The sequence below is a fragment of the Pygocentrus nattereri genome, chromosome 24 (assembly GCF_015220715.1).
Source record: "Pygocentrus nattereri isolate fPygNat1 chromosome 24, fPygNat1.pri, whole genome shotgun sequence".
NCBI classification, from domain to species: Eukaryota; Metazoa; Chordata; class Actinopteri; order Characiformes; family Serrasalmidae; genus Pygocentrus; species Pygocentrus nattereri.
In genome coordinates, this window is record NC_051234.1 from 25,669,981 (window position 1) to 25,922,480 (window position 252,500).

At 39.7% G+C, this 252,500-nt stretch overlaps 3 protein-coding genes across 10 annotated transcripts in view; 2 read left to right on the forward strand and 1 right to left on the reverse strand.

The window, feature by feature from the left end:
* Nucleotides 1-590, forward strand: part of zfhx4 (zinc finger homeobox 4) — a 348,201-nt gene extending 347,611 nt beyond the window's left edge. For all 5 annotated transcript variants that reach the window (XM_017716581.2, XM_017716573.2, XM_017716563.2 and 2 more), the window contains one exon: nt 1-590. This exon is cut by the window's left edge and continues 3,731 nt beyond it. The gene's annotated coding sequence lies outside the window, so the exon portion shown is untranslated.
* A 37,962-nt stretch (nt 591-38,552) lies between these two features.
* Nucleotides 38,553-48,781, reverse strand: pex2 (peroxisomal biogenesis factor 2). Its single transcript, XM_017716551.2, has 2 exons — nt 48,610-48,781; nt 38,553-41,221 (listed from the first exon to the last, which is right to left on the reverse strand). Exons 1-2 carry the CDS (start codon nt 48,764-48,766, stop codon nt 40,281-40,283), a joined length of 1,098 nt encoding a protein of 365 aa, XP_017572040.1. The 5' UTR covers nt 48,767-48,781; the 3' UTR covers nt 38,553-40,280.
* A 201-nt stretch (nt 48,782-48,982) lies between these two features.
* LOC108438592 (golgin subfamily A member 6-like protein 22) lies at nt 48,983-230,749 on the forward strand. 4 transcript variants are annotated; one of them, XM_017716529.2, is made up of 29 exons: nt 48,983-49,624; nt 50,703-50,852; nt 55,902-55,997; nt 62,694-62,767; nt 71,887-72,022; nt 73,651-73,791; nt 74,067-74,144; nt 94,771-94,917; nt 98,319-98,522; nt 135,296-135,445; nt 138,389-138,568; nt 146,666-146,749; nt 147,636-147,803; nt 149,158-149,241; nt 149,610-149,777; nt 150,634-150,855; nt 154,379-154,609; nt 155,265-155,495; nt 156,866-156,988; nt 160,134-160,359; nt 170,661-170,769; nt 176,379-176,511; nt 184,456-184,626; nt 205,848-205,997; nt 211,163-211,272; nt 215,704-215,778; nt 219,803-219,863; nt 228,073-228,166; nt 229,876-230,749. In XM_017716529.2, the coding sequence occupies exons 1-29, from the start codon at nt 49,469-49,471 to the stop codon at nt 229,896-229,898; spliced, it is 3,975 nt and encodes a 1,324-aa protein (XP_017572018.2). In that variant the 5' UTR covers nt 48,983-49,468; the 3' UTR covers nt 229,899-230,749. The 4 variants fall into 4 exon arrangements, with proteins under 4 accessions (XP_017572018.2, XP_017572001.2, XP_017571992.2 ...); XM_017716512.2 differs by having other exon boundaries at nt 48,985-49,624; nt 74,070-74,144; nt 170,649-170,769; XM_017716503.2 differs by having other exon boundaries at nt 48,986-49,624; nt 170,649-170,769.
* The last annotated feature ends 21,751 nt before the right edge of the window (nt 230,750-252,500 follow it).

Consider the following 252,500-nt stretch of genomic DNA (forward strand, 5'->3'; position numbering starts at 1 on the left):
AAAGCAAATAAACGGAAGAAAAAGAAAAAGAAAAAAAAAAACTAAGGATGGTCCAACAATATAACTGTACATAAATGTTGCAACTGCACAGCAGCCAAAAAGAAAAAAAAAAGACAAAAAAAAAAACCTTTTTATGGATGGATAGTGTGAAGCATAAGAGGACACCTTCTAAAGGTCGAAATTAGGATTGTTCTTCTGGATATCAAAGGGATCATCACGGCGCAATCATATTCTTCACAATATGTACTCTCAACGCCTGGGTAACACAGGAAATGCACCCCGAGGTTTTAATAAAAAAGAAGCCCCTATGGCTAAAACTTTAAATAAACTAAACCAAAAATGTTATTGATGTTTTATATATAGAGAGTAGTCTCATTAGTTTTTGTTACTGTAATGTTTGAGGTCTCAGCTGTACCGTATTACGGTAATAACATGGTTTTGAAACTTTTTTATTTTGTCACAGACCTGTTGTCATAGTTGAAATGACGTTTATTGTAGATGGTATTTGAACAACTTCTTCTGGAAATAGTTCATCAAGTATGTTTGTTGCTCATTGTTGTGATACATTAAAAACTGTATCTGCAAACCAGCTTTGGGTGTGATATAAAAGTTCTCTCTCACGTTTGTTTGGATTCTGTACGCCATCACATTACACTAATTGGTGGGCTGCCCTCCGTACATGATAAGAAAAAAACTGATGGGGTGGGCAGTAGGATGAAATTTATTGTTATCATAAATATACTTATTGAATGATGTACTTTTGTATGTTTTATTACAGAAACATGCAAAAGTCTGTTTGCTCCAGTCAGATTACATCTTTTGAAAGTATGCAATATTAAATATGCATCGTTCTCTTAATGCACAGTTACTGTGTATTTGCTGATTTGAACATATTGGAAAAAATAGAACATACTGGCCTTTTGTGGTTTTTTTTCAGAAATTGTACACTTTGGAGAGAAATGCCATTTTTAATTTGTAGAAAATCAACAAAACATATCATTTGACCAGTGGTATGTTAACATATGCCGTTAATTAGTCCTGTTTTTTTTTTTTTATTAAGTAGAGTGCAGCTTGTGAAATAAATAAAAATACATGTAAAAATTCAGAGTTTTTATTAATATTTTTAAATTGGACACTATGTCTTTTCCCTTTTTTTGTTCCAGCTAATCAAATCGCAGAAAAACTAAATCTAATGCATATCGAGTATCATAAGAATAAATTATTGTATTTTTGTGATTATTTTTTTTGTCTGCCCCTAGTGCCATGTACCCCAATGAAATTCCTCAAGGGAGACACTGTAATGAAGTTTTTTCCCTTCCCTTGTACTCAGTGGAGTTCACTACACATTAGGAAATGGAGGTCACGCCGTTTAATCTGTGCAGGGAACACTTAATTTCACATCATATCCTGTTTTTGACATGTTATTTAGTTGTAATCTGGCTTTATCCAGATGCTGTGGATTATCTCTCAAAGTGTCAACTAATCTCAAGTGCCTTTGTGCAGGTATTTCTCTGAGCTCCTCCCCTGCCAGAGATAATACATATATAATAGATTATTCAAAGAAATGCCCTAATTTGCCAGATTTAACAGCATCTGTGATAATACAGTACATTCATTGTTGTTTAAATAAGTTATTTCATAATCAGTCATTTATGAATATGTTTAGATCATGGCAACATTAGCAATGTTTGAAAAAAAGCATGTTTAGCTTTGTTAATTAAGCAAACCTTCATGAACAGTATTACATTTAGATGGCTTTAGATTAAAATTAAAATTAGTGATGTTTGAAAAAAGGTTTTATTTCCCCACACCGTTTTCCCACATGGCTCGTTTTCTGAATTCAGGCCCGAGCAAGTTGTTGTTCCTGTTATTCTTCCCTAAAGTATACATTTCCCCTGTTCAGTGCGAGAGTCTCCCATATTCTGTGACTGGATGGGCTTTGACCTTTGTGAGAACAATAGCAAAAGGCCTTTCAGTCCGGTCTCCTCCTGACGCTGTGAAAACTCCCCTCCTGTCTTTCCGCAGTTGTTTGCTGACATTTTAGACCCAGCGTCCCATCCCAGTAGCTCTGCATGTATCCTGTGCAGTGTGTCTTGGCTGATTGTTCTATTGTTTGGCCTCAGAGTGAGAAAAGGCATCTGAAGTTAATTCCCCGAGCAGCACCGAAGAGGGCTCTGCAGCCACGGGCTCTGTTTGTCTGACCAATGAGGGATGTTTGGACACCTGTACTTGTAAACGGCGCTCTAAACAGATAGTCCAGTGTGAGCTGCAGTGAGTTTTAGGCTGGATGGAAGATGCGTGTATTGCATTGACATCAGACTGTGAGCTGTTTCTTTTCATTTGATTTGCTCCTGTGATGTAGTTGGGCTGTTGATAATATATTAATATATGGACAGATTTTGGCACTTTGTTTGTTGTCTTGCGTAGTGACATCACAATACAGCATCCCAAAGAGAAATAATGGAATAAGGCCTTGTGCATTGTGTTTGTTTCTTGGAAAGAAGCAATCAATATGGCATTCCCCCCACACGTTCCCACAGAGAAACAGATAATTAGCTTGTGTATATCGAATGCTCATCATAGTCTAATGATAGTGCTTATACAGTCAACAGAAGTGATGCAAGGCCTGGCCTGTGTGTCATGTATGTTAATGTCTATTGACATATTGCTGATATTTTCTGTCACCGTTTGTTAGGTCTGGGGTGGTAAACTAAATGAAAAGTGATTGCATTGGCTTTTTTTTTCCTCTTGCCATTGAAATCCCATGTGTGGAATACTAATTCTTGCATTTAGCTCCCTGAACTCAGGCCTTTCATTTAAACAGATCCCGCTCTAATTAAATTCTGCACGTGGGAATGTATCATTCCTGCCTAATCCCTAATTCACTGTCCCAAACATTGTATTATCCAGAGAAAATCCATTAGCTGCAGGCTATGTAAAAGCAGATTTCTTCTCTAAGGCCGCCCTAGCGTGACTCTCCAAACCACCAGCTGTAAAACAATGCCACACGTTGTCATTCAGGAAAAGTGCATGTGCAGCAATTATGGTCACTTTCTAAAACTAATTTCAGAAAGTGAGAAGTGGATGAACAGAAATGGGTTTAAAGCATGTGCTAAATATTGATATTGACAAATTTGATTATGCAAGTTGTGCAGAATAACTTGTATTCAAATGAGAGTGAGCTGTAATCAGTGATGGTCAGTCTTGATGTCCTCTACATGCAGTGGAAGGCAGAGGTTTGAACACTCCTGGTCAAATTACCTGTTTTTTTGCTGACACTTTATGTTGAGTTGCCCTTTTGAGATGAAACAAACACTCAATGGACTCTTAGTAACATGTCAGAAACATATTAGGTTTTGGGCTGGGGTTTAAGGTTAGGGTTAGTATTAGGGCCAGACGTTAAGTATAGGGAACAAACCTAAACATGACATCTTTTTGTACACAATTTCTGTTATTTGATGAGTTTGATAGACATGATTAAAACATGAAATATAAACAAATACAAATGTGCCATACCTTTTGCACAGGCCCATTTCATGTTTGTTAGTAATTGTGCATTAAATGTGGTGTGTTCACTTGATTTCACTTAAAAAATCAACAAAACGTCATTTGTCCAGCGTACCCAAACTTTTGCATACAACTGTATATGACATCACCAACTCACTGATGCCAACAAACGTGCTTCTAAAGCTCAATCCTTGAAAAACGACGTGCAGCTTCAGCTTCGCATTGCCTTCAAAAGCTGTTTGTATCATCTGAGAAGCTGCGATTGACGACCTGTTTTACAGAAATGCACCGACCTCGTTTTAATCTGTTCCCTCTTTTCCAAACCACGTTGTATTTGCTCCAGTCTCACCACCTATCATACGAGCTATTTTGGATTCTAGTGTTTGATTCATAAACTCTCTCTGTTCCAAACACCTGTGCTTCATTTACCAGAATGCACCTGAGCACAAATAACTAGTCTTTATTTATGACCGTGTCTGTTTAGAAATGGCTTTATTTATAGGATGATTGTGGATGTGGTTTAGTGGAAGACTATGTGGAACTGAATATGCACCAATATGAATAACTAGTAATTAGTAAGAGTAATTATTAGTCTTTAATAAGTCATTAGTAAGTGCATAATTAAGTGATAACATATTGTTAGAAATATCCAGTACTGTGCAAAATAGACCACAGTTCCTTTTTTCAATTTACAGTCATTAAGTACAAGGAACTCATTTATTAGTGCCCAGAAGAAAAAACAAAAACACATTTAACAGAAAATTACACAGAAACCTCAACAACCTCATATAATATTTATTATATCATTATTATTATTATTATTATCATTATTATTTTTCATTATTTATTGCATCAATCTTTATCTTTTTTCACAGTTATACTGATGGGGACAGTTTTGGTGGTCTGCCATGTCTAGCTTGGTTGTTAGGATTATATGAATATAATTAAATATACCTCTATATATATATAAGGTGGTCTCTGATCTTTGCACAGTGGTGTTAATCTAAGACCATCAAATCATATCAGTGTGGGACTTTTTAATGATAAAATATTAATTGTGGAAAATCTCATTAAATCGCCTGACGATGCAAACGTCACATGGCGAACAGCTGAGACAAACAGGATGAAGAAGGAGGACTGAGAAAAAATATGCACACACACACACACACACAATCACACACGATCACACACACACAATCACACACGATCACATACACACACACACACACACACAATCACACACACACGCACAATCACACACGATCACATACACACACGATCACACACACACACACAATCACACACACATTCACACACGCACACACACACGCACACACACAATCACACACATGCACAATCACACAAACACACACACACAAACACGCACACACACAATCACACACACAATCACACACACACAATCACACACGATCACACACGCACAATCACATACACAAACACACGCACACACACAATCACACATACGCACAATCACACACACACACACAATCACACACACACAATCACACATACACACACATGCACACACACAATCACACACACGCACAATCTCACACACACACAATCACACATGCACACACACAATCACACACAAACACACACGCACACACAATCACACACACACAATCACACACACACAGACACACGATCACACACACACAATCACACACACACGATCACACACACAATCACACATTCACACACGATCACACACGCACAATCACATACACACACACACACAATCGCACACACACACAATCACACACGATCACACACATGCACAATCACATACACACACAATCACACACACACACGATCACACACACACACACAATCACACACGATCACACACATGCACAATCACACACACACACAATCACACACACAATCACATACACACACACAAACACACACGCACAATCACACATGATCACACACATGCACAATCACATACACACACACAATCACACACGATCACACACACAATCACACACACACACAATCACACACGATCACTTACACACAAACACACACAGTCACACACAATCATACACATACACACACACACACAATCACACGCACACACACACTCACACACACAATCACACACGATCACACATACACACACAATCACACACACACGCACAATCACACATGATCACACACTCATGATCACACACACACACGCACACACACATGCACACACACACACACATGTATATATATATATATGTATGCACACACCTGCTAGCTGAGGAATTATTGCATTGTGTGAGCAAGACACACTCATAATGTTGCCAATATCCACTGTAGGCTACACAGTCAACAAACACAAGTATCTGAGGATTGAAAGCTGGGGGAAAATCAAAATAAGCCACAGTGCTACACCATCGAAACAAATGCAGAGGGGAAAAAACGGATGCTGTTTCTCCTCCGCTGGGACTTCCAGTCAGATTGTTCTGTTATGTTTTCCAATATGTTCAGAAAACCACACATCCCAGATGGTTCAGGATGAAGGTTGGAAGATACTATTGCTTAAGACAGATAGAACCGGTTCTATGATGCCATCGCTCACACAGAAACATCTTATTTCCATCCTCCATGCAGACGCTCCAGCGCTGATGTTTAATGCGTTTTAGCTGAGGCCATGCATTAAAGATACGCAGCCGAGTGCTCTGCACCTGCACTCTCCGCTGCGCTTGTAAGGCACTGCTTTGTTTTGCAGATTTTATATTACAGAGTGTTTTATAGGTATATGTTTTCATATATGTGTGCTGTGTATAAAGATCAGAGACGGCACAGTACCACATTTTCTTCCTGTCACAAAAACCTCGAATATCAGGGCTGGTTTTTGATTTTCTGTATAGTGTTCAGCATGATTCATTATAACATTCAAAAGACCAAAGTCATGTTTTGTTATAATCTTCCATTCAAGTGTAATGAAGTTTGTCCATCTATAAATGCTTTCTCATTTTTATTATGTCATCAAACAGGTGGGAAAAGATATATTAACCGATAATGTCGTGTTTCACCTCCCACTCCCAGCACCCCCGTCTATCATCAAGAGAAAGTGCTCAGCTAACACAGAGAGCAACCCCCACTCCCACCGAAGGTACCGTGTTTTACTCAGTAATACAGTACTGAGCAAAAGTCAGAGACCACCCATTAGCTTCATTTATTAATTTCCAGTGAGTGGCCATTATGTAAAAGCTGTCAATTTCTGAGATTCGGAGAAAATAAAGAAACACGTTTCACAGAAAATTACACAGAAGCCTCAACAATTAAATATAATATTAAAATGTGCAGTACTTAGGGCGTCCACCCTTTACTTTCATTACTGCTTCCATTCTTTTCAGGAGACTCTCATTCAGTTTTACAAAGAAATCTGCAGGGATTTTTATACACATCTTTAAAGTTCAGTCTTAGAAATATATATATATATATTTATATATATATATATATATACATATCTGCCTATCAAAGCTTCTCCACATTTCAAATGCCCAGTTATGGTGTTGTTCTCTTTGTTACTAAGGCCTTGTTTGGCAGCTACACATCCTTTCAGACCCATAGCACTGAGCTGTCTTCTCACAGTTTAAGGATGGGCAGAGATACATGTGGATGTTTTCAGATCTGACTCAGCTTGATTTTCTCCTCTCTCTTAATGTTTATGAAGCTTAATGTTTATGAAGGGGGCAGTGGTGGTCTACCGGCTCTTGCACAGTTGGTGTAATTAATGGCATTTTGACTGGAGAAAATGAAATAAATGAAGGTCTCTGATTTCTGTGTCATGTTTTAGAACATGAAGTGATGTCACATCCACTTTAAGCTACATGTGACCACTGTTGTTACTGCATGACCTCCTTGACTTCACTTTATGTTGTACTACAAATATTTCTGTAATAATTCAGGCTAGATTTGTTACAGAATAGGATCATTTTTTTCTTTTTTTCTCTCTGATGTGGCTCCGATACTAATACTGAGTATCAGATCAGCACCGTTTCTAACAGAGATCCTTTACTTACTCAGAAAATCCACTGCCTGTCTAGGAGTGGCTGATTTTCCCTGAACACACAAGGCTTTTTTACATGTGCCAGCAACAATACTTGCAGTGGCTTAAGAGTCTGATGCAGTGCTCCAACAACGGCTGTGTGGTTGTGTGCATGTGGGCTGTGTGTGTTTCTTAATGATGACTGAACACAGAGGTTGTGGGGGGCACATTCTTTTTTTGCAGACTGAAATAGCAGCTGGTTTTGTCACAGCCTCCATCTGAGCCACGTTTGATTTGGATTCATTCGGCGGACGGAGACGCACATGTGAGATGCTCCAGTGAGCCTCCGTTTTTCCACAGCAGATGACTGGGGCGGAACTTTACTGAGAATTTTGTGTAAAAGGCTGAGCCTGTCCTTGTGACATTGGTAAGAGAGACAGGAACAAATCTGAAAAACATGTCAGAGAGTGAATGATGTTTTCAGAAAATTTGCTTGGAATGTTTTTTGCCAAAAATACATAATAATAATAATAATAATAATAATAATATGTGTTTATAGAGCACATTTCATATCAGAAGTGCTTCCCAGACAGGTGATAAAGTTTAACAGTAATAGAAGAAACAGTGAGTATTAATGAAAAAACATGTAAGACAATAACACTGATCAGATTACAATAATAAATATCAAAAGACAGAATTTTAATGAAATGCTAAAGAGGTATATTTTCAAACCTGCTGCCCTGTGATGGACTGATGACCTGTCCAGAGTATTTCCTACCTCCCCCCCAATGAGCCCACGACCCTTCACGACCCAGGAGGATAAGCAGCTTATAAAATGTGTGTGTGTTTTATCTACTATTCTTATTTCAAATGACAGTAGTAGATATTCACTCACATTGTTGGAAGACAAGTCCTTCAGCACGCGTGAAGTGCTCAGGGAAGAGGACCAATGTTACAAAAACGTTCCATACAATTACACATTTCCACCAGAGAACTCCAAATCCCCAAATCCTACAATAGAAAACTTAAGGTTGTGCGTTATCGTGAGGAAGATCGTGGCTGTGATTTGGTCACAGGGCATGAGCCGAAGGTGGCCACTGATTGCTGCAGCCATGGTATTATTTGCGACATCATATGACCTTGAGTGGTTTTATTGCTTTTATACAAAAGATCTGCAAAATAAAGAAAAAAGTAAAGCAACAAAACCTTGAATGTTTCATCAGATTGTATCAAATTCTTGCACTGAGCTCGACTGTGTGGTACAATGGAATTGAGTTCCACAGTTTAGAAGCAGAATAACTAAAAGAGTCTTTCTACATTTTCTGTATTTCACAGATGTTTGCAGAAGGTCAGTATCTAAGATCCTGTGCTGCAGCATAAAAAGACAGAAGTTAAGGTCTGTCTTAAAAGCTCATTTCAGGTCTTTAAAAACTAGTGGCAGAAGAGCAGCCACAGCAGTTCTTTCAAAACAGGAGTGTTTTGTTTTTGTTAGGATGCTGATGCATTTTGTATGAATTGTAAAGGTGTATTGTTTCCTTAGGAAGTCCAATAAGAAGATCATTACAGGGATCAACTCTGCTTGTAACACATGCATGAACATGTTTCTCTCCGTCACTCAAAGAGAGAAAGGGCCGGACTTTAGCTACATTTCTCAAATGATAGAAGGCTACTTTAGTGACTGTGTTTATATGCAGGATGAAACAGAGCTCTAAGATCACACCCAGGTTTTAATCCCTCAATAGAATGTTTTACAATTGAAACTGCACCATGTAAGAATTGTTTTGTTAATTTTGAAAGATGTAGCTTTACCGAGTCCAAAAACAACAACAAAAACAACAATACTAAAACATGGTGAGCATGTGCTGCTGTGAGTTTTTCAGGACTCTCACAATCATGGAAATTGTCTGATGATTGACTGTCATATAAATAAAGTTAATGATGATAAATGTTCATATAAATGAAATGAATGATTAATGCTAGCTAGCATCCTAGCTATATTTATTATGTAGCTAACACTTGTAGTATCATCAAATTGGTACTCTACACTGTTAGGCACACACACTCACGCTAAAGACTCGCTTGCACAGTCATGTGTAGTCAGGCAAAGCTTATATTTTTTTCTTGAGAGTGAAAATATCTCAGCAAAAAAAAAATTATTCTAAAAACATTCAAATGAGCTACATGGCTCACAAATAAGGATGTTGCTTTTGCTGCCCTCTAAACATGTTAAAACACCAAGCTAGATGTTAGATCTTTTTTTCATGTCACACTCAATTCACTGTTATTTGTGATAACAGCATGTTTTTTTGAACATAACTGTATTATTAAGTAACATCTCACAACTAACTGTTACTAGTTTCTACTTTAATGCAGAAAATGCATTTCTGTGTTAGAGTTCTGGTCAGATTCTATAAATGAAAATGTAAAAGTGTGTTTGTTGCAGCTTATAACTCTAAAATACTTCTAAAATCTAAAATCTAAATTGTAAAATGACTACAGCTAAAATAATCACAAACATCCCAAATAATTGTGATTAGGTGATTATGTAATAAGGCCTAGTCATAGGTCAAAGATAAGTCAAGCACAAAGATCAAAGATCTGGCTCAAAGTTTAGGTCTCAAATGCAAAAGCAACATTATACTTTATGACAATAATAAATAATAATCTATCCTCAGAAGCCACATCCTTCACTGAGTTCTCCTTCAGGGAAGGGGTCCGAAACACGATTGACATTACAAGATGTTCCTCCTCACATTCCTTTCAATTACACCAGAGAGGTCTCTGTATGCACGAGTGCCCAAATCATACAGTAGAAAACTCAAGGTTTGTGTTATCGTGACTAATATCACGGCTGTGTGTTACATGTAAGCACGTATTTTGTGTTTTTTTGTGTTTGTGTCTCTCCTGGAGGATATTCTACAAAGCAGGATTTCTCAGTTAGTCAGATAGCCTAAGCCCAAAGATGAGGGCTGTCTAATGGGAATGTCCCTCAGCTCTTTTCCTAATGGACAGGCCTGACTTTGTGGCTGACAAAACTGAGAATTCCTGCTTGTGGAATGCCCCCTTGCTCTCTCCTTTTACACATGTACCTGCCCTCAGTCATATGAGGAGGCTCTCCAACCAATCAGATGCCTGGCTGGAGAAGTTGCGGAGGAGCCTAAGTCTTATAAAGGAGGCCTTCAAGATGGCTGAAGAGAGAGGCCTGATTGCATGTGTGCTGTGCTTTAGTTTGTAATTGTAATCTCTTGTGTTGGGAGTGAACTTTTGTTTGAGGTATTGCACCAGAACTTTTTTTAACTTAGTTTACAAGAGTTTGTATCTGGTGTTGGGGAATTACTTTAGTGTTGGTATTTTACCTGCACAATTTAAACTTTTGTTTTACAAGAGTTTGGAAAAGCGCATGTCTATACATTCTCACCATGTGGAAGTCTACTCTGTCTAGTTCAGGCATGTCAAACTGGAGAACTTCTGGGCCAAGGTTCTGCGGAGATTAGCGTTTACCCTGATTTACAGAGTTAAGTTCATGAAGGCCTTGCTATTTAGCTGATGAGCTGAACCAGGTGTGTTTAATGAGGCAGCTTGCTGAAGTATGCAGTGTTTTGGACCGAAAGCCCTGGAGCTTGACCCTTGGTCTACTACCCTAGGTCAGAGGGCTCCGCCACATGTACTTTTGAATACTGGCCAGGGAAGTGTAGAGTAGTTTGTTTCCTTTTGTAGGTTAGCTAAGTACTTTTTTGTTTTAAAGCAGGCAAGTGTGGCTTTGTTTTGCTCTTTTCTTTGGTGCCATCCAGTTTGACTTTTCCAGTGTGGTACTAGATATCATAGCACAGCATTTATTGTGGTTTTATTTAAATAAAATAGCTTTAAATGCCCTATTTGTTTGTTCCTCAAGCTTTTAATCCATTATCACCAGTTCAGCGTTTAATGCCACATTACCGATCCCACAGCACCAAACGTGAGGTCTGAACACTTATTTGGCAAAGAGCTGAAGGTGGGTACCATGGACTGGCACAGCGGAGATGCTCTTCATGTTAACATACTGTTGTTGTTTTATTGCTTTTAGAAAAAAGTTCCACAAATTGAAGAAATAATTAAAACAGAGAAGCCTCAAATACAAAAAACAGTGGTAGTAGTATTTTGCATTACAGATGCGTCACAATATCAGGTTCAGCTCTGCTTTTTTAATATTTGCCAGACTAACCTGAATGCTGTATTGTTGCAGTCAGTCTCTAAAGCTTTTCAAAGCCCATCTAGTTTGCTGAACTGTATGCTGTTTTTCTGGCTAATTCCTGGGTGTTTAGTTGTTCTGCCATCACAGCACCTGAAAAGCTTGCGTCTGGAGCAACGACGTGTTCGGAATGTGATGTAGTCCTGCTATAACACTCTTTTACGGAATATGACCAATGGGCTGCACGTCAAATGTCATCTTATGTAAGTTATGTGAATTTTCTATTTTTTGATGTGTTAAAGCAGAAACTAGTAACGGTTAGCTGTAAGCTGTTAGCTGTAAGTCACTTAGCAACCGGTGCTATTCTGGTTCTTTTATTGTTACAAGCTTGAAATCATTGTGTGTGTGTGTGTGTGTGTATGTATATATGTGTGTGTGTGTGTATATATATATATATATATATATATATATATATATATATATATATACATACAGTGCGGGGAAAAGTATTTAGACAGTCACCAATTGGGCAAGTTCTCCCACTTAAAAAGATGAGAGAGGCCTGTAATTGACATCATAGGTAGACCTCAACTATGAGACAAAATGAGGAAAAAAATTTCAGAAAATCACATTGTCTGATTTTTAAAGAATTTATTTGCAAATAATGGTGGAAAATAAGTATTTGGTCACCTACAAACAAACAAGATTTCTGGCTGTCACAGACCTGTAACTTGTTCTTTAAGAGGCTCCTCTCTCCTCCACTCATTACCTGTATTAATGGCACCTGTTTGACCTTGTTTTCTGTATAAAAGACACCTGCCCACAACCTCAAACAGTCACACTCCAAACTCCACTATGGTGAAGACCAAAGAGCTGTCGAAGGACACCAGAAACAAGATTGTAGACCTGCACCAGGCTGGGAAGACTGAATCTGCAATAGGCAAGCAGCTTGGTGTGAAGAAATCTACTGTGGGAGCAATAATCAGAAAATGGAAGACCTACAAGACCACTGCTAATCTCCCTCGATCAGGGGCTCCACGCAAGATCTCAGCCAGTGGGGTCAAAATAATCACAAGAACGGTGAGCAGAAATCCCAGAACCACACGGGGGGACCAAGTGAATGACCTGCAGAAAGCTGGGACCAACGTTACAAAGGCTACTGTCAGTAACACACTACGCCGCCAGGGACTCAGATCTTGCAGTGCCAGATGTGTCCCCCTGCTTAAGCCAGTACATATCCGGGCGCATCTGAAGTTTGCTAGAGAGCATTTGGATGTTCCGGAAGAGTATTGGGAGAATGTCATGTGGTCAGATGAAACCAAAGTAGAACTGTTTGGTACAAACACAACTCGCTGTGTTTGGAGGAGAGTGAATGCTGAGTTGCATCCAAAGAACACCATACCAACTATGAAGCATGGGGGTGGCAACATCATGGTTTGGGGCTGTTTCTCTGCAAAGGGACCAGGACGACTGGTCCGTGTGCATGAAAGAATGAATGGGGCCATGAATTGTGAGATTTTGAGTGCAAACCTCCTTCCATCAGCAAGGGCATTGAAGATGAAACGTGGCTGGGTCTTTCAGCATGACATTGATCCCAAACACACTGCCAGGGCAACAAAGGAGTGGTTTCATAAGAAGCATTTCAAGGTCCTGGAGTGGCCTAGCCAGTCTCCAGATCTCGACCCCATAGAAAACCTTTGGAGGGAGTTGAAAGTCTGTGTTGCCCACCGACAGCCCCAAAACATCACTGCTCTAGAGGAGATCTGCATGGAGGAATGGGCCAAAATACCAGCAACGGTGTGTGCCAACCTTGTAAAGACTTACAGAAAACATTTGACCTCTGTCATTGCCAACAAAGGATGTATAACAAAGTATTGACATTACCTTTTGTTATTGACCAAATACTTATTTTCCACCATTATTTGCAAATAAATTCTTTAAAAATCAGACATTGTGATTTTCTACATTTTTTTTCCTCATTTTGTCTCATAGTTGAGGTCTACCTATGATGTCAATTACAGGCCTCTCATCTTTTTAAGTGGGAGAACTTGCCCAATTGGTGACTGACTAAATACATTTTTTATTCCCCACTGTGTGTGTATATATATATATATATATATATATATATATATATATATATATATATATATATATATAAAATAAAAAATGCATGCCTGTGCAAGGTCAGTTAGGACAATATGTTGTGTGCAGTTTAACTGAGCTAACAAGCATGATTGCACATTCTATGCTGTTGATTCACTACAGTCAAATATTCAAGCTCAGCTCAACATAATATAACAATCCTTAACAAACATCGTAGCTGTCCTGTTTAAACATTTATTCGTTTTGACACACACATAGAGTTCTGTTAACCTTATCACAAAGAAGGAACACCTTGATGGGCGGAGCATGGGCAAGTCAATTCCATAGTAATAACTTACTTTGAGAAAGCTCACATTGTGCTGTGAATTTCTGAGTGAACATTGCTGATTCTGTGTATGTGGGCCTTCACATAATGAATGCATGTGTGCTGTACTCTTGACTCTTAACACCATCCAGTAGTCTCTTTGACACCAGTGTTTTGCATTTGCTTTCCTTCGTCGATTCTTTACAACAGTCAAGTTAAGCCAAGTCTTAAATCTTGCATTTTATTTACTCTGAATGCATGCACCACAGGGACTTCCCCGCGTTCGGCCTGGCCTCTCGACAATGCAGTATTTATGTTTAATTGTTTCTTACTCTGGCAAACAATGCCATGGCAACAGCAGTAAACATGTCAGTTTTTATAATGGTGCTTTACATTGCGAGAGCGTTCCAGCAAAGGCTTGAATTTTTACAAGTGCTTGACCGTTTGGGAAATAGAGCGCGTGAAGAGTGAATAAGCCTGAGGTGCACAGGAGTTCTGGTCCTACCTTACTTGTCACTTCAGCATGAAGCAGAGAGCAGTTTTGCTCTCTGCTTCATGCTGAAGTGACAAGTAAGGTAAGAGGGTTTTTTGGTTCCCAAGGTTAAGATTAGAATTAAGTTTAGGGTTAGTCTTAGAAAATTCTCATTATATATGGGTACTTGAATGTATGGTATGTATGGAAGACATTATTTTAACACATAGGTGCTTATATATCATCACTGTTGGGGCATTTTTATTTGTTAAAATTTCATGATGAATGGACCAGTTTAAATGGTGCAAAATTTGAGACATCTTACTTGATGCATATTATTATTACATATATTTAATACATATACACCCTTAAAACAAGATGGTTCTTCAAGGGTTCTTTAGTAAAGGGAATGGTTCTATATATAGCAATTAGTTCTGAATGGGACCACTGGGTTAGGCTCCAGCACCCCGCAGTGACCCTGAGGGAGAAGCAGCTTAGAAAATGTGTGTGTGTGTGTGTGTGTGTGTGTGTGTGTGTGTGTGTGTGTGTGTGTGTGTGTGTGTGAGAGAGAGAGAGAGAGAGAGAGAGAGAAAGAGTTCTGAATGGAACCATTTCAAGCTTAAATGGTGATATGGTTCTTCAAATTGATGGAAAATGTATGTAGATGGTTCTATAGAGCACCAAAAAGGGTTCTTTTATTATGAGGTTAGGCTTTTTAGGTGCTGTATAGAACCATATAGAACAAATCTTCCATCATTCTGGAGAACAATTTTACTATGCAAAGAACTATTTAAGCACGACAATTTACTAATGGTTTTAAATAGAACCATTTCCTTGAATGACTCTTTTTTTAAGAGTGTATTATTATTATTATTATTATTATATAAAAGTATATACATATAAAATACATATAGGACATAATACTGTTACATTATATATGCAATTTCAGGTTCCTTGTACATTAATAGAACCCTTTCATGGTAACTGAGTAATAGAAATGGTCCACAATAAAATTTAATTTTGCCATATTTAAATTTTGAAAAGTTACCATTTCAGAGAGACAATGTTTTCTAATGATGGTGAAAATGTGTAGGTATTTACATATGGATGTATATATGATCCGCTGTCCTGATAAGCTATAAAAACAAATGTGTGTGTGTGTGGGGGGGGGCATAACTATGCTGGGTTATCTTCTAGTTCTTTGCTTCGTCCTTCATTACTTTTCTTCCTTTATAGCCATGTATGGTGAGTGTACATGCGCTGGATTCTTAAGCGTTCTTTATCCGTATCGGTGTATGTGGGAATTAATCAACTTTTATGAGTCCATTCATGGCTGTGTTTATAATTTTTATTGCATTTTTGAGAAGACAGTGTAAAAGCTCACCATCCCCGAACACTGTAAACCATCTGAAGTTTATGCATATTCAGCATTTGAAATAAATATCAGAGCCCCTCTGCATGTAGCTCGCCTCGTGACAGGGAAAAGTTATTCATTTATTCATTGGAAAGGTGTAGAACAACCTGGGCTGCATTGTCTGCTGGAGGAACAAAAGCAGGGCCGGGCTTGGGCTTATCTGAAGGAGCCGAGGCTTTTTCTGATTCCATCCTGAATATTTACAGGGAGCAGAGCGGCATGGAAATGGCGGCCCGGCGCGTTGCATACGTCTGTGCTGCACACAAAGGGCCTTCTGATTTCCAAACATGGGACTTTGATTACGGCCATTTCCCCACACTAACCTGTTTACCATTCAGAGAGCCTCTTTGAGCTGTGAGAACAGCGTCCATGGCTATCGCACACTGATGAGGCTTTCCATGTCCCAGCAGCACAGCAAGCGAGCAGGGTCATTTAGCCATCTTTGGAGGGCCCTTTTTAATGAATACCAATAAAGGGTTCAGGTGGGGTTTTGGGGATAGGGCATAGAAGAATGGTCAAGCATGAGTTCCCCTCAGTTCTGACATAATGCTCTACATATTTGCACATATGCATATGTAACTTTATTTTTATTTCAACTTTATTTAAAAAAATGTATTCTTTTTCCCCTTTTGATTTTCAACATCGTATTTCCTGCTGCTATCAACTGATACCTGGTATAGGATCAGTGCCACCTAGTTGTTAAATGGGCATGATAGAAGTCCAGTACAGTCCTGTTCAATCTGATTTACCAAGCTACCTTAGGGACAAAAAGCTAGTTAGTTAACTGACCACAGCATCTGACGTCATTTGTTATACATATTATAATGATGGCAAAGAGAGCAACCCAGATAAAGTTTAGCTCAGATTAGAGCCAGCATCTGTTAATGTATTTGCCATTAAGCTGAGTTTGGTCTTCTACAGAGTTTACTCCAGGACTTTAGCTTCAGAAAATGAACTACACCCTCCAAATGACCAATCAGGCATTATATATTCCTCTGTAATATCCTTCAACCATTTCTTAGCTATAAAACTTTAACTAATTTACTGCCTCTGCCAATCTCACCGCAGGTTTGTTGGAGTAGTTTTCCTCTGCTTGACAAATGAAGGAATGTTTAGAGATGATTGTGATTGTCTGAAAAGGGTGTCGGTCATTGTTTTGGTCAATTCCTCACCCTCAGAACTACATAACTTGCATATTAATTACATAGTGGTTACCAGATTCTTCTTAGTTACTGAATAATAAGTCTTAATTTTAAAAACGGAATAATAAGCCTGCATTTTAAAATGCTAAAGCTGGAAAAACTTTACTGCTGTCTTTGAAGAGCCTCATGAGTTTAGACAGTAGCTGTGTGCATATTGAGCACAATCTCATGCTTTAATTGTATAGATTATTGTTGCAGTGCACCCTATTCCTTCATTATGAGTCTTGCAATGCGTGAAGCTTGTAACCTTCATACGGAAAGTCAGCATTACGGCTAACAGCACTACGAACAAAGCCTAATCATGCTGACATCAATGCAGCACATTCAAGTAATCGCTATAACAACCTCAAACTGCTCATAAGTCCACTCTACACTGCGTCTTCATTCTTTTTTAGTTCGCTTTTGTATGTGCGTGCTTTGTGGACCTCAGCACCACACATATCCACACACACTTGGGACTAAGTAAGAACTGAACGTCGTACCTCGCAGACAAATGCCATGTATTGTTTATTTAATCACATGTTGCGCATAAGGACGGTGTAATCATGCTGTCATTTCTTTGGGATAACTCCATTAAACTGTGCTGCGAGAGGAGGCTTTGTTCTCTCACAATGCTGCAGTTTGGGGCTCAATGGTGGACGAAAAGAAAGGTTCTCTACAAAATGAAACTGGCCTAAGTGCAAACTACAATTTTGTCATTGTCATTCTGACATCATGGATGAATATGATTTGTGGCCCTATAAATAAAGCACTGGCCAAAAAAGTGTCTGTTCCTGGAGGCAAAGAACATCTGCTGCGTGAGTTCTCTACTACTCTATGGTTAGTTTTAAACAAAAACGTTCCTAAGTGGTTCTTAAAAACGGTTCTTTACAGTAGCAATAGAAGAACCACTGAAAAAGCTTTCAATGGATGGTTCTTTAGAGAATCTTTTCGGATAATAAGATTTTCATTTTATGTAACCTTTATTTAATGTAAAGGTTCTGGGAAGAACACTTGAATTAAATCTTTAATTTGAATTAAAAGGTTCTTTAAACCTTTAAAATGTTCTTCACACTCATGGATCTCATTTTCAAATGGTTTTAGGGAGCCGAATGTGGTTATTCTGTGGCATCACCCAAAGAACCCTTTTCGGAGTCACTGTTCCCTAAAGTATCTTTCTTTAAAGATGATTCATTAGAGAACAGCTTTTGTAAATGAGTTGTGCAAGTGTGAAGAACCTTTTTAAAGCTACATAATGTAGCAAGTAACTTCGTTCTAGATCTGTAAACCTAAGTCAAGCACAATTAAGGGTTTTATATTTAATTTAGATTTAATTTTTAAAGTATGAGCTTATTATACACTCCTTAAAAAGATGGTTCTTTAGGGGTTCTTTAGTAAAGACTTGTTCAACATACAACCATGAACACTCAAAGAACTCTTTGCATGCTTAAATTTTTTTGCCTGGTGAAATCATAGTTCTTCAGATTGATGCAGAATGTGTTGTATATGGTTCTATACATAACTGTTTTGAAAAAGGTTCTATAGAACACCAAAAAGTGCCCCTTCTAGCGTTATCATGTCAAGCTTGTAACAATAGAAGAACTATTTTAATGCAATAGAGCCATACACAACACATCCTTCCTCAATATGAAGAACCTTTTCACCATGCAAAAATGTTTTAAGCATGTTGAGTGTTCATGGTTCTATAAAGAACCATTGTCTTTAATAAAGACCCCTTGAAGAACCTTCTTTTTTGAAAGTAAATCTGTAATTGATATTAACCTTTACATTATATGGAGATTCTTTAAGGAATCAATGGAATGGTTCTTTAGGGATCCAATAGTGGTTCTCTATGGCAGTTTTTCCCAACCTTGACCTCAGGGCCCCCAGACAGTCCACCTTTTTCTGTGTTTTGAGATAGGTTGGAGCAAAAATGTGGACCATCAGGGTGGGCCTGAAGACCAGGTGGGGGAATGCTGCTCTGTGTTTTTTCTCCAAGTAGCTTATTTTTAAGAGTGAACTGATGTTCAGTATCAGACATTGAGCTCAGAAACTGAAAAATCGGAATGTGGGAAGCAGAATTGGCTCTGTGTGGGGTAAATGGATGGTTCGCTCTCGGTCCCCTGACAGAGATGAGGCAGGCTTGTTCAAGCCTTTTACGATGTATTTTTATGAGCTATTTATAGGAAGATACACTTCAAGCTGCTTGAGATGTAATCTACAATTCAGCATCCTGAGCTGTGAATTATTTGCCCCAGATGATGGCATCTCTGTACAACCAAACACTGCTTATGCAGCTGGTCAAAGAGGAGGACGACAGGAGAGTACAAGGGACAATGGAACGCTGCCTTTGTCTCAGGGACTCGTCCAACAGGCCTGGACCAGTCTCTATTTCAAGTTACATAAAATTAAAGTATAACTTCTTGGTAGGAATGGGCAATATGATATGTTTATGATACCAATTACATCACAACACCCTTATGTAAGTATATTTTGGGTACCATCAGTGCTTCTAGAGTTCCATACTTCATAAAAAGAGCAAAGAGCCTGTAGAAGTAGTTTGATCTTCTCTTTGTTCTTAAATAGTTTATCATAAATACAATGACACTACTAATTTACATCTTCCCAATTTTTTGTAAATTTATTTAAAAAAATGAATATCATTATATATAATATACACTGTGAAAATGCCTTCAAGTACTGTGAAGTCATATTTTTGCTATATTGCACACGATTACTTGTTTAAATGAAGATAGAAGACCCTTCCATGTGTAGTATATGAATGCTGGGACTGTGCCATGGAAGCCTCTGATTCGATCAGGCCTCTTATGATCAGATTGCAGAGGCTGCCCAAAACACTGTGCATGTTTAAGACTAAACCCCAAGACAGCTGCAGATGACATTTATGGGCATATGCAGCCCCTCACTCGCTTGGCCATAACCTCATGCATCGTCGGCCAAGGGTTGGCCGGTTGCTCTGAATCTCTTGGAGAAAGCGATGGCTTTCCACATGACCGTCCTGACAAATTTACAACCTGCACTACGCGGAAAAGGAAGCTCAACGCTGGCCGAACACCTGATGAAGAATTATTCCATTGTTTTTCCCCAGTCTTTCTCCATGTTTGAGTGTGATGTGGTGTAGAGTTCATTATCCTCAATCTTGGTCTTGGAGAACACGAGCACTGCATATTGTGGTGTTTACCCCAAAACAAACCTACGGGAGATTTTACAAAGCAGGATTTCTCACTATGGATAACTAAAGCTCAAAGTGAGGTTCATCCAAGCTCTCCTACAGGAAGGGGATGGCATTTGACTTAAGGTGCAATATTAAACTTATTACAAAATAAACATGCCAAAAAGAGTTATTTGAAAAATTCCATTGGTTTCCTTAAGAACCTTTCAATAGATGTTTTTTCAGATGACCAATGAGGTGTTTGAGTAAAATGTTTAAACTTAAATTTCAATGAATATAGAACCTTTGCATATTGTGCACTAGTTAACCTTACACACTATGCAAATGTTGTATATTAATATATTAATAATTGAAGGCTAGTCCTGGAAATATATAATACTGTGTAAAATTGGAGACTACTAATTAATGACTTAGGTTCCAGTCAAAATAGCCCTTAAAACCAAATTATTCAGAAAAAACTTGTTGATGAATGAGGCCCAGTATTTTACTTGAAGAGATTAGATCTAAAATAATCCACTTGCATGAAGAGTTAATATGTAGGACATGAAGATGGAAAGGTGTCTCTGTCCATCCTTTCAATGTGAGAAGACAACTCAACACGATGGGTCTAAAGGGGCTGTCAAGAAGTCTTTGCTGAGAAAAGGAATTGACCAAAAATGAAAAACACAAAAAAAAAAATCAAACAAAGCAGGTGCTGCTGTTCTCAGAACTATGGACTGTCCAGTAGAGTCCAGACCTCAACATCACTGAAAGTGTTCGGAATTCTGTGGCTCATGAAAAGCTATAAATGCAACCAACTTCTAAGGCTGAACTTGGTGGTGTGGAAAAATATCCCTGCAGATTTCTCTGAAAAACAGCAGTCTCCTAAAAAGAATGGAAGCTGTAATAAAGAAGTGGACACACTAAATATGGAACATAATTGTCATATTTAAGTCTTAAGTCTTGTGATGTAGTTCTTAGGTCTGATGCTGAAAAAGAAATAAGTTCTCCCCAATGGCTGTTTTGACCAATGAAGGTTACATTAGTGCTGTACATCCAAGCCAAGACCCAGTGTAACCTTTAAAACTGCATCTCATTAATTTGAGACGTCCTGCTTTGTGAAAAATGCTGCTAGTTAGCTAATTAGTGAGACCTTCCTTGCTAGAAGTGGGTGTGGTAGAGCAGAAAAACACTAAAATCTAAAGGTAAGCCTATTCTAACGGTCCACTGTAGATGCTTTGTAGATGCGCCGTTTGTCTTTAACTAATATTCAACTAAATAGCCGTTATATGCAAGATGGTTCTTCAAGGGTTCTTTAGCAAAGAAAAGGGTTCTCTATAGAACCATGAACACTCAGAGAACTATTTTGCATGCTTGAATTATTCTTTGCACAGTGAATAGTTCTTTAGACTGATGTGGAATGTGTTGGATATGGTTCTATATGTAAAGTCATTTTGAAAATGGTTCTGTATAACACCAAAAAGCGTTCTTATGTCAAGCTTGTAACAATAGAAGAGCCCTTTTTGGTACTTTATAGAACCATATACTCCATGAATCTGATTAATGGTTTAAAAATGAAAAGAACCATGTTATTATGCTAAAGGTTCTTTGAGTGTCAATGGTTCCATATAGAACCAATGGTTTTACTGAAGAACCTTGAAGTACCATGTTAAGTGTGTAGGTTTAGTGTGAGATGCTGTTAAATCAAACCCTAAATCTAATCTTAACTTCAACACAAAACCTACTCCCACTCCTAAACCCTAAACCTCACCCTGACCATAATGTTGCTGAAAATTACCAGAAAAGGTGTTAATAATTTGAGTATCTATAGAGGTGTGAACAGGGTTCCTCAGGGCAAGGATTGTGATTCTGGTGTTTAGTTAGTGTTGCTGCAATCAGAGCCAATGGAAACCTAAGCTTGGCTGTGGCCATGCGGTATAGACCCGGTTCCCGCGGCGAATATTGACACTTTGTCATTGCTCTCAGTGCTCCTGCAGGGTTGGTTCCACCATTTCTGATGCTGATACATTGAGACAGCGGGTTGGAAAACAGCGCAAGCCCTGCAGATGATTGTTTGTCGATGCTTTTCCTAAACCATCCCCAGTGTTCCTGCAACTGCTGTACTCACCAAGCATGGTTGAGCTGAAGGTGTTGAGTGAGAATGTGAGACAATGTGCCTCGGAACTTCAACACAGCCAGAAACGTTCTCCCAGCGTTCTGAAGGTTACCTTGTCGATTTAAATACAGTGTTTCATGAATAGCAAAAGTACTTTCATAAAATATGACTGATTTTTCTCCTCTTACAAATGACTCGAGAAGAAGGCCCGCAATGCTGGACAGCCTTTAAAGGTCCGATTACCATTCATGCAGCAACGTGAGCAGGGCGAGAGCAGATTAATTCTGCCGGATGAATGAATGAATATTGCTATTAAGGCTCGGCCCGTCTCAAGGACAAAAGGCTGGGCCTTCTCTGGAGACTATTCTACCTCCAAGACACCCCCAGATGCCGCCGCATAATGACGACTGTGTGCGTCCTCCTATCCGGCTCAGGTCACTGTCATATTCAAATATTCATTGGCGGGACTAGCAGGTGCCAGCAAGAGGAAATCCTGTAATTGTGGCACTCCGTCTTCTTCAAGCCTCTTTGCTTGGTGGAGAGAGGCGCAGCACTCGGCCGGTGCTGCATTACATCTGAATGGGCGAAAATAACCATTAAAATGCAAAATTACCAGATGTGCGGCCATCTTACAGCAAAGTCGGGCCTTTATGATGAAGCACCCAGCCCTGTGGAGCTGAACTTCACAAATGGCTCCTCGCAGGAAAGATGCTATGGTGGTGTAGGCTTGGCTGGGCGAGCGACTATAAATCACTGATGGGTAAAGGGTTTTTAATGCAGCACTCTGCGCTCGCAACCTCCATTTTCTGTCACGGCACAGTAAAAGATGAGAGCCCCCAGGGGAATACCAGCCCCCAAGCCGCTCCGCTTAAAGCTCCGGGTCATGCAGTGTGCTTCTCAATAGATAAATACATAAATACATGCAGGGATGCAGCACAAACCTCTGCAAGAAACATACACTGCCGAGGTTGTCAGTTAATAATTAAAGAGCTATGCAGCCCTCATATCAGATGTCTTTTTTATGCATACCTCATGTCTTAGTAAGTGTATTATATGTACAGATATACATATACAGCACACGTCTGTGAGTGAAATAGTGTTTTAAATAAAACACATGCAAATACGCCTATTGTTTCCGTGATACTGTCTATTGCAGTCAGATGTAATAAATGCATACATTCTGCATTACATTCAGAATTACATGATCAAATTACAGGTATGGCATGTTTAGAAATCCTAGAAATCCACACTTGTGTTGCTTTACTATCATTGGTGTACTATTGGCATTGTATTTGTATATTATACTATACTGTGTGTGTGTGTGTGTGCGCGTGTGTGTGTATACGTGTGTGTATATATATATATATATATATATATATATATATATATGTATGTGTGTGTGTGTGTGTGTGTGTGTGTGGAGAACACACTTGTGCACACTACTTTTGTGGCCTTTTTTTTTTCTTTTATAATTATATTGAAATTGTATTGTTTTTTTTCCCAATATTACACTTCAATATAAAAATAATTCTAATATTAATAATAAATACATCATGCATTAAGACTTGCAGAAAAATCAACAAATGTGTGTGTATGCATGTGTGTGTGTGTGTGTGTGCATTCACACATTTTACACACATTCTACAGAAATGTCCACTTTTCTATCTATCCATAAGAGTCCTTGGTATTCCACATAAAGTAGGTAACACCAGAGACATTTTTGACCAAAAAAATGCATTTTACAAAATGGCTGCAGAGCATCAAACTACATGATGTCAATCATGGAATATTCCCTAAAATATGTCATTTAATCAATTCGTATATATTTTTTCACAATTACCTACGCATAAAGTAGGTCACACCAGTGACGTCAACTAAAAGCTTTATAACAATTCTTGAGCTAAATGAGAACATTTCTGATCATTAAAAAGACCCAGTGGACGTACCATGTGTTTTTCTGCAGAGATCCTCAGAAGATAGGTAAATGAAGCTGAAGTGATGTCATCAGGGTGATTTTCATTTCAAAATAAGAGATTTTTTGTTATGCAGTAACACCTGTGACATAACTCTAAAATACCACAACTTTATAATAGATTTTATATTCATTTGGCGTTTATTTTCTTTGTCATTTAACTCATACATTTCATAGTCGTACAGATTATTTTAGCTAAAATTGCAGAAAAACGTGTGTTATGGCCCTCAGTCTTTACTCATGACTGTGGCAATGAGCTCTTCTGTGGTGCTTGGAATTCTATATAATTGATTTAAAAAACAATATTGCTGAATCGAGGCTCAATAACGTGTACTTGTTAAAATAACTTGGTTTAATTAAATAAATAAATTGTAACCATAACATGTTTTCCGAGTGTAATATAGCTGTAAACGCTAGGGACACAAAAATGGCTGTTTTTGTAGAATGACATAAATATACATACGCACCATACATACATATGGTACAGATGTCTTAGCCCACTAGTGAAAATACATGCATTTCGCATTATTTTGTAATTTAACAAATCAGCATAATAATTTCTTTGAAAAGCAGAATATTTAAAATTTTATCATGAATTTCAGTATTTGATGTTTCCCTTTTTGCTTTAATGACCGTGCGCACTACAGCTGGAATGGATGCCACAGGTTTGTGCATAAGCCTCTGATGAGTAGACCAAATCCACTTGAGTTGTTTGAACACAAGCTTGAATGAAAAAAAACAAGACTGAAAACCAAAATTGTTTGTGTGGTCAGTGTCACAAGATTTCATTTGGCATAGTGACCTAGTAATAGTGCAGAATCTTGAATATTTCTTTCATTTTACTGAACTGTTGGTTTAAATGTTTACGTTGGTTTCAAATGTTTACGTTTGTTTGCTTTCCAGGTCCAAATAAAAAAAATGAATTCCAGATGATGTATGAAAACATTTGAACACCCCCAGTCAGATGACATGTTTGACTGATTTTCTAAGATAAGGAAAAACCTGCACATAAAAAATTAAATGTGCCATAACTTTTGCACAGGCCGCATTTTATGTTTTATTTTTTCCCGCCAATATGTTAAATTCAACAGATAAACAGTAACTGTGCATTACTTATTACAAGGAAACCTAATATTAAGTGTGTGTGTGTGTGTCTGTGTGTGTGTGTGTGTGTGTTTGTGTGTGTGTGTGTGTATGCTTAATATTTATGATATGTAATATATGTACATATAATATGTATATGTAATATATATATCTAATATATTGTGTGTGTGTATATGTATGTATGTGGCTAGAGAGATGGATGGATGGATGTATCACTATAGGAGCAGTAGGTTAGTGGTGTGGGATGAGCCTGAACTCAGTGCAGAGGCGCAGCTGTGGTGCATGTAAAGCAATCAGCCAGAGAATATGAAGGGCAGACAGTCTTCACACAAGTGCAATGTCACCACTCACTAAAGGACAAGTCTCTGCTTGGAAGATTAAAAGATTCTTAGATTTGACTTTCATGTCTACGCGTTCATAATGCGCTACCATAATGCAGACTGCAGGCACAAGAAGCATGGAAAGGTGTGCTTACCCCATCTTACCCCATCAAAACTATCCTCAACACTACTGCATATATTCCTATAGTCAGATCCTACATGCTTCACTCTGTTTCTGGAACACAGTTTTGGTGCATGAGGGCAGCATTTCAGGAATGTCTGCTTTGCTTTCATGCTCCTGGTTTCTTGCTGAGTTCAGTCAACAGTAAATGATGATGAAACACATGATGTATGAAGCAGCAGATGAGCAGAGGAGTGCTGGTCCATTCCTTCTTTCTTTGCGGTAAGAAAAATCATATCCTCTCCAGAATGTAGGGGACGAAGTGTATGAAATTCAATTTCCCTTCTCCTCAAAGCGAGCAGGACGTCCATGTTTTGGGGGGTACATTGGGTTGGTGGGGGGTGGGTTGCTGTGGAATTTGCAAACAGAACAAATTCAGCTGTTCGGGTTAATCTTTGCAGACACGTCTGGTTCACTGATTTCCAGCAGGAGTTCACAAACGGGCACCTTTTGCAGTATGGTTGCCATGGTAACAGGAAAATTATTATTATTTTTTTTTCCTGGGCGAGCCGAAAGATTCGGCGCTAAAACATCCAGCGGTATGTTGTCATTATGTTTCAGGTGAACTGTATGTTAGGCTTTTCCAGCTCGCACCGGGGCTGTAATATCATCTCCTGCTATTGTCTCTGCTGATCTGCTGCTCTGTATATGCATGCTTTGCACCATTCATGAATTTTTCACCACAATCAATCATTAATCTTCCTTGATATAATTTACAAAGACACAGAAGACAATAAACAACAGGACTCACACATACACAAACATCCTGGATTGCAGTGGTAGGGCTGCATATGAAAAGAAATATAATTGCATTGTCTGGCTATTAAGTTTTTGATTTTACAATGCAGCTGCAGACAGTCAATGTCTTTTATTATATAACTATTGTTATTGTCAAATCAAAACCTTTTCCTGTTTTTTTTTCTTTATGCCTTTAAACTACTGGCTGTCTTTTACATTGTTTAACCATAAAAATGACCTAAAATTACTTCAAAATAACATCTAGTTACATTCAAGTTTAGCACGTTTTTCCTTCTCCTGCAAAATTACAAGTTCATAGATACAAAATGTTGTAACAATAGTGATGATGCACTGATACTATAAAAAAATGTTTTAGAGAGGAATTCCATTTTTTTACAAAATACAAAACTGGCATAGTTCGATCGAGATATAAGACATAAGATATAACAAAAAATATCATGTTGACTTGATGTGAAGTGGCTCATTGTAGAGAAACTTACCGACTCATATATCTTTTTAGTGGTGGTGATAGGAAACAGGGTGCAAATGTAGCCATTTTATTTACCATCCAAAACAACCAGTTAACCTACACATATTAGCTGAGTTTGCATATGAAATGTTTATAATAGTAAAATAGTGTTTAATCAGGAAAAAAAAATCTTTAGAAGCAATTTTGCCTCCTAATGTCTGCATGTACCTCACTGACCTAAACAGATTAACCCCTTAAATATTTAAGGCCACTGGTAGGTCCGAAGTTTTATTACACACTTCTATACCCTAAGAATAGCTCAGCTGGTCAGCAAGTCCCTGTAGTTACTGAATAAACTACTGTGTATCAAACCTGGGATTTAAAAAAATACAGACCAAAACCCAGAAACTACCAAGAAACAATACCTCTGGCATCAGGCAGTGTATTCACGACCATTTCTTGTGAGACAATTGTGTGAGGTAGCTTTTATAAGCATTAAACTCTTCAGGCGTCTGGTTCCTATCACTGTGCACAATTCAGACCCCAGTTTCTCGAGAATGCAGACTTTCTACTCAAACCACTCTGACTTCTGTTTACATCCCACCATTAAATTATAGTGAAAAAAATCTTGAAAGCTCTCAAACTTAATGTTGAGTTTAGTGAGCATGTCTAGTGAAGAGTAAGTTAAAAATCTTACTTCATATTTTGTATCCAATTAAATTGAAATTCAAAGGCAGCTTACTTACTTCTTTAAACGTGTGTTCAGCTGAACTTTGGGTAACTTTTGAGTGTCTGTAAAGCTTCTCCGAGATGGCAGGACACTAGAGCCCGAGTTAAACATCTTTAGAGCCGTACACGCTGCATTCTTCCACGCGCACGGTTTCAATCAAATTTGCCAAAGTTATCAAAACTTTCAAAGTGCTCCGAGTCGTCTTAAGCCGCAGGAAATTCAAGGGGACATCTGGAAGGATGTCTGCAGATTATTTGCAATTTTGTGTGTATTAGACATCAATGAGAGGGCTGCCTGGGCCCTGACTGGAACCCGCCTCACCTCGGGCTCATTACAGCGCAGACTGGCCCCTAATCCCCCATAATTCCTGCTCCTCGTTCTCCTGCACTCTAAGCCACTCTCGCTGCGGCTCAGCCAATGGCTGCGGGAGCCTGTGTTCATGCAGGTGTTGCCTGCTCCTCCCAGGCATGCAGCCCGTCTTTGTAGTTTCAGCAGAAGCGTGTGGGGCTATCGCTCACAGTGGCCAGCGCAGCCCGGAACCCAGCAGATAACAGCCGAACCAGACCGGCTCTGTCTGAGTCAACACGACGACAAACCTGACATTTAGATGACCCGTGTAGTCATTTAAATAAAGTGTGCCTGTTTAATGTTTATATTCAATCTTAACTCATTATTGTCAGAGCACAATATTCTCGATATACACTCTCAGAATAAAGGCACTAAACTGGCACTGAGGTGGTGAAGTCGAGGAACAGAGTTGTACCATATTTCATTGAAATGATATTTTTAAGATGTGTTGACTCCACAGACACTGTCTCACCTCCACATATTTTATTTTATTGTTCTGTTTTGAAACATTATATTATGAAGACGCATACCAAATATATACCATTCTCCTAGGAAAAACACTTTTTTAAGGTACAGTTAGACCTTTAAATGGACAGGGCCCACCTGCAGGCCCAAAGATTTACTACACCCTTCTGTGGTCTATGAATAGCTCAGCCAGTTTGCATTGAAGTCCATGTAGTTACTGAATAATAAGCCTTAGTATGCAAACAGCCTGGGATTTTAAGGGGTTATAACCATTGTTATACCTTTGAGGGTAAATTTACATTGTTTGTACCTTGATGAATGAAAAATGCACCTGCATGATATCTTTTTTCTGACACATCACACTGTCAATCTAGAATCTTTGACATTTTATGACAATTTTTTTTCATGTTCCATGAATTAATGTTCTTGTAAACATCTTTAGGTTATTGAAAAGTGCTTTACAAATATCAGAATCAGAATCAGAGACAGGTTTATCAGCCAAGTATGTTGACACACACAAGGAATTTGGTTTCAGCTGTTGGTGTCTCTCTAGTATTAAATGCAATATACAAGTAATGTACAAATAATTTTCAGCCAATACACAATATACACGGTAGACAAGCAATATGCAGACAAGTAATATACAGACAATGGGCCTCATTCACCAACCATTCTTCTTAAAACCCACTCATGAAGATTCTGACATTCACCAGGGTTTTCTTATTTGGGATTTGCTCTTGGGTAAGAACAGAATGTACACACTCAAGAGTACAAAGGTAAGAACAATTCTGTGGTTTAAGAACACATCATCAATCTGACTTTTTCTTCTGACCATTCTCAATAACACATTCACCAATATCTCCCAATGTTAGGAAGATATTGGTGAATGAGGCCCAATGGACATTATTGACATACAATCCACAATATAGAAGCAACATACAGACTCTGTAGGGGCAAGCAGTATACATAGGTGTGTGGTAGAGCAAACGGTGATCATCATGTAAGAGAAAGAAACTGTGGTGCACAATAGTTTGATCTGATATGGTGTCATGTATTACTATTGTTATTATTTCTATGAAGAAAAAACGAAGAAGACATTCATGATTCTGCACTATTTATAGATCAGTGCTCAAATTAAAAGCAAATGTGACACTGAGAATGGCCTTAAGCCTTTATACAAAAGTACCATAATGTTTGACTGAACTCTTGGACTTGGTCTCCTGATCCAGAGGCTTTTGTACATACTTGTGGAGCTCGAGTGCACACTGTCATTAAAGCGAATGGGACAAATTCTGGTAATATCATATGTAATTAAACAAATTGTGTTACATTAAAATATAAAGCAGGAGCATTTTTTTACCCTCTAAAGTGTCGCATCCGTGCAATGGAACATCCTCCTCTTACATTTATTTCTTGTATTATTTCCTTTCATTCTGCAAATGTGCAATTTGTGTTAACAGAAATCTACATATTCTGTGAATGAAGCATTAATTAACAAAAATAAACAGACAGTGATGGTCTTCCTGGGGTTAAAGGCATCTTGCTGTGCTGTAACATTTATATGTATATGAAAAACAGACTTGAAGAAGTGTAGTATAAAATGTAAGTGGAAGGAACAGCCAGTGTGAAGCAACTGGACATTTTAACCTCACTGATTGACCACACGGCCTGCTCAGATCACAAATGCCCTTCAAGCAGTGAAGAAACAGAGATAATTGGCCACTGTTGACAAGTCCGTCCAGGGGTTGTGGAAAATTTGCTATTTAGCTATGAACTTGCTTTTTAGCCCAAGGCTGACTGAAAGTCACAGAGAAAAGATTTTTTTTTTCCACATTTTAGAGCAGATGATTTATTTGTGTTTTAAATAAGCTCGCATACAGTCATCTGGCAAAGAGTCTCAGCAACTTCTACAATGATCATCTAACTAGACCAGAGGTCAGCAACATGAGGCTCCTCTACTGCCCTGTTGCAGCTCCACAGATGTTTAATTGATTGATTGGAAGGTAAAATAAAATGACCCTCCTTTGTAAAATAAAGCTCTGCTGATCATTCAACACAGTTTTAACAAAAAATGATCTTAAACACTGGAGTTAATGTATATTTGCTAATTCACTTTTTAACCCTGAAGACTGGTGCCCAGACTGCTGGTCATTATAACAACACAGACATCTCACCTAGCTAGTAGCTAACAACAAAGCAAAGAGACGGATTTAAGACGAACATCGATAATTTGGAGACAAATGGACTTATTTGTGTTTATAAGCACTTAGCTGGTTTCCTGATACCTTTAATCTGCAACGAGAAACTGTCAAACACAAAAAAGAAAAATTACAAAGCTGAAGTCTGATTCTCATTTGAGTTGCCACATTCCACCTTAAATGGTGCAGCAGTTACATTCTGGCACTATTTAAGGTGAAACCGAACATTTCACAAGAAATTAATTACTATTTCTATTGTAAGGTTTCCTGCTGGAGATGCGAGAATAGTGACTACAACTGAGCTAAAGCTTAAAGTCAGTCTGTGTTTTTGTTTCTACTATATTTTTTAGCCTATACTGGGAAATTAATACATACTGAGACATAGTTACAGCCAAAATGGTAAAATGGACATCGATTTTTATTGACCTGGCTAAACTGGCCACTTTTCAGTGGCTTGAACTAGCTAGACCAGTCTTTCTTACTCAAGCTGTTCATGCTGCTGCTCGTCCCGCTCTCTCGCTCTGTTCCCTCTCAGTGAAGGAACAGGGAGCGGGGCCCAGGCGGCGGAGCTCGGGACTCACTCCTTTTCATCGTGCCTCTCATTGCCGGGACCATCGTTGATCTCCTCCTCCTCCCACCGTCACTCGGGTCACTCACCAGAGCTCGGGGTTTGCGCTCTGCCCACTCCCCCACTTGTGGCTCTCTCCCTGCCGTCCTGGCTGAGGTTTGTCACTGCTGGGTGGTCAGCCCGCCTTTCTGGCGGGCGCATGCCACAGTTATATAAAACAAAAAATGTTTTAAGAGGTTTAATTAAGGGATTTGTATAACACCGATTCATATTTGCTCTTTAGATCATTAACGTTGCACACACATCTTCTAAGCTGCTTCTCCTTCTGGGTCAAGGGGGTGCTGGAGCCTATCCCAGCTGTCACTGGGCGGAAGGCAGGATACACCCTGGACAGGTCGCCAGTCCATCACAGGGTTAACATTTTTAAAAATATGTATTTTATTTAAATTTTTTTTTTAATTCATTTGTCAGAGATTTTTGTCACAGGTGTTATCAGGACTCTTATTTTACATTTTAACATTTCAGTATTTTCAGCTCTATTAAACTGCTTCTTTGGGTCCTGGCTCATCAGAGAGGAAGCATCTGAAGGCCTAAGAAGGTAAGTCACACTCGCTCACTAGATTTCATTAATTTATGATTAATTTTGTTTATCAGGCAGACACATAACGTCTGTGTGTCACTGGTGTTGTGCTTTAATGGCTGAGCAATTAAAATTGCCAAAATAATCCCATTTATAATTTTTATTACTGATTTTAAATAGTTGTACAAGGTCACCTGACCTTCAATAAGTCAGCTGATTTACAAAATCCTCAGATGTCATGTAAAACCTGTGACTGTAAAATATGTTTGGAATTAATCTCTCTTTGTTGCATATATGATAACAGGAGATGTTAATGGACAGAAATAGATTTTTAAAAAATGTATCCGCCTGAATTCCCTGACTGACCCATATAAAACATGTTTAAGCCATTCTTACAACAGTCCTCTCACAATATGGTGGAAGAGGGTAGAAAGACATTAATAGGAACAAAATATAATGCAACATATTTCATATCATCCTTTTATACTTGACTAGCTCAATTTGAAGAAAATGCACTGCACCTTTTAATGAGAGATTTATTCTTGATGATCAGACCAAAGGTCAATCACCGTTTACCTCCAACTTCAGACAAGAAAACAACTGTTTTAAGTGTATTCTGCAAAAATAAATGCCCCGGGCATGTAATGTAAATATTAAATAATGTTTATCGGTGGTTGACGAACACTTGCACTCAATGTGTATTATGTGCTAAATATATCTTTTTAAGACAAAGCCGAGTTAAAAGAGTTGATTTTGCTTTTCGCTTTCCCTGATGGGGCATTAAATTAAACACCAGCGCGACTGATGTAGAGAACGCGAAGACAGATGATGCTATTTTATTAGTGTCTTTTCTAACTTTCCTTACTGGGTCACAGCCCCTTTCTTCTTTTGATCTATGAGATATTAATATATTAGATCTATATATAGGTGTGCTAATGTATTAATCTCCAAATTAGCATTTGAGTGTCTTTCATTACTTTGGAAAGGTAGCTCACTATGTCTCTGTTAAAGCATTGGTGCTGTGTGTTTTAATGTTCTGTAAATTGCATCAAATATTCTACATATTTATTGAATTTAATTTCTCCCCCAAAACACACTTTAAAAAAAACAGTAACGACCTTTCCTAGCCTTTCTTTGTATTCCTTGGAACCAAACAGGCTGTTTGTCTGTGCCTTAGATATATGCAAATATATGTAAAGACTAATGTATGTAAATGATCTCTGTTCTGATTGGCTGCCCAGTATCGTACCTCTTTATGTCCTTTTATATGCATGAATGAGCATGGCTACACAGCTGTAGGCTCAATAGGTGTTGGTTTTTGTGACATCACAAAAATTTTAAACTCAAAATTGGCTGTTTTTGCAGCTTATTTTGTGTGTGTGTGTGTATATATATATATATATATATATATATATATATATATATGTATATATATATATATATATATATATATATATATATATATATATATATATGCACTGCTCAAAAAAATAAAGGGAACACTTAAACAACACAGTATAACTCCAAGTAAATCAAACTTCTGTGAAATCAAACGATCCATTTAGGAAGCAACACTGATTGACAATCAATTTCACAGCTGTTGTGCAAATGGAATAGACAACAGGTGGAAATTATTGGCAATTAGCAGACACACCCAATAAAGGAGTGGTTCTGCAGGTGGGGACCACAGACCACCTCTCAGTACCTTTCTGCTTTCTGGCTGATGTTTTGGTCACTTTTGAATGTTGGTGGTGCTTTCACACTCGTGGCAGCATGAGACGGATTCTACAACCCACACAAGTGGCTCAGGTAGTGCAGCTTGTCCAGGATGGCACATCAATGCGAGCTGTGGCAAGAAGGTTTGCTGTGTCCATCAGCGTAGTGTCCAGAGGCTGGAGGCACTACCAGGAGACAGGCCAGTACACCAGGAGACGTGGAGGAGGCCGTAGGAGGGCAACAACCCAGCAGCAGGACCGCTCCCTCCGCCTTTGTGCAAGGAGGAACAGGAGGAGCACTGCCAGAGCCCTGCAAAATGACCTCCAGCAGGCCACAAATGTGGTTAGAAACGGTTAGAAACCGACTCCATGAGGATGGTATGAGGGCCCGACGTCCACAGATGGGGGTTGCGCTCACAGCCCAACACCATGCAGGACGCTTGGCATTTGCCAGAGAACACCAGGATTGGCAAATTCGCCACTGGCGCCCTGTGCTCTTCACAGATGAAAGCAGGTTCACACTGAGCACATGTGACAGCCGTGACAGAGTCTGGAGACACCGTGGAGAGTGATCTGCTGCCTGCAACATCCTTCAGCATGACCGGTTTGGCAGTGGGTCAGTAATGGTGTGGGGTGGCATTTCTTTGGAGGGCCGCACAGCCCTCTATGTGCTCGCCAGAGGTAGCCTGACTGCCATTAGGTACCGAGATGAGATCCTCAGACCCCTTGTAAGACCATATGCTGGTGCCCTGGGTTCCTCCTAATGCAGGACAATGCTAGACCTCATGTGGCTGGAGTGTGTCAGCAGTTCCTGCAAGATGAAGGCATTGAAGCTATGGACTGGCCCGCCCATTCCCCAGACCTGAATCTGATTGAGCACATCTGGGACATCATGTCTTGCTCCATCCACCAACGCCACGTTACACCACAGACTGTCCAGGAGTTGGCGGATGCTTTAGTCCAGGTCTGGGAGGAGATCCCTCAGGAGACCATCCGCCACCTCATCAGGAGCATGCCCAGGCATTGTAGGGAGGTCATAGAGGCACGTGGAGGCCACACACAATACTGAGCCTCATTTTGACTTGTTTTAAGGACATCACATCAAAGTTGGATCAGCCTGTCGTGTGTTTTCCACTTTAATTTTGTGTGGGACTCCAAATCCAGGCCTCCATTGGTGAATAAATTTGATTTCCATTGATGATTTTTGTGTGATTTTGTTGTCAGCACATTCAACTTTGTACAGAACAAAGTATTCAATGAGAATATTTCATTCATTCAGATCTAAGATGTGTTATTTGAGTGTTCCCTTTATTTTTTTGAGCAGTGTATATATGAGAGTGAATGGTATGTTTTGAAAATGTTTACATAACTACAGACTATTAATTGAAAACGCTGCGGACAGTTCAGCTTTCAGTGATATTTCCATATAAGTCCATTATAGTACATACTAAGCCAGGGGTCGGCAACATGTGTGGCTATTTTACTGCCCTCTTGCAGCTCCACAGTAGAATTTTTTAAAGTAAAAATAAAATAATCTTCTTCTGTATTAAAATAAAGGTCTGCTGATCATTCTAACAATTTTCAGTATAAATGGTCTTAAATGCTGGAGTTAATGTAGAACTGCTAATTCACTGACCTTTAACCCTGATCACTGGTGCGCAGACTAGATGCTCGCCTAGCTGGCAGTTAACAAAAAGACAACGAGAAAGATTTGAGACGAACATTGATAGAATTGACTTCTTTGCATTTCTAAGCACTCAGCTGGTTTCCTGATGCATTTAATCTGCATTGAGAAACTGATCAAACAATAAAAAGTAGTGAAGCTGAAGTCAGATTCTCATTTAAATTTCCCTGTTCCACCTTAAATGGTGCAGCAGTTACATTCTGGTGCCTCAGGCTCCATTTAGAGGGAACGGGAAAATACTGACAAGAAGCTGGTGAATGAGAATTGACTTCGGCCTCGTAAAGAATCGAACATTGAGATATATTTTACAGGAAACTATTCAACTTTTGGAAAAGTGTCCTGCCAGAGATGTGAGAAAAGCAGCCATAGCTGAGTTAAAGCTTAAAGCAGAGCAAAGTAAGTCTGCATTTTTACAGCCTATATTAGAACATTAGTAATTAGTAATCAAGTAATTTACCAATTGTTTTGATGATTGAGCAACTGAAGAGAGTTTTAAAAAAGCCAAACAATAAAATAAAAATGCACCTGAAAATGTCATCATAGTTCAGTTGTTGAGATGTAAAGAAAGTGATTTAAAGTGAGAATCATATCTTAACACAGTCATTAAACACGATCTCAGGCCATGAGTTTTGAACCATTTCCTTTAATAATGTTCTATATAGCTTTTAGAGCAGGGGTGGAGAACTCTGCTCAAACACACCTGACTTGACTCATCAGTTAATTGCCAGGTTTGGTTGGAGTGTCAAAGCAAGGACAACACCCAATTCTGCTGGACTCCAGCCCTCAGTTCCCCACTGTTAGAGGGATTAAAGGCTTTAGATGTCTGGTTCCCATCATCAGCACTTTGAACAAATCTAACTTGGTAAGTTTCTACTTTCGAACCCATTCTGAATGACTATTTCCATCTTAATGAATTAGAGATGCAGAAACTTTGATGGAACTGCATTCGCCTTTAAGTGGACAATTAGAAATCATGCACCGCCTTCAAAGATTTTGAACTTCTTTCTTGGAAAAAGAGAAACTCCGAAGCCTTTTTGTCTACTATATGGCAAAAATGCAGATTTACAGCGATTGTTTCTCTCTACTTTACTGTTTACGGCTTTCTTTTGTGCTATTTTTTTGCTATTTCGTAAACAGAAAGTGTATGATCTTAAAAAGACACTGCAGTGCTTTGGGTAAAGTGTAGAAAATATAAGGCTTGTGTTGATGCACTTGAGAAGAACTGCAGAAATAAGCAAGACCTTCGAGTTTCAGAGATGTTCAGAACGAGTCCTTTTCAAGTTCGCTAAAAGACACAATTCAATTAAAGCATGAATGGCTACAAAAGCTAAGTGGCAGCATTAAGGGGACTAAAATAGAGCGCTTTACTTTTAGCCTCATTAATAAGAAAAATCAATGCCCGACATCAAAGGATCAGGCATGTAGGCTGTAATGAGCAGAATTGTTCATCAAAGTGGAAATCTTGTCAAGGGAATGTATGCTTTAATACTATTCTCTCTGCGCCTGCATGTACAAGCATGGAGGCAATTTACACAATAAATGGTGTCAGAGTTTACAAATTCTAGAGGCAAAAGAGGAAGCAGAGCAAAGCGGATCAAAAATGAGATAAAGTACAGAATGATGAACTTACTTGTGGTAGCATAAAAAAGGCCTCTTCTTAGCTCACTTTTTCTACAGTCATCTGCAGTATTCTCAGCAGCCCACACACACACACACACACAAACACACACACACACACACACACTTACTCACTTACCTAACTTAAAAGATCTAGCATTGCGTAATCAGGCATTATATAAGTATATAATAGAAAATGAAAGTTAACCTGCCTGTGTACATCCTCCACCGAAAAGAAAATGAAATGTCAAAGATATTTGCGATTCATCTTATGAGCACTGAATTACAGTAATCCGTTCACGTTGCGGCTACATAAATGCACATTAAAGTAATGTGTGTAGCATTACAGCCTAATCTTTGTATGCATTAAAAGAGCATCCTAAAGGCAATGTTCATTACTACGATAAACCTCCTACAAGAACAGATATTGGAGAAAAAGCAAAAAGCATTTGGTACATGCTGCATATGTAAATATTATTGGAATATATTCTCAGAGTAGTGGATGTCTTAATTCCAAAGAATGATCATCATCTTGAGCCATCAGAGCTTGCTATTGCCAGAGCACATATACAGTAGTCTTCACTGTTACTATATTGCTACGTGTCCTGTAGCGTGACTATACCACTAGATGTTTAACAGTGTGGTTACATTGTTAGGTGTCCTACTCTATCTGTATTGCTCAGTACCGTACACTGTGTCTACATTGCTAGGTGTCCTACAGTGTGACCATTTCTATAGACGTCCTACAGTGTGACTACATTGCAAGGTATCCTACATTATGACTTTATTGCTACTTGTCCTACTGTGTGACCATTTTACTGGGTGTCCTGTTGTGTGACTTTCTTGCCAGATGTCCAACAGTGTGACTACATCATTAGGTACCCTACATTTTTGTCTTTTTTTGCTAGATGTCCTACAGTGTGATCATTTTGCTAGGAGTCCTACAGCATGACTACATCACTGGGTCTCCTACATTTTGTCTTTATTGCGAGATGTTCTGCATTGTGACTATATTACTAGGTGTCCTGCACTGCAAAAATATTGCTAGTTGTCCTGCAGTGTGACCAGTTAACTAGGTGTCCTGCAGTGTGACTACCTCACTTGGTATCTTATATTTTGTCTTTATTGTGAGATGTCCTACACTAGGACTATATTGTTAGTTGTCCTACACTGTGACTACACTGCTAGACATCCTACATTACGATTATTGATAGTTGTCCTACACTGTAATTATTTTGCAAGGTGTCATACAGTCTGATTATATTGTTAGGGATCCTACAGTGTGACTACATTGCTAGGTGTACTAGAATGTTCTGCCTAGGGATGTTAAATCTGTTAACCATTTCAGGTGCCGCTCTATTCAGGTATTCATTGTTTTATCACAGAAAATAAAGCAGAAATTATAAGCCAAAAATCCAGTGGACTGGGTATGTTATATTTTGCTGCAATGAAAAGTAACCATGAGCATTGTTAAGGACATGTTTCAAATGGTAGAAACGGTGCAGATGTAACCAGGCTAACTACTCTAGCTAACATTAGCTAGAACCAAAAACATTTAAAGGCCCCATATCCAACATTTATATTTTCCACTGCTTATAACATTTGTGTGGTTATATGAAGCAACAGCCATAAGTCATTTTCACATGACCACTTCCAGCATGTCTTCATTACTTCACAGAATTAAACAGACTGTTTCTGTTACTGTGCCTTTAAGGCTCATATGTAAATAGTCTCTGTTCTAATTGACTGCCTTGCATTGTGCCTTGTTTAGAAAGCTGTCTGGGCTGAAACACTCCTCATAACTTAAGTGTAAAGGGACGCTGCTTAACTGCTGTAGGCTGAATAGGTGGATATGTAAATATGCCAGTGTTCATGACCTCACAAAATCAATGAAATAAAAATGGGCTGTTATTGCAGGTTAGCTTAGTATACGGACTAAGAAGTGAATATTTATATTTTGAAACAGTGCTTACACACTATATGAAACTCTCGTATTGTAAAAAAGCAAGGAAAAGTTGGTTTGCTACCTTCAAACAAACAAAAACAAGATTTTTGTTTTCAGTGCTACCTTGATGCTGAATTCTGTTGCCCATTTTTGAATAATAAGGCATGTTTTTAAATGTACAACTCCATAAATTGCTAAATTTTCACCAGTGCACAAGTTTACCATCTCTGTGTATTTTGATAAATTATAATTTTTGCGAACATCAAAATTACACAGAAAGCACTGTTCTATTTGGCCACTGAAAAACATGAGCTAAAGCCATATGAGGACAGCTCAGGCCTGCATATTCCCAGCTGCACATTCTTTGTCAAAAAACTTCAGCAAAGCGATTACAAAGATGCAGAAAAACACCCAAGCAAACCAAGGGGCCCATCACAGCCTGGAGTCGTGATTGATTGCCTCCACAATCAGCAATTAAGGCCATGCGATCAAAAAAAGGTGGGACTTTCCAGAAGGCCTGAGCCCACTTGGGTGCATTTTGCCTGAGGCTTTGCTCATTGGAGAAGGTTAACGCCAGAATAAATAACCATCTTTGCGTTTATTATTAGGATTAGTGCATAATATGCCTAAAACTTGCACGGTCCTACTAGGGTTTGTTACAGTTTACTGCCGTCTTAAGAAGGGCCAAGGAGATTAGGATAGGATGTCTGTCAATCTGCACCCACTCACTTGCCTCCACCGCCCCACCATTGCTATCATGGCCTCTCCTTGATCTTGTGCAAATTTCGCACTTCATAAGGGATGGGGGGAATTGGAACGTGCAGGCAGTTTGAGCAGTGGGTTGTTTTGATGTTTATTCATTGCACTGCGCTGTATCCAAGAATGCAAAGAAGTGAACATCCGATACCCTGCTCTCCATCAAACTTTCATGAGGAGGAATTAATTAGCGACACGAATAATGTTGATTTAGATTTAAACATCATTAAGTTTGTCTCTAGTCGGTCTTTGTACAAAATCTTGCATATTTCATGGCAACAAATACTCTCATTTCAGCAAAGGCACAAGCCACATTCTTTCATCAGCCAATCTCTGTGATAAACCCCAGTGTTCAAACAGAAATTCGCATTTGTACTGCTGACAGGCTCCAAAAAAGCCCAATCAATCAGGTCTGTTTGTAGCATGAGCATGTTATGGAAGTCAGCTCGGATGCATTTCAGTCAGTTCTATCTGGAGTTTGACTGGCTGTACAGTCACCAGTTCTGCGCTGCATTTGGGACATGTGAAGAAGATGTCGGCCATGGTGTGGCTTTTGATGCAGTAGTAGCAGAAGACGTGGCTGCAGCCAATGGAATGGGGCATGGTGGGCCATTCTCCGCAAACAGCACACTCCATTTGGCCGGACATTTCTGTGGCTGTGCCACCTTTTGTGTTAGCCGAAAGGGAGAAGAGTGCAGAAACGTTAGCCTTCAGCTTCCACGTGTTGACCAGCGGCAGCAAGAAGATCAGGAACTCTGCAAAGCCGTGCCAGAGAAGCTCGCGGTTCATATACTGGAAGTTGATATCCCTGGGTCCCTGGGGTCGGCTGAAGACGGGCTGCACACCCAGCAGCCTCTCTGTCAGGGTGGGGAATGTGCCACTCTGGAGGAACAGCAAGAAGTTGAACAAGCTGGCTGCTTTGGCCAGGCCGCCGATCAAGGCCAAAGTCCCGCGAGCTTTCCGGACGCCGGAGTCAGCAGGCCGGCCCAGGAGTAATAAGATGTGGGAGCGCTCCCTAAGCCACTTCCCACCCACTGTCAGCAAGGCAAACCACAGCTTCTGCTGCCGGCTCATGGGCCTGTACCTCTGGCCAGGGATCAGTGCGTTCCGGTAGCGGATGTTTAGCAGAGCCTGTCCCACGGTGGCGCTGTTGGAGCAGACCGTGAACCTCCACAGGAGGAGCTGGAGGAGGGCTTTGAGCTCCGGCTCCGCAGGGGTCAAGAGGCCCGGCTTAAAATGCTGGAAACACCGGGCGAACTGTGACCAAATGAGATGTTCCAGAGCGCCATCCAGTTCAAAAGCGTCCAGCTGACTGATTCTCAGCACGCGAGATAAAGGGCTCGGGCCGGCCTCGGCGAGGGGCTTGTCACCTCCAGCTCCAGCTATAATCAGAAGAAGGCAAACGGTTATGCGTTTTTGCATTTCACTCGAAATCACTTTTCACATGTAAAACCCATCCTAAATTCCCTTTTAGCTGCGCAGGGCACAGGCACAGGAGGTCTTATACTGTCCCCTCTGGAGATTCAGGCTGAGGACAAATCACATCACAGGAGATTATCCCGACAGCACAGGCTTGGCGAGGCGGTAAACATCCGCCATGTGGAACTACTTTACTTTGACGGCTTTTTATATGGGATCTAAGAACTGTTACGTTTGGTAATTTTTCACGGAAACGCGTTTGTATCGGCCCGAGCTTATCTCTTTAAATGCAATGGTTAAAAAATGAGGGCCATCGCCAGCGGTAGCCACCTCTTAGCCCTTTTGTGTGCAGGTGGACAGGATTTGGGCAATCTCAGAAATAAACTGGCTTATGAAAAATCTTGGAAAGGCCTTGAAATCTTGGGGGGAAAAAGGGGGGTGAAATTTGAATCACTCAAGTTCATTTGGTGCTAATACATTCATGCGTCTGCAATGTATTCATGACGGCCAGGCAGAGCAGATGAAGGAGAGTGTGAAAGTGAAAAGGTTTTATATATATATAAAAAAAAAAAAAAAGGGACAGCATATCAATAAGGCAGGTGAATAGGTGAACAGTCGTGCCAACAGTCCAAGCTTAAGCACTGCAGTGGCTTAGATTTTCTTAAAGCAGCCGACACTCAACCTCAATGCACGGCATAAGCAGCTGGTATGTTTTATACATTTCAGGAGCTTCTCAGTGGTACAGCGCCGCTCAGCCACACGAGGTAAACTGTAGCAGCAGCAGTGTACTCTGGGGATCCGCCGTCTCCATATTCTTTTCAAAGGCTTTTATCGAGCAGTTTACAAGTTATGAATGAATATGTTATATTTGAGAACATATTATTGACAGCAACCTATCAATAGTAATGTGACTATTGTCAAGGGCCTGTCAATATTAATGTAATTATGATTTAGAGGATCACATAGATGTTAGCTGGGGCAAGTAACATCTCCTACAGGCCTGCTATCAATACCAGGATTACTATTGACATGTTCCCTCAGACTCAAAGTAGTTGCCAAATATATAACAACTAGACACTTTTGTCAATGTCTGCTGCCTATAAAAATTAAGCACGTGAATTTACAGGGCTTTAACTGGAGAGCTGAAAATCCATGTGTTCTTATGTAATCGTCAAAATTTGTAATCGATGGATGTGTTTACCTCTATTGTAATCAGCGGACCTGCCCTACATACAGAGCCGTGATTCATACACAATCATTGACCATTAGATTTTGACTCTGCTGTGCTCTCATGGATCAACACGAGAGAAAAAAAAAATAGAAAAGAAAAAGAAAAATGGCCCTCGTGAAGCACTGCCTGACAGCTTAAATATAGACGGAGAGGACATAAGCTAGTTGAAAATAATTCCCCAAAACCACAATCAGCCTTATTTTTAGACACATTTGCAAAGCTGCACTTTTCTGACAGATAAATTGTAAAGCTGTTTATAAGCTATTTTTCATACGGCATATTTATTGTATATTTGAATGGAGTACAGACGCTTTAGCATTTATGATGCAGAATCAACTCCGCCATGACAAATAAATTGCCTACAAAAATGCTGAATTTTGAGCAAATGGAGCCCATCTCCAGGCAACAAAACGTACGAGGAACACATATATTAGGTTATACTAGCCGAGTCAAGGCCCTGACAACTGGTATTAAATGACAAATGACTGACACCAGCACAGCCCATAAAGCATCTCCTCCCCAGGCAGCCGACTGCAGGCTAAGGCCTGCAATTCTGATACTGATAAGGCGGGTAACAGTGTGACCTTGGGCCTCAGCACTACAATGTGACGGCAGAATTCCTGCAGCTAGAGGACTGTTTGGAATCTGCGGAGTTTAGGGAGCCTATGTTTCCTCGACCTTGGCTTTAACCGCACCGCCGGCCTTTGCACCTCTGGGGTAGGTGAGAGGACCTTAGCTGAGAATGTAGCCTGGTTATCTGAAAAGCTGTCTACTCCAGCTGGCTGTTTGCGACAACTCGCATTTGCCTTTTTCTAAGGTCGAGAAGAAAATGTATTCAAATACTTTCACACAACTACAGCGCATGTTGTCAGTGTGAGTGATATTACTGGAATTTGCATAGCGTGACATGAAATATGAGCGGCTGCGTGTCACTTTGCGTTTCAAGTTGAGGATGTACTGCCAATCAGTAAAAGAATTTAAACCTGCGATGCTAGTTTAATTCTCTGTTTAGGGTTTTGCAGTGAAAAAAAGCAACATTCTTAATTCACGATTGAGTTTCTTTTTATTTTAATGTGCATCCCACTTTTATTCTTCTCTTTAAAAACATGTATATTTAATTGTATGCTGTTTCTGAAATATTCTTCTATGCAAAAGTGTCCAATGTTGGTCAAATCACATGTTCTAAGTGAAAATAAGTTACAACCTCCTCCACAGGGAATACGCTTCGGCACATTTTAATGCACAAGTCCTGTTTATTCACAGAATTTATCAACATAACAACAAAGGAAAATAATAAAATGTGGCCTGTAAGTTAAAAGTTAAGGCACATACTTTGTCGTTTTTTCCCATGTGTCAAACACAACAAATAAATGGAAATTGTGCACTTAAATTTGCAGCAAAATGTCATATTTAAGTGTGTTCTTTGTTGAAGACACTTACTTATTTTACTTGAAAAATCTCTTCAAACTTTTGCATATGACTATGTGCATAGACGTGTGTGTGTGTGTATGTATATATATATATATATATATATATATATATATATATATATATATATATATAATATTACATTCTTATGTATGAATGGTGCAATATAAAGTTATTATTATTTCTACATGTGTAGGGAGATGAAGGCACAACCACACATTTTGTTCTTTGCTAAATATTTTTTTCTAGGTATTTGGATTTAGAATTGATCATTTTTAGTTGGGGTTAATTGTAACAGACCGAGAGTCTAGCTCATCAGTCACTAAATCAACGCAAACACAGTTAATTCTATATAATTCTATGTTGTCTGAACCAGAAAAGCTTTCCAACCTAAATATATTTTAAAAATACATGGGTCACAATAAATGATTTGTAAAAAGAGACTGTGTGAAATGTTAAACCAGAATGATGAAATTAATTTAAGAATATTGTATTTATATGACATCTGTAATATGGTTTTGTCCTTGGAACACTCAGTTACACTTTGTTAACCTTTTATTCTCCCATGTATATTTTGGTTTGTCCAAATCATCAGGCAAATGATTCAGTAACTGCATGAAATAAATATTATTTATTTTTTGTAAAAGGTCCCCTCAAATGAACAGAACATGTGTTTTATGATCACACATATCGCTCTATGCTTACAATTTACTGCTGAAAGCCAAAAATCTTTGACGCTCTTTGTATTATTTTATAAAAGTCATTTTTACAGAGCAGATCACTGAAGAGACGCCATCTGTTTATAGTTTATAGCCCAGATTTGGGGAAAAATGGGTCGACTTTCAGTAGACAACAAAAAAGTTCAGCTTCTTTTATTATAAGGTTTTAAAATTACATCACCAGCTATTTGACTGGAAAGAAGACAGTTACAGCCTCATACGATGCCCAACTTTTGAAATATGATAAGGTATGAAGAATATGACAAAGTGCATTTTGGACCCTCCGGTGGTCTCAAGGATTTTAAAAGGTTAAAACTCCAGCATGCTGAGGCTGAACTTTAACCTGGCTAGCTTTCGCTGTGAGTTGTCTACATGCTTCCAAATGGTTCTATATTACAGTCACCAAGAGGGTCACGTCATTTTCACATGAACAGAATACATTAACACGTTTGTCTTTTAGTTTACCTACTTTTGCGAGTAACTGTGTTTAATGTAACATTTCTATTCATGTGGCAATGATGTCCATATTTGAATGAAGCATATCTAATCTCTCTTAGTCAGTGCAGCTTCATGATTAAAAAGCCCTCTTTTTCTGTGTTAAACATGAACTTCCTCATTAAAATATCAATTTCATAATTAACCGATGAGGTCCGTTTGAAACTTTTGAGGTGATGTCATTCTAAAATTAAAAGGGGATTAAAAGGCTGCTAAAATTACTCGCCATGCGACCACACTAATTGTGATAAGACCGTATCATAAAATATGAATGTCTGCAAATGTATCGGGGGGTCCGAGCCCAGGCTGTCGCACTTTAGCTTAATGCTTTATCAAGGCGGCCCTATTTCCCTAATCACTAAAGAATTGTAAGAGCCAGAGCTCGAGCAAAGTTAACGTCGGAGAAACAGCTTTTAGAGTAAGTCTGACACAAAGATATGGGCTTTGCTTAATCTAGTTTGCGCACAGCATAAATTATTTAAAAGAATTAATTGATTTCGTGAGTATAAAGGTGGAAGATGCAAAGCCTGTATAAGTAATAAGTACAGAAGTTCGCAGGAAAACAACTTAAAAACTCATGAAACATTTAAAGGCTGAGGCAGCAAGAATGACTGGAAAGAACAGTTAATAAATGAGAAAACTGTGAGGCGGCGTTTTATGGTGTAAAGTGTGCTCGCTCTGGATGTGAATCTGAGTTTTATAAGGTTGAATGGGTCTAATTCACTACTTACGATGGCTTATCTGAATCACATAATGTAAGAAAAATAAGTTATTTTGAATGCACAGAGCAACATGGACAGAGACATTTGAAGCAAAAGGGCTACAAGGGCTTATTTCCTGAACCACTGGAAATGTTTACTCTTAAAAATAAGATGTAGAGGAACCACTAAAGATGAGTATGAAGATTTAAAGGTTTTGAGAACCTTCACATAACATAAACGTTCCAAAATGCATTAGACTTGTAAGATTTCTGCCTGATTGAAATGGCTAAGATGTAAAGAAAATGCATTCCGACTGGTTTGGTGTGAAATGCTCTGCTCTGGAGAAACTTAATGAGTGAGATGTCTTTATAGTGGTGGTGATACGACCTAGACGTCTGAAAAGTTCCCTGCCTCGTAGAAAGCTAGGACACATAAGGGTTATAAAGATGCTGCCTGATGCCTGATGCACTGTGTTATGATAGTTTAGGTCTAAAATGCATTTTTAAATTCATGGTGTAGAGGTAAATGCAGGGTGTTGTGAGGAAAAATAATCCCCACTATTCACCGCTATTTTTCCATTATTAACATTAACTCAGAAGATGCGGGTAGGTTCGCTGGTTGTTTTGGATATATTAGTGTTGCAGTCATGGCGACCCCTGGCTCCTATCACCACCACTGTAAAGAAATTAGAGTTGGTTAAATTTCTCTTACACTAAACCATCTCAGATCAGAACACTCTGAACAACTTTTTGCATCTCAGAGATTTAATTACATGGGTATTTTGAAAGATTGTGGATTTTCGCCTCAAGTTCTCCCTAGAACCTTTATACTGTGTGAAGTTCTTCAAACATCTTCATTACAAACACGGCTCTCTGAAGAACTATGCCTGAACTATTGTCTCATATGGCATCACACAAGGAAGCTTTTCTGATATCTTTACTTTTAAGATCGTACCTGAATACATTTATGTGTGATTTATAGTTTTAACGATATATTTGGTTGTTTTTAAAACTAAAAATAACCTGCACTGTTGGCATTTCACAGATGTTTAGATATGATGTATCAAAACAATATTTGATAACAGATTTATTTGGGCGATGGGTTACTATGCTAAAAAAATCTAAATTATATTTATATAAAGTATTTATACATTTAATACATGCTTACATATTATATTTACATTAAAAATATTGGATATAGACATCTTCCTACAATTCCCATAATGGTGCATCCCTAATAATGAGCATTATGTCCAAGACATAATGCCTACCAAGTTGCCAAGCAGTTTATTTTTAGCTTTTTGACTATTTTCTGCATTTTACTCAACCACATGGTCCAAATATATCCAACCTCATGGTCAAGTGCCATTTGAAAGAGCATTTCAAAATGAACTTTACTAACCTAAATATCATCCGATACATTTGTAAAATATCATGATAATGAATTTTATATCGCACAGCCCTCAGCTGATCTGTAGCTGCTCTGCTTTCCAAGAGAAACCTGCACAGAACCTTCTGACCTGGAGAGAGATCATACTCCCCTCTGACTTCACATATTCTTCTAAATCCTCTCATTATTTTGAGTGTGCCGTGGCCCACTTATGCACCACTTAGAGCTCAATCAAGCCCAAAGCGTTCAGCTATTCTAATTTCACCCGATAACAGTCCTGCTTCTTTCATTCTGAAAGTCCATACATCGGACAAATCTCCCCCCAATTTTATAATGGAGCAGGAGCATTAAGTGATAATCAGAGAGAGGATTAAGCATGGGCGAAACAAGTTGCTTGCAGGATGAAAAGGGGGGTAAAGAAAGATCGAGAACAGGCCGCAAGAGCAGAGAATCAATTCAATCAACCACACTACAAATTTTTAAACTGGGTGAAAGGGAAACTCCTCCGATATTTCAAGAATCCTGCACAATGAAATGGCTGAGATGTAAACTAAGTCGTTCCCGAGAGGTTTAGGGTAAAATGCTCTGTTCTAGAGAAACTTTCCACAGTTAGAACTGTTCACAGTGATGGAAACAGGAACCAGACGTATAAAGAGCTTAATGCCTGTAAAAGCTCCCTTACAGTAAGATATTATATGAAAAGCTTTCATATATGCTGTCTGATGTCTGACAGTTTGTTTTATGATAGTTTTGTGATAAAGTGTTGGCTTTAAATGCATTATCAATTTATGGTGGAGGGATACATGCAGGGCGTGGTAAGACAAAGTAGACCCCAAAGAAAAGTTTTTTTAAATGTATAAATATATCACTAGCATCATTAACTTCAACTCACAGACTCAATAGTCGTTCTGGGTATATTTGTACCGCAGACATCACCATTATAAAGAAAACTGATTCATTAAGTTCCTCTACATTGAACCACTTCACATCAAACCACTCTGAATGACTGTGTTTACATCTCAAGGACGGAGCTCTTCAGAAAACTTGAAAAAAGGGTGGCGCTGCCCTTTAAGACACTACTTTAACAATAGCTACACACGCGTTTACGTCTGGAAAACGTCATACGCGTCTAATAACGACCTTCTTCGTTTATACCAGGTGTAATCGGGACACCAGTCGTGTCTGATCTCCGCCAAGGCGATTAGAGTTGAAGCACGGCGCACGCGTTACCTCCTTACTATACCTATATCAGACCTCTCGCCTGACAGACAAGACACGACATTTGCCCTGCATAGCCAGACGCGATAATGTATGATTTTCGAAAGATCTGATATGCTAGATCTGCGTTATTGCTGTATAATGACATCAAATAACGGAATCATATTTACCCATTTTAAGACTGCGGCACACGGCAACATGCACGGCCCTTCTTTTTCCGGGTTGCACGGCCACAAGCCACGCCTTCCTGCAAACGCACCAATGTGTGAGCAGAGAAGCCACGCCTTTCAGCAAGCGGTACAATCGAGAAGTGTTCCCGGTCCTCATGATTGTTGACGTTCATCCAATCGCGTTCCGCATAGGTAAGCATCTGATCCAGCGAGGCAAACACGAAACGGGCCGTTCACATGTACGCGTTGTCTGAGTAAAGCGAAAAGGAAAGGCTCTGCAGTATGAATGTTCCTTAATTCACCTCATGTCCTAAAAGTGTTCACTTTTGGCTTATGTTATCTGCTTAGCTACCATTCTGTGAAATAAAATTAGGTCTCCAGTAACGCGTTATGCTGTTTACAAAAGCCCAAATCAGCCCCTCGAGCGCATGCCATCCAATCCGCAGCAGGAATTTTTGATGGAATGCAGCGTCGGCCAATCGCCGTGCAGCGGAGGCGGGCTTTAACAGCCAGCAAGCCTTCCAGGAGAAGCCGTTTACAAGACCAACGAACACAGCAACACGACAAATACAAACAAACTCCCTCAAGTCTGGTTATAAGAGCTGACTTTTTAAAGCAGATATTTCCTTTTTTCCCCACTTATGTTTCATTTCGCTTGCCTGAAACATAAAAGTTAGCACAGATACCAAACGCTACGTTATTAGGTAGTTAGGTTAGCGTTACTTTCAGCTGATAGTTCGTCTGTGAAGTGTCGCGTCGTTAATGGCCAGTAAATAATGATAATGTCAGCTTGAGGTTTTCGTAAAATAAGAGTTTTTGTAGAGTTATACGACTGAGACAGTCTCTCAGAACGCTCAAAATGGACACTTATAACTTCGACCTGAAAACCAGCCTCTCTGCTCCTGTAGGGAAGTCAGTGAAACGCTTGCTGGATGAATTCAAAAGTCTCTACGAGGAGAAGCTGCAGCGTCTCGAGAGTGAGATCAAATGTGGCTCACAAGCCGAGAGTCTGCGGGTAGGTGACCGACACGAGTCAGAATCGGACCGTTCGTTCTCTAGCGTTACATGACGCATACAGTGACCTCCATTGCTTCATCAGTTTCCTCATTAAAAGGTTCTGCGCTTGGAAATTGTGCCACGCACTCTTCTCAAATATTCATTCAGCCTAACAAGAATGAACTAGCCTCAATGGTGAACTCGCAGTCAGGTCCGTAAGTGTTTGGACAGTGGCAGTTTGTGTCATTTTGCCTCTGTACATCACCATAATGGGTTTGAAATGTAGCAGTGATGTGACTTCTGCTTATTGGCTATATTGTCTAGAAATTAGACAATTGCAGTGTCTCTGATTTCTGCACTGTACTATATATTGTTTATATAATGCTTTAATATGTGTATGTATATACAGGTAGTGTAAAAAAATAATAGAAACAGCACATAGAACACCTATTGTTCGTAATATCAGATTCACCAACCATATAGATGCACCATAGGCAAACTGTAGATTTACAGTTATAGACTGTAACGCATCTGTTGTTAAATTTATTAGCCGTGTCCATGTCTGGAAGGAGACCACCATATGACCACTGATTAGGTATTATTTGAATGGTGGACCATTCTCTGCACAGTAGCGACAGCAGTCTGATATTGGGTGTTAAGCAGTGGTGTTCCAGGGCTTTTTAAACACCTCAGTGTCGTTTTACTTGATGAAACATCCAGCCAGCAGTGGTCTGTGAGCCTGACCACTGGTGAAGGACTGGGGGATAATTGGTAAAACTGTACAGGAAAAAGATGAGCTGTAGTCTTTATCTGCGCACCTACAAGGTTCAGTGTTTAAAAACCCGGCTGCGCTGCGAGTGGTCCTCCACCCAAATGATCTATAGCCAGTAGTGGACCTGTGGTGGTCCATTTCATTTCCATTGATGGACGAGGTAGAGATGAGCTGACAACAGCAACAGATAGGCTGCAGCCAGTGTTTCAGTGTTTCTGATAAAATGGCCCATGGTTCTGACTGTCTAATGTGGTGTTTCCTTTATTTTGTACACCTCTAAACTCCTAGACCTGAAGCAAGTGAACATCACTTTCTCTTTTTGTAGATGAAGGTCCGTATCCTGCACTCATATGTGAACGACCTGAGTGACCAGAATCAAGTCTTAGTCCAGACAGTGGAGGACCTTGAGAAGGAAGCAAGTGAGAAGGTCGCCAGCTTGGAAGTGAAATTACAAGCTGGGGATAAAAGCATTCATGTGAGGAATTTGTGTATTGCATGTTGTTATAGCAATGGTTTTGTATGAGGCTATAAGGTCCAAGAGTGGAAGGCAGTGCATTATAGAGCTCTAAAGATTACATTCCCTGAGTTAAGTGACTAGCCCATTCAAAGCAGAGTCAGTGTGTAAAATAAAGGAACTTATGTGAACGACCTTCTGGTTACACTTCAAGTAAAATACCCATCGCATATTAAAGGCTTTCACTAACTGATTACTAAAGGTGTTTAGCAGTTTCTACACAAGACTAGTGCGCATTGTGTTTCTAGCTGAATATGTGTGTTCTCCATGACCTTTTTCTGTTTAGTTTAGAAGGCTGTTGATGTAAAAACCTGTGGTTGGTGGTTTAGCGCTGAATAAATTAATCATCCTCACTCTTTTACTTTCACCTCTTCAAGTGGGTTAGGAACTAAATGCTTGAATTGAACGTAATACAGAAACTCACTATGACAGAATATAATGAAAAATGATCGCTCAAAGATTGAAGAATTTTCCTGTTAAGTAGTGTTTGGTGAATTTTTCAATTTTTTTTTTTAATTAGAATTTTTGCATCAAAAGACTGAAAAATTTAATCTTGATATGTATGCATTTGACCTGTAAGCGTTTAAAAGGGTGCTTTTTCCTCTAATAAAAGAAGAATAGTCTCTACATTGACATGAATAGCTCATAAAAAAAGTGTGTGTGTGTGTACACACATCTAGGTACAAGGTTTTGTTCAAACAGTTTACATATATATGTATGTATGTGTGTGTATCTATGTGTGTGTGTATACACAACCCCAATTCCAATGACGTTGAGACGTCATGTACAACATAAATAAAAACAGAATACGATGATTTGCAAATCCTTTTCAACCTATATTCAATTTAATATACTACAAAGACAAGATATTTCATGTTCAAACGGATAAACTTTATTGTTTTTCGCAAATATTCACTCCTTTTGAATTTGATGCCTGCAACACGTTCCAAAGAAGTTGGGACAGGGGCATGTTTACCACTGTGTTACATCACCTTTCCTTTTAACAACACTCAATAAGCATTTGGGAACTGAGGACACTAATTGTTGAAGCTTTGTAGGTGGAATTCTTTCCCATTCTTGCTTGATGTACAACTTCAGTTGCTCAACAGTCCGGCGTCTCCGTTGTCGTATTTTGCGCTTTATAATGCGCCACACATTTTCAATGGGAGACAGGTCTGGACTGCAGGCAGGCCAGTCTAGTACCCGCACTCTTTTACTATGAAGCCACGCTGTTGTAACACGTGCAGAATGTGGCTTGGCATTGTCTTGCTGAAATAAGCAGGACGTCCCTGAAAAAGACGTTGCTTGGATGGCAGCATATGTTGCTCCAAAACCTGTATGTACCTTTCAGCATTAATTGTGCCTTCACAGATGTGTGAGTTACCCATGCCATGGGCACTAACACACCCCCACACCATCAGAGATGCTGGCTTTTGAACTTTGCACTGATAACAATCCGGACAGTCCTTTTCCTCTTTGGCCTGGAGGACACGACGTCCATGATTTCCAAAAACAATTTGAAATGTGGACTCGTCAGACCACAGGACACTTTTCCACTTTGCGTCAGTCCATCTCAGATGAGCTCAGGCCCAGAGAAGCCGGCGGTGTTTCTGGGTGTTGTTGATATCTGGCTTTCGCTTTGCATGGCCGAATTTTAACTTGCACTTGTAGATGGAGCGACGAACTGTGTTCACTGACAGTGGTTTTCTGAAGTGTTCCTGAGCCCATGTGGTAATATCCGTTACAGAATGATGTCGGTTTTTAATGCAGTGCCGCCTGAGAGATCGAAGGTCACGGCATTCAATGTTGGTTTTCTACCTTGCTTGCAGAGATTTCTCCAGATTCTCTAAATCTTTTGATGATATTATGGACTGTAGATGATGAAATCCCTAAATTCCTTCCAATTGCACGTTGAGAAACGTTGTTCTTAAACTGTTGGACTATTTGCTCACGCAGTTGTTCACAAAGTGGTGAACCTCGCCCCATCCTTGTTTGTGAATGACTGAGCCTTTCAGGGATGCTCCCTTTATACCCAATCATGACACCTGTTTCCAGTTAACCTGGAAACAGGTTTGAATGTTCCAAACAGGTGTTTTTTGAGCATTCCTCAACTTTCCCAGTCTGTTTTTGCCCCTGTCCCAACTTCTTTGGAATGTGTTGCAGGCATCAAATTCAAAATAAGTGAATATTTGCAAAAGACAATAAAGTTTATCTGTTGGAAAATTAAATACCTTGTCTTTGTACTGTATGCAATTGAATATAGGTTGAAAAGGATTTGCAAATCATTGTATTCTGTTTTTATTTATGTTTTACACAACGTCCCAACTTCATTGGAATTGGCTGGATGTGTGTGTGTGTGTGTGTGTGTGTGTGTGTGTGTGTGTGTGTGTGTGAGTGATATACACTCACCGGCCACTTTATTAGGTATTTGCTAGTAAAAGGTTGGACCCACCTTTGCCTTCAGAACTGCTTTAATTCTTGTGGCATACTTTCAACAAGGTGTTGGAAACGTTCCTCAGAGATTTTGGTTGGTTATTTGAGTTCCTGTTGCCTTTCTATCATCTGGAACCAGTCTGCCCATTCTCCTCTGACCTCTCACATCAACAAGGCATTTTCGTCCACACAACTGACCGCTCACTGGATATTTTCTCTTTTTCTGACCGTTCTCTGTAAACCCTGGAGACGGTTGTGTGTGAAAATCCCAGTAGATCAGCAGTTTCTGAAATACTCAGACCAGCCCGTCTGGCACCAACAACCACGCCACGTTCAAAGTCACTTAAATCCCCTTTCTTCCCCGTTCTGATGCTCAGTCTGCACTTCAGCAAGTTGTCTTGACCACCTCTACATGCCTGAATGCATTGAGTTGCGGCCATGTGATTGGCTGATTAGCTATTTGTGTTAACAAGCCATTGAACAGTACCTAATAAAGTGGCTGGTGAGTGTATATATCACTGTTGTTGGAACAAAACCTCATATCTCCAAAATGGTAACTTTACAGGAGAAGGAAAAAAAAACTTTTAATGTAAGTCAAGGGAAACAGACTTTTCACCTTGGGTCATTTCTTTTAGTCCATCATACACACATCATAAAATTTATGTATATGTACAAAATACAAAACTTTAAAAATATGTGTTGGATATGATTCCCAGTAGTTCCATAAGTACTTTTTAAAATATTCTACAATTAAAACACAGATCTTTTTGTACCTGGGCTTAGGGACTTTTCCCTCTTCCTGAATGCATCCTATAGTCTTGTGCAAAAGTCTAAATACCCCTGTTCAGTATGCAGCTTGTTGGTTTTCCAAGTGAAAACACATCATCTACAGGGAACACTTAAATATAGAATTTTTCTGCAAATTTTTGTGCGTAATTTTTAATAATTTGCAAAAAAAATAAAACAAAGTACAAAATGTGCTATAACTTTTGCACAGGCCACGTTTTGACTACTTCCCCCAGATATGTTAAATACAGCAAATAGTAGTAATTGTAAGTGAATTAAATGTGCAGAAGTGAGTTCTCTGTAGAGCGTGCACAACGTATTTTCACTTGGAAAAAAGGAAAAAAAAAAAAACCAAAGCAACAAAAACATGTAATTTGACCAGCATGCTCAAACTTTTGCATACAACTATATATTCAATACATCATCCAGCCTTTCGTTGTAGGTGGCTCAACTATTAGTGCTGCTGACCATCAGCTGGAAGACCGAGGGTTTGCTCCCATGTGGTTTGGGTCCCTGCCCTCTCAGCACTCTGTTGTGTGTTTGAGCAAAGCACTTAACCCCAAAATGCTCTGCTTTCCTTTCCCTCCAGTGCTTAAATGTGAAAGCATGCTGTTAAGTGAAATAAAGGGGACCTTCAGTCTTACCTGAAACAGACAAAATGTCTATCATGGCATATTTCATATGTAGGATGCTTGCCTAGAGCCTCCAACCAGATCAAATCAACCCATTTGAAATTGTCTAATGGTTGAGAATGTATTAGGCAACATGTTCTATAAAATTCCTCACACATTTTCTTCTTTCGGGATATATACTATATGTGCTTTTTAGCGTGTACTTTGCTGATAGATATTTTAATAATTTATTGACGCATTTCATAAATTATTCATCTGTGTGTGGTTATTGATGCTGTTGTACTTAACCTAGTTCAAAGTCACTTTCCATTCGGACAGGGTTGGATTTGCACTTCGCAGTTTTACTGTATTTATGTCATAAGTGTCAGATTGCATTGCATGTACTAATAATTACTGTAATATTAAGGGCAGTGGGGGTAAAGTGCAGACTTTTTCATAGAAGAAGATCACTGTGTTTTGTTTACACAGAAGTGCATTACCCACATCACCCAGTATTAGAGCATGCACTGTGATCTTTGTTCATATTCTTCTATGGTTTCTGTAATCAGTTGAATTAGATTGAAGGAAGGACCGGTTCTCTGTTGTCCCAAAAGCATATTATGCTGTTGTCCCATGACTGCATTAACCATTGTTGTAATGTATATAATGGGAAGTTGAATAGATTCAGAGCATTAAATGCCACTTATATGCCTCTCAAAATGTAAAGAATGCATCAGACTTAGTAATATGAGGAGCAAAATGCACCGATTGAATGGCTGCAGTACATCTCAGATTTATTAATCCATTTTCTGGGGTTATAATTGTTTTAAAGAAGTGGGCTTTTCAGTAATATAGCAGTTACTGCAATCATTTTTACACTTAAAAGGTACTTATTCAAAGTGGCAGTAATTTAAAAAGCAAGTGATTGAGTTTAGATTTGGCTTTTAATCATATGAAACTTGAAATTACATGTAAAGTCAGACATCAGTTTCGATGTAATCATCCACAGCAGCTATAGAGATTGGCTTGTGGCTGCAGAGTGCTCCTGGTTCTAGCTTGGAAGTGGTGGACACCAGCATCAAAAGCTCAGGCTGACCTGCCTGGTTGCCCAGATTGGATTTACAGTGGTGAGGAAGGGATGAAGTGTTGCAGTGCGATTTATTTATTTATTTCATTTCAGGATTTGAACCATGAGAGGAGGTGCCTTGAGGAGGACAACAGGCATCTGAGAGCTGAGCTCCAAGCGCTGAAGGCTGACACTTTCACTCTCGCGCAGGTGATCCATATGTTTATGTTTTTCCTTCTCTCTCTCTCTCTCTCTCTCTCTCTCTCTCTCTCTCTCTCTCTCTCTCTCTCTCTCTCTCTCTCTCTCCCTCTCTCTCTCTCTCACTCTGTCTCTCTCTCTCTCTCTCTCTCCCTCTCTCTCTCTCTCTCACTCTGTCTCTCTCTCTCTCTCTCTCTCTAACCCCTCCACACACACACACATCCCCCCTTCTCCAAAGTCATGGGACAGCCCCTCATTCATTTTTCAAAACTCATTTTCCACCCTTGAGCTCAAGATTTTTAATTCCAGGTTCACCTTGACTGGTGGCCTTTGGGCATGAGGGATCAGCCGTGCTAGGCTTTGATCCAGTGAGCCAGCGTGGGGCTCATTTCCAGCCTTGCCACACTGATGCGACTCAGTGGGCTCCACTTGACCTCCCTGCTTCCGAGGGGCCCTCCAGCCCCAGCTGAAGAGACCCCCCCCCAAAAAAAACTCCTTAGTGAACCCCACCGCTGAACACCTCCAGAACCTCTTTCCAATCAGTGCTTGTTCCTTTGATCTCTATAGCGCTCCTCCTCCCTGCAATCAACGTTGGACATAGATGGAATGTGTTAGCATGTTAGCATAAGCTCTTTCATGCTGCAGAACAAGTGATTACTCCAGGCTCTGAGCTATCCTGATAAGCAGCCGTGCAGCATGAGGTGTTCGGCATTATTCTTTGGCTGCGCCTCTGTGTTGGGCAAGCCCAGTGCACAGTGCCTCCTTTCCTCCACGTCAGCTAGGAGAACCCTCAGGTTGCATTGCTGCCAGAACACTGCTAGGACTCTGTGGGGTGACATTGCTTGTAATGAGTATCTGAGCCTGTGCCCCGACGGAGCCCCACTCGCTGCCACTGCGCTGTTAGCAGCTTAAAAAAGGCTGAATTCTTTTCACTAATCTGCCGAGCTTGACGGTAAACACAGTAGAATTGCTGTAGACCAAAGATATTCAGCCTGCCATGTGCTCTAAACAGAGTTACTCAAGCAGCTCCAGTATAATATACTACCAGCAGGCACTAATGACTGACAGGACTGATGACTGGCATCGTGAGAGGGGTCGTAGGGGGTCACCGTGGGACGCTATGCTAGTACTGTTGTTAATGACTTCCCTTTGAGTGATAATTGATCAACTTCATTACCATATTAACTCTGTAATCCTATGTCACTAGAGGAAGGCCCTGCTGTAATTAATGCTGGGTTTGATTTTGGAAATAATGAACTAATTAGACTAATTAAAATCAATAGAGGTGCCAATATAAGGTTAGGCATCAGCTCCACCGTCTCTATCTGCGCTCAGCCGGAATCACCAGCTCAGTGGTAAAGGAACCTAATGCTGATTTATGGCCGCTTGACGGTCGTTAGTTGGAATAAATTGCTCGTAGGAGCTAAGACAGCATTATTCAAGTGCAAGATACTAAGTGCATTGTAAGGTCAGCAATAAGGGCAAACTTACATATGTAGTTGAATGCCCTTGTAAACCCCAGTTAATATATCAGGTCCGAATAGTGGAGGATGTTGTACAGTATCTCTGAATGCACACTTGCAGCAGTAGGGCCTCTTGCTCTTTAAGAACTTATGTAAAGAAATGGCTGGAGATTAGTTGCGCTGGAAACCCATTTGGCACTCCGCTGCCTACATTTTCAGGTGCTTTAAATAACAGCAAATTACAAAGCTCTTTTGATGTTATTGGAAAAAGCATGTTTCGGATTATTAAAGACTCGACCGAAATAAGGTCACAAACAACGTGTTTAGACCAACTCAGATAAAGAGATGAATAATTGCTCTTTCGTAAGATATTTTTCTCTTTGATTGTCATGGGCTTTTCATTATGCTAGTTACCATTTTTAGAACAGTGCCTCTTTTGTACTTCTCTTTGTGATTATGATCACCTCAGTTCTCAAAAAGAATGCACATTATTCATAAGTTATGAAACATATTAGAGCAGAGTTAAATATTATTTGCTACCTCTGAGCTCAGTTTTTGCATTAATCTAAGGTGTCAGTCAGCGTTGATGGGCCATTTCTAGACAGACGGCTGACGTATTTTTCTGTTGGCTTCTGCTGGCCTGAGCGCTGATGCCTTTTCCCGTTCCTCGTTATATTTCTCCCCTATTTCAGCCATATTAATGTTCGAAATGGTCCCGAAAAGTAATTTGTGTGATGCGACATCCATGTTTTGCCCAGTTATATATCAGTACAACCTTACTTGGCTGTGTTGGGTTTTTCTCTCTGTAGGGCAGTTGACCATTACTTTAATAGTATTTTTTTTTTCTCCCCTGGCTTTAATGATTGAGTACTGTTTGTGCCAGCTTTTGCCGTTCCTCTAACAAATTAGTTTACTGTGGTCATAACCTTCAAAAAGCTCATTACCATAAATTGCATGGCTTTTCATAAAGGCTGAGAGCTGCATTGATGGATCACAAATGGGACCTTACTCTGGACACTCAGACCTGCTAGTAAATTAGGACCTCCATTTCCTACACGTTTCTTAATCAGCTAATGTTTTTTATTCACATTATTAATTTTTCCCATTTTCAGATTTATCTGAATAGTTAAAGCTATGCACATGTTTGTATGGGGTCTTATAGTCATGGAGCTTTGTCATGCTCTTAAAGGTAACAGGAGCATGTGCTTATGAAATTACATCTGCAGAGTATTTAATCACTCTGTAGACAGTAAAAGAGCTGCTTGCTTTTTTCCTTGGTTTTGAAATCTCTGTACAATCTGGGTGTATTACAAGTGGGAGTCTGCAGGCACCTCATGACTCAGTTCAGTTAAATTTCTTCCCCCATATTTGTCCATCTTCACCAATAGGACATTTGAGTGTACCATTGTAAGCAGCCTACGTATGGTGCACTTGTTACAGCTATAAGCCTACATCTTTGTTTCACCATGTAATAGGTTTACACTTAAAAATTCACTAGATTCGTAATTGATCTATGACTTACCCTATTTTGGATCAGGAGGGCAGCGCAGGGCAGACAGTTAAAAGCAAATGTCAATATGAAAGCAAAGCCAAATCCCAGACATTTTTGGCAATTATAAACTCCAGATGTTTTTTTTTTTTTGTTTATTTTCCATTAGAAAAGTTATACTGATAAACATTATGCATAAGCCTATGTAAAAGTTTTTTTTACAATCTTTTGTGCATTCATGCAGAATCTTTAAAGAGGCAATCGCACATAATGCACATAAAACCAGCTATTTTTCTCACTTCTAGAGCATATCTGGAGGAAACGTCCTGTAGTGTTACCTACCACATGCAGTGTATTGGTTGAATATGTGCTATAGGCCAGTTTTCTGAATCTAGATTAAACATAAGCCTACAATAAAAAATTATAATGGTGATTCTATGCAGACACTAAAGTTTAGTCTAAGAATAAGGTTAATCGATGTCTGGGTAACTGACTATGTGTGCAAACAACAAGCTAACTGGCAGTGAGTGCTCATTACGCCCAGCGTTCAAGCCTCAGTCCATAAAAGGTGGCTATTCTGGTCTTCCTTTGAATTACAGTCACAGTATCGGTCAAAAAATGTGCATGTTTTCCCCAAATCATTCAGCCCTAGTTCTGTATCTCTTCTATTGCATGAAGCTCATCACTCCAGAGAACATAGTTACTGCTCCACAGCCCAGTGCTGGTGGGCTTTTAGCTGATGCTTGGCATTGGGTATGGGGACCTTAGGCTCATGTGCTGCTGCTCCAGAGCCTTCCATATTCCATTGGCAATGCTTTTCTGTAAGGATTATACAAGCTGTATATGTACAGTTGAACAACCTTGTCAGCAATGGATCAGCAGGCTAATTCTCTAATTAGAAGGTTTAAATATTCGCATAATGTGTGCTTGCAGAATGCATTTGCTTCTATGCTACAACAGTTGGTTTCAAAAGTATATATTTATTTATTTATTTAAGATCTGCAAACTTGCAAAAACAAAATGTATTGTGTCTTTTCCTTTTTGCAGAACGGGAAGCCTTCAGCTGCCCATTGCTTGCCTGTTTTTAATACAGTCCTACTTTAGTTACTTTTGAGATATTAACAGTAGATTAAAGTTAAATACTGCCAAACAATGTTTCTAATGAAATTATGCTGTTACACGTAATTCAGAAAGAATATTGGAGGACAAATGCTTGATTTGCAGCACATTCTGCAGTTTCTCCAGAGGTTCAAAAACAGGGGTTGTATGGAATTTAATTTCAGTTATTGTCTCTCCACGGTGGCCGGCTAGATTTTCTGTTTCAATCGGAGCACATAATGGGCGGCTCACGAACCTGCTGATCACCCTTCCGTTTAGTCTTTTAAGCAAGTGTTTCACGGCTCAGGCCCCCAGCCTGCTTTTATTGTTTTTCTCTCGCAGTTTAATTCCCCTCAGTGCATGCTGCTCCGGCTACCTCAGCTCACTACTCTCAACACTAATATCAATTGTGCACCTTCAGTGAGCAAGCTTTTCCTGCAGCTTAGCCGCTCTGCTTAATTAGCCTCTCTCTCCCTCTCTTACACGCACACAGTCGTCGACATGAACGCACGTACACCGCGCTGTACCTGCTGCAGCCCTTGTCCGGTTTCTGTTGATCGGCTTGTGTGAAATTGTGATAAGTGTTCACTTTTATCTTTCTCCATTCTGTTTATGAAATGTGAAATACATATAAAAAAGGGGGCTTTGAGAGGTTTCAGCACATGATTGCTTGAATAATGTTTTTCCTTCAGAGTTGTTAACGGGGGAGTAGGCATCCATCAGTATTTTTCCATCTCTACTGACTTGTGTTTGTTGACCTAAAAAGCAGTCGAGCGCTAGAGCAAAATAATAGCAAAGAGACCCCTTATCTCTGGATCATGCATAAAATATTACATGGGCTTTAATGGATGCATCCTGGTTCCTATTCCCTTCCAATTGTGCCCCCAGTCCATGTCCATATTTGCTGCCTAATGCATGTGATGGCTGAGGTAGTTTACGGATCTGGCAGCTATTAAAAGCTAGTTTTGGCTGGGTCTTCTAGAACCAGAGCAGGGAGGAGAGGCCAGTCAAGCACTGCTGAAACAGGTCAGGAGAAAAAAATAGACCTGACGGCACAGGGACTTGACCTGTGAGTAATTAACATCCACATTGATTTCCTTTTTCCCCCAGAGTGACCTCTGTCGCCGCACCCCTCCACACACACACACACGTGCCCATATTTCAGTCCGCACTCACAGCCCCATATTTCACTCCAACACACGCTTTCCCCATATTTCACCAGCACGTCCAGCCTCAAATCCCTAACTCTCCAAAGACAACACCAGGCTAGGCAAGGGAAGACTAATTAGATGTAGCATGGGCTAGCATGTTAGCTGGGGGTATGTTTTATACAGTGAATTTATTTCTATGAAGTCTGTCTTTGCTTTCCTATCTTTCAATCCTTTCAGTGTTTGGTCAGTTACTGTATTGTTCCTACAAAAACTCTAAGCATGTTTTAGATGAATGGAATATAAGCTATATATATAGTTTTATCCTCCTATTTTTCTGTGTACAGTACTGTGCAGGGGGATAAGTGCGTTTGTGCTTATTGAAACACCATATGGCATTAGAAAAAATACAAATACATTCTCAAGGCATTCTCTGGGTTGGTTTCAGAAATTTCACACTCAGTTTGTTCCCACATTAGTATGCTACATTTCCACCTGCATTAAGCCCAGAATTTCCCATGGTTGTCCCAAGACTTTCTCATTACTAGATTATATCTGACCTATTCACTATGCCCAAATGTCAAATGTCTGTGTATAGGTGTATAAAGTTGTATAAAGCCTACCGGCATTAGGCTGTGAAGCAGTGGAACTGTGTTCTTTGAAGTACCTCTGTCTTTGGGATGAGTTGGAGTGGCGTTTGTGATCCAAAACTAATCATCCAAAGTCAGTACCTGTCCTCACTAATGCTTTTGTAACCGAATGCAATCAAATTCTCACCGCAGTGTTCCAACATCTAGTGGAAGGCATTCCAGGAACAGTAGCTATTTTTGCAGCAAAAGAGGAAAAATATAATGAGTGGAAGAATTACAAAAGCTCCTGCAATGCATTATTGTCAAGATGCCACAGGGGTGTTACCCACTATGCTGTTCACCATTTCTAACAGTGCTATAACTACCAGAACCCTTACCAGAACGAAAAGCACTATCTTATGGACTAAGAAAACAATGCCTTTTGATATTCTAGAAAATTGGCTACACTTTAAACACAAAATATTGCAATACAGTGTTGTTTTCACTTTTTTCTCTCCAAACCTTTTGAAGAGGATCTTAAACTAGGGGCACGTTCCAAATCAAATTGAAAAGTGAACTTTGGGTAACCCCCAAATCAAAGGCTGTGGCACACTCCAGATTTAGATAAAGAGAGATGCGTTCAGACGGCTGTCTCAAAAGGCACCATTCATCACCGTGGAGCATGTCCGTGGTTGCGTCAAAGTTTTGATTAAATCCCAGAGATGAAAATGATTCATAAGCAAATGTAATTATCCTAATTATATTTCATGAAATCATCTCTTATTAATCCTGTGAGTGTTTTTATTTGTGTGCTATGCGTTTGCTCGGGAAGAGTAATTTAAGTCTGCTGATCATAGCTGCCCAGTGGCATTTTGATAGGAACGTGTTATTGTAAATGAACAATAAAGCTTTTATGTGCTTGTCTGTGGTGGTTGTACTAGGTCATGGGGGTTACCTTACGGGCAGTGCCACTGGAGAGGACCACTGACCGCTCGGCTCACAGTGCTCAATCACCGTAAGTATAGTCCTGTTTCCTTACTAAGATATGAACTTTGTTAGTTCACTTTGACAGTTTTATAGTTTAGGGGCAATTCTTTAAATAGGAGTTCTTCAAGGGTTCTTTAGTAAAGGTAATGATGTATAGAACCATCACAAAGATGATTCAGAGAACCATTTGAGTGCCCAAACAGTTCTTTGTGGTTCAGAAAATGGTGGTTTTTATTTTTCCCATTCTAATTGTGCTACAATTTATTACATCCTGTATTATGTATTACATATTATTATTATTATTATTATTATTATTATTATTATTGTTGTGTATAATATTCATACTGTGTAACTTCTTTAGAAAATCATAGTAATTTTGCTCTGTCTAGCACAAAAAAGGGTTGGCTGTTATAGAATGCATATGAGTTATAGAACATCCTTTTGGTACTTTTAACTGCTAATACTTGTTCTAAATAGCACTGACATGGGTTCTGCTGTTGTTACATGTCATAGAAAATTTCTATAGAACCATTATATAGAACAATATAATATATATATATATATATATATATATAGAACAATTTTACAGATTGTTGGAACCAAAAGGAGTCCAGTAATGTTACAAATCTCTTTAAAGAACCTCATAAAAGTGCTTCTATGTTGCACCAAAATGGTTTTGCTATAGTTGTTGCATAGAACTTGTTTTGGTACGTAATAGAACCCTACTTGATAAGAATATACTTGATAAGAGTCACATCCTGCAATAAACACAAGTGCAGTCATGCCTTGGTCAGTTTAAATGCTGCGTATGTTTAAAACAGGAATATTGTTGCGGCATAAACATCTTTATTTGCTCAGCCGTTTTTCCCGTATTTCAGCTTCTTACTGCACATCTCCTTCCCCTCACCTACCTGCAGAAAGTTAAATTTCCCCCTCTTCTCATTTGTACTTCATTTGAAGTTCTCCTTGTGTAACATTTCACCTTTAGTTCTCATTAGCATTTTTAGGGAAACTTTTCAGAACTTTTTTCCCTCACAAGCCAAGCGGCTTCTCCAGGAGCAATAGCGGCGCTTAAGCGCGAGGATAAAATGTCTCCCAGTTCACCCGAGGGACAGGCAAGCTCCTGGGGAAGCGAGCGCGTTCAAAGAGGAAGGTGTTGTGCCAGGGGGGTGGCTGTGCCAGAGCGAGCGCCACGCTGCCGAGCCTGTGTGTCCTGTGGTTATATTCTCACAGCCGGCTCTGGGAACAGATACAGCACTTTCTAAAAAAAAGAAAAAGAAAAAAAAGAAATGAAATAAATAAAAATAATAATAATAACACTGGCATCAAATCATGTAAATACGAAATGTAGGCAGCATCCTGCCACCAGCGTCAACATTAAAAGGAACAGATTGAAATGATCCTCAGGGGTAGTATCACCGTGGTAGGTGATGGAATTTCACTCCTTCATCTGTTTTCTCATTTTTTTTCTATTTGCTTTGTTTATCTGCACATTTATTTATATATTTACGCAAGCTGGAATAAGTCAAAATAAGGAGCGGTGATTTATTGATGTCAAGTTCCGTTATTTTACTCTCCGATGACTTCTCGCCGTTTTTACACTTTTCATAATCTCCAGCTGAGCTTATGCCGTTATGTAAACTAGCACTGTTTTTTTTTAATCTTGGAGCTGTAGAATTACACTGACTTTACAAGGAAGCCCTTCCCTGTATGTCATTATTTGACCTTTCACTGTAATAATCTTGCAAGATTATTCCTATGAATTAATTCCCAGCGCAGAGACACAGCTCAGGCTGGACTGATGGAGATGCATCCTGAGATGGAATGATAGGAATAAATCTGTCTTTTATTTGCGAGAAGTTCAAGAGGCTCTGCTTTGTGGGCGGACGCAACTTTTTCCTTTTTTTTTTTCTTTTTATTGACTTTTCTAGGTTCTGGTCGTCTGTTATTAGAGAAGCAAACAAATCAATATACTACACTGTGGCCAAAGTGCAGACAGAAGCGCTCCAGCCCACTGTCGCTAGCACTTCCACCAATCATCTCTCCTCTGGCACATCCTCGCTGGCCGCCTGTATTTGCATTGCAGATCTGTGGAGCGAGTTGCACAACAGTTGTTTTTCACTCATTAGTCACATAAATCAGACTAGAGTGGTACCACAAATGTACCATTCTCATATCACTAGATACAAAACCATGTTGTCTGGTGTCTCAGTCGATTGCGGTCACATATCGCTGTTGTCAGAAGAAAACCTTGTATCACTATTTTTGTTTTGTCGTAATTTGAAAATGCCTGTTACTCTTTACATTGTTTGTAAATTTAATAATTGGGCAAAGGGAAACAGCCCAAAATGACTTGGAAAAACCAAGTTTTGTTTGGCTTACGCTAAAAGTAAAGTTTTTTTTCCTTCTCCTGTAAAGACCACCCTTCGTAAAATTTTGTAAAAGTTAAGTAAGTTACGTTAAATTTAGAGACCCTTATTAGTCCCACAACGGGGAAATTTCACCTCGGCATTTAACCCATCCATGCAGTGAAACACCACATACGCACTAGTGAATGCACACACACACACACTAGGGGACAGTGAGCACAATTGCCCGGACCGGTGGGCGGCCATATCCACAGCACCCAGGGAGCATTCGGGGATTAGGTGCTTTACCCAAGGTCACTTTAGACTTTAGTCACATACTGTTAGCACAGGGGATCTAACCAGCGACCTTCTGGTCACAGGGCTGGTTCCCTAACCTCCACCCCAAGACTGCCTTTTGCAAGTTGTTTATTTTGCATGAGCTTTTTCTTGGAAGATAAATATAATATAAACCCTTTGCATGAGGAAGGAGAAAGAAACAGAAACCGAGAAAATAGGACTCCCAACAACAGTGCAGTACCTGGTAGACCAAACTCTCACCATCAGATAAACAGCACTTCATCTTTGAGAGAGTGAGGAGGAAATCTAGCTGTACTCCTTCCTCAGATCTGAAAACATCTACAAATCTTTTCAGCACTATGAGTTCGAAAGGATGTGTAGCTGTTAAAAAGTGCTTACAGAAAAAAGGAACCAAAAAAGAAGGAAGATTACAAATCATGCAACTTCAAGAAGCCCTTACTGAGAATAAAAGAACGTTTGCAAATTACACAGAAACAATTGGTGCTTTCAGATCAGACTGCCTGCCCCAGAGTCCTGTTTGGGGTTACTTGGATCTGAGGAGCAGAAAATGCAACCAACTTCTAAGACCGAACTTCAGATGTGTAGAAAAACAGACCTGCAAATTCCTTTGAAAAAATACATTTCTGTAAGATTGGATCATGTACGAAAGGCAGAGGGTGGGCACACTGAGTGCTAAACTAATATATATTATTAGATATTGTTTAGTTGTTAAGGCTTCTGTTAAATATATAGAACTGTGCAAAAGTCATATGAAATAAAAGTTTATTTTGACAGTGTTTTGCCTTAAAAACACCATGTCATTCGAATAAATACAAAAAAAATAAATACAGTCAAAAGAAGCCATTTTTAAGTGATTTTTTTTTTGTAGACTTTTTTTGAAGAACAAAGTTAGGTTCCAGATTTCTCCTGGATGCCCCCAGACATCGCATTGATTTGTTCAAATCTGCCACATGCATACCTTATTTAAAATAATGTAAAGTAATGCTTGGCCAAACTAGGTATTGGATGGTGATTACAGTTTTTACTGGGTTTCTTCATGGAGAGGTTGGGAAAACACATCATCACCACTCATTTTTGTGTTAGTTATTTCTAAATATTCTAATCTTAGTGCTTTTTGAGCAAATAAATGCTCACTGCCTATAAATAGCTTTTTAAACTGATTTTCTCTGATGTCTAAAGTTTTGGCACAGTACCAGATGTTTTCTGCTTTTTCCCCTGATGCTGAAAAATGAATAAATTGTACTTAAATGGCTGCTTTGACTGGAAATGAAACAAATGAAGGATGGGCTTTTGCCATATACAGTACTCCTAAAATCATCTTCATCTTTTTTTTTCTCTTTGAAAGATGAATCCATTGCAATAACGAGTTTGTGTTTGTTTAAAAGTGCCCATGCGGTCACATCTGGTTTATGTTTTCTTGCCCTGGGTGTCTCTAGGGTCATTTTCATTGCATGCCAGGCTGAGCTGTCCTTATGTTTTGATCAAAAGCAACAGATCCTATTGCAAGGAAATGCTGCTGCTGATGTAGTGAGTGAACAGTGAGCACCCCCTCCCCAACCAGCACCCCCGTAACCCCCCTACTCTGCCTCTCAAGTCCTCCCCAGCTGGAAAGTTTTGACATCTGCTGGTTTGGGCCGCGGCAGAGCAGCTGTCAGCAGCGGGGAAGCCTCATTCAGCAGCAGTTGGCGGGATGGCTGGGTGCCAGCTTGTACCATCTGTGCGCCTGACATTTCCTTCTAATTAACAGAAGGGTTAATTGTTCTGGCAGGCTCAAATGTAGTGTCTAACATTACCCAGGAGAGAACGCACACAAGTGGCAGAGTGGCAAGGTGCTGGGACGGCACGGTTAATGCCGCCTGCCACCGCCGTCACACCACGGTTAACAGTTGCCGATTGGTTAGCCGGCAATAAGGCTGAGGTGTTTTTTTTTCCACCCCACCCCTCACTGATGAATTATGCCAAGCTGCTGTAATGATGTAGAAAGAATTGGGTTTGGAGAGGCAAAGACCACTGCCTAGGGGCAATTGGGAGGGAACAATTTGCATGTTATTACTGCATATTCATAACTAATTGTGTTAGGCTTTGCTAATAGAGCAGAATGACAGTATGAAAAATTGAGAAGCCGTTTTTATAGCCAACAAAGCACACCACCGCTTTCTCTCCATGTCTCCGACACCAGGCGCCGAATGATCATTAAGACACTTAGTTGCTAAATATAACAGGTTGTATCATCTGTCAGCCTGACGTGATGTAATTTGTTAAGTGGTCTAATTTTATCTTAGTCTATGCAAGCCATTTTTTTAACACCACTTTATAGCACAGCACGTTTGAACCCGAAATCTTGTGAAATTGTGTTTCAACAACATATTAAACTTTAACATGAAAATTGGACACAGTAATTATGACACATTTGTTTAAAAAACAGGGAAAAATGAAAACAAATAATGGCAAACTTAAGGTTTGATGACCGAGATATCAGAAGATAATCTGAGCTGTTACAGGCTCACAGTCGTCTCGGAAAATAGCCGTCTGAAACCTCTGTGAGCTATTGTGTGATTTTTTTTTTGGCCCGTGTGCGCGAGTTGTGATAGATGTAAGCATATGCATGTCATGATGAATGATTAATTGCATATCATGTTGGCATCAGAGGCGGCGTGACCGCCGATGTGCTGACATGTTGAGGCTGTGTGGTGTATTGTACACGCGCGCACATGCATGCACTGTACTGATGGGCTAAATGGATGCCCTCTGGGTGTGGGAGTCAATTTGCACGCCTCCCTTGGCCCCTGCATCGCATTGACTGGCTGTCAGGGCCGTGTGCTGAGAAGGATCCAGACCCCAGAGTAAAGAGACAGGAGCCTTTTACCCAGCATGGGAGAGCTCAGAACAATCCGCCAGTAGAGCAGGCCGCCTTTTTTATTTATTTATTTATTTTTGTTTTGTCCCAGAGAGGAAATGGGGCTCAAATTGACTGCAGTTAGTTACCATTGAGAAACCTCTTCTCTGTTCACTGTGCTTTCAATTCCAGCTCCTCAACTTTAGAAGATTACCCTCCGCGCGTCAGATGACGGATATATGCCAATGGTTGCCATAGCACTCAAATATATCATATAATTGCTCTTAAATTAAACAAATCGGTGCTTTTGTCGAAATAGGCCGAAAGAACTGGCACGGGGAAAAGATTCGACAGTAAAGTGTTTTGGTAATGCATGTAATTTCTGCTCTGCAAACTTTTTCATAAAGCTGGGTGGAAAATTTGCAGACTTTGAATAGGTTTCTCTCCCTGTCCGTGCTTTGTTTAACTTGTGCGCTTTGAGCGAGTCTTGTACTTTTGTGAATCCTCAGGTGTTCTTTCACTCTTTCTCTCACTTGCTCTCTTCCTCTCTCGCTTTTTTGCTTCATGATGTTTGGGGCGTCATTCCCGCATCCCCCAGTGTTTCGTATCTGATCTCTCTGCCTCCCTCACACGTCAGTTTATCTCTTTTCACTTCTGATGGCTCAGGACGACAGCTGGGGAAAAAGAGGTGTTCACACGCGTGCTGGCGTTTTCTATAAAGCTAACATTTACATATCTAAATATAAGGGATGGTAGATTAGTTTTTTTTATTTAATTTATTTTATTTTTTTTTGCAGCTGAACATTAAGCAGGCAGTATTTATGGGTTGTGGCTGGGATATCAGTTTGCAGAGTGGTTGATAGCATGGCGCTTGACAGCTGTCGCTAGCAGCTCGGCAGCGCTCGTCAGGAAGCCGCCAATGCCTGCCTGCACTGTCAGAGAAGTTTAGTGTTTTGCGATGCTGTGCCGGAGTGGCTGGGGGAGCCGAGCCGGGATGCACTGTGTGTGTGTGTGTGTGTGTGTGTGTGTGTGTGTGTGAGAGAGAGAGAGGAGTGCAGGGCTTCCTCACCCTTCAACTAACACTCTGTCACTTCAAGGCCCTGCTCCCGTTGGCCTACCCCTCTGGATCTCCTGTCCAAAACCTGCCAAAAACTCAGCTCTAGCTTCCGCCACTCGCCTGCTTATCACTGCTGATGAGCGCCAAGCACTGTACGTGTTTTCTGTGTGGGTGAGAGAATCTGTCCTGTTTTATTGTTTCTGACCACATGCTCCACACTAGAGGACACACACGCCAAACACACACAGAGAATACATGCAACAAAAAAAAAATCGGCACCCCCTGCTCATTTTTTGGCCTGTTTAAATACTAGGTATGTTCAAATGCGTTGATGCATCAGCTGCATAGATTTTTTTGGGAAGTCAGAATCAATTGTAAGTGATTATCATATTCAATATATGCACTTTTTTTTTTTTTTTGGTCCAAAATAAAGTTGTCGGGCCGAAGTAGTTTCTGTTTATAACATAACCGAAAATCTTTGGAAACTTGATTTGAGGAAGTTTGAAATCGCTTGCCATAATAAGAGTATTAAATATATGGCTGGGCATAATGACAGTATTGTTATCTTGATAAATTATGTCACATTATGTCATAAAGATATGTGATGTAAGCTTTTCTGAGCCAATTGTAGAGATCAGCAGTACAGATATGCGCCAACACTTCCCAACTGCATGTGTCATTACAAAGAGAGACTAATGTGTCCTGTTTAAATGGATTTAGTATAACACAGTTTGTGAAATGCTAAATGCAAATATTTGGGTTTATAGGTTTTGATGGTAATTTAATTTTTAAATATGTCTCTACTGTCTGTTTCAGCGTACAAGATGCCAGAAAAAATAACTATTGTGACTTGTTGTGTATCACAAAAACTTTCTGAAGTATTGTTACATTTTTGCCATATTGGCCAGCCCCAATTATGTTTTTGTTACTTTATATACAATAATAACTTAGTGTCTTTTTAAATATTACAGTCTATTTGCCAAAAGGTAATTTTAGGTGTTCTATTCAGTATTTCAAGAGTTGTGAAATAGAAATTATTAAATAATAATGCACTGTAGCTGTGAGTCTTTTTTTGTCAAATTCTCAGCCTTGAGATTTCCACTTTTGAAATTTGTTGAATCCTGGATATGAATTTTATTGTCAGTATTGACAGTGTTCTCTGTCATTTTAGAAACTTCTACTTCCCTGTTCATCATTCTGGACACATCTAACATTTTTAATTTCTACATTTGTACTTATTTATTTACTTACTTTTGTTTATCTTTTATTTTCTACAAATTCTTTGACAACAGTGAAGCTGTACAGAATGTTGGAGTCATTTTATATACAGATCTGCAACCAAACTGGATTTATATTATTTATTATACCGATTCCAAACCTCTGAATGGTGATTCCAATTGTAGTGTATGGTAATCTTATTTTTTATTAAGTGTTTTTTTTTTTAATTAATTTTTATTATAAATTTTAGATGATTTCTATGAAATATTCACACAATGTAAAGGACATAGGGCCCTTTCAAACAGTGTAAATTACAAAACAGTAACACATAATAAAACAAAAAGAGTATTTACAAGGTTTTTATGTGACAAAAATGAAAAAGAAGTGTTTATTTTTGTTTTTATTCTATTCTATCCTATTCGATTCTGTTCTATTCGATTCTGTTCTGTTCTATTCGATTCTATTCTATTCTTCCAGTCATATTTGTATATTCAGTACAAAAATATTTCCTAGTTATATTGAAATTAAGTTGAATCATGGTGAAATTTGAGATTTTGTGATGCACCGAATTCCTTCTTAAAGAACTGTAATCAAATGAATCCTTGCAAGGTCAGAGATTTACGCCTCTATTAAATATAAATGTAAATGTACCCGGGCTCGCCTTTGAGCGAGTGCACTTTATCATAGCGGTGCATCAGCTGCCATATGTCCTTATTTATCTATGCACCATATGTTTGTGTAGAACCTGTCAGAGCTGCTCCAGGTGTGTGGCTGAACAGTGTCTTCCCCGGAGAGTGACAGAGTGACAATAATGATGCAGCTTGGAGACACAGAGGCCACACAGAATTAGCCTAGTGAAGAATGCTCCACTTGCTGCATAGTAATTGTGGCGCTCACTGGGGGGGGGGGTTCTGGGGAGAAAAGAGAGAGAAAGAAAGAAAGAAAGAAAGAAAGAAACTATACAAAGTGTACAATGCAGATAGGGAGGTTCATTAAGACTTTCTCATTAGAGGCCCATCACTCCTGAAGCTTCAATAAAGCCATGGAGGTGCCATTAGGAATAGAATAGTGTCTGGAGCAATTTCGCTCAGCCTCGCACAAGGACAGCTAATGGTTTCTTACAAGGGGTCTCAGACAAATTATCTGCAGCTTCTCAGAGGTATATATATACATACATACTTTTTTTTTTAGTTAGTCCTGCTTAATATTCATTTCAGGCATGGTTATTTTGAGTCTATGTTCAAGTGCATATCTACTTCGAACATGTTTGGTTTTGGAATCTGGGTGCTGTGTTTTTGCTTTAACGTGCGTTTGAAATCTGCAGGGGCTGCAGGTTGTGCTTAATATTCTCCATGGCCTCCCCCTTGCAGGCAGAAGCCAGGGGACCTTATGAAGGCTCAGGTGGAGGATCTGCGGAATCAGCTGAAGGCCAAGAACGGGATTATTCAAAGTCTGCAAGAGGAAATTAAGACGCTTTTGTTCCACAGTGCCCAGAAGAAGAATGAGGTACAGCATCTCCAGACTACCTTTTTTTAAAATCCCCTATCCTCCCCCCCTCGATTAAATGGAAGCAGGGGTTTAGGTGCAGTAGACACGATATTGCTTGCTGCGTGTGCCCTAAGCTTTGCATGTGTTGTGTATTAAACAATGCTCCCTGCATGTGACGAATTGCTAACATTGTGTGCCCTGAAGGTTTAAAATGGTATTTGAGTTTTTTTTTTCTTTTCTTTCCATCTTTTTTTTTTTCTTTTCTTTTTTTTTTTTTTTTTTTACTGCTTCCCACACCTCCTTATGAAGTGTCACCAAATTAAAACCCACTGTTGTTTTATTGTCTGTGGCTTGCACTTTTACAAATTGATGGTTAGAGTAAAAGCTCGTATAAACGGTGTTTTCAGCATGATATTCTTAACATATCAATATGGAAAATTAATGTCAATTATTGTGCATTATGTTACAAAAAATGCAGAAATAAATGTTTAGTCAATTCTCTGTGATCTGTGCATTGAAAACAGTTATATGATTTGATGATTTACCTTATGAACTTTATTTATTTGTTTGGTAAATATACACTCTTTCCAAATGCAATGTCCATGTTTACCCTTTAACAATACTCAGTATAATTGTTTGGGAACTGAAGGCTTCTGAAAAGGGATTTTCCTTGAGGGCCTTCACAGATAGTAAAATATGGCCATTCAACATACCCTTTTGAAGTTTTTGTTGGTATTAATCTGTCCTTTTTTTCTTTGGCCCAGAGATTGCAGCGTCCATTATCTGAAAGATTGACTGGTCAGAGATGAGTCCAATTTGGATGAGCTTGAGCCCAGAGAAGTTGGCAGCGTTTCTGGAAGTTGTTGACATGTGACTTCCACTGTGGATAGTACAGTTTTAAGTGATGATTATTCAGAAAGATTTGTCAAAGTGTTCCTGAGCTTATGTGTTTTTTAATGCAGTGCCATCTGAGGGATTGAAGGTTACAGGTGTTCATTTGTGGGTTTTTTTTTTTTTTTTTAGCTTTGCCCTTTACGCAGGCATCAAATTTAAGAATTGTCTAGGTTCCCTTTTGATATTGTGAACTGAAATACTTTAAATCCCCATCTCTTGCGGAAGAATGTTGTTCTTAAAACAGTTGAATTATACAGTAATGCAGTTTTTGGCATAGTGGCATGTCCTGACCCATCCTTGCTTATGGGCCTTTGCCTTACTGCTGTTTCAAATATGTTTCACAATGTTTCTAGTCTTAAATTGCTCCGTCCCAACTTTTATGGAATGCGTATCAGGCGTCAACAGTGAAGTTGACAAGATGATACTAAATATCTTGTATTTGTGCTGTTTTTGTCTAAATACAGATCAAATTGAATTTGCAAATTGCTGCTTGTGGGGTGGTTTAGTTTGAATGAAAAGCATCTTTTTCTTTCAGTTTTTCCTTTCAGTTTACTTCTCATGGAATCCATGATGCAACAGAATAAAAACTTTTAGTATCCAAAAGTTTAGTTTAGACCTTCTACCAGTTCATGCCTCTAGAAAATAAGGTAGTATAGATTTTTTTTCCCCCCAATCTGAAAACTGACAGAAAAACACAGTCAGTTTGTGCAATTGCTCGTTGCTCAAATGCGTTGTGCTGTGTTTTCTTGCAGTTGTTGGAGAAGAAGGAAGCCATGCTGCTGCTGCGGAAGCCAGAGCTGGAGACGGCTCAGATCACCAGCGGAGATGTCATCGGCAAACCACACTCCGTGCTTTGGGTAGCGCACCAGGAAGCAGTAGCCTCTGATGGAGAGGTGAGCGCTGAACGAAGGTTTTCCATATCGATATGTTGGTTCCTCAGGAGCAGCAGCTCAGAGTCTGCCGGCTTTCCATCATTATCAGTCAGCTTTAATTTCACCACACGTTCACATGGTCCGTCCACCTCTTTTAAAGAGCTGTTGTAATCAGACAAATGGCCAGACATTATGATCTCACCCTGCCCTGAGCACACCGACGTGCTGATCGATGTCCCCGATGTGACTGATGAGAATATTTCTGTTTAATTTGTCTGTGTGGATGTGTGTTGTAGCAGAGCAGGAGGATCGTGGAGGTGCCAGCTGAGGTTGGAAACCCAAAAGAGGAGCGAGTACGCAAACCCAGTGAGCAGGTGAGTAAGAGCAGACATCAGGTTCTCTGCTCTTTTACGTAGCACAGTATTACACCCACTCCTTAGGAACAGTGGAAAAATCAGTGCATTGAATCTACTTGTGCTGATGTAATACAGTACAATGCAAAAGTCTGAGACCTCCTTCCACTTATTTCTAGTCAAAATGGCCATTATGTTAAAACAGGAGAGATTTCTGAGGAAATTTGATATAAGATAATTCACTTGCATAAGAAAGAAGAAAGGAAAATCAGGAGTTTTGAAATTTTGACTCCTAACAACAGTGCAAGATTTGGACGACTACTAAACCTGTCACAATACTTAAGGCTTTTCTGTTAAGAGATTGGAGAAAATCAAGCTCTACTCTTGCGTCTTATTAGTTTATTGACTTAGATTATAAGTAAAACAGGTTTTTTCCTTCTTCTGTAAAGTTACTAATTTGAAGAAGGTTTTCTTCCAACAGCAGCGATTTGCAAATTAAACAAAGAAACTGCTGGTGTTTTTAGAACAATGGACTGACCACCCCAAAGTCCAGACCTTAACATCACTGAATGTGTTTGGGATTACTTGGATTGTGAGAAGCAGATTCCTGAAAAGAATAGAAGCTGTAATGAAGGTAAAGCATGGATATTATATTTATTTGGTAGCCTCTTCTGCTCCTTGGAACCATCGGTGGTTCCTAAATGCACTTTGTCATATTCTTCATAACTATCATATTTCATAATCTACGTTCAAAATGTGGGTTCATATGAGAGCTGTAACTGTCGTCTTTACAGTCAAATAGATGGTGATGTAATTTTTTACATTTTCTTCTTCTATTGAAAGTCGACCCATTTTTGCACAATCTGGCTATAAACTGTAAATAGATGGCATCTTTTCAGTCATCAGCTCTGAAAAATTATTTTTATAAAGAGCGTCAAAGATTTTTGGCTTTCAGCAGTAAATTGTAAGCATATAGCGATAAACACTTTCTGTTAAATTGAGAGGGTTTTTACAAAAAAAATCAATCAAATTAAAAAATTGCATTTATTTCATGCAGTTACTGAATAATTTACCTTAAGATTTGGTCATGCAAATTCAGATGGACAAACCAAAATAAGAGGTTAAAGCTTCTTTTTGTTTAGATTTTTTTAGATGTCTTTAGATTTCTTTTTTGTTTAGATGTGTTCTGCTTTTTTTTTTGAGGCTGAAAAATTGAGTTTGTACTTATTTTATTGTATTGAAATTAAATGTATACAGTTATTTTTCACCCCTTTTTTAAAAATAAGATTTGATGTAATATGGAAACATTGTTCACTTTGTTGCAACATCGTTGTAATATGTAAACATACTTTTCACTCCCCAGTCCATATAGTTCATATATGAAAATTAAACCATAAAACAAGCGAACAATTAACACTAAAGTTATAAGGAGTGTTTTTGGTCTAGACTGCTTTTAGATTGAGGTGCAATACTTGGCAGCCAGTTAAAACAGAGGTAATTTACATATATCAGTCTTAAAGGCACGGTTGTGAAAACATTCTGTTTAAAGTGAGGTTGGATTGTCATGTGAAAACAATTAATTACTTTTTTTTAATACATAAACCCACACAAATTTAAAAGTGGACATGAGTAAAAAAATAAAATGTCAGGAAAATATAGGATATGGAACCTTTAATGTGCAAATTATGTAAATAAATTCATTACATCACTCTTGTGTCACTGATTCTACACTATGTGAGTAGAAGTAGAAATGGCTGTTCATAGATGCACTCAGAGTGTGTGATAAATTCACAGTAGGGCCACCGAGTAGCCGCTTAAGTGGAGAATAACCCTTTTGTGATGGTCATGCCTATGTAAAAAATATATAGTGTAACATCTTCTTTATCCATGGACACGCCACCAGGTGCTGAGATGGTGAACGTTCATTAAAACAGTATGATGAGACGTTAATGGGGCCGTTAAGGCGGTGTTATTGTCAGTCCAGTGTGAAGCCGTGTTCTAAGTAGCTTTTACAGATGCAGCTCAGCAGTAGGCAGCCTAAGCACGGAGATCAGGTTTATGATACAAGCATCACCTGCAGAGCGTCAACAGGATAATAAGGAGCCTCCTCTCACTCTAATTCTATTTCAGTGCTCTACCTCTGACGCATAGTCCTTAATTGAGGCTGGATTTATCTCTGTATTTTCAAAGGCCAACAGATAAACATTTTAATGTTGCCTCTGGACGATGATGATGGCAGAAGAAATGGAATAATGGAGGTGTATAATAGAACTGCATCCTTTATGCAACTTCCTCTGACCTCATCCGTAGGACCTCTTCTGGCTTGAGGTATAATGCACTTAGTGGACACACATGGACCCAACAGATAGAAGTGCTCATTCGGTCTGATGCTTCATCATGTTCTGATTAGGGTTTTTCTGTTTAGGTTTTTCAGGTTTCTTGTTGACGTGTCACTTTACTGTTTAAATGTAATTATACATTACGTGATTAGTGACTCAGTGCCTCTGTAATTTTAAGGTCACAGTGTCAGTCTTAACTCCAGGTACCGTCTTGCTGCTCTGGACTGCTATCACGCTAGCGTTCCATTGGGTTTTCAAGTGTAAATATGAGCGTGTGTCCAAGTCGGCTGGCCCAGAGCAGCAGGAAAACGTATTCTATCACACAGATTGCATGCTGTGTGAATATGTGGTTAATCATGTTCTTCAGTATAAACCATTAATTTATAAACCTTGGTCACGCTCCATTCACTGACCACCGTTCACCCAAGAAGTCCGTTTAATTTTTTTCAAGCTGATGTTTAGGAAGCCCGTTTCTTCTGCTCCTCTGCACTGCTCACCACTGATGCATTGAGAGACCACCGGCTGCCAGTGTTGCCAGATTGGGAAGGCTCCCCTCAGATTAGAGGGGATTAATTTACAATGAAAGTTATTGTATATCAGTGATGTCTTCGGCGTCCATGGCTACCAAAATGTAATCATATGGTTTATTTCACTGCCATGGTCTATGGTGCAAATTGACAGAGTGTTCCCCTGACCACTGTGGAACGCTGCTGTAGCTGCTGGCGGTGAATTTTTCGTTTTGAGTTTTCTAATTTTCTAATTTTCCGTGGCAGCTCCAAAACAATGGAACTGCAAAACAACTTGTTTGAGCAGCATATATTGTAAGAACCTATAAAAGTTTTACAAGCTTTTCATATTCAAGTAGAAGATTAGAATACTCAAGATAAATTCAGGGGAGTATTCAGAAACGAAATATTGAGTAGTTTGTGTTACAGATTTATGTTCTTTATCAGCAGATTTGATTCCCAATAAAAATTGTAGGAAAATGTAGGAAGACAACTCTGGCATCGACCCTTTAAACAGAAGAAATAGCTCTAATAGTTTCTCTGAGTTACAAGTGAGAAGTAATAAAGAATTAGACCTTGCCTTTTTATCACTGGCAGTGCCTGCATCTTCATTTTCATTGTGTTTAATAGAGAGAAGAGTCAAGAAACTGTTACAACAGTTTGATCTATCAGTGCCTTAATGTCACCATCACGTTGCAACAGTGTCATTCAATCTAGTCGCTTCATTGTATGCAGACAGTCTTCTTTGGTAACTGTGTAGTAATTTCCCTTTTCAAAATGGGTTGATTGGAGGAGAATGAACATAGAAATGAAGACATTAGCCATCCAGTCTCCTCATTCATTGAATTCTGCCTCAACCTCATTTTTTCCTTATATTAAGTCCTTACGGTAAGGCACATTAGGGACTTCTATGAAGTACACCGTTGAATAGTGCAGAGGTGAGCATAACTGCTGAGCTTCATATTCGAATAGCAGTTATGTCATTTGCCAATGGGATCAGAAGTGCTTGAGAAGGCAGTTGACCACGTTCTCATTAGGAGGGAAAGATGACAGAATCTTTCTCTCTTTCTCTCCTATTAGACTGTAACATGGCCAGTAGGTGTGCTGACCAGCTTTACGCATTCATGGGTCTTGGTGTGTGTGTGTATATTATCCATATATTTATATATATATTTCCAAAAGTATTCACTTTTCTGCCTTCACTCGCATATGAACTTCTGTGACATCCCATTCTTAATCCATAGGGTTTAATATGATGTCGGCCCACCCTTTGTAGCTAAACAGGTTCAACTGTTCTGGGAAAACTTTCCACAAAATTTAGGAGTGTGTTTATGGGAATTTTGACTGTTCTTCTAGAATAGTGTTTATGAGGTTGGACACTGATGTTGGACAAGAAGGCCTGGCTTGCAGTCTCCGCTCTAATTCATCCCTAAGGTGTTCTATCAGGTTCTATCACAGAGGTCAGGACTCTGTGCAGGCCAGTCAATTTCTTCCACACCAAACTCACTCTTCCAAGTCTTTCTGGACTTTGGGGCCGTCCCCAAACTGTTCCCACAAAGTTGAGAGCATGAAATTGTCCAAAATCTCTTGGTCTGCTGAAGCATTAAGAGTTCCTTTCACTGGAACTAAGGGGCTGAGCCCAACTCCTGAAAAACAACCCTATACTATAATCCCCCCTCCACCAAACTTTACATTTGGCACATTGCAGTCAGACAAGTATAGTTCTCCTGGCAACCGCCAATCCTGTACCTTTCTTGAGCTCATCTTAAGGCCACATGAAGTTTGGAGGTCTGTAGCAATTGACTCTGCAGAAAGTTGGTGACCACTGCCTACAATACGCCTCAGCATCCACTGACCCCACGCTGTCTTTTACGAGGCCTACCACTTCATGGCTGAGTTGCTGTCGTTCCCAGTCGCTTCCACTTTGTTATAATCCCACTGACAGTTGACTGTGGAATATTTAGTAGTGAGGAAATTTTATGACTGGACTTGTTGCACAGGTGGCGTCCAATCACGGTACCACGCTGTAATTCACTGAGCTCCTGAGAGTGACCCATTCTTTCACTAATGTCTGTAGAAGCAGTCTGCAGGCCTAGGTGCTTGGTTTTATACACCTGTGGCCATGGAAGTGATTGGAACACCTGAATTCAATGGTTTGGGTGGGTGAATAAATACTTTTGGCAATATAGTGTATATATAAATGTAGACTTGGTGTGAAAATATAATAAGAACGAACATTGAAAATCATGCCATAGTGCTGTTTGCAGGCCAGTGCTGTGGCCACTTTAGCCATGCTCAGTGAAGTAGGACAGAGCTGTAGTTTGAGATTATGGAGTGAAGTACTCAAGCATATGAATAGGAAAAACAAACAGTAAGTTCTCCCTGTTGAGTTCATGGCCATTATCGCTCATAAAATGATAAGTGGTAACAGCCCTAGTGATAAGTCCAAAAATAAAGAATCACAAATAGCCATGACCCTGAGACAAATTAACCCAGGGTCCTCCCACTATTGAAGGAGTTAAACATAACTTCAAGCAACTTTAATACTTCTTATAAGCTTAACAAAATACGTGACTTGTCATCTATTGATTTATCTAACAAAAGGCAGTTACATTTGAAATGATGATGATGATGATAATTGTTACAATAATAATAATTTTTGAGTATGTTGATGTTTTTGTATGGAATCTTGAAAAGCTGGCTATAAATTTGCCATCACCTCTTTTATTCAAAGCTATGTATATAACACCCCTATATGCAAAGCCTTGCATTGACCAATGTCCAGATGGACAAAATGGGCCTGATTATTTTAGGGGCTTTTGATAAAAGTTGCATTTCTTTATTTAGTTTAAATGACCGAGCAAAGCCATTCTTTATGGTTAAGGCTGGGGTTGGGTTTAGGTGCTTTATTTAATATATGAATAAATAATAAATATAGGAAATACTGTTACGTATACTTTAGACTTGCTGACTGTAGGTACAGTAGTTAGAGATTTCATTTAATTACCAGTCAAAGCAGTCATTACTTACAGGTTATTCATTTTTCAGCATCAGGAAAGACAGCAGAGAACACTTTGAGCATTTAGTGTGAAAATCTAGCTATGAATTTGAGTTTATCTCTTTATTTAAAGCCCTGCATGTAGATGTAGATCCTTGTAAACGGATATGAATTTGTATATATATGTTAGTGTCAGACGTAGCATTTCTTCCCTGCGTTATTTTGCGAGAGATTGAGCCCTGACTCTTAACTGAATGGTGCACCAGATTTGCCTCATCTGTTAATACTAATAGGGTCAACACTTTGAATGGATGAGTTTTATTCCCCATGTGTCCTTGAATGCCAATAAAACTTTAAAAATGCATTAAAAACAAATTTGAGCGCCACAGGGTTCAAACCAATTGCATGCCTTGCTCGGCAACAGTCCCTGGTGGTACTTCTGCATTTTATGATGGCCCTGCTTTCACTCGGAGTGCGTTTCTCATATGAAGAAGGTGATATTTCCCCACTTATTGTATGCAGGCTATGAAAAATTAAGCAGAGCCAAAACAAACAAACTGTGCAGGCTGCTGCAGCGGTCTTTGTCTGAATCCCGAGCTGAGATCATGTCTGATTATGCCTCTACAGCTTGGCCGAATTGTTCAAATTAATCACAAAAGTATTGATTTGAAAGCGGTAGAAGCGCAATCTGTCTGCATATTAATATGAATGCCTTGTCTTGTCCCCCATGTTTAATTTCTTTATATCTTCATAATTGATTAATGTTCCTTTGTGAAGAGGGATGAATAATTTATAAGTCCAATAGCCTTCGGCTAATGAGAAAATGCTTAATTTTAGCGAACGAGGCTATGTGTTATGAGAATCGCAGTCGCCATTGCTGTTGATACATTAAACGTATCCACTCCAACGGCCCAGTGAAGTAAGACCCGAACAGGCACATGCTGGCGCGGGGATAATTATGCTAAAATGGAATAATGATAATGAAAGATTGAAGAGATCTTGTTGAGAGAAAGCATCTGATTGTTAGCATCTGTTTTATGGAATTGATGAATGAATGTTAATTTCCCCCCCACTCACTGCCAGTCTGGCTCATTGAGCCTTATTGAGCACATGCCAGCTACAAAACGGAGCAAATTGAATAAACAGCACTTACCCTTAACAAGGAACGTAATTAAATATGCAAATAACTGCAATAATATCATTAACCTCGGTGGTGCGTCAGGGACTCTCGAATATGTTCCTATTTGAGCCAAGCCTACAAGTGTGTGGATCAAAGGAGCTGGCGCTGTCTACGCTCGTTGGAGATTTGCCAACAAGATGTCACACGTCTGTCTCTGCTTTTATTTCTGCATTTAAATGACTCTCTATTGTATGCGCTGGTTGAGGGCCTATTAATGAAGTGTGAACACCCACGTTATACTTGAATATCAATGCACATACAGATGCAAGAACTAGATATTATCAGACAACCTAGATTTTTTGTGTATTTCTTATCAGGGCATTATCTGTACACCCATCAAATTATCCAAGCACCTGGTTTGCTTTGTGTGTGTGTGTGTGTGTGTTTGTTTTTGTGGTTTTTAGGGCAAAAAATGTCCCTGATCAGGGCTAAATCACAGACAAATGGTCCTGATTTTATTAGGGGCTGACATTTATTTATTTAGTTTAATTGAAGCAGCAAAACATTTTTTGTATTACTGAAAAACAGCAGAGAACATTGCACAGAAGCCTCAACAGATGATATATAATCTGATGTTTTTCAGGATTTAGTTTATGCACCCTACAGCTTCCATTCTTTTAAGGAGACTTGCTTTCAGTTTTTCAAAAAATCTGCAGGGATATTTTTCCACACCTACAAAGTTCAGTCTTAGAGTTTGGTTATATTTTCTGCTTCTTGCGATCCAAGTAATTCCAAGCACATTTAACAGCGTTGATGTCTGGACTTTGGGTGGACAGTCTTCTGAGAACACTAGCAGTTTCTTTATTTCATTCGGAAATTGCTGTTCTTTTTTCTCTATTTCCTTTTTCCAGTAAGGGCTTCTTGACAGCTATAAATCCTTTTAGACCAGCATTGAGCCTTTTAACAGTTAAAGGATGACACCTGTGGATTTTTTTCAGATCTGAGGAAGAAAAGAGCTTGATATTTTTTTTTCTTCTCTTTAAAGATGAGAGCTTTTAGTGCTGTTTATCTGATGGCAACAGTTTTGGTGATCTGCCAGATATTGCATGCTTGTTAGGAGCCCATTTTCTGTTTCTCAATTTTTTAACTCCAGTTATGTGTCGTTGCTGTTGGAAAAAACCTTGTCTCTCCAAAAGATATAGGATTCGCAGGAGAAGAGGAAATGTTTGTAACTTTTGTTGGAGGTTAACATAGAAAAGATTTACAAAAAATAAGTTTGTACCATTTCTTTTGGTCCATGCTTCTTGAAATTTTGAATTTTGAAACTAATATATATATATATATATATATATATATATATATATATACCACACATATGGTAGCTGGTGATTGGTGAAAACCTTGTATCTCTATTTTTCAGCTTTTGACAATTTGAAAATACCTGTTGCTTTTGTTTTTTCTTGTTTTTTACATTGCATATAAATTTCATGATGAATGGGCTAAAAGAAATGTCATAAAATGACTTGGAAAAAAATTCTGGTTCCATTGACTTTCATTCAAAGTAAAGTACTTTTTTTCCCTTCTTCTGTAAAGTTATCATTTTGGAGATATAAGATTTTCTTCTGACAACAGCGATATGTATAATACATGTAGATATATATGTGTGACCCCAGGTCCTGATATTGTATGAAAACAAACCCGTGCGTGTGTTTTCTCCCCTTCTCTCGGGAAAGCAGCAGCGAGGTACCACTTGGCTTCTAATTACTCCTTAATGTGGCATATTGTGATAATCTTCCTGCTGCTCAGAGGGCTTTACCCACAATTTCTGTCACAATGCCAACCTCAGCTGGCAGTGCCACCCTGCACACTCCACTGTGCTTCGCTCCACTGCGCACCACACTCCTCTCCCCTCGCTCTCCCCTGCCAGGATGCTGAGAGAGGGATACAGATGCCCTCTTAAGAGCCACAAGAAGAGCCTCTCTTGTGTTTGTTAAGAGCTCTAATGCGTGCAACAGGGAGAGCTAATTTGTATTTGCATCTAAATAGAGGCCTTAATTCTCATCAAGCACAGGCTGGGTTGAACAAGCATTGTGTCTCTCTATAGGGGCAAACCTCTGTGGCAAAGATTTCAGTAATATATTTATCTCATTAACCAGTGCCAAAATGTCACTGTGACATTCGGAAGCTGGTACCCCAGCTGCTGTTCGCAATGGCGACAAACTTTGTAGTCCTCATTTTCCATGTCTTTTACTAGCTATGCTATTCCATTGTGATTATGTAATCACAAATTTACAGTTTAATTATGTTTTCCATCCTGTATTGACAGGCTCAAGTCTGCTCTTCTGACTTGTTTGCTTTCAATATCAAAACATGGCAAAAGTTTGAAGGATTCTCTGTGTAGAAAGGAAGGAAATTAGTTTTTCTTTCCATGAAACAAGACAGTAGTAACTCAGGTTCAAGTCATGATAAAATATCTCCTCTATACTTACAAGAAATGAGATCAATTTAATCAAAGTCCTCTCATTTTTTGCATAATTACATGGTTAAGATGTTAACAAAGTACTTCAGAGTGGTTTGAGATGAAATGCACTATTGTGGAGTCAGAATTGTTCGCGGTGGTGGTGACAGAAACCAGACATCTGAAGAGCTTTTCATGCCTGAGACATTGTTTTCCAATTGAGTTTTGAGGTTTTGAATTTACTTTTCAGTTCATTTTTGGTTGGGATGTACAAGGGTGTTCTAAGGCAAACTAGTACCCAAAGACACTATTTGACCACTATCAACATTACATATGAAGACTCAGAAGACTCTGTATTGGTGTTGTAGACATTGAGACCCCTGGTACCTATCTGCACCTCTGTAAAGAAAAGCCAAAAGTTTCTCTACAATGCGCTGTTCCACAACAGATGTCTTTGAATGACTTTGTTTACACCACAGCAGTTTCATTATGTGGAAAATGGTCACAGATTGGTGGAATTCCCCTTGAAAGTTCAGGATCTGCTCATAAAAATCCTTTGCTTGTTTCAAAAGAACTGTGAGTAAGAAATAATGAAATACTAACATTTTTACTTCATCACCAACTTTTAAGTGTTAAACCAAAAAACATAAACTTGGGGTAAACGAGGGTCAGTGAGGACTTTCCAATAAACATTTCTTTGTGTAGAGTTTGGTTTTTCTTCCTAAATCTGGTGCAGAGTTCTTCTGAGGAGTGTGTATAGTAAGTAGGAACCGTCTGGTGTAAAGATGAAGTTATTTAATATGACTGAAGTGTTCTGCGTTTATTTAAACATTCGGGGTAAATGGGCCTTTATTGTGCAATCTGTTTCCTGCAGTTTTGCAGTGTGATCGTTCTTCTGCCTCAGCATGTGAAAGACACAGTGTTCATAGCTGAGCGGTGGTGAAATGCTCTACAAGCAGAATGTGGAGCCTTTTTGAACTTAACCGCAGCATTTGACATTTATTATGAATGGAGGGGCCAGACAAGTTGCCTTTGTTGCTCCGAGAGACAGAAAACCCCGTCCCGTGTTCGGATAGGATGGACGAGCACTCTCCGATGTGGCTGACTCATCTCGGTTTCCATATGCCGTGGCTATGACACATGAAGTGCGGTGTCAGAACCACAGGCATTTGCTTAAAGTGAGTTTGGCTTTGAGGAGAACCTCGCCTCAGATTTATGTTTTACAGTAACTCATTCTGCCCTGGGCTCAGAGCTTCGATCCCGACACCACTGAAGGTCAAAGGGATAAACACGTACTGTTTGTTGCTGCTGCTCTGCGTTGCTTTCTCACTCTGCGGCTTTTAAGTAGTTGTGTTGGGTTTTAATTGGGCACACAGTTTTGCATTCAGAATTGCTGTGACCTTTAGCATACGGTAAATATACTTTTGACACTGTAGATCGTGGTTTTGTGGTATGATTAAAGGAACAGAATGATTTGGTAACGGAATCGTGATTTGTGTAAGTAGGGGTTGCATAGACTCTAGTCCCCTAATATATCGTGGTCAACAGCCAGCCTGTCACAAAATTTTAGCTGGCGATGACACTGGTGAGCCAAAACATTGTAACCACTCACTGTGAAGTGAATCATTTTGGTTAGCTCATAAAAATGGTGCATACCAAGGTCTGGGATATATTCGATGTTAGCAAGTGGTTTGTTTTCATAGTCTATATGTTGGATGCAGGAGAAATGGACAGGCGTGTCAATTGACTTTGCCAAGGGCCAGATTATGTCTAGGGGACTGGGTCGGAGTATCTCCGAAAAGCCAAGTCTTGTAGGACACCCCTGGTCAGCAGTGTTGAGTAGCTGCTGACAGTAGTCTAAGGAGGGACAGACTATGAAATGGGGACAGGACGCTGGGTACCCAAGGCACATAGATGCACAATGGCAATGAAGGCTATCCTGTCTGGTCAGAACTGACAAAGGTTACTGTGGCACAACTCACAAAAATGATAGTGGGAGGAAAGTGTCACAACATATCGCAACCTACTGCATTTAGGGCTACATAGCTGCAGACTGGTCAGGCCTGTCCACTTTGAAGAGGGCATACAGTGGGCACACAAGTATTGGAACTGGACCTTAGGTGGAAGATCACCTGGTCTGATGAGTCCCCATTTTCTTTTATATCAGGTAGATTATCATCGAGGTTTGTTCTGGGATTTTGGGTGATGTTCTGGTCCAGGGATTCATGTAGACATCGGTTTGGCATGTGCCACCCATCTAACCATTGTTGCGGACCATTGTTGCTGTACACCCCTTCATGGCTATATTAGACCTTGACGGCACAGGCCTCTTTCAGTAGGATAATGCACCCTGCCACTCTACATGCATTGTTCTGGAATGGTTTGAGAAATGTGACTTTCAAGGTGTTACCCTGGCCTCCAAATTCCACAGATGTCTATTCAGTCAAGCAGCTATGGGATGTACTGGAAGTCCAGTCTCAGTGAGTCCACCTTGCAACTTACAGGACTTAAATGATCTGTTGCTGTCATCTTGGTCCCAGATACCACAGGGCACTTATATTTTGCTCTGAAAGGTTCATTGTTGTCACAGTGTTTACAGCATGCACCTGCTTGTTGCTGGTGACTGGCAAGCATTTAACTTGATAAGCAAAAGGTTTCTCAAACTTTGGACATATTTAAGACATTGGAGAAATGTCAGCAAATAAACAGTAAGTGTGCATACTAGTGGGCGATATACTGGGTCATCTGGTAGACCCTTTTCAATTCTTGTTTAGATATTAATTTTGTCTGCGGCGTTTTACCAATATGCCACAAATAAACGTAGATCCATCACCTCACCTGTAGAGTTGCAGTCTGAGGTACGTTAGTCTAGTTTGTTATTGAAGGCGCAGACATTACACAAAGTTAAAGGTGGAGAAGTGTGTGGAAGGAGGTGGTGGTCTCTTAGGGTTAGCCATTAGCTTAACATGGAGACCAGTTGGGTTGCTGTGTGCACCATCTAGGACAGCCCTCACTTGGCCACCTGCTTTAGCCAATGCAGTGGTGTCAGCTCACTTCAAGCCGAGAAGCTCTGCAGCTTCTCATTTAAGACCAATACAGTGAGACTTATCAAATGTATGTAGGTGAAAGCTTGAGTATGAGATGCACATATGAGACTATTGATGCTGTCTACTTATGTGTACTCGTCTTTACCTGGTTGGAATGAGAAAGCGTTATTAACAATAACGTTATTGTTTTTGCATATTTGTTTGTACTATTTCACCCAATAAAAATATTTTAAATGTACTTCATTTATTAAATATGGTTTTTATTTGAGGTGAAAGGATATCCCAAAGTAATATAGCATTGTCTACAAATGTAGGTTTATGCAAAAAAAAAAGCCCATGTCTCATTTACAAACATCTTTTTCGAAGAACTGTCCACTGAAGGATTCTTTAAGGAGTCAGAAGTGTTTCTTATGTATTTCTCCAAAGAACCCTTTTAGCACCTTTATTTTGGGGTGTGTAGATTATTAATACTGTATACATTTCATGATAATGGCATACTACATCAGTATCATTGCATGAAAGAGTAAAATAAAATTTCTGTGCATTTGTGACCTATAAAATAAGCTTGCTTTTCAAAATCTGCGTTCACCAACTTTCTGGCATTTTAATACTCATTTTTCAGTATTCAGGACAGTAAAAATGCCACATAGTCAAAAGCAAAGTTGCTGAAAGTCATTAGGCAGTATTAGTTGAGGTAAGCATGCTTCCAGGGCAACTTTAAAACACAATATGATTAAGTGACTGCTTTCAAACACTGGTTGTTCTCTGGGAGAGCAGTGCCACTTGTCCTGCTGTGCCTTCTCACTCAAATCTTGAGGAGGAAGCAATATTTAATCCTATTTCTGCGGCACCATCTTCACTCCTGGCCACTTTGCATAAGAAGTGTCCATTACCCTGGCTAATGGGAGCATGTGCTTTGAATTGAGCTGCAGGTCCTCGCATCAGACTCTAAAAAGCACACCAACGTGGCCTAATGGGACCACATTGGCATGAAACGATAATTCATCTGATTTGCTGATTCACCAGTTCTGTGCCCTTGTCTGATTGTGTAAAATGATGCGACCTCTAATTAGAATCCATCCCATCAGAATTGCAAATGGGGGGTGTCCAGCTAAACAGGGGAGAAAAACAGATTAACTTTTAAATGTTGTCATACGGAGGTAAAAGATGAAATAGCATTTGCAGGACTTACATTAGTCCAAATGATTTAGTGTTCAAGTGCTGCTAATGTCTTTTAGATAACTTACTTTGGTCAGGGTGTGTGGCTTTGACTTTAAAGAAGCAATAAATAGCATTACAACTGTTTTGCATGTCTGCTGTAATACAGGCATCCTAAAATATGTCTGTGTGAAAGTTTGAGCTTCTATGGTCAAAGTGTACATCTTCTACAGAGAACATGCTTTATTGCACAGCTACTTTTTATTTGCTGGATTTAACATGTTGGAAAAAAAACACAATTTGTAATTATCTATTTACATTATTGTTTTGCCATTTTTTGCCGTTTTCAAATCGCAAGATTTGATGATCAAAAATGGATTTTAATTACAACTTTATTCTTGATTTTTATTTAAGGCTTCCTTAATACTAAATAACTGAAAGTTGAAGATGTTTAATACTAGCCTACTGAATTTCGTTTATACCAATATATATATATATATATATTTTTTTACTGTTAAAAATCTGAATTTCTTACTTTTATCTATCTATCCAAAAAAAAGTAAAGACGACAGCGAGATATATATATATATATATATATTGTTGTCGATATATACACATACAGACATTGTGTGTTAAAGATATATAGATGATATGAGGTTTTGTTCGATGATATATAATACATATGGGACATGGGTACTTCCCTATGCTCCCTATACCATTTCCATTTCATTTCCTCCCACTTTGTCATATGTACCGTAGTTAGTAAGCGGACACAGCCCAGTCTGTTGAATAATTTCATAAACTATATTGTGCTTATACATTTTTTAAACTTGCTGTCATAACATTCACTTGCTTACACATGACAGGTTGCATGTGTTACTGCAGCTTCATCCACGGTGTTTTATAGGTACCCCCAAATCTCGAAAATGACTCTGGAGGGAAAGAAAGCTCAATTAAAAGTCAAATATCTGATGACAATGGTCTTATATTAAAATCTTTTAATAAAGTATATTATATAGACAGAAATGCACATCACTTCCTGCTTTTTGACCAGGATCGAGTGTGTAAAACTCTCACACACATGTACAAGGTAACATTGTATGAAAAGGGAATGTGTAAAATGTAAGCAAATACACTTCTCTCAACTTTGCAGTGTTAAAAAAAAACACAGCCCGGTGCTGGAGTCCATATTATTATGTGTAAAGACCTTTCTTCATCACCAGGTCACTTACTCTTGACCTTGTATGCATTGAAAAGGTAGCTCACCATGGTAACCTGGATCTCCAGGTTTTTCCAGCTAGTACATCATCCCCAGCTCTCTTCATGTAATACTTTTATTGGCTGCACAATTGAAATGTCATGGTTGGCCAACAGAGGAGCCGGTTATTTAAACTGCGCCTGTAAATTGGACCGGTGTGGTGGTCGGGGGCATGCAGTGAAGATGAGCTCAGACAAACGGGGCTCTCGTAAGAATCTGTAGCTCGTGCATCGCTTTTGAAGATGTGTGAGAGCGGCTCTTTTGCATACGGGTGCGCCGAGAATGTGGCGTTAAGGCACATGATATGGCACATCAAAGACTCAGCGTGTCGCAGATGTACTGGAAATCAGGTTGAAATGAATATTAATGAGCAGGGAAATGACCCTTGGGAAATGTTGTCTGCAACTGAGTGTAGTAGCTCACCTTTGCCACAGTGCCACTGCATGAGGAATCCCCAGCAGGCAGCCTCAGCATCTAGAGCCATGTCATTTCTGCCCACTTCCAGCCGCAATGCTGTCTCTTTCTCTCGGTGCACACATGTATATACCCATGTCCCTTTCAGCTTTATTAGAATGACCATGACCATCTGTAAATACAGTACTGCCAAAGCATCACTGTATTAAGAACAAACATTTAGAACCTATACAGTGCTGTATAAAAGGTCAAGATAAAACTATTGATTTCAGCAGCAAGTGGGTTTTTGCCTGTAAAATACTATACAACATTAGAATAAATACAAACAAGTGTAAATACAAGTAAAAATCATTGGAAGATTTTTTTTTTTTCAAAATATCTTAGTTTGAAGAATACATTTAGAGGAGTGCAAGTTTGTCCCTGACTCCAGCCACTGTGTAAATCAGATTTATTGATTTTCTCTCTCCCTCTCACTTTCTCTTTCTCCTCTGTATCTCTCTCACTTTCAGATTGTAGATCAGTGCAGCTTTATTGACATCACTGTACAGAGTTCAGTAATGCTGAATTGTAGTAACTGTTTGTAAACAGACATATTCAGTAGGTGTGGTTATAGAGTTCATGTTAATAATTATAACAGATCAGATTATATTCAACTTTGTTGTGATTGTGCAGAGTACACACGCAGAGCCGATGAAATGCAGTTAGCATTGAATCAGAAGTGCAAAATACAGTTTTATTTACATATAAAGTGCAAGAAGTAACCAACAACTGACAATTACAATATGCACAAATAAGGAAGGAAGAGTGGCTTAAAAAAAAGATGCAAATAGAAATATAACATAAATACAGAGTGGAGAGAACGCAAATGTAGGTAGTGTGTACTGTCAGAGCAGCATATCACTGCTGTCGGAACAAAACCTCGCGTTTTTCAGTTTTTGACATTTGGAAAATGCTTGTTGGTCTTTACATTGTATGTACATTTCATGATGAATAGACCAAAATAAATGGCCTAAAATTACTTGGAAATACATCTGGTATTGACAACAGGGATATGTTTATAAAAAAAAAGTATGCAGAATAAAAAAAGATTAATCATAATATTGTTTTCTTTTTGCTTTAAGGTACTGTGTAAAATTTTTTTGGCATTTTAGAAAAAAGGCAGTTTATTAGGCAGTTTTTTAGGCAATAAGTATTTGTTCAGCAAAACAAAATTCAATGCAAAAAAATCTGAATACAGAATACAACAAGTAGTCTTTGTATGCTTGTCAATATATTCGCTCAGTCATTTCCAGTCCTCTCCTTGTGGCAGCCCAGAGTTATTTATAGTTGTCCGATACCTGGTTTGACTAATCAGTACTTTATTCAGTTAAATCAAATGTGGAATTCAGTACATCCATGTTACGACTGGGGGTGTTGAAGTGAGATCTGAAACCTGTTCTTCAAACTAGCTCAAGAAATCGATACTTAAAAAAAAAAAAGTACCTTGTGGTGCATTCATGTTCGTATTATGTTATATATTATTTAAATAGAATAACAAAAAAAGTGCAAACTAAGTGAACACGTCCTCTACAGCGAACATACGTCTGCACATTTTAATGCACAATAACTGTTTATTTGCTGAGTTTCACATGTTTTAAATGTTACAGTGCACCTCATATTTTTTCCCCCACTTTTTCCCAAAGTTGTGCACTAAATTTTGCAGAAAATGTCACATTAAAGTTTGTTCCCTGTAGGCACTAAACTTTTTTTTCAACAACAGAATGTCATTTGAACTGAGGTGTGTGCTTCTGCATGTGATTGTAACTTCTAAAGTACAGAGTTTGGTAAAGTTGTTCTTTCTCTCTCTCTCTCTCTCTCTCTCTCTCTCTCTCTCTCTCTCTCTCTCTCTCTGCCTGTCTCTCTCACTCTCACTCTGCATTGTCCTTCTTTTCTCTTACTGCTTACTTTTCGTCTCACGCTTGCTTTCACTAGGTTTTTATACAGATTTTTTCTACCAAGAGGTTTTTTCTTCCTGCAGTATTCATGAATTCCAGGTAGTTTGTGTGAAGGGCTGTTTTGAAACATGTGTTTAATTGTTAATTTAACAAACACAGTTTTGATTGTTTACAGCAGATGCCGACAGACAGTTCGTTGTTCATGTTTCTGGAAAAGTAAGCACCCTAGCAGTGTTATACTTGCAAAATATTTGATAGATTTGACTTTGACTTCTGAGTGTATTAGTGCAGTCTGCTGACTTTTACTGCTTAGGACTCTCCATTACTCAGCACTGAAGATTAGCTGAGGTTCACTGAGTGAACTTTAGGAGAGCTCTCTGAAGAAGAAACATTCTGAAAAGGTGACTGGAGTTTAATTCTTAGCTGTTCTTTCCGAGCTTGTGCGAGTCTGCCTTATTCCTCTTGACCTCCCTGCTTTAACTGTGCTCTATTTAACACTAATGCCGGAATGAATAGAGTGAAGCTCTGTGTCCAAGTTCACCTTCAACATCTGACTTGTTTTAAAAAGTTTTGACTTGAATAAAAGGCTCCAGAAGTGAGAATCGTCCAGCACGTTGTTTTAGTTTGGATTATACTTGTTATGAAAGCTGGTTGACACCACTGCATTAAACAATGGCTGTACAATAGCAAAGAGGCTAAATTGGTGAATCTGTTTTCTGTCTGGCAATGAAAATATTTTCTCTAGATAATGGATTCCTCCAGCCGGTTAGAGCTGAGTCATGGAGGCAGGTTCATCTTCAATGAGTAGTAAAACACTGATTATAGACATTCTCAACTCATTGGCCTTGAGCTGTTTACAGCTGACTTTAATTGGCTAAAAATGTCATTTGCCACTTTTATATTGTATTGACAAAGCCTATTGATTTATCCAATTCTGGATTTATCTTGTCTTTTGTACATAAAATTCGCATATGCTGTTCGAATGGGAAATGGTGGCATTGATTTCCTTAACTTGAGCCCAAATGCTAAAGATTTTTGGATAAGCTTTCTCATTACTTAAGCCAAAATCAATAAGGAAGAGCATCTTTTAATGAATGAGCAGTTTGAACACCACGCTGCAGATAGGGCCTCCTGTTCGTCCACTGCTTGGCCAATCGATCATCAAGGTTGCTTAAGTGAGGTCCAATTGGTTGACATCGTGGTTATCTTTTGTGTCGAACCTCGCAGCTTCAGAAGAGCAGAGATAAGTCGAAGACGCAGCAGGAGAGGTTCCAGACCTCTGTCAGCAAAACAGCAACTTTCTCACTAAAGTATGAAAACAGACACAACTGATAAAGCTCAGTGGAACATGTACGTGTTTTTCTAGGAGGGCTTTATTTGCTGATGACCCCAACCTGGAAGTGAAGTGGCAAAACACTGACTCTCTGCAGCAGCCATGTCCAATCTTATCTGCAAAGGGCCAGGGTTGCTGCAGGTTTTCATTCCAAAACAGCAGGAGCTCACGTCTTCAGTTGTTTGTAGATTGAGACCAACTGATGAAACAAGTGCAATCAGGTGTGCTGCAGCCGCAACAGCCCTTTGCAGATAAGACTGGACACCTGTGCTGTAGAGCGGGGTGGACTGATATTAAAATTTGTACTGGCCACCAGGTCAGGGAAATGTAATAATTAATGGCCAGAATAATAGAAACATATGGTATGTATTGTGAATACATTGTATTTACAATTAACACGCATGCTTCTGTACCCTAAACCAGCCAGGTTTTATTTTGGAAAAAGGAAAGTTATTAAAATTTTACACTTTTACATCTTGAAAGCTTACATTTTAGCCTATGGACCCGTATCTATGATGGCAAGAATGTATGTCTCAGATCAAATATAATATAAAATATATAAAAAATAATTGATGGGATGTTGTAGAATTGATGAACAGAGCTGGAGATGATTCTAAAAGTTGACAAAAATATTGTAAATAGATAAGCACAATATAGGATATATAGTATATAATAGCTTTACGAAATATTGAATTAAACATCTAAAAAATACCTGTTGCTGTATCATTTCTAAGATTTAAATCTACATTTTAAGTTGTGGCTGTATAGAAAGTATCACAAATGATTCATATAACAAGTGATTCCAACCTTTTGAGCAGTGGTGCGTATTAAGTGAAAGTAATTAATGAGGTGGTGTTGAGGTGGCTAAGTTCACAGTGAGGTTATGGTCGCTCTCAGTTAGGGGTAAGTTGTGGCGTTAGTTTAAGGATGTGTGAGCTACTAATATATATATATATATATATATATACTGCCATTTAAATGGATTTGGAATCAGTGTTTCCTGGCAACCCAGAAAGATAAGCAGCTTAGATAATGTGTGTGTTTTCAACAGTATTAAATACATTTGTTTACAGATGATTATGTAATTGTTGTAAGACATTTTGGATGTGTCTGGAAGCTTCTGATTACAAAATGTTTAGACTGTGTAACATCAGGACTCAGGCAACAATCTCAGGCAACATGGTCAAAGACATTGGGCTTCATTCATCAATATCTTCTTAAGTTTGTTCCTAAATGTGTTCTTGATAAAGGTCATGAGAAAAAGTCTGTCAGACTCTTGACATGTTCTTAAACCACAGAACTCTTCTCACGTTTGTGTTGTTGAGTGTGCGTAGATTCTGTTCTTACCTAAGAAATAATCCTGAATAAGAAAGCACTGGTGAATGTCCGAATCTTCATGAAAATTGCGTAAGTGGGTTTTAAGAAGAAACTTCTTTGCAGGAACGTTTGGTGAACAAGGACCAGTGTTTTCATTTCTCTGTACTGTTTTGAGTCAGAATGTTTGAATATTGTACTAGTCATGAAAATGTAAAAAATCGAATAGTAAATGAATCATTTTCGATGTGGAAGTAAGCTTGTCTCTAATGGTACAGATTCCCATAGAAACCATGAGAAGTCTGACAGCTCTCATAAAGGCAAAGGCTGGACGCACTAAATACTGAAAATGATATTGTATTTAGTTGTTAAGGTTTGAGTGCAATTTTCTGTTGAATATATAAAGTATAATTTTAAAATGCTGTGTATCCATTTGTACAAAAAATCCCACCAAATTTGTGGGAAAGAATATAATGTATAATGGAAAACATTTTGATTTCTCTGACAAATTAATGATAATACAACATTTTTTGGATGTGTGAAATCCCAACAACTTATATCATTACAAAAAGGGAGTAAGTTGTACTTAATTGGCCATTTTGAGTAGAACATATAATAAATGAACAGTGGTCTTTGACTTTTGCACAGTACTGTGTGTAAAATAACAAAAGTTATTAATATGGCAAGTGGTTCCAGCTTTACGGTAGTATATTCAACATTGTGTGTGTGTGTGTGTGTGTGTGTGTGTGTGTGTGTGTGTGCATGCAGTTGCGGAAGCAGGAAGGGATTGTGGGTAGAATCCTGAACTCTCAGAGACCGAACGAGCTGGAGATGTCCAAACTGACCTCTCCGGTAGAACATCCACAGCTTCATCAGGGCAAGGCCAGGAACTCCAGCGCGCACTCCACAAGCCAGGTAATCAACACACCTACACATACACCCACACGCACCTGCACACCAGACTCCATACATAAACATCTCTTTGTTTATATGGATTTTGGTCAGATTGTTTTAGGCAGATGGGGGCAGAAAAGGTGAAAAAAAGGAAAGTGTATATCGAGAAGCCATTCGCAAAGGTGCTACAGTTTTAAGGTCATGAATATGGAAGCTTGACAAGTTCACAGAGCGGAAAAAGAATCAAAGCCTTTTGTTGTATGTCCTTTTCTCGTGTAAAGTTTGCTTTAAATGTCATACATTAGCATATGAACTTTTAAATGAGCTTGTTTGCTCAGCTCAGATCCTGGCATGTAAATACAGATATTGAATGCACCGCTTTGAATTATCAGCGAGCGGACAAGACCAAGACTTTCCCGGCGTTAATTAAAGCACGGCTAGGGATATCCCTCCTGTCCGATTGCGAGATGCGGTGGTTGAACGAGTACCGGAGCTGTGCCTCCAACCTGAATATCCGATAGTTGAAATGGAAATGATCTGTGCTGTCTTGATTTAGGCAGACATGATTGACAAGCATCACTCCCAATATAAAACTCTTCATGCATTATTCACACGCTCACCTGTCCCCTGTTGTTGGAATGTTTTTTTTTTTTCTTTTCTTTTGAGTGTGTGTCGCTCTGTGTGTGGGTGTATGTGACATACACAGCATAGACTAGCATTTGGGACTAGCAGTGATTAGACAGAGAAGGAGACAGGTAGGTGGATTGCTTATGGAGATACATTAGCATAGCAAAAAAGGAAAAATAGAAATAGATAGGAAAGAAGAAAAAAAAACTAATAAAAAAGGCCCCTGAGTGGTGCAACCGGCTAAGAGAGCCCAATCATCAGGACCCAAAGTCACATCCAGATGATGCCACAGTCATCTGTGGCCAGGAATCCAAGATAGCCTTGCTTGCTCTGGATGGAGAAGACAACTTAGATCCTCTCTACTGTCAATCTGCCTACCAATCCTGCAATCCTGGCCATCTGCCAGAGCATGTACGTATGTGTGTGTATATATATATATGTGTGTGCGTGCGCGCACAGTTATTTTCAAAAATTTCAACACCATCTTTTAAAAATGAACTCATATGTTTTGAGAAAGTAACACATCCTCTATAGAGAACACATTTAAACGTGCAGTTTCTGTATGCTGAGTTTAACACACTGGAAAAAAATAAAACACAAAATATCAAATGTACCACGACATATTTTTCTAAAATGTAAAATCAATAAACAAACAGTAGTTGTGCATTAAAGTGTATGCAGAAGTGTTCTCTGTGAAACATATGCAGTTATTTTTATTTTTTTTAAAATCTGCAAAATATACTGTTAAACGAGGGAGATCAAACCTTTTCACACAACTGTGTGTATACAGTACTGTGCAATGGTTTTTATATATATATATATATATATATATATATATATATATATAAAACTGACTGATATTGCACTGTCTCTTAATCTGCTTACAAAAAAGCTTAAACTTAGTCTAAACTTCACACACATATTTATATATAAACATACTACCTTTCAAGCGATTTGTAAGGAATGAAACATAGGAAAACTATAATGTTAAAACAATGCAGTCTGTAGTATGTATTCTCCAGAAAGCAGAAAGTAAAGTCTATGGTGTGCAGCAGTGTGGAAGTTGACCTGTTTCCCATCATGTTTTTATGTTTTATGTGCATGACCAGTAGTTACCCAAGCTCAGGAATACTTGACTTTACAGCATAATGTATGAAGTCACTTATATAAAGAGTGGGAGCAGATGGACCCTGAACTCAGACATATTAAATTAAGTATCTGATTATTTCTGTCTTCATTTTTCTCTCTGTCTCTCTCTCTCTCACTCACTCACTCTTTCAGGGAGCATAGTAGAAAGAGGGAAAGGAAATGACATTATGTTGCTTGTTCCTTCACTATATAAAAATGATTTAATGTGCACTCGGCTTTCGGCATCATTGAGTAGCGGTAATGTCGCTCCCGCCGCGCTCCTGCATTCCGCTTCTTCTGAGAGTGTTTAAATGCGAAATGGTGGTAGCCATGCAATCGAGGATGTAAAAATGCCCTGGCAATTACCTGCGGGTAATCTCTCCGAGTGGCATTATTTTGAGACCTCAACATGGGGGTCAGGCTTGCATGATAAACAGAGGGTCTGATCAAATGCTACAGTAGCATAATCGTGTTTGTAGCACTGAATTCTTTAACCTTTAAATGACCCGACAGAATGCCAGCGCCCCAATCAGAAAACCTAATTGAATCTCCTTTGTGGCTGGGAGAGTTATGAAAAAATGAAATTGAAGGTGAAATATGTATCTGCCGGTGTGGCTTTATGAATTGCCTGGTACTTTCTACCTATGGCAGCACTATATGAAAAAAGATGGCTGCGGTACTTATTATATCTCGGATCCTTTGCGAGGATTTTTCTATAGGATAATCTGATTTATTTGCAATTTTCTTTTAAGCCGCTTAATGTTTACCTCTAAGATTAATATTTGCAGTGTTATTAATATCCACCTATAATTATGACTGATATTGAGCTCTTTTTTTTTCCTCCCCCCAGTCTATTGTGTACATTAACTGCTGGATTTGCTCTCTGGCTACAGTGTGCGTGTCCAAGGTGGAAGATAAGGAGCTGAGTAATATGTGAGGTGCTATGATGAAGTTGAGAGTGAGAAAGTCTTGGCCTTCGTGATCAATAAGGTGGTGACTCGCACTTAAGATGGCCAGCTGCGCTCGGCTGACGCGGACGTCATTATTCTTACTCAACAGAAGCTTTTTAAAGCAGAGTCCGGCGCTGAACGTACAAACCGGCTGGCGAAATTCTTCGATGCAATGCCAGGGAAGCTGAATTTCCAAGAATACTCGCAGAAGTGTATAACTTACCTTAGGCATGTTAGAAATGCTTATTGAAGGCAGCAGTCGCTTTCTTGCGGCACCGGACAGTTTGAAAAAGATCAAAAGCTAGTTAATCAAATAGTGGACACCGAGAGAGCCTTGGAGGTGTGACCTAGATTAGCTAAACGTAGATTACTTGTGATCTTTCTTCTTACAGAGAAGTGACCTGTTTCTGAGCGAGCGGTCTGTTTATTTCGGTAAATAAGCTCATTTCTGAAGTATATTGGGTTGGCCTAAACATGAATGCCCTATCACACCACCAAAATGCCATGAAGCCCCAGCCTAAAGCAACATGCTGAAGCATTGTAAGGCAAAGCTGTCTCGTTTTTGCCCACGGTCACCTCCCTTTTGAAACCTGTAGGCATTGAGGTGCTGCTCCGTAGGTTAAATACCAGCCCAGGCAGTGGAAGGATGAGACAATGCTTTTGGTTAGATAGAGGGACTAAAAGGTTAACTCAGTCCTACTTCCTCTTTCTGTGAAGGACCCCTGCGAACAGAAGCTCTGCGGGCCGGACAATAGCAGGCCTTGTGAAGCGGACTGGGCCGTTCTGCAGGATTCTTCTGAGGGCCTTCAGTGGAATTTCAGCCACCAGCAAGAGCGCCTCCTTCAGAGCCACAAACAGCTCTGCTTGAAGCGCGAGCAGGTGAAAAGAAGAGAAGAAAAGGCCAAAGCAGCCAGCCCCGAGGTAAGGCCACGATTAATTCAAGACGTGCTTATGAAGGAAAACTGTTTTGCCACCCAGCATTATCCCAGTTTGGACTTCTGTCGATGACACACGTTGTGCAGTGTATGCCTTTTAAATCTTAAAAAGGAATTCCATTGATATTTCAAATTTTCTGTGTAATTAAGTGGCTAAGATGTAAGTCATTCAGCGTGGTTTACTGTGAAATTCGCCATTGTAGAGAAAATGTACAGAGTCCGAATTATTGATGGCGATAGGAACCAAACGTGTTTTCATGATTTTAAAAGCTACATCACAAGAAAGTTATTCCAAGAAATGGGCAAGAATACACTACCTGGTGCTGAGACCTTGAGTACGTTTACATGCACTGATAATCCAGTCATAATCAGATTTCGTTGTCACAACGTTGTCACAAGACGCAGCAAAACACTTTTGGAGCGACGCTGAAACCAAATATATTCTTGACGAAGTGAAGGATTACAATATCCTTCATCTTCTAGATGATGTGTTTTCATATTTTCAGCTGAAGTTGCGCGATAAATTTTTAAAAAATGCGGCGTGAGGTTTGAGTTTATTGGTGATTGCAAAGCAGAAATCCAGTTACTGCCTGACTCTTGTAAACCCAGAGTTTTCCCCGTTGTCTGATTACTCGATCATGTAAATGCATCGATCAGATTTCTGAAAAAAATCGGATTTTCTGCAGTCATTGGATGATTGTGCATCTAAACCCATTCATTGTCTTTCAGTAGGTTTACAGTTATAAATCTTGAGTCGTTAAGTTTCTCTACTGTCACATCAAGCCTTGTTGAGTGACTTTGAGGTCATTTTAATGATTAAATGATGTAGAATTCTTTTAAAAAGAAAATCATAATTCTCCTTTAAACATATTTTCTTGTCATTCTCCTTCTCAAGCCTGTTGTCCTGTTTTTTGTTTATAATTGAGTTTTTTTGGCAATTGTGCAGCTGTTTAGAGTCAACACTTTGGACAGAATTTCTCTGTTCAGTGATTGGTGAGAAACGACTGAACAGAATATAAGGAGGGCTATAGAAGGCATCAACACCATGGAGGACCTAAGGGGTCACACATCGTTAAGACGTTAACTGGTCTTAGAATCTATGCTGAATACACAAGTCAGCTCGCTCAGTGTGGAAAGCTTTAAAGCTTTGCTCTCTTTTTCCCGCACAGAGGCCAAGGACAAGCAGCGGATTGTTTGGCTGAATTATGAAAACAATGATCATCTCTATAATAACACTGCTAATGGCCTTTAATTGGAATTGATCTGCGGCTTAATGACCATTAGCACTGTCTGACACTGACATTACGACTGCCCCCAGCTTTAGTGTGCGTGTGTGCATGTCAGCCGCTGTGTGTTTGTATGTGTGCCTGTCTGGAGGTTGCATGGCAGCAAGGGCAGGACCATAGTAAATAGTCAATTGTGAGACTCAGCCAGGCTTGTAAAAAATAACTATTTGAGGGATGGCGCATGAACTGAAAGCTGTAATTTTGACAGGTGGCAAGGTGTGGTGTGGCAGAGGCCGGCGCGCCGCCTCATCTCTCACACGCGCTGATGAATGACTCTAATTAAGGGGGGAAATCAAGCATGTGAAGACAAGGGAACGCTTTAGCTCGCTGTTTGGTGCTTTTCTCTTCCTGCCTCTGGACTCATTCATCCAAATATCACTGCTCTTTCCTTCCTTCCGGCTGGCTGGAGCCAAGCGAGAGCCGGGGCAGCAGCAGCAGGCTGAGCCGAGGCACGTATGGAGCGTGGCTCCCCAGACTCTGGGGGACTAAATCACTCTGGAGGGAGTTTCAGCTCCTCCCCACACTGCTGTCTCCTCCTCTCTCACACTCTTCCTCAATCTGGACACCGTAGGTGTTTTTACACTGGGCAGTGTGTTATAACATGATATTGTTCAGATCTGTGATCATACACTGTCATTTCTGAGTGGCATTCTTAAGATGTCATTGTTGAGAGATCATGAGTTTGATCCCTGGTGATGCCATAGCCATCCATAACCAGCAGTCCAAAACAGTGTAATTCACTGTGCTGTCTCTGAGTGGGTAGGATCTCTTTTCCTATATCACTCAACATGATATTAGTCAACATAGTTAAAAATTGTGGATGCACTAAAATTTTGGTTTCTGAAACATTTCAGCTGAAAATGGTCAAAAATGGCACATAAAAAAGGCCATAATACAAAGATTAGACTTAGCCAAAATCTGACAGCAAATCATTTGAATGGGAATGAAAATGAGGAACAGTCATTTAAATGCTGGTCAGTGCAGGTGTACTTAAACAGTTTAAGCAGTAGATCAACAGTGGAGGCAAGGGGGGAGCTGTTTCACAATTTCTGCAAGGGACATTAGATAAACTGTTTATAATCTGTGTGCAGATGATCAGTGTATCAAGAGGATGTATGATACTAAAGAACTTCTCCACTAAAGGTTTGATACCACTTGAAAACAAGAAATCCCTCTCGATATGCGAAAACAAGCAGAAAGTCCCTGCTAGCATGCTAATGCCATCTGTTTTTGAAAGCACAAAAAAATCACAAACAGAGCCAAAGTGCAACGTACAAATAAAATAATAAAATGCATGTCCTTGAATGACCAGTCATTCTCTGTTGTTGGCACATACTAAAGCTTTTAAAGTTTATTTTAGGTTTTATTTTTTTATATATTTTATCAGTAATAAAATATTTTACATTTATATTTATGTCATTTGGCAGACGCTGTTATCCAGACTGACTTACAATGTGATCATTTTACACAGGTAGGCAAAGGTAGTGTTGGGAGTCTTGCCCAAGGACTTTTATTGGTATAGTGTAGGGTGTTTACCCAGACAGGGGTTTAACCCCAGTCTACAGTGTAGAAGGCAGAGGTGTTATCCACTACATTATACCAGCCTCTATATTTTCTTTATTGCCATGTAAGCATAAAATACGTACCTCTGTTTAAAAAAAAAACAAAAACAACAACTTGTTTTGGATTTTTGATTGTGGTTTTCCGATCCGGTTAATCTTGAATTTTGGTTCTGACCTGCAATTTTTCATTTAATCTATCAAAACGTTTTTCTAAAAAAATGAATAGTGCATTTTGGCTTCATTTCCATTGCTAAGTAAACGGTAACCTGCTGTGTTTGGTTACCCCTCGTACTGAACTGTGACATATGAGTGGAGACAAAAATACTGCAGACTATTTATTGGTCAAACATACTTGTAACAGAATCATTATACGGTTGGTTAGTGTAGTGGTTAACACCTCTGTCTTCTATGCTGTAGACTGGGGTTCAGTCCCCCACCAGGGCAAGCACCCTACGCTATACCAATAAGAGTCCTTGGGCAAGACTCCTAACACCACCTTCGCCTACTTGTGTAAAATGATTAAACTGTAAGTCGCTCTGGATAAGAGCGTCAGCCAAATGCCGTAAAAATTACCCATCTACTGGCTCAGGGTTCGGATTATTAACTGTGTCCAGGAATATAGTGGAGGGTCAACACACATGAATGGCATTTATGTATCTTTTAAAATATAAGTGCGTGTAAAGTACTTATAAATCTCATTGTACTGTGTATAGTGACAATAAAGGCATTCTATTCTATAAATGCATTTACTCAGACATCCTCTCCTCCCCACCATCCCCATCACCACCACCAATGGTAAAACCAAAAAAGCTATTTTTGTCGATTTGTGGCTGTTTCATAGTACAACTTTTACAAAAAGACAATGATTTGATCTCTTTCAATCATTTCAAACTTTTGTTATACAGAAGAAGAATATTCTGTAGTGCAGCTAACATTAAACAACAAGATTATAGTTTTAAAGGGATGGTTTATTTATGTAGCCCTCCATCGCACCACAGTTGTGATGGGTAGTCCACTGAAGTTTATGCTTTACCCACCTTTTTTCCTCGTCACCAACTGCCCAAATGTCTTAGGAGGTGTTAAGATGATGCTTTTTGAGCTTAAACACGCTTCATTTTATTGTCACCTATGGAGTAACTCAAAGCACTACTCTAGCTTGTACAATGCTTCACGATTTTGAAGTTGAAAAACCATCAGCTTATCTACAGAGAACGACATGCATCATATTTTCTCTCCAGACACCAATTATTAGTAAAAACTATTAATAGTTATTTTGGCTGTATGGAATGTATGCATAAAGTGTGTTTTTATGCTAAAATAGCTTCAGAGAAATTGGGTTGATACTGTGCTAAATGTTATTGTAATTGATAATCGATTCTAACATCTAAAATCAATGCAGTTGAAACGTCACCCTCATGCATTTTTACCCCCATACTGTCATGTGTTGGGATTTTTGTAGGTTAATGTGATCTTAGTGTTTTGCGCTAGATGGACATTAGAATGTGATACTTCATTGAATTGCGCATTAATAGCCTCCAGACAGACAGCCTGCAGTTCTAAAGCCTGTCCTCTGAATATTAACAGTACACTACAGAAATACTGGGTTTGGTTTCTTTATTTCTTTCTTTTTACTTCTCTCTTCTTCCTTCTCTTTTATACTTCTCTTTCTTCTCCAAATCTCTCTCTTTTCTCTTCTCCCTGTCACTATTTGTCTCTCTTTTTGTTGTCCATCCTTCTCTAACACTCGCTTTTCCTAGGTCTCTCGACCAGTAGAGCAGGAATGTCTCTTTCTTTCATTCCTCTCTCTCACTCGCTATCTCGCTCTCTCTCGCGCGCTCTCTCACGCTCGCTCTCTCTCTCTCTCTCTCTCTCTCTAGGATGGCCATCTGCTAGAACTAGGGAAAGTCTCAGGCCAGTGTTTCTTTTTTTTCTTTTTCTTGTATTCTCCTCTCGTGCCACCCCCCCACCCCCCACCCCCCATCCTCCTCTAAGACACTCTTTGGCTAGGTCTCTTGACCAGGAGAGCAGGAAAGGTGGGAGACCGTTAAACGTCAGCGCATGGCTGACCCTTAAGCAGAGCTAAAGTTCCTTGATCAGCAGTCAACAAGAGCCGAATTAGCTTGTGTATGTTCAACTCAAACGAACGGATTTGCAAGTGCAAATATGATGGAAAAAAAAGGAAAGCAGATGTGTTAGAGAGAGGTGGAGGTGTGGATGGTGGGGGATAGGGTCTCTTCATCCTCCAGCAAATGGTGGCCTTTGCTAATGAATCCAATTTGACGTCCAGTGTGTCACCCCGCCCCCCCCCACCCACCCCCCCCCCCCCACCGCCTTTTTTTTCCCCTCATATCCAGACAGACTGCTTACTAACAAGACAAAGTCTGGCATTACCGTGTGGCTAAACAGGTCCCCTGGGGAGTGCAACCTCTCTCTCTCCCTCTCTCTCTCCCTCTCTCTCTCCCTCTCTCTCTCTCTCTATCTCCTCTGGCCTTGCATTAGAATGCTTAAGCAGTGAATCCCTCAGTCACCACACACACATACACACACGGCTGCACAGACAGGCGAAGAGAGCCACCAGCTGGAGTTTTCCCCGCATGCACACTGGCACACTGTCAGTTTCCTCTGTTTTCCCCCTAACTGCTTTTGCATGTCCAGAATGAATAATTCACCATCTCCAATGAACACAGGGCACTTGCTCATTTAAAGGACAGAAAAGGAGACATGAAAAAGTAATGACTCTCAGACAAACTAGGACCCTCTAATATCTCTAATTGCAGGAAAAGCTCTTCTTAAGGCTCTCGTTAGTCTTAAGAATGTCCACTCAAGTTTTTAAGTTGTTCACGGTGTTTTTAGTGTAGGACCTGGGAGAAATGAACGTTTTATGGCTGATATTGATTATTTTAAGGAGCTAAAAATGCTGATAAGCCAGTCATATTGGGCAGTATTTTTTCATCAAAAATGAAATAGTCCACATCAACAAGTCTTCATGGATTTAATGAGATGCATATAAATTGACCTGAATGAAGACCTGGGTGTGTCTGTTTGAGTTGAGACAATAGAAATAATTTGAGTGACTGATGTCTAGTGTTTGTTAGCAAAGGTATCATCATAGCTGCCACATTAAACATGAAACATTTGGACATAACATCTTAAATTGAGTTTGCCAAATTTCCAAAACACAGAAATGCAAATAAACAGATTGCTTGCTCAAAAAAACAGGCTGAAATAACATGAGCGTTGTAGCATGAGGGCGGAGCTTCCCTAATTGTCAGTGTTTTATTAATTAGCTCCTGTTTTTCTTATTTTACTCAAAGTATTATTGTGTTCTAATGCATTATCTCCATGCTAAAGGCTAACTCTTCATGCATGTTGTGTTTTTGTTGTGACCGTAATAGTTTTACATATTTACCACTTTATCCTGTATTCCGATAAAGGAAATGAGCTTTCAATGTCCTATTGCACAAAAAGCTTCTAGATTTTAGTGCTCTGTTAGCTTTTTTGCTGATATCAACAATGCTACAGGCCCTTGATGTCAGCCAACTCACATACCAGGGAAATCTAAGGCTGCAAAATAACAAATATTTTGATATTAATTGTGAATTCAGTGACTTGAATAGATTAATCAGCTTAATGATGGCCTGTAAATGTGAAGAGCTGTAAGAATAACCCGTTTGCCAGTGTTCTGACAAACTAAGTAACTAACTAGTCCTCTCCAAGAGCTAAATTACTAACATGGGAAAACAAGTTTAGCCTGTTTGTAATTTTTAGCTACAATAAGTAATAAGCAGTAACTAAAAATAAACAATATAGATTAATATTGTAACTCTACAGGCTCCAACATTTTAACATGTTACTTCACTAGACGAGCTCTGTGTGAATGAGTTTCCAGGATGAGTGGATGCCGTTTTTTTAAATGTAAAAACGACATTTATTACTCATACATAGTTAGTTTGCTAATGTATGTAACGCTGTGACAGGACAAGCAGCCAAATGTTCAGTAGTTTGTTGAAGCAGCTGCTAAATGAACAGAAACTGATATGGCTGAGAATATTCCACTGGCTGACATCATGTGACATGTTGAGCTTTACTGATGTTTGTTAGGGTAACGTTAGCTAATTCTGACAAATCACTCACAGTGCGAACTGTGTGTCCTTAGTAAGTAGTCTGGTTTGTCAGAACGTTCTGCTGCTTCAAATTCCACACCAGCATGTTTTCTTTTCCGCTGGCTGAAGATAACTTGGTGCTTTTGTGTAAAACTAAGTTAGATTATCGTCACTGTCACGCAAAAACTGTTGCAATCTCCATTTGTCAGTTTTACATAGTTTCCATATCTGCAAGTCCAGTTATGCTTCGCATCGTGTTAAAATGTCATGATGAACGGACTAATAGAAGTGCTCCAAAATGACTTCCATTGCAAGAATGTTTTTCCTTCCCCTGTGAAGTTTTTGCAGTACGAGGTTTTCTTTCGAAGGCCACAGTGTGTTGTGTGTGAATGCTTCATTTTAAGAAAACACCCTCAGTCGTTATTGTCCTTTTTCTTTCGCTGTCTGTTCACAGAGGTACAACACTACAAAGTGAACTGTTGCCCTCTTCAGGGAAAGTCATTAACTCAGTCTAGGTCAAATTATAGAGATCGGAAATATGTCTAATAATTCTTAGACATTAGTTAGGTCCCAGTTTCAGAAAACCGTGCGATCAGCACAGCTTTTCATTTGCTTATGCTCGCTCTCTCGCTCTTGCGCTCGCTCTCGCGCTCTCTCTCGCTCTCGCGGTCTCTCTCTCTGTCTCTCTGTCTCTCTCTCTCTCTCGCTCTCTCGCTCTCTCTCTGTCTGTGCTCTGATTTATCTCTCTCTCGCCCTGTCTGTCTTCCTAGGCTAATATTTATAGTGGTGCGTGTAGTGTGTGTATCATTAGACGTACAGGGGGCTGATGAATTAGTTTGTTGATGACTGCTGTACATCACAAATCATGCACACATTACAGAGCCGCTAATGCAAATCCGCTCTCCCTTCCATCTCCCCAGCCCGCTTTTAATAATGGTCATTTGCGAGATTATTTTAAGCGTTCGGTGGCGAGGAGAAAAGGATTTCTCACCGCTTTTCTTGCGCAACCGTCCGCAGTATTAGTCAGCGTGAGGTATTGCCGGCGAGCTCATTGCTTTCAAAAATCAAAGTTAAATGGGTCATCTATCATCAGAATTTGTGTCTGGCCGACTTGTCTGAACATCAGTATGATTTATGGCCTGAATCGGCGGAGTCAACCATGCATGTTTCTTAGTTTATCGTTTTATGCTGTCTTCAATTAAACGTCTATAAACAGGACGAGGGGCTTTACGACATTGTCCATCAATAAGGGCGATCAAGGTTTTTGCATGAGGATGTGTAATTTGCACACCTTTATTGTCCTCTTGGTTGGGGAGGGTGGGGGGGGTACGGGTTTGGTGTGTGTATGGGGGGGTTGGGGGGGGGCTATGTGTGTGGGACCTTAGAGCTCACCAGGCAGTGGAGGGGCTTATAGTCCCCTGCCCGTTTTTCATTAACCACAGCCGCTAATTTGATCATTCCGTGATTTTCATGCCTCCCTAATGTCATTAAGCTCAGATGTTGATTATTCCCCGCATGCAAACAAATGCCACCTTTAATGATCTACATTTTCCTTATTGTGTTTTCCTTATTATTTCACATTCCTTATTATTGCTGTTGTTTTTCTGAATGTGAGCAGCACTCAAAAATCCAATTTTGGCAAGCCGTGGTTGCGTTTGCGCTGATTAGAGTGCATGTAAGGGTTATATGCAGCGTCACCAGGGAACACAGTTCTTTGTCAGGCTTAGGAGATAAATCAGAAATCAGAATGTTGGGGGAGTGGGGGCTGGGGGGGTTGGGTCCTGTTTACTCTGAGACCATTGTTTGTGTCTTCCTGAATATGTAGAATGAGTGAGAGTGAAGTGTGGACGAGTCCAGGGTGTTTTCTCTTTTCTTTCTCTCACTCTTCTGTTCAGTTCAGTTTAGCAATCTGGATGTTAAAAGTTACACTGTTGCCGAAGTTATTAATGCATTACTTACATGATTATTTGATATTGCTGATTTTTTATATTTTGTATTTTGGACCACTTATAACCTTCATGTGGCTTTATGTAGTGAAATATATATATATATATATATATATATATATATATATATATATATATATAAACCTACTTTACTTTTAATGTAAATCAATGAAACTAGACTTTTTTTTCCCAAGTCATGTTGAGTCCTTTCCCTTGGACCATTCATTTTGAAGTTTACACACAATATAAAGGGCAACAGACATTTTCAAATTATGTCAAAAACTGAAAAATGAAAAAAATTACGGTTTTGTTCCAACAGCATACGTGATACATGAGATATACCTGTGTTTGTGTATCTATATATACACGATATACACATTAGTACAAACCAGTGTTTCACCATTCCAATATACAGTTTTCATAAAGTAATGTAAGTTATGAAATAAAAGCTATGATATGTACAGTTGTGCACATTTTCATATATGCAGTATGTCAGGTACTGATGTGTGTGAAAGAGCTCAGTTCTGATGGGCTGTCTTGTGTTGTGCCTCATTTAAAAGCACATTGAAACACAATAGAATATAAATTATCTACAAGAGTATTTAATATTATTTATTAAGATTTTATTATAGATTATTTTTGTTTATTTATTTTCCTCTCTGTCTCTGTCATCCCTCTGTCTCTTTTTTTGTCTACTGCTCTCGCACTCTCTCTCTCTCTCTCTCTCTCTCTCTCTCTCTCTCTCTCTCTCTCTCTCTCTCTCTCTCTCTCTCGTGATGGAGTAGCTGTAGCACTGTAACAGTTCTGCCTACATGCATTTATACCCAGTGAAATAATGCAGTGCTGTTGATAGGGCAGCAAACAAATGCAGCGTTTGGAGCAAAGTCGAGCAGCACTGTTTAATGTTGGCAGTCTGTTTGATTTGTTTCAGCTCGGCTGTGGTGTAACTGGCAGGTTTATTGACAAAGGTATACCTGGGAGATATGGGAGATATCAAATCGAAAGCGTCCAATTACCTTGCCGTTGATCATTACAGTGCGCAGGTTGCAGACACTGGAAAACTCCCTTTGATTCTTTGTTTAGGAGGATTATGTGTCTGTCAAGATTGCATGGCTCAGGAATAAACAGACGGAAAAGGCAAACGTTGAGAAATGTTTAAACAATAGAGTGATTCTTCCCTCCGCTCTTTTGAATGAGCTCCGAGCTCACAGTTTACCATCTGAATCATCTCAAAAAGAGAACGAGTTTACAAACCACCACAGGCTACAAAGATGTATTTTTTTTTTCCTGTTTCAACACTTTCAGAGCGTTGTAGAAACTCTCAGGAATCTATTGAAGCTTAAGAGCTCCGTTTGCCTCCTCTGGAGCGTGACGTGACAAGGGAGGGAAAAAATGGCGCAAGGTTATTCAGAAATTAAAAAGAGGAACTGATTTAATTTTCACTCTTGGTGAAAAAAAAACGGGTGGGAAGACTGAAGACCTTGGCATTGGCTGAAGAGGGTAAAATTAATCAGCGTGCCATCTACGGCGAGCCCCCAGTTAATCATAGGCTTCAGCGTTTTATTCTGAAAATGATATATCTACAGCGAATTACCATATCACAGCAACTTACTCCCCCCACTCTGCACATTTTGTCATTTGAAACGGAACCTTGATTAACAACATTTTAGTGGAGAGAGAGAGAGAGAAGGGAAGGGAAGGGAAGGAAAGGGAAGGGAAGGAAAGGGAGTGTGGCTTGTTGGGGGAGAGCTGGGAGTGTAGGGGGAGGAGAAAAAAAACAGCATTAATATTACATGCATTGTGTCAGGGATTCATCTGAAATCTTTTTGGCTCGAACTGTTCCATATTTATTTAACTCGCCTGTTTGTGAGGGATGCCGTTCCTTGTTTCATACTCATCTGTAAGACATTAAAGAAGCGTTGTGGAGTTTTTTTTTTTTTTTGCCTGTAGACTATCATTATAAATTGTTAAAAGATAACCATAAATCGTTTGCTGGTGTATCTAAACTACTTTTCCAAAAGTACTGTGCTTGGCATATTGATCAAATTCATAAAACTGCTACGAAGAGGGCTGTGGTGCCATGGACATGAAAGTTTGGTAACAGCTTATTTAGTGTGGTCCTCTGTAGATTATTATTGAACTCTTAACAGATTATCAGTAACACGTCAACAACATATCAGTGAAGTAGCAGTAGTGAAGCATCTCAATGCACAGTTGTAAATATATTGGAGATATACTCTTGATATAACCTTACCCAAAACCTAACGCTGGCCCTAATCCTAACCTTAAGCGTGAGCTCAACCCAAAACCTAACCCTAAGGCTGGCCCTAATCCTAACCTTAAGCGTGAGCTCAACCCAAAACCTAACCCTAACGCTGGCCATAATCCTAACCTTAAGCGTGAGCTCAACCCAAAACCTAACCCTAACGCTGGCCATAATCCTAACCTTAAGCGTGAGCTCAACCCAAAACCTAACCCTAACGCTGGCCGTAATCCTAACCTTAAGCGTGAGCTCAACCCAAAACCTAACGCTGGCCCTAATCCTAACCTTAAGCGTGAGCTCAACCCAAAACCTAACCCTAACACCTGGCCCTAATCCTAACCTTAAGCGTGAGCTCAACCCAAAACCTAACCCTAACGCTGGCCATAATCCTAACCTTAAGCGTGAGCTCAACCCAAAACCTAACCCTAAGGCTGGCCCTAATCCTAACCTTAAGCGTGAGCTCAACCCAAAACCTAACCCTAACGCTGGCCGTAATCCTAACCTTAAGTGTGAGCTCAACCCAAAACCTAACCCTAACGCTGGCCGTAATCCTAACCTTAAGCGTGAGCTCAACCCAAAACCTAACCCTAACGCTGGCCATAATCCTAACCTTAAGCATGAGCTCAACCCAAAACCTAACCCTAACGCTGGCCGTAATCCTAACCTTAAGCGTGAGCTCAACCCAAAACCTAACCCTAACGCTGGCCATAATCCTAACCTTAAGCATGAGCTCAACCCAAAACCTAACCCTAACGCTGGCCGTAATCCTAACCTTAAGCGTGAGCTCAACCCAAAACCTAACCCTAACGCTGGTCGTAATCCTAACCTTAAGCGTGAGCTCAACCCAAAACCTAAACCTAACGCTGGCCGTAATCCTAACCTTAATCTTGAGCTCAACCCAAAACATAACCCTAACGCTGGCCATAAGCCTAACCTTAAGCATGAGCTCAACCCAAAACCTAACTCTGAGGCTGGCCCTAATCCTAGCCTTAAGCGTGAGCTCAACCCAAAACCTAACCCTAACGCTGGCCATAATCCTAACTTTAAGCATGAGCTCAACCCAAAACCTAACTTTAACACCTGGCCCTAATCCTAACAATGTATCGTCACTGTCCAATGTAAACATGTATGTCCATTTTTTGAGATTTTTGCATCTTTTGAGCTCAGCAGCTGTCCGTTACATTGTCTGAAAATTTCATGATGATTGGACCAATCGAAATGCTCCAAAATGGCTTAGAATAAAACCTTTTCTATTAACTTACGTTGAAAGTAAAGAATGTTTTTGCCCTTTCCTGTGAATTTACCATTTTGGAGATACTTGTTTTTCATTGGACAGCAACAAAATGTTTTTGCCATGTTACTGAGAGTCCATTAGCTGTTTCCTTTAAAAAGACCGCTCAGAATAAAGTGTCACCGAAAGTTTATACTACAAACAACTTTGGGGAGAAAAATACCAATTTAATTACCTGAACTTGTCGTATTTGAAATACAGACATGATTGCATGTTAATTATATGCTGTAATGCTGTTTAAAGAAAAGCTTGCATTTCCAGGACGCAGCAGAAGGATGAACTGAACATTTGTGTACGTTTGTGTAACTAAGGTTGGGCAGTTTGTTCCATTCATCATCAAATGCTTAGACAATGTAAAGCACAGCTGCCATTTTTCAAATGGTGATTCAAATGTGGAGTTTTTGTCGATGACAAAAAGGCTTTTTGATTAGCTGCTAGGTCAGCCTGTGAAATGATAAACATAAACACTTAAAAGATATTGTGGGTTACACTCTGTATATTCTGTAATTATTATTCTGCACTATTCTATTACTGTATTATATTGTGAATTAACCCCTTAAATGGCCAGGGCCCAAAGTTTCATTAAACTCTTGCCTACAATTACAGACCATCTGTATTCTCTGTATACTGTGTTAGCCCCAGTTACTGATTACGTTCACCAGGACCACCACTCCAGTAATAATGATGATCCACCACTTAATACCAGCAAGATGTGCCTAATAAAGTGTACTGAGATCATGTAAACAATGCACTAAGCATTTTTGCATTTGTATGTTTGAGAATAGCTGGGCAGTTTCACATGAGCCAAAAAATAAATGCATGCTCTTTTAGATATAGTCATAATTGATTAACCTCCCTGTTCTTAACTTATGAACGTAACTTTACTGTGTGAACATCAGAGACCACCTTTCATTTAGCATGTTGGTCACAATGACCATTAAGTACAAGTTATTCATTTTTCAGGAGATATTACTGAGAAGATTAGATAAAATATAATCTACTTACATAAGAAAAGAAAACATGTTCAAAACTCACCAAAAATGATAACCAATATGGGACACGTGACAAATATAAAAGATTTAGTAGACCACCAGAAAGGTCCACATCAGAGGAACAGCACTTAAAGCTGGCATGTTTGATTGAAAGGAGACAATCAGTTCAACACTAAGGACCTGAAAGGATGTGTGTCTGTTATGAAGTCAATGATGAGAAAAGGAAATAGACACACACACACACAGTAAAGATCCTAGTGTTCTCAGGACTGACCACTCCAGAGTCCAGACCTTAACATCATTGAATGTGTTTGGGGTTATTTGGATTGTGAGGAACAGAAAATGCAACCAAGTTCTGAACTGAAATAAGACCGGAGGTGTGGAAAAACATCCCTGTAGATTTCTTTGAAAAACTGAAAACGAGTTTTCTGAAAAGAATGGAAGCTATAATAACAGCAAAAGATGGATGCACTAAATACTGATAAATTTAATGTTATGGTCAGTTGTGCTGGTGTCTGTGTAAATACATTTGCTCCTTTGAAAACAACAAAAAAAATCCCCAACTGAGATTAAATGAGTGAAGGATGGTCTCTGACTTTTGCGCAGTAATATACATGTTGATATGTAAGTGCTTCATTGTAGAGGAGACACTGTTGGATATAAATTCTTACATATTGTAGGACACAGTTAATAAACCTTCTAAGTGACAAACATATACATACATGCTGAATCTTTCCTCTACAGATTTAATGGTTTGATGGCTTAAAAAAAGAAAAAACAGACTCCCTCAACGCTCCTCTTCTCGTGTGATCAGATGAAAGATGAGGCCAGTCTCCATCTGGTAAACTGATGAAAAATACAGGTTCTTTTTAGCTTTGATTTACTATCTGCATCACTGCCAAGAGACTGACCCCCTCCCCGTCCCCCTCCACCCTGCGCCATTCATCTCTCTCATTTTCACCAAATTTGGCCCAACCGTTCCCCCCACTCAGACCCCCGCCGAGCCCCCAGTGCATGCTGGGACAGGGCTGATAGGGAGGGGGCCCCTTGAAAGTGCTTTTGTGTCCAGTTCTCCTCTCCTTTACCCATAGCCAGTGTCTGAAACTCTGCCGTACCTATAACACTACTGGCTGTCACTTTAAATTCTCCTCAAGACGGAGCTGATCACTCTCTCAGTGCATTCTGTGCTCGTTTAAGGTTTCGTTTTTGACCTGGACCCTTTGTGCAACAAAATGGTTGGAGTATTTTAAAAATGGACAAAAGTGGCTACTATTACTGTTTTTTAGCCTTGTTGCTGCACTGTTGTCCATTGTATAGGTAACTATGTCACCGAGTGTCAGAAACCAGGCAGAAGTTTAAGGTCTATGATGATTTGGGCAGGCATTTTGCACAATGGCGGTTGTTGACTATAAGCGTCCATTCATTTTTAGCTATATTAGCTTCTTAATTCCGGTGAAAAATGAAAGAAGCAAACTTCATACACCAAATATGTCTTGACAGATTGACTGCATTCAGGGGGAAAACTGTAAATTAGATTTTTAGCCAGGCTATCACTTTAACAGCCAGGTAAAAGTTGGCTCTGCTTTCTATATGTTCGAATCTTGGAAGTTGCCGCTCAGTGAGGCTGCTGAAGTCCAGATGTGGCTTCGCTCTCAAGGGGAAGCAGCAGGAAGGAGAATCTGGAGAATCCTCGGCCCCTAAATTTCATGCACCACCATTCATGTGTCTGGGAACATTGTATATGATACCGACTCTGCCCTTCCTGGATAAATAAATAGCAGATGTCGTTCAGATCACCACACAGCGCATGTCTAATGTGCTCCCAGGCCTTCCCACCTTTGCCATTTTTTCTAATCCAAAAGCTTCAGGAGGTCTTATTTTCCTTTTCTTTTTTCTCCCCACCCTTTTCTCTCCAGTTGCAGAAAGTGTTTGAGTTGTATTACTTAAGACCATACATATGTAATGCATTTATATAGGATTTCAGGTACAGTATATTGTTGATTTCAAGAGAATATTGAGAATCAAAAATGGTAACTTTAAGTTACAAGTGATTATATGTAATCCATATGTGGCATCGTGACAGAAATCATATATTGCATTATTATGAGCTGTTTCACTCTGCACTGCTCATGCCAGCAACCCTCATATTTCCAAAATGATGATTTACAGGTGTTAATGTAAAACAATACTTTGCAAAAGTCCGAGACCACCCTTTATTTATTTTCCATTCAAGACAACCATTATGTTATTCATTTTTCAGGAAACAAATATTTTACAGAAAACTATACAGACGCCTCAACAACTGAATCTGTTCTCAGCTGTTTGAGTATTTAACATTCAGCTTCCATTCTTTTCAGGAGACTTGCTTTCCATTTCTTAAAGAAATCTGCTGGAATATTTTTCCACACCTTCAAAGCTCAGAAGTCAGTTGCATTTTCTCCTTCTCCCAATCCAGGTAATCCCAAACACATTCAGTGATATTGAGGTCTAGACTTTGGACTGGTCAGTTGATTGTTCTGAGAACAGTAGCTTCTTTGTCTGATTTGCAAGTCATATTTCTTTTTTAACTGTTGCTTTTGCTCAGAAAGGGCTTCTTGACAGGTACACATCCTTTCAGACCTATAGCGCTGAGGTGTCTTGTCACAGTGGAAGGATGAACAGAAATATATGTAGATTTTTTTTCAGATCTGAAACAACTTGATTTTCTTGTCTCTCTCAAAGATGGAAGCTTTAAGTGCTGTTTATCTGGCAGTTTTGGTGTTCTACCATGTTTTCTAGAAGTCACATTTTCTGTATATATTTACATTTTGTAGACCAGTTTTCTTCTTCTTCTTCTTTCGGCTGCTCCCTTTAGGGGTCGCCACGGCGGATCATCTGCCTCCATCTTGCCCTATCCACTGCCTCCTCGACTTTTACACCAACCATCTCCATGTCCACCTTCACTACATCCATAAACCTTCTCTGAGGTCTACCTCTTCTCCTTCTACCCGGCAGCTCCATCTCCAACACTCTTTGACCAATATATCCACTATTCCTCCTCAACACATGTCCAAACCATCTCAACCTGGCCTCTCTGGCTTTATCTCCAAACTGCTCCACCTTCACTGTCCCTCTGATCTGCTCATTTCTAATCTTGTCCATTCTTGTCACTCCCAACGAAAATCTCAGCATTTTCATCTCCGCCACCTCCAGCTCAGCCTCCTGTCTTTTAGACAGAGCCACAGTCTCCAAACCATACATCATAGCAGGATGCACTACTCTCTTGTAAACCTTCCCTTTCACTCTTGCTGCTATCCTTCTGTCAGACATCAGCCCTGACATCCGTCTCCACCCACTCCATCCTGCCTGCACCCTCTTCCTCACCTCTTTTTTGCACTGTCCATTGCTCTGAATGGTTGACCCAAGATATTTGTCATCCACTTTTACGACCTCTACTCCTTGCATCTTCACCTTTCCACCTGCCTCCCTCTCATTCACACACATGTATTCCGTCTTGTCTCTACTGACCTTCATTGCTCTCCTCTCCAGTGCAAACCTCCACCTCTCCAGATTCTCTTCCACCTGCTCTTTACTCTCACCACAGATTACAATGTCATCTGCAAACATCATGGTCCATGGAGCCTCCTGCCTGACCTCATCTGTCAACCTGTCCATCACCATTGCAAACAAGAAGGGGCTCAAAGCTGATCCCTGATGTAACCCTACCTTCACCTTGAAACCATTTGTCACTCCAACTGCACACCTCACCACTGTCTCACTATCCTCATACATGTCCTGCAGCACCCTAACATACTTTTCAGCTACACCTGACTTCCTCATACAGTACCACAGTTCCTGTCTTTGCACCCTATCATATGCCTTCTCTAGATCCACAAAGACACAATGTAGCTCCTTCTGACCTTCTCTGTACTTCTCTACCAACACTCTCAACGCAAAAATTGCATCTGTGGTGCTCTTTCTGGGCATGAAACCAAACTGCTGCTCACTGATCTGAACCTCTGAACCTTAGCCTTGCTTCAACAACTCTTTCCCACACCTTCATGGTATGTCATACCTCCACAGGTATGTCATCTGGACCAACTGCCTTTCCATTCTTCATCCTTTTTAAAGCTGCCCTCACTTCCACCTTACTAATTGTCTGCACTTCCTGATCCACTATCTCTCCCTCCGTTGTCCTCCTCTCTCTCTCGTTTTCCTCATTCATCAGTTCTTCAAAATACTCCTTCCATCTACTCAACACTCTCTGTTCACTCACTAGTACATTTCCTCTCTATCCTTTATCAGCCTAACCTGTTGTACATCCTTTCCAGCTCTATCTCTCTGTTTAGCCAAACGATACAAGTCCTTTACTCCTTCTTTACTGTCCAGCCTCTCATACAGCTCATCATAGGCCTGAGCCTTTGCCTTTGCCACCATTCTTTTTGCTATGCGACTAGCCTCACAGTACTCCTGACTACTTCCTTCATCTCTCTGGTTATCCCACTTTTTCTTAGCTGCCTTCTCTTCTGAATACTCTCCTGGACTTCCTCATTCCACCACCAACTTTCCTTGTCTTCTTTCCTCTGACCAGACGAAACACCCAACACATTTTTGCCAGTTTCTCTCACCACCTTATCTGTATTTTCCCAGTCATCAAGTAGCTCCTCACTGCCCCAAGGGCCTGTTGCAATTTTTCCCTGAACTGCCTGCAACCATCCTTCTCCTTCAGCTTCCACCATCTAATCTTTGGCTCTGTCTTCACTCTCTTCCTCTTCTTTGTTTCTAATCTCATTCTACAGACAACCACCCTATGCTGCCTTGCTACACTTTCCCCTGGCACCACTTTACAATCTCCAATCTCCTTTAGGTGGCATCTCCTGCTAAGGATATAATCCACCTGTGTGCACCTCCCTCCACTCTTGTATGTCACCCTGTGTTCTTCCCTCTTCTGAAAATACGTGTTCACCACAGCCATTTCCGTTCTCTTTGCAAAATCTACAACCATGTGACCTTCAGCATTTCTGTCTTTCACACCATACATACCCAGCACCTCTTCATCCCCTCTGTTCCCTTCACCAACATGTCCATTGAAGTCTGCACCAATCACCAATCTCTCCTCTCTAGGGACACCATCTACCACTTCATCCATCTTACTCCAAAATTCCTCTTTCTCCTCTAACTGACAACCAACCTGTGGTGCATATGAACGGACCACATTCAAAATTACACCATCAACCTCCAACTTCAGGCTCATGATCCTGTCTGACACTGTCTTTACATCCAGAACACTTTTCACAAGCTGTTCCTTTAGGATTATCCCTACTCCATTTCTCTTCCTCTCTACACCATGATAGAACAGTTTGAATCCACCTCCAATGTTCCTGGCCTTGCTTCCTTTCCATCTGGTCTCCTGGACACACAGAATATCTACCTTCTTTCCATCATGTCTGCAAGCTCTCTGCCTTTACCAGTCATTGTCCCTATGTTCAGAGTCACTACTCTAACCTCCACACTCCTGCCTTTCCTTCTCTCTCGCTGCCATCTAACCTGCCTTCCTCCTCTCCTCTTTGATGGTCTTCGACCTACAGTAGTCCAATTTCCACCGGCACCCTGCTGGTCAACAGCACCGGAGGCGGTCGTTGTTAACCCGGGCTTCGACCGATCCGGTATGGCAATCATATTTGTGATCCACATGATAGTTTTGGCACAAGTTTTACGCCGGATGCCCTTCCTGACGCAACCCTCACCATTTATCCGAGCTTGGGACCAGCACCAGAAGTACACAAAGTACACCCCTGATGGCTGGTTTTTGTAGTCCAGTTTTGGAATCCCTTATTTTTCACTTATTTTGCTTTGACATTCTCTTTATCCAAGTTGATTATCTTAAATCTAATCTCTTCAGATATATCTTCTGAAAACAAATAACTTCAATGAATAACTTAATAGTTGTCTGGACTAGAAATGAACTAATATGAGTCTAAAAAGATAGTTGTCAAGAAACTACAAGCGAACTGAGCCAACAGACAAGAAAAGGCAAAAAATGCAAATCAAACATAGAAGCTGCTGCTATTCTCTGAATAATGGACTGAACACCCCATAGTCCAGACCTCAACATCTCTGAATGTGTACTTGGAATGTTGAGAAGTAGAAAATGCAACTTATTTCTAAGACTGAACTTTGGAGGTGTGGAAAAATATCCCTGCAGATTTCCTTGAAAAACTGAAAACAAGTCTCCTGAATGTTTTACAGTATTGTACATTAATGTAATGAGTAGAGATGTTACCACTTTTTCCTTTCCCATACTAACATTGAATATCTGCTTAATGTATATACGGCCTTGAATATATCAGATATTTTGTATGGTATATTTTGAATAGTTCACATAAAACAGTGCAGGCTCTTGGAAATGTGCACCCAGGTATACAAGCTCAGTACACGTTGTGTGTTGTGTGTATTTCAGCTGAAATGCTGCATGTAGGTGTCTGAGCAATAGTGTTGTATTCAGATCGCCTCTCAGACGCTGCCATTAAGTCTGCAGCTGCAGGAAAGAGCGGAGTACTGCCTCAGTGAGGAGAGCAGACCAAGTGGAGGAGAAGCAACGGAAGATGAAAACGGTGGAAGGAAAGCTGGGCCGCTTTAAAGTAGCAGTGTGTGGCGGACAGACGAAGGAAGAGCCATCCTTCGCTTTGTCTAAAAGGGAGCAAATGCATCTCCTCCCAGAAGCAGGGCCTTTGATCACTGCCTCTTGTTCTACATAATGATTCATGCCAGTGTCAGGCTTACTTATTACAGGCCAGGGATGAGAGTGGAGTTAGCCCACGATAACAGGCTGACTGATGCTGCGCATGCATGTCTGCAACACTCAGCAATTTGACGGGGATTTAGGATATATTTAATCTACTCAATCAGCTGTATTTGCTTAAGTGCAGGTGGTACGCCAAGCCCGCCGAAGTGCATCTAGTCTTCATCTGAGAGACTGACTCTCTGTAAGCTTTGCGGAATTTCTTTCTCCAAAGAAAACACACGCACTCTGTGCATATTGGGTATATTGAATTTTTATGGCTGATTTCAATTGCAGTTTTTTTGCAGCCAAATTGGCTGATGGGCAGATTTTAAGTTAACCATTTGAGGTGCCAGAATCTGAGCACTGAAATCACTGTTTAGGTATGTATGTTTCGTTGCAGGATAGTAATGAAAATATATAGGCTAAACTGTAAAATATGATGGTTTTGTTTGTATTTGCTCATACGCAAAGGACGCATTTGTAAAGGTGCGACAAAGTGTAAGAGATTCAGCTCTGATTTGACTTTTTTACCAACTAGGTTAACTACTTTAGCTATGTTAGCCAAGTCCAGGAACAATAGCCGCGTAAACATGCAGCCTAATAATCCGTTAATAATCCGACTAATGGTTCAACTAATAGGACATTTGGAATACAATTTCTATCCAATTGAACGAGGTGGGTAATCCTGTAAATAATCCATTAAATAGAGGAATAACAGCCGTGTACGCACCTGTATCCGATTACATTCCCAGTCGGAAGTACATTCTGATCACATGCGTGACTTAATTGCAAAAGTTTATAACGTTTAACATGGCGGAGCAAAAACTCGTCTGCAGAGGAGACGAAGTTTATGCTCTGAGCTTTAAAAGATGGCGATGGGACGGACGTCCAGCTTATGTGTCTCAGAACACGACGTCTTCCTCTTGCCTTTCTTTAATAAGCACATGTGAAGTACGTTTTTCTGAGTCTGACATCAGTTTAAAGCAATTAAAAACAAGCGCACCAAACAACTGGCATCTTACTTTCTACACAGGCACAATTCCAGATGGGTGGAAATCGAATCTTCCTTTTGCCAGCCATTGGAGTTAAATTCTCTCCCATTTATTAGCTCGGTAGAAAAATGCCACGCTGTAAAAGATAAGTACAGTATTTATAACACATTTCTGGCTTGGAACATTTCACTGTACTCTTCAATTATCCTCAATCCAGATTTTCCCTCTCAGCTAAGAAATATAGGTTTACGTAGTTGGTTTATGTTTGGAATAATACATTTGTCCTGTATATATAATCAAGATTTAATGTCATTTGAGCAGATAAGAACTCAGTTTAAGATTCCAAACTCAGATTTCTACAATTATCTGCAGTTGCGCCACTTTGTAGATTCCTTATGTAAGGACAATACATTCCGCAGGGAGCTGACTGATGTTGAGAAGCTTCTTACCAAACCTAACGGCTTCTTGTGCAAAATCTCTTATATATACTCTACTCTGTCTAATACCAGTATGTCATGTTATGATTCGTTAAGGTATGTTTGGGAGAGGGATCTTTCTGTTACATTTGATGATGATACATGGAACAACATCCACAAGAAAATATTTCATGGATGCACCTCTGTCAATATTCAAGAGCAGAATTTAAAATTTTTTTGCCTTCATAAGAGGTTCTCTATGTCCTAAGTGCAATACTGATCAAGGTACACGTATGCATATGTTTTGAGAATGTAGGAAAATCCAAACATTTTGGAGAGATGTTCATGAAGTTGTTCTGAAAATATTGGACAAAAGCTTCCGCATGTCACCATGTTTATATCTTTTGAACCACAGCCCCCATACGGTTATAAATGACAATCTAGCCTATTTGTTGGGAGCATTATCATATTTAGCAAAAAATGCATCTTACTGCTGTGGATATCTCCAGATGTTCCCTCACTCAACATGTGGCTGACACAGGTGTCGAACCTTCTTCCATTGGAGAAACTTACTTTTGAACTTCACAAAAAACACAGAAAATTCTGTGAAATCTGGTCATCAGTCTGGAAAGTGCTGGAGGATCTGGAATTGTCAAGCTTCCTTCTTTTATCATGTTTCTATTGTTGTATTTCACTGTCCATTTCTTTAAATTCATAGAGTATGTTAACCCCACTCTGATACTGCTGTGGCGATAATTTCTGTAAAACTCAATAAACATATAATAAAAAAAAAGAAAGAAAACAAGCGCACCAACTGAAAACTCCTCTCATGCGGACTGGACCTCACATGATGTTCGCGGTCATGGTAACGTTTGCAACGTCTGTAATCAGTGTGTTCAGTCGGATTGGCGATAATCTTTGCATGTAAACACAGCCACTGAAAAGATGCTGCTCTCACAGTGAAACCAGACTTATCACATCTTCCACCAAGGAAAGAGACTTCCTGTAGAAGACAATGAGTCCTCATCAGCTTCCAGTGTGGTACAGGTTAGCTCTATCTGAAGAGGTAGCCTCTATTACCCCACACAGAAGCCTACTAGTTTGTCTTGACTCATTTTTAGAAATAAAATATTTGTGTATTTCCGATTGCTGCTAATTTTCTCTGCTACAGATTTTTAGCTTCCTAACATCAGTGCAGTCACCTAAAATTTTTTTTGTTTAAAAATTGTACAGCCCCATATTGATCTTTTTTCTGTCTTCCTTGCGGTTTACCAAATATTCTTTCATTAAGCCTTATGGGTAGTTGAATATCAAAATGCATATCCATACTCATTGCACACTCATATAAAACACACAGGATGGTAGAAAGGCCCAACACATGCTTGGATGTGCATGCACATTATATAAATGTCCATATTTTTGGTTGATTCATAAAATGGGGCTGGAATAAGAAGTTGGCTTGTTAGCTAATTAGTTTTCTTTCTTGATGTATTTTGTACACAGTGACAGAAAATCAATAAATTGGTTAAATGCAATAAAATTATACTATCATAACAGCAAAATAAAAAAAATTCCACTCATACAACCTTAAAAATGTACCAAACGTGCGGATTTAACTAAATTGATTTTCAGTTCATCATTTGTAATCAGTCATTTTAAGGTATAAGGTATAAATGCACACATTTGTTTCCTGGCCTAAATGCAATTTTTACACAGTATCCAAAGTAGAAATGAAGTGTTCTGTCCATGTTCTACTGTTGTGTAGGAAGTTCCTTCAGTCACATTTATGTATTCAGTGCACTTTTAACGATAATTCCTAACAAAATTAATTGTTGTTCAATTTGAGGTTTCTTAATGAATTGCAGTTTAATCATTACAAGAAAGTCAGAGATTTACAGCCCTATTACACATCTGTGTGTGTGTGTGTGTGTGTGTGTGTGTGTGTGTGTGTGTGTGTTTTTTTTATTTTTTATTTTTTTGGTAGCTTGCCAGAGTTGCAGTGAAGAAAGCATCAGAGCTTCTCCCCCCACCTGCCAGTCGCACTGATTAGCCCCGAGCAGGGAGGGGGCGGGAAGAGCACCGGAGCAGCTGGGAATTACAACCTGCCTAATTTAATTACCCGCGTTAATTAATTCATATCTGCAGCCAAAAGAAAAAGGACTTGAGTAAAGAAGTCATTAGCCTAATTACTTTATTAATTGTCTGTGGCGGCATCCCATTTTAGCTGTGTCTTCATTATCTGATGTCAGGCCTTTGGCACCAGTTTAGCGTGTTTGATGAAGTCTCAGGCTGGTGATAATTCCTCCCAGTCATGCTCGGGTAATGAGCGACATGGAGGAGCCATATGGTCGTGTTTGCACTCTGGTACCTGTTGAGAATGTCACCTGCTGCTGCTGGAAGTGTGTGTGTGTGTGTTTTATTTACATGTCTGTCTGTGTGTCTGTTTCTTGGAAATTTCTTCGTAAATATAAAGAGCTCTTTATTTGTGCACGTCTTCTTTGCAGTACAGGCTGTACCAGTGGATGTGTTCAAGTCTGTGTAGCCCTCACAATACAGTACTGTGTTGCGCAAGTGTCAGACTGTGTGTGTGTCTTAAAGGGACGTTCTGACCAGAATGAAAGATGTAACCATCACTTACAACGATCTGTTGTAAATATGCCTACTTGCCTCTTACAGTGGTGCCACTGTTGTCTCTAGAGTGACATTTTCTGTTTGGAAGAGCAGAAAACTCCTCTGATGATGTATCTTGAATGTGGGAGGAATTTTTGGACAACTGTGACTGCTTTGGGGCGCACATATGAATAACTAAGGTAATACATATGTTACTACACCAAGCCTATCTAAAATCGTCATATTTTCTCTAGCTGCATTGCATTGTTAGTTTCAGTTGTTCTTTAAAAACACAGGAAAAGGTGATGTGTGCTTTTGTTTCTTAATTGTCTCTTTGTATTTAAAGTGATGGTTCAAGTCGAGAATCCAAGTTCCTGAATTTCTTACCCCGAATATAGCTGATCACCAGAAAGCCACATTTGGTCTTCAAAACTTGTGTGTGGAAGGATGGACACAGTGTGTGTGTGTGTGTGTATGTGTATATATATATATATATATATATATATATATATATATAGCGCCATTGTCTTCTCACAGTGGAAGGATGGACAGACGCATATACACACACACACACACACACACACACATATATATATATATATATATTTTTTTTTTCTCTTGTAATAATGTTTACAGTCGAGTTTTGGAAACTGCTTCCCCACTTATTTTCCTTTGATTTTCCCTTTCCTAATGCAAGTGATTAAGTTATGTCTAATCTCCTCAGAAATATCTATTGGGAAATGAATCATTTGTATTTACCCACTTAAACTCTTTGGAACCACTGGTGGTTCCAAAATGCGCTTTGTCATATTCCTCATAATTTCCCTGTTTCATAAAAAGGTGGGTTCATATGAGGCTATAACTGCCTTCTTTCCAGTCAAATAGCTTGTGATGTCGTTTTAAACCCTTATAATAAAAGAACCTGAACTCACAGTTTTTTTGTTCTACTGAAAGTGATGTTTTTTCCACAAATCTGGGCTATAAACTGTAAACAGATGGTGTCTCTTCAGTGATCTGCTCTGTAAAAATGATTTTTATAAAAAAAAGAAAACAATGTTTTTGGCTTTCAGCAGTGAATTGTAAGCATATAGCAATATGTGTCATCATAAAGCAGATTTTTTGTTCATTTGAGGGGAGCTTTAAAATAATAAATAAAAGTTTTTGCAAATGAAGCAATGGAAACATTAATGGAAGCCAAGAAGTTAGCATTGTTCAGGCTTCGTTCCTAAATTATCACCCTGTTGCCTCAAATGTGTCCAGTTTGTCCCAGGTGTGTGATGATTTAGGAATTCAGTTTGCATAGTGCTTACTTCTTAGCTGCATTAGCTTTGTAGCTCTATCACAAAGCTAAAGAGACAAATAGCAAACACATCTTTGCTGTTCCAAACATTTGGGATAAGAGGACTAAGCTGGCCTTCTTCATTCTGATATTCTACTTGTATGCAGATATTGCCAGGCGTAATGCAGCTGTTAAAGTAAACATGTCATTTTAAAGTTATGTTCCTTTATTCATGGCTGCCATAAGCAGAACCTCAGCACGCCTAAACATGCCTAATGTGTTTGCATTGTTCTCTAGCTTAAGGACAATTTTTCATTGTGGCTCAGCGGAGAATACTCAGCAACATGCTCATTTAGGTTATTAGCATGCGGTATTGAGCTGGATGTATTATTGTCCTGGGGACATTTGGCTAACTGTACTTTCACAAGCCTTGTATTGTGCACCGCTGCTTAAACAGAGTGAGGGGAAAAATGGGGACCGTGTTGCGGTGAGAGCAGCAATCAGATAGAAATTGATTGAGCTTGTGTATGTCCGAGCTAGGCCTGGTTCAGGAAACCTAGAAATAGGGCCTAATACGCAAGGCTGCGGTTCCAGTGTCAGCTCAGATTGTGTTATATATTCAAGTGATACCTTGCGATTGTGCTGCTGAAAGCTAAAAAGCTTTTTCCCTCCCATCCTAACGCCATTGGCTGTGGCTTCCGGGAAAAAGCATTAAGTTTGTCATTTATAGGCTCGCCATGGCCTAAATAATCCCCCTTTTATCCTCATCCACACGGGAAGCTAATGGATCATCAAACTCGATGTGATAGTTGCTTTGGCCAGGGGATTGAGGCCTGTCTATTGACGACACAGACGTGGAATACGTCGGATCTGAGCCACAACGGACCTCTTCCTCTATGCGAGAACACACAACAACACGTATACAGGGACAAAAAAGCCAGATGCAGGTTTTCAATGGAACAATTTCCATCGCTGTTTTCTTCTCCCTCATATCTGCCTCTCTCCCCATCACTCACAATAAATCATAGCACAGCGGCGGAGTTCACTTTAGAAAGCATGACAAATCACGCACTCTCAACGTACACATCGGCCGCCTGGAACGGCGTATCAGTGGGAGACTGATTACTCATCCTTGACACAAACATGTAATAAATACACTCCACTCACTACAATGAAACTTTCTAGAAAAATCCTCCCGAGGAGGCTCTGTCTTTGTCAGCGACCGCTGGACTCACAGCCAGCATGGTCTACTCTCCAAATAGTGCTGGGTGATATGGCTAAACATCAGAGTAATTTCCCAATATGTCAAGATATCAGGTGATATTTAAGTTTGCAATAAAACGTAGTAGTACAATAAAGTGTTGTGCAATAAATAATTACCCATATGTCTCTTACTACAGGTGTTCAATGCTAAAAGTGTCTCATTTTGAGTTGACTGTTCTGTTTTCTTTTCTTCAGCTCACACCAAAGGAAACATCAAGAGAGATGCCCCTGATTTGCTGAAGTTTCTGCATAATTAAATGAGTAACATGTAAGCGAAGTCATTCAAGGTGGTTTGTGAAATGGTGTTCTAGGTAGTTCTAGGTACCAAGTCACAGTTGTTCACAGTGGTGTTGATGGGAACCAGATGTCAGAGTACCAAGCTTCTAAAACCTGAAGCATTGTGCATTATGCACTGTGTTGGCCTAAAACATTCATCTTTAACGGAGAAGTAAATGCAGGTGTGTACCTGCAGATGTTGTTAGGTAAAATGTTCCCCAAAGAAAACTTTTATTTATTTTACCATCAGTATTGCATTTAAAAAATGCATAAGACTAAGAGTTCTTTGGTCATTTTGGATCGTCATGCGTTTGAATAAATTCAGTAAATAAGTTGCTCTAGATTGGAATGTTTTACATCAAACTGAAGGACTTTGTTTACATCTCAGTGATTTGAATAATCCAGACATTTTGAACTATTAAGATATGGCTGTGATGTTTTCAAAACAGTAAAATAAAGTATAGGCCAGGAAAAGATTACGATTTATTGACCCTTATTAGTCCCACAACGGGGAAATTTCACCTCCGCGTTTAACCCATCCGTGAAGTGAAACACCACATACATGCTAGTGAGCAAACACACACTAGGGGGCAGTAAGCACACTTGCCCGGAGCGGTGGGCAGCCCTATCAGCAGCGCCTGGGGAGCAGTTAAGGGTTAGGTGCCTTGCTCAAGGACACCTCAGTCATGTATTGTCAGCTCTGGGGATGGAACTGATGACCTTCCAGTCACAGGGCCAGTTCCCTAACCTCCAGTCCGTGACTGAAGTAAGGTCTAAAAGAAAACTGTGTTATGGATATGCTACTAGGTTTCTTCTGGGGGTGGTCTTTTGTTTTTTTTTTGCAAAACATGAAAAAGGTAAATGCACAAGGACGTGCTACTTTGTTTAAAAATGTTTTAAATGTACAGGATTTTTCTGTGCCTTGTCTGTGGTCTTCACATTCACACCTTGAATCCATGGAAGCTTTGTTAAAAACTTTTCACTTGCTCATCTCCAAAGCTACATTTCCTGAGAAATTTCCAGAGATCTTTTAGAAAATATAAGTATACCTAAGCTGGTTTACTTTGAATCGTGTTCAGTGTTTGTGTTTGAGGAGCCGTAGCAGCAGGTCTGAACAGAGAACCCAGTCTCATTTCCTGACGACCTAGATCACACCTGTCCTGTATTTTATTCATGAGACTAATTGGCCACCTAATGTCCCACATACCAGTAAGTGCAAGATCTCAGAACAGGTACTAAATGAAGGTCTGTTTTTAAGGTTTCAGGTGTAGTGTATAATTAGAGTTTTGTAGAATTAAGACATTACATGTAAAGCATCTCATAGGACTGATCTGTTACACACTCACTCATGTTTAGCAGGCTGAACGTTCTCCACAAGGGGGCGACATCAGCAGTAAAATAGCTTTGGATGTTTCAAAACAACACTGCTTCAAATCATTGACACTGTGTATCTTCATTAATGAATAAAATAGTGGCAATCGTGTGTACAAGTGTGTGTTGTTACACTGCTAATTTTGAAGCGTACAAAGCGTGCAAAAAAACGACCTGCTGGGTAATAGAAACACTGTGCCTTAATGGAATAGAATGTTATTTAAGCAATAGAACATGAGAGGGAGTGTGTTATTGTGAATTAACGTCACAGCCGTGATGTTAAGAGATAACACACAACCTTGAGTGTCTTTTAATAAAACAGTTTAATAAATAAAGTAAGAAATGAATAAACTGGGCTGTGAACGTGGTATTTAATATTTTAATGTTCGCACTTCATTCCGCCAAATTATAGTTCCTTAACAAGCAGCTCATTGCTATGTCAGAGTAACGAGCTCCGCACACTCTTTGCACAGCCGGCAGTTCGCTCTCCAGCTACTTATGCTAAATTCCCAAACGGTCATCACCGCTGAGCAGCTTTGTTTATTTCATGGCTCAGCCTGATTTGGTCAGACTCTGGAGATCAGACTACACGTTTGCTGAATGATATTGGGTTCATTTCTGGCTGATTCCAGGTTGATTAGCTGTTCTTCTGTCACAGCTGCCGACTGAAAAGCTGCTCAGTGGTGATGACAGTTTGTGAATTTAGTGTAGTCTCATCTTCAGAGTCTGACCAGCTGTGGGTCAAATGTGATCTTAAAAATATCTATTTTCTTTTTCTGCGCAAAGGTAGAAGTTAAAATGTTCAGATGCCTTGAGTGTCTCCTATCAAAGTCATTGCTTAGCAACAGCATCTCAGGGGAGTGATACAGTGTTTGTGAAAAACCTGTGATGTTATTGAAATAGCAGCACAGGTAGAACTCAACCAATCAGCTTGCGTGGCCGGAACTAACTGTCAAATGATAAGGATATGTAATGCTTGTTATTTGTCATGATTGCTAAAAATGAATTCAGTATTGTTGTGTAACATCAGTATCGAAATACCTGTGAGAACCAAGATTGCCCAGCACTACCTCTGAGTTTAAATGTGAAATGAAAGTTTTGACCTTGGCTACATTCTCTGTTATTTTTAAACGTTGTAACGGCCATTGTTGCTGCACTGCTGTCTTATATCCAGCACAGTGATGGAGTGAAGTAAGAGAATAGAAAACGTTTAAATGGCTTCATTATTTTGAACTCTGAAGTGCTCTCTGGCCTTAGGCTGGACATGTTATTCGTGACCGTCCTTATCAAAACTGAACTGCATTTCCCTGTAGAGATAGCATCCTCCATGTGTGTATAGACTTGACTTAGCGAACGATTGTAAGTGGCAATGCGTCTTTTAACTTTAGATGAAAAGTCACTGGTCTGGATATGTTCTGTAAAGGTTGTTCGGAAGTCCCTTCTAAGTTTTTTTTTTTTTTTTCTTTCTTCCTCTTTAATCTCTCTTTTATTGGAATTCAAAATCACCCCCCTATTTCTCCTCACTTTCAACTAGCTCGTACTTATAGGAATGTCCTTGGTAAATCTGTTTAATTTATTACATGCAGACGTCTCTGACTTCTGCTGGCCACTTTAAAGGCTGGTCTTACCTGCACATTGTCCAATTCCCTGGCATTGAAGACTTGAATGAAGCGAGAGCTTTGCCCGGTTGTGGATTTATGCATCTAGCTCTCTCTCTCTCTTTCTCTCTCTCTCTCTCTCTCTCTTTCTTTCTCTCTCTCTCTCCCCTCTCGTCTCTTGCTCTCTTTTTCTCTCTTTCCCAGGCAGGGGACTCAATCCAGGACCAAGTGGGGCACACAGCCCAGGCAAAAACCCCCAGGGAGACTTTGATTGGCAAAATAATTAGTCTATTATGTCCTTCGTAGATTCTTTCTCCAGCTGAAGCCGCCTAATATAATATTTGGGATTAAGTCCCCGTTTCAAACGTAGCAATCTCGATATTCTATTTTGAGGTCTTCCTTTTCAGCGGGGTCGATTGAGACCTCAACAAATTATAACGTGGAGTTTTCCCTCATCTGATTTATCGCTTTTAAGATTAGAGCCCCAGCAGTTGTGCCTCAAATAGAAGTAGGATCCTGAATGGTATTATCACTTCCTTCCTAATGATTTAACAGATTTTTAAAGGTGTGAAATTACACATTTCTTGCTGTACAAAGAGTTTCAGCTGAGAGCGCTCAGTTTTTGGGAGCTCTCTGAATTTATATAGCTTACTTATGGAGAAGAATTTTGAGTGATGCTTTCTGTTTAAAGCCAGGTTGTTTTTTCAGTAGGGCTGTTCCAAACATGGTTTTTGCCCTGTTTCAGTTGGGCAAAAGTGTCTGTCTCAGTTTTTGTAATCTACTCTTATCTGTTAGTAACATGATATCTGTGTTGTCGTCACATTTATTTTGATACACTATATGGACACCTGACCATCACACCTATGAGCTGATTGGACATTTCATTCCAAAACCATGGGCATTAATATATCCCTCCCACTTTGTGACCACATCAGCCTCCACTCTTCTGGAAAGGCTGTCCTTAAGATTTTGAAGTGTGTTTGTGGAACGAATCCATCACATTCCACACTCACTCTACGCTCAGCACTTGGTGGCCTGGCTCAGACGGTTCGTGTGGTCTACTGCTTCGTGGCTGAGAGGTTGTTGCTCCTAGACACTTCTTTTTTACAAGGATAGCACTTACAGTTGACTGGGGTGGATCTAGCAGGGCAAAAATGTTATGAACTGGCTAGTAAAGGTGGCAAGTCACCAAGCTCTTCAGTACAAACTAATCTATGAAGGATGCATGGCTATAAGCTTGATTGTATATACCTGTTAACCATGAGTCAGGGTAAAACACCTGAACTCAGTAATTAGGAGGTGTGTCCACATACTAGCCATATATTGTATGTAATAGGGATGCACTGATCAGTCTTTTTCTCTGCTGAACAAATATATCATGTTTAGCCATATTGTTCTAATTGATTATAGGGCTAGGGCGAAGTCTAACTGATCATCGTATCACTTTACCTCAGCATACTGTACAATGCAAATTAAATACGCACTATAAATAACGGAGCTGTAAATCGTTCAAAGAGTACAGGCTTATTGCTGAACTAGTTTGCACTTTAAATTCTTCCTCTGCCTTCTAACCTGCAGTTACAGTTGCACATGCTCTGTATTTAGTATCTATGCACCTGTTGTCTTGGTGTTTTGCATAGTAAAGAACATGGCTGTATTTGTACTGTAGACATTACCATCACGACCACTGTAAAGAAATCTGAGTTGAGTTCGAAATACTAGAGGAGTTTAGAGGAATTTCAATCTCAGTTGAAACACAGGCACTGCAATGTAACACCTTTTTCTTTTCCACTTTAAAACTGTTACGTGCTGCAGATGTTCAGACTACTTGTTAAGTTATGAAAATGGGCCTTACTGAATTGTACTGGACTGGAGGTGCTGAAGGAGCTGGAGAGGCTCCTCTGGCAGAGGAGTGTGGTGTTCAGGAGCTAATGCTGGCGCTGCTGAAACAGGCTGCATGTGTGTGTTTTTAAAGCCTGGATGTGAAGCACAGTCTGAGGTTTGGAGTGGAGAGTAGAGGAAAAACTGTTTGAAGCTCTCAATGCAGCTCTAATTGGCTCGTATTAAATTAGGAGGCAGAATCAGAGGCAGACAGATGATGGGGCGGACGGGGTGAACCAGAGAGTTCAGGAGTTCACTGTGTGTGTGTGTGTGTGTGTGTGTGTGAGTGAGTGAGTGAGTGAGTGAGAGAGAAGTGTCTGAGTGTAAAGACAGTGTCTTTATGTTTGTAGTGCGCTGGCCGGTTTAGTGCTGTATTGCAATGCAAGTGGTTTTCTCTCTTCTCTCTTTCTCACTCTTTCAGTCTCTCTCTCCTTGTTCACTCTCTCTGTCTCTCACCCATTTTCAATCTCTTTCATCTTTTCCTTCTTTTCTCTCTTTTGCTTCTTTTCATATTTCTTCTGATTCTCTTTCTTTGCCTCTTTTCTCCCTTTTTCACTCTCGTTCACTTTTTATATCTCTTTCATTCTCAGCCCCTCTTCCTTTCTCTCTCTTGCCTCTTGCCCCTCCCTCTCGTCATCTGTTTCTCTCTTTCTCTCTCTCTTCTTCTCATTTTCTCTCTTTCTGTCTCTCACGCTCTGTTACCCTTTCTCTGTCTCTCTGCTTTCTCTATCAATTTCCCTATCTCTCTTTTCTCTTCTGTCTTTTTCTCTTCCCCTCTCTCTCTCACTCACACAGTCTCTTATTCCCTCTCAGTGTGTCTCTTTTTTCTCTATCACTTTCTTTCCTTTCACCATCCCTCTCTTTTCTTGTTTGTCTCTTTCTCTTCCTCTGTGTCATCCTCTCTTCTTCATTCTCTCCCTCTCCTCCCTCTGTCTTCTCTCTCTCTTCCTCTCTTTCCATCTGTGACTGTCTCTCATTGTTTCTCTACCTCCTTTTGTTTGTCTCTCTCTCCCCCCTCTCCCTCTCTTTCTCTTTCTTTCCAACTTTACTCTTTCTGTTGCTGTATTCTTCTGTTGTTTCTTTTTACTTCCTCTTTCTCTCATCCATCTCTGTCTGCACCTCTCCCTCCCTCCTTCCCTCCCTCCCTCCCTCTCTTTCTCTTTCTTTCCAACTTTACTCTTTCTATTCCTCTATTCTTCTGTTCTGTTTCTTTTTCCTTCCTTTTTCCCTCATCCATCTCTCTCTCTTTCTCTTTCTCTCTCTTTTTCTCTCTCTCTCCCCTTCCCTCTCTTTCTCTTTCTTTCCAACTTTACTCTTTCTATTCCTCCTTTCTTCTGTTCTGTTTCTTTTTTCCTTATTCTTTCCCTCATCCATCTCTGTCTGCACCTCTCTCTCTCTCTCCCCCTCCCTCTCTTTCTCTTTCTTTCCAGCTTTACTCTTTCTATTCCTCTGTTCTTCTGTTCTGTTTCTTTTTCTTTCCTCTTTCCCTCATCCTATTCCTAAAGTTGCAGTGAACCCTCACAGCCTCTGCCATCTGCTCTGACTAGAACTATTGTGTGTGTGTGTGTGTGTGTCTGTGTTCAGAGACATTAAAGTATCTGGCTCACACACACTTTCTGTGTAGCCACTGCGTCACCGCTCTGTCTGCTGGGTGGGTGTCCTCTGGGGGCTTGAACCATTCAGGCCCTGCTCTCTCCACCTCAGTCTCTCTCTCTCTCTTGGGCGAGAGTGCTTACTTTAAAACTGTCTGCTGCAATAAGTCACAGCTCGCAACACAAGCTTATTGTTCTCTTTATGATGAAATCTGAGATATGTCCAAATGCTCAGTGCGCTTGAGCAGAGGACATCCTGTACTGGTTAGTGTGTATTCCGTTTGATTTTTAACCCCCCCCCCTTCTCTCACTGAAGGGTGTTTGGTGGGCCCATTCGTCTTTGATGGCCATCACGTCCAATTGCTCCTCTTGGTTGTGATGAAACAGCAGACATTTTGCCCTCTCTCTTGGTCTTGACTGAATGATGGCTGCATTCTGTCTGACAGTGCACGTTTTAAAGCCGGCTTGTGTTGCAAAGACAAATCCATGTTTTAGTAATAGACTTTTTCTTTTTCCTTTTTTTTTTTTTTTTTAAACACATTCCCATAAGTATTGCTTTAATGGACAGAATGTGCTGGAACACTTTAATCTCTCCTTCGGTACAGATGCAGTTGTCATTGGAGCAGACTCTTAAGTCAGCGCCAGCCCGCGCTCCGCAACTTAAAAGAGCCAGGTGTTCAAAATCAGCCATTGTTGTCAGAAATGTTTTGGTGCTTTAGCTATCAGAAGAAGCAGCTTTTGGAGTTGGGGGGTGGGGGGGTGTTTGAAAACTGAATTTTTTTCCCCTCCATAAACTCTTCACTCTGCTCACCCCCCCCCCTCAAGAATTCCCAGTTTACCTGCTAGCTTTTGAAAGAGGTTCTGCTGTTTCTTCACGTTTCTGCAGCGAGGGCTGCAGACCTGACAGTGATGTGGAATTTACTAGCGTGCTATTTGTCAACAAGCTCTCCCCATACAGAGCAGCTCGGCTTCCTGATGTGTCTTATAAACTGACGGTAGCTTTTCTTAATCTCACTCAGACTTTGCACCTCGAAAAGTTTGACTGTTTCTTCTTTACGTGAAGTTGTGAGCGATAACTGGCTTTCTTCTAAAAATGCAGATGGGCTGTTTTTGTTAGGTTCATGTGGTAGTTATCTTATTTGATTCTAAGCAACATTAACACTGAATGGCCTTTGAACACTTCTGCTGCTTAGTTCTCTACTTAAGAATTTTTTTTGCACGCACCAATCAGTGTTTCATCATGTTGGTGATTCAGAGCTGTCTTGGTTTTTGTTAGCTTTATTATTCGACTGTTAGAGTAGTATTTTATATATCACTAGTTCCTGTTTTCTTTGCCGTTAAATTATTGGTAAGGCCTCAGATTTGACTCTTCTTTGCAGGCTTACCTAAGCTTTTTCCTTTCAGAACTTTCAGCCATTTTCTCTTTTTGGCAGCTGAAGTTTTGACGCATCCTTCATAGTTTTGTGTGTGTGTGTGATTTCTGCAGTATTTCGATTACTCAAATGGTCATGTAAACTCCATTCCCCGATCTAGAAATCTGATTAAGAAATCTGATGAAGAGAGCTGGATTTTAAGTAAGCGGTGTCACCATGAGACGCAGTAAAACTGGAGCGACGCTCACACCAAATACATTCTCGATGAAATGAAGGATTTACAATTCTTCATCTTCTAGATGAAGTTTGTTCATATTTTCAGGTGAAGTGGCGTGATGTTTAAAAAAAACCAAACAGCTGCAGCATGAAGTTTGAGGTTTACATGACATCTGTGATGTACGCCTGTTCTGTGAGTTTATTGGCTGATTGCACAGCAGAAATCTGATTACTGTCTGACTCCTGTAGACCTGGAGTTGCCCCATTATCTGATTACTGTCTGACTCATGTAGACCTGGAGTTTTCACATTATCTGATTACTCAGGATTACTCAATCTGAATTTCTGCAGCTGTCAGGTTATTAAGTGCATGTAAACGCACTCACTGATTCCCTTAACTAACATTGTACACTAACATAGACAGTGAACACCAGTAGTTTGCATAAACAAATGTAAACTTTACAATAATAACCATGTTTCCATCTATCCATCCATCCATTCTCCAAGCTGCTTCTCCATCAGGGTCGCGGGGGGGTGCTGGAAATAACCATGTTTCATATACCGTAAATATCACTTGTATTGATTTTTATGTAATGTTAAATAAATAATAAATCGGATGACCAGCATTATCTAATGTTTATTCCAGGGCAGCGACAGCTAATTGACATTGTTAACATCAATAATTAAAAAACTTCAGCAACCGAATCTTTAGCATTCCAACGCTTGAATGAAAGATGACTGAAAATGTCAAAAATGTGGCAAGATTTCACTTTAATGTCATCTTAAAGGATTATTTCCTGTAAGATGTGTAAAAACTGAGCTTACCAAAATCTAGAGAAGCACATGCACAGCAGAAAATGATGGAAGCACAACATAATGAGCAAACTGCTGTCAAAAGTTAAGAACACTGTCATTGACCACTTCTTAGTGAACTGTTGAATTAGAAACTGCTGAAGGACTTTCTGTGTATATTGTGAAGGAATATCTGTGATTATTATGACTGTGACTGTATTTAGAACATTCTTCTGTCTATTCTTGTTCATCCCTACATGGTCGTTTGTCACACCTGTTACTTGTCCTGTATGAGCTGTGCCTATTCTGGACATCAGTCCAGCTATATAATGGTGTTAGCCCAACATCTTACGGGCTAGCTGGGTGTCCATGCGCACAACAATGAACTTCACCGCAACAGACAACAGACTACGTCCCCTGGACCCCGAGGGTTTGAAATTCTACACTGCTTAAGAGATGAGCTTGATTTTCTTCTGAACTGCGCAGTAGAGCTGGGCAATATGAGAAAAATGTAATTTCAGGAGATTTTCACTCCATGTGTTTTCAGGTGGATGTTTTTGAAAACGCTGACATCAAGTGTATGGATGTTGTATTATGTATTGTTGTTGTGAAGTGATGAACTTTGCGCCCCCCCCCCCCCCCTTCTGCTCCCCCTCCCCTCTTCTGCCACCCCCAACCAACCCCCCCCCCCCAACTCCCCCGTGTGTGTAGAATTTTGCAGAATAATGGCATGTTTAAGTTTTTCTCTGGGTGTGTAAAAATATTTTCATTTTAATAAAGCATGATTTCACCGTGGATTACCCAAATTTTTGCATACAACCGTATATTTTCCATCCTCTGTTTTATCCCCTGTTTCTTCCCCTTGTTAACCCTGATTACTGTCCTGTGTGTCCAGCTGCAGGAGCGAGAGGAGAGGATGCGGCAGTTACAGTTGGACACTGCCTCTTTACAGGCCACTCAGAATTGCATGAGGAGGGCACTGGCTGGGAAAGAGCAGCAGCTGGTTAAAGAGCACGGCCACACTCTTCAGAGCCTCCAAAACCAGGTACAGAACCCTCCCACAGTGGACCTGGGAATACCGCTCATTTTAATCTTCCTGTTTATAGCGGCCGATATTCAATAATGGAGTGCAGCCACGCTCAGATCCGCAGAGGATTGGCTTTGCGCAGAGCAAATGAAGGACTTTTGCTTCATTTGAATATCATTTAGCAGCAAGATGTGAAATAGTGAATTTAACTTTTTATGTCTCCCATTGAATAATAAATGAGAACATTAAGGAAGCATACTAATGATGAATATAATTGGGTTTGGATTCTTCCTTTAAGCACTTTTTTTTTTCTCAGGGATGATGATGAGGGCTCGCTCATTTAGAGTGGCCAAACACTTTGTCCTTGACAAAACAAAGTCACTTGATTCTAACTGCTGCTGATTGTGTATCATAGGATAACCTTTAAAGCTCTATTTCTTAGTGCCTTAGTACGTTCTGAATAGGTTTTTTTCCCTTCACAGTGCCCTGAGATTGCGGTCAGCCCTTTGCTTTAATTGCCTTGCTATTGCAAGATTGAAAAGCGACCACGATCAGTAGATCAGGTTTGAATAATATTGTGTTTTAATAATTGATATCTGTTGGAATAGATGAATAGCGGAACAGCACTGAGTAATCTGCAATGAACTGTGAATAGATCGATAAGCGTGTTACTGTGGTATTGTCCCCTCGTATTGAATTCTGTTATTCTCGCAGCGTAGTCCTCATGTAAAACCACATGCGGTACAGGTGCATCTTTATTTACACAGGCTCTGCGGACATGCAGTTTATTGATACAGAGATGCTGCTCAAGCAGAAATCTATGTATTCAAGGCCGTTTTTCTGGCAGTTGGAGGATTTTGCATGCAGGGCCTTAGAGAAATCTGCATAGAGACTTTTGTGTCCACAGTATTGTGCAAAAGTCAGAGACCACCATTCATTTACTTCATTTCCCCTCAAAATGACCATTAAGTACAAATGATTTATTTCACAGGAGCAGAAAACATATCTTCAACAGAAAATAAAGGCTTTGCCTTTATTACAGCTTCCATTGTGAGTAAAATATTAAAAATGTTTGTATACTAAACTTGAGTGTTACATAAAACATCCAGCTTGAATAATAGATAAATGTAAGATATGATACAAATATGATAAAACGCGGGTTATAAACCACTAATCAGACCTGTTTGAGAACAGTGTGGGTGTGGCTAATGAGCAGCTTGATTGATAGCTGTCTATCCAGCACTCTGCTCTGCCACTCATACATGAAATTATTGTCCAGCTTTTATGCGACTAACTGGACAAAACAAGTCACTGACGAGCAGGTTTGCAGATGGATGGACGGATGAACGAATGGACAGTTGAAGCAATGTGCAAAGGAACAGATGAGGAGACAGGCGGCTGGACAACGGACAAAGCAATATGTGTATGAAAGAACGGACGAATAAACAGTGGACAATGACAAATGAACGGGTGATGGGCAGCTACAGACACTTGCTAGGTTTTGATTATGCTGGGTTAGCTTTAGCTCACTAAGTTTCTCTGACTCTGAAATTGTTCTGTGTGGGCGGGGCAAGAGACATCAGCCTTGTGATTGGTCAGCGGAATGCTTGCAGAAGCATTACCCAAGATTAGTGAAATATATCGGTCATTTATTGGTCACTGGAACAATATATAAGGAGTATGCTTAGTACATGTTTACTGTCTCTAAGAACAAGATTAACCTAATTAGGAAGAATAAACAGACTTAGGTTCCCAGAGTCTTTAAGGAGACTTGCTTTCAGTTTTTCAATGAAATCTGCAGGGATGTTTTCACACCTCCAGAGTTCAGTCTTAGAAATTGGTGGCATTTTCTGCTTCTTACAGTCTGAGAATCCAAAACATTCAGTGATGTTGGGGGTGGTCAGTCCATTGTTCCCACCAGCAGCTACTTTGTGTGATTAGCAAAGTGTGATTCTGAAGTACTGTATTGTTGTGGTGGTCTATCAGGTTTTGAACAGCTACTAGGAGTCCCAATTTCTCTGTATCTTTTTATATATATATATATATATATATATATATATATATATATATATATATATATATATATATACACACACACACACAGACAGATAAACATAAAAACGATAAAAAGTAACAAGAATTTCTTGGGTCCATATTTTTCCTTGACACCTTCACAGCCGCCACAGAGACTCATTAATATCATCAATTACATCATGAGCTCAATTTACTGAGCACTGATTGGTCAAGCCAGGAGCTGCTTTTTAACTACATATAATACTGGGCTTCCTCGAGGAGAGGCTTGGAAATGGTTAAACAAACACACTAACATCCAGAAACATCACTATTTATTATACACACACACACACACACACACACACACACACATATATATATATATATATATATATATATATATATAAAAAACAAACTTTATAGAATATAATAATATTGAAAATTCATTATTCTATCAATTTAGTTTTTTCAAATATTAACACTTTTCTCAGCAAATAAACACAAACTACACAAATAAATAGATTTTGAAAATGTGTCTTGGGTGCCTAAGACTTTCACACAGTACTGTGTGTATATAACAGTTCATGTTTTAGCACTTTCTTACTTACAGGTGGATTATCTTACATCTGATCTTGTAATCATATCCCGTAACTTATACTTACTATGCACTTACAGTACGTTAACATATGTAATGTCTGTTTTGATGAGAAGCTGAATAAATAAAGGGTGGTCTCTGACTTTTGCCCAGCACTGTACGTCTGCTGTAGAAGACTGACTGCTAATAGTTCTTTCTTCCCGTTTTATTAGAACTCTTAAACCCAGGGTGCTTTTCATTTTTAAAACAAAGTGGGAATGTTTCAGCTAACTTAAAAGGATTGTCATGTTGATTTAAAGGGCGTTTAGCTCCTCTTCTTCACTACTTCTTCTTGTTCATCTCCTCTTTCTCAGTTGCAGACCAGCGAGGAGAAAGTTAATAGCCTGGGTTTAGAAGTCGGCCTGCTCAAGTCCAAATTACAGGAAAAGACGGAACAATCTCAACAGCTGCGAGATCAAATTCTTAAGCAGCAGGAGGCTTTAAGTAGGGCAAGCGCAACTCTTAAAGACACCAGGAGAGCAGCTGGCAATAAGGTAAAGGGAGCAGAGTGCTTTTTTTTCCTGCCTCCCTCTTTTCTTTTCTGCCTTTATTTTATTTTTTTGCGAGGGAAGGAAAAAGAAAAGTGCGCGTGCGTTTCTGAACTTCTCTCCTCCCCTGTGATGGCGAATTCCCAGGACGTGTTGTTTAGAGGAATGTGGAGTCTATTACACTAATTTCACAGTGTCTTATCTAAATATCACCATTCAGAGACAGCACGTATTTGTGTTGGCATTCCCCGAGACGAGAGCGTTACAGTATAGGTTCGTAATCACAGAGGACTAACTTTGTGTAGAAAGAAAACAGCCGCGGCTCTGTCAAACCCAAACTGGCAAAGGAGAAGGTATTTTAAGTGTTTTCTCTGCAGAGCAAAGCTGTCCTCTTATTTTTACTTGAAATGAATTTCAGATGGGGGGGTGCGCTTCCAAGTGTGAAGCTTAAGATGGGTTAACCTAATTTTCTCGCAGACGTTTGCTGATGCGCGCTTAATTCTGCCAGCGTGCAAATAACCATCTCTTTACCCCCTTAACCCTCACAAAACAACCTACATTCAATATATAAACGTATATAAATTGAGCAGAAGTACTCTCTCAATTAATCCCCCTAACACTTATCTTCAAATCTGCCAAGCAAACAACACAGCCATTAATTTTTGTATGGGGTCCTGTTACTGCTCCACATCTGCTTCTGCTTTGCAGCAAAAACCTTCTCTCTGATCTCATATGTTGAACTACTGTAACTTTGCCACTGTCCATTTCCTGTTAAGGGAGGAAAAAAGAAAAGTATTTGGGGGGGGGGGGGGGTACATGAACAATAATAGCTTTTGTTCCAGAGAAGTCCCTGCGTTAGTGCAGCTGAACAAATAGCTTTAACACTTTGCTTTGAAATAACTCCCCCCTTCTCTGGTGTTTAGCAAGCGCTCAGATATTTATTGCTTCAGCAGCGCTGGACCAAAGCTCCAGTTTTCATTTCCAGACACAAAGAAAACTTTTTTTTAAGGTGAAAGGATTAACCTGTCCATGCAAGAATGTAGTATAACATGTTTTTCCTTTTATTAATTGTTTTCGTTTGGCCCTGTAACTAGTTTGATCTAATATTGCTGCATTAAACGTGTTTAATTGAATGCTGCATTAATAAGAAGGGCATCGTGGTCTAAAGCCAGTGTTTTGTTTTCATGACCCAACGTCTGTTAGAGGAGAGAAAAGAGAAATAAAAGTGATTTGCTCTTCTGAAGTCAGCACTGCTGATAAAGTCTCAACTTATACTGGGTGATATGTCCCATACGCCTATGTTGTGTGTTTTTTACAAATAAAGGTTATGATACATCACCATTTGAAAAGTTAGGAATCACTTAATTTCACAAACATACAAAGTTGATCCAGTTTTATTATTTTTTGTAAGGACTTTATTTGACTCATTAGGCCTTAGTACAGGTCATGCGTAGACAAATCCAAAGCATTAAAAAATGATATGGTCTTTCAAACCTCTCAGTTTTTGTGCTTAAACTCAACAGCTACCGACTAACCTAAGTGACTGGCTATGAATCTGAAACTAATGATATTTGACTCTTTGAAAGCAAGACTGTGAAAGCTGTCTAAATACTCTGCGTTTGTACTTGTCACTGTCTGAAATGTCATTAAGAACTGTTAAAGTCAATACAAGATCTGGACTGCAAAGAAAAATCTCTGAATGTGCTGCTCTTAGACGACCAGGCATGCAAAGAAAAACCCCTACATCACTGTTCATGACCAGATGGTTCGGCTCTCACGGAAGTAGTAATGCACTGGTCCACTGTGCAGTGTTGTTGGACAAACATGATCTAGATGGAAGGGTCATCAGAAGGTAACACTAAGAAAATCATCCATCCATCCATCCATCCATCCATCCATTTTCTAAGCCGCTTCTCCGTCAGGGTCCCGGGGGGATGCTGGAGCCTATCCCAGCAGTCTTCGGACGGAAGGCAGGATACACCCTGGACAGGTCGCCAGTCCATCGCAGGGCAGACAGACACAGACAGCCACTCACACACTCACACCTAGGGGCAATTTAGCATGTCCAGTTGGCCTGACTGCATGTCTTTGGACTGTGGGAGGAAACCAGAGAACCCGCAGGAAACCCACGCAGACATGGGGAGACCATGCAAACTCCACACAGAGAGGACCCCGATCACCCGGCCGGGGAATCGAACCCAGGCCCTCCTCGCTGTGAGGTGACAGCGCTACCCACCACGCCACCGTGCCGCCCCTAAGAAAATCAGTTTCTTTTATGTTTTTTTTTTTTTTTCCTTCCATAAGTCTGGATGTATTATTGATGCTTAAAATAGTTGTAAATGCATCAACCTCTCCACCATGTTATAGAAATGTTTTGAAACCTTATTTCAAAATGATCATAAAACAGTATCTCAGGAATCAGACAGCATATTCATAACCATGTAATATGATAACTGTCTGAGTCTATGTCTTCTGTTCCATTAGAGGCACTACACGCCTCAGACATCTGGTTCCTATCACCACCACTTTGAACAGTTTAAACTCTGTTTCTGTAGAACGGAGCATTTCACATCGAACCCGTCTGAATGACTGTTAATAATTGAATGCTGCATTAATTTTGAAAAATGGACTGAATCCTCCTTTAATGTTGACTGAAATGTGATCTGTAACTGTGATGTGTTTGGAACATATCGTGATATCCTGATTTGATCCAAACCTCTCAGCACTGTCCTCAGCAGGAGCCATGATAGATTCTGCTTTTTGCATTACCCAGAAGCCCCCACTGACCGGAGTAATACAGCAATGGGGCATAGAGGGTGTTTTTGCAGAATGACTTTGCACTTCTCGACAGATCCATTTTAGCCTCTCCCTCAGTGAAGATCCTCTGCAGTCTAAATGTCGCCGCACCTGATATCTCACCATGAGGTCTTGATAAAAGAGCACTTTTTTTTTTTTAGCCATAAATATTCAATGTGTTTGACAGTCGCTCGATTTGTTTGTTGGTTGGTTTCATATCACACTTATTCCCCTTCTTTTTCTCTCTGTTCTCTTTGTGGAGCGACTGCACGTCAGTTGGGATTCTCTCTCTGTCAGCATTTGAAGTGGGGGAACACACGGAGGAGAGGGGAGGGGAGACGGATACGCAAGTGATTGATTTAAAAATACCTCCTCCTTGATTTGAGTGGCTTTCTGTCCGTAATGTGACTCTTTTTGCTTTTTTCGTTCTTTTTCTCTCTCTCTCTCTCTCTCTCTCTCTCTCTCTCTATATCTCTTTTTTTTTTACCCCATGAGTTCCTGTCTAAAAGTTAGGAGTGATGGACCCAGTTGGTGGGTGGTTGAGATGTGTCTGTGCTGCTCTTGACATTCATTCCTTATGTGACGTTCATTCCTTATTCCTTAGGTAAATAATCAACAAAGTCTGGAGTCTGTCAGAGAAGAAAATGGCAGGCACGCAACTTATGAAGAGTGCAGTTTATAGACCTATTTCGCATTACTTCTATTATGCTCCTAATGCATCTGCACTAAAGCACAGTAATGCAATTCCAGATATCATTGACCTTTATATCAGGGGTGAATGCTTTCCCGCGTCGGTCGGACCGCACAACAGCAGCCCGACCAGCGCCGCATAACGTGATTCTCAGTTTCCTCCTACTTTAACCCTGTGTTACCTCACGTCCCGTTAGTGATGCATTCAGAGACTTTGTCCTTATTCCCTTTAACTTGGTGAAATCTGACTCCAGATTAGTTGGGCGGCATTAAGCAGAATAAAATGGATGGTTCACTACTTATAAAATAGTACAGTATATCATGATACTTATCTTAATATTTCATTTTTCTGGGGTTTAAAAGCTGAAACAGACAGAATGCACCAGCAAAATGTATACAATACAATCATTTTCACTCAGCGTTTCGCATACTCTGCACAAAATCCAGTTAAAAAAAGTCACTATGTCTATCTCTTTGTAATAAAACATGCAGAGTTCTTTAAATACTGCTGATATCCATGATATTCCCAGAAAAGTGTATTGTGATGTAATTTATGATAATGATAAAATATTACAATATTGCTCACCCCTAGTTCTGGTTCTAAAATCTGTTCACATTCAAAGCTGTCAAAAAGTACTTTATGCTCTGCTCTTAAAGAATAATGGTTCTTCAAGGGTTCTTTAGTAAAGACAGTGGTTCTGTATAGAACCATGAACATCCATGCATGCTTCATGGGTTGTTTGCCTAGAGAAATGTCTCATCAGATTGATAGAGAATGTGTGTACTTCTGTTGCTCCAAGATTAACATCAAATCAATAGCAGAACCCTTTTTGGTGCTATATAGAACCATTTTCAAGAAGGTTTTTATATAGAACCATGTACCACATATTCTCTGTCGATCTGAAAAACCATTTCACTAAGCAACAAACCATTTAGGCATGGAAGTGTTTCTTTTAGTGCTTATAGTTCTGTATAAAACCATTGTCTTTACTAAAGAACCCTTAAAGAACTGTTTGTGAAGAGTGTAGGGAACAAAGTGACAGTATTCATTGTTACTGTGATAATGTTACAGTAAGCTTTTCTGAGCATATCATGGATATTGTCAGTAAGTAAAGAACTCTGTGTTTTACATTTTACTCGTTTTAGTTTAGTTTATTATTTTAGTTTAATTGGATTTGGTGTAGGGCAGAGGTCACTAATAGTAGGACCGCAGTCCAAGTCCAGACGCTGTCCTATGTGGACCTGGACCTATATCTGATAAACTATCAAGAATTATTTAATTTCGACAGGGTGGTCCTGTTTTAATCTGAGTAACTTTTCTAGCCTTTTACGGTACGGCTTTAGCGGCCCAGACCAATCACATTCCGTGTACATATCACATGTGATGCTACTCAGCCAATCAGATCTGTGCATTATGATGAGCACTGAGACTTGAGTGAGTGACGCACACACAGATGAGAAACAGGAGTCGGAGAAGAAAGTGAGAGGGAAGTTATTTTACATGGCGTTCTCTAAAAAGAGAAAACTGACAAATATTGTTGAAATATCACTTAATTGTATTTTATTTAATTTGAAATTCAGTTGTCAATGACATACAATGTTGATATTCCTACTAGGCTCCGCCTGTAAACAGTATATGGCACTGCGTCATGATGCAAGTTAGACATTATGATGTTCTGGACCTTTGCTTGAGGAAATTTTCTCTAACTGGAACTTAGTGTAGACCCCTGGTGTAAGGTGTGAAATCTTGAACTAAAATCAATGTATTCAAAGTTTTTATTGCCACCACTAGTTTTAGTTTTTTCTCTGTTCTAGCTTTTTAAATGTCGTTATGCATATTGTGTGTCATGAAAAGTGTATTCCATATTATGTATTCTTGCCATTTTGTAAAAGCAATAAGCTGCTCGAGGCTGTGCGTTACAGTGATTTCACTCTTTTTAACTCACTGCAACACCAGCCTACAGTGGCTTATTGCTATAAAATACATTTCTTGCTGCCTTTATTGTAGGATCCACTGTGATAGTTTCTGAATGTGCATGTACGCCAATTAAAGATGCTGTTCAGGCCTTCTGATTTTTGAGTACACTACTGCACAGAAGCAGCAGGCAGGGAAAACTAATATGAACAAATATGATCCTATTTCATCTACCTGTCCCAAAACTTCCACCCAACATTGAGAAAAATGCTCAGCTACTTTAGAGATACTCGCTGATACAGCGTTTGTCACAGTGCGGAAGGAAAATGCATTTATTAACCCATTTTTCTTGTACTTTATTTTTCCTTCAGGTCCACTTATGTACTTTATGAACTAAAAATGCTTACAACTTGTTTAATATTTGTCTTATTTTAACCACTTTCTAACCTCTTTTTAACCCTTAGAATTATGCTGTTTTTTTACTGTGCCTTTAAGACTGATCTAAAATAGTCTGGTTGGCTGCCCTGTGTTTCAAAATCACTCAGAGCTGAATAGGTGGATGTATGTGAATGAGTTGGCTCTCGTTTTTTTTCTAGCTGTTTTTCCTGCATACTTTTCCTATTTTGGCTTGGACTTTGTAATTAATGGTATCTAAAATCTGAACAGTGTTTTTTCACATACTAACCTCTACAAAGCAGTGAAGAAAGTTTGCTTTTTCATGATATGGGCCCTTTAAAATAGAAGAGTTGAGTAACAGGCAGCAATAGCTGCTTTTAAAGGGTTAATGACGAACCTCCCCACATCACCCCACCTCACACCACCCCCTCTGAAGCGAGCAGATCATGGAACTTGTGTTATTTATCTCCGCTTCTAAATGATCTCCTCTGGGTTGACATTTAATTTGAGCGCGAGTGATCACAAAGGTACAGTGGAAATGAGGTGTATAATAACAGCCTCACACAAACGGCGTAGCTCCTCTGCCACCACGATCGCATATCTAATGAGTTATAAAAGCTGCTTTCCTTTTAATGTTTCATGAGGAGGCTACACCAGCCCTCTTTCAGTTCACAGGCACTCACACCTCGCTCCTTTTTTTTTTTTTTTTGGGTGGGCCATTTATTTATTTATTTAAAACCCTCCTGTTTTCAGACACGGTTAACGTCAGTCTCAGTGCAGTGGCGCGCATCAGATGTCAGGTTTGGGAGATTATGCTACAATGAACCTGTTAAATACACTCTGGAAGGTGTGGAATGCAATATATTATGCATGCGCAAAATGTACCAACACAATGGAATTATGCACTACTGATATGATACACTTCTCATAAGAGCCTTTTTTGATGCACTCTGAAATATTTTAACTGCTGTTTTCCTTCCCCCCACTTTTTTTTTTTTTTTTTAAAACACTCATGCTGGAATCACGGACAAGTGGCATTCGCCACACACGCTTTAGGCCCACACACACACACATTGCCCTCTGGATTGCTAGTTTTTTAGGTTACCTTAAAGTTATTTCTGATTAAATGGAGACATTTATTTATTTATAAGTCATGTTGGGCTACTTAAAGATCTTGCCTGCCATTTTAAGCGGATTCCGACTCTTTGGGGCTAAGAAATGAGGTCTAGCGTATATATAATGCGCAATGGCTAATCCACTCTGAATGGTAGCATTTGCCCTTGCCTCCAGAAGCGCATGCCTCTGCTGCTTAGGTTCAGCGTTGAAGGCATCAGCTCCAGACAGATGGCCAATACAAAAACATTTAAGCCCGGTTCCAATTGATCCTGACCGTGTTTGCATAGGCCACAAAAGCAATCATTCTCCGAATATAGCTTTGAATGGGTGGCCGAAATACAGGAATCAGTGCAAACTGCAGACGCTTGGCGCACAGTGGGCTATTGGATGACAGGTTAGCCTGTAATGAAGGAGAAAGTGAGGTAATTAAATCTGGACGTGCTTTCGTGTGGCCTCTGGGCTGGCCAACCGGCCACCCCCTCCTTTCAGGCACAGGGTGGGGGGGGTGGGGGTGGAGGCGGGGAGAGGAGTGGTCCAGCGTGAAGTTGCCCCATGCTCCGTCATTTGAGACTGTTCTTCATGAGTGCAGGGTGAAGGGCAAAGAGCTATCTTAACTCCATCAATCCTGCGGACAGTTACAAATGACCTTTCACTTTCCATAAGATGCCCTATATCCCGAACGGGAGGGGACACATTTTTCTGTATTTAGACGATTTTTAGCTGTCATGGTCAGAAACCGGGGCAAAATCCGCGGAAACGCTTCATTCCCTCCGCGTGCCGCTTGAAACTAATATCTCATTTAAAGAAACCGACTCGATTTGGCAAAGCCTGAGATTGAAGATGCTATGGAGAGAAGAGATGAACTCCCAGCATATAAAGAGGCTGATTACTGTATGCGGCTGCGAGAGAGAAACTCAAACAATAGCAGATCCCTTCAGTAACAATGCATAACCTAGGCAGCCTCCTACGCCGCACTGTTGCCTCTCAAGGACACCAGCAAGCGCGGCTGTAATTGCATTTATTGTGCTCATTAAATTATCATGAATTGTATAATTTGTAAAAATGGGAATTATACAGGAAGCAGAAATTTCAAAAGTAATATTCATTTTAAAGAATGTTATATTGTATGGATTGACTGGTTCCATGAAATAATAAACGTGGCTCTTGTCCTTGGTTTTTGTTGTTTACAGATACACAAGAGAGAAAACAAGCTGTCTGTGGCCCAGAAGCAATTACAAGAGGCCAAAAAACAGCTCGCTGACTGTAAAAAAGAGGCAAGTGCTGCGGTGATGTTGTCTGTGCAGTCATACATGCCTGAATAAAATATGTCTAAAATATTACCCTGAGCTCTCTCTCTCCTAAATACGGCGAGGTGCTAGAAACATGAGCCAGTCAGTTTCTTCAGGCTATTATATGGACATTTGTCATGATCTACCACTCCCTTAAAACAAGTTGTGGTGGTCCTCGGTTCATTGTACTGCTGTTTCTTTACACTGCATGTCAAAAGTTTGGAATCACTAGTATGAAATAATTTTGTTGCAGATACCATACAGGGAAAAAAGTTCACCCCTCATTTATTTAATTCTCAGTCAAAACTGTCTTTAAGTACAAGTTATTCATATTTCAGAAGATAATCCAGTTGTCAAAGGAAGGGAAAAGCTAAAGGAACGAAGTGAAACAAACAGCTTCCAAAACTAGAGTTCAAAAAATGATCAGAAGCTATGGAGAAAAAGGGATTCCTAGCAACCATGCAAGACTAGGTAGACCATCAAAACTGTCACTATCAGCAAAAAAATATCTGAGGTTGTTGAGGTTTCTGATTGTATGTGTTTAAATATGTTCTTTCTGCTTTTTTCCTGATGCTGAGAAATGAAAAAACTTGTACTTGATGGTTGTTTTGACTTGAAATTCAATAAATGAATGGTGGACTTTAGGCAGTACTGTGCATGTATAAAAGGATTCTAGTCACTGTTCTTATATAACTTCTTTTTGTTTCCACAAAGCTTGAAACATTGAATAAAAAATCTTTTGGTGTCTAGTTTACAATAATGCGTAGGTTATTAAAGAAATAAATGACAAATATATGTCAAGTGATTCTAAACCTTTGAACAATAGTGTGTGATAAGCCTTGAGTTTTAAGGTGTGTGTTGGTGTGTGTAGTGTCTCCAGAAGCAGAAGGAGCTGGAGAAGTTGCAGGAGGAGAATGCAGAGCTGACAGTCCAGTTGAAGGAGCACTCGCAGGAGCTCCACAGGCTGAGCGGTGAGAAGAGGAAAGTGGAGCTGGAGCTCACTGTAATCACTGAAAAGCACAGAACCAACCAACAAGAGGTACACCGTCATTCACTAAAGCATTGAGTCACACTGCACTGGCTACATAACATTAACAATGAAAAAACTATGCCATAAACATATATGCAGTCGTGAGTTGGTACGACAGATTATGTCCAGCAATATAATGTCATGTGACCGCCACCTTTAGTTAATTAGTCAGTTGACTCAGGTGTCATAATATTTGATGTCATGAAGGATAACTAGTATACACAGCAAAACTTAGCATGTGATATTAGCCGTCATTAAATAGATTCTTTATTGATCCCGAAGGAAATTTAGCAGCCAGTAGCAGTCACACAACACAGGACAGTAATAGTGATAAGGGTGTAAACAATATAACAGGAAGAATAAATATAAGAAATCCTATCTACAGGCATATATACAAATAGAAAAATACAACAATTAGCAAATATCTGCCCTGATATTTAGCAGTAATGGTAACATGACACTATTATATTACTGAGTAAAATCAATCATGAATTGTGCAATAACGATTTTACTTGTAAAATCATAGGTGCTAGATAGGTTCCCTGGAGCCGTGCTATAGAAGAAGCATTTTAAATGGATTTTTCCGTGTTTCTGATTGAGATGTGTGAGCATGAAGACCCTTTTTAAAACTCAGAGAATCTCCACATAATGTAAAAATCCTATACAGGTTCCTAAATGGTTCTGGCTAAGTGCGATTCATTTGTATTGACCCAAATAAAAACATCATGTGGATGTTCTCTAAACTTTAGAAAGGTTCTTTACACTTGCACATCTCATTTACAAATTGGTTCTGCAAAGTCATTCCAAGTAGTTTGGTGCAAAACACTGCTTTACAGTAATGATACGAGTCTGAAGTGTTAACGCCTCTAAAGGGAAGCTATTACATGAAATAGTTATGATTACACTGCCGGATGCTTGAGACATTGTATTATGAGAGTTTTGAGTCAAAGTTTTGGTCTAAAATGAATTTTTAAAAACGATGAACGGTGGGGACGTACATACAGGGCATTATACGTTTAAGTATGTACTACAAAGGTTTTCAGGTTTACTGCTACTTTATCCTGATCAACGTTACATATAAAAACATATAAAAAGAAGAGAGTGTAGATTCAACGGTGAAGTTGGATAGTTAGACGTCATGATCCCTGGTTTCTACCACCGTTAAACAAAATCTGAGTCTGTATTTCATATCAAACCACTCTGAATCACTTTGTTTATATCTGAACAGTTGAATTATGCAGACAATTTGACCTTTGGTCTTCAGGAGGCCAAAAAAGAGCCTTTTTCACACCTTCATTTTAAAACCTACCGGAGTGTAGGATGTGGATATGATGTTTTGACATTTGCTTTTGGTGATGTCCAGGTGGCTGGCCAGGATCAGGTGATTCTCCAGCTGAAAACGGAGCTCAGAGTCTCTGAGGAGAAGCTTCAGGGAGCGCAGAAGGAGGTGACAGAGAGAGAGAGAGAGGACGATGCTTAATTAGGCTACTATATGAGTAGGTGTAGCATGACCAAAAGTGGAGTTGCAGAATTTTTCTCACTGTATTGCTGTTCAGTATGTGGGTGAGTGTGTACATCTAGACTGTTTAAACTGCTTTTACGTGGTCATATGAGGTGCTGAGTGGGGTGTTTATAGAAGGAGGTGGGTGTCCTCCCTGACCCTCCTGCAGCCATTGCCACCCATCTGTTTACCGACTAATGAAAAATGCATGAGTGTGTGTTTGGAAGCTACGGAATAATTTTCAATATTTAGCCAGGCTATGAATACAGATGATGTTGAACTTTGGTGTATTGCGGCACTTTGTGCATGTGTAGCTGGTGCTGCAGGAGGCTGAGGTCAGTAGGCTTAATGAGAGGCAAAGGAGGCAGCAGGAGCGGTTACAGGAGCTGAGCGAGATGTGTCGCCAAGGAGACGTCCAGTTGGACCTGAAAGAGCGGGACAGGCAGCAGCTACAGAGCCAACTGCAGCTCACCCAGCAACAGGTTGACAGCACCTGTCTGACAAACACATACACCAGACACGTTGTCTAAAGTCAACTGCACCTCAACTATAGACCAGCCTGGAGGTGTTCAACTCCAGCCCTGGCAGACTGAAGCAGTGTAGTTGTGTTTTTTTCCCTCTTAAAATAGTTATTAAGCATTTATCAGTTCAGTTGGGTTTACACTACTCTTCAAAACAAGGTTTTGTCACATGATTCAAATCATTATTTACACAATAAGGCATGAGATGTTATCCTGGTGTGTTGTGGTCATAAATATCATCGCATATCAGCGCATCAGGGCCAGTATCTTATGATATAGCATGACCTAAAGTATACTGTTGTGATTATATCACAAACTGTACTGTAGTTTCATTGTGGTTTTTTTTTTGTTTTGTTTTTTTAGTAGATTTACTTGCACAAAAACTGGTTATACTGCAAAAAATAGTATCTTTTCAAATAACATTTTTTTAAAATCTAGTTGAAAACTCCAACATTTCGCCTGTTGAGATTGTTGTAAGCTTTTTTTTGAGATTTATTTAACTTATTTCCAAAGATTTTTTTTCTTGTTTTAAGTAGTAGTTTTAAGTAAAAAAAAAATAATGTTAGAAATTTTTTTATACATTTATCTGCCCCAGTATTGGCTGTATATTATTGAAAACGTTGATTCCAAGCTTTAGAAGAGTAGTGTGTCTAGCTGAATATGCATTTATCCGTATATACACAAACCTAAGCTCTTTCCCAAATCCTCACTACAATATCCACTAGACACTGATCTTTTACAGTGTATCTACATTGTAATGTCTAACCACTAGAAAAGTAGCACCAGATCCATAACAAAATTCATTTCCCTCTTCTAGCTGAAGCGTCAGACTGAGCGAATGGAGCGGACAGAGAGAGAACTGACCACTTCTCGGCAGGGTCATGCTGCTGATACAGAGCGCTGGAGCCACAGGAACCTGCTGCTTCAGAAGCAGCTCCAGCACGTCCAGGAGCAGAGCGCTCAGCACAGCCGCGTTCTTCTCGAGCTCAGAGACAACCTCGACCAGTCCCAGCGTGCACTGCAGCTAAGCCAAGAGAAGGTATGCTCTTTTGATTTACCATACGCATTCGACGTGTACCATACATACTCAACACTGTTAATCCTTAGAAACCTCACTTAACAACAGCAGTGACATTGGATTCAGTTGGATCTAATTTTGACTGTAAATGTCATTAATTTGCACAAATACTTGAATGCTACATTACACATGCCTCAGCTTTGAATAATGTATTTAAAAAACAATACCTCACTATCAACAGCTTGGTCAGTATAGCGACATATGCATTAAGATGATCATATTAAAAAGCAAAATGTATGAACAGCTTATGCCAGTATTTGCAAGATTGGATTTTTAGGAAGAAAATGACATTGTTTTGATATGAGGTGCCTAAACTAAAGTGACAGATTTGTTATATTTATAACACTATTATGAAGCATCATTCCCAGGTCATCATTCCCAACTTGGACAGAGGCCTAGTTAAGAACTCACATCATCATTAGTTCATTAAAAGATTTTAGGGCCTTCAAACTGAAGTGATCGTTTTCCTACATAGTTTTCCACATGGAAATATCACTAGTGGCCAGATTGTAGAATTCATGTTCTTAACTAAGTCTTACTTCTGTCTAGCCTTAACATTATTTACAAATACCGTGTTTAAATATCATCGCTGTCCAAAGAAAAACAAATATCTTCAAAGTAGTAACTTCAGGAGGAAAGGTAAAAACTTTCATTACTTTTAGTGTAAGCGTAAAGAGATTTTACTTTGGAGCAGTTTTGGAGTATTTGTTTTGGTCCATTGATCATGAAATATCCATACAATGTAAAGGACAGCTGTCAAGTTGAAATGATGTAGAAAAAATAATTGAGATACCTGTGTTTCCTTCATCAGCGACAGTGTTATTCAGTGCAGACAACATTCAGATAGTTATTTATGTATTTAACTCTCTTCATGTTCAATTTACATGACAAGCTGTTCATAAATACTTTTAAATATTATTCAGTGCTTATGCATGTGTAAGTCCCTATGTTGGTAGCTTTCAGATAAAGTGTAAACTGATTACTTATGTAATTATAGAATTGCTTATGAATAGTATATGGCAGCAACAAGCTTGTGTTCTAAGTGTTAAAAGGGAACTCTACCAATATTTCAAAATTTCTGTGTAATTAAATGGTTAAGATGTAAACAAAGTAATTCAGAGTGGTTTGGTGTGAAATACTCCATTGTAAAGAAATTAAGAGTGAGAATTGTTCACAGTGGTGCTATTAAGAAGCAGTCGTCAACCGCTGAAAGCTTATGAGTACTCTGCTTGATGCCTTTTTATAACATAGTTTTGTAATTAATCCGTTTATCTGAATTCATGCAGGGTGTTGTGAGACAAGATATCCCCAAAGAAAAGTTATTTTTTAAGACATTTTATCATCAACATTACATATAAAACTCAGAAGGTCCGTGTAGGTCCATAGGTGGTTTCAGATAGTAGATAAAATGACTTTGTGTTGTAGACATTGACCCCTGATTCCTGTCAACACCACTGTAAGGAAATCTGAGTCTGTAACCTTCTGTACAGTTAACCAGTTAGAATGACTTTGTTTACAATGCATCAATGGAATTATGCAAGAACTTAGAAAAACCGCTTAAATAATGAGCAAGTGAGTAAGAGTTCATTTAGAAATCAGTTTCTCAAGCTTTATTAAAATATTTCCTCTCACTGCTCAGCTGTTGGCATTATGCAGGTGTTTGGACTGCTGGGCGACTTTCTGGCACTTTTCAGGTTCACTTTTACTTCATGCTTAATAGTTTTGCACAGGCTGCATACAGCTGGATGCTTTTAACCTACTTTGTTTTGGGAACAAGGGTGCTGCTGTTTGTTCAGGACACGACCTTGAAGCTGTATTTAGGGCAGCTTGGGTAAACTCTTTGGCTTTAATAGATGATGCTGGCGAAGGAGAAATGCTTAATTTGTTTTCAGAGATGGCAGCTCTTCCTGTCTGCAGATCACTGCTGCTCAGGGTGGGATATTGGCATGCAGAGAAACCCTCATTATGCTGTACAAAGCAGCACCATGTGATGGGCACAAACAGCAAAAAGATAAAAAAGGCCAGCAAATTTGACATAGCAGCCCCAAGGTCAGCCAGTTGGCCCTCTTGGTTAATAAGCCAATGGAAAATGCCATTTTAATCACAGGTTCTTTATTACAGTCACAAGAGGAGCATATCAAAGTCATTACGCACTTTCTAAGTCATTTATCAAAGGGAAGGAAAGAAAAAAACCTCTTTAAAGCCATGAAAACATTTCACTGATAATGCTATAATGGCATCAGCTCGTGAGGTCATGAAAACAGGGCTTTCACTGAAGCTGGCTGGAATGTGAAATTGTTGAAATGAAATTAGACGCAAAATAAGATTGTTGAATGTTTGATCACGATGATTGTGTTTGACTCAAATATGCTTTAATTGCGTTCATTTGTGTACTCTGGCTTTTCAACATTAATTTCGAATGAGGAACTCGACATGGTACATGTCAAAAACTCTCACAGCTCAAAAGTTTGGAACGAATGTTTTAATTTAAGGGGCACTCCAGCCAAAATGAAGAACTTAACCATTCCTATCTGTTGTAAAGATGTCTACTGTCCTCTTCTGAGTGAGAAAGACTAGTAAACCCCCTTCTGATGACATATTTTTGAAAATACAGTTCATTTACGGTGAGTGTCAGGCTAGCTACCTGGCTAACTGGATACTTTCCGTCAGTTTGGCTCCTTTTCTGCAGCTGAAAGAGTAAAGACTTGTCTCTGGCATTCATTTTGTGCTAGTTAAAGCTAAAATCACTGTTTTCTTTACTATTTTGTTTGTCAACTGAGGTAAGACTTGCTTAAAAAGTGCTGATGCTGCCTTAGATGTATTTGTTAGCCTGAAGATCGGTAGCTAGGCTTGAAGCCAGGATTGCTGGTCACTATGAAATAATAAATATCATATTCAGCTCTAGTTTTAGACCAAAATACCCCTTTAAAAATGCCCTTTTATAAATTAAGCTGTAGGTGAGAGATGCCCAACCATTCTCTTAGACATTTAGTTTCCTTTAAAATTTAGCACTGATTTGCTTCTAACGTTCTGGCTCCCTCAGCTAGCACTAATGCATCTGATCCAGCTAGTCAGTTAGCTGAAGCAGATGTGGCAGACTGTGGTTGGAACCACACTATGCAGGAAGGCAGACTTCCAGGACTAGGATTGTTGACCACTGATGTAGAAGATCGGCTAATATAAAAAGCACAAATTGAACTGAATTGAAAGCTACAGCAAGAAATGTCCAAACTGGGCTTCCTTACTTTACAGCATCATGAATTAACGCAACATTTACTATCCAGAATGCCTTGTATTTGCAAAGCAATGATCAAACTTTAAGATACATGGTTCAGAAATTACTTCTTGTATTCCCAAAACACTTTAAAAAATAATAAATTTGGCCTTTACATGGTGAAGATAAGGAAAAATCAAATCTTAATTTTGCAGCAGAATGTAATTCTAAGTGATTTTGGACCATTTTTATGCATACTGGTTTGCTTAGATAACAGTATATGAGGACCAGTTGAAGGAGCGTGGTGGTGAGATGAGCCTTGTGAAGCAGCAGCTGGAGGAGGTTCAGGAAGAGCTGAGAGAGAGCAGGACATCTGCCCAGAGTCACCAGTCCACAGCAGACATCTTCAAACAGAAATACATGGCAGCCATGGAGAAAGTTCAGCAGCTGCAGGCCCAGAGCCAGAGGATGGAGGAAGATGCGCAGCTTTCTAAGAAACAGGTAGGTGTTTATATTGGTAATAGATTTATAGTGGATTGGCATTGATGCACTATATTATCACCAGTCTTGATGCAACATATTTCTGCTTTATTAAATTAAGATGTAAACAAAGGAGTTCAGAGTGGCTTAATATGAAATGCTCCATTCTAAAATCTGCCTCACAGAAGTGTCTACATGAAATGGTTCAGACTATGTTGCCTAATATCTGAGGCATTGTTTTTCAGTAGATTTGCTTAAAGCTTTTGGCCTAAAATGTATATTTTTAAATCCATTAATGGTTGAATGGTACAGGCAGGGTGTTTTAAGGCAGAATTGTATTTTTTGTATTGTATTTTTTCTGGTTTGCCACTATTTTACTATCATCAATAGTACATGTGTATTCACTGGTGGTTTTCACTAGTAAACTGAATGGCTATATTTGCTTTGTAGACAGACCCCTAGTTCTTGTCACCTCAACTGTTAAATGTTCAGCAATGGACACTGACATTTCACATCAAAACACTTTGATTGACTTGGTCTACATTTCAACAACTGAATTATATAGAAATTTGGCAATAGAATCAGTGGAATTTCCATATTCAGTTAACTTGTGTTCAGATGTTTTCCTGCTTCTATAAGGTTCCAACAATAGCATATTCTTGTGTCCATGACTCAGGTCAAGGAGGCGCAAGCAGAGGTTAGCAGTTTGAGAGATGAAATGGCCAGTTTGGAGAGTCGCTACAAGAAGAAAGCCAGCCAAATGGAGCACTGGGAAGAGGCAGTGGAGCAGCTAACGGAGGAGCTTCAGGCTGCCCTGGACAGCCTGAGGACTCGAGAAGAGAGAAGCCTCCGGTGCGAAGAGGAAATGCAGAGATTAAGAGTGAAAGTGGACAGTCAGCAAAAGCAGGCCAGTTTTTCCAACACCTGAAAGTATTCCCTTGAGCTCAGTGCCTTTCACTGTGTAATACAAGTCCTCAGTTGTTGCCCTGATCACTGCTCAGCTTTTCTTGCCGTCCTTTTGGGACAGATTTTAGACAAGAGGAATTTTTCATAAATGTCTTTTTTTTATTAATTTGGTATTCCTGTCAATATTTCAAATCTTCAAGGGAAAAAGGCCTAGGCTATTCAGAACATACCCAAAAATATCCTCAAGCATTACTCACACCATATGATGGCTATGCAATTTTGTGTCTGAATCAAGATTCATTAATATCAGTTAGCCAGTGCAGTTCTGCACAAGGCAAGGCGAGGTTCAAAAAAAAAGAAGAAAGCAAAAGAAATAAATGAAGCTCCACCATTGTCACTTTTGTTTTGCATCTTTTTGAAGATATTTACCATGTCTGGCAACAAATTAATCATTTTTTATTACAGAGAAATTTAATTTGTATGAACTTAACTGCTGCCTACAAGGTCAGACCGGTGGAATGTAATTTTAATCAAATCATTTTTGTTTGTGTGTTATAAAAGAGTTACCGATTTGAAGAATGCCAGTAGTTTATTCTTTATTACATTCTGTAATGAGTTTGATTCTCTCGCTGCTGTTGGATAAATATGAGTGACTCAAAGCCTGAGTGAGTCTCGGCCCACAGATTTGTGCCTGCTTTTCTTTGCCTTTGTACTGTAGGGCCTGTTTTCATCTCTGACTCCTTTCACTTACAGTTTGCTAATTGATACTTTTAGCATGAACAGCTAGATGTTGTTTTTACAGGTTCCCTTAACAGAAATTGCTTATCAAAATAGCAACATATGTAATATAATAATAAATAAATAAAAACAAGCCATTTAAGTACAAGTCATTTTGTACTCCAGCAGAGGTGCTTTTTCTCCAGTACTATTTATATATATATATATATATATATATATATATATATATATATATATATATATATATATATGCCAAGGGCACTTCTACTTTTGGAACTTCGCAAGTTCCATTACTTGTGAATGAGGCTTTAACAATGTCATAAAAAGACTAAATATCCATCCTTTTAGTTTAAGGCCCATCATATCAACACAAAATCTTTTACTTTATAAAACCATAAATCTAAGGACATCTGGCAAATACTGGCATAAATTATTTAAAATGTAAGCATTGCTTTACTAACATTTTATTCGGTGCTTATGCATGTGTTATAAAATCCCTATATAGCCTTTAAATAAAGTGTTGCCCAGAATATGTGCTGTTAGATGTTAGTCATTAACTGTATATAATGAATAACAGATCTATTATTTATTCAATTTATTTGAACATATATTCATCATGTATTACTGTTACAGATATGTGGTTATGAGGGGAAATGTCTCCAGCTGCAGACAGACTTCACATCTTACCAGGGTGACCACAGTCGCTCCAATGAGGAATACGAAGCCCTACAGAAGCAGCTTGATCTCTGCCAGAAGGTACTTCTTTGGTCTTTTGCCTTTTGCTGCATTCTTCAGTAGCAGATGACCTTGTAAATCCTTTACTTCTTGAGTCAAAGAAATAAAACAATGCAGAATGGCTGCTAGCTGTGTTTAAACTGTTTAAACTTTGTGACAAGTATTTTAAGGTGAAATCTTCAGTATGCTGTCAGTAGACATTGCAGACATGTTGGAATTGCGCAACCTTGTATAAAAGTGTATGTATTAGTTTGTTATTATTTAACATTAAATATTTGATATTTGACATAAAGAATCAAAAGTACATGTGCAGAACACCGAACACCCAAATAGTGTTTTCAGTTTTCCAGTACTGACATCTGGAGCAGATAACCAGAGCATTTAGTGTGATACTTTTTTGAATACTTTCTTTTAGAAGCAAAAAAGGGGCATAAAGCATAAATGATTGTTTTACATTTACAGCATTTGGCAGATACTCTTATCCAGAGTGATTTACAATTAATTATTTTTTTTACACAGGTAGGCGAAGGTAGTGTTAGGTGTCTTGCCCAAGGACTCTTATTGCTATAGTGTTGGGGTGTTTGCCCAGGTGGGGATTGAACCCCAGCCTACAGTGTGGAAGGCAGAGATGTTACCCACTTTTCTATAACAACCAAGCTTGATTGTCATTTGCAGAAGGTGAATATTTAGACAGCCAGTCACCTGTCAGGATTTTGGAACAAGCATGGATATTGACCCCCAGGTTCTCATAATCAAGTCAAGTCAAATGAGAGTTCATTTATATAGTACTTTTATACCACTGCTGTTGTCATAAAGCAGCTTTACTCTATGAGTCTAAACATCCTCTGGTGAAATTACCAATTTTTAACTAACTTTCAATGACGATGTTGTAAAGGGTTCATGATGCCATTACAGTGCATATTTAATAGTGCAATACACTGAGTTACTGAACACTGGCACACATCTACTCAGTAGTATTGAAGTAATTTGGTTAATACCATAAAAAGTATTGAATTTCAAAATCTCGCCTTAATTCCTCACCCTGTATTGCTCCATCCCTGATCACCCTTTATATTAAACACTCAAAGAGCTCTCCTCTCAAGTGTTTAGATTATGTTAGCGCTGTTAGCTACCTCTCATTACCACTATTTAAATCCATGGTCCTTGCCTTACTTATGTTCACCTACAGCACTGCACAAATAATTAAAGGCTTCAGTTAAATATACAGACGGGGCATTTGAAGACGGCAGGATCCATGATAACATTTGCCATTATTCACTCAGGCTTTGATTTCCTGACAGAAACAAATTAGGGCTGAGATTAATTTTCAGCTAAAAAAAACAAAAAAAACAAACGTGCCAAGTCAATGCAATTGACTCCAATTAAAGCATGAAAGGGCACTAAATATTCAAATGAGCGGAGCGGATGATTGGCAGACTGACACCGAATGGAGGTGTGGAGCCATGCCAAGTGAGAGCGCCAACCATTCATGGGCACCTGACGTGAAATAATAGCCTCTTATTCACTGCAGCCTAGCCACGAGCGCCAGACATGTGTTCGAGCATGAGAACATGCCCCCAGTGGCATGTTTTTTATTGTCAGGTCGCATCAGTGGCCGTTGGCACGCGCTCAGCGTTTTGAATAATGGGGCCACATTAAGACGCTTAAATTAACATGCATAATACATGCTAAGTGCGTTCAGGTTTACGCATAGACACGTTCTGTAACGGGCCGGATGGTTACATACATGAGTGTAATTAGGGTAATTAAATAATAATGGACACAAATGCAAATTCCAGTTTGATAGTGGTGGGCACAGACTGTAGGGCCTATTTAGTATGCCATTTCCAAACACTGTAGCAGCACTTACGGTTCTCACTGCATGGCACTAGTTGTAAACACTATATCCACTCACTGCAGCATGAAGGACAAAGTTATAAAGGCTGAGCTTCTAGCTACCAAAATCACCGAATACAAGTGCATCCAACCACGCTACGTTCCCTATAACCTCATACACCTCAAAGCACCTTTTTTTTCCTCTAATTTTTTTTACATACACATTAATATACATAAACTTTCACTCGAAGCAAAATTCAATGAGAACTTCTGTCAGCGTGTATATTTTAGACTTTGTCACTCAACTGATATCACATTTATGTCTAAGTAGAAGAAGAAAAATGTAATTGTGACTTGAGGTAGTTGAAAAGTTTTAGTTGTGTGTTCTGTCTTGTCATTTTTTGACAGCAGAGTAAATGAAAAAGTGCCTCAAACTTGTTTGTATGTGATGTAAACTGCTTGTGAGTGTAATTAATTACACTGTATTTATTTATTTGAATATATTATTGCATTTTAAGAGTTATCATTGTCTGAAGGTTTGTTTACATTTCACAACAAATGGAAAAAGGTCAGTAATGCAGACTCATATCCTTTAATATGGATTGGAATTCATGCCGAAGTGCTGGGCTACAGTGCTGGGCAAACGTTAGATTCAGTTATTTTGTCGAACACATTCAGTTATTTTGTGTCCCATCTTTGCTTATGAGCAGTGTCCTCAGACATAGCTCCAGGTGAACTTTAATAATTCAATAATTCAATCGTACTTATGTGCTGTTTTGACTTTAAGCTGAAGTTAAAGAAAAAGGGTCTCTGATTTTTGCACCGTACTGTGTCCAACTACATGTAATTACATGTTATCTATTATGTACCAAAATGTAGTGTTTGTTCAGACTATATATTTAAACTATTTGTTAGCATACGTTAAACTCTTAATGTAGATGGTGCTTCACGGGTTCTTTAATAAAGAAAATGGTTCTTTGGATCATGAAAGGGTTCTTCAGACTGATGGAGAGTGTGCTGTAGATGGTTCTATATAGGACCTTTTTGAAAATGATTCTGTATAGCACCCAAAAGCGTTCTTCTATTGTTAGTGTCAAGCTTGTAACAATAGAAGAACCCTTTTGGGTGCTACATAGAACAATGAACAGCATATTTATGCACCCCTTTAATGATGCAAAGAACACCATAATCTTGCAAAGTGTTCTTTGAATGTTCATGGATTATTTTTTTAACTAAAGAACCCTGGAAGAACCATCTTTTTTAAGCCTGTAGGCCTAAATCTGCATGAAGGTCATTTCAGGCTGGTCTCTACTGTCCCTTTGCCCTGCAGGCCCTGCAGCAGAGAGAGGAGGAGGTAGTACAAGTGAAGGCCGAGTTGCAGCACATGCTGCTGACTCTCCACAGCAGAAGTGAAGAGGTACAGGAGGTGCGTGAGGAGGTGCAGAAGATGCTGGAAGAGAAGCAGCGGAAGGAGGAGGAAAACCAGGCCGTGAGAAACCTGCTCACACTACTGGACCAACAGCTTCACCAGCCTTTTGTGCTCTGTACAGATACAGGTGAGAGAGCCCACTGTTTCAGTGCTCATCAGTGGCCCATTTTGAAGGCAGTGCTTCAAGCAGATGGTTTTATTCCAGATGTTCGTTCCATGATGGTTTCCAGATGGTTTCTAACCTCTAAATGCTCATCAGGACCTTAAATGGAGCTTTTAGATGTGTTTGTGTAGGAAAGGGGATGATATGTACCCATTAGCGGTATAGTAGGAGGATTGACATTAGAAGCACACATTAGAAAACTGTTCATAATGATTTGCACTCACAGCTCTCTGCAGGAGCTGTTGTGTTGAAGATGGTTGGATCTGTTGCATATCTGTGCTTATGTAGCAACATTCGCTAATTTTGTTGACTGGACTGCCATTCTCCCACTCAGCACAATTACAACAAATGTGTAATACTTTGCTATGTCCATTGTTATGCATGTTCTCTTGTTTAATGCAATACATTTGTGGCTGCACTCTATCAATATACACATCATTGAGCAGAATTAGAGACCTTTATTTCATTTGTTCAACTTACAGCCAATTATTCATTTTTCAGTGTCAGAAAAAGGCAGGAAACATATTTAACAGAAAAGTGTACCCAGAAACCTCATTAACCAAGTGCAAAATCAGATATGTCCAAATTTAGTGTGTCCACTCTTCACTTTTTTCCATTTCCACTTCTCAGTAACAGCTACACATCCTTTCAGACTCATAGCGCTGAGTTGTCTTCTCACAGTGGAAGAATGGACAGAAATGCCTGTGGATTTTTTAAGATCTGAAGCAAGACTAGAGCTTGATTTCTTCCTCTTTCTCAAAGATGAAAGCACTGTCCATGTAATGGTGACAGTATTAGTGGTCTACCAGATCTTGCACGATGTTAGGAGTCCCATTTTTTTTCTGTATCTGTTTTATCAGTTTCTCCAGTCTTGGAAATCATCCAGCATCTCCTGTTTTGGAAACATCTGTTTTTCACTCTTTTTCCTGTGATTTACCCTTTCTCTATGTAAGTTCATTCTTTTATAGCTAACCTGTTCAGAAGTATCTGCAGAAATCTTATGGTCGAGTGCTATAGGTAATAATATTACATCTTTCTTTGTCTTTAGAAACGAACAGAAAACTCATTGACTCAAAACATTCTCATAATAGAAGTCAATGGGAGTGTGTTTCAGCAACTGCCCAGTGGCTTTTATTGTGTGTCTGGATTCAATGGGTTTTCTGTTTTTACTAACATGCTTATAATAAAAGACTGTTATTGTATCATACATGTAATAAAAGCCAGTAGGCATGTACTGAAACACCTTCTCATTGACTTGTACTGTGAGTATGTTTTGAGTCAATGGGATTTCTGCACCTCCCTTTGGCTTCTATTGTAACTTTCTTTTGATTTGATGTATTTCTTGTTCTCTTTCCAAGTGCAGGGTTTTGGTTCATGGTAATCATATAGTACAGATACAGCAGATAGAAATTAGGCTGATACACACTGCAGTATTACTTTAAATCTATAATATATTTACCATTTGAAAAGCCTAGTCCTGTGGTTTTATGAGAGAGAGGGAGTTTGTGTGTGTGTGTATGTGTGTGTGTGTGTGTGTGTGTGTGCGCGTGCAAGTGCACGTTTGTGTGTTTGCTGCCTGTCTCTGCCGGATTGTAAGTGTATGAGAGTGTGAGTGAGTTATCCTGGCATTAAGACACTGAGCTCTGTGATCACTACCCCAGGCTCTTTATGTGGCTGATAGACATGCCTCATTAGCAGCCTGCTAATAAAGTAACACGGTTGCGTCTGCTGTGACGGCCTCCCGGTGTGAAGTCAAGCCACAAGAGAACTGCCGGCCACGGCTCACCACATGCTAAACACATAAACACACACAAATACCAGCTGACTCACTGTTGGTAGTACAGCGCAGTGTGTGACAGGCTGAATAAAAATAATTGTATTAATAGTTTTTGATAGTATTTTTAAAATTGGGCTGGTGCTTTTTTTCTTTTGGTCTGTACCAACTTATCAAACCAGCGAAAAACTAAATATATTTATACATATCTTGTATTTTGGAAATGTCTTCAAGCATTGTGACATATTTTTGCTCTCACTACTATCATATATCATTTATTAAACATAAAAACATACAGTATGGTCCAGAAGTCTGAGAAAGTCTGCTGAAAATACTCCTGTTTTGCATTCTTTTCGAATAGGACACGCTTTTATTCATTGGCAAATTATATTATTAGCTTAATAATTTGAGTGAAAAGTGGAATTTTCAATATATTTATATAAAGTTCAGAGTTTCTTACTGTTTGCCACATCCCTCTTTTGCCTTAATGACAGCGTGCACTCGCGCTTGCATGAACTCCACAAGTTTGTGCAAAAGCCTATGATCAGTAGATCAAATCCACTTGAGTTGTCTGAACACAAGTTTCAATGGAAAGGATAAGAACTTTTTGTACAAAGGTATAAACATGACCAGTATCACAAATTTACTTACATTTGAATGTGGTCTAGAACCCGAGCGGTACAACATTTTTTCTTTATTTTCCGGGTCGTATCTTTTATTCTTTCGAGGTTTTTCAAAATTCTGAATTTTTCAGTTTTTCAATGTGATATTAGACTTGAGGAACCTGCTGTACATCCTATGGGTGTGATCTGTGTAGCATGCCATACTATGAGGGTTTAATGCCTCAGCCTTGCTTTGCTTAACAACTTCTCCTTATAGAGTGATGTGTCTGTAATAGAGATGGCACTGATCCGATACTGGTATCAGAGTTGGGATGGTATCAGTAGAAAATACTAGATCTACAGAGAAAATCCAATTAATCCAGTCCGAATTTGTTATGAATCCAGTGTGAAATAGCATACACTCTTAACAAAGATGATTCTTTGAGGGTTCTTTAGTAAAAACATTGGTTCTATGTAGATTATGAACACTCAAAGAACCATTTGCATGCTTAAAGAGTTCTTTGTCTCATGAAATAGTTCTTTAGATTGATGCAGTGTTGTATATGATTCTGTATAGAGCGTTTTTGAAAAGGGTTTTATATAGCACCAAAAAGGGCTTCACTATTGTTAGGTTTATAACAATAGAAGAACCCTTTTTGGTGCTTTGTAGAACCACATACGTTCTCTGTCAGTCTGAAGAACCATTTGACAATGCAAAGAACCCTTTAAGCATTCAAGAAGCATTTTTAAGCTTTTTTTTTTAAGAGCATAGAATTTCTTGTAGTGCTACAAAATACAAAGTAATGTAAGTCATATTACAATATCAGTGATGGGCTTATAACAGTAAGGGTGATATTGTGCCATATCTAATTTATAAGTGTGCAGTTTAAGGCTTGAACTGTAGAAGACTGTTGAGTTATACAGAGAGATGAAGACTCATAGCTGGGTCATTCTCCATTTGGAGGGGAAACCTTGTCACAAAAGTTGTAGGACTTAAAGAGATCCTTAAAATATGAGGCACAGCTCCAAAATACATTTACACAGTTGACCTCATATTAAATAATACGTTTCTCTTATTATTTCACATATTTTTCTTTTTTATCCTGCTTCATATTTTATCCTGCTTCATATTTGAATCTGTAAAACAGATTCTTTACATAACTCATTTTCAACATTCGAAAAAACATTTTTTATATATAACAATATTTTTGAGAGGTTTAATTTAGGAATTTGTATAACACAGATTCTTGTTTACTTTTTTGTATCATTAATCTTATACTACATTTAAAAATTGAATTAAAAATTTTTAAAAATTCATTTGTCACAGAGATTTTGGTCACTGGTGTTATCAGGACTCTTTTACATGTAAACATTTTTTCAGCTCTGTTAAACTGCTTCTTTGGTTCGAGGCTCATCAGAGAGGAAGCTGCTTGAGTCCACACACATTATATTTCATTAATGTATTGATAATTTTGTTTATCAGGCAGCACATAACTTCTGTGTCACTGGTGTTTTGTGCTTGAATGGCTGGGAAATTATACCTTTGTCTAAATAATTCCATAAATCATTTTTATTATTGATTTTAAATAGATGCACAAGGCAACCTGACGCCAGTGACTCAGCCAATTTACAAAATCCTCAGTTTTAACCAGATTGTCACTTGAATCACAGTCATTGGTGTCGCACCTTCTTCATGTCACTGGAGTCACTGTTGTTACACCTTCATGTCACTGGAGTCAGTCAAATGGAGAATGACCCAGCTGCATCCTTATGCTGTTGCCACTGCTCTGTGTGAAGGTCTACCTTTGAAATAAACAGCTATTGCATGACTGAGGAGACAAAGTGCACTATAGAAAGAACTGAGTGGAACTTGCCAATTCACATATTGGTAGTCTTTAGGCTTTGGTGAGGAAGTTTGTGTGTTTTACATGGTTGCACTGACAGAGCTGGTTATTTAAACACATGTCAGTTTAAGGTTGTGCATCTTTTTTCCTCCCTGCTTCTAGCTTTGGCCTGCTGCTGTGCTGCTTCCTGCCCTGTATCAGAGCTGTTGCTTGAGTGTGTCTGGCTTAGCCAAAGCTGACATGCCCCCACTTGGCTGTACATGTTCAATACACACGTACAGGAACTGCATCCTACCTTAATGATGGCTGTGTGATGGCGCTGTGTGTGTGCATGTGTGTGTGTGAGGGGGTAATGATGCGGTGCGGCACTGGCTGGCTGGGCTGTCTGTGGAGAACTCCTCATTTGCAGTCTGGGAGGCCTTTGTTGTTTGGCGCAGGCCGTGTTGTTACGCACCCTGGAATGTCTCATTAAGAATTAACGTGGGCATCCTTAGTGGCGACAGAGAGAGATCACCCTCTGACACACACACACACTCCCCACCTCCCCGGCAAACGGCCCTCCAGCCTGAGCGCTTTAATTATCAGGAGTTATCTATCCACCCTTTGTCCGCAGCGTGCTGGTTATGATCTGATTCTGAAGCATGCGGGGCTCGGCTGTCTGGCAGCTTCTCAGCCTCACCTGGCACCCTCACCTCCTCATTACCCTCCAGCTTCCGGCCCTGCTAAGCACCTCCACGCTTGCTTCATCTCACACCGTTGCTGAAAATCTTCACAGTTGTTACATTTTAGAGCAGCCACTAAGGATTACTTCTGTAATCGGTTAGGCTCTCAACATTATTCTGTTAATCAACTCTGTTGCTGTGATTTCTCAAAACTACAGGTTTTGCAGCAGTTATTCCTTAAATCGATTGATCAATTTTGACTCTTTTAATCAACTATTTGATCCACTGTCCCTTATGTTCACTAAACACCCCGATTCTTGCTTCAGCTCACGTCATTGGCAAGATTTTTCACCGTTTTCCAGTTAATCGGCACATCGAACCATTTTGCCTTCTGTGGTTTGCTAAACACCTTAATGCTAGGCCCACCTCACACCACCTGTGAGATTTTTTCTAAATTACTACTCGGTCTCAGGGCTGCAACCCACAATTATTTGTTTAATCGATTAATATAGCGATTACTGTTCAACTAAATTGACTAATCAAACTATTATGCATTCTGTAGTTTGCTAAACACACCATCTGCAAGATAAAAAGAACTTTTCAGAATTTTAATGAGTGTATTGTAATCCAGTTTTAGGGTTACAATTAATGGTTTGTCCTAAAATTAACTTATCAACTACTATCTGATTAACATTCTGATCAAACCATTATGCCTTCTGTGGTTTTATATGCTGTGTATGTACGAAGGAGGAAATACATAAGAAATAAATGAGAAAAATGTATGGCAAACTAATCTACTCAGTTGACTGTGACAAAGAAACGGTTCTGAATGTGAACTGGTCATGTCCAGTCAGCATCTGATCTTATTAGTAAGGTTAGTATTGGTGCCAATACCTATCCAGAATATTGGATCAATGCGTCACTAGTTGCAACTAATAATCATTTCTATAATAATAATATTAGTTTCGGCAGCTAATCACGTAATTACATCCTCTGCTGTTTTGTTTTGCATTGGCCCATCATAGCGCCGCCATCAAAGCTCCATTTGTGTGAGTGATTTCTTTGTTTATGGTGCAGCAAAACTATAGAAGTCATATCGTCTCCTACGCTTGCTGTATTGTAACACAGTTTGTTGGAATGACCACGTGTATCAGATCAACACTAGAGAGTAATATAGAATATTTCTTTCCATAATCAGCAGCAACTTTGTCTGCTACTTCTTGCAGCTGTAATAGATATTTTTGTCTTTTAGTCTTTTAGTGGTTGGTCGGGTCCACGTCAGAGCGGGCCTCCTCAGGTTGCTAAGGATGGCGCCATCTCACCCGTGCCCAACATCAGTCTGCCGTTTTATCTGCTCGCCCGCGTCTTCATTCCTGGGTGTCAAGGCAACAGTTTCAGTTGATGAGATTCCCACAGATTCCCCCTCCCCTCCTTTTCGCCTCCGCCCGGAACTTTAAAGGCTGCTCGACAGCGCGCGGCATATTGATTTCCAGGGGCATTTAAAATGTAAAATGTAAAGATATTGGTGCGGTTTGATTGGAATTGGTGTTGACCAGCCATAAGTGATGGATTGCATTTGAAAAATCCTTTTCCCCTCCTCTGAAACGAGGGGAAAATCCGAGGGAGAAAAAGGAAAGATGTGCCAGGAACCATAAGGGTTCAAGTGGGTGATTGAACCATATGAAGGCAGCCGGACTGAATCAAACTAAAAAACGAGAGCGAACTGTCAAGGAACCCTCACAGACTTCAACAACGGGGGGTTAAGAGACTGGCTTGCCCTTCAGCCGCTTTAGAAGAATGCCACGAGCCCTTGGCATGGATGAATGGAGTGCTTAAGCGAATGGAGCCCCTCGCCATGCTTTGTGTTGCCCCCTTTACACACTTCCCCTTCCACGACACTATTGTTCTACAGCTAATCGTTGAAGGATGTTCCTGTTAGGTTCTGCAGATGGTTTTATAAATAGACCTCACCTTGTTATTTTTGTTTTTTAGGTGATTTTTTGTTACGTTTTACTTTTTAAATATGTCTAGTTTTTCTTGCATTAAACTGACTCGAATTATATGATTTACAGAATTTCTGACCTGTCATTTTTCTTTTTCTTTTTTTTCCCCCTCACTCCTCATTGACATTCTACATATGTAGTTTGGCCTCAGCGGCCTCCGCTGGAGCTCCTGGAGGTGTTTATTTTGTACCATTAAGCCCAGCTCTCTGCTAGAATAAGACGAGGAATAATGCATTATGTGTTGGAATATAACTTAATGCAGTAGCCCGTGCCTATCCCTGCAGAAAAGCCGGCTGCTGATTGGCTGGCAGTGACATGATTTACGAGGCTGTTGTGTGCATCAGCGGTGCGGGGGTTGCCATGGCGAGAGCCTTCTGGAAATGATACATCTCTTTCTAATTGAAGAATCCTTAGCCGCATCCTTCCTACAGTAAAAACGTTTAAATGCAAATTCTGCTAATATGGGGAAAAGGTGAAAAATTGTAGGTTTGCACCGAGTGAGCGATGAAGGCTAGAGCTACTGCTGCAAGCACAGTGTGTGAGGTATGCTTCAGAGCCCAGTCCATGCACTGTGGACACTGAGAGGCAGGATTTTTTTTCTTGAGTCCACAAAGCCTGAAAGTTGAAAGGGGTGGGGGTGTGGCAGTTGGGGGGGATATGTGCCTTTTGTCTAACTTTAAAAATAGGCACCATTTTTCTGATTAAGAGATGGCTTCTCGTCATAATGATGCTGACTATTACGGTAGGCCATATATTTTCATTCTTTTTTTTCCCTCCCAAATGATGTCGTTTGTGCATGAGTAGTGATATTCTATCCCTTTCACTGAGAGGTATACATTTTAAAGATGATGGAATTACCAGTGAGCTTTCTCAGGCCTGAAACCCGGGGAGTGGGCCGGAGCAAACTCTTTTCCAATACAACTAGATTACTGCAGATAATTGTGTTACATGAAGTATTGATCGGAAAATTGTTGTACTCCGGAAACATCTAAACACACAATTTCTGTGCTTTCTTTATTGCTCTCTATCCTACAATGGCCCTCTTTTTCCCTTTTTTTCTGTCTTTTTTTGGGAGAAGAACCTCTACGATGAACAAAAAATATGAATTATATATGTATCGTAATAAAAGAAAGTCTTGGGTTGAAACATCAGAGAAATTACTTCTTTACAAGAATCTATTGATCACTTTATATCAAAGGCGTATGTTTGACATAAGATTACCTGCCAGTTTGAACATTAGGTACACTGTGTTATAGCCCGGGGCAGTTGTAAGTCTGCCAAAGGGATTGTAAATAAGGCAGCAGCTGTGAGTGCCTCTGGCTTAGAATCAACTCAAGCTCGAACCCAAGGCAAAGGTAAACTTTATTTGATGCAATTTTTAACCCCCATTTGCTTGCATAGGTCCGGACGTATGGCATGCTTGAATTTTAAACCCCCCTCACCCACCCCAAGACAGCTTCGGAAGGCCCGCTGATGACACCTATAGGCACCGCTTCCTATAGAACAACCCATCCATCCTGAAAAAGCCCACAGATGTTGAGTATTAAAACATGGGAACGGACAGCAGCATACATACTCATACGCTGGCTTTATTCTTCACTAAAGCCTGTCAGAATTAAACATGCTCCCTCCACCCTCCCCTCGCTGTGGAAGCCCCTGGCTTTTAGATTTCAGGCTCAGACTGCAGCGAAAAGACATTATTCTATTACTTCCAGCACTCTAACCTCTACCTGCGTGTGCTGAGTTCGTGGAGCAGCAGCACAGGCCCTATCAACAATTAATTGCTCTCCACCACTCTCTCCTAGGATGGGCAACGTTAACGGGGCAATATTGAATTAGTGCCCCGGTTCTCTTTATTTTTTATTTATTTATGTTGGCTTGTTTCCATCCATATATATTTATTTATTTGCTTATTTTTGTCCAAAACTGAATTTCTAAGCACCTTCCTCACTACCTTCCCCTATTGATTATTTAGATTTCTAAAATATTTTACCTTGAGGTTCTGTAATCTAGCTGAGGTGGGCTGCATTCGGCCTTTGTGTTTGTACATTGTTAAATATTTAGCAATTTCAGTTGGCTCTTCAATTTCCTGCGGCTCCAATTTAAACAGTTTGGGCCCTGCAACACCATAAATTAATCATGTTTGGCCATGGATTTTAGCATTCGCTTTTTAGCCCCCCTTCGAGCTTCCCTCCCACCACACACATATCACACATCATTTAAACAGACCAGGCCAACTGAAGCCCTGCAAGCTTTCTTGCTCTATATATTTATTACTTTTGGCAAAGCTCAAACTAAAGGGGCTCAGTGCACTAAAATAACACTCATCTGGACATTCAGTGGTAGTATTTTCTCTGAGGTTTAGTACTTTCTCATCTATTTGACAGGTTGTTCCTCACCTTAGACTAGATCTAAAGACGCAGTGCCAGCTCAACGTGGTGGCTATAAGCAGTCGGCATTTTGCATGCACACTCAATACATTAACTGTAGTAAAACTAGAACAAGGTTGTTTTCATATTAGATTTACCAAAGAAAGAAAAAGCCTGGCTGTGTTCTTCAATGTTTATGTTTGGGCTCAAAGTAAAGAGTGCCATCTATTGTTGGAGACTGGAATTATTCCTTACTTGCCTGTCAACACAAAGATGTTTCCTCCATGAGCATTAGCATGGACAAATATGATGGTGAAATGTGTAGTTCATTGCGAAACAGCAGTGTTGGGCAAGAAAAATAGCTTATTTTCATTGTGGTCCAACTACATATCTGTTACTGTTGTCACAGTCGTGATTTTAAAGCGGAAGCCAAAAATCCGAATAATTTATTAGGATATTTGTAGAAGCTTATTTATTTAGAAATTAAAATGAATATACATTATGTATATGAAGGGTTTTATTCCAAAACACATTATAGACCACTTTGAAGAATGTTGTTTTTTGTGAAATACTTTGTTGCTAATAGACTTTACACATACAGATCATATAAATGCTGTTATGTTTAACATCTGCTTTATTATAGAGAACAAAATATTTGACATTAGATTTAAGCTGTTATTCTTTTCCAAAACTTACTATCTGTAAGCTCTTTATATATAGTTGTAGTAGAAATTCTATTAAACCATTGAATATATTTTATTTGTTCTTTGTTTATTTGTTATATTCATGAGTCAGTGTATGCGTATCTCTATGAAAACTACACATTTCTATATTTTTAGATTTCAGTGATTATGCTTTAAATAAAGTCTCATGCTCTCTGTCTCCCTCTCTTTCTATCTCTCCTTCCTCTCTGATCCCTCATCTCCCCTTCCCTTTCTCTCTCTCCCCCTCCTTGCTCTTTCGCCTCCCTCCCTTTCTCTCTCGCTCTCTTTCGTCTAGCGGATTCTGTAGCAGGGCAGGAGGAGAGAGCAGTGTTCTCGTCCAGTCTGAGGACCACAGAAGAGCAGCTGAGTAAGAGTCTGGAGCAGAGACAGAGCAGTTATCAGCTCACCCAGCTACAGTAAGATGCGCTATATACACCATATATCAACATATCACATCATTGCAATTATGTTATAACCAGTGCTTACAGCCACTGTAAGTCCACAGGACCACTGTAAGATACAGTAACACTGCTGACCTCAAACCCAGCTACATAAGATTCAGTATCACTGTATACCAGCATAAAGTATTGTTTCATATAAGTTACTGTAATGCAATTTACCACAGTGGGACTTTTTATACCAATCCAATCAGATAATGACTATAAATAATGCTAAATTTCCTTAGGGGTCAATAAAGTGTCTATCTATCTAATCCATGATTCATTGTAATTTTCATACAGTAACTCACTCAGTACACAAATGTGGCTGGTACTTTATGTGGTAGTAGAATACACACAATAAAAACAATGGTTTAGAATATAGAATGCAGATATTATATACTATTGCATATTTTTGATCAATTATAATTTATTCTTATATTTAAAAATAAATGCAGTTGAATAACCTCCTTCAGACTGATGCATCGCATCATTTCCAGTAACAGAATTGTTTGCTATTTTAGAAAGCTACAGTACATTACAGTTATATATCAACACCAAATCAGATGGCTACAATAAGATACAGTTAAACCACTGACCACCAACTCGCCCATATACAGTAAGATACAGTTACACCATTGACTAACAACTCATCCAGCTACAGCAACATTTATCAGCTACTCACCCAGCTACTCAACCCACACTACTACAGAAAGTTAGTCACACCATTGACCACCAACTCAGCCACAGTGTGGTACAGTAACAGTGTTTACCACAAATCTAAACAACTACAGAAAGTTAGTCACACCATTGACCAACTCAGTCACCTACATTACGATACAGTAACATAGTTTACCACAAACGCACACAGCCACAGAAAGCTATAACAACTCGCTGTTATAGGAAGATACAGTAACACAGTTTACCACCAACCCAAACAGCTAAAGTTATAGTCACATCATTGACCAACTCAGTCACCTACAGTAAGATACAGTAACACAGTTTACCCATACAGCTACAGAAAGTTACAGTCAATGGTGTGACAGTGTCTCACCTGATGTACTGAACTGCAGCACATACTATACGTCTGTATCTTGCCGTATCTTGTTCTACAAAGTCTGGTCCCAACTGTACTAACACATGACCCTTACACACACTCTCTCTCTCCTCCACACACCCTTAATACACCAGCCTTTGTCAGAGTCTCAACAATGCTTAACTATAGAGGATCAACTCCTCAGTTACAGTAAGCTCCCTTTGCTCTCTCTCTCTCCCTCTCAGTCTGCTCCTGTCATGCTCGCTGTAGTCTGGCAGGAGAATTGCGGCTCATGCCTCGCCGTTGGTTGCCTTGTGTACACCGAGGCAGTGTGTTTAAACAGCATCTGTGTGTAATCTGTGTACAGTGTGCGTCAGTTCCAAACCAGCATGCGCTCATATAACTAGTGTTTTGCCCTTTGGAGTATTTAGTTTGATCTTTGCTTGCCGGCTGACTTAATCAGTCTTATTTGGGATTTCATTGCATTTTTTTCCTTTCTTTTTTTGGAAGTTGTTAACATGCACACCCACAGGTGGCTCGACTGGATCCCACGTTCTTCCCCCAGCGCACAAATGTCGATTATTAGGCTAAGCATCATGCAAAATGTCTTTCAGCTGTGCCTGGGAACCCCCTGCACCCCCCTACACCCCCCCTTCTCTCCCTCCTTCTCTGTCATCTCATGCAAACTGCCTTTCCATTTCCCCCACACTGCAATTACAAGGCCTTGCTTTTTTGGCATGGTGCAGGTTGTGAAAGCAGTCTTATGTAGCTCAATCTGTTAGCATTAACAAAAGTCTGCGCTTAAATTCAAACCAGACTCACAGGCTTATGCAGACGGTAGGGGTAGGCAATATGGTGATGCAATATCGTTATCATGATAAATGAAATCACAGAGCACTTTTCTGTATCATGGGTATCGCCAGTACTTCTAGAGCAAGTACTGCAGCACACATCATACAAAAAAAAATTTTTAGACCAATTATAGAAAGTCTATAGTACATGTGTCAAGCTTTGGCCTGGCAGGCCAAAACACTGCGGACCTCAGCACGCTACCTCATTAAGCACACCTGATTCAGCTCATCAACTAATTAGCAAGGCCTTTGTGAACTTAAGTCAGAGCATTAGATGAGGGTAAACGCTAATCTCCGCAGCACTTTGGCCCAGAAAGCCCCCAATTTGACACACAGAAGTCGGAAACCACCCTTCATTTATTTCATTTCCTGTCAAAACAGCCAAGAAGGTATTTATTTCTGTTGGAGCACAACTTAAATGTTAAAAAATAGGACAGGAAAATCATACTTTAGTTTTAATGTAAGACTTATTTCCAAGTCATTTTAGATCATATATTTTGGTCAACTTATTAGAACATTTAGACGCAATGTAAAGGGCAACTGACGTGTTTAGACTGTGTCAGAAATGAAAACCTACAAAAATGTCGAGGTTTTATTCTGACAGCAGTGATAAGTTTCTTGTTGAAACATGAATAACATGGGCCTAATGGCTGTTTTGACTTTTTGACAGAAAAGTAAATGAATGAATGGTGGTCACTGGCATTTGCATGTAACAAATAGATGATGAAATGTCATTTTATTTGTTTTTTTTTAATCATTTGATTCTTGTTTTTTCATTACAACTTCTTTGCAAACCTCCAAACCTGTGTTCTAATACATATCGTCCATGACCAAAATGCCTTCCAGTATATCGTGATACTAGCAGCAAACGTCTCTGCATATGAGTTGATATTATCAACCCTCCACTCCGTGCCTTTTACGTGTGCAGACTGGACTTGGCGCCCAAACCCTTTATTAGAGCCATTTCTGCTCCTCGTCCACCATGGGCTGCAATTATTCATATGCCATCATTCACATGGCCACAACCTTTCAAGCCCCATCATATAAGCTGACTGATTATGTCTGAATAGGCATTTGTGACGTGTGTATTTAACTCTCTTTTTTCCTCTTCCCCCACTCCACCCCTCGCTCCATTTGACTGCACTAATGCAAGCGAGAGGCGGAGGTGCGCGTGTTTGCACCCCACGGAATGTCCAGTGGAGGTTGTGGAAATTGTAATAATTTGTCGTATTGATCCTTTCGCCACAGCAGCCGGTTCCCATTGTGGCGGAGCAGAAATAGACACTTCATCGATTGCCTCTTTACTGCCGTACTTCCAGGCCTGGGAATGGGGCTTCCTGCTGCTGCAGGGCCCATTGTCTCCCGCGCCTGGAGACTTCAATGACCTCTGATATAAAAAAAATAAAATAAAAATACGTCCCCTAAACCATCAGCCTCGTTTGGAAAAAAAGGGGAAACGAAGCCGGGCTTTAGACGTGAGAGGCGGCCGCACCAGTCTCGGTCGTTCTGGTTTCGGATTAGGGCTCGTTTCTTGATGGCCTGGTGTACAGAGGGCCATTACGCTTGATTTAGTATGCTTGAGTTATAGTCCAAGTGCAGCGATGCCGTGTGAATACCAGTGATTGGGCCTGCTGTAGGATTTTTCACTTGAATTCCACGATGAATGTGAATTATTGGATTTAACAATCAGCTACCTCACTGGATGTAATTTTTGATTGATCAGAACTGCAGCGACTGGCATAAAAGCCGAAAGTGTTCTGAGAAAAGTGCTTCCATGATCCATTTTCAATGCGAGTCAGTCATTGTTGTGTATACTAAACCAACTGTAGGGCTGCTTTTCTTTGAACAGGTCCAGGGCTGCAATAAGAAGTTGGCAAAGTCGACCGTGGCGATTATGTTAACATGGATTTTTTGTTTTTGTTGAGGCAAGGTTTACTTAAAAAATGCACCGTCTAAGGCTCTGTATGTTTGTATGATGCGTGCTGTGTGTTTTTTAAGAGACTGCAGTTCACTACATGAAATATTGTGGGGCGATATGGCTTCAGTGTTTTTCGTTGAGCTACAGAAGAAGAAATCACTTGTTGGAAGCTCGAGCAATGATGGTAGCTGAACAGAAGGGATGATTTATGAGTCAGTTATTGTATAGAATATGATTGCTGACATTAATATTCTAAAAAATTAAGAAAAGCTTGTCATCATGACGTGTCATTTTAATGACTGAATGAGCTTTTTATTTATGGTTTTAAATAATGCTCACAAGCTACAAGATAATGAAAAAACAACATTGAAAAAAAATGGATCCAGCTCAACCTGGCAACCCTGAAGAGGTCGCTGGTGCTGTTGGTCATGTCAGTGATGTGCAGCAGAAACAGCGTGTTAACAATCATCATCTTAAAAAGTAAAAACAACTTCTTTGGTGAATGGATATGGAGTGACCATATTTCTGGCTCTATATGATGAAGGGTTTTAAGCTGCTTTCTACCAGAGCACACGCTAAACTCTGCTATGTCGGTTTCAACAGACTTGGAGAATTCAGATCCCAGATTTCAGGTTTTCAATCCTACTGCCTTGCTTTTGTTGTCGGGTCTAACCAGCAGAGCTAATTGCTTTATTTTATCATTATTTTTTTATTTTTTTATTTATATGTGATGTAATGATGGCTATTATTGTCACTGTGTGGTTACCAGTGCTGTCCAGGCAGCTGTATTTGATACTTGGGGTTATGATGGGCTGGTTTAGGTCAGTCTTGAGCAGAATTTTGTTGTATGATAATTTAGGCCAGGTCAAGGCACAGTTTTGTTGGACTCAAAGTGTGATGACTTGTGGCAAATCGGGTTCCAGAAGAAAATGGTGGATATGGCTAATTATTAGATTTATTGAATACTCTCTGCAGTCAGTACACTCAGAGCACTTTATTAAGTACACTTCCTTGTATCATCACTCTTTCTCCATTTTATATAGGAGCACTTTAAAGTCCTACAATTAGGCATCTTTTGTTAGACCTTTTCCACTCTGTCCTTCAATGGTCAGGATTCCCACAGGACCACCACAGAGCAGGTATTACTTGGGTGGTTGATCATTCTCAGCATTCGACACTGACGTGGTACAAGTGGATCAGACACGGCAGTGATGCTGGAGTCTTTAAACATTTAGTTTCCATTTAGTCCACTTTATTAGACATTCCTACCTTGTTGGTCCATCTTGTAGATGTCAAGTCAGAGACAGTAGCTCATCTTCTGCTGCACAGTTTGTGTTGGTCATCCTCTAGTCCTTCGTCAGTGGTCACAGGACGCTGTTGGCTGGATATTTTTGGTTGGTTGGCTATTCTCAGTCCAGCAGTGACACTGAGGTGTTTTAAAAACTCCAGCAGCACTGCTGTGTCTGATCCACTCCTACTAGCACAGGGTAAAAGGGGACTAACGAAGCATGCAGAGAAACAGATGGACTACAGTCTGTAATCATAGAATTACAAAATACATCTATATGGTAAGTAAACAGTGTAGATACAAGGAGGTGTTCTTAAGAAAGTGCTTGGTGAGTGTGTATGAGAGATATTAGTCATTTTCTAATTATAGAAATTATTATTAGTTGCCCTAAACAGGACAGAATATAATGAATGCATACACACTTTCAATGTGGGTGAATGGAGTTAACACTGCACACGTGACACTTTTTTTTTTTAAATTTGCGTGTATTTACAGTGATCTTCTACAGAAGCTTCAGAAAGAGGCCAGCGTTTCTCAGAAATCTTTACAGAAAGCTCTAGAAGATGCAGCGGAGCAACAGAGGCGCAGCTGCGAGGCCGTGGCTGAAAGAGATGAAGCCAGAGAGCAGGTATCCAACACAGCACAAGCTCACACACTCACGCTCGTACAGCCCTCTGGCCTCTCACACTGCACGTCACACTCGGAACACCCGTAAAGGCCAGGAGGGTCCGTCCTCACGCTTTTCACTCACAGCTGTAAAGGTCAGCTGTGTCCGAGGCCCAACATTCACGTACATGCGCACACAGTGTGGGCCCGTGACCACAGCCGTGTTTGTTTATTTATGCATGTACCTCAAGCCACTGTTGGCAGCCATCATCTATGCAGCGTAAAGCGCAGTGGCGGATTTGGAGTGTTCCAGGCGTCTGATTAGCGGAGAACGTCATGTGCCAGCGCAGGGATTATCTTGTTCTAATATGGGAGGACTAACTGTGGAAAGGTACTTTGGAGTCCTAATTCCAACTTGTAATATTTCATAATGTCTTACATGTGGGAATCAGATTGGATAAGTGTTGTCAGGTAGGGCCTTCACAAAGCCTTGAGACTTAATTAATCCGGGTCTCTGCAAGTTCCTTTGAAATCATTTAAATTCCTCTCAACTTCTTCGCCTTTTTTCTCTCTCCCTCTCCTACTCTCTTTTTTTTTTCCACGGGTTAGGAACTTGAATAATTCAGACTTGTCTTTCTCTCCCTCTCTTTGCTCTGTAAGGTGGTTAAATATGCTGTGTGCCTTGGAGAGGTAAAGCTAGGGGGAGCTTAAGCGCGACTGATGGGAGAGATTGGGATCATTTTCATGTGCCGTTTGCTCTGTGATGGACCTCGCCAACTCCGGCTAATTACGGCAGGCCGTGCCGATGTCATATCGACCACCCAGCGCTCTGATCAACCTTAACCCCCCGTCACCTCAGAAAAGAGAGCACGAGAGAGAGAACCGGCTAATCAACTCCCTCACACCTTTAGCTCACACTGCCGCTTATTCCAGTTCAGATAAAGCACATAGTTATATATTTACTGCATTGCCTTTCTTTGCCTACCTGAAAGAAACTCTGCTTTTCCATCCAGCCAGACTTCACATGGTTCACTAGTACAAAATCAAAGGCAAAAGCATTGTGAAACCTTTGCTGGATGGGCCACTTCAGTATCTCACCACAGCGCAGCACTGGAGTTGACTACAGTAAATGGCTCATTCAAATGTATTCCGTCCATTTGCTCCTCATTTATTCCAAACGCTATCCATAGCTGTGCTTATTTTAGGCAAAATTGCCACCTACATTGCAAATGAATCATGCTGTCGAGGCCTTAAAAAAGATGGAGCGTCTCCGGCTAGCCGATCAAAGCTTTTAAATAGTAAAAACAGCGACGGGCTTTGTAGGCAGCGAGGATAAATCCATATTACAAATTGCTTTTGTGAGATCTGGATGAGCAGCCGATTTTTTTGTATTGAACTTTCGTCCTATTCAGTGGCCACAGTGGGGAAAGGATACTGATCCTCTACACGATCAATACAGGCTTGGACACCATGGAGCTTTCTCTTGCGCTCTCTCTCGCGATGTCTCTCTCTCTCTCTCTCTCTGCTGCTCTACTCCTCTATGAAGGCACCCACACACACATCCACAGGAAGACCTTGAGCACACTGTAAGTGTGTGTATGTGAGTGTTCGGCAGGTGTAGCACTAAGCATCACTGTGTGCTGCCGTTAAGCCTCTTTGGTCATTCCTTTAGTCCTTTATACAGTACTAAAAAGTCAAAGTCAGACGCCACCTTTCATTTATTTGATGTCCAGTCAGAATGTCCAAGTTATTAATTTCAAGGAAAAAAGCAGAAAATATAATATTTATTAGAAAATTATAGCAAAATCTAAACAACTCTATGTCTATGTGTGTCCACCCTTTTTAATCACCGTTTTTTAGAGCTTCAGTTGTTTTTAGGAGACTTCAGGTTTTCAAAGGAATCTGCAGAGATATTTTTCCACACCTCCAAAGTTCAGTCATAGAAGTTGGTTGCATTTTTTGCTTTTCTGGTCTGGACTCTACATTTGTTTTTCTTTTTTTTTGTTTACAAACTTTCTTCTTTTTTGTTGTTTATATCATTTTCCCAGTAATGACTTCTTGACAGCTGCACATCCTTTCAGCCTGGATTGTCTCACAGTGGAAGGATGGACAGAAACGCCTGTGGATATTTTTCAGATCTAAAGCAAATTGAGCTTGATTTATTTATTTTTTTGTCAAAAATGAGCACTTAAAGCACTTTTTATCGGTTGGCGGCAGTTTTGGTGGTCTACCAGATTTTGCATAGCTCTTAGTCCCTTTTTCTCTGTCGTAAAATCTCATTTTAACTCTAAAAGCTTGCACTCTAAAAACTTTGGGACTGCTGGTTTATCACTTCTTTTCCTTTGACTTTCTAATTTGTGATCTGATTTCCTCAGAAATATCACTTAATGACTGTTTTGACTGGAAATTAAATAAATGAAGGGTGGTCTCTGACTTTTGCACAGCACACTATCTCATATTATGTGATAGTGACGATTGGCTCATTATTTTTAATTTTATATAGAATTATCAACATTAGCTGTGATGTATGTTTGATTGCATTGTTCGTCAGCACTGGCTCATTGCACACAATGACTTAATGGGATGTACATTAAGTGATTAGTGCAGAATGTTCACTGATACTTTTTCCTTTGTCCTCCTTTCTTAGCCATTTGAAAGAATGTGGGAGCAGAATGTGTGAACTCATCTTCTCTTGCATTAGCTCACCCTCGCGCTGTCTCTCTGATGGCATCATTACTTCACACAGCGCATCAGCCGTCAAATTAGCATGCTGTGTTTTTAATGATCCACCTCATCTGCCAAATAAACCATGCCCATTGGCTCATTATTGATCTTCATTTACCCTGATTGGTCCCACTCACCAGAATGGTAGCATTCGGAAAATCCTTTGGAAACGCACAGCGGGTGTGCAGCCCAGAATGGGAGAAGGACTGGCCTATGGGCAAAATGTATACATTATTAGCCTGCTACTAGCTGGAATGCCGCTGGACGGAGCTGTCATTCAGTCCACGGTTACAGAGTGGCTCAGGGGCATCGTAAAACCACTGTAATCCAGCACAGTGACCACTGACAAGGCCATTATCAACCATTCCCTCAGTCATTACACACATATACTCAGGGTACAACTGCAATATGCAATACAGTACATTGTTGCTGATGTCATAAGCATTTAGACAGTTGGTTAGATCATCAGGAGCTGGACTGATAGACTTTTGTCAGGGGTGTCCAGTTTTAGCCAGAAAATGCAAGTTTGGTTGCTGGCTTTTATTCTAACAAAGCAGGAGTCCATATGGTTATAATCAGTTATAGAAGCACAGGCGTTCAGTATTGGTTTTCAGCCTTGCCCTTTACCCACAGAGAGACTTCTCTGGAATCTCTGAATCTTTTAAAAAGTAACTTCGTCCTAAGGCCTTTTTTCTTTACAGCTGAAATGCATTGCTCTGTAATAATAAAATATAGCAGCCTTGCTTAAAATTGTAAAAATGGCTGTAAAACATCATTTTTATCATGGTCAGCTCTGCCTCTACAGCGCCCCTCTTGTTCAGCTTTGCAATAGGTGCGGGTGATGTGTATTCTTACCAAAGTACTATGACACATCACAGTATGCAAATCAGTCAATCAACGTTACCACCCCCTGATGACGCCATGCTCATGCCCCACTCATAAATATGAAAGCGCAGGAGCCTAGAGCGAGGAGATAACCACACTCACTCGCTGTTCTAAATACCCCCAACACTACCTCACAAGACTGCGATATGCCAGCTGTCAGTGCCAGCTGTAAATAACTCGATCTAAGCTGAGTTTGTAATGAAGATGTTATGATTACCACATTTATTGATAAAGTTGAGTGTATGTTTAGGGCACCTGAAGGACTGATTAAATGAGGATTCTGCCCGTGTTGCATCGCATTCTTCCCTTCACAAATCAAACTCCCAGGTGCTGCACTCACTGAACAGAAATCAGCAGTGAACACTGGACCTACGGAAAGCGAAAAGGTTCAGGAAAGGTTTAATGTTACATGGTAATTGTTAATGACTGTCATCTGTATAGCCTTTCTTGAACTTTTGTCTTTGTTTTATCAAATATGGACCTCCTGAACAGATAATTAGGAGCCAGCTGTCGCGGTTTTAGGGAATGTTCAACCATTCTGATGCTTTTGCCGCTCGCCCCGCCTCCAAACCTAACCATCACTGCAGTGCCACTCCCAACGTGCCCTGCCCATTTTTTTTAGCATTTTTCAGAGATGAGCCAGGGAGGGAGTTAGCTGAAAATAGTGGTCTAATATTTTCTAATATTTTTAATGTTATAGACTATAGATGGTAAAATCCCTTAATTCCTTGCGATCTTGCATTGAGAAATTAAACTGCTGGGCTATTCACTCATGCAGTTTTTCACAAAGTGGTGACTGAGCCTTTTCTGAATGCTCCTTTTAGATTCAAGATTCATTCAAGATTCAAATTCCTTTATTGATCCCAGGGGGAAATTGCAGATAGCGCTTTCACGGCGAAAAAACAGACCAAAACTCTCTCTACTCGCATGTTTCAAGCACAGCTTCCCTAAATTGACTCGTCAAAATAAATAAACTATTAAAAGGTAAAGAAAAGTTAAAAGCAAAAACAAAAGAACATGAAGGGGAGCTGCTGTAACAGGCAGCGTGCACGTTCGCGCACGCACACTGACTGACTTTATTTCTGTAATAGTACCACCATCTGTTCACCTGTGTGAAAAACCATCATTTGAACACATGATCCTTCCACAAATTTCCTAGTCTTACATTCCCACTTACTGTCCCACTTTTTTGGAATGTATTGCAGGCATTAAATCGAAATGCGCCTATTTTTAAGTATTAAATATCTCTTCTTTGTGTTTTAATTGAGTATCTGTTAAAGACAGTTTACACATCACTCCTTTCTGTGTTTTTGTGCATTTACATGGTATATTTACCTGCATGTACATACCACTGCAGTGCTCACCACAGTTGCTACAAAAGATTTTGTTTGTGGGGGAAGGATGTATAGATAAATTAAAGCCTGGGAGGCAACTAGCTGGTCTTTTATCACAATGCATACCCATTTTAATCCAATATACAGAATTTTTACCTCAGGTCATCTCATTTGCATTATTTTTGCATATGGTAGCATTATAGTTGAGATGATCATTAAAAGCCCTGTGGTTTTACAGCAGGCTTAACTGCAACACTGTCGCTTCGCCACATGTTTTTAATGTGCAGTAACCATGTGTGCTCCTTAATAATCAGTAAATAGCAAAGTGAATGGGGAACATTTCTCTCCTTTCCCTCTGAGTTCTTTTAATTAGCCACTTATATTAAAGGTAATACTTGTCTGCTTGGCTCAGCGATTGCATTTCTCTCGCCATAGGAAATGAGTTTTCAGACAAAAAAAGACTTAAAAAATGAGCAGCGCTGGAATGTGCTTCAGAGGTTAGTTCGTAATCTCACGCAGTGAGGAGCAGTGCTTACATTGTGTTCTCAAACGTTCTAGCTTTTTACACATCTTTTTTTCTTCCCTTTCTGTGTCTTTCCATCTTCATTTATATTAATTTCACAAATCTCCCCGAACGAGGGGAGGTGTCGGCCCCCACCCCCCCTTCACCCTTGGGACTGATGTTTTAATTTAGCTTGACTTCACTGTAATAAAATTTTATATCACTCTTTTATTAGGTGTTAATATTACACTACTTCTCTCCCTACTACAGCTTTATCTAATTGCTTTCATTAGCACCACAGGCCCTATTCTGGCTGCTGGGGAGCTCACTCGCTCGCTCGCTCTTACACTGTCTTTACCACTTGGCTAGCAGTTGTAGTATGCCGTTAACATGGGTGAGTGTCACCTTTGGTAAAATGTACCCTGTAAATATAGTCAGAAGTGATGGTAAAAGCGTGGTGTAGTTAGAGGTGGGCAATATGATATGTTGTCGTTATTGTGGTACATTTTTTTATCGTGATACGCAAAATGCTTCATTAAAAATAGAGCATTTTTAGTCTTGTTTATTCGTGATTAGTGCAGTACTGTATGCGTTATGATGGCAAAAGAAAAAGACATCACGACTTGCTTGTCATTTACCATGAAAAAGTGTCATAATAGGATATTTTTGCCATATTGCCCACCCCAGGGGTAGTTTTTTATGAATTGTTTCTAATTTGTGCTGGTGAGGATTCTGTTTTTTTTTATTTATACCACATTTGTATTAGTAAGTACAAGAGAAGATACTTTATTATGATTAAAACACAACCTTATTCAAGCCATACAGACCCTGTTAACCGTGGAGTTCTATAAATAAACTTGAATAAAATCTGTTGGTTTGGCCACAGTAACAGAAACTTCTGCGTAAGGGGAAGAGAAGCTAACCATAGGAGCTGAAATGACTAAACTGAGTGTAAACACCAGCTTCTGTGTTATATAAGGGGTGATTTTATTCTCCAGGATTTGACTGGATCGAGAAAAGCGGAGAGTCGAACTGACGATCAGCCTAATTTGTCTGTTTTGCAGAAAAGTTAAAGGGAAAAAGCAATGAAAAAAGCTAGTTTTTTGATCTGTGTCCTCTGTAGTTCTCTAAAGACGATTCATTAATTGAAAGCTCGATTTTAATGCGTGTTTTTGGTTTTGCTGCTTTACTTTTTAAGACGGACGAGGGGAAGTGCTGGTTGGCATTCGCATTGCTCTCACGGTTCTTACACTTTCCCAGCAAACACAATAAAAAAAGACTTCAGGAAAAAAGAAATCAGGTTAAGTAAATCCGTCTAGGGGTGTAACCACTTAACGTTTGACCAAGAGATGGACTGTGTTTGCCTGTGTGTGTTTCTCCATCCTCAGCTGACCTGCCTCTCAGCCTCACAGCATCTGAGCTTCGCAGTGTGACAGAAAACTTTAGAAAACAGCACAAATCCTGCCAGATATCTGAACTGAATGACTCCTGTTAACATTACCTTCAATGTAATTCAGCGTAAATAACCTGAAATAACTCGTGATTATTTTACAACTGGTCCAAACACTGAAAACGAGAGAGTAAAGTGGGGTGAAGAAAGGAGGTTGTCTGCTGTCATACCTGTTTGTGCAGCAGAGAACGGAGGGTGTTTTTGCTGATGATTGGTCAGGCTGATGGGGTGATGCTGGAACACAGTGACGCAACCAAACGTCAGACAGTGTTTAGAGGCGGGCAGAAATCACTACACTTCGATCAAGGATTATGGAGAAACAAGAATTTTGTCTTTTGAGTGATGAATGACGCAATGGATTGTGATTGTCACCGTAGACCAGGTTGACTTTAAATAGCATGCAAACCTTAAAGTAATAAAAGCCTTATGCTTAGTAACACAGTATTAGCTCTCACAAAGAATTACAGGTTGCAAAAGCAGTAACAAAACTTTTATTTCTGCCTCTTTGCAGCTGCACGTTAAGGTCTGTGAAGGAGGGCAGGAGGAGCAAAAAATAAGCTTATTTACTAACAATCCAAAGCAAACCCTTTTTTCTTGCTTAGATGAATCAGTAGCTAAAATGACCCAACAACCTCACTTTTGCTTTCATTTGGATTACATTTAGAAAGTAGAACTGCATAACTTTTACAGGTTTTGTATTCCTGAGGCAGTTCTGAGGTGGGCTTTTAAGTCTGTGAATGTTAGCTGTTAGTACACAGTTCACTTTGAGAAAAAAGACACAAAATTAAAGTGTTCCCATTGCACAGATGTGACCCAATTGATGAAATCTGTTGGGCCTTTGTGGCTTAGCTTTGTTTTCGAGGGTCATGTTGGTTGCCCTTCAGCATCATATCCTTCTAGATGCCACAAAATATATCACATACATGCAACTCTTTTTTGTGGGGGTTTTATGTTGTGCTGTGATGCCCCTAAAGAGAGCTGTGTGGATATGAAAGACCTTTATTTGTTGCTTCTTGCTGTGCTGACCTCCTGTGGTCTTACTCTCATGTTTGTGTGTCCATGTATCTTCAGATGAGGCAGCAGGAGGCCTTGGTGTGTAAGCTGAGAGAGGAGCTGGAACAGGAACACAGCCGCTATGAAGAACAGCAGCATCAGTTAAGCAAACTGAAGCTCCACACGGCCGATGTGGGTACGGAGATGGACAGCCTGAGAATCACAACACAATACAGAAGCGATGCACTGGTAAGTGCCATGATATTAGGGTGTGGTTAGTAGATAGTAACTGTCAGTGTAAATTATGAATATTTGAATATAATTATGAAAATATTCAGCTATTCATACTTTTTGAATAGTGCAAAGTACACAATTTTGTCCTTAGCCTAAATGTAGTCAAGCAACCAGCTACAGTTGTATGCAAAAGTGTTAATATCCCTGGTCAAATGACATGTTTTGTTGATTTTCTAAGTGAAAATAACTTAGACGGGGAAAAAACTTCAGCATGACATTTTTCTGGAAATGTTAGTCTGTTTTGCTCAGTTTAATATGTTAGAAAAAAATTAAAACATTAAATATAAAATGTGCGTAACTTTTGCAAAGGTCACATTTTATGAACAGTAATTGTGCATTAAATAGTGCAGAAGCGTGTTCTCTGTAGAGGATATGGTAACATATTTTCACTTAGAAAATCAACAAAACATGTAACCTGACAAGGATGCCCAAACTTATTGCAAATGTACATTAGCCTCATAACTCCAGTGCAATATTAAGAAGCACGCTTTAGGTACTAAACATGTCTTGGCTTATTTAGAATTAGGGTAAGGAGTAACTAATTGGTTTACATTTCCTGAGAGATTGTTTTTCATGCAGACAGAGCTTCGAATGATGGTGGGGCTGTCATGGTGCAAAGTGAAAGGAAACAGCAGACGGCTGTTCAATAAGTTGATAAAGGGGCCCGTTCCAGGGCCCAATACTAGAGTTTGTGTTGCCTGTAGTGTTACGCAGTTCTGTGTAGCACACATTGAATTCAGCCTCTTCAGTTCGACAGGATTCACAATTTTATATCATTTTCATGTTTTCATTTGTCATTGTTTTCCCATTACAATACCCAGCATATACTACTCATATACATTACAGAACCATTGGGAATCCCTGTGATGTCAAGCAGTCTTGGCTGCTGTAGGCTAATAAATAGCATTAGTGTAACTCTTGCTTCGGTCTTTGAACATAATTTTAAAGAAACTAGCAATTCTACCATCACTCAGAACTGAAGGGACACTAGAGACAAAGACTTTGACCCTTTCAGCCAGAGAAAAGGAGCCAAACTGGCTAGGCATGATATCCAAATAGCCTGGCAACCTTGCTTAACTGTAGCTTCTAGCTTGTTGTCCTCGTCCTCTGACAAGACAGTTCTGTTTGAGTTATCCACTCACCACATCGTAACGATGATTTGAAGACAGTTACACAGCTGCAAGATGTCTGGCTTCCTGGCGGTAATGTTAGCTCTCCGGGCTCTGTCTGCATTCACCAGCTGATGTAAATGAAAACCTTTTTAAATCAGCCTGTCCTCAAAAATCTTCACCAAAGTAGCTGTAGTTTTCCACCCATAATCAAGATACTGAATCAGTTCAATTAAAGAATCGATTACAGAAGTAATTGTTAATTGTGCACAAGCCACTTGACATATAAGCCTCTGTCAAACTTTGACAGCCTGTTTGTCTTTGTCCATCCAAAATATTCATGGAAAATGCTGGTAGTGTTGTCACACAGCTCAAATCCCCCACAGAGGTCCACTCAGGTCACCAGAGGTCAAGCCAATCAAAAAGAATAAAGGGCCTAGCCTTCATCGCTTATTCAGTCCATACTCTGCAGCACATTTGTGTGAGCATGGCTGTGTGCTTGCCTGGCTGTGGAGGATTTGAGGTTTGTTTGTTTATGTGTGCTGGAGCAGAAGCATGGGGAGATCCCTCGGACTCCCCCAGAGCGCTGCATGAGGGCCGCTCAAATCAAAACTCCAGGCTTCTGCTAAATGCTGGGCAGGACCGCTCTCCTCCAGCAGATGAGAAACAGAATGATTACACATGCTGCTGAGAGCAGGCACACGGCCCGCAATGAGCACTCGTTTGTTTGCTTTTTGCCGATCGGCATTATGGTTTCATGATTCCTGGCCAGTGCCAGTTTTAATAATGGACTTTGCCTGTTACTGGACTGTACAGAACATGTTTGTTCTATTGAGGAGACTGTCGTTCAGCATGGCCAGACAGAAGCAAGTAAGCTCTCTGAAATAGTACCACAGCTGAATGCTAAGGTGCCTGACGTAGCATAAATTAAAGGGCTCATATCATGGAAAACTGAATTTTCCTCACTTTTTTTTTAGATGAAAGACCTTGATGTAGTATGTAAACATTGTGAAAGTTTGAAAACAAACTGGAGACCAAGCTGGGAAAAAAACAGCCCACTTTAAGTTCATTGTTTTGGTACTGTGGTTAAAATCAGTGCATTTGCATATATTTACCTATTCTGCTTACAGCAGTTTAGCCCTACCCATTCATGCTGATGCTCTGAGGAGCCTGCACTGCTCTCTATAACATTAGCAATATTAGCCAGTCAGAACAGATGTAATTTATATATGAGTCTTGAAAGCAAAGTACCTGTTTTGACCAGTTGTTTGCGTTTATTGAATCGCAGAAATGCCTTAATTTAACCAAACACCCACAGAAAGTCATCTGGAAGTATTATTGGTCAGGATGGCTCCACTACAAAGTAAAAAATATTTGCATATCAATCTGTAATATCAGCATTTTGTTGAAGTAAAATGTATCAATTGCTTTTAATATGTAACTGTGCAACTTAACAAAAGGACTAGGAAGCTATGACATTAAAAAATGGGAAAAAATGTATAGACTTTGGTGAAATTTGCCATTTTCAATGATGCATGTGCCATTCACGTGAATCATGTAGTAAAATTGATACAGAACACTGCAATCTGTAATCAGTCATAACTGCTATGAGTGCTTAATGACATATTATAGCTCAAGTGGTAACCATCGGGCTCTAAGTTTAACCCCTTATGGAGCCAGTATAACAAATAATGGGCAAAGTTTTTAGAATGGCCTCAGTATATAATAGACATGAGGTTTTAAAACAGTGTATCTGCCATATTTCATACCCATTGGTATTGATCTTGGTATGATAAGAAACAAAAATACCTTAAAAAATGCATTTTTTTTCAATATTGATGAACTCGGTGAAGTAAATAATTCCACATCAATTACTTAATATTTTAGTCTCAGAGTACAAGAATTTTCACGCTAAAAATCAGTTTTCTTCTAGGAACGAAACCACTGGGCTCCACAATTGGTTTCTGAATTTGGCTTTTTCTGTGGTTTTCATGTGTGGTTTTAGATGCATCCAGAAACATGAACAAAGTGATAGAGGATCCAGACATGAGTGAATAAAGAACAAGGTTAATAATAATAAAAATCTACATGCAAAAATGCCTTTTTTTCATAAATGATAAAATATCAAGGCAGAACATCTGACAAAATTCAAAGTATATGATTTGTTGTTTATTAATTATTGTTGATCCCAAAATACTGAATAAAACTAAAATACATTTTGAGGTCTTTGTTAGTTTGTAATATTAAAATCAACATGATCTAAGTCATTAATGTGTCTAAAATACCCACAGTATTGTGCTGCTGCCCTGTCATGTATCACAGGGTTAGTACAGCCAATATGCTCATAGCAAATAAACAAAAAGTGGGGTTGGGGGATGACAGGCTCAGTTTTATATTGCAGTTTTATGCAATATCAGGCCAGTTTGAGCATTTTAGATTCACATACGATATATCGTGCAGCCCAGTGCGTAGATGGATGAACGTCTTACTGCCTTATTGTTTTGAATAGCAGGGAGTGTTAGATCCAGAGAGTGGCTCCTAAAGTAATGGCGGCACTCTTTGTTCTTAGTGGTCTGTTTTTATATGGGACATTAGCTCCTCTCTCTCTACTTCAGCCTATGAAGATGGTGCTGACCTGCCGATGGATTATTATGGCTGCAGAAATGGTCAAGCTTGATGAATCCAAAGGAAATTGGCTTTGAAATGGCCTCATCTGCTCAGGTCAAAGCCATTACTTGATATATCTTATAAGTGGATTTTGAGTGTGACTAAATTATTTTAAAATTACCTCTGCTGGATAGACATTTGGCAGCCTGTCTTTTGTGTGGCAGAATCAAAATGAAAGCCATTTCTCACTAATTGTGAGGGGTTATTTTAATTATTAGGATGCTTTACCTTGTAGAGTAATCAGCAGTGGTTTGAGACAGTGTTGCTTGATATCCTTTGACATGTTTATATATATAAAACACATAAGGCCGCTGATGCACATCCTTTCTGCTCTCTCATTCTTTATGCAACTTCAGACAAATGTGCTGAGCAGCGACCAGTCAGATTATTGATGTGTGGTGCAGTAATGGATGATGTCATGCCCATAGTCATGGTGAGATTTTACTCTGGAAGGTGCACTGACCGAGAAAAATAAATGTTATTGAATTGTGAATTATTGTGTTAGGTGGTTCCTTTTTAATGTTTAACAAAGGTATTAAGCTACTTTAAGGGTCAGCATTGGCGTCTATCTCTCCATACAGTGGGCCTCTTTAAACCTCAACCTGACTGTAATGACAATACAGAGTTTAAATGGTGCACGGCTCCTGCCTATATTGAAAAAAATATAATAACACAGTACAAACTCCACTCTAAAACAAGCACACGTTGGTCTTTGGTACACTTAAATTATTAAAAAGTTCAGAAATGACTGTCTTATTATTATTGGTTTTAATAGTTACAATATGTACTATATGAGGTACAATATGTATTACAGTAACAATATGTGTAAATGAGCTCTGTTCTGATTGGATGCCCTGTATTGTGCCTCATTCAGAAAACAACCCAAATGGAAAACGCTCCCTGTAACTTCAGTTTGAATGGTTGGTGCTAAACTGCCACAGGCTAAATATCCAGATGTGTGTGAATTTGTTGGCCTTTGTTACATCATAAAAATGGAATTCAAAACAGGCTTCATTATCATAGGAGTAAAATGTGAACCGGGCCACAAGGCCACAAGGTGGTTATAATTTTCTGGAATGTTATTTTGAGATAACAAATTAGTTTCCTTGTTATCTTGTGTTAACAGAATTGTTGTCTTGAAATAATGAGTTATTTATCTTGAGATACAAAAGTTGTTATCTTGAGATCATGATGGTTATTAGCTTGTTATTTCAAGATAACAATCCAGAAAGTTCTAGCAACAGCTCATGGCCTCCTCAGACTTCCGTACCATTCAAAAGGGTGAGTAAAATTCAGTTTTCTGTCTTATTGGCCCTTTAAAGCAGGTGTGCTTGAATAGAAATAAATGCATTTTCCTTTGCACAGTGAGCTCGGTGATCTATACCAAAACAAATAACAAAAAGGAGAGCTCATTTTGACAGGAAGAACTTTGCGGCCTTGAAATCGATAAATTATGGAACAAATGCAAATTAATAAACAAAGAGCCGTATCTTTTCGAAATATTTTGTTGCTTATTCATGCTGAACACAAAGCACTCTTATAATAGGTTTAGTAAAAGTTTCATGCACTGTTAAAACTCATACACGCTGCCCTTATTATTGTGCACCTTAATATTCAGATATTATACAGATAATATTTGGGATAAGAGTAGCATTGTTGCCTGTTTAGAAGGTGAACTTGACTTTCGTGGCTTGTTCTGTCGAATGTAGCAGCCGAAAAAGAGGCACAGTTGCATATGCGATTGCTTTGTGCGTACCTGCTTTAAAGCAGGACAGAATAGGCTCCAGCTCCCTCATCTTTGCTTTGTTTTGTCCTACAGTGGCCCCCTGCTGTTCTTACTACACTGAGCACCCGCCACACGCACATGCACTCCCACACACGCACACACGGAGCTCATTATCCCCCCTCCAGGGCTCTGAATGAGATGGCCAGACAGGAGAAGCTGAGGGGAAAAGGCTTGTGAGATTGTGTATGTGTGGAGAGAGTGTTGTACACACTTGAGGGTGAGCTGCAGGAGAGGTACAAATGTCTAAGGCAGAGGCCGGAGAAGACCTCAGGTCTCAGGTCTCAGGTCTCAGCTGAAAGTGGCCCACCTTTTTGGCCCACCAAAAAAATCTAATTTTTCTTACCCCTATTGTAGTCAGTCACTACATTATTGGTGGACAGAGTTTGCTTCTGTGAAGCTAAAGTGATGGAAGCTTATGTATGCTAGTAAGCACTGTGTAAAAATGCTTGCCTAAAACAACACACACTTATATCAAACCGACAAATAATCTCTACTAGTTTTGCCTATGTGGTTTCTGGAACTGTATAGCCACTTTTACATATAGCCTTATAATGAGTTAATAATCTGACTAACAGCTCAGTCAGAATAGAATACATCCATGTATACACCTTAGTCAGAATAGACTAGTCCAGTTGAGGCCATTTGGAATACAGTTTCTGTCTGAATAAGGTGGGTAATGCTGTAAATATTCTGTTAAATCTGTCCTTTAAAGTACATGTGAAGTATGTTTCCTGAGTCTGACATAATTTTTTAAAGCAATTAAAAACACAAGCACTGCTCACTGCTGCTCATCTCACTCTGACTGGACTCACATGATTCTCATCGTCATGGTAACTTGTACACTGTGGTACTTGATTCGGATTGCTTGAGGTGATCATGTAGTGAGATTCTCCATCAGATTGTTGAGCAGAGTGAGCAATTAAACACCTCAGTCTTCTGTAATAGGAATGTAGTCAATCGGATTGGCAAAAATCTTTGCATGTAAACGCATCCAGTGACATCCTGTTATCTATAAAAAATGACAAAAGTACAGAGAAAATTCAGACTTCAAGATGGCTGCTGCAGTTTTTTTAGCTGTGCTATATCTTAGTCCTTTTTTGTAGATCCAGTCTTTTTAGGCCTCCTATGCACACAGTAGTGTTTTTTGGTCACTGAAAAGTGAATTTTAAACTGTATACTAATGTATTAGGCATTCCTCATTGTATCTAAACATATATGACCTGATGATTGTTAAGTAAAGTCAGATTTGGGAAAAATAATTCAGATGGCCTGAAAACTAGAAAAGCCTCACTGCCTGACCTGGACGTTTCAGAGACAGTGGCAAAGCCATGACGACATAAACGGCAGTGTTTTCTGGCAGAAATTGGACTTTGAATCTGTCTGGGGTATTGGATTATGGAGGTCTAGTGGCCTGTATTTTAGTGCATCCTGTCTTTGTTGTACACCACCTTCACCTTACTAGAAAATCTGTGCTTCAGCTTCACACACTGTTTTTAGCTCAGTGCGCGTTCTTCTTTTGTCTCCGATTGGACTGGAATACTCGTATTCTTTTTCAAGTCGTTCTTGCGCTCTCATGAGGATGGACAGATTTTTGAAACTGATGTTGGTGTTTTTACTTTTATTTAAAACATAGAAAAAACACTTTAAAAAAAATCTATATAAGCAGCCGTAGGCATGCAGTCACACAGTGCTAATTAGTAAGCTCTAATCTCCCAGTGCTTGTCAGCTGTTGGCCTCATAGCTCTTATTCTTAACTGAAGAAGCAGAAACCAAATATGGTAATCTTGGCTGACGAAGGGAATATTGTGCAAATTGGGTTTTTGTGACGAACTGTAACTTTAACACCACAGCCAAGCATCCACAGAGAGCTGTGCTTCTACAGTAATCACTCCATACAAACCTGCTTTAGCCGTGTTTGCTATGATTGCTAATCATTTTCTGATGAGCACCGAGTGGAGACGTGTTTCCACTCGTGGCATCAGCCTAATTAGGATGATTTTGAATCATCAGGTTTGAACAATCATCTCACAGTGGCTAGACTAGACTCCTTGCAGGATGACCTTCCTCTTCAAAAATGCCTTATAAGTCAGACAGTGTCTGCTACAGCCATTCTGGCTCCCTTGACTGTATTTCAACATGACAACACAGAAATGAGTAACTGCTGTGATTGGATTCAGATGTCAGCGAGATTTCTTTTATTACTACCTTGTGTAGTGGTTTTCTTCCTATCATGGTTACACAGTACTTGCCAGACAGTGCAGTTGTTTCCCAGGGTTTAGAGTAATACGTTAAATGCTCCTTTTCCTCTCATTGACATGCTATATTCCAGTATAAACTTGAAATATAACAAATTTTGGGTAAGCCTTAAATTCATATATCAAGTCGTTAGTGTCCCATGACCTCATTTCTCCCCATTTACCTTGAATCAGAATCTAGCAAAAGTGTATTATTTTGTTATTGTCAATGGAATGTTTTGACAGTCTTGTGCTATAATGGCAGTTTATAGATCAAGTTGCTCAAAAGTGTGATGCATCATGATCAGCTTTTCCATATGGTTCAATATGAGTAGTTATTATACTTGCCAATGTTTAGTTGTAAAGGCAGTTCCACTGTTTTCCCAAAAGTTTAATAGTAATATGTGTATAAAATCATTCAGAGTGGTTTGATGTGTGAAATGCTGTGTTGTAGAGAAACTTACTGAGTCAAAGTTGTCCACCATGATGGTGATGGGAACCAGACATTTGGAGTGTTCAATGCCTCTAAAAGCTCACAAAACAGTATTAAATTGAATGGTAGTGAATACCTGATATATTGTTTTATGATAGTTTTGAGAGAAGATGTCAGGATATGTGTAAGTTCAATGGTCATTTTGGAAAACAAATAAAATGGCTTTATCATGACCCCTGGTTCTTATCATCACTGTAAAGTTATCTGTTCTTAATATTGGTTTCTCATCCGAATCACTTACACCCCAATGACAAAAGTTTTCCACTTGCCCCAAGGCAAATTTGAGCTACAAGGCTACCACTAACACTTGAACTCTGTAATCACCCAATCATCATTCTATAAAAACACATCCCCAAAACCTTTTTCAGTTTGCCTAAACCACATCCAGGTTTTCATTAAGGTCTCGCTTGAAACTTCGTAACTTGACGTAGTTTGGACAAAGCTGGTGTTCTTAAAGTAGAACTGATCTTGGATCATATTTCTCCATATTTATGATGGTGGATTAACTCTAGATTAGCTCTCTATTCCTGATGTGGTTTGTGAATACGGTGACCTTGATGTTTAAAATGGCAGTGCACAATTTTGCTCAGTTTTATAGTTCACAGTAAGTGAGACTGTGTCATAAACTGCACTGACAGGTCTGCATGACCTTAATGAAAACCTGGATGCAGTTTAACCAGGATGAAAGTTCTTTTCAGAATGTATGTGGACTATTTGGGTGACTATTGAGTTCTAGTATTTGTTAGCAATGTTAGCCTTGCCTCTCCGGTTCTAAATTAAAGAAGCAAAATTTAGGGTCTAAAAAGTCTGAGTGGATCGATTACGTGGGGTAACTGGAAAATGTCTGTAAATGACATTTTTTGTGAAACTATTCCTGTAAGTCAGAATGGTCTTGTGAATTCTGAACAAGATAAAAGGCAGTTTGTTTCATCTTATTTAGTCTGAGTCTGTTTTACAGGATGTGTAGAGGACACGTGGCCCCATTTGTCATAAACTCTGCGTGTTCTGAGGCACCTTTCTTAGACTCACAGCCTTTAATTTCTTTCCATAATGTCAGCACTGAAAACAGAACTAACTCTCCTAACTACTTTATGCTGTTATGAGTGAATGGCAAAACATTTGTCCCGTTTCCAGCATGTAAAAAGTGCATATCAACCTCACTGTCCTGCAGAAGCACCTGCTCAGAGTTCAAGCTTATACTGCTGTTACCAGATTGAGGAACAGTTCTGCAGTATTGCAGTAATGAAAGATTTTAGATTTCGGTGATCATCAATGTTGTTTCATCCAGGCTTTGTATCAGGTTGTTTTGGAGAGACAAAAGGCTGAGCTGAGGGAGCTGGTCAGTCCTCTGATGGAGATTCAGTAAGACTGGACACTTTTTCCCTTTGCCTCAGCCTCGTCCTCTTCACCCTTGACCTCCACACACTCACTGTCATTCAGTCTCACTTCATTTAAAGGTCTGGAGCACAGAAGGTCATGTCTCAAGAAAGTGAACATAGCATTTTTGTCATTTTACTATCCCAGTCTCTAAGGATCAAGTCCTCAATAGAATATTCTTCAGTGTATTCATCAACATTTTGAGCTTCAGTACTGGACCTCTGTTAAACTATCTATGTCAAAGCCAATTCAGTCTGTGCCAGGGTGAGCTTTAACCAGGGCTGTCCCAAAAGAAGGATTTCTTTGGTAAATAAAAAGGCCTGATTTTAAGTGATGCTTGTATTCATGTTGTACGGTAAGTAAAATTCTGTTTGAGGAGTTTATATTCCATATTTGAGTGTTTTTTTGTAGCAGTTTTAAAGCGCCTACATGGGTTTTTACAGTGTTTTTATTGAATCTACAATGCTCTTTAGTGACCAGTTCATTGCACATTAATGTATATGTTCTGTAGAATAGGAGTCTGTTCCAGAGTCTGTTGGCTAAAATTACAGAATTGGCAGTTAGCGTTCCATTACAAGCACATTCAGCTGTCCAGTGAAGTTGCGTTAGCTGCAGATTGAAAAAATTTGTTGGCTGGCTTGACTTTACTCTGAGAAAGCATATGCTAGCCTTTACCGTCCCAGCATTGATGGAAAAAACACAGTGAGGCTATGTGAGTTAAGTTTTAATCATTGCTAAAAGAAGAATGTAAAGCGCAGTTCAGTAGAATTGATTAGCATCTTTGACAGTCACCTTTAATATGGCCACAAAGCTGTAATTAATCTACTAAGAAAGAATGCAGTTGTGAATGTCACACAGATTTTATCATCTGAGAGTTTGTTGCCACATAGGTTACCCTTTTGCCATTTTCTCTGAAGCCATTTGGTCTGAGGTTGTAGGAAGTGACGTGCTTCTCCTGATAAACGAGAGTTGAGACATGTTTTTATGCACATCTTTCTTCCAAGACCTGAGTCATTTTTTAGTCTGAAACCTGACGTTGTAGTATGAGGATTAACCTTAATAAAGGCAGCTTTTTACAGGCATGAAATCTGCCTGCAACTCTGAGTGTGTTTAACTAGCACAGCTGCATTTCTAGAATGATCTCATCAACATGATATCGCGCAGTGTTTAATAGTTTAGTTATGTTTATGATTACCGCCGTCTTGCTATGATTTGCACAAATAAAGTTAATAATAAACTTTTTTTAACTGTTGGTGAAAGAGTTTATACCATCACTGGAGTGTTGTTGCTGAGGTAACTTGATTAAACGTCACCAGCCACAGGCCTAACTAAATCTTTGTGGCTCTCGGCAGCCCTACAGGCCCATTCAATGCAGTGATGCAGGCAGCCATGCTACATGTGGACTAATCTCGGTGCCAAACGTTTTTTATTCTTTTATTTATTTTTTATTGTGTATTGTGTTTTCTGTGAGATTAACATGCTAATTTGGGGTCTTATTTGGGTGCATTTGAGCCATGGTAGCTTACATCCATAGCACTAAGAACAGGCAGGCATTACTAATAAGCCCCTAGGTTTAGCCCTGCCTTCACAAGGCATTAGATTGGTTTATGAATTTTAAATTCAGTTTGTTCCCACCCCAATAAGTCTGTGCTCCCACCCACCAGGCCAGGTTGCCTCCAGATTTCGAGGTCAAAGTAGCGTTATATTGCTATGAAAAGGTCTTCCTGCAGTATGTGCCTGCATGCAATTGCACAAACCTATTGTAAGCAAGACAGGATGAGGCTCAGGATGGAGCATGATATGTGCTCTATGCATCCTTCAGCAATCACAAATCAGCTTTTACTATAGTCTGTTTACCGCGCTCCCCTGATTGAAAACACTCATCTCGTCTGATTGAAAAAGGCCACACATATCAAAGAGGCAGGGCGGCCTGCATGCTGGACTGATTGCCTCTGCCATGGAGAGCACTCTGCAGCGGCCTGTTATGAAGGGCAAGCTGGACTTTGTGTAGGGGCCACTTAATTACTTTCCCCCAGCATGGTTCCGAGGCATCCCTCGTTCTCTGTCTCCACACGAGTCATCTTTCATCAGAGGAGTGCCGATATCATGGCATTAGAGGCTTCATTTTGGCTCCTTGGAAAATTGTTGTCTGTACCGGTGCAATTAAAGAATCCATTAGTATTATTAATAAGGAATCACGTGTGCTCCGGCAGGCAGCAGTTTAATATGTAACCATGCCACTGTTATGATGAGACGTATACATGTACGCATTGGGATGGGCCACGGTTCCATCAGCTTCTACCTGTCAGAGACTTTCGGAGATAAATGCATACGTATTTATCATCTCCAGGCATTTTAATTAACAAAAATATGAACATTAAATGCCATACTCAGCAATATCTGTTTGCATTTCTGTAATTACAATAGCTAAAAGCTTGGCGGATGATGTATGCATTTACATTTGACCTAGACAGTCTTATATTGTCTTGTTTTAAGTGATTAGAATATGGCCCTGTATGTGAACCCTCAGACAAAGTGTGTGTATTTAGTCTTGTTAGCTCATCTTAAAAACTGACCAATAGATCAGTAATAGGTTCCATTTAGACATGTCTTCAGACTTATTAGTCGTTTTCTTTTGAGCTTTGACCCTCCCCAGGACAACTTACACTCTTGTTTAACTGTAGGGCTGCACAATGTGGACAAAATACCGTTTTGTGATTATATTGCTGCATATTGCAATTGCGGTGTGCTTTGCAGTATGTAAATAAACAACTAGATTAAAGATTGGTCCCTAGTAATTTGACCAAAATGATTTACGCTTGTTGTTTAACCTGAATTCCTTGTGCAGAATCACTGTAGAATGTCTGACATGGCTACTCACAGCACACAAATAATATTATGCTTTATTAAAGGGCTCATTTGTATGTTGCAGAGCTTTGCAATAGCATTGTTTGCAATAGTAATTTAAGAACCGATATCCTAATTTTCTTTTTTTTTCCTTCTGTTGTCCCCCTTCTGATTTTTTTTTTGTGTGTCTATGTACCAAAATAGTGATAATTAATTTTCACATGACCATGTTATACCCGCTCTTTATCCGTTAGAATTAGACTGGCTGTTTTTTGTTACTGTGTCTTTAAAACTAATGCAAATGAGCTCTGTTCTGATTGGCTGCCCTGTATTGTGCCTAATTTGAAAAGCAGTGTGGGCAGACAGGCAGTGTCTCACAGGCCAGACTTCTGCCTGTCATTGGAGCGTCTGGTGTGCTTTGGTCATTAAAAAGGCCAAGAACCACCTACTTTGACTGGAAAAGGCCGTTTGACTGACATGCAAAATAACCAACCACACACTGCTTTTGTAGTGTGACATGTTGGAGGAGCTACGAGATATATAAACCTGCAGGAAACGCATCAGAATGTTGACAAACATGAGAGAATGTCTCAATTAAAAGCTGCTAAATGCTTTAAAGACTGATCTTGAACATTTAGATCAGAATCAAGCTTTATCATCATCATCATTGCTTAATCCAGATTGGGTCGCGGTAGCAGAATCAAGCTTTATTGATATTTAATTTTGGTTACAGGAGCTGACAGTGCAGACTATCCGACAAGCATTTTACAGTCATTTCCATCCAGTGTCGCCATCTGTGGTGCCATCTTGGAGTTTAAAGATGCAGTGCAGAGAACTTCACAAACGTTTTCCAATCCAGTAACTGTCTCATTCCCAAAGACAACTGCAAACGTTCGTATCCAGCCAGACGGGATAAAACCCGCTACACAGATATGGAAATGTGGAACATACAAAAAGCCAATCAGAATGGAACTGACAAAATACAACCCCATTTCCAAAGTTGGGACAGTATGTGAAATGCTAATAAAAACAGAAAGTAGTAATTATTAAGTTCTATTTGACCTGGATTACATTGAGTATGTTTTTTGGAACAAACACTAAAATGTATTTGATGTTTTACCTCATGAACTTTGTTTTTGTAAGTTCCAAAAAAGTTGGGATGGTAGCATGTTTACCACTTTGTTACCTTTTATCACCTTTCCTTTCAGCAGTACTTAATAAATGTTCGGGGACAACTCTGAAAACAGAATTTTTCGTCTGTCTTTAGCTGGACAGCCATACCTTACAAACAAGCCTTTGTTGTAATATTTTGAGCTTAATAATGCAACAGATTTTAGTGTAAGACAGATTTGGACTGCAGGAGGGTGAGCTCACTGCTAGAACTGTCTGATTATGCAACCACGCTGTTGTAGCTTGGTGTTGTCATGTTAAAATAAGCATAGGTGTTCCTGAAAAAGACGGCGTCTAAAAGGCAGCAAATGTGTTCACAGTTAATGGTGCTTTCATAGATGTGCAGAAACATTCTAGTGTTTAACACAGTCGAAGTTCATAGGCATTCACTTGTGGTTTCCGGCATTTTCCTTAATGCACAGAGATTTCTCCTGACTCTCTGAATTATTTTGTTGTCTATATTATGATGTTGTTATGCCCTGTGGAGAGTGAAATACCTAAAATCCTTTCAATCCTGGCTGAGGAACATTATATTTAACCTGTTTGAATTTTTGCTGATGCATTTTTGTCAAAGTGGCAAGCTCAACCCATCCTTGCTTATAAAAGAATAACAATATCTTTTTAAAACTGCTTCTTTTTTTTAACATGTTGCAGGCATCAATTTCAGAATAAGCAGTTATTTACAAAAAAAGTTGATGAAAAATTTCTTTGTACTGTGTTCATTCAAAAACATACATTTCTAAATCACTTTCTGTTTTTATTTTCATTTTACCCACTGTTCCAGCTTTTTTGGAATTGGGTTTGTACTAATTGTGACTGTCTTAATGTGCAATGCATGTCAGATGCTCTGTTTATGTGTGGGCGGAACACCTTTGCTGTGAGGCTACTCTCCTTATAACTTCAAAGTAAATAGGAGCTGCACTGCTTAGGCTAAATAGTTGGATATATGTAAATGGAATGTCATTTCATGACATCACAAAAGCTTTTTTTAGGCCTAATTTCCACATACACTGTATTTCCAAAAGTGTTTGTTTGTTTGCCTTCACATGCATATAAAATTGAGTGACATCCCATTCTTAATCCATAAGGTTTAATCTGATTGCGGCCCATGCTTTGCAGCTATAACAGCTTCAGCTCTTCTGGGAAGGCTTTCCATAAGGGTTAGGAGTGTGTTTATGGAAATTTTTGATTATTCTTCCAGAAGTGCATTTGTGAGGTCAGACACTTATGTTGGACAAGAAGGCCTGGCTCGCAGTCTCCGCTCTAATTCATCCCAAAGGTGTTCTATCAGGTTGAGGTCAGGAATCTGTGCAGGCCAGTCAAGTTCTTCCACACCAAACTCGCTCATCCATGTCTTTATGGACCTTGCTTTGTGCACTGGTGCGCAGTCACGTTGGAACAGGAAGAGTCCATCCCCAAACTGCTCCCACAAAGTTGGGAGCATGAAATTGTCCAAAATCTCTTGGTCTGCTGAAGAATTAAGAGTTCCTTTCACTGGACCTAAGGGGCCGAGCCCAATTCCTGAAGTTTGGAGGTCTGTAGTGATTGACTCTGCAGAAAGTTGGCGACCTCTGCGCCTCAGCATCCGCTGACCTCACTCTGTTATTTTACGTGGCCTACCACTTTGTGGCTGAGTTGCTGTCATTCCCAATCGCTTCCACTTTGTTATAATACCACTGACAGTTGACAGTGTAATATTCAGTAGTGAGGAAGTTGGCATCCTATCACAGTACCATGCTGGAATTCTCTGAGCTCCTGAGAGCAGCCCTTTCTTTCACTAATGTTTGTAGAAGCAGTCTGCAGGCCTAGAGGCTTGGTTTTATACACCTGCGGCCATGGAAGTGATAGGAACACCTGAATTCAATGATTGGGATGGGTAAGTGAACACTTTTGGAAATATAGTGTATGTATTGCACTGAAGTTAATGACACATTTGGAAATTTTAAGAATGTTTACTTTACATACCACATTAAGTTCTTTTGTTAAAAAAAAGCTAAATAAATTTGTTTTTCCATGATATGGGCTTTTGAAAAATATATTGTGCAGCTCTTCCTCGCATCCATCTTCTGTCTCTGGTCTCCCTTGTGTCTCTGCTTGTCTGCTGTACTCAGATTATAAAACTGCAGCAGCCAGCACCTCACTTGTGGTAGCTCCTATTCTTTTCCCATAACCCTGACATCCCTGCTGGCTAATCCTTGATCACTGGGAACTGAAATGTGACACGTCGTACAAACGGCATGCTTTATTTCAGCATTTTCATGGTTGTCTGCAATATATCCCCCTACCATTTGCATCAGCCCTTATTGTAATCTGATTTGAGGGAATAGACACATCACATTGGGAAGCTTGGATATGTTATGTTTGTATATGTGTCTGTTTGTGTTGCCTGCTGGCATTTGGGGGTGGGGGGTTTCCAGATTACAAGACAGCTGGCACTGCATTGTGTACTCAGTTCCCACCAGGAGCTTTAGCACTGATGGTGCTTTAGCACGGATGGCGTCTATATTAAAGTGAGCAGGCTAAGAGTAAAGAGAAAGAGGTGCTTAACTTTTCAAAGCCTTTCAGCAGCATTCAGCTCAGAGCTACTGCCACCACCATTCTTAGTGGAGGCCATGTTGGAGTGTGTCATCTTTGAGAGCCATCTGCTTTGCTGCTAAACCTCCCAATGAGTGATTTTTTTTAATAGGCCACACTAACGTTAAGAAGCATGCTAACGGAATGACATCTCTCCACCTCACAGTCCATCTCTCCGAGCCCTGCACACTTCAAGACTTTATGTGCTAGGACTGCACAATATGGAGACTAGTATTATGCTAGTATTGCCATTATACTGCAGCGTCTTGTGATTGCGATACACGATGCAAAGTATTAAAAACACAATGGGAAACCAACAGAACTGACATGTGACACATGAAAATATGGCAGGGTTAAAGAATGGCCTGCATTGTTTTGATCAAATAATGACTTTTTTGGATTACATGAATACTTTGGTTGATTTAAACATTTACATGAGGGCTCCTGAGTGGCATAACCATCTGGCTCTGTTGTTGGCCATATCATTTGTAAGATTGTGAGGTCCAAGAGAGCATAACTGACCTTGCTTTCTCTGGGTGGCAAAGATGGCCGTCCCTATCCTCCATTGTTTAGCACAACGCCAGCCAATCTGGGTGTTAGCTGACATAATTGTAGTCAGCGCGGTTAGCATTCTCCTCAACGTGCATTGATCTATCTAATGATGTGGAGACCTAGCAGGTGGGTAAAAATTGATGTGGCAGTCTCATGCAGCAGTTGATGTGTATGAATGTGAGTGAATGTTATCATAATTTTGGAAAGCTGTCTAACAGCTATTACTAACACTCACTAAGTTACTCGCATCATGTTCACTAATGCACCTTCATACTATCACGGATGCTGGCATATGAGCTGTGCACTGATAACAAACTAAAAAAATATCAGATTTTGAATTTTTGGACCGCTGGACACTTTTCTACTTCACCTTAGTTCATCTTAAATGAGCTGGGGCCCAGAGAAGGCGGCGGTGTTTCTGGATCTTGTTTTATATATGGTTTCTTCTTTGCCTTGTAGAGTTTTAACTTGCATTTTTTAATGCAGCAACAATGCTTTTGGGAAGTGTTCCTGAGCCCATGCAGTGATTTCCACTTCAGAATTGTTTGCTTTTAATGCAGTGCTGCCTGAGGGCCTGAGGATCATGGCCAGCCAGTATTGTTTTTCGGCCTCGTCTCTTACATACAGAAATTTCTCATTTTGCGTCAATATAGAATGGGCATATATTTCTCAAAGAAAAATAACATTTTGTATGTTGTGTTTGTACTGTTTCTATTAAATGTTAAATGATTTGCACTTCATTATGTACATTTTGCACAGGGTCTTATCTTTTTGGAAGAGATTTCCTCCGCAAATGTAACTTTTCATCTTTTGGTTACTGAAGTAAAAGCTAGAATGAAGTTTTTGGTGTAGGCTTAGTATTACTTGGCTACAGCTACAGTATAGAAGCCTGTGGAAGTCCTAACAAGTATAGAGAGACCTGTGTGTGGGTGTGTGTAAGCGTAGTCTGCAGTCATGCGTATCGTCGCTGTCAGAGCAAAACCTTGGCCAAAATGGTAAGTTTTCAGGAAAAGAGAAAAAAAAAACCTTAATAACTTTGAATGGAAGTTAATGGGACAAATTATATTTCAAAGTAAGTTTTGGACCGTTTATATTGCCCCATTTATCATGGAATTTACAACAATGTATAGAGCTACTGGCGTTTTCAAATTCTGTTTAATAAAATAAGACAAAAATTGAGGCGACGTTGTGGCCGATATGTGGACGTTTTGTGGAGCCGGTGAGTGTGTGATGCAGGACGCAGGCAGGACATGAGCAGTCAGGCTGGATTACTAACCTTCCCTTTATTAAGTATCTCTGTACGGAGGAAAGACCAGAGAAAGAGAGAGAAGGGGATGCACTTCATTAATAACGCACACAGCCCCTATAAAAAACCCACTTAACAAAACGGCAAATATTATTTTCCAGGGAGAGACATGCATGCCGGCCAGAGTAGCAGGCTCTGAGTCATTGTGTCTTTGTAGTACCCTTCATTCAGGATTAGTTTTACATGGGCAGGTGCGGTAATTACCAGAGTACCTCTGTGATTTCAGTACCATCTGAGTCATGTTAGGTTCACATTTGTTCAGGCTGGTATAATCCTGTTTATTGAATCATGTTCTCTTTTAATCTGTGTTTTACAGTAATTGTACTGTAAATATGCTGATTCTGTAAGTTTTCTTTTTTCGGATGAACTGTAATGTTTATCTTTCAATTTTTTTTTAGTCTTCCAGTGAAGAGCACTTTGAGATTTGTAACCACAATGGAAAGCACTATCAGAATAAAGAATATGAGTAACTCTAAAGAAAAAGCAACCGTCAGCTCAGTTGTGTTGAACAAATTTGGAAAAAACTTTCTAAACAACATTTCAGAACTCCACCTTTTTTGCAACAGATCATGGCTGTGTGGGGTTTTTTGACAGCACAGTGATTGACAATGTCAACATGTATATTTTTTTTTCATGTTTTTGAGCTTTTATTTTCTGGCAGAAGATAGAGATTATGAATTATGAAGGTTAAATTATATTCTACCCAGGAGTGACTGCAGTAATAGTCGTGGTAAGTGTTCATGGCGAACGCAGGTAGGAGTTTTGTGAATCACTTAAACAGCATTAATATGTGTTTTAGTAATCATTCAATTAAACTGAGAATCAGTCAGATAGACTACACAAAAAATGCAGAAAGAACTTAATTCGTACATGCACATTTTTTTTTATTAAATTCATATGTTCCATTCCTTTTACAGTTAAGAGGTGTACTTAAAATATTAGCTCACTCAATGGTAGTCGGTCAGGTACTACTAAAGACTTTGGTTTGTGTGCACGTGGCTTTAGAAAGGAGCCACTGATGATAATTCTGCCCTAATTCTGACTAGTATGAGGGGTCACTTGACATCAGCATCTTCAAACATAGTCCCACCCTAAAATGGCCTAAATCTCACAATCAAAATGACCAATGCGGTTCTTGGGCAGTCATTAATACAGTCACGCAGGAGCCTACAGCTAAAACCATGAACAGATTAAAGAAGTGAAGTGACAGCCACTTTTAGAGTGGTAATGTTTTCCTACTATATAATCAACTTTAGCATTAACCTCAGGTTTATCAGTTCCTTGTGAATGTTTCTATGTGTTCTATGACAAACATTTAAATACAGAAGATGTTTAAAAGCACTTGTTAGAGGACTAATGCTTCTGTCATTTTTAGGTTAGACATGGGTTAGACAGCAGCATAGATACAGCCCACTGTCATATTACAGTTTGCACTTTTATGCAGAGATTTGATCACATTTAAATCAGTCCTAAACAGTACAGACATGCTGTGGTAACACTATGAATGTGGCTACTAGATCTAATCCTGATGCATATTAACATTTTTTGGCCATCTAAATTAAACACAGACGTTTGAAGCCTCCAGACTTCCAGAGTTGTGTTTTTTTCACATTGTAACTCAAACATGATTTTTAAGTAACAATGTACAACAGATTCCACTGTCAGTTGCTGATTATGTTGTTGGCTACTCTGGCCTTCTGTCCAGCTCAGTATGGCCTAACCAGTGCTCCTTTGGCTGTATCCACTTAGATACCATCCAAAAAAAATCCTTTTTGGACAATTTACCTTTGTGAATTTCAAGATTTTAGTCCTTCCAAACTAGAATTAACAGTGGAATATGAGTATAACTACAATGCTTGCAAATACAATATCCATGATGAAAAAATGAACTAAAAATGATAGATATGAAGTCATCAGGCCTTTTAAAGGCCTAAAACTCCCTGCAGGTTCCTCACTGTCACAATTCATTTGCTTTGTGGCCTCATGGAACCAGCATGTTTGCATTTGGTTTGGTTTTTCTACACAAATGTACCACTTTTCTCTAGCATCCTTTGCAATTTAGCTGTTAAAATATTGGATTGGACCTTTTAAGAAATTGCCCTTTGCATGCAAGCAACAATAGCTCTACCCATAGTTATTGGTATAAACCGGTGCTACTCTTATTCAGGAGCAGATTATTAAGCTTTTTATTTGTGTCTTGTTTTTTTAGATCCTTCATTCAGCTTGATGCTAGCCTGAAACCACTTTGTTGACCTTAATATCAGTCCCCACGCTGACACACAACTACACACAACCACACACACGCGCACACGCACACCTAAGTTACTCCACCCCCCATTAAGAGAAACAATCTAAATGTTAAGCAGTCTCCCGCCTCCTGAAGAGGCCTGTGTGCCACTGCTTGGAGAAATTAGGCCCGCGGTGCTTTTGTCAAGCTCCCATTGTTCTGTCTGACATACATGGAAACAAAGGAATGATGTGCAATTTGGGCCTAATCATAACATCTGTACTTCTCCCCTATTTACATTTTCCCTATCAAGGCCAAGGAGAAATGTTAATTTTAGATGAGTCTTTTTATGACTGGTAATTACTGTCATTAAGAACGCCCCAGAGAGTCCAGGGGAGCGCTGACTGAAATGCAGTTTGACGTGTTCTATAATTAATGCTGAATTAATGCCTTACTTAGAAGAAAGGAAGGTCCTTAACAGTTCCAAGAGGCGGCCTGGTTCTGTGGCTGTTGTGTTACACCTGAGATACACACACTGCGTACAGACAAACAGCAGGTCCCATTGTTAGTGTTTGTAGTGGAGTGGCAAAGTAAGTAATGATGGTTCTTTCCAGTTTAGTTTACTTTTCCTCTACTAATCTGAGTAAAGCTGCTTGGCACAGTCAAATTCTGAGCAGGTTTTTGTATGGCCTTTGCTTAGTTACTTTGCTCAGTGAGACCTACTATGTGATACTTGTTTTCTCCAACATATGAAGCATACAGTAATCCTAACAATGCTAACAAGCCATCAGGGCTGCATAACAGTGTCATGGTGTCCCTCTCCTTTTATTGTAGGTGAAGAGCTATGAGGAGTGGGTTTTGGAGCAGAGCCAACAGCCCCAGCATGACCAGAGAGAGTGCCAGGAGAGCCTAGAGGAGCGCCATGTCCTGCTGAAGAGGGAGCATGCCGTCCTGCAGGAGAAATATGAGCACAATGTACGAGAGGTATGACCTTACATAACCAACGGACTCTGAGCCAGATGTACATATGAGCGCAGGCACAACACAAAATGTGCCTTAATTTAACATTGTTTTCTAAACCTGTAGACTACATCACGCAAACTGTGTGTAGCCCCACCGACTAACCATGCACTAGTGAAGAGCATGGTTTAAATAATGTCAGTAAGCTGAAAGCAAAACCGAAAATGAATGCCCAGTGGAAAAGAGATAGTAATGTAAATGAATTTCTCTCAGAATGTGCTCAAAGAAAGGTCTACTGAATTTTAAGGCAATTTACTGCACTAAAACTTATTTTGAGTTCAGAGGTGAACTTTAGTGACCTAAAGTGAGTTTACTTGAAAAGTTAGTTCAGTACATTGTTTTAAAAATTTAAGCTGCCTTGACCTCATGACCTGTGCATGAGTATGATTCTACTCAGGAGAATTTGTAACAATAACATGGACTGACCACACAGTACAGCTGCGTCACTGCATGTTTTGTTCTGCACTTTCTCACACACATCTGATCTTGAGTGATGGAATTTTTCAGCACACATTCAAGGCTCATGCCTTCGTCTAAGCACCATATCAGCTGCTGTTGTTAAAGAAAGTCTCTCAACATCATACCTTTTAAAGACCCTGATGCAAATTTAAGCCTGGTTTTAAAAGTTGGCAGGAAATCAATGCAAAGCTCACCACCTCAAGCTGTCCAAACGTAAATTGAGTGGAATATGTAATGAGCTACACTTGCGATAACACCATCCATTCACCGTTTTACATGACTCCTTCAAATACAAGCATGAAAAAGCTAATATTGCATTTTCCAAGTACAAGGCCCATAAACCATGTGTTAAGGCTTGTGTTTCGTACAAAACACCTTAAACCGGCACAAAAGGTTAAAAGAAAAAGTAAAAACATTTGAATGAGTCTCTCCAAACTTTGCCTTTATTATGGCTTCCATTCTTTTGAGGAGACTTGCTTTCAGTTTTTCAAAGATATACACAGAGATGTTTTTCAACACCTCCAAATTTCAGTCTTAGAAGTTGGTTGCGCTTTCTGTTTTCACAATCCAAGTAATCCCAAACACATCCAGTGATATTGAGGTCTGGACTCTGGTGTGGTCAGTCCATTGTTCTGAGAATACCAGCAGCTTCTTTGTTTAGATTTATCAATTTCAATTTCTTGACAGCTACACATCCTTTAAAGCACTGAGTTGTCTTCTCACAGTGGAAGGATGGACAGAAACACCTGTGGATGTTTTCAGATCTGAAGCAGCTTGATTTTCTCTTCTCACTCAAAGATGAAAGCTTTAAGTGCTGTTTATCTGATAGTGACAGTTTTGGTGGTCTGCCAGTTCTTCCGTGGTTGTTAGGAGGCATATTGTCTCTGTTTCTTCCTTCAGTTTTGGATTTTTTTTCTTTAATTGTCCCCTTCCTTATGCAAGTAGATTATCTTATATTTATCTCCCTGGTTAGATCAGAGGACACATGGACCAAAGTGAAAGTAACGTTTCACACATGATGATTAATGAACATAAAGGCCTACACCTATTTTTGTCACACGTCTCTTCATAAAACGACTGAACATCTAAAGGATGATCAAACAAAGGAGAAACCCTCTCCTCCAGCCCTCGCTGAATAATGTAGTTTAATGAGTGTAATGTAGTTTCAAATGTTTTTATTTCACTCAAACATGTTCAGACCAAGATGGTCAAAAGTTAAAAAACAGATTGCGGCCCTTGTTGACGGTTCAACTGGTAGATCCAGGCTGTCATGTGTGTGCAGTATGTGTACTGTCAGAGCAGGAGCTGGTGTCTGTGGAGGCAGAGTAGATGTGTCTTCAGGAGAGGAGGTAACTGAGTGTGCTGTATGCATACGCTGATAGCTGAAATTACTCAATCTCCATTTTGATCAGCCAGAGTCTGCATCTCTCTCTCTCTTTCTCTCTCTCCCCTCCTGCAAGTGCTCTAGCGATAGTCTACCATCCCCCAGTGCAGCCATGCATAGAGCCATCCCCATTAGCTTCATTTGTGAAAGGGCCAGAATGTTCCGACAGCCTGTGGCCGTTAGACTGAAGATCATGTGAAAACATTGGACACGGAGCTCAAGAATGACCGCATTATGACGGCGGGGAAGAAGAAGGGGGAAAAAAAGTGCTAGGGAAAGAAACGAATTGGCAGTGGAATTGAGCCATCATCTGAAGTCTCTCTCTCCCTCTCTCCCTCTCTCTCCCTCTCCCTCTCCCTCTCTCTCTCTCTCTCTCTCTCTCTCTCTCAGTGTTGGAACAGGGTAATTCTGACAAGTGGTGTCTAGACAGAGTGTTCAGTGCCTGTGAGTCAAGCCATAGAGGGCTGGGCCTTTGTTCTGGCGGCTGCTGGAGAAATATTAGGATGGCCTATTGGAGTAATGAATCACCTCGGCACACAGCAGGGCTAATATGCAGAGCAGATGGTCCACAGTGAAGCCAGCTCGCAAACTGAGGAGTGTCGCTGACGCTCTTTTTCTCTTTCTCTTGCTCCCTCTCTCTTTCCATCACTCCGTTTCCTCTACCTCTCCATGCACTGCATTTTAATCAGTCTATTTTCCGGGCTGCTGTTTAATGAATACCACATTGGCTGCCCTCTATGTCAGAGGTCTCCCTCCCTCAGAGTCTGCCCAGTGCTCTAATGCCTTACACATCTCAATACCTCTGCTCATGCTTTCTGTCTCTCTCTTTTTTACAACTTATCTCTCTTTTTTCATGTATATACATACATATCTACACTGAATTGCCTGTGTTTAGCCACACCAACCTTGTGCCTACACCCTTTGGCCTTTTTTTGCTGTATAGAATATAATATATACAATTATTGACTGTACCTCATCACAATTTATCATACTCCTTTACTGGAAGGAGATCACCATAAGACCACATTATACTGTTTGGGTAGGGATCTGTTCTCCACACAATAATTGCTATTGGCATTGCCTATATGGCAGCGACATGTAAGCATAGTAGTGTCTATGGTGCCAGTACAAGTATATCAGGCACAGAAGAGGTGAAAATAGTTTACCTACTAAAAATATTCATCTAATAGTGGTGCTCTTGCTGAAACTGACCACTGAAGAAGGGCTAGAGGATAATTAACATAAAATGTTCATGGAGGAAGATGAGCTGTAGTGTTGAACTGTCAGTGGCCTCAGTGGGGAACCCTCAGGGCCTTCTAGGCTTAATGATTTCTGGGAACTGAAAATTACATGTCTGTAATGTTAGTTCATTTTATTGTAATAGTGTCATCATACTTGTGTTTAAACTCTACAAGAATTGGAGTAATACTCATTTTCATTGTTATGCATTAGGGGTTAAAATCTTGCAATACTCAGCAAAAATTGTTAGGATCTTTTTTCTGTGGTATATTGGTAGATATATAGGTCAGGTGACACTGGAAGTAACCAGTCACATTTTGATTTCCAATGATTGGGACCATTTTTGTGAGAAAAATGGAAGTCTTCTGGAAGTCCTACATGCAGTAAGTCACTGGGTAGGTGGGTTAAAAAATCTGATATACCAGCTTCACACACCAACATGCCACCCCCATGTTGGTATCATTACAGTGCTGAGAATAGTCTACCAGTAGAGTAATATCTGGTTAGTGGTAGTCCTTTCATGGTCACTTTCTACTCATGAACAGGATAGAGGGGATGCTTCTAAATTGCACAGCAGAAGGACAGTCAGTAAATATAAACTTATAAAATGGCCAATAAAGATGCAAGGTAGCTAATACCTAATAAACAATTTTTACTCACTTGTTCTTTTTTCTATCTCTCTTTCCCTCTGTCCCTCTCTCTCAGAGCCATAACCGTTTACCCCCTTGCTGAGGTGTTTGCATTCATCCGTCACCCACTCTGCATGCTAAATCCAGCACTCATGTTGCTTTTTATGCCTGTATTTATTTCGGCTTCTCAGCCGCTAATAAACACTAGCCACGGAGCTGGAGCCAGCACACACGCATTTGTTACACATTAGCCTGGCTGGCCGGTCTGCTTTTGCTTTAGGTGGGGTCTCCCTCCGTTTGATTCGATCCAGTCCTCGACTTGGAGCTGTTTTGGCCAAAAAGGCAAATGCATGCATGTTTTTGTTCATGGTGTGAGAGAGAGTGAATGAGTGTGAGTGATAGAGAGTTTCAGACTGACATTAGTGTGTGCGCTCTCCCTGAGACGTGCTGTGTTCTCGCATCCAGAAAAACAATGACAAAAGAATCAAGAATGCTCTAATTGAATTCACCTGATTAGAAGTACACCCCCACAAGAGTATATGGTTAGCATAATAAAGTTCTAAATGTAAGACATGGGAAAGCTGCAGGCATTCCTCGCAGCATATTGAATCAATTAATAGCATGTAGAAGTAAAGCCTGATTATGTGAGGGAGAGCAGGGGGAGAGAAAGACGAGACTGCAGTCCTGGCTGAGGTGGCTGTTATTAGTGGTGGAGTGAGGGCGTGTGTGTGTTTGTGTGTGAGTGCGCAAATATGCTTACGCTACATGTTTTGGTTTTCTGTTTTTGTGGGTACCAAATGACAGGAAATTAAGAAAGTTGACATCGATTTGACTTTTGACAAGTTATCACTGCATATATGCAAGCAGGACTGCATACTGCACTGTGCAAAAGGTTTTTAATTAAAAAGTTATTTATCTGGTCATTTATCTGCTTAGAAAAAAACACAAACATTGTAATAAGTAGACAAATTATTATTACAATAAGCAGTGATTTCACTCAGTCTGTGTCAGTGTGTATATTTAACTATTTCCAAAGCTCTGCTTGAGGCAGCTCAGTATTATCTGTAGTTATCCAACATGTAAAATCAGGTCTGTTGATGATAAATCCTTGCTGTGTCTAGGGGCGTGCAGTAGACACGCTCACAGGATATTTTTTTATTGTTGTCGTTTTGCTTTTTTTTTTTTTTTTGTAATTTAAGAACACCAGCTGCCCTTTACATTATGTGAAAAATTCGTGACAAATGAACCAATATAAATCCTCTAAAATACCTTCTTACGTTGAACATTAAGACAGTTTTTTCCTTCTCCTGTAAAGTTATGTTATACATGTAATATGTATTTATTGTGTGTGTGTGTGTGTGTGGGTGTGTGTGTGTTCGTTCTCATGTCCGGTTTTGATTTCTTGCTTTCACACACAGCTGCAGCAGTTGACTGTGACCCTAGAGGAAGCCCTCACTGATAAAACACACCTCCAGCAGGAGAGAATGCAGCTTGTGACCATCATCAGCCAATGGATCAAACAGCACAAGTACATACATCTACTTTTTGCATGTTTATATGTACACTATATTGTCAAAAGTATTCACCCATTCAAATAATTGAATTCAGGTGTTCCAATCACTTCCATGGCCACAGGTGTATAAAACCAAGCACCTAGGCCTGCAGACTGCTTCTACAATCATTAGTGAAAGAATGGGTCGCTCTCAGGAGCTCAGTGAATTCCAGCGTGGTACCGTGATCGGACGCCACCTGTGCAGCCAGTCCAGTCATGAAATTTGCTCGCTACTAAATATTCTACAGTGAACTGTCAGTGGTATTATAACAAACTAGAAGCGTTTGGGAATGATAGCAACTCAGCCACGAAGTGGTAGACCATGTAAAATGACAGAGCGGGGTCAGCGAATCTGGGTTTGCCGGTTGCCAGGAGAACGGTACTTGTCTGACTGCATTGTGCCAAGTGTACAGTTTGGTGGAGGGGGGATTATGGAGTGAGGTTGTTTTTCAGGAATTGGGGTCGGCCCCTTAGTTCCAGTGAAAGGAACTTTTATTGCTTCAGCAAAGCAGGAAAGATTTTGGACAATTTCGTGCTCCCAACAGTGTTGAAACCCGCAAATGCGCTTCTGTAAGAATGGTCAAAAATTCACATGAACACACTCCTAACTCTTGTGGAAAGCCTTCCCAGAAGAGTTTAAGCTATTATAGCTGCAAAGGGTGGGCCGACATCATATTAAACCCTATGGTTTTATATATATATATATATATATATATATATATATATATATATATATAAAATCTCTACTTGTTGTGTTAATATTTTATATATATATATATATATATATATATATATATATATATGTGTGTGTGTGTGTGTGTGTGTGTGTGTGTGTGTGTGTGTGTGTGTATATATATATATATATATATATATATATATATATATATATATATATATTCCTGCTGTCAGGACAAAACTGCATATCTCCAAAAAGGTAATATATATCGCACCAACATCACACAAACACGCAGTGTGTTTGACAATAAAGTGCAGATTTAATGGGGCGCCAACTAACTGTGGTCCTCCCCTCAGACCTCTCATCATCCACAGGGAATGCGTAGGCTACTATAGGCATAGGCTCTCTCTCTCTCTCTCTCTCTATCTCTCTCTCTCTCTCTCTCTTTTTCCTCCTGGTTATTATTACCATCAATATTAAACACTTCTGCTCACCATGCACATCATCAAGACCCCACAGCAAATGGCTTTCATGAATACAGCTTGCATTTCATCTGTTTTCCGAAAGCAGAAACATGTTTTTTCTTCTTTCTTTTTTATTTTATTTTTTATGGTGAGCTCTGAGGTAATACTTAACGAAGGCACATTGGCCAGCGATTTGCAACCCCACTCTATAAATGATCAAGGCCACCCACATCTTCCAGTTTGGTTGAATAATAAAAGATTACATTCATTTTGGTTAATTAAGAAATGTCAGGAGAACAAATCCAAGCCACCATGAGTGTCTCACTGCACCCTGCTGCATAAAAAAGGCCAGGCTATCTTTAGAGGCTAGTCTTTTTCCCCCTCCTTGAAGTCTTCTCATCCTGAGACCTGCATATTTGCTTTGCTTTCCGTTTCTGCCTGATTACAGCTGCAGCGTTTGATTTGCAATTTAAGCCCAATCATGACACAATCAGTCCTAATGAAAGCCATTGAGTCTGTGATCACTGTTGTTACATGCTCTTTAGTAATGCTTTATCACCTCAGATTATTGTCCCCGGGACTCCAGTCCAACCTGGACAACATTTACGTGCGCTTATCAGGCCTTATTTGTGCCGAGTTGTTCTGGGTCTAATGATACAAGCCCAGTCTTGAATGAAAAACACCACCTCTGCTCTACATAATGTTCATTGAGAATTATCTGAGAAGTCAAGTCAAGTCAGCTTTATTGTCAATACTACAATATGTACAGGACATGCAGTGTACTGAAATTACATGCTGTAACAATAACATTAAATAGACAGTAAAAGAGAAGGCATCTTATATGTCATCTGGCTCCTAAAATCTCGTTCTGTGGATTTAATGATGGTGGTAAAAATACCGTTGATAGAACATTAGTATTTATGAGTGGTTTGTCTTAGGCTGTAACCAACATACCACACTCTAATGTGAAGGGTATCACACATTTTTGTGAGGAAGTAGCAGTATCCTACATTCATCTTGTGTTTTATTTCTTTCTCTGAGGACACTTATCATCCACTTACGAAGTTTGTGTGGTGGTACATATCAAAAATGCTTATAATTAATTTGTTCATCCTGATAGAATTAAAAAGGTGGTTTATGTTACTGTGCCTTTAAGACAGATGTATGTAGATGATCTCTGTTCTGCTTGGCTGTCATGCACTGTCCCTCATTCAGAAAGTTGTCCAGGCTAAAACAGTCCTTTTAACTTGTGAATCAGTGGGGCAAATAAGTGGATGTATCTGAATTTTTAAAAAAATTGTGTTCTTTTGGGATAAAAACAAGAAATCTGTAAGTGGGTTGTTTTTACAGTGCAGTTATATGAACTGTAACAGGGTTTATGTACATGCGTCTGATGAAGGAAAAATGAAGGAAATAATTTTTTCATGATAGGGGCCCTTTAATGGTTTCATGCTCTTGCAGTTGCTCCCTTTTGTTATAGCTAAACCGAAAACTTGAAACACAAAACATAACTGTAAAAAAACACACACACATCTTCTAAGCCGCTTATCCTTCTGGATCGTGGGGGAGCTGGAGTCTATCCCAGCAGTCATTGGATGGAAGGCAAGATACACCCTGGACAGGTCACCAGTCTATTGTAAGGCAGACAGACAGGGCTAATATTAATAGAAAATTTCAATAATTTTGCCGGACGAATAGTGTTGTGCCACCGGCCTGAACTGGCCTGCGTGCCTTGTCAGCCCCATGCCCAGTGCCAAGTATTGGTTAGAGGGCTATAAAGCCCCCCAACTTTGGGCAGTACAGTAGTGTAGCTGTGTTCTCTGGAGTGAATGGAGCTCCATCCAACACCTTTGCAATGAGTTCCAGAACTAATCATCTAACATCAGTACCCGAACTCACTAATGCTCTTATGACTGAATGCAATCAGGTCCTCAAAGTAATGTTCCAACATCCAGTGTAAAGCCTTTCCACAAGAGTAGAGGCTGTTACTGCAGCAAAGAGGAACAAACTGTCTATAAATGCTTTTGATTTTAATAAGGAATGTTTGATGAGGAATTTTGCACCTGTAGTATAGCAGTCAGTATTAGCAGCTATCGGAAGTTTCAATTCCTTAAAATTTTCATATCAGTCAGACACCAGTCCTTAAGTGCTATATGTGTCCTTACATGAGCTGTGTCTCTTCAGGGAATTCTGAATGAAAGCGAACGAACACAAGCAGGGTGAGACACTCAGGGAGACGCTCTGAGCGCCTTTCTGACACCACAGCTCTCACACAGGGAGCGTATTTCCCCACCTGTGTCTGATTTGAATACAGAGCCCTCTGCTCGTGTTTCAGCACCGTCAGAGTTTACGCCCGTTGCTCTGATCTCAAATCTCCCGACACCTCGCTCTGACCACTCCGACACATCAGCAGTCCGACCTGCAGCGTTAACGTTTAGACAGTTGAGCTCCAAAAGCCTTTTTACTGTTTCCTCACAGAGCACAGCGGCCTGCAATCCAGCTGGGTCACCTCACTCTCACTTTATGGCCTGCCTTTCTTTTTGATTTGTGTAATCAGTATTTCTTTCTTTCTTCAGCCTTCCGTCTGTCCTTCTTTCTGTCTGTCCTTTCCATCCTTCGTTCCCTCCTTCCTTTCCCTTTTCTTTCTTTCTTCCCTCTGTCTTTCTTTTTACTTCCATTCTTTCTTTAACTCTCGGTATTTTTGTTTGTTTCTTTCTTTCTTTCTTTTTTCAGAAGACGGAAATGTAACTTTTATTTAAATGTAAATATGCAATTTTACAGATAATGTATTAGTTTACATTCAGTTTCCAGCTTTCTGTATGAAAAGGTTCGAATTTACATTTCTGATTTTTTACATGTTTCAGTATCAATAAATAACAAAACATGAAAATCTTTTTTTTTTTTTCTACGAAATGTGCCTGGATATGAAACAACTTCATGAATTTCAAATCACTAAAATATCTGCTCTTCTATATGATATTGATTAAAAGTTTAGAGTCTTCACTTTCACAGAATTTCTCTGCTTGTTTCAGTAAACTAGGAGTGAGAATGCGTCTTAAATGATGCTGTGCTTTGGTTAGCGCCAGTGATAAATGCTACCTCTAAGAGTTACTGTCTGCTCTGTTTATTAGAATCTACGTGTCTTTTATTCTCCTCTTTAAATCACAGTAGTCCACAGTAGTTGCTTGTACTTTAAGCATATTATGTAGAGTTTGTCTGCACGGTTGTCCTGTCACATTAATTCATCCATGTCTTTTCTTTTTTCAGGGCTGCTAGCGAAAGTCTGGCCAGACGAATCAAAGAACAGAACTGGCTTTTGGCGGCCATCAGCAGAGAGAAAGAGTAGGTTTAATCACCTGTCTCCTGCTTTTACATCCTCTTTACAACTTTGGCCCTTCTCATCTCCCATGCTTCATCACCGTCACTGTCTGGAGCTCCACCGCGGCTCAGCTACATTGCGTTCCTTCATTCGCTTTAAAGCATCCAGCTAATCAAGCCACACTGCCGCGAGTAAAGATTTCAGCACAGCTTACTGGCTTTCTCTCTGCGGGCTAATGGCGTGTACAGCAGGCTGTTCACACGCCTCTCTCCGGTCTCCGCATCCCCTTGTCAATTTAGCGCCGGATTGTCTCCCGCTTTCAGAAGGAATCAAAAGCTCTGAAAAGGCGAGTGGTTTGTTAGCCGTATCTCGGAGCGATACCGCTGTTCTGCACTCCTCATTTAGTTGGTCAAGGAATTTGACACAAAGCTTTACACGGGGGCCTCTGTTAGCACTTAGCGCTTAGCGGTCAGGCTCCCAGCACTCACAGCTCTTCTCACAGGGCTCCAAATGAATGGAAGGCCCTCCTGTGATCTGAGCTGTTGGCTGGGAAATGGAGAGATGCAGAATGCCCATTATAACAGTGAAGAGCGAGGGAATGAGAGAGAGAGAGGGAGGCACTGCTCCTTCTCTGTGGAGTTCGGAGTGGAGTTAGCACAAATAAAGCTCCAGGTTTCAGTGGAATTCCCACATCTGGCATTGAATTCATGGTGACACAGCATTTGTCACATGGGGTTTGTGTTGTGCAGAGCTATATTAGTATCTTCCCCATCATGCCATCCATACGTTTCATAATATATTCCACTGAAATGCCCACTAAACTGAAGGCCCTACAGAAGGGTGCTAGGAATTTGTTGGTTTGTTGTAAACAGGCGCTTTTACACCTTTCACACCTACTATGATTGGTGTGAACTAATTAAACTTTTTTTTTTAGTTCAGTTAATCTAACAGGTGTGAACACTCCCATATTTGGCTCTGCACCAAAGCGTCCAGTAAAAGTTACGGTCCATTTCCAGACATCTGTGGTTCAGCTCACAGCTGTTGGGAGCTCATTTTTATGATGAGCCGCACCAAACAGGGGAATCCAACACCACAGTGTGCTTTTCTCAGAGCTTTATTCTCTGCATAATCATCACAGTTAATAGTGGTGTTGCACGGTGAAATTTTATTTGCTTGACATCTACGTGAAACTAAATAGCACAAGTTGGGCAATATAAAACATCCCTGCAACTCATTTGAAACTCAGGCAAACAGCTGCAAGTGTCTCTTTGTGAAACAGTTGCAAGAATCACTTGTTTGCTTCATAAAACAACCTGTCAAAAATGCTGACAACACATCACATGATCATGTCAACAGATGTACTGTCAAACAGTTGATTTCACTGGATCAGTGGACAAGAAAATCCAGCAAAGTTTACTGGATACATGAAAAAGAAGGCCTCCAACTGGCTTTCGTCAGTTTGCTGAGCCACGGTGGTCAGCCTGGTCCAGAAGGATGACAAGCATGGGCATGCAGTCAAGGCAGATGAAACAGCAGCATTAGACCACACAGGATGGACAGTTAATTCATTTGGAATCCAAAGGATTAGAATTATTACAGAGGGGACACTGAGTAAAACTTTCACTGATTACCAAGTAGGATCAAGTAGGATACAACTATAACTGCTACTTATAGTATTCATTTTCAGAGGCTTAACATACACACAACAGATAAAAAGCTCAAGTATATATTAAAGAATTTTACACACATAGATAAGGCAGATACGTAAAGAAAAAAGAACAGCAACGACAGTAAAAAATATATATATGAAGATGTTAAAAATGCTGAGAATGATGTGGTCTTTCAAAAAATATAGGCTGCTAACTTGGCCAAATAATGGAGTAATTGAATTGTTTATAAACTGTCAAGTTGCAGGCAGCTCATAGTGAAGCTCACAGCTCATTTGATTCGGCCACATGGACTTTTGTACTTTCAAAATGTCACATTAGACATCAGTGACCTCTTTGGCTGAATTCAAACTGACACGTAATTAAACCGTCATGAGGTAGAGATCTAGTGAGGTACCATGATTACTTATTGCAATATCAGTACACATGAAGTGAAATGTTACGAGTGTCACAGAAAACCCAAACTTTGCAAACGCACCAGTGTGAAAGCAGCCTAAAAGGCACTGAAACTTATATATATACACAATCCCAGAACCACAAATCCTAAATTAGCTTGGATGCACAGTTCTAGGAAAGACTCTGAACTTTATGTGGAGGTACAAACATGGTTTTTCAAAATTCCATCCTATGACAGTTTTTTTAGGCAATCTAATGTCGCAACTCCGAAGAAAACAAAGAGTATTTTTTTCTTGGCTGCTTCCAGTAGCTGCAAAATGCCATAGTCTGTGACAGTGGCTTATTTTGGTGCATATTCATTAAGTGTGTGCAGGTGCAATGCTAGCACTGCCACATATTTAGCAGCACACATTTGCTCCTGTCTGTTTGGTAGCTTATCAGGGTTTGTATTGATTTCTTTATACTGTATTCTGCATTTCCTCTGTTTTTGGAAACGTCCATCTGCTTCTTATGAGGCACTTTGTCACTGTTGAACTTCTAAAGCAAAAGGGAGTGACGGTGATTCTTGCAGACCCATATTGGCATAAGCAAGCGGGGTTAGCCAATCCACCGTGATCTGTTAGCATTTACTGCCCACACCCAGACAGCTGGAAGGGGTTTGGTTCCTGAAATGGAACCATTATTAGCTTTTGATCTGACCTTATCTGCAGTGAAAAATGTGAGAGCAACATCTACCAGCTCTTTACTATTTTGGGAATAATGGATGGTCCTTGTGCATTGATGTATACTTTGTCACTGTGACCTAACTTAATGCTGTCCTGCAGTAGAGCTGAATTTTCTGCATGATTGGCTTGGAATTGCTTCTTCTATGGAAATTACTGTGTTTAACTGCACTGTTCCCATAACTGATCTTAGCTCGTTGTTATTGTACAGAGATCATAAAAGTGAATGGATATTCCTTAGAAACACGATGACCTTTAATACACACTTTAATAGGACTTTTTGTTCTGTCGTCTTTGTCAAGATGCAGATTTCTTATTTAAAGCCATGACACATCAAGACACAGTATTCTTTTGTATACAGACAAAAGATACAAAAAATTGGTATTATTGATTAATACCTGCTGCAGATTAGACCTGCTTACTGTAATGTCTTTGCATTTGTAGCACGGCTTGTGCTACCCCGGGCTCAAGGAGGATGCTGGAGGCAGGGTTCAGTGTTGCATTACTTTACTTTCACACAAATAAATACACACAAAACAAGCCAAACACTAAGCTGGCCGTTTTTCAATCTCTTCCTTGAGCTTTTCCAATCTTTAGTCTGCTGTTGCTCGTCCCTCCTGCTCTGTTCCCTCTCAGCTCTTTTTAAAGGCGAGCACCAGAGCCGGGAGGGAACGAGAGCTCGACGCTCCGCCTCCCTGTTACCACCCCCAGCTGGCAGCTCAGCCGCCTGGGCGGCGGAGCTCGGGACTTGCTCCTTCCTCTGGTGCCTCTAGTGGTCGTCCTCCGTCATGCCGTCACTCCCGTGACTCGCGTCGTCACCACTGAGTGTTCGGGCCCGCTTTCCTGCCGGCTCTCTCGGCCATCACCGTCGGGGCCTGTGGGGCGGGCACAGGCCACAACCTTAGATTCTGTTTAGGGGAAATTCTGAATGAAACCACATATGAGGAAATACAATGTATTGAGCTCAAATTTGTTTTGAACATGTGCTTTTGCTCGCTTCTGGTGGTGTGGGTTCATGACTCTTTCTTCTCTTTAAATGATGCGCACAAAGATGACTTGCACACTATTAGCTCCCCCTTGTTAAAAAACTACACAGAGCTTAATCTGCGGGATTGAGTGAGTTCCAAAGCCACGATCATGTGTTCTACATATTTAAACCAAACCCAGTGCATGAAAAAATTCTCTAAGAAAGCGTTTTATGTAAATATGCATGAATGGAACCCAACATGGCTTGTGTAGCAGTCCTGTGTTGGTTTTTCCAGGCCAGTGACATTACGTAAACCACTTAGCCAAAGGAACAGAGACAACAGGGATAGATATCAGGTAAGAATACATGATTTCATTGTACACATTGTAATTTTTATTTGCTAAGTCTGGGCTGTGTAGTTACACATGGCTTTTTATAGAATGCTTAAAAATGAATGAACGGAGAATGCTGTGTTTTTTCATGTGTCAAGTTCAATGCTGATGTGTCTCATTGGTTTAGTATCTGTACCACTGTTTACCAGTGGAAATTTTAAGCATCAAATATTTTTCCTCCCTTTTCCTTCCAAAAAGATTTTCATCTTATTTATTTATTTTATAGACAATAGTCAAGAGCCTTACAGTTTTAAATGCTCATTAGTTTATAAAAGTATGCAGAAAATAACAGTCCATCAAAATTGATTTAATGTGTCTCTTAAGCAAGTACTCTGGTCTAGCTGGACCTTGATCAACCAGTGTTCATTTCAACATGTTAATGTTTCATTTGGTTCATTTGGACGAAATGGCTCATTAATGGCCTGTAATAATCCATTGTTTTAAATATATAATTTTTTAATTTGCAATTTAAATGAGCCCTCTTTAGTTCTCTGTCAGCTCTCTTTCCCAACACAGTTATCACCTTTGAAGGGCCATCATTGAGCGACTTGTCAGTCACCACAGACTCTCTAGTGCTTTAGCGGCTAATGTTTAAAATGTTTAACAGTACTGTGACAGGGGGTCTAGTTATTATAAGATGCCTTAAAACATGTAGGATGGTCACCTGTATTGTGTATCTCTCTCACACGCACACTCTTAAACTCTCTGAGACAGCGTCTGTGTTGTTTTATCAGCCCTTCCTCGCCTCCCTCTATCGCAGTGTCAACCCTGTTACTTTGCATGATGAAAAAATCCCAACGCAGCGCAATGTAGAACATAATCACTTTATCTGGAGCTGATTTGAGACAAGAACTTGTCCACTTTTCTCCTCGACTCCAACAAGGAGAAATATCTCTGGCAGAGCACCAAAAGATAATTATACCCAAGAGACAGGAGGTAGAGCGTGCGCGCGCGCAGCCTGTCAATCGCTGCGGCTCTGCGCTCCTTCCTACAGCTTTCAAAAGCACCACACCAACACACAGCCTGCCGAACCACCCCTCTCATCCCTAATGGATGTGTTTGTAAGGAAATGAATAACTCTTGTTTTCCATTAAGAGCATTGGAAGAAATGGCAGTTTGTGTGTTGTCATGGTAGACAATGTACATATTGAAGTTCAAAGGGTTCAGGGAGTATGTACTCTGGCCTGCAGTAATGACAATCTTCTCTCTGATGTGTTTGATGCACTTTTTTTTGTCTCCCTTCATCATCAAATGCCATTAATTGCTAGCAGATGGGTCTCGAACACTGTGTACAGGCAGATGTAGCACTCAAAGTAATTTAGGCGTTTCTGGTTTCTGGGTGGAATCCCCTAATGTCTGCAGTCAACAGCTACCAAGACTATTCGCTCTAAGAGCTATTAGTTATCCTGAAAGGTCAGAGAATATTTTTGTCATGGGTGTTTTTGTAGGGCCATTTTTCTTTGCCACAGATTGGTGTGCATCTGGTTAGTTGTAACAGCGATGTTTTGCTTTAAGTGGTTGGGGTCAGTGTGTCTGGTGGGTTGAAGTTTCACTTGTGTAAGCTGGACAGTGGTCTTTTTGCCCTGTTAAAGATAAAAGAAATGTCTGGAAGACAATTTCCTACAATTTTAGAAATCAAGGTGCCAGAAGTTTTCCTTGGACAGGTGGCATAGAACAGGGGTCAGCAACATGCGGCTCCACTGCAGAATCAGATTTTTAGGTAAAAATAATCCTCCTTTGTTGTAGAATAAAGCTCTGCTGAATGTTCCGACATAGTTATAACAAAAAATGGTCTAATGGTTATTTACAACAAGAAACTGCCAAACACTAAAAAGTCGCAAAGTTAAGGTCAGCTTTTCGTTCGCCGGGTTCTTGTTCAAATTTTCCATTCCACCTTAAATGATGCAGCAGTTACTTTCTGGCGTCTCAGGTACCATTTAAGGTGGAAGCGGAAAATACAAACAAGAAAAACATTGAATATCGAGAGACATTTTACACGAAATTTTCACTTTTGAGGAAAAGTTTCTTGCTGGAGATGCGAGAAAATTGGCTATAGCTGAGCTAAAGCTTAAAGTAGAGCAGAGCAAGTCTGCGCTTTCGTTTATATATATTTTAGCCTATACAAGCCTATATTTTTGTTGAAATGACAAAATGGCTCTTCTCAACATTTGGGTGAAGAATGACCATTGGTTCCCTTAAGAACCTTGCTGTGACTGGTTCTTTCACTAAATGGTTTAGCAAAGAATTTACACAATTTTCACCTTACCCCACACTTAGTGTAGCATGTAGATGTGGTTTAGAGGTCAGTACAACTAACTGTGAACTTTAAAAATGACAAATAACACTTCATCATGTAGCTGAACACCTCAGGCAGCTATTTTAGACATTCCACTGGCAAAATCTGCTTCACCTGCAGAATCCAGCTCCCTGCAAGTCACGCTGGCATATAGAAGCTAGATTATATCAACCATATCTGTTATTATTTTTAAGCATATATCTCCAGTTCAAGCTATTTCTAAAATTGTGAATTGAAATTGCTAATGTGATCTTTAGCGCTCATAGCGTTCAAAAATGAATTCAGCACCTGCAGTGTTCAGCTACACGGGTGGGTTTTTTCATTTCTGTAGTTCACAGTAAGCCATACTGTGCTCTACACCACATTGACATGTCTGCAAAACGTGAATGAAATCCTGGATGCAGTTTGAGAGGGATTTTAGGGAAGAATTTACTGAAGAGATCTCAGCTACTGTTGTCATCTACATTCTCAGAAATAAAGGTACTACACTGCCACTGGGCCAGTACCCCTCTTGTCTCTGGGGTGGTATCGTCTCAGTACCTTTAGGCAGGGAACATAAGTGAACCATAATCCATTGAAATTATATTTTGTGGAGTAAGTTGTGCCGACTCCACACATCCCGTCTCATCTCCGGGCTTTTTATTCTATTGTTCTGTTTTAAAACATTAGATTCTGAAAAGGTACAGATATGTACTTTTCACCTGGGGGAAAAAAATTAAGGTTTGCAACTGGACCTTAAAACCACTGTAGAACCTTTGTGGTACCTTTACATTGTTTGTTCCTTGATGAATGAAAAATGTACCAGCGCAAAACCTTGATATCTAACAGTGTAGTGTTTGTGAGTGATGGTAGCCTTGATGTAACTCCTCTTTAAAAGTACAGAGGCAAAATTTGGACACTAAGCATGTCGTGACTGATTAACTAACACCTGAAACAAGTCCAACTTCAGCAACATTTGATTATTGACCTATTTCTTTAAAGGAATATTAAAGCATTTTTAATTCATCTTTGAAAAATGACTCCAGTTATAACTGTTTCTCTCTTTTTTCTTTCACTAATTACAAGGAAAAGCACTGATAATTAACCATATGCTACATGTGTGATGGATGAAGATTAGGATGAAAAGCACTGGGATATTTTTTCAGTAAGAGCCACTTACTGAAAGGCCTTAATAGGAGATACAGAAGTGGTCACCAGCTCTGCTGACATTTCTACTGGTATCTTTCTACTGGTTTCACCTCTAAACAAAACTTAACACATGATCCAGCTTCCCAAGGTCCTCTGAAGACAGTCATTTGTTGGATGAGGTGTGGTGGTTAAGGGCTAGGGCTAATTTCCAAGAATAGAAGATATTTACAAGTAGGGTCAGTGACCACTGATGTAGAGTGAAAGATTCATGGTGCAAATGTGAGCCTTCGTTTGCAAACACCAGAGTGTCTTCAAGGCCCTGAGTGGCCTACTTATTTATTAAAAGTGCCACTTTGTTCTTGCTCTTTGCTAAAATGCTGCTACGTTAATACCACCGCCTACAAACTGGGTCACCTTCCTCTCTCAGCATGCCTGCGCTCATCTCAGTCTCGCCACTCATGGAGATTAGTAGCCAACCTCGCTGTGGTAAACGTGTATTGGAGGTGGGATACTGGTGGCGTCATGTGAAGGCAGTGGCATCTCTTGGCAACAACCCTTCCACACCTTGTGCATCAAAGCATCATGTAGGATCTACTGTTTTTTTATTTGTATGGATGGTTTTGCACTCTTAAAAATAAACGTGCCAGTAAGGATTCTTTGTGTGTTGCCATAGTAGAACCTCCTGAAAGAACCTTTAAGTAGATGAGTTTTTTAAGAGCCTCCACATACTGTAAAGGTGATATAGAGTCGTTGCATTATGTGAAAGTCTTTTAAACCTTTAAATGGTTCTTCACACTTTCACATCTATTTCAAGCATGTTTTTTTTAGGGAACCAAAAGTGGCTCCTCTATCACTCAAAGAACCCACTGCGGTGGCTTTTCCTAAGAGTGTAGGACAAATAATTGTGTTAGAACAAACAAAGGTGTCACCAAACGTTCTTTGAGCAATTCCATAGAACCACTTTCAATGAAGAGTGTTTGCAAAAGAGGCTTGTGACGAACGTTTAAACAGCTTTATCATAATGCAAAGGTCCTTTGCCCAAGAATCCTCCCTTTTTTCATTATATGGTGTTCTTTATGAAAAGGTTCTTCGTACTCAGAAATTTTATTAAGAAAATAGTCCATCCATTGAATGGTGACCATGCACTGAAAGGTTCTTTAGGGAACTTATAGTGGTTCTTCTATGCCATTATATCTGTGGCATGTTTTTAAAGCGTGCATGTGGAGGTTCATCAAACTTCAAAAAGGTTTTATGTCCATTTTAACATCTTGACTGTAAATATGTCAAATAAGTGTGTGCTGATGTACTAGTATAGTATAGGAAAATATAAATATAAACAAAAAAGCAGACTTTGCTCTGCTTTAAGCTTCAGCTCAGCTATAGCTGCTTTTCTCGCATCTCTGGCAGGAAACTTTTCCACAAAATAAGAAAAGTTTCTTGTAAAATGTCTCTCAACATTCAAGTTTGTGGGAAGCTGAAGTCAGCTTCTCATTCACCAGCTTGTTGTTGGAAGTGGCGAAGCTGAAGTCAGTTCTTTGTTCGAATTTTCCTGTTTCAGCTTAAATGGTGTAATAAACTATATTCTGGTGCCTCAGGCACTTTTTAAGGTGGAACCCAAAAATATGTATGAAAAATGAACTTCAGTGTTTCTCAATGCAGATTAAAACGTATCAGGAAACCAGCTGGTGTGATTATAAATGCAAATAAGTCCATTCGTCACTAAATTACAAAATGTCTGTCTTAAATCTTTCTTTTTGCACTTTCTTTAGCTGCTAGTTTGGCGAGAGTTTTTTGTCTCTGTTACTGTGGTATCCAGCAGTCTGTGTATCAAACCTCAGTGTTAAAGGGTGAACTAGCAGTTGTACATTAACTCCAACATCTACGAATATTTATTGTTAAAACAGTGTTGAATGATAAGCAGAGCTTTATTACTGCAAAGGAGGCTCATTTTATTTTTACCTAAAAATTTAATTCTGCTGTGGAGCAGTAAAAGAGCTGTATGTGGCGTGATGCCGATCCCTGTTCTATGGCTTCACTCCAAAGAACACTTTTCAGCACCTTTATTTTTAAGAGTGTTCATTAAGGACTATGATACCTACATTAGCTTATAAGACTTAACTGTATTGACTTATGGAAGCCAAATACCCAGCATGATAATACAGGGATACAGACAATATGATGTCCATTGAAACCTGGAATAATGCTGAGTGTGTTTGATTCATGTGTAGAGCACAGAGTTAGCAAAAGTATTTCTGGTGTATCTGTACTCCTCTAACACACAGCAGTGGCATCTCGTCACACAGCTGCGGCACATCCCGCACATCTCGTCTTATGATCAAAGCGCCGGTGTCAGTCTGTGGGGTCCTGGGCTCTCTGCAGTGGTACGAGTGCACAGGTCCTCGGAGCCTGTCACACCATGCTCCATCTGAAGCCTCCGACCAGGCCGTCATGCAATACGCCTCCTGCTATTGATGTTTTATTGAGTATGGCAGTTGGGGGCTTCCAGGCAGACTTGTTGATGGGAGACGAGATTGGGGGGGGCGGCAGAATCGGGCCGACTGCAGAGAGGAATCGCCTTCCATTAACAGCTCCAGCAAACACGAGGCTGTCACTTTAGATCATCAGCCAAAACAACTGGAACAAAGCCTTATGCTCGCTGAATGCTAGTGTGTGTGAAAGGCAGCTGTATGTCATAAATCAACTGAAGGTCATTAATTTGCTGAAGATGTGGCCTGTGGGATTGTCAAAAAGTTTGTCAAAAGATTGTCAAAAAACAAAAGTAGTGTATGTGTAGGTTGAATGAAAGTCTTTATATAATAGGTTGAAGTAACGATGAGGGCTGTTTTCTCCATAACAGCTTTTAAGACTCAATTTCATGAAAAATTGTTGCTCAATATCTACATACAGAATTTCAAATATTCTTTTTATACGTGCTTGAAAGAGTCACAGCATTGTTACCTCACAGCAAGAAGGGCCTGGGTTTGATTCCGCGGCTGGGTAACCAGCATCCTTTCTGTGTGGTGCTTGCACATTCTCCCTGAGTCTGCGTGGGTTTCCTCCCACAGTCCAAAGACATGCAGTCAGGCCAACTGGACATGTTAAATTGCCCCTAGGTGTGAATGTGTGTGTGTGATTGTATATGTCTGTCTGATGGACAGGTGACCTGTCCAGGGTGTATCCTGCCTTATGCCCAGTGAGTGCTGGGATAGGCTCCAACACACCCCTTGCGACCCAGTAGGATAAGTAGTTTAGATAATGTGTGTGTGTGTGTGTGTGTATAAAAAGTTACATTGTGAGGACAGATTAAGTGTATTTTTTGACACGTAATCAGGTTAACATAGCATTATGGTACATTCAAAGTTGTCAACCCAATAATAAAATAGCCCAGCTTGGTGGTGTGACATTTTTTATTTTTTTTTCTCTTTAATTCATGTTTTGGGCCACCAGGAATGGAAAGATCAATTGGCTATAGATCAGAATCGTGATTTTTGGCCTAAATAGATGATCAGTGATTGGTTGATATTCCTTTAATTGGGATGATTATTAGCGCCAGTCAGCAAGGGCTTTTCTGCTCTTGCCAAAGTTGTTTGAACCTACTTCTCTGCACCTTGAACAAATATAGACTTCAGAAGTCTTAAAGAAGAGGAACTGTCATGCCAGAAGGCCAAAATGTACTTTTTTCTATCATCTATCATCTACTATCTACCAAACCTACCGTTGATGCTCGATGCTTTGTTCTGCATTAAAATATTGTATCTTGCCACTAGATTTTTTTCTGAAAATTGTGTGTGAGGTTGCAGTATGTGTAATGCCTACTTTTTTCAACAGTAATTTTGTTGCAGCAGTTATTCAGTCATTTAACTTGTTGCTATTCAAGTCTGTAATTTGCTGCTTCGTATCTCCGTTTTTGTCGTTTTTTAGTTTTTGGCATAATTTGAAAATACCTGTTTCCCTTTACATTCCCTTTATCTGTAATTTTCAAGTTAAACAGACCAAAAGAAACAGCCCAAACATACTTGTACAACAGTTTGGTTCCATTGACTTACATTAAAAATAGCGTAGGTTTTTTGTGTGAAAGTTACGATTTTGGAGATTTGGATAAGGTTTTATTCCGTCAGCAGTGAAATGTAATTGAGAATGGTCAAGACAAGCTTTTGGTCAGCTTCTGCAGTTCACTGCAGTGTTTTGGTTGTTAAATGTGTTTGGTATTTTTGTCTGGATTAAGTGCTGTGGCATCCTGTCCCCACCCCTCATCAGAATAGGCATCAGGCAGTTGTGATCAAGGACAGTCAGCCAATCGGTATCGACCTCACAAAATGCTGGTTGGCCCATCTCTGTTTAGAAGTTTTTTTATATTTGCAGTTTGCATTATTAACTGCAAAAACATTGATTCTGTTTTCATAAAGCATGCAGCTATGAATGTTGGAATCTAATGAATTCTCAGTGTTGGTTGTGTGTTAGATGTTTTAACACAGTGAAAAATAATCAGTCATCTACTCCATTTTGATTGTAAGTTAGAAGAACCAGAATGACCTGTTTTACACAGCGAATCATCTGTATATTATATTCGATGGCACATAATGCTTGCTAGGCTCTGTGGCTTCTTCTCGTCGACCACCATAAAGTGTCTTGCCATTTAAATGACTTTGTTAGGCTTCTGCAGTTCAGTGAAGTGGTGTGTGTGTGTGTGTGTGTGTGTGTGTGTGTGTGTGTGTGTGTGTGTGTGTGTGTGCGTGTGCGTGAGAACAGGCATCTGCAGGAGTGCAGAGATTCTTCAGAGGAGGAGCTCAGGAGGTTGAAAGTCCGGGTGGAGGAGAGAGAGCGAGAGATCCAGCAATTGAAGGTAAAGCAACGAATCAGTCAAACGAGATCACGTCTAGTACTGCAGTCATTCTGCTTAATGATGCATGTGGGGGAAGTTGAACTTTACTTGGTTTGTATGAGGTCTAATGGTCAGTTCACGTGTTCCCTCAGACTGTGGTTGCATGACATCGATGGTATATTAGTATTGCAGTTAAACTGTGATACGCCTTGCAATGTGTTAACAACACACTGGTAGGTAATATGACATGGTTCAAGATTGGCCTGCATTGTTTTAACTTAAGCAGTTTCCATTTGTGAGATTACATTAATATGTCAATGTATTGAAACACCCACTGAAACACTGATCTGGAACTGTTGTGTGATAGCACATAGAAAAAAAACATTTTGACAGCTTTCTGCAATATCAGTAATGTGCAGGCCAATATCGCAGTAGTGCAGGATAATTGTCTTTAATTTGACCAATGTAAATATGTTATATGCAGATAAACCTTAAGAAATGTTATTTAGTTGTTTATTTACTAATGTTTCTATTTATTTATTGCTTCATTTATTTATTTAATCCAAATAACATTGCTTCCATTTTAAAAGTACAATTCCCACATTTTTCAGTTATTTTATTTTTATTTGTGAATCTTTTCACTCCTTAGAATTAAACTGGCTGGTTTTGCTTCTGTGCCTGAGACGTGTGTGTGCGTGTGTGTCTACATATATATATATATATATATATATATATATATATATATATATATATATATATATATATATATATATATATATTTTTTTTTTTTTTTTTTTTTTTTTTTTTTTTTTTTGCATACCCATAACAGTACAGTGTTCACATCAAGCTCTTGTATTTCAAAAAAGGAAATTAGGTTTTCCATGATAAAGGCCCTTTAAAATGAAATGTTGCCACATGGTGCTGTGTCAGCAGTGGTGGATGACATGCACAAATCGTGTACTTGAGTTAAAGTAGAGATACCTCAGGTATAATATTACTCCAGAGTTCCACTTGAGTAAAAGTGCAAAAGTACTAAAAGAGTAATTATGACTAATTTCCTATTACTATTTTTGTAAGAAGAATCATTTTAGGTGAAAATCCTCCAGCATCTCTTTGTAAACCAGTCTTTTAATAGAACGTCATTAATTAGTGACATTGATGTCTATTAAAATGATCAAAAGCACAAAACACTGAAGGTAAACAGTTTCCATCAGGGAGAACCGAGTGGCTCTGAAATCACTTTTACACACAAGCAAAGTTTCAGTTTCAGATTTATTTGCAACTTAATTCCAAGTTTAAGTTTAATTTTAAAAAAGCCTTAAAAAAACTACTTAAGTACAGTAACGAATTAGATTTACTTCGTAACTGTCCACAACTGTCTGTTGATGTACAAACCAAGTATTATCAGGTAATAATAAAGAGGTTAACACAGAATAAACACAGAACCTGAGCAAGAGTGCAGAATCTACAGACACTGCTTCTTTTACCGATGAAAGATGTGATTATGCTCTCCAGTGCTGTGAGGTACTGACAGGTCTGTTGTGTGTGTTGATGTTAAAGAGCATGTCCTCATCTCTGTAAGGTCATCTTTCAAGCCATCATGACCGCTCATTTCCTGTGCTATTGGCTGTGAGCATTCATTGGCCTTGCATTGTACTTCATCACTGTTTATGCACTGAGAGTTAATGAACTTTAACCCCCTCCCCCCCCTCTTTCTCTCTGTCTCTCAGGCCATCCACAGTCACTCTGCTAATCAACAAACACTTGTTAATCAGCTGCGAGGTCACCTGGAGGTTGAGGAGTGAGAATACAAAGCCAAAAGAATACATGTGTGTGTTGGGAAGGTTGAGGTGGTGATGGAAATACTTGGAAACAGATGACAACTGGTTTATCATGTACAGTCACATACAAACGTGACATATTTTATGTTTTTCCCATTATGTTAAATTTAGCAACTAAACAGTCATGTTGCATTAAAAGGAAAGTGCAGAAGTGTGCTCAGTATAAGGGATGTGTTTATGTATTTTCATCATAAAAATCAACAAAACTGTCAGGGGTGCCTAAAATTTTGCTTACAACTGTTTTACATGCGCATGTTTTAGTTGGAGTCACAATATGTTCTTTGTTAATCATTATCATGATATTGGCTGTTCTAACACACTCGTTTCAAACAGTCAGCATCTTTAAATTTGAGGGGAGAAAGTTCTGGAAGTACAGGATATAAGTATGTGATTACTTATTATACAACAGGTCCGGCCATGCAAGCTGATTGGTTGAGAAGCACTGTAACTGCAGTTATTTCGCCATAACATCACGTTTTTTCACAAACACTGCATCACTCCACTAAAATGCCGTTGCTAAGCAATGAGTTTGACAGCTGTAGGAGATGCTCAAGTCATTTGAACATTTTTACTTCTTACTTCGCCACAAAGAGAAAATGGGAGCCAGCTGATGCAGGTCTAGCAGACGGAAGAGCTGAAAAGCTCAAGTAAAGGACTTTAAGGTCTGGCTTTAAGCCACTGAAAAGTGGCCAGCTTAACATAGCATTGGTTTTGTTTGTGTTTATTGTGTATGAAGCAAAGATATGGCTGCTGCAATCCTGAATCCTGTCTCCAGCGTCCTTCTTGAGCCCAGGATAGCACATGCGGTGCTACAAGATACTTTTAAGATCACATTTGACCGATAGCCGATTTGGTCAGGCTCTGAAGATGAGACTACACTAAATTCCTAAACTGTCATCACCACTGAGCAGCTTTTCAGTCAGCAGCTGTGACAGAAGAACAGCTAAACAACCTGGAATCAGCCAGAAATGAACCCAGTCGTGGGCTGGAGGTTAGGTGAGCAGTCTTGCGACCAGAAAGTTGCTGGTTTAATCCCCCGAGCTTACAGCACATGACTGAGGTGCCCTTGAGCAAGACACCTAACCCCCAACTGCCCCCTGGGCACTGCAGATAGGGCTGCCCACCGCTCCGGGCAAGTGTGCTCACTGCCCCCTAGTGTGTGTCTTCACTAGTGTGTATTTGGTGTTTCACTGCACGGATGGGTCAAATGCAGAGGTGAAATATCCCCCATTGTGGAACAAATAATGGTCACTTAATTAAGAAATTAACACCATTCGCCAAACGTGTAGTCTTGTCTTCAGAGTCTGACCAAATTGGACTGAGCCATAAAACTGCCGCAAAGGTCAACTTTTTTTGGTCAGAATAATGCAGACTCGTCTTTAAAAGGCCCATAGCCTATATATTTCTTTTCTTGAGATTCCCTCATGCTGTTTGTGTGGATTTAAATACCAAAAATCGTCATCATGCATTACTTGAACATTTTCCAACCTCGCTCTCTCTGAACTTTCTTGAGTATTAATAGTGAGTTTGTCCCTCTTTGCTGCAGTAACTGCCTCTACTCTTCTGGGAAGTCTTTACACTAGATGTTGGAACATTGCTGTGAGGATTTGATTGCATTCAGTCACAAGCGCAGTAGTGAGGTCAGCTGCTGATCTTGGATGATCAGTTCTGAATCACTCCTGCTCATCTGAAAGGTACTGGACAGAGCTCTATCACTCCAGAGAACACAGTTCCACCAACCAGTGCTGGGGCACTTTATACTCATCAAACCAACGATTGGCATTAGGCATGGTGACCTTACATGTTACTGATCTAGATTGTCCCACTCTATTGGTCAGAGCTATTCTATGTAGATTATAGAAGCTGTGTTTGTGCAATCATGTCACCAATGATTGCAGCTCAAAGTTGCTGAATTCACTGAGAAAAGATGGCTGGACATGTGGAATATGCAAATTACACATCAGTAGGAGCAGCCAATCAAATGGAAGACAGAGAAGGTTGTAGTTTTACATTAGCTAAGTTTTTTTTAATATTAGACGTTTTCTCACCTGTGTTTCATCAGAGTACAGGACTAGCCTAGAACTCTGCTTAGACGGCTAAACTTGCTCCCATTTTAGGGATGCCCACAAAGTGCCTAACAGTTCGCGACATAAGCCTTTTACACTGTAACGTAAACGCAGTGTAACAACTGTAAAAGGCTTGGTCGACCACAACGGCCAATATCAGATAAATAGTACTTAAGGCTTTCATCTCTGTCAGAGAGGAGAAGATCAGGCTCCGCTCTTCAGGTCCAAAAAATCCTCATGTTTCTGTCCTTCCTTCCACTGTGAGAAGACAACTCAACACTGTGAGTCTGAAATTATGTGTAGCTCACAATAAGCCCTTACTGCGAAATAGAAATCATTGCTGTCCAAGAAAAACACGAATCTCCAAAACAGTAACTTTACAAAACCACTCCGACCTTTCAAGGCAAGTTAATGTAAAGAGATTTTATTCCAAGTGAATGTAGAGCATTTCTGTTGGTCCGTTCATCACAAACTCATCACAACATTCACCACAACGTAAAGGACAGCTGGTGTAGAAAAATAAAAATTGACAAAAATAAAGATACATCGTTTTCTTTGGATAGTGACAAAATACAAAAGAGAAGAAATTTACATGTCTCACAGGCTGCTGGTGTGCTGAGAAAAATGGACTGACCACCACAGAGTCCAGACCTTTACCTAACTGAATTGTTTGGGACTACTTGAATCACGATAAGGAGAAAATGCAACCAACTTCTAAGACTGAACTTTGCACATGTGGAAAAATATCCCTGCAGACTTCTTTGAAAAAGCGGAAAGCAAGTCTGGACAAGAACAAGAATGGAAGCTAGAATGAAAGCAGACACTGAAAATATTTGACATATTTAGTTGCTGGATATTTTTAATGTAATTTTCTGTTAAATGTGCGTTTACTGTTATTTTTTTTTCCTAATGCTGAAAACCAAATATCTTGCAGGCCGTAAGATACATAAAGGTCGTTTTGACTAGTCTGTGACTTCGGCACAGTACTGTAATCATGTGATCATTAGCACACCAACTAAATGTACATCTGTAGGCCTTGTGTGTACTTTAATGATGAATTCCTGCCCACCCAGAACAGTGAATGATATCATGGGCTTTAATGAAAGCAGATCAAAAAAAGCCAGACCACCCATCCATCTCTCTGTCCTAGGTGACGTCACGGTTATAATTAATGAATACCACATTACCAAGGAAATGCTCCAAACTAATACTTCCCAGCTAATACTAAATGATAATGATCAGCCCTAAGCTCTCTATTAGTTTCATTAGAAGAATAAAAGATTAAAGAGCAGATAGGACTGACAAGAGTACCTGCCTCTATTGCTGACCCTCCTCGTACCTAGCCCTCATTAAGTGCTGTATGCCAGCCTCTGTGCATTCTTAATGACATACCAGGGTTTGTGTTCATACCCTCCTCATTTGTTTTGACTCCTATTGGTTTCAAATGCTGCTCCAGGCCTGTCAATCATTTTAATGATAGCATTAGAGGGCTGACAGCAAGATGAATTGCTCTCTTTGTCTATTTTAATAATTGAGAAAATGCTATTTATATAGATCTGTCGATTAGATTTTGATAGAAGTGAATATAATCATCTAAATTGAGTCGATAAGGAAGGTAGAGGAAGCCGTCTGCGCTTATTTCGGCTCTGCACCTTCCATTTTGAAATTTATGATCCTCTTGCTTATTATAATTATGTCTCATTTTCATAGCTTTTTTTTTTTACCCTGTGGTTTGTATATAGGCAGATAAGTTATATTATTTGCATGGCTGTCAGTTTGTGGCTCATATATCAGCATAATATCATTATGCAATTTTAAAATCTCAATTCAGTCCCTTCCAGGAGAGCGACGTGACTGCAATCAGCACGATGAGAAAGCGTTATTAGATGTCCTTATGAGCCGGTTCTATAAGGGGCCTGTTGTCAGACTCTACATTTGTGTATTCATTCATATTTTCTATATCTGTGCAAGTGAGAGCTGCTGAAGTTGATTACAGCTGCTAAAATGAGCTCCTAAAAGGACCTTTATTAGAAATGAATGCATTAAAAAGTGGAAGACTTTGGGCCGCTTATGTGGTCACCCAAATCTCCGGACCACTCTTCTTACTTTAGAAAAGGCTGAGATGGTTGTAGCTAGCAATATTTACATATATAGAAGTTGCATGCACTTTCAATATATTTCTACTTCTCTGAGTATTTTCCAATGATTATTCATTTGAATTTTATTTGAATGGGAGGTGCTATTTTATTAGCCACTCAGTCGCTTATTTTATAATACGAACAGACTGGTTCCTCATCTGTAAAGGAGCAAGGCTGCATACTATTGCCATGCATTCTCAACCAACATGCAGAGCATCTAATGAGAGAAGCAGAACTGGAGGAAGATGATCAAAGATTCAAGATTGGTGGAAGAAACATCAATAACCTTTGATATGCAGATAATCTAACACCCAGAAACTGGTAAGGTTAAATAACAGAGTGAAAAGATGGGACTTCAGCTCAGTTTGAAGAAGTCTGAGTTCTAATGACAACAAGAAAGATTGCCAACTTTACCACTGATGGACAAAATAAGGAAATGGTGGACAGCTTTTGCCTGCTAGGATCCATTATTAACAATAAGGGGTCCAGCATTCAGGAAATACCACACAGAACTGAAACAATCTTCAAATGCTAAATATTTGTACCTCCAAACAAAGGTCAGAACAGTCCAGGCGGTGGTTTTCTCTGTGGTTCTATGTGTACATATGTAAACGCTGGACAATAAATGAGCAAGACAGGAAAAACATTAATGGCTTTGAACTTTGGTCTTGGATATCATGAATGACCTCTTACTCGCAGCACAGATGACCGAAATGAAGCTGTATTATCTTAGACATATTGTGAGAAGAAGCGGTTAAGTGGAAAAGACCATATGCTTGGAACAGTTAAAAGTAGAAGAGGATGATCTACAACGAGATGAATAGAAACAGTCAGAGGAATCATGAACAAGCCATTCAGAAGCTTAAAGGCCCAAGAAGAAAACGATATTATGGAGAAACGCTATCCATATGGTCGCCATGAGTTGCCTTGATCATTTTAATCAATATTATAATGATAAACTTATTCACTTCAGCACCTGAACTGCTTTGATCTTCCTTAAATATCTCACTTTGGAGCTTTAGCACTTTGTTAGATCAAAAGGATCACAAAAGAGGAAAAAGAAGGCCCAAACTAATTTTAATTCATATGTTGGATATTCATGTGCTGTTTGTGCCATTCAGTGTTTGGGAATTACTCGGTTAAAGTGATAGTTCAGTTAAAAATCTGTTCATATGTTGGTTGTTACCTGTGTTGTCATAGGAGGTGATGGGAGGCTAGTTCATGCCACCTATCTAATATTATAAAATAGAATGATACAAGATTCTAAAATGTTTCTTAGCAGCTTGAAATGTGTCAAGCTTTAACCCTTCAGCTCTAGTTTTAAACTGGAGTGATGCAGCATGAACGGCAAACCTGAACTGCTCCCAGAGTATCACAGAGAAGGAGCAGTCCACATCTTGGTTTTCTTGCTGAATAATGTCTAAATGTCTTTACTGACCACCCGATCAGTATAAATATGCTTCACCACTCATAAATGATCAAATAGCATTTACGAAGACAATCTTTGAGCAAAGCTACTCACTGTTTGAGGATATATAACTTGCACTGGTGGTCATTATAGTCTAGCCTAGTTACTGGCTACATTTAAACTGCAGCATTATTTTGTTCTAGTGGTGCATTAATTACAGAAGTATTTTGATAGAACACAGAAAATGTAGCGTTTGCTGGGATGAGAGCAGTTAGAATAAACCATACAAGAGCTTTATGTGTGGACCTGAACTAAGGAGCATCTTTGTTAGAACAGAAAGAAGGATATAATGTATTTAATTTTATATGTATTTTTCTCCAGTGGGATTTTAATTTGACACATGTAGTGTTCTTACTGGTCAAATACTGGTGTTGGTCAGCTAACAGAAATTCTGCTGGAGGTTCCACTGCAGTATCAGCAGTATCACTTAAGGCTTTTTCCCCAATAGTTTTTACTTCTGCTCTAGTTGTTATTTGCTAGGCTACATTCACTTCATTATGTGATTTCAGTAACAATGATTTTACTTGAATATGGGTTTAACACCTCTGCCTAAAAGTCAACCATAAAGCTTTATTGTGTCTGCATTACATGTGTTATTATGATACAAATGCTAGTCCATGTGCCTTTGTTTTTTATGTTAGCAAGCATAATTGGCATGGAGTCAGAGCTGAGCAAGAAAAGGCCATGTACAAGCAATCTGCTGCTCATCCCTACACTTCACAGCAGCACTCCCTGCCTCACACACTCTGACTCTGCTCTCAACAGCTGCTCCGCCTGCAACAATTTGTCAGCAGTCACCATAAGGTCGTTAAATCAAGCCACAATTATCTGCTCTTAATTAGCGAACGGCAAGCGATTACAACTGAGGATTACTGTAAACACGAGGCAAGTGGCGCTCAGACACCAGAAGGCATCAGCCGCCCCATAATCCAGTCAAGTTGTCATCAAATCCCCAGCTAATTAGTGAAATTACAGGGCTGCTGATTGGAATTTTGAGACTGAGAGGCATGTAGCCGCATTCCAGCGGCCTTGTAAGTGATCTCTGCCGCGCTGTATGTTTTCACTGAATCACATCTTGAATAAACATTAGCTGCCTTGGCTCACTGCTTTCCCGGTTCTCCTTGTAGCAGAGCTTCTTGTTATAGTTGCGCATTGCTAAAGCAATGCCCAACTATACTGTTATCCGATTTATATTCTTCTTCTTCTTATTATTTTTCTGCCAGATTTTTGTCCCATAACTAGTCCTGCAGTTTTTGAGATATCAATGCCAGTCCAACTCCAGATTGTCTGGCCCGATTGTGTGATGAATACTTGCATACAGCTTTTTGATCGGATGCACAGATTCTGTGTAGGAGCTGAATATTTGGGAATTTTTGTCCCACAGAGAATGAATGGGCGGAATGTTGGCAGCTTGCCAGACATGATGTCACAATGGCCCCCTCTCTCACACAACACATACAAACTGACGCACGGAGCACAATGTCTCACATGCTCCCAGCCTAATGCTCAGCAGTACCAGCAAACATAATGATTTTTTTAAGGTGGAACTGCTTTAATGTGGAACTGCACTTAGGTAGCACTGAATTTTAAGGTAGAACTTCTTTTAAGGTAGCACTGAGTTTACAGTGAATGAATGGGGTGAAAAATTGCATGATAATCTTCAGTACTTCTGCTTGCCTGAACAACACCGTTTCACAGATACTATCTCAGGGCAGGCCCCCAAGCACGAATTCACTGTTGTTCTGAACCACACTCATCCATTTGTTGTTTTATTCCATCCCTTGTTTCACCCATAGACTCAAACTCTGTTACTTCTTTGCCCAACAGCCACTGAAATGCATGTACTCATTTAGGGCAGGTCCCCAAGCTATAAGTCACAACCATACTGCCCCGCACTCTTCTATTTGTCGTTTTTCCATCCCTCATTTCTTCCATTGGATCCCATTCATTTTCGCCACCACTCAAACTTTTTTACTGCTTTGCCCAACAGCCACCAAAATGCATGTACTCATTCATGGCAGGTCCCCAAGCTATAAGTCACAACCATACTGACCTGCACTCTTCTATTTGTTGTTTTTCCCTCACTCATTCCTCCCATTGAGTCCGATTCATTTTCTAACCCAACAAAGTCTCAGTCTGTCTTTTTCCAACAGCCACCAAAGTATATGTACTTATTCAGGGCAGGTCCACAAGATCTAATCCACCGCCTTACTGACCTGCACTGCTCCATATAAAGTTTTTCGTCCCTTGTTCCTAGTATCGACTTCCATAGTATCCACTGTGCAACTATTCCGCATTTCCTTCAGGAAAGGCACTTTTCTATTTTTCATTTGTGAGTCTTGTAGGCGCAAGTTGACCTGTGCAAGCTCTTCGTTTTTCGGATCTTGCAGGAATCTACTATTGACAACTATTGTCAAATAAACAGCAATGCTGGTCATTTAGATGGATGGACGTGGTACGTTTTGTTATACAAAAAACTCTTTCTGTGGCACCTATGGATTAGCGACTAGCCTACCAGTGTGTTAGTAAGCAACGCTTTATTTACCCCTTTACTGATAACTTTGAAATGCAGTTTCCTTTCCTTTACAGCATCCATGGACAACGTTATTAATAACTTTGGTAATTATTTATCTTTTGTTTCATCATACAGTAATCTCTTTTTGTTGGCATCTTTGGATGAGCGACTAGCCTACCAGTGAGTGAGCAAGCTAGCAAGCGTTTTGCATATTTTAAAGGCTCTGCTATTTCTAGTCTCTCATTGTTTACCCCTTTTATTGTACATTTTTAGAAAAAAACGCAGTTTCCTTTTTACAGCATCCATAAATAATTGTATTAATAACTTTTGGTGGTAGACAGCTCATATGTACTGTGCTCATTTTAAGAAGATAACTAAATTTGGTTATTTCTCGCAAATCTAACTTTTCACAATCTTGATTTCACATAATTTTAGTATCAGTGAGTTATGTTTAATATTTGCAATCAAATTGACAACCACTTATAGACTTTTGTCATAACAAGCATATCATGCTCATATATTGAGAGGCATACAGTTGTTAGGGGTATACATGTTTACCCATGTACCTTGTTTACTTCTGTTTGTTTTCCACTCATTAAGTTTACACTTTGCTCTTATAAATGGAGAAAATGGTTTCAATTATAAGCTACTTGCAGTGATAGCAGTTCTGTTGTGTTCGGCCTCCTTCATTAATGCCTGGCATGCTAAGAAAGGAGGAAAATGAATAACTTGGCTGGCAAGATGTTTTGCTATCCTAATAAATGGAAGAAGGATCCAGCTGTAATACATGTTAGAATCGACACAGGCCTCCTTGGGCTCCAGAACCAGACAGAGGGAAAGCAGAGAAGGTGCAATTAGTATACAGTATCCGCCGAAAGTTCATGTTTTAAAATTATGTCTGGCGCAAATGCTGTAGATATTAAATATTTGGCTGATGAGGACTTGGAACAGAGCGTGCTGTTTCTGATCTAAATCTCGTCTGAAATTCAAGTACCAAAAGACCCCCCCACCCCCTTTCTTTTCTTTTAATTCTGAGCCCTTGTACTCTGGACATACAATTTGTATGCTGGCAAATGGGGCCTCATTACTGTGTGCTGTGGATTACTGGGTTATATAGACCTGGGTCAGTCTAGCTTTCTTTATTAAGAAAAGCTTTTGTTGATTTTGCGCTGCTATATATATGTATTTTTTTTTCCTTGCCATCTGGTTTGCGGCCGCTTTCCTCCACCGGACTGCGCTCTTTAATATTGATTGATAAGAAGCACTCGGGAGCAAAAATTAGTGTATAAGCATCATTATTCCAGAAGAGGACTGTTATGACTTGTCAGGCAGGATCTTTTATATGTAAATCTTCATAATGATCTAGTAGCATCTTGGTTTAGTTTCATTTTCTCCTTTTCTTTTTGGAAGTCGTCATCACTAATAGGGTACAAAGTTTGAATGATGGAGGGGGTGGGGGGGCTAGAATTCATTAAAGATGAATATGCAGCTCAAGCATGATGGGCCTCTTCCCATCCGTTGCTCTTTATATAAATTTTTAGGAAAGACTTGAGTTTTTCTTTACAGGCAAATTAGCATTAGAAATAGTTTAATAAGCGATAAAGTCTGGAGTTGATGATGTCTCTCATAAAAGAGCAGAGTGCTTAGAAAGTTGCACAAGAATGCAGCTTTTAACTGGGTGAGTTCAGCTGGGCATAAAATAGGCTGTTTGGAGAACTGGAAGAAAAGCCTACGTTATGCGGTGTGCACTGTAGATCATTAATTAGATGGTCGTCTCTTTATAAGAGATCTTTTGAAGAGCAGGACATCGTTTGCAAAACGCCTTTAATAGATAGTATATTCTCGGTCTTCTCCTTGTTATATGCTTCCTTATTTTTTGTGTCTTTCCTATGTTAATGTTATTTGAGATATTGAAGTCTTGCCTCATCCACGTTTGTTAATAACCTTGCTGCCCTTTGAATTAAAGCAAAAAAAAAAAGCCAATTTAACTCAACTGAATTTTTTTTTCATAAACAAGGTCATGCTATAATGCAGAGCAGAATCCCTTTCAGAAGACGATGAATCTTCGCTCTGCTATTTGAAAGCGGTCATCAAAGTGACTTACGTTTAACTCCTCTTAGCGTTTCCTTTTCCTCGCCTCTGTCTTTCATGTGCAGAAATGCGCATGAGAACCTGAGCAGAATTGAAGAAATGCAGTCAAGGTTGAAATCTAACTTGGACGCCAACAAGCTACTAAATCAACAGGTAAGACACTGGCCAGTCTGTATGACTCACCACCTTACTGTAAGATCTAAATATGGCAAGATATTGAGTTCTAGCTGGGTTCATCGTCCACGTGTAGTAATATCATTTGAGTATTATTACCTACATTTTCCTTTCTTATGAGGAATGCACCGAAATTTCTACTGTCAAACATTTGGGGAGACTGTAAGAGGTCATATACATGACAGCTTCCACTCTTCTATTAAGCTTTTTACAGGATTTTGGAGTGTTGGTGTGGTTGGTGTAGTGTAGTGGGTAACACCATTGCCTTCTACGCTGTAGACTGGGGTTCAATCCCCCGCCTGGGTAAGCACCCTACACTATACTAATAAGAGTCCTTGGGCAAGATTCCTAACACCACCTTCGCCTACCTGTGTAAAACAATCAAATTGTAAGTCGCTCTGGATAAGAGCGTCAGCCAAATGCCGTAAATGTAAATAGTTGTGGGATTTTTTTTTGTCCATTCATCCAGAAGAGTGTGAGGTCAGACACTGATGTTGAATGAGGAGGCCTGGCTCACAATCCCTGTTCTAGTTAATCCCAAGCTCTGTGTGGGCCAGTCAAGTTCTTCCACACCAAACTCACCGAGCCATGACTTTTTGGAGCTTGCTTTGTGCACTGGGGCTCAGTCATGCTGGAACAGAAAAGGTTCTTCCACAAACTGTTCCCACAAAGTTGGAAGCAAAGAATTGTCCCAAATTGTCTTGGTCTGCTGAAGCATTAAGTATTCGTTTCACTGGATCTAAGGGGTCTAGACCAACCCCTTAAAAACAACCCCATATCATTATCCCTCCTCCACCAAACCTTACAGTTGGCACAGTGTCGCCAGGCAGGTAATGTTTTGCTGGCATTCACCAAACCCAGACTCATCCAGACTCCAAATTTTGTAGAAAGCTTCCTAGATAAGTGGAAGCTGTTACAGCTGCACAAGGGGACCTACTCCATATTAATTCCCATGGATTTAGAATGGAATGTCATAAAAACGCCTGCAGGTATAATATGGACTGTATGAACTGGGGGTTGAATGGTATAGTTAAAAAATTTAACAGACTACATCAAACTCTTACTTCAGAAGGTTGAGGTAAGTTCAGCTTTCCATGATATGGGCTCTTTAATCTTGCAGTGCCAGTCAGAAAAATGCCCAGGCCTCTTCAAAAGAGGAAACAAAAAGATTCACCTTTCTTATAAAGAACCTTCCTCTTTGTTTCTGACAGCACTCACATGAGGCATCTGTCTCAAGCAGCAGGTAAACTCACCTGACTCTCCATGAGGCCATCTTCCCGTCCAGCCTTCCAGAGCACCCCTCTCTGATGATCCGGCTGCTGTCTAGTTTCAAAACCATATGGAAGGCTTCAAGTCTTATAACTTTAAAAAGACTGTAAAAGAAGAGAAGTTCACGTCCCTGGATAAAAAACAAAAATCAGGAAAAACAAAAAGTGATATTTCTTTCAATTATGTTTTTTTCTTTTGCAAAATTGATACCAAGCATATCAATACTGTAATGAGCATTTGTGACGGACGGAACAGAGAAACGACAAATCTAAGATAAAACAACAAAACTACAAAAACAAAGTCTGTCATGGGAGGCCAGGGTAGGTTGCAAGAAGGAGGTACCAGGAGATTTTACTGAGTAGATTAGGTAGAAGATGATTGTCTTGTTGAAGGAAGTATAGAAAATTACACAGAAGCCCCAACAACAAATGATATGATTATAGTTTTCTATCATCTCTACCATCTACAGCTTTCATTCTTTTCAGGACATTTGCATTCAGTTTTTCAAAGAAATCTGTAGGGATATTTTTCAATACCGCACCATCAGTTTTACACACCAATAGTTGGAAAGGGAAGTGATTTAGTTTAATTTATAGAGCCCATATCGTGAAAAACTGAATTTTCCTCACTTTTTTAAACAAAGTAGTCAGAAGTAATATGCAAAATAATGGTGTTTAAACAATACTGTCTACTACAATGTCCATACAGTAAATATACTGAAACTATTCTGCAAAAAACACCCAGCCTAATTTTGAACTTTTAACTAATTTTAAACTTAAAATTTTTTTTTTTAAACCATAGACCAACTGATTAACCCTAATGTGTCTGCTAGTGTGGTGGATGGTGCTTTGTCTTCTAAAATCTTTGAAGAGTTTGCAGTTCATTTTCAAAATAAAACAGACTTGATAAGACGGGGCAGAACTTAGCCGTCAGAAACTAGTTCCTATAACCTTTCTGATGAGACACCTACATCAGTGAGGACATCTTTCTCTGTTATCAGTCATCAGGAGCTTACAACTGTAAGTACATCCACATGTGATCTTGACCCCGTTCCTACTTCTCTCCTTAAGATTTTTGATTGTGTTCAAAATTATGTCTGAACTACTGTAAACCACTCTCTGTCAATAGACGCTTTACCAAATGCTTTTAAAACTGCCCTGGTAAAACCCCTACTGAAAAAAATAGCATGGGTCCTTACATACTAAATAATGTTAGACCGATTTATTTATTTATTTGTTTATTTTTAAAGTAAAGCCTTAGAAAAAGTTGGGAAGATTCAGTCAGGATTTCGTTCCGGTAGTTTTTGTTGTGAATGACCTCACGCTCTTTACTGAAAATCCTGCACAAAATCCTTCTATTTTGGTTTTATTGGATCTTAGGGTAGCTTTTGATACCCTTGACCACAAGATGTTAATACAACACCTTGAAGATGGAATAGGCTTTTCAGGTACAGTTTTAGAATAGTTTACATCATATTTAATGCATAGACAATTCTCTCTTTCACTGGGAAATCATTCGTTATAGAGATTTAACTTTCCGTTCCACAGGGCTCAATTTAAGGGCCCTTGCTCCTCTTTTTACATGCTACCTCTAGGTGATGACATTCGTAAGCATTATATAAATGATCATAGCTTTGTTGATGACACACGATTATATATTTCTATTCTATTCTTTTTTATTATTTTTAGTAGTTGCCATTTAGCAATTCTGAGGGAATGGCTGTGGGTTCCTCTATCCCTGAAAAGCAGGTGTATAAATTCGAGAACATAGCCTTGCAGTCTTGATAGGCAAACTTCGGCAGGAGAATGGGCTGCAGTGACTTCAAATGTGGCACATGACCATGGGATGCTACCTTTTGCACAAATATCAAGTTTTTGTCTTGTTACATATGGTTAACGACCAGTGCTTTTTGTGAAATGGAAGCATCTAGAAGCAACAGCAGCTCAGCCACAGTGGTAGACCATGCAACAGTAAAATTTGGTAGAGGAGGAATAATGGTCAAGGGCTATTTTTCAGGGTTTACCTGACCTCATTCTCACTGAACACTTTTAGGATTAATTGGGATGTTAATTGCAAGCCAGGCCTTCTTGTCCATCATCAGTGCCTGACCTCATCATTCCAAAATTTTCACTTCCCAGAAATATGGTGGCTGTTATAGCCATATCAGAACAAGAGCATCACTAGCTTTGTGAAATGGCTGAGCAGCTGCCCAAACATCACCATACTAGTAATGTAAAGCATGCCTCCGCTGTGTGACAGTGAGCTGTCCACATACTTTTGGCCATATAGTGTCTATCCAGATATGATCCAGGCATGAATCACATCAATGCAAAGTGTAATCAAGCTCGGAATGTGAGATGGTAGGTTTAATAAGGTCAATTCTGTCATGTTAATGGTTCACTAATGTGTTTTTAATATACAGTGAGACATATAGCGCTTGCAATATGAAGCAACATAATTGCAATATGCCTTTCTGCATATGCCGCCCTGTTTCACACTGCTGAATATGTATGTCATCAGGCCATTGCTAAACTGTTACAAAAGATTGAAAAACCTGTGTGAGATGTCTTTAATCAGCCTCTGACCATTGGTTTGATGTATCAAATGAGGTCTGGCCTGGAGCGAGCTGATGGGGTGAATCAGGTGGCGCAGGGTCATGTGGGACGGAGTGGACTCGACCTGCCACAGCAAACGAGTGCGGCGCCCTGCACACATGACTGATGGAGGCGGCCAGAAATGATTACTGCACGGAGAGAGAGAAAGTAGCAGCCAGAGACTTGCGAAATATTCTCATTATGGGTCATGATGATAATTACCTGACACCTACAGATGGAGTCCCCTCTTAATCAAACGAATGAATCATTACTGATATTGATTCAAACTAAGATGTTTGAAATAATGACTGCACCGAGTCAAGCAGGAAGGGAAAAAAAGGGGGGGGGGGATCTCAAGGTAATTTTCAGCAACTTCCCCCCACCATCATTCCCGGTCTAAATAATAATGGAATGTCTTACTTCATTTCAGCATAATAGTGAGAAAATGAGCATGGCAGCATAGGCTAAATTGCCCCTGTCTAATCTGCATAGATTGCTGGGCTAGAATAAAGTCAGACAGGATTTGATTTCTAATTTCTGCACTCACTATTCATAAAAGGCTATAATTCACATCCTTTTGTGAATGAAGTGAGCTCGATAGAACGTGCTTAGCACTAACAATATCACACTGTTGCTTTGCCTCAATCCATTGGTCGAGATTTTTGTTATTACATGTTGATTCTCCCTCCATTAAGGCTGGAATTCAATTTGAAACCCTGCTTGAGGTATGGCAGGAATGTATGGCAGACACAGAGCAGACTTTTTCAGTATTAAAAAGAAATACCTAAATATTTAAACCTCATTAAATCTCAGAATTTAATGTTGAAACTTGCAAGTGCTCAAAGTGTCTGAATACTGCTTCACCGTTTTGCAGGTAAATGTCTTGCGGGTCAAGTTATAGTTTGTGCTCTCATTTTTAGCTGAAATATATATTTTTTTTTACATGTTTTGGGGCTGGTCCGCTCATCTTTCAGGGAGAAATACGCTGGCTGAGGTTAGTTAGTCAGAGGCTTTTTAAAGAGCCGGGTTAATATTTGAGAATGTCATTAGCCTCTTCATAATTAAATGATGGCCATGATCCCTCTTAAGCTGAGGAACATTAAAGTGTCCTCCAGAATGCAAAGTTAATTAGAAATTTCATGAGACAAGAGTTCTTGTAAAACAGCGCAGATCTCAGATGGGCTGGCCTAAAGCAAATTGCAAATATTTGAAGTAATACCTTGGTCAGTAAGATTGAGGAAAAGTGTAAAGAATCTTTAAAAACGAACCTTTTAGCATGAGAAACAGATCAGAATGAACCCACAGTATGTCCATTTGATGTGTGTACTAGTCAGCCTTAATTTAGTGCTATCCACTTTTCTACTTTCTACTTGCTAGGCCCATAGCAGCTCTCTTAAAACAGCACTCCATAGATATACATGCCTAGATGCCACGTTGCCAGTTGTTCTCTATGTAAGGTGATATGTTTGCGCATCCGCCGTGTTGGTGCGGTCAAGATCCACTTGTGAACAAATGCACTTGTATTGAGAGATGACGAGTATCAGGATTAAATGGGCCACAACTTCCTTATTTCTCAACCGATTTACACCCGATTTATTTTGTTATAATCCTCAGACACAGATTAATCTGGACTGTTCAGTAGCTTTTATTACTTTAATAACTGTGACCGTGATAATTAGCTGCCCGGAGCAGCAGGAAAGCATTCAGTCTGAACCTGACATTAAAAACCAAGTTTAGTGCGAGAACCACAACCACACACACATCAGCAAATCCATCAACGTGTGAATTACGTCTAAACTTTATACACACAAAAATAAAATAACCCCCCCAGAACGCAGTAGGAATGGCGAAGCTAAAGTTGGCTTCCTTTTGACCAGCTTCTTGTTCAAGTTTTCTTGTTCCACTTTAAATGTTGCAGCGTCAGGCACCAGAAAGTTACTGCTGCACCATTTAAGGTGGAACAAGACAATTCGAGTAAGGAGCTTACTTTAGGTCTGTGTAAGAAGGTGCTAAGGTTAATCTATTATGAATATCTAGACGGATTAAGGAATGCTGTAACTTACTGAATGTACTTTTAAATAAATAACTACTACATAAAGTTAAGATCCCCTGAATAGACTATTAAATGAAATAAATTGAGTATAAAACCAGAGGGAAAACCATCACATCATCAGGTTCTCTGTTCATCACCAAACACAGGGCCGTATATCTTCACATAACCATCACACAAACAATACGCATCACACAGATGCGAGTGTGGATCGCTGCGTTCCCTCCGTTAAATAATCCAGTCCTGCTTTCTAAGTGCAATGTTCTTTAAATAGTATAATTCTGGACAGTATCTTTCTTAAACTGCCGCTCTGTAATGGTACCGAGTGCAGTCCAGCAGCGCTGTCGACGCTCTGTCTGGACCCAATGCGGCATCTAGGTATGTTTATTTATAGGGGCACTCCAGCAAACTGGAAAGAATGTAACCAGCTGTTGCAACAATGCCTGCGGGCATCCCAGTGGTGTTGCTTTAGCCTCTACATTGAGATTTTCAAATTTAAAGACTAGAAAAAAACACCTTTTGATGATGCATCTTATAGTGGGCACTTAAAAAAAACACTGCTGCTTTGCGTAGGTTTTTCTTTGCTATTGGCTAAATGCAGGCAGAAGGCAGTCAGCTACAATTAGCTTATTGTAGCTATATAACTGTCACATTAAGAGGACAACTACAAGCTGAAAGTTAACACAATATCTATTTACCTTACCTCAGTTTTGCTTCTTTTCTCTGAATGAAAGGGTAAAGAACTTGTCTCTGTTATCCATTTGACTAAAGATAGATGTTCGGCAAATGAGAAGAGTTACGCTAATGCTAGCTTGGTTGTATAAAGAGCAGTGACGATCAGTGGCTAGCAGTCAGGATTGGTTGGCATTCCGTGGTTTCCCAGTTAATTTATGCCCTTCTTGCATAATGCACTATGGGTATAGTAGTAACGATTAAACTAGTATTAATATGAAGTTATGAGTTCTGTCAGATCAGTGAAGCTGAGGGATCCGATGCTGCAGTACAGAATACTGCATAACATGATTAATAACATATTAAACTCTAGTTTTAGTGTGCACTGACCCTTTAATTCCGCATCATACAGAATCTATGGAGGGGTCAGTAGAGATGCTTTGGAAAGCAGTGATCCCTGAATACACTTCCTGATACATTTCCTTGAAACAAGAAGTTTGAACAAGGGGGTTGTAAGTTTTTAAGTACTATAATGTTTGTAAGCCCAAGAGCAGATTTTTTATATGAATTCTGTGATGTATTGTCTGTGCAGTCTTCACGGTCTTTGCACTTTGACCATGTTTTGTCATTTCTTGACGTCGAAACAAAAAGAAAAACTCTTTATTCCTGTTCGTACAGAATGTGAATAGAGTGTTACGTGTAATTCATTACATAACTTAGTCTTTAATTAACTCAGTATTTAATCTGATGGATTATTAATGCCACTACCACATTTTTCATCTAGGCTCCTAGATCCAGCCTGAAGTTCAAGGGATCGCATGCTATTTCTAAGACATTGTGACTGTAGTCCTTTCATTCAGACAAATTGCAGCTTTTAAATTGTAGGTTCCATTGTGCTTTTTCCAGCTCCTGCAATGCCAGGAATTTGTTAATCACCAAAGGACTCCCATTTCTTCTTTTTACGCCTACTCCTTGTTGAATGTCACCCTAAAATCAAATAAAAACATTACTTCATTAACAGCTCCTAGCGCTGCTCTGTAGGCAATCCAGTCTGCAGTGACAGCAGAGGAGGGTAAAGTTCAGCTCCTCACTGCTGAGCTTTATTTACATTTAGGGCATCATATGCCTTCAAAAAGGGGCTATAAGATAATTATTCATTATAATTATCGCCCATCACTAATTCTTTGGTGATGCAAAGCTGAAGTCAGATAGTCACCAAGTTCTTGTTTGAATATTCCCTTTCCACCTTAAATGATGGCAGTTACGTTCTGGTGCTTCAGGCGTCAGTACTGATGGGCTGGTGGAGTGGGGATGGAATGGGAAATTTAGCTAGCTACCAAGACATTATGTGCTATTAGTTGTTTTTTAAGCTTGGTATAAAGAAAAAGACCATAATACATTGAAATGACACTAAACTAAGATCATACAATCGTTATCGTGGTTTTATTTTGGAGAAAATACTTCCATTTGTGGGTTTCTTTGGACTCTTGTGCAGCCAGTGGAGTGTATCGTTGAAAAACCTCCGTTTGGAGGGCCAAGTAGCCCCAACACATCACCCTAGCCCTCTATCTCAACAACAATTGGGACACCCTACCCCTAGACATGAACGCACACAACAGAGGGAGAATGGTAAATTGGTAGGGGCAAGGGGTGAAATGGGATTGGGCCTTTGAATCTTAAGTGAGCAAAATTCACTGCTGATGCTGGCAACATCAGGAATATCAGAAACGTTAGTGCTGAAGGACGTTTGGTGGACAGTAAAAAACAATAGCAGAATGGAAACCATCAGTTCCCCTCAACAATACGCAACGTATTGAAGCAGTAAATGCATTCTGATAAAGTTTATCTTCACAGCTATAACAAAATGCACTACTTTTTAAATGGTTAAATCATACTAAGACAAGTACAGTATGAGCTGAGGTAAAATTTGAGAAAATAAGACACAAGCGAATGTGGTTTATCATCATTTATGATTATTTGGCATAATTTGACAGCCTTAGTAATTACGTTATTACCTTTTAAAGTGCCCATATCATGGAAACTGAATTTTCCTGGCTGTTTTTTAATAAGAGTTTGATGTAAGCATTGGTAAAGTTTCAAAATATTCCCTGCCCAGTCTGTAAATGGAAACTAAGCTGCAGGAACAGCCGGTTTGAATTGAAGTGATTTTGTGATGTCTCAAAAATTAGCGTATTTGCATATCTGTCTGCTCAGCCTACTGCAGTTTAGCCTCGCCCATTCACATTGAAGTTAGAGGGAGTGTTACCACTAGTTCTAAGGGATAAAAAAGACTGAAAATGGTCATGTAAAAGTAAATTATTACTGTTTTGGTACATTTAACCATACAAACTGCATAAGTAAAAATATAATACAAGATAAAATGTACATAATATAAAAAAATAACAGCAGTGCTCTAATCCGATCTAGGGGTTAAGGCAACCCAATGTGCTATAATACTCTAGATACTGTAGATAATTGCCTGGAGCTGTTTTGATCTCAGTAAACTTGCTATGACCTGGGTTGGGTGACCACTCTACTCCTCCCCATACACTGTGTTCCACGTCCTCTCGCTGTACGCTACGCTAACCTCATCTTCCTCACCAAGGCATGGCTTTTTATGAAGTGTGGCTTCCAGAAAGCTGAGGAGCACATGGGGAGGAGTTTTCCTCTTTGCTGCACAGAGGTGGGGTGTGAGTGTTTGGTGGGGATTTTTTAAAGGGGTTTTGGCTGGTCCCAGCCTGAGTGCTTCTTACGATACACTCTGGTAGCAGACGGTCACCACGGCTGGGGATTTCCCCAAAGTCTTGCACATTCACCCCCCCTCCTGACCTTTTTACCCCAACCTTTTAAATATGGCTTAAACCACATCAAACCAACATGATCCTAATGTTCATTTGTTCCCAAACTGATCAAATATTTCAATTAAACGTATTACCATTCTCCCCTGGTAACTGCTCTGTGCTCACTAATTCACTCGTATTCACTCACTCAGCGTTCTGCAAGACTTTAGGTTGGTGAGAATGTTTACTGCATGCTCACTGTGCCAGCTGTTCATATGAAGCTTGCATCATTGACCCCAAACCTAAAGCCTTCAGATAGACCAAAGTAGTAAATTGGCATTCTCCGCAGGCGTTCCAAGCCCAGACAAACTGGCTAGTTTTTGGAAATTGTTACTTGTACTATTGGAATGGTAATAATACACAATGATACGCAAAAATTAGCATGTCGAAGTTTCATCAGAGTGTGCTCTGAAGTGATTATCCTCAGTTTCTAATCACATTGTGAAGCTGTTGTTTTGTTTCATGCTTAACTGTGGAAATTGATGCTAAATGAACTGCTCTAATCCCTCAAATTGGTCGGTTTTATGTGCCTGAGGCGCTGTTGTATCATTTTTTTGGGTTAGATCCAGAACACACTTTTAAAATAAAGGTTCTATAAAAGGGTTCTTTGGATTGATGCCATAGAACAGGGAACAACTGAGCCTTGTAGTGTCTGTGCTTGGCTAGATAGCTAGCTTGTTAGCCTTATATTTTTGCTTGTTGTCAGTATATGTGTAAATCTCTGGAGCTTTTATAATGTTGATGAATGTTATATTCTTCAAGCATCAGCTTCCATACATATAAAGAAAATGATTTGTTTTCAAACTCTCCACTCCAGTGGTCCTTAAATCTCCTCCTGTCCATGTGCCAGCACTGCCAGCTAGAACCATTTACTGTTGACATCATCATAGCTGGTTGCTATATCTGTGTTATGGTTAGTGATGACAGTGTGGTGTCCTAGATTTTTTAATATTTTATTCTATAGCAATAGTGGAGGAGTTATGGCAACCTTCTGGTGGCCAAATCAGATGTCATTGTAGCTCTCAGGGCCCCACTTTGGGCAGCTCTGCCAAAGAAGAACCACTTGTGGTCCCCTAAAGAACCTTTTGATAGTTGCCTCAACTCCTACACTCCTTCATGAGAGAACGTTTTTTTAATTGACTTGTTTTTCTTTAAAGATTTTCAAGATTTTTTCCAGATGTGTCTATAAGAAAACTTATCTAATGTCTAATGCACATAGGTCAGGCTCCAGTCCTTGCAGACCAAAACACACCGCCTAATTAAAAACACCTGATCAGCTCATCAGGTAATCAGCAAGGTCTCCATTAACTGAATTCAGAACATTAGATGAGGGTAAATGCTAATATTCACAGCACTTTGGCCTGGAAGGTCCCCAGTTTGGTTGTGCCACTTGGGAGCTTCATTTTTAAGCAGAAAAGGGATCCATTTTCATTTCCAAAGCCATAAACATGAACTCATATACGACAAATCTTTCTGTAGAGCAGGACTGGCGTTTAATGCTTCTTAAATGTCATGCGTGTTTACTTAGACATGTTTTCAGCAGGTCTCCCAACCCCCAACACACACCCCACAGCCCCTAACCCCGGTGCAAAAGCTTTGTGGATGGTGAATGTTGTCAGAAGTTGATCAACAAACCGATGAGGCGAGGCAACACTGTTGCAATCTTCATTAAGCACCCCATGCAATTCAGTGTAACATGATCCGCACGTGCCCAACATGTCCACAGGCGGAGTTACTGTACTCTGAGCGGACCGAGTCCTGTGTAAATATTGCTTTGCTTCCCCTCAGAGGACTTAGGCTGGCTCAGTACACGCAAACACTGGCTGCTTAATTAGGCCAAATGTGGCTTAATTGCGCACAGGGTGTTATTAACAAGGGGCCGGTGTGTTTATGAATGTATGTGTTTGTGTGTGTGTGTGTGTGTGTTCGCACAGCTGAGCAGCATGAGTGTAGAGAGTGAAAGGAACAGGAACCTGCTGGAGAACGAGCGTAAAAGGCTGGGCCAGAGCGCCACTCAAGAAGCCCCTGGGTTCTCTCCCACCAGAGCCCTGGCAGTAAGGGTGGGTGAAACAGCGAAGATATAACTTTTGCACAATTGCAGTACTTAATTTGGGGACTTTTTATATGAAGTGATCCTTTTAGACGAAACAAATATTCGGCAGACTTTCAATGACACGTCAAAAACGTATGAGATAGGATTAGGTTTTGGGTTGAGGTTACAGTTAGGATGGAGAAAATGGATCGGCACATTTACAACAATGGCAAAAATGCGATGGTAGGTGGCAAGAATGTACAAATGGAGGAATGTCCTTGAACACTTAATGTGTTCAGTTGTGTCTTTGAGTTATACCTTCATGTTGTTTCTCATCACCGTGTTTGCACAGGTGCACCATTTTGCACGCTACAAACCTGAGCAGACACACAAAGGCAATTTGAATTTATTAGTTGTTAGTGGTCAGTAAAGTGTGTTTTCCAGCCGTGTTTGTGTGTTTATTAGTGTGTGTGTGAGTGAGAGAGACGGAGAGCACAGTGAGGGGCCTGGGGCCATATATTTTACACAGAAAATGAGCTCTCATCTGTGCCCAGTGATTGTGCTCATAAATAAGTGAGGGGATGAATCACCTGCTGTCTGTGCTG

Coding starts and splice junctions, on each gene's coding strand:
- pex2 (XM_017716551.2), bottom strand. CDS start 48,766: ATGAGGACCGGGAACACTTCTCGATTGTACCGCTTGCTGAAAGGCGTG. Junction 41,222..48,609: donor GTGCCGCAGTCTTAAAATGG/GTAAATATGATT, acceptor TTCTGATTATAG/CTGGAGCTGGAGGTGACAAG.
- LOC108438592 (XM_017716503.2), top strand. CDS start 49,469: ATGGACACTTATAACTTCGACCTGAAAACCAGCCTCTCTGCTCCTGTA. Junction 147,804..149,157: donor ACAGAACCAACCAACAAGAG/GTACACCGTCAT, acceptor GGTGATGTCCAG/GTGGCTGGCCAGGATCAGGT. Junction 149,242..149,609: donor TTCAGGGAGCGCAGAAGGAG/GTGACAGAGAGA, acceptor GTGCATGTGTAG/CTGGTGCTGCAGGAGGCTGA.